The 288358-nt window shown below is 37.5% G+C and overlaps 1 protein-coding gene across 1 annotated transcript; it reads right to left on the bottom strand.

The window, feature by feature from the left end:
* Positions 1-75796: 75796 nt before the first annotated feature.
* Positions 75797-228358, bottom strand: SPOCK3 (SPARC (osteonectin), cwcv and kazal like domains proteoglycan 3). The gene is made up of 11 exons (XM_063310818.1): positions 228106-228358; positions 227642-227842; positions 183883-183928; positions 169418-169532; positions 148112-148238; positions 122120-122234; positions 94332-94448; positions 85415-85636; positions 83703-83765; positions 79532-79669; positions 75797-77597 (listed from the first exon to the last, which is right to left on the bottom strand). Exons 2-11 carry the CDS (start codon positions 227840-227842, stop codon positions 77443-77445), a joined length of 1299 nt encoding a protein of 432 aa, XP_063166888.1. The 5' UTR covers positions 228106-228358; the 3' UTR covers positions 75797-77442.
* Positions 228359-288358: the final 60000 nt, after the last annotated feature.

The raw sequence follows: 288358 nt of genomic DNA, 5'->3' as shown, positions 1-288358 counted from the left end.
TCTGTACAGTCGGTAAAAACAAGACCCGGAGCTGACTGTAGTTCAGATCACGAACTTCTTCTTGCACAATTTAGGATCAGACTAAAGAGATTAGGGAAGACCCACAGATCAGCTAGATATGAACTCACTAACATTCCTAAGGAATATGCAGTGGAGGTAAAGAATAGATTTAAGGGACTGGACTTAGTAGATAGGGTCCTGGAAGAATTATGGACAGAAGTTCACAACATTGTTCAGGAGGCGGCAACAAAATACATCTCAAAGAAAGAGAAAACCAAGAAGGCAAAATGGCTGTCTGCTGAGACACTAGAAGTAGCCCAAGAAAGAAGGAAAGCAAAAGGCAACAGTGATAGGGGGAGATATGCCCAATTAAATGCAAAATTCCAGAGATTAGCCAGAAGAGATAAGGAATTATTTTTAAACAAGCAATGCACGGAAGTGGAAGAAGACAATAGAATAGGAAGGACAAGAAACCTCTTCCATAAAATTAGAAACATTGGAGGTAAATTCCAGGCCAAAATGGGTATGATCAAAAACAAAGATGCAAGGAGCTAACAGAGGAAGAAGAGATCAAGAAAAGGTGGCAAGAATATACGGAAGACCTGTATAGAAATGATAACAGTATTGGGGATAGCTTTGATGGTGTGGTCAGTGAGCTAGAGCCAGACATCCTGAAGAGTGAGGTTGAATGGGCCTTAAGAAGCTTTGCTAACAACAAGGCAGCAGGAGACGGTATCTTAGCTGAATTGTTCAAAATCTTGCAAGATGATGCTGTCAAGGTGATGCATGCTATATGCCAGCAAATTTGGAAAACACAAGAAGGACCATTAGATTGGAAAAAATCAACTTATATCCCCATACCAAAAAAGGGAAACTCTAAAGAATGTTCAAACTATCGAACAGTGGCACTCATTTCACATGCCAGTAAGGTCATGCTCAAGATCCTGCAAGGTAGACTTCAGCAATTCATGGAGCGAGAATTGCCAGATGTACAAGCTGGGTTTAGAAAAGACAGAGGAACTAGGGACCAAATTGCCAATATCCGCTGGATAATGGAAAAAGCCAGGGAGTTTCAGAAAAACATCTATTTCTGTTTTATTGACTATTCTAAAGCCTTTGACTGTGTGGACCATAACAAATTGTGGCAAGTTCTTAGTGGTATGGGGATACCAAGTCATCTGTATGCCTCCTGAAGAATCTGTATAACGACCAAGTAGCAACAGTAAGAACAGACCATGGAACAATGGACTAGTTTAAGATTGGGAAAGGAGTATGGCAGGGTTGTATACTCTCACCCCGTGCGTGTGTGCGTGTATGAGATAGACAATACCAGAGATAGGAAAAAGAGATACTACAAATCTCCAGCTTTAATTGGATTGTATCCAAGAATAACAGATGCTTTTGCTAGAGGAAATAATAATGTTCAAATTTTAAGAATGAGTATGTACTCACACTAGTATTTTCTACAATGTACCCAAAGTCCCTGGAGAATAAAATAGATATAATGGAGTAGCAGTCCATTGGAAGTATTGTAATGAGCTCAGTAAGTCTTTCTGGAGTATTCTAATTCATAAAAAATGAATTTTATTAATAAAAAATAAAAATCCTATTTTTCCCAATTCCATATTTATAGTTTGTTGTTGTTTATTCGTTTAGTCGCTTCCAACTCTTCGTGACTTCATGGACCAGCCCACGCCAGAGCTTCCTGTCGGTCGTCAACACCCCCAGCTCCCCCAGGGACGAGTCCGTCACCTCTAGAATATCATCCATCCATCTTGCCCTTGGTCGGCCCATCTTCCTTTTGCCTTCCACTCTCCCCAGCATCAGCATCTTCTCCAGGGTGTCCTGTCTTCTCATTATGTGGCCAAAGTATTTCAGTTTTGCCTTTAATATCATTCCCTCAAGTGAGCAGTCTGGCTTTATTTCCTGGAGGATGGACTGGTTGGATCTTCTTGCAGTCCAAGGCACTCTCAGAATTTTCCTCCAACACCACAGTTCAAAAGCATCGATCTTCCTTCGCTCAGCCTTCCTTATGGTCCAGCTCTCGCAGCCATATGTTACTACTGGGAATACCATTGCTTTAACTATGCAGACCTTTGTTGTCAGTGTGATGTCTCTGCTCTTAACTATTTTATCGAGATTTGTCATTGCTCTTCTTCCAAGGATTAAGCGTCTTCTGATTTCCTGACTGCAGTCAGCATCTGCAGTAATCTTTGCGCCTAGGAATACAAAGTCTTTCACTGCTTCTACATTTTCTCCCTCTATGTGCCAGTTATCAATCAAGCTGGTTGCCATAATCTTGGTTTTTTTTGAGGTTTAGTTGCAAACCAGCTTTTGCACTTTCTTCTTTCACCTTCATCATAAGGCTCCTCAGTTCCTCTTCACTTTCAGCCATCAAAGTGGTATCATCTGCATATCTGAGATTGTTAATGTTTCTTCCAGAGATTTTAACTCCAGCCTTGGATTCCTCAAGGCCAGCTTGTCGCATGATGTGTTCTGCATACAAGTTGAATAGGTAGGGTGAGAGTATACAGCCCTGCCGTACTCCTTTCCCAATCTTAAACCAGTCTGTTGTTCCGTGGTCTGTTCTTACTGTTGCTACTTGGTCGTTATACAGATTCTTCAGGAGGCATACAAGATGACTTGGTATCCCCATACCACTAAGAACCTGCCACAATTTGTTATGGTCCACACAGTCAAAGGCTTTAGAATAGTCAATAAAACAGAAATAGATGTTTTTCTGAAACTCCCTGGCTTTTTCCATTATCCAGTGGATATTGGCAATTTGGTCTCTAGTTCCTCTGCCTTTTCTAAACCCAGCTTGTACATCTGGCAATTCTTGCTCCATGAATTGCTGAAGTCTACCTTGCAGGATCTTGAGCATTACCTTACTGGCATGTGAAATGAGTGCCACTGTTCGATAGTTTGAACATTCTTTAGTGTTTCCCTTTTTTGGTATGGGGATATAAGTTGATTTTTTCCAAACTGATGGCCATTCTTGTCTTTTCCAAATTTGCTGGCATATAGCATGCATTACCTTGACAGCATCATCTTGCAAGATTTTGAACAGTTCAGCTGGGATGCCGTCGTCTCCTGTTGCCTTGTTATTAGCAATGCTTCTTAAGGCCCACTCAACCTCACTCTTCAGGATGTCTGGCTCTAGCTCACTGACCACACCGTCAAAGCTATCCCCGATATTGTTATCCTTCCTATACAGGTCTTCTGTATATTCTTGCCACCTTTTCTTGATCTCTTCTTCTTCTGTTAGGTCCTTGCCATCTTTGTTTTTGATCATAACCATTTTGGCCTGGAATTTACCTCCAATGTTTCTAATTTTCTGGAAGAGGTCTCTTGTCCTTCCTATTCTATTGTCTTCTTCCACTTCCGCGCATTGCTTGTTTAAAAATAATTCCTTATCTCTTCTGGCTAATCTCTGGAATTTTGAATTTAATTGGGCATATCTCCCCCTATCACTGTTGCCTTTTGCTTTCCTTCTTTCTTGGGCTACTTCTAGTGTCTCAGCAGACAGCCATTTTGCCTTCTTGGTTTTCTCTTTCTTTGGGATGTATTTTGTTGCCGCCTCCTGAACAATGCTGCCAACTTCTGTCCAGAGTTCTTCTGGGACCCTATCTACTAAGTCCAGTCCCTTAAATCGATTCCTCACCTCCACTGCATATTCCTTAGGAATATTAGTGAGCTCATATCTAGCTGATCTGTGGGTCTTCCGTAATCTCTTTAGTCTGATCCTAAATTGTGCAAGAAGAAGTTCGTGATCTGAACTACAGTCAGCTCCAGGCCTTGTTTTTACCGACTGTACAGATGTCCGCCACCTTTGGCTGCAAAGGATGTAATCAATCTGATTTCGGTGTTGTCCATCTGGTGAAGTCCATGTATAAAGCCGTCTCTTAGGTTGTTGGAAGAGAGTGTTTGTTATGCAGAGTGAGTTGTCTTGGCAAAATTCTATCAGCCTATGTCCTGCTTCATTTTGTTCTCCCAGGCCATACTTACCTGTAATTCGAGGTGTCATTTGACTGCCCACCTTAACATTCCAGTCTCCTGTGATGAAAATAACATCTCTTTTAGGCGTGTTGTCCAGTAGGTGCTGCAGATCCTCATAGAACTGCTCTACTTCAGCTTCTTCAGCATTTGTGGTTGGGGCGTATATTTGGATCACTGTGATGTTAGATGGCTTGCCCTGAATTCGAATTGAGATCATTCTGTCGTTTTTTGGGTTGTATCCAAGCACTGCTTTAACCACTTTACTATTAATTATGAAGGCTACTCCATTTCTTCTGTGATCCTCTTGTCCACAGTAGTAGATCTGGTGGTCATTTGATGTGAAGTGGCCCATTCCAGTCCATTTCAGTTCACTGACACCCAGGATGTCTATCTTTAATCTTGACATCTCACCAATAACCACATCCAATTTGCCCTGGCTCATAGATCTTACATTCCAGGTTCCAATGGTGTGTTGATCCTTAGAACATCGGATTCGCCGTTCACCACCAGCACCGTCGGCCGCTAGCCGTCCTTTCGGCTTTGAGCTAGCTGCGTCATCACGTCTGGGGCTAGTTGAGCTCATCCTCTGTTCCTCCCCAGTAGCATTTTGACCATCCTCCGACCTGGGGGTCTCATCTTCTGATGGTATACCGACATATCTCTGGTTGTACTGATCCATTTAGTTTTCACGGCAAGAATACTGGGGTGGGTTGCCATTACCTTCCCCAGGGATCGCATTTGGTCTGACCTCTCTGTCATGACCTTTCTGTCTTGGGTGGCCCTTCACGGTTTAGCTCATGGCATCATTGAGGTGCTCAAGCTCCAGCACCACGACAAGGTAACGATCCTTTGCTGAAGATATTTATAGTAGCTTCACTTAATTTTCTTGGCAGTACATGGGTCAATATGGCCAAGAAAGGGGCAAGGAATATTATATGCTGACAGTTGATTTCTGCATGAAAAAGTGAAAATTTTAATGTTAATTTAGATAATCTTACTGAGACTATCTGGTTGTTCAGTGACTTCTGAACATTCAGAAGTCAAAAATGCATGTTACATGTGTTTTATATACTAGATTTTCTAGGACCCGAGAGAAATGTATTTGCCAAGAAATAAATTATATTTTTCCATCACTAGCATGACTTCCAGATGCTACGTATCAAGGGACAGCAAAAGGTTATGTTTGATTTGAACTGGCATTTGCAGATTCCATATCATCAAGTTTTATCAAATAAAACAAGGACATACTTATATTCTAACTCTTGTCACTGGGGACTTAACTACTCCACCCTGCAGTTGAAGAAGAAAAACAATTGGAGCTCTTTCTATTGCAAATTGCATCATATGTGTTGCTTACAAGCCTATGTGAAGAGTAATTTTAATCAGGGTCATAGTTGGAAAAGAAAGGATTAAATATTCCTTCACCATATGCTGGGATATCTAGGAAATCAACATGGAACCACACCTAGATTAAACATACATACATACATGAACACACAGACACACACAGACACAGGATTTAGAGTAATATAGTGTGTCCCTTAGCATTGCTAATAACAAGGCAGCAAGAGATGATGGTATCCCAGCTGAACTGTTTAAAATCTTGCAAGATGATGCTGTCAAGGTGATGCATGCTATATGCCAGCAAATTTGGAAAACACAAGAATGGCCATCAGATTGGAAACAATCAACTTATATCCCCATACCAAAAAAGGGAAACACTAAAGAATGTTCAAACTGTCAAACAGTGGCACTCATTTCACATGCCAGTAAGGTAATGCTCAAGATCCTGCAAGGTAGACTTCAGCATGTGATGGTTGCCTTATCCCCAAAGAGACACGGACTCACTTAGTTAGGCCTAAGGATTTCCGGTTTATTGGGGACAGAATGCATACACTGAAAAAGACAGGAATGGGTACGTGGCGTGCGAGGTAGCTGGTAAATACCCGCGGTGCGGACCTGGCCCTTCTCCACCCCCCATTGTCTCAAAGTCCTGATCCGGAGTCTTGTTGGGTGATCAGGGTGCAATTCCGGAGTCTTGATGGGCGATCAGGAAGATTAGCGCTGGTCGCCTCTGTCCTCTTCCCGTGTCCGGCGCAGGTGTGTCCCCCGGGGTAATGCAGAGGTGTCAGGGAGATAGGGTGATGGCTTCTTGGGTCAGGGCAAAGGTATAGCTCCTTTGTGTTTTATTGGTGTCTGGTTTTTAGTGCTTAAAGGATTATCACTAATTCCTTCCTCTTTCCTTCCCTTCTCCGGAAAGGCATGTTCCCCATTGTGATGCATGTATGCATTGCAACGGGGGACATGACACAGCAATTCATGGAGCGAAAATAGCCAGGTGTACAAGCTGGGTTTAGAAAAGGCAGGGGAACTAAGGACCAAATTGCCAATATCCGCTGGATAATGGAAAAAGCCAGGGAGTTTCAGAAAAACATCTATTTCTGTTTTATTGACTATTCTAAAGCCTTTGACTGTGTGGACCATAACAAATTGTGGCAAGTTCTTTGCAGTATGGGGATACCAAGTCATCTTGTCTGCCTCTTGAAGAATCTGCATAACGACCAAGTAGCAACGGTAAGAACAGACCACGGAACAATGGACTGGTTTAAGATTGGGAAAGGAGTACGGCAGGGCTGTATACTCTCACCCTACCTATTCAACTTCCATGCAGAACACATCATGCAACATGCTGGGCTTGAGAAATCCAAGGCTGGGGTCAAAATCACTGGAAGAAACATTAACAATCTCAGATATGCAGATGATACCACTTTGATGGCTGAAAGCAAAGAGGAACTGAGGAGCCTTATGATGAAGGTGAAAGAAGGAAGTGCAAGAGCTGGCTTGCAGCTAAACCTCAAAAAAACCAAGATTATGGCAACTTGATCGATAACTGGCAAATAGAGGGAGAAAACGTAGAGGCAGTGAAAGACTTTGTAATTCTAGGTGCAAAGATTAATGCAGATGCTGACTGCAGTCAGGAAATCAGAAGACGTTTAATCCTTGGGAGAAGAGCAATGACAAATCTCAATAAAATAGTTAAGAGCAGAGACATCACACTGACAACAAAGGTCTGCATAGTTAAAGCAATGGTATTCCCAGTAGTAACATATGGCTGCGAGAGCTGGACCATAAGGAAGGCTGAGAGAAGGAAGATAGATGCTTTTGAACTGTGGTATTGGAGGAACATTCTGAGAGTGCATTGGACTGCAAGAAGATCAAACCAGTCTATACTCCAGGAAATAAAGCCAGACTGCTCACTTGAGGGAATGATATTAAAGGCAAAACTGAAATACTTTGGCCACATAATGAGAAGACAGGACACCCTGGAGAAGATGCTGATGCTAGGGAGAGTGGAAGGCAAAAGGAAGAGGGGCCGACCAAGGGCAAGATGGATAGATGATATTCTAGAGGTGACGGACTCATTCCTGGGGGAGCTGGGGGGGTTGACGACTGACAGGAAGCTCTGGCATGGGCTGGTCCATGAAGTCACGAAGAATCAGAAGTGCATTAATGAATAAACAACAACAGTGTGTCCCTTAATATGAGACAACGCAAAGGGTTCTGAATTAAGGAGTAGAAATATACATTCAGTTCCTCATTCTGGAAGAAACGGACATGTTCCTCATGGTTGTATCAATGTGCTAGGTTCCTTGAGTTCATGGAAATGTATGCTGTCATTAATTGTACTGACCTGATTGTGAAGCCTTTTAGAAATGAAGCCAGTGAAAGAGGCTATTCTTATAGTTTTAATGTAGGCCAAATCGAAGAAAATGATTGCTGGATTTCCATGGTTTTGTTTCCTCTCTCACTGAGCATCAACTACAGGTGGGAAAAATCACCATTAATTGCTGTCTTTAACATGTAGTCTATTAGAGCTGGATGAATGTGTTTAAAATGTCAGATTTAGCCCCTTGTTAAACTGTCTAACTAAGAGGTTGTTTTCATGGAGGTTCTACACCTACAGCCTGTCAGGCTATTTTTGTAAATTTGTCTTCCAAAATGAGGCCCCCTAGATCATTGTCCACATGAAAAATTATGTTGGAAGAAGAGAGAAATCATTGTGTTAAATCTGGAATAGCTAAATATGACTTGAACTATCTAGCTGTAGGCTGTAGATAAGACAAAGGCAATGTCACAAGTTCATGTCATTAAAAAATATTTGGTGGGGCATCTTCAATTTTAGTTAGAGGTACATAACAATGAGCAACCCTTTCTTCATTTCGACTCTTTATTTAGACTTAATATGAGTTTAAATAGCAGTGAGACTATCCCAAACTTGAGTGAATTCCTTTCATATTCATTGGGTATAATATTAGAATCTTTTTTTTTCAAATAATTTTATTAAGAATTATAAATGAAAAGAATAAAAGCTATACAGGTGACAAAAAATACTAACAGAAAAATACAAAAGAAAAGAAAAAAGTATGAACAACAACAACAATAAAAATAGGAAAAGGAAAAGGAAAAGATAAAGATAAAGATAAAAGATAAAAAGTAACTTTCCCCTTCATCCCAGTAAGTAAAGACAACCTTAATAGCTTATCTCTAAATACAACATAATCTCTCTTCACCCCATATCCCATCTACTGAATTAAAAAAAAAAAAATCCAAAGGCTTTGTCAGTCATTCTTTGTCAGCAAACATCCAGTAAGGACAACCAGCTGTAACTATTTTTCTCCTTTAGCTCTGGTCAAATAAGCCAACCTTGTATTCCTTCCCTGAGTTTTTAAAAATATCTTTTAACCCCTTCAAAAAGAGTCCCAGAGCTATTCTTCTGTTCATCTGTGTTTCAAGCCCAAAATCTTTCAAGATTTTAGCAGATTTCTTTTGTATATCCAATAAATAATGTTTGTTCTTTTGTTTGTCACTTCTTATAAAGTCCTTCAAAACCTTAACAGAACTCTTTTGTATATCCAGTAAGAAAAATTATCCAAGGCAGTTTCCTGGTTCAATATTTGTACATCTCCTTTTTGGAATAAGTCAGTTCCATTTGTGTGCCCATATCTTTCCCCATATCTTTCTCATTCCTTGTTGCATTTGAGTCCAAAGGTCAAAATAATTTCAAAACCATCCGTTGCAACTTGTTCTTCTATAATTTCATTATCACATGTTCTGTCAATCTTGTCAAGAAATTCATCTAATTTGTCAAGAAGCTTGGCAGACAAATATTCCCAAATTTGTATTATAGAGTTCTGCTCCATTTTCTTTATCCTCTAGCTCCCTCTAGTGTCCAACCTTCAAAGTGCCCTTATCATGAAAAAATTCAAAACAATTGTCATTTTTCCCATAAGAAAATTCCTTCTAATTAATTCAAAGCCCTTTTTGGGCATTTAAAATCATGATTCCAATGAGCCCTTATTCCATTGTTAAACTTCCTAAAGTCCACATTCTAAGCACCTTTTTGCTGTTTAATCCAAATAGTAATGTTTTTTACAAGCTTTTAAAAATTGCATTTAAAAGTTCTTTCTCTAAGGACAAGGTGACTCACCTAGTGAATACAGCATAACTTGCCATTCTAAAGGGTCTTAATCCTTTTAAGGCAGCAGAAAAAAAATACAAAGTGATGAAGAAGTGAGGCTCGGTCAAGCTTACTGTCCTTTAAAAAGCTGTGTTAACGACTGTGAGCAAAGATGGTTCCTCCCTCAACAACCAGCCACTCAATGCATAGGCAAACTGCAAAATGATGGTTCCTGCAGTTTACTCATGAGGAGTGGCTGCGCAGAATCATGTGGGCTATCTCAACAATCTCTCCTTAATCCAGAGAGCATTTTGACAGCCAAGATTCTGCATCCCACACTGATCTCCATCGTATAGCTGTCCCACTACAAGAACGGACTATTACCCCACCATGGCTCTCAACCGGAAGTCAGTATAATACTAGAGTCTTGTTAACCGGATGTGCCCTCTCTTTGTGAGGTTGGGACATAGGGATAAGTTGTATTTGTTGTTTGCTTACCTTCTTCCCAGAAGTACAGCAGCATCTGTGCCTGAGATCCTCAACTCCATGGCAAAGTTGGCAGTGGAGTTCCCCAGGCTTATGATCCTGGGGGCCTTCAACCTGCCTTCTTTGGGCCCAGAGTCAGAGATGGCTTAGGAGTTCATGGACACCATGGCAACAATAGACTTGATCCAAAATATTAATGGTCCAATCCCAATGTAGGTCACACATTAGATCTGTTTTTTGTCTTGGGGCAGTGGTGTCATATTCTGGGTGTAGTATTCATATGTTAATATGACTCTCTTGCCACTGTCAGACCATGTCTTCTTGGCTTTGAAGTTCTCCATGCCAACCCCCCACCGCAGGAGGTGATTGATGGATCCAATTGGGTTTCAGAAGGAGCTTGGGTTTTTTCCTGAAGCTCTGGTCCAGTTCAGCTGAGCCCTTGGTCATTGCTTGGAAAAGCATGTGACAGGGGCCCTAGATTGGATCACACCTGTGTGGAATCTCTGTGTTCATATATCCCATTGGTTACTGAGGAACTGCAAGAGATGAAGAGACACAAAAGTCACCTACAGCACCCCTGGCAAAAGGCAAAAAGCATAGGCAACTGACCATCCCATCAAAATACTAAGTAGTTGGAACCACATGCTTAATTTTTTCAAGATCAGCTAGATACTGCTACATGCTTAACTATCTTTAATTAATTTAAACACTCATTTTTTTCCTTTAGAATTTGTGTTCCAGCATATTACTTCAAAGTTTTTACTCTGTATTTCTATTTGACAGCCAATGTGGTTTAGAGGTTAAGATGTTAGACTGGAAGCAGGAAAATCCAGGTTCTAGTCCATGCTTAGCCACAGAAGCCCACTGGGTGACTTTGGGTCATGGTCTCTCAGTCCAACCCACTTTATAGGACTGTTGTACTGGGGGAAAATAAGAGGAAGGAGCCCTGTATGTTTTACTTGGAGCTCCTGTACAAAAGGCAGGATATAAATCTAATAAATAAAAGCCAAGGGGGGGCTTAACCCTGAAAACCACAGATACTGACCTATTTCTGTCAAGCTTAGTTTAAGTCTTTCCATATAGGTTTTGGCAAGGCAGAATATACTCCATCTTACTCAAATGAGTAAGAAAACATTAAGAATACATTCAGCCATCCAGTACTTTTTAAAAATATGGTGATCAAGACAGCACTATAATCACCACTTTAAATAAATGAATGCTTAATGGGTATTCTTAGTGGAGATTTGAGAATATATGATTGCTGCTGTCACATGCATCCAAACCAAAAAAAAAAAATTTTTTTCCAGATGCAAGTGATTTGAAAAATATAATGCTTTCATTTTTTTCTATTTAAAACAAAATGTTTCTGGACTATACAGAGATTTGCCATTTATTGTGGGAAATGAATGTACCATTCATTCTAGTATACTATGACTGAAGATTGAAAATGCAAATAATAACAGTATGAATAAGGACAACAGAGCCAAGACAAAAAGTAACACTAAAAACATGAATATGTCAAAGAAATGGCACAGGAGACGCTCTGAGACATTGGAGGGGGCTAAAGATCCTAAACAACCTGTAATAGAAGATGCTGTCCATTACGAAAATGCACTTAGCCATTTCAATTTTATTAAACCATCTAGCAGTGGAGAAACAATGTATTTGAACAATTTCCAAAACAATGTAATTTAATGTATCTTTCTAAGAGGGATTTTTATACCACTTCAAAGATACTCTAAAATTTCCTTTTCCTAAAAAATTATTTTATATATTTAAAAATAAAATAACTCACTAAGAGGCTTTCTTGGTTTTCCTAAAAAAAATAATACCTAAACAAGAAAAGCCTCTTAGCGGAGATAAATACTACCTTTTGATGTTAAAATTAAGCATAACAAGAGTTTCTGCATAATTAACCAAAGTGAAAATAATACTTCGTTCAGTGTTAATGAAGATGACAGCCATTTTAGAAGACTGATGTATCATCAGTTATTATCTCTAAACAGGATTTTTTTCTGTCACTTCAATCCACCACTTTCATGGGATTTATTTTCTTTTTAAATATAGTCCAAAAACACCCTCCAAATATAATTCAAAGAATATAATGTTAAAAGAAACTTGGGCCAAGTTGCAGGAAATTAAGGTTATCAAGCACTGAAAGAAATTAAATATAAACCAGGATTAGGCACAAAGGCATATAATAGAAATGCTTAGTACTTGGCAATATTTATTATTACATCAAGGAAAAATAATGTGACCTAATATGGAAAGAATAAAACTGAATTAGGACAAAAAACAGTTAAGAAATTCACAAAGGCAAGATAAATAAACCTGTTATAAGGAAAGGCTACAGTGCTTTTCCCAGCAATTCAGTAAATAAAATGGGAGGATGCATGTTTTCACAAGATTTTTCTCAGGGTTCAAATGAATATTCACATTTTACTCTATATAGGTCATTTCTGTGATTTAAGAGGCAAAAAGCCTATTAAAAACAGATGTTACTTGAGAACAAAAATGAGAGTGACAGGTCTTGGCTCTGATTTTCCCTGAGAGGTTGAGTTGTAGGCTCTTTCTTTCAGATGGCTTTCTACAAGAAGAATAGAGCACTTCATTCTTTCTCTTTTTTCCTGCCCTGGCAGCTTAGAAAGTTTGTTTCTGTTTTTGTTTTATCCAAAGGATGTGACTCTAGAGACACGTCATAGGTTTGGTTCAACTTATACACATAAGCTCTGCTAAAAGAGGACCCCAGTGAATAAACTGCAGGATTTCAACTTCAACATTTTGCCTCAACATTTCCCCTCTAATTCCTACATTCTTAAATAAATGATGATGCTACTTCTGAACTTGTGTTATTGACTTACTATACCACATTCTGGATTAGATATCTTTGTTATAAAAAAGTTATAAACCTGCTGTTTGTATTCAACATCTCTACAGATAAATAAAGTTATGCATCGTTCTGTATATATGTAAACATGGGCATTTGTTCATACTTCTGAATGAAGAATTATGTCCCCAGTTCCTCAGGAATTATGAGATGTCCCATCTATTTGCATAATTGTGACATGGCTTTCATATTAATACCTTGTTCAAGGGAAAGCCTTTTGATCTGATGGCAAGCTCCTGATACAGGGTTAGGGTTAAGGTTAGGGTTAGATGATCATGGTAAAATCTTTTTCTCTATATTGTCATGAGTAAGGATGGCGAGCAGGGGGCTCCCATCCAGACTGTCAAGCACATGCGTAGCACTGATGAATTGTTCAGCCATTCAAAGAGACACAGATCGGGACCGCCTTAACCCTTGGGGGTTATATGTCTGGGTTTTCCCCACGCTTCTTCAGTTTGTTAGGATTCCTGTTAAGTACTAGCAATAAATATTAGAGACCAGTTCCTTGTCTCAGTGTGTTTCCTGGTTGTTAGGACAGTATATTCATTATACATTTTTCTCTCATCCTCATTTTTTCAGCAATCGTTCTTTCATACACATTTTTTCTCAACCACAGCTTGTATCACTTCGTTATTCCACCAAGAATCCTTTTCCATACTTCCTATTATTGTACTATTAGACATATATATGGCACTTATAAAGCATTATGTGAAACCATTACTGAGCAAGTAATCTCAAAAGATTTAATTCTTAGGTGGTACGAGTACCCATGAGAGTACTATAGCATATGTCAGTGTAAAAGTTGAAATTCACCTCTTAAGGATAATGTTTTATGCTTTCAATAATTACACATAAGGGAGATATATTAGAAGAGAGAGTTCCCATTACCATTAACCCTTTCACTCTCTTTTGCTCTCTAAGTGAATTAAAATCTCTTATAAATAATTGTTTACTTTTTGCTTTTAGACCATTTGATGCATGTCACAGAAAGGAAATCCTTTAACTTTTGATTCTGGCTTTCAAACAGATTGTCTATTCCAAATTATAATTTGTGTTCTGTGTTTATCTTTTCAAAACGTAATGAAAATCCATTATATGAACAAATGAATGAGCTGCAAAGAAATGAAGAGTAATGAAGCCTGATCTCAGCAATTACCAATGTATGAGTAGATTTTTTTAAAAATTAAATATAATTATCAATTAATACTCCAAGAAAATTTAAGTTTGAAAAAAAAAGTGTACCAGAAAGTATTGTATTTCTTTATTTCTCCCTAAGACAATTGCAGGTATGAATAATTAGAATGCCATCTGCTAGTGGGACATGAACTTACTTTTAAGTTCAGTCACTTAACATGGATTAAGATAAAGGTATGCTATGTATGTTAACAGAAGATAAGAATGATTTTTTTTTGGCAGATTGCCTGTTTGAGTTGTATTTTTTTCTAGTTGAAGTTATGAGAACATTGCTAGATTAATCAGGATACATGAATTTGCATTTAGTAATTAGAGTTGCTGAATTGGAGTTTGCTTGACCAATGGTCTCATTGGTCAAGCAAAACTAGGCTGCCATTGTCATGGCCAATCTTGAAACTACAATGCAAAAATATCATCTGCTATATTTGATGAAATAGCCACATTTGTAATGGTAACATATCTGGTGCAGAGATATCTAGAATAATCTGGTCATAGGGCATGTGGCTGTCACAGCTTTGGCTGCCCAATATTAGCAGTTTTCAAGATGGTAATAAATATTTTAATGTGCAGGGGGATATCTGTGGGCTTAAAATGGGGAGGCAATAGAGATGTGCATTAATCTTTATCTCCAATACTCCATGCACACTAACTCTACCTATGACCTCTCTGCAACAGCAAAATGTCTGAAGGGGGATTCTAAGCATGCTCAACTCAACACACTTATAAGCCCCCTGCATCTGAGTAACTTATGTTTAACTTTCATGCTCACTGGTGGATGCATCAAATGATCTAAAAGCAAAAAGTAAACAATTATTTATAACAGATTTTAATTCTCTTAAAGGGCAAAAGAGAGTGAAAGGGTTAATGGTAATGGAAACTCTCTTTCCTAATACAAACCTAAACTGAACTGAAATGTGCATGTCAAACTTTGAAAGCTAGAACAAATTACAGTATACATATGTGTAACAGCAAAGGTAATAGCAAATTATCTGCTATTGAATCTGTAGGCTTAAAACTAATAGTTAAAATATGTATAATTTTGACTAGAAGTTAGGTGTTTAATATATTTAATTAGAATATGATACAGGCCAAATGTGACATTGTTTGGCATACAGCAGTCTACTAAATCATAATCAAGAAATTTGGAAATGCAAAGTAACCCTAACCCATAGCATATTTACCCTAGAAATATGCCATACTGAGCAATTGGATCTCCTGAATAATCATGTGGAGAATTACCTCCCGTCTATTCCCCCAATGCATTTATCATAGGCATAAATGTCAGCATATATATTTGGTGTATTGGGCATGAAACTGAAGCTTTATTGAGAAAACAATATAGCACAATTCTATTACTTCTAACAGCTTGATTTTTCTGAACTGATATTTATTGCTGTTGAAAATATTTGGTTGATCTCCAAGGATTCCAGACACAATTTGCTTTTATGGCAGTTCCTTAGTTTCTTTTTGCAATACTTAAAATCCAATATTCAGTCCATGACAAGTATAAGGTTAACACAGTTCCTGCTATTGTCAGTAAGTTAAAATACCCTTAAAGTTTTAAAGGAAGATAGACAGAGAATTTTAAAAAAACCCATGAACCATCAATTTTAAAAAAAGTTACTCAATAAATCAAGAAAGTAACTAAAGGATATTAGGAAAACATGCAAGAAAAAATAAAATGCAGTTTTTAAAGTACAATCAATAAATTGGTACTTGAAGTAAATGTTAGGATTTTTAATGGTATGGTTGCAAATTGTTCTATGGTTTATTGATTGCAAAGCTGAATGAAGAGAATTTTAGCACTTACTTACTTACTTGTCCAGCTACTTCTGGGGTTTACAGTATATGCCACCTAATCCAGCAGAATTCTGAGTGGCTTATGCTTCAGGAAAGTTGAATCCTTAATATGACAGTTTCAAAACTTTTTTTCATGTTGACTGCTATATTTTCATTGAAAACTTTTGTTCGCTACCACATAAGCGAGCAGTGAGCAATGCAGGCCTTGTTATTCTCACACCCGGACTCCATGGTCCCCACATAGCCACGAAGGAGGACCTGAATCATGTTTTTTCCCAACAAAATATTCAAAATATTGTTAGATCACCAAATCTCAGAAAAGTTTGTTATACTTAAATGAAATATTGCAAACTTGTAGGTAAAAAAAACTTAAATTTTTTATATTTCACACAAGAATATGAATTTTACTGAATTTCAGTAAAATCTTACACAAAATGGAAAAAACTGAGTGAATAGTTTGTACAAAATTGCTAATAATCACTTGTAATCTGCTGATGTAGGTAAGAACACAGTGAAATCGCCCACCACAATTTTTCCCATTCATTTCAGTAGAAGGGTCAATGGTATAGTGGTTAAGGTATAGAACTGGGACTAGGGAACTGAGGTTCAGGTTCATAGAAGCTATGGCTTTGGGCCACTCACAATCTCTCAGCTACATTTTTGTACAGAATAATGGGCACAGAGTTATGTAAACAATCAATCAATCAGTCAAATAAATAAATAAATGATAAAAATTATTTCAACATGAATATAACCGTCCCCGTCCACTTACACACCATATTCACACACAGTAGTTGGGTTCACACAACATGCTAAACATAACCCTGTGTTAACAAAACACAGTTACACTATGCTGAAATGAACAAGCATTCTACTGAAACAAATTAGCATATTATGGTTCAACATGATGGCTAGCTTATGCAACTTTTAGGCAATTGGCTGGGTTTTCCATAATAAGCTACAGAAACTATCAATCTCCACTATTTTCCTATTCTAATGTATTACGCAAACTCAACCTTGAAGCTTAAACTCTCAGTCTACATGGTATAACCAGTGAGACAATGGCCCAAAATTCTGATTTCATATGGACTTCTTAATACCCCCAAATATGTCAAATAAGCCAATATAATTTAATTACATTATCTAAGTTTAGTGTCTCCTCAGTGATAATGTACTTGCTTTATGTAACAAATGTACAACCTGAGCTCCTAGATTGACCAGCCCCCTCCCATCTCCCACAAATTTTGGGAATAGATCTTAAAGCCTTGTCAAGAAGAGAATAGTATAGATATTACTATATACACAGAAAGGTATTGTATTAACTTTATTTTACTAATTTAATTCAAATCAAATTTAGTTCTTGCCATGCTCCTATCACTCCTTTGAAGTTATCCTTCCCAGCTTTTATCAACTGTATCCTTTCCCACTAAAAGGACAAGGCAGATCCTTGTTACAAGTTGCCTCCTGGTGGTCAATATAATTGTTAGCAATGAAGAATTCATTTGACTGCCAGAAATTGGTAAGTCATTCTCCTGCTTCATTTTGGTTTTCTAGGCCATACAGTCTAACTAGGTTTGCCTCCTTAGTATTTCCAACTTTGGCATTCCAGTCTCCAACCACAACCAGCCTACCTTGCTTGCATGTTCCATCAACTTCAGATCGAACTTGACCATAACACTTGTCAATCTTTTTTTTCTTCTACATCAGTGGTTAAGTATAAACTTGGATAATGGTTATATTAAACAGATATCTACAAAGCCTAATTAATATTATTTGGTAATCGAGTACAGTATACCCAAATGTTATCCTTAACGTATTTTTCCTGACTTTGAAATCATAAACATTCCTTTTTTGTTTTTCATGCCCTGAGCAGTAAATAGTATGATCTTCTGCCTGAAAGTGTCTAATTCCAATCCATTTCAATTCACTGATGTCTGTCAATGTGCAGTTGATTTATTTCATCTTTCACTGTGCTGAGCTTTCCCATGTTCATGCCTCTTAGGTTCCAAATTCTCACTGTAATTCTACCTTTGCAGAAAAAAACAGTAATTTGGCCATACACATTTTCAGCACATTAAAAAAAATATCCTCCAAAGACAAAAGCACTCGCAGGAGTCAATTTAACCATAAATGTTTCCTCATTATAATACCATTAAGGTCTGAACCAACTGCTCATTCTGATTGATGAAGAAAATTCATGTAACAGAGCAACATCTCAGAGACTGTTATTTGACTAGTTTAGCTCCCATATTTTTTTATTTCTTATGCTATTCATGAATACAGCATAGGAGGAATTAGAAATTCCATAGAACATTTTTCTTTTTCATTTGTTAGCTTTTGATAAAGTGTATTAAGCCTGTGATATGTTGTCTGGAGAAAACTGATGCTCTCCCTTGATTATTTCACATCAAGGTCATTGTTGTAGTTGCTGAAAAATGAAACAAATGGCTATCATGACAGGTGTCAAAGGATGATATATGTAAGGTCAATGATATATTTTGTTTAATGTTCTTATGTTTACTCACCTTCTGAAGGACTCTTCTACTCCTAATATATCCTTGGAGTTCTTGGGAAATATGGTCATATAAAACATAGAAAATAAATAATCCTTGAGGGCTTAAAAATGAAACTGCTTTGACCCCCCTACCCCCACCCCTCTCTAATTTCCAAAATGGTGGACTGGTCTCTAATAAGATTCATGGAAATGTTTTGTAGTGTTAGAGCATACAAGGGTATCATATTGGCTGGGCATTTCACATCAATATATGGCTACGATATTCATACTTCCAATATGACATCTAGTCTGCATGAATATTCATTCTAGGTTCCAGTGTACATTTTCAAGTGCAATTTATTTGAACCTCGCAATATAATTCATTTAATATTTCTATGACATTAATCTATTGATTTAATGATTGTGGTCAGATTTCAGACTTAAAGACTGAAAACATAGTGGGGGTAAGTTTACACATATGAGTTCCATCTTCCAAAGGTCCATGCCATGCAAGAAACAAGCTTCCTGTTCCTGACCTTGCTATTCTAAGATTCTAAGGAAAAGGAAAAAAAGTACAACCGTGCTTTTGTTATCAGTTAGTACTAGGACTTACAAAATGACACAAAAACATCATAACATTGGAAATATTAAAGGAGATCTTTTAAGAATGGAGCCAGAAATTAGTAGCTACAATATCAACAATGTCAGTAATGATGTGTGACTCTATGGATAGATTATGTCCAAAAGATGTTAATGAGGGAATGACAGATGTGGAACATTTTTTTTTTCTGACAAGGGAGAGAAAGTACTGAAAGTAAAACTACAAATGACAGGCCAAGAGAATGATTTGGAAAAGGTTGCTTTACTGGATATACAAAAGAAACTGGGTGAAGTTTTAAAAAATTAAAGGGGAAATACAAATGATAAACCAAGAGAATGACCTGAAAAATGTTTTCTTATTGGATCTACAAAAGAGGCTTGTTAAACCATTGAAGAAGTCTGTGTGATGGGATAAAGAATAATTGAAGAGACAAATCCTACAGCAATATTTGAATGAATTAAAGATTAAGACTGTTAGAAGTAAAATGAAGGAATATAAAATTGGTTTATTTGATCAAGGTAAAATAAGACTTTTTTTTTCTTTTTTTGCAAAGTTCTGGCAACCCTTTATGGACTTTTTGCTGACACCAGGATTGAAAAGTTGATGTTTTATGGATTTGCTTATAGATAAGGGATGGGATATAGGATGAAGAGATATCTGTTTGTAACCTTATAGGGGGTGAAGAGTTATTAAATTTGTCTGTACTTACAATGAAGGTTAGAGCTCACTTCTTTATATATTTCTTTTCTTTTTCTTTATTATATTCTTTCTTTTCTCTTTCTTCTTTCTTTTTTCTTCTTTCTTGCACTTTTTCTTGCTTCTTTCTCTTCTCTTTCTTTACTATTGTAATCAAAATCATTAATAAAAATTATATATTTAAAAATATGTCTGGCCTTATTTAGCTCTGCTGCTCTACTAGAATTAATCTGTGAGATACCTAGTTTCTGAGTACCAAAAAATGTTCTCTCTAGACAAGTATTTCAGAAGTTCACAAAGCCCTCCTCTAAAAAAGGATTGTCCAAGCTGCTCTCTGCATTGGATCAAAATCTGGATAAGAAATACATTCTTTCTACTCATCCCAGCTATTCTGAGAAGCTCCCTCCACTATGCCCCTACTCCAGAATATATTCCCCTTTCCCCTTTATTAGTTGAGTGGCACAAGCAGCAACATAGCTCTGCCATGTTAATAAAAAATGTGCCACAATGGTTTCTTTAGGGCCTATAAGAAATGTAGTCTTTCCAGAGGTGCCTTTAATTTAAGAATCCTGTTGTTTGGACAGTACAATTTAATTTGAGGAAAGCCTTTGACCAGTTCAGAGATGGGCAATCTTCTGTCAGTGAGAAGCTACTCTTAATTCATGTATTTCTTTATGAGGGATGGTCAAGGGCACATGTGGATGGGCTGACAATGTGATCATATCACACAAATGGGCTCTCTGAAAGTTTTTATTTTGTTTTGGTGTTTAGGTGCAGTAACCCTACTTTATGAAACCCCCTCCCCACTTACAGTATGTTGTTGATATTCTACTTGTTACTGAACACTCGCAGGAAATCATACCTCCATTGGTAAACAATATGCAGCCAAGTTGCATCAGTATGATTTGGAGCTGCTAGGGGGAGGGATACAAAATCAGCATTTGAAGGCTGCATGCAGTCCATCATCTGTGGAATGTTTACCCCTGATTGAGATACTCCTGCCTGGTACTGAGAAAAAGATGCAGAATAAACTGATAAGCTTGTTTGTTTCCCAATATCGATATAACATCCAGAATGTACCTATTAAAAGAACTGATACTAGGTAAAGTATATGCCAGGAATAATTAAGGTATAAATACAGTCCTAGTCTATTATCCCTAGTAGAATCAGACCACACTGTATTGTTTGTAGATAACCTTAAAATTGAGCTAATACCCTTGGGCAAATAGCCATTGGTATAATCAAAAACAATGAAAGGCAGTCCTAAGGTCTTAATTATTACTGCATTGAAATTTTATAGATATAATCGTGAAACTGCCACCTTCAAGGCATCATTTTTTTACTGATTTCCACACTTAAAATTGGAGAACATGTTTTCCTAGATGTTCCGATGATGGAGTCTATTAGAAATCTGAAAATAAACAGATAAAATTACATTCCCTGCATGCCAATTCCCATACTGAATGCTGTCTCTAGTATTTTTATTGGCCTTCTTCTGTAATTCTCCCAAATTCAGCAGGACATGATATAACACTATCAAGCAGGGGCACAATCACTGAAAACCCTACAGTGTATTCAAGGCCAAAAGGAAGACAAGCGTTTGCAGCCACAGTCAGGAAAGCTTGATTTGCTGAAAATTAATGGTGTTCATACTGAGCTTCATATAGAGCCAGCCTACACAGCATGTTTTGTTTTGTTTTTTAAATAAATCTGCAGAGTCAGTTTATAGTCCTGAATGCAAAATAAATATACAGAAATGGAAGGAAAGAGGTAAAAGTTACATAAAGAAATAATGAAGTTATTTCTTTTTATTATTTGACTAAAGTAAAGTAAGTATTTGCTGTGCCTGGAACTTTGCCTGGTCTCCCCTTCTCTTGTCATATCTACTGAATCATCATTACCTGCTTGGTACTTTAGAGCAAGGCTGCTTAGAGTATCCTCCTGGGGAAGACTAAGAAGGCTTCCCTTGACAAATGCATTGCTTAATGCATATCCAATGGCACATCTGGAGGTGCCAAAGTGCTACAGAGTTATTCTCTATAGTGGCAGGAGGAAAAAACACCAGGATGGAGTTTTTAGAGGTAATTATACTTTATAGTTTTAGAGCATAAAGCAAGTAATCTAGCTGTGAGTAAATCGATAGAATTTTTATATAGCTATTGGCAAGGAATAGTGAGAATTAAAGAGAATCAAGAAGGAATTATTGCTGATGCAATGATGGTGCCTGTAGCTAAGAAATTAGAGAACAAGAGATTAGACTGAAAGAATCATCCAAGATTCATTATTACTGGGATAAGTGTGAACAACAGCAACAAACATTCATACTGGGATTCATTATAAACAGCAAGAATTCATCCATACCACTGAAAACGCATTCCTCCACCATGTATTATAGATTTTTACACACATATACCATGTTAAAAAGTTTGTAAAGCAGGAAGTTTAGCAGAAAATAATTGAGCACCAGGAGACCCGGCAATAGACTGTTTAGAGTTTAAATGCAGATTGGAAGATTTGGAATGAAAGATGGAAGGGGAGAAAGTGGAGGTTTCCAATATTGTTTCAACCAAACCTTTATTCAACATACTAAATGCTTAAAAGAAAAAAAGAAAAACTGTGAAGTTATCTCTAGATAATTTTTATCCCCTGTTAGTTAGGTATTTGGACTTGTCAGACAGTACTAAATTCCTAGATGTGATCTTACATGAGCTGCTTTTATCAGTAGTCGTAAATGAAATTGCTTTCCTTCCTATAACAACTGATTCATTAGGGAATGTGCATGATTTGCTTCAGAGAATCTAACTCAAGTAAAGTTTTTTTTTTAATTTGAATGCAAGGTATTTTGATAATGATAGGTTATAAAACTCTAATAGAATAACTCTAAAGAAAACTCTACAGGACCTCAGCAAAATTTTAATTCAAGCCTTACAAAAATTTAGTTCTTACTTCAAGGCTGTTAGGAAAATATTTCAAATAAAACCCAAGAGATCTAAAGAAAATAGGAAGGAAATGGAAAAGGAGTGAAACAAGGTAGAAAGAGAAAAATGGATGTAAACAAGGAAGTTTGTAATGCTAAGAGAGAATCAAAGATTAATTTAATATTTTTTCAAACTATTGAATAGGAATGAGAAAAATGGGAAAGTAGGAACAGTAAGGGATTCGAATGAGGTAGTTAAAAGGATTCATAATTCAAGATCATGCAGATCAGCTTCTCATATCTTTTTTTAAAGTTTATATCTAGGTACTGATAGATCTTGCTGTTGAATTTAATTCAGCAAAAGTGATCCTTTACAAATTATCCTAAGCCAAAACAAATAACAGAACAGTTTGAGTGCAGAAGGTATATCTTACACTTATTTAAATCTTTCACTGGGATGTTACTATTTCTGAAATTAAAATATTTCTCCTGCAATTACAAGATAGCCCACACAAATATGTTCTGTAAATTTTAGAGCAGAAATGTTAAACAAATGGTAGCATTTTAAAAAAAGTTGTTCCTGTTAGTTGCTGCCAAGTCATTTACAACTCATGGCAACCCTATGTATAACAGAACGAAATGCTGTTCTGTCTTGTGCCATATGCCCAACTGTTCCAGTGTTTGCACCCATTGTTGCAGTAATTGTATCAATCCATTGCATTGAAGGTCTTCCTCTTTTCTTCTGGCCCTCGACTTTATCAAACATGATGTCCTTTTCAAGCGATTGGTCTTTCCTGAAATTGTGCCCAAAGTATGAGAGTCTAAGCCTAGTTATCTTCGCCTCTAGGGAACATTCTGGTTGAATTTCTTCTAAAACTGATTTGTTTGTTCTTCTGGCAGTCCATGGTATTTTCAGTAATCTTTGCCAACACCACAATTCGAATGCATCAATTCTTCTTCTATCTTCCTTTTTTAATGTCCAACTTTCACAGGCATATGTGGCAATTTAGAAGACCATGGCGTGAGTCAGACGCACCTTTGTTTTTAAACTGACATCTTTACTTCTGAAAACTTTAGATAGGTCTTTGACGTCAGATTTTCCCAGCACGATATGTCATTTGATTTCTTGATTACTACTTCCCTTGGCATTGATCGTTGATCCAAGTAGACTGAAATTGTTGATGACTTCAATTTCTTCTCCATTTATTGTGACATTGTTTATTGGTCCATTTGTGAGTATCTTCGTCTTCTTCACATTCAGGTGTAGTCCATATTGCTGACTAGAATCTTTGATCTTCATCAGCAAGTACTTCAAATTTTCTTCACTTCCAGCAAGCAAAGTTGTATCATCTGCATATCTCAGGTTGTTAATGAGTCTTCCACCAATTCTGATACACTGTTCCTCTTCGTACATTCCTGTTTCTCGAATTATTTGTTCAGTGTACACATGGAATAAGTAGGGTGAAAGTATACAACCTTGCCACACACCTTTTCCAATTTTGAGTCACTTGGTATCACTGTTTTCTGTTCTAACGACTGCCTCTTGATCTGTGTACAGGTTCCGCATGAGTACAGTTAAGTGCTCTGGAATTCCGATTCTTCATAATATTAGCTATAACTTGTTATGGTCCACATGGTCAAACTCCTTTTCATAATCAATGAAACAGAGGTAAACATCTTTCCGGTATTCTTTACATTCAGCCAAGATCCATCTGACATCAGAATGATATCTCTTGTACCGTGTCCTCTTCTAAATCCAGCTTGGACTTCTGGTAGTTCTCTGTCAATGTAAGGCTGCAGACATTGTTGAATTATTTTCAGCAAAATTTTACTAGCATGTGAAATTAATGAAATTGTTTGATAATTTCCACATTCTGTTTGATTTCCTTTCTTTGGAATGGGTATGAATACAGATCTCTTCCAGTCAGTTGGCCAGGTTGTTGTTTTCCAAACTTCTTGACATAGAAGAGTAAGTGCTTCCACTGCTGCATCTGTTTGTTGAAATATCTCAATTGGTAATCCATCAATTCCTGGAGCCTTGTTTTTCGCCAATGCCTTTAGTGCAGCTTGAATTTATTCCTTCAGTACCGATGGTTCTTGATCATATTCTACCTCCTTAAATAGCTGAACATCGACTAACTCTTTTTTATACAGTGATTCTGTATATTCATTCCATCTTCTCTTAATACTACCCATGTCATTTAATGTATTGCCCATAGAATCTTTAAGGATAGTAACTCAGGACTTGAATTTTCTCTTCAGCACTTTCAGCTTGAGAAATGCTGATCATGTTCTTCTTCTTTGATTTTCTAACTCTAAATCTTTGCATATTTCATCATAATATTTTTCCTTATCTTTTCAAGCTGCCCTTTGAAATTTTCTGTATAGCTCTCTTACTTCATTCTTTTTTCCATTAGCTTTAGCTACTTGGGGTTTAAAAGCAAGTTCCAGAGTCTCATCTGATGTCCATTTGGATCTTTTCTTTCTTTCCTGTCTTTTTAATGATCTTTCACTTTCTTCACATATTATGTTCTTAATGTCTTCCCACAACTCTCCTGGTCTTCGGTCATCAGTGTTTAGTGCATCAAATCTATTTTTGAGGTGATCTCTATATTCAGGTGGGATGTTTTCTAGACCATACTTTGGGACTCTTGGACTTACTTTAATTTTCTTCAGCTTCAGCTTGAACTTGCACATGAGCAAGTGATGATCTGTCCTGCATTCAGTTCCTGGCTTTGTCTTAGTTGATAGTATTGAGCTTCTCCATTGTCTCCTTCCACACACGTAATCAATTTGATTTCTGTGTAATCCATCTGGTGAGGTCCATGTATATAGTCGTCGACTATGTTGTTGGAAAAAAGTGTTGCAAATAAATAAATAATTGGTCCTACAGAATTCTATCATGTGATCTCCAGCATTGTTTCTGTCACCAAGGCCATATTTTCCAACTACTGATCATTCTTCATTTCCAACTTTTGCATTCCAGTCGCCAATAATTAACAGAGCATCTTGATTTCATGTTCAATCAATTTCAGATTGCAGCATTTCATAAAAGTTTTCACTTTCTTCATCTTCAGCATTTGTGGTTGGTGCATAAATTTGAACAATAGTAGTATAGATATTACTATCACTGGTGGCATTGTACTTTAGAATTGATTTTGAAATATTCTTCTTAATGATGAATGCCACACCGTTCCTCTTTAATTTTTCATTCCCAGCATAGTATACCATATGACTGTCAGAATCAAAGTGACCAGTGCCAGTCCACATCAGCTCACTAATGCCTAAGAGGTCGATCTTAAGGTGTTCCATTTCATTCTTGACAACTTCCAATTTCCCTTGATTCATACTTCATAGATTCCATGTCCCGACTGTTAATGGATGTTTGTAGCTGTTACTTCTTATTTGAGTTATGGCCCATCAGCAAATGAAGGTCCTGGAGGCTTTACTCCATCTGTGTCACAAAACTCGGCTCTACTTTGAGAAGGCAGCTCTTCCCCAGTAGCACATTGAGTGCCTTCCAGCCTGAAGTACTCATCTTCCAGCACTATATCGCAAAATGTTCTGTTGGAATCCATAGGGTTTTCATTGGCATGTTTTTGGGAGTAGATTGCCAGGCCTTGCTCCCTAGTCTGTTCTTTGTCGTAACGTTTCGCATGTCATTTGGCTGGTGCGTGTTTCATCTGGGAGGGGAGGTGGATTCCATCTCATGGGATTGTTATATGTTAGCAGCTGGATTGGAATGTGTTTGGGTTATCTCGTGTGTTCAAGGTTCCTTTCCCAGGACATCAGCAGAAACGGTTACCAGCACCTGGGGGGGGGAGTTTGCAATGGCAGGGCGAGGGGAGGGATTACGTTTGAGCCGAGGGTTTTTAGTTTGTATTTGGTGTGCTTTTACTCATTCTCAGCTTTCTCTGTATTTGCATACTATTCTTTAATAAAACAGATATCATTAAGTTCCTGCTTGTGAGTCTGAGTCTATTAGAGTAGGCAATCATTACACTCTGCTGAAACCTGTCCACCATGGGTGACCCTTTTGGTAGTAGAACTACTGGTGGCAGAGCTTCCAGCATCATAGCAACACACAATCCACCACAGTACGACAAACTGACAGACAGGTGGTAGTTTAAAGAAGTACTGTATTACAAATAGCATTTTAAAGAAGCATTACAAAAACAAAGAATAATAATTACTAAATAAATTAAGACTATATCTAACACAGATGTATTCACTGAGCCCCCAAATGGTGACTTAATTTATTTATGTGACAGTGATAAAGATTGGCCAAAGGTAAGCACCACAACCTCCAATGCTCTTCCAAAAGGAGTAGTAGACAGAGCAGCAGATGCCTATATCAATCAACTGTTCCCAGAAGAGAAAAAAAAGTTACAAAAATAAAAAAGAACAACTTCAACCTACAGAGCAGTATTATATTCAGTTAAGATTCTCTTGTCCTTTGAATATATTAGGAAGTCAATGTAACTATCAAAATCATAGAGGACAGGACAGAAAAAATATCTTGAGATTTGAAGACTCAGAGCTGATTCATTTAAATGTAGGATACAGATCTGACAAACAAAAGGGCTCTTTTGATTTTGAAGATTTATATGAAGACAGAAAAATGGGCTGATAGTGTTAAAGATGTATATTCATTCTTGCCATTCTAAATCTGTATTTCTAACAATATGGGAAGAGCTGATCTATATTATCCTAGTGGATGATTCTCACTGCAGAATTAGGAGGAATAAGATAAATTAGCTTTTCAATTGGATGTAGAAGAATTTTATTTTTCTTATCCAACTACTTCAGGAACTTTTGTTCCAACAAGTCTGGCATACATAAATTGACACCTCTTTAAAAGAGGAACTACAGAATTTTAAACAGTCTATTTGAAAAGGCATTACATGTTAGGACAGTACACTCAACAGGATGCAAACTGTTTTTGATATTATACATCAAGCGACTTGATTTTTAAAATGTTGGGACCATCCCTATAGATTCAGTGGCTATCATCCCTTGAATTTCCAATTCCATAATGAGGGTGCTAATGTGTAATTTGTTTGCAAATTCTGAATGGAATTTTCAGTAGGAAATAAATACAAAAGGACTAGATGGGATGGAATGGAAATTGGCTAATATAGCCAATATTAAGCTGTTCTTGAAAAATAAGAAACAAGATTTAGTATTACAATTAATGACAAAGATGTCAGATATTTTGGATCTGTGGGCTCTTATCTTCTTGCATCTAACCATGGCACATTATTCACAATATAATTTCTTCTGTTGCCTTCATCTTCAGCCTATGAATAAAGCTTGAGTAATCCTTAGTTGATTTGAGTAGAAATGGTATTCCCCTTCCAAGGGCAACCTCAAGGAGCTTTCTGTACCCTACACTCCTACAAAACTGCTGCAGCAATTGCCTTGTTTCAGCTCCATAAACACAAAATCCAAACAAAAACCAAATATCAATAATTGTGAAAACCTTTATCTTGACCTTATAACATGGAACTACTTTTGAAGATTACCTGGAGATTACAGTTGATGCTAAATTTGGCAGCCAGCTTGTTATTTGGTGAGAGTTGCTATTATTATGTAATACCAAGGGTCTGGTCAATGTATTAGTTACCAATTAGTTTCAAGGACCAATACAAAGTCTTGGTTGTCTCCTATTAAGTTTTGTATGGCCTGGCCCCAGATAATCTTATGGACTGTCTGTTCCATGTGAAATCTGCCCAGACTGTACATTCTAGAAGAGAGGTTGCTTGAAGAGATCACAGGGCATAGATCTGTAAGCAATCCCTCTCTCTTTTGCTTCGGAAAACCTTAGATCTAAAGATGTATCAGAAATCTTCCTTATAGGCTTTCTGCATAGACATCTAAATGTTTCTGTTTCAGCAAGTATTTGAAAACTGATTTTTGAAGATGGCTGATGCTTGGTTTTGGGTGGCCATCTTTTGATGTTGTATTATATAATTTCAATCTCTAATCCGTCAACCACCCAGAGTCTTTGGAGCTTGTTGATATAGAAACCTTTGTAAATATATATATATATATTAAAAGTCATATATTAGTCTCCATGTATTCCTAGCCTCTATTTTTCATCTTTTAATGAGCTAACTATCCAATGAAAAGACCTGTCAATATTTTGAGGGTGCCCATATTCTGAATGCCATTTTTAAAACACTGTTCCTGTGATTAAAAGATTTTCCCTTTATTGCATTGGGACCCAGTTTGAAATAAACTGTATGTAGACTATATTTCTTCATTTTCTGTCCTCTTAAATCACAACTACTACTGTTATTCAAGAGTGTTTAATGAAGAACTTTATTGAAAGGTTTTTCATATTCTGTCCACTGGATCATGTCCATCTACATATCTGTTCACTGTTAGGGAACAGTCCTCAAATCTAGAGGCTACCATGTTTGAGAAGACAAAATGTCAGGCTGCACCACAAGAATTAACTTCAGTGAGTACATTGGTAGAAAAGGCTCTTAAGGAGACACAGGTGCAGACTGAGTCAGCTGACCAGCCACCTGTCCTGAGCACAATAAGATCTCAAAAATTTGGAAGGGAAACAAGAACATCAAGCCAACTACTAGAAGGAAAGAAGATTGACTCAGCAAATCAGTCAAACTAGTATTCAGAGCTCTAAAAAAAGATAACAGCTTGACTGACTGTGGTTAATGACATTTTACTTTCCTACTGCAACTTTGTCTGGTATGTTTTGAATTACTTGAATTACCTACAACTTTGGACTGGAAACTGACTGTTCTTGGATCCTTCTTTAACTTGAAATTTGTCTTTCTGGACTCTTTTGAAAAAGTAAACTTTTCCCCCTACATTTTCTAGGTAGAAATCTTTACCTCTGCAACTTGCTTTGCATTACTTCAGTGAAAGATTTACTATTGCAATAAATACCTTGAGTCTGTAGCAGAAGTCTGTATGTTATTGGCAGCACAAAACATTCTCAGCTATAACACATTCTATCCCATTTCACTTTCCTTCTTCAAAGATAGCTCCAAGGATGGCAAATGGGATGGGAGCTGGGAAATGCTACTGCTGGGCTTGTTAACACTAGGACCACATTCCCTGGCCTGGGCAATTGCCCTGGCAGGTATACCACAGCTGCTTTCAATGGTGCTACCACAATCCCCTCCTGAAGTAAGACACTGATAATCACTGTCTTTCTGGACCATTTGTAAGAGATATAAAGAAGAGGCAATACTTGCAGGGATTCTGTTCTTTCTTTAGTAAGTAGGTCAGGTTGGTGGCAGTGGGAAAGGAGAGGTTAGTCCAATGGTTATTCCCCATGCCACAACCCAGATTTCAATTTTCTCACCCCTCTATATTTAACCTTTTCAGGAAGCTACTGAGAAAGGTAAACCATCAGTTCAGGGTATAGTATTATCAGTATGCTGATGATACCACTTATACATTGCTATTGCAGGCTATGCAAGAGGGCCTTTAATATCTTGACAAAGAATCTGAGCTGTTAGGTTCAGGATGGGCTTTCCAAAGACAGCATTGGAATAGTCTAGAGAGTATAATGTGCAGAACAGCTGGAATGACTTTGAAAAATAGTGAATGGTATATTGTGCTCAGAAATCTGAGAGGGAAAGATAGTTTAAGGAAATATTTTATAATACCTCTTTTGTTTAATGCATAGCAGTCATGTTAGTTTTGAATCTAGAGAACCTCGCTTCCAATATCCTCAGGGGAAATTAAGGGCTTAATTTATGATCTTGTAATCAATAAAATGCCAAGAAGGGATATATATTTAGCATAACTATTACATGAAAGGCAAATTGGATACTACCCAGTGGATAGAATACTAGCATTTGAATTCCAATTCATAAGGAAAGAGATCACTTCAGAAAATTTTACAGCCCACTTGCATCTAACCACAGGGGGGAAAAAAAGCTCCCTTTTTTGGAGGGGGGATCCTTATGACTTTATCTTTACTCTTCCCCAACCTATAATTGAAAAAGGGTTCAGTCATTGTTTATCTGCACCAATAAGCTTAAAAGCTTTTGTCACTTATTTCCTTGGTGACTGCAGTGACATAAAACAGAGGCAACAGAGATATAATAAGGATTAACAATGGAAACAATAACTTTTGAGCTGGTATAGTTTTCTGCCAACTCAAGTATACTGTAGAGTAACACTTTAACTCAACAGTGGGGAAAGACCTTTAGAAAAATCAATTTAATAAATACAGGAAATGATGAAAACATGCTTTCTAAGAACAATCTGGTTTTCAAAAAGGTATTCAGCTTTGGACAACTATTTTGTGCTGGCTCATTTAGTTAACAAATATGTGAAGAAAGAGCTAAAATTATTCATATTTTTGTGGACTAGCAATCAATTTTATCAATCAATAGAAGACAGCAATGGAATATGGTCTATTAATTTTGATAGATTGTTACTGTTGCTTTTGACACATTTGCATTCTAAAACTAATGGCCAAGGGTAGATAATATTTCAGTATCTTGTGGACAAAAAGGGGATATGTCCATGGTCCACTGTTTTTCAATTTATTTGTTAACAATATGAGTATGGAATTAAGAGGTACAGAGGTTTTCCCTGGAAGATTAGCAAACAGAAGTTCTCTCTGTCAATGCTTGCCAATGATTTGATCGTTAGTTCCCCCATACAGATTGTGATAAGTAGATTGAGAATAGTGCTGAGCAAATATTGCAATAAAAATCTCTTAAAAATTAAGAAGTTTGGGGACTTCCAGGGAAGAAATGGCAAATTGAAGATGGCTTCTCTAAAAGCAGAGCCGATAACCACGTGGAATGAAGAGCTGGTGATAGACTGGCTCTTTGTAATTCCTCTCTGGACAAGGAGGGGACTTGAGATCACCCACAAGTGTTCCAGACAGTTGCTCCTCATGAGGAGACTGCAAGCAGGTTTAGAGCTCTGGGAGATGATGGAATAGCCATCTTGTTCAATCCACAGTCAGTGCCTGAAAAGGACACTGGGTTCACATGCTTCCTTTTCGAATCACTTTAGAAAATTGCGTGTTAACTGCTTTTTAGCTATTAGGAACCTCTGAATCAACAAGTTTTACTGCACCAGGTGAGTTTCCTTCAATCCTTAATGAAAGAATGTTTAAATACAAGTTTAAGGACTTAAAAAAAATTGGGGTGGGGATAAATAGCAAAAGTTGATTAGAACTTTGATTTTGGAAAGTTACTAATGGACTGATAGTGTCATGAGTACTGATGGCAAGCAGGAGGGGGCCTCTATCCAGGGGGGAAAACGCATGCGTAGTACTGAGGAATTAAGCAGCCATTGAAAGAGACACAGATCAGACCCGCCTTAACTTTTGGGGTTTATCCGTCTGGGTTTTTCCCACGCTTCTTCAGTTTGTTAGGATTGATGTCCTAACAGTCAGGAATCACGCTGAGATGAGGAATAGGTCTCTAATGTTTATTACTGCTACATAAGACAGAAAATCCTAACAAACTGAAGAAGCGTGGGAAAAACCCAGACAGATAAACCCCAAAAGTTAAGGCAGGTCTGATCTGTGTCTCTTTGAATGACTGCTTAATTCCTCAGTACTATGCATGTGTTTCCCCCCCTGGGTAGGGGCCCCCTCCTGCTCGCCATCAGTACTCATGACAGATAGATTTAAAATAAGATTTTTGAATTAATTATTAGAATCCTTCCCATGGGAAAATGTTTTTCTTTTGAATTTTCTTTTAAAAAATTATAGGATGAGACTTTGAAGGTTGGACACTAGTGGGAACTAGAAGGAATTAAAGATTACAATTAAAGGAGAAGAAGACTTAAATTTGATTTACTCATACAGAATGGAGCAAAATATTTTAACATTGGACAGATTGAAGGTATTTTTGAACAATGGATCCAGAAGTTAATTTTATGAGTGTCTGCCTCTATAGATAGATTGTGTTTCAAAGATGTTATGGAAGAGGAACAAATTTTACTGGACAAGATTAAGACTGATATGAAAGTGGATGTAAAAATGACAGGTTAAATAATGATATGGAAAAAGATTCTACACTAGAAATACAAAATAAACTGGCTGATGTCTTAATATTTAAAAGGGATATACAAATAACAAATCAAGAGAGTGACCTAGATAATTTTCCTATAGTGGATTTACAAAAGAAACTTGTTCAGGCTTTGAAGAATTTTGTGAAAGGGGACAAAGAAAAAATGAAAATAAATCAAGTTCTAGGACATTATTTCAAGGGATTAAAGATCAAGATAGGAAGGAATATAAAGGAAGGAATATAAAGTTGGTTTATTTGATCAAGGTTAAAATAGCTATGTTGTTATCTTTGGTAATCCTTAATGGACTTTTGCTGATCAGGACTGAAATGACAAAGTTTTAAGGATTTGTTTATAGATAAGAGATGGGATATGGGAAGCAGAGATTATTTGTTGTATTTTAAGAGAAGGTAATAAGTTACTAAAATTGTTTATACTTGTGTTGAAGGGGGAAGTCATTTCTTTATATATTTTCTTTTTCTTTACCATATTCTTATTTTTTCTTTCTTTTCTATTTTTTCTATTTTTTTCTTTTTATTCTTTTCTTTTTTGGTTTCTAATAGTTTTTATCTTTGCATTGTAATTTTTAACAAAATTACTATTTAAAAAATTAAGAAGGTCATAGTATTGGAGCAAAAATTCCAAAGCATAAATTCAGACTAGGCCACTATTGCAGTGTCATTTTATCACTATTTCAATTTAACATTTTCTTTTACTGTGTTATGAAGCACAAAATAAACACTCAACTACTTAAGATTCTTGTTTTTTACTTATCACCATCAAAGTTAACCAATTTTACATTTCTTAAAATCAAAACATATTCTTTTCTCATTTTCAGAATTAAAATGTGGAACTGACAGCTTCCTTAATATGGAAATTTTTGAAAGAGTCTAATACTAGGTAAAGCTAATACTAGGTATATGCAAAAGCCTTATTCTTCTTTCTTAAGGGCAACACTGGTAGGTAGCCTACTGTAATGATTGCCGTCGAGAATCCAAAATTTCTTGCACTTCGAAATGTTGCTGTCCATCAATCATGATAGGAGCAGGCAGGGAGGGGTGTGGATGCCAGCGATCCAACTGGTGGCAGGGTTTGAGCAAGCTGCAATGAAAAACAGGGTGCAAACGTTTCAGATTGTGAGGCAAATCCAACCTAAAAGTAACAGGATTGATCTGGGCAACAATAGAAAAAGGGCCCACAAACTTTGGTGTGAGTTTCTTAGAAGGTTGGGGTGACTTAATAAATTTTGTGGAGAGATAGACTTTATCTCCAACTTGGAAGGGTGGTTGAGGTGCCCGTCTGGTGTCAGCATAGCGTTTATAAGTGGCTTGGGCGTCAGCAAGAGCTTGCTTTATTTTTGGCCAGGAGTCTCTAGATGTGCTGCCCAGTCTGCAGGGGATGAAGGAGGAGAAGTTGGTTGAGACAGCTCAGGAATGGGTACGAAGTCACGGCCAAAGACAGTGCGAAATGGCACCTGACCAGTACTCTGATGCACTGCATTGTTATAGGCGACTTCAGCAAAGAGGAGAAGATCGACCCAATTATCCTGCTGATAATTAACAAAAGCACGTAAATATTGCTCCAACGTAGAATTAAGAGCCTCCGTGGCTCCGTCAGTCTCAGGATGCGACGCAGTGGATAGGGCTTGTGTAGTGCCCACCAATTTCATAAAAGCCCACCAAAAGTGTGACGTAAATTGTGTGCCTCTGTCAGTCACCAAACGGGAGGGGCATCCGTGGAACCTGTACACGTGTACAAAGAAAAGCCAGGCAAGCTGCTGTGCTGAGGGAATGGAAGCACATGGAATGAAATGGGCCTGTTTTGAGAAAAAGTCTTTGACAACCCAAATCACAGTTTTTCTCTGACTTGGAGGCAGATCCACGATAAAATCCATAGAGATTTCCTCCCAGGGGTGAGAGGGACTGGCCACTGGTTGGAGCAAACCTTGAGGCTTACCTACCTTCCATTTGGAAGCAGCGCAAACAGGGCAGGAGGCAACATAGTCCTTAACATCCCGCCTTATTGTGGGCCACCAAAATTGGCGCCTAACCAAATGAAGTGTTTTAACAAACCCAAAATGCCCCACTAGTTTGTCATCATGGCAACGGAGCAAAATGTCTTTGAGCAAAAGTTCAGGCACATAGAGGCGATCATTCTTCCAAGCAAAATCCTTGTCAAAAGTAACATTGTGTAAATTTGCTTGTAACCAAGTGTCAGATTTCAGCTGGGAAAGAAACTGTTGTTGCAAATCTGAGGGAACTGGTAACCGTCCCAGACAGGGTGAACCTGAAGCGTCTGGGCACTGTGCACGAGTCTGGCTGCGAGTGACTGCTGCCAGACTCAATTGCGGTTCTGTCCAGAGAGTCCCTATTACATCTGGCACAGTGCTGGAATCCTAGGGTCTGCGGGACAGCGCATCAGCCAGAAAGTTTTTCTTCCCTGGAATAAATTTCAACTTGAAATTGAAACGGCTGAAGAATTGCGCCCATCTGATTTGCTTTGGGTTGAGCTTACGAGGTGCACTGAGTACTTCGAGGTTTTTGTGATCAGTCCAAACCTCGAACGGATGGGTAGCTCCCTCCAACAGATGGCGCCAAGTGTCTAAAGCAGCTTTAACAGCAAAAGCCTCTTTTTCCCAAACGTGCCAGCACCTTTCAGTCTCAGTGAATTTATGAGAGAGATAAGCACAAGGCTTTAGGCACCCAGATTCATCTGCTTGCAGCAGGAGAGCTCCAATGGAAAAATCAGAGGCATCCACTTGCACCACAAATGGTTTGTTCAGATCTGGATGCTGCAAAATGGGTTCTGCTGTGAACAGTTCTTAAGCTTGTCAAAAGCCAGCTGACATGTAGGCGTCCATTTCAATAATGCCCCCGGATTCTTTGATCTCCGGGTGTCCCCCTGCCCCTTGGGCTTAAGCAACTCAGTGAGGGGGAGGGCGGTGTCTGCGAACCCCTGTATGAAGGACCTATAAAAATTCGCAAAACCCAGAAATCTTTGGAGTTGTCTCCGTGTACATGGTGCCTCCCATGCCAAAATGGCCTCAATCTTAGCTGGATCCATTTCAATACCTTTGTCTGAAATTCTATAACCCAAATAGTCAATTTGAGATTTATGAAAAGTACATTTAGGCAATTTTGCATACAATTCAGCTTTTCTCAGTTTGCTGAGCACCTGTTTGACCAGCTTTACATGTTCTTCCATTGTTTCAGTATAGATTAATACATCATCCAAATATACTAATACACCTTTGAACAAATGGTCATGCAAGACCTCATTAATCAATTGCCTAAAAACCCCAGGCGCTCCTGCCAACCCAAAAGGTAACACCTTATATTGAAAAGAGCCTAGGGGGCAATTGAAAGCAGTTTTCCATTCATCCCCCTCCCTAATGCGAATGCGGAAATATGCCTCCCTCAGATTCAACTTAGAGAATATTTCCCCCTTTGACAGGTGTGATAACATATCTTTGATTAATGGGACTGGATATTTATTTAATATTGATACTGCATTCAGCCCACGGAAATCCGTACAAAGTCTCAAAGTTCCATCCTTCTTTGGTCTGAATAGAACAGGCGCCCCCACTGGGGAATTTGCTGGTTCTATAAAACCTCTAGCCAGATTTTTATCCACAAACTCCCTTAGCATTTCCAGCTCTTTCTGGGTCATAGCATAAATTTTTGGCTTAGGCAACTTTGCATTAGGGAGAAAGTCTATGGCACAGTCAGTCTTTCGGTGTGGCGGTAGCTGATCCGCTTCCTTTTCACCAAATACATCCGCAAAGTCCTGATATTGCTCTGGCAACCCTTCTAACAGAGCGGTAGGGCGGTGCGGAGTGGCCGCTGCTGCCCTCCCCACGTCCCCGCTGTCCAATTCATTCCCCTCCGGGGCTTTATAAAATCCATCTGCAAAAGTCACAGTCCTGTGCACCCAGTTTATATGCGGGTTCTGTTGAACAAACCAAGGCATCCCCAAAACAACAAACGGACCCCCCACAGGCACCACCACAAAAGGCAGCTTTTCCCAGTGACTTCCCATTTGCAATGCCACCATCCCTGTGGAGTGAGTTGATGGTTCTCCCCCCACCGTAGACCCATCCAATTGGGTAAAGATCATGGGGCGTTTCAACAGAAACGTGGGAAGCTCTAAGGCAGCCACCACGTCAGGGTGCATTAAACACCGCGAGCACCCTGAATCCATCATCGCCCACAGTTCAACAGTTCGTGTGCGGGACCCCAATTTCACCTTCACTGTCAGTGTAGGGAAATTTCCACTCACCTAAGCGTGATCGCGCCCCTCCTCTACCACCTGCCCAGTGGTGCCCCTTAGGGCAGGTGGCTGGCATTTCCTGCCGGCTGAGACGGCTCGAGGTCCCCTTTGTCCTCATAGAAAGGAATGCTCTCCGGCTCCGTTTCAGCCATTGCTGCCTTCATCTTCCTGTGCACAGAGGGGGATTTTCCCAACGGCTTTGCCGGGCGCTCTTCAGTCTTCTTCTGCGGGCACATTGCCGCTCGGTGTCCCTCTTTCCCACATCGCAGGCATTGCCCTTTTGCAAACCGGCTCTCTTTTTCCTCCTGCCAGGCCATCCGTCCTGCTCTGCCAGTGGTCCTGGGTGCCTTGCCCATCTTTGTCATGGCCATCTGCTTAGGGCCCCTCCTGGTTTGCGCGAACTTAGCCTGGGCTTGCTCGACATTCGCCGCCAGCTGTATCCAGTCGTATAGCATGCCCGGGTCTGCCCTTCCTAGCGCCCATCTCAGTAACTCAGGTCTCAGTCCATCTTTGAACATCTCTATTAGCGTAGTTGGCGACCAATCGTCCACTTTCGCCGCTAGGGCTTGGAATTCAAGGGCATAATCAGCCACGGACTTCGACCCCTGGAATAGCTCCCGCAGGGCCACCTTTGCTTTCTCCTTTGCTAACGGATCAGCAAAGTACATTTTTAGCGCCCATAGAAAGTCTCTGATATCATCCAACTCCAGGGCATCCATCTCGGCTAATTGGACAAACCAATCAGCTGCCCTCCCCTCCAGTTGGGTAGCTACAGCATTTATCTTCACCCTCTCCGAAGGGAACAGCCTCCCAAATTCCTCCATATAGCTTTTTGCATTGGTCAGAAAGAAGGACAGTTTTGTGGGATCCCCATCAAACTTAACATTGAAATCCCTATACCTGGTTCTTTGTGGGCTGCTCTTCCTCTCTTTCCCCCTGGCTCTCCTCCTGGGCTCTGGAGACCTCTTCTCTCGAGGGGGAGGGGGACTCGCAACTCCAACTTTGGGACTTTTCTTCCAATCCCTGCTTCGTCCCCTCCCTGCATTTTCCACCCACCGTGGGGGTGATGGGGACGCCCGCCTGGGACTGCGCAGTGGCGATCCCCCCCAGTACCTCCTCTGGTCTTTCCTCCTCATGCTCGGGGAGGAGGAGGGAGAGACAGATGGGGACGACCATCTGTAACAATGTTCCCTTCTTCCTCTGTCCTGACTGCCCCTTGCAAATGACATTCTTTCCATCATCTCTTCCAAAGACTTTACTCTGGCTTCTAGCCTCTGGGATTTCTCACTGGCCTCGGAGCCGTCCGAATCACTCCTGTCACTTATGGTCACATCTGGGGACAGCGGATACTTTGCCTTCACAGGTGCCTGGGGCGCTCTGGACAGGGTTCCCTCATCCTTTCTGACCACCTTGGACTTTACCGCTTTCGCTGTGGCTGAGCTGGCGTCCGAGGCTTCCGACAGTTCCTCCGATTCAGGGGTGAGGGTCCTTTCCCTTCTTTGCCTCATGGAATCTGTCTCCCCCACGCTGGAATCCTCACTCTCCCCCGAGCGGGAAGTAGGTTCAGTCATCACTAACTTTATTTCCTTACAGTAGCACTGGAAGGAGGTTAGTGGTAAGGGTTTTATGATTCTCAGCTTTATGTAATGATTGCCTATTCTGACATACTCAGCCTCACAAGCAGGTTCTTAATGAAAACGGATTTATTGAAAGAATAGTATGCAAATACGAAGAAAGCTGAGAATGAGCAAAAGCGCGCCAAATACAAACTAAAAACCCTCGCTTCAAAACCAGCCCCGCCCTTCCTCCCTCCTAGCAACCACCCCCTCCCAGGTGTTAGCAACCGTTACCCACATCGGCCTGAGAAAGTAACCTTGAACAGAGTCACTAACCCAAACATACATTCCACAGTTGCAGTAAGAAGATTACAGCCTGGCACGGCTGGAAATTTCCAACCCGCAAACACGGGTTAGAAAAGTGACATGCAAAACGTTACGATGTATACAGAACATTGAAACAATGAACATGACACCTACCTACTCCTTAGCTGTTAGAACATTTATCATTGGTGAAACATTCTTTCCTTTGCAAAAGACAGACTCCCCAAACTTTCTTTGCTACAGTAAATAAAGAATTCCCATGAAGAAACAATTGATATTCCAATTCCTGTACTTTTTTCTGCAGATTTCAAGTGAACCATTTTAGCATCTTTATCCAGCTTGATTTGAATGCCATTGCAAGTAATAAATTTGCACCTAGGTCTGGGAACTAAATATGATCTCCACCTCCACCCCATTTCACATTCTCTATTAGAAGAATATGATCTAAAATTGGAACAGACGTAAACTACAGTTCTCCGGCACCTTTTAAGAAAACACCTTTAATTTAGGCATTTCTCATGTGGCAGTATCCACATGAAAGATCTTTTCTATATTGTCTTGTTTTAAATTTAGCCTGTACAAAGTTTATGTTGGACAGAAAGAATAGTTAGATTTTTTAATGCCAATAAGAACAGAACAACACTGCTTGAACAGCTAGATTTCAACTGGCTGCTAGGAAAGCACAGAACTTTATATGAAAACAATACAATGGATGTGCAATTGTATTTGTCTGTATACATGTTATTATGTCATTACAGAGACAGTTTTGTGTAGTAGTTAAGGCACTAGGCTAGGAACCAGGAGACCAATAGTTGCACAAAGCCAGTTGGATGACCTTGGGCCAGTCACTCTCTCTCAGACCTAGAAAGAAGACAAAGGCAAGCCACTTTTGAAAATCTTGCCAAGAAAACTGCAAAGACTTGTCCAGGCAGTCAACAGGAGTCAAGATTGACTTGAAGCCACACACACACTAAGTCATTAAATGTGAAGACCTGATGGAAGAGATTGTCATGACTGAATGGGAAGAAATACAATCTCCATGGGAATATTTCCAAAGCTTGAGAGGTCCGCCTTTTCATAACAGTACATAACAAACTTTATTGTACTATTTCATCAGAAAATATTAATCTATGTGTGATGAAGTTGTATCATCCATATTATCCAAGATTGGAATTACAAAGATATATAGTAAGTATTCGGCCAGGACTACTATGTCAGTTGATGGCATCACTGAACTGCCTTCATCATGTAACAAAAATTCCACAGTGGCAGTTCAGGTCTTCTTTTTTAATCCTTGTTCATGAGCACTTATTGTAACTTAAGAAAATAAGTATGCATGCTATATACTTAACATATCAAATAGTTTTCCTCTCACTTTATTTAATTCAAACTACATTTAAAATAATCTCCACACAAAACATATTACAGCATACTTCAAGTATGACTCCTTTCTATAATCTTATAGAAAGTTACTTATAACTTTACCATCTTGACTAGTTTAGCTTAATTCGTTAATTACTTCTATGGATCAGTCCAGAGAGAATAAAGTTTAATTCAGTTATGTTTTAACTTTGTGTACAGATATGTGCACATGTGCATATTCAGTGGTGTTTGAAAGTTTGTGAACCCTTTTGAATTTTCCATATTTCTGCATAAATATGATCTAAAACATGGTATGTTCTCCACACAAGTCCTAAAACTAGATATGAGAACTCAATTAAACAAATGAGTCAAAAACATTATACTTTTCATTTATTTATTGAGAAAAATAATCCAAAGCTATATATTGGTGTATGGCATTGACTGTAGCTTCTAGATCATCTTCAAAGGTAGGCTTATAAAGAGTACATTGCATTAGAATAGATGTGAGGTTATTGGAGTATGATTAACTGAAGTCAAATAATATAGTTTCGGAAACTGTCAATGGTAGTGCACAAATCAAACTGGGAACAGCCAATTTCTCTAGTGATGTGTTTGAATCAGAAGACCTCCTCCACTATTTATCTGTCTCTAAATCTCATCCAGAACCTTTAGTTCCCAAACACAAGGACTACCTCTTAACAGCATCTCATCTGATCAGGATTCAGCTTCACAATATATTCTTTGTTATGTCTCCTATGTAGTCCTTTAGTAATGGAATTTTTATTATGCCAATTTGTGCCTGCTAAATGAGTACAGAATTCATGTCTTTAGAGGAGGAAGTGGTAGCAGTAGATTCTCTCTCCCTTCCGTAGTGAAGTCCAAGCTCTATTTGTTTGTGGCCTAAGTCATATTTCAAAGCTTCTATTTTTCCTCCCTAGCAATGTTTTCACACCATCAAGGATGCCTGTGTCTCCCTTTCTCCCATTGTGGTTATCTTCTTTTCTTATTAGTTGCAAAACAGTTTTTCTGTAGTTGGGTTCTTCTGCTAGTGTATACATACACTTGACCTGCCTTTGGTCAATATTCTGTATAAGATCTACAGTATGTCACCTTTTGACTCTTGCTCTTGAATACAAGAATACAAGAGACCAGTGACTCTCTGTAACCTCTGTAAGCTTTGGACTAATATAACAATAACAGTATTTGGACCTTCTCCAGTTGTTGACAATGTTTCCATAGCAGGTTAGTTTATCAGTTGCTGTCAGCTATAATAGCTAAAATGAAATCTACTAATATCAGCTGTAAAGACAAAATGACTAAGAAGGCTATTGTAAGCATCTCAAAAACATCTCATTGTACACTTTTAGAACCAGGATGTAACCTCTTTAATCCTTAGATCCAATCCTGAAGAGTTATGGAAAACTTTTGCAGAAACTTGTCAAAATCTACTTGGATCAATAGAGCGGCCACAAAACATAGTTTATGATTTCCATGTGCTGCTGTTCTCCAACATATCATGTATATCTGTAATTACTAGATTATTGTTGTTGATTATTTAATAACACCTGTGATTTTGCATTGTTGCTTGAATGCCTAGAGCTTCCTCAACACATTGAAACACTTTTAGGATCCTTAGGAGCCCTAGAAAAACCTATTCCTGAATCTAATATATTTTGTTTGATCAGTAGAAATGCCACAACAATAACTCTTACCTTGTTGTTGTTGTTGTTGTTTCTAATTGTAGGGAAAATTGGGGTAGATAGACAAACAGCCTAATGCAGAATAAAACAGTTTCTTAAATTCCAACCGTATTGCACTTCTTAAATGATAGAACATATAATTTCTCTCTTAAATGAATTCTAAAGAAGGAAAAATTACACTTACAGAAAGATCTATTTTTAGACTGGTAGTATCTTCAAGATTTACAGCAGTTTATAATTTGCTCTTCTGTGTATGTATATGGATGCAATTTTCTTTTTAAATACATGGCTGTAGAATAATTTGAGATGCTAGATAATTTGCTTGATAGGTGTTTGTGCTGACAATGTCAGTATGAATAATCAAACCATGTTGTTGATTAAGAAGCTTTCATATTTCTTCTGAAATAAATCCTCAAGTTTATCTTATAGTAACAAATGTTTAGTCATTAAATCTCACAGAGACTTGTAAAACCTTTCATTCATTGGTCCACATACTTTACGTTGTCCTCTTAAGGTACTATTTAGAAGAAAGAAAAGGTCATTAAGCTTTTGTTACAAAATTCCTTTGTAACAGTTTTAAATCATGCCTTTCACAATGTAGTCACATAGATGTCATAATTCTGTGATAAAAGCCAGCAGTTGTAACTAAATAAACCAGCCTTTCTCATCCTGGTGCTCTCTGGATGCTTTGTTCATGATAATGTCCTTGGCTGGCTGAAAATTCTGGGAATTTCAGCCCAAGATATCTACAGGGCACTAAGCTGGGAAGGCTAAGTGTAATATAGCAACAAATTGCAACAAATAAATAACTCTACTCTCCTACACCAACTCACACTGTACATTTGGAACAGGTTTTGTCTCTTTAACTTTCCTGTCTTTGAGCTCTCTCTCCCGTGTGTGCTCTCTCTCTCTCTCTCTCTCTCTCTCTCTCTCTCTCTCTCTCTCTCCCTCTCTTCCTCTTCTCCCTTTACAAACACACTTTGCCAGAAACAAGAAAATATGGGGAAAGAGAGGAGAACGCTTCCCAAAGGTCCAGAAGATTCTTTTTAAACACTGCATTACTGTCAAACAAATAAAAAATATAGATCAATCTTAGAAGTTTAAACTGATGCATATTCAAACAAACCACCCTAATTTCACATACAGACTGATGGTGTCTGAACTGTCTGTAATTAACTAGGAAAAGGATCTTGGGATTGCAAAATTATATCTGGCATGGAGAAGCTAGACAGAGGGAAGTTCCTGTTTCTCTCTCAAATCATTAGGATGAAATTGATTGGAAGATTTGGAACAGACAAAAAAAGCACTTCATACTTAGTTTATACCTGACCTGACCTGCACTTGTAAAAAACTACTAAACTGTAAGGTGGGATATTTTTACTTCAAAATTGCCCATTGCTAAATAAAATAAAATAAATGCCCACAGCTGAACATTCTTCACTATCCCCGGCTGTGCATGGATGAGGTCTCTTTCATATAATTCATATTCTTCCTCCCCAAAGGGGAGAAAGTGCCAATTTATGAGGCTAGCCGGTACAATCAGTGCCACCATGTAGTTTCACAATTTGCATGCTTCTCCCCAGCAGTGTGGGTTTACAGCATAACAGAGATGGCTTTAGCTGTAGATTACATACACTCTAGTTTATAGATATAGGTAAGTGGCAATAGATACTACTTTGTAAGCTGCTGGATCTGTTCCTAAGAAGTACACATTCTTTATATTTAAACTGATCCACACATTCAGACTAACATGTTGAGAATATGGATGAGGTAAATCAGGAAAGAACTGAATTGTATTCATAACTTATATGGTTTCATCAGTTATAATCCAGTTTGCAAGTAAATCCTTATTTAATTCACCACTGTTTAACCTACTTCCTGTAATGTGCATATCCTGGTGAGATAAATGCATATAGACATGCCCATGTTTAAATAAATTCACAAAAAATATGATTTCAAGATATGAAGGTTTTTTTTGTTTGGTTTATATTTGTTCCTTTCGTTGCTAAACAACAAAAATGTATGTGCTGGTTCAATTGCTCACAGCATGTCAAATTATGTAAAGCATACTGCTTGTATTAAGAATTAGAATATGGTTAGGCCTGGTTTGTATTGTAAGCTACGAAAAACACATCTGCAGTCTTATTTTTTCAAGAATAACATACCATCAATCCATTTTAAATAAAATTATACTTTAGTATTAAAACAGAAGTAGCCTAGAAATAGTATTAAAATATTCTTAAATCTTTACTTCCAGTCTAGCTTCTTTCAACACATTTTGCAAAGCAACATTTGTAAATAGGTCTTGCTAATTCAAGTCTAATGTGTTTGAAGTGTTCAACAGAGCTCAACATTTCAGTATGCCTGGAAGTTGTGAGCTATGACACTTTAGCATTTATTTTCAGTATCCAGAACAGGAAAATCACATTCATATGATTCAAAAGGTGAGAGGCAGTCACCTAGGGCCTCAAATTCACAATCACATGCATGCAACTAATCCTTAGGGATCTCAGCAAGACCAGATTTCAAAATATACTTCAGACATGCTCTCTTGCTCCTGTCAAGTTTAAAGAAGAGGAAGCAAGACATTTGGCAAGAAAAGATTCAAGTAACACCAGAAGAAACAAACTTGAGAAATGATTTTACAAAATTTAACCATTGCACTCCAAAATCAGTGCAAAGTTCAAATGCCAGGGTGGTTGTTCACTTTCTCTCAATTTGCAATACAGCCTATTTATCAAGCACATTTTCTGATTTTTAATATGCATCATGTTGTAAGATCAGAACAATCATTATTACATACATCTTTTAATCTTGTTTAATGAATTAGAATTTGGTCAAAAAATAAGCACAACTGGCATATGCTAAACACATGTTTATAAAACTTATGAAAGTTGCACATTGTGTGACTTGAATAAAATCAAGGTTTTTTGGGTGCAGCCAAATAAAAATATAAAAACTGAAAAATACATTTTTAGAATGGATACTTTTTGTGAATTGATACTTTTATCTTAAAATGAAAATGTATTAAGTTTGATTTTCAGTTAAAGCTCCTTTAGTATAGAAAAACACAGAATCAAGTCCCTATACAGTATAAGAATGGAGCTCAATAGGTGACTTTGGGCAAGTCATGATCTCTCATCCCATCCTATTGCACAAGATGTTGTGAGATTAAGATGAAGGGAAACACGTCTATATTACCTTCTGTTCTCTGAGGGAACTTAAGATTTATATAATAATAATAATAATAATTTTAAAAAATAAACTTTTAGGCATGGAGTCTTTGGTGCTTTCTGAGCCTGGTTGTTTTCTTGCAGACATTTCATTGTCCAACTAGGCAACATCTTCACTCACACTGAAGATGTTGCCTAGTTGGGCAATGAAATGTCTGCAAGAAAACAACTAGGCTCAGAGAGCACCAAAGACTCCATAGTTCAACCCTGAACTACAGATATTCTCTTCAATTGAAACTTAGGTATTAGGAGATAATGACAGAGGTGGCTATATTGCAGTCAACATTGTACAAATGGATAATTATCTGTGAATATGTTATCAGCCTTAGTTGCACTAGATGAAGAGAAAAAATTATTGGTATATTGTTTTCTGCTACAGAAATTAAGGTTACTATGGTAACAAATCATTCTGGCAGGGTGAGAAGGTCAAACTTAAGTATCCTCAATTTGGGGGTGAAAAGAATGACCAAATAAGGAAATTGCCTGGAGGGCAGCTTGCCTGGGATTGTTAGTTTCAGTTTTCTTTTTCTACCAGCCTCTCTTCCCGCTCTCAGCTCTGAGCGTGTGTGAATGCACAAGCCTGTAAATATGTTTTTGTGCTTTCTGTAAATAAATTTATTTTTATAGAAATGCCTGGTGTGTGATTTTTCCGATCTCTCTGGGCCAAATGCTTTCTAGCACTCTGCAAGAGAAATATCTTACTCTATCACTATTTACCCAGTGATATGTAACTAGGCAACTAGATTCTGAACTTAAAGGTATTAGAGGGGTTCTTATTTAAAGGTTGAGGTGTATTACTTCAAATTCAAGTAAACCCCCCCCCGGGTATTTGCAGGTCCCACTCTTAAGTAGGTCCTCATGCAAAATTCCTCTCATGTCATCAAATATATTCATAACTACCCAGATTGCCTCTTGCAAGATGATGCTGTCAAGGTAATGCATGCTATATGCCAGCAAATTTGGAAAACACAAGAATGGCCATCAGATTGGAAAAAATCAACTTATATTCCCATACCAAAAAAGGGAAACACTAAAGAATGTTCAAACTATCGAACAGTGGGACTCATTTCACATGCCAGTAAGGTCATGCTCAAGATCCTGCAAGGTAGACTTCAGCAGTTCATGGAGCGAGAATTGCCAGATGTACAAGCTGGGTTTAGAAAAGGCAGAGGAACTAGGGACCAAATTGCCAATATTCGCTGGATAATGGAAAAAGCCAGGGAGTTTCAGAAAAACATCTATTTCTGTTTTATTGACTATTCTAAAGCCTTTGACTGTGTGGACCATAACAAATTGTGGCAAGTTCTTAGTGGTATGGGGATACCAAGTCATCTTGTATGCCTCCTGAAGAATCTGTATAACGACCAAGTAGCAACAGTAAGAACAGACCACGGAACAACGGACTGGTTTAAGATTGGGAAAGGAGTACGGCAGGGCTGTATACTCTCACCCTACCTATTCAACTTGTATGCAGAACACATCATGCGACAAGCTGGGCTTGAGGAATCCAAGGCTGGAGTTAAAATCTCTGGAAGAAACATTAACAATCTCAGATATGCAGATGATACCACTTTGATGGCTGAAAGTGAAGAGGAACTGAGGAGCCTTATGATGAAGGTGAAAGAAGAAAGTGCAAAAGCTGGCTTGCAGCTAAACCTCAAAAAAACCAAGATTATGGCAACCAGCTTGATCGATAACTGGCAAATAGAGGGAGAAAATGTAGAAGCAGTGAAAGACTTTGTATTTCTAGGTGCGAAGATTACTGCAGATGCTGACTGCAGTCAGGAAATCAGAAGACGCTTAATCCTTGGGAGAAGAGCAATGACAAATCTCGATAAAATAGTTAAGAGCAGAGACATCACACTGACAACAAAGGCCCGCATAGTTAAAGCAATGGTGTTCCCTGTAGTAACATATGGCTGCGAGAGCTGGACCATAAGGAAGGCTGAGCGAAGGAAGATCGATGCTTTTGAACTGTGGTGTTGGAGGAAAATTCTGAGAGTGCCTTGGACTACAAGAAGATCAAACCAGTCCATCCTCCAGGAAATAAAGCCAGACTGCTCACTTGAGGGAATGATATTAAAGGCAAAACTGAAATACTTTGGCCACATAATGAGAAGACAGGACACCCTGGGGAAGATAATGATGCTAGCAAAGGTGGAAGGGAAAAAGAAGAGGGGCCGACCAAGGGCAAGATGGATAAATGATATTCTAGAGGTGACGGACTCGTCCCTGAGGGAGCTGGGGGTGTTGACGACCGACAGGAAGCTCTGGCGTGGGCTGGTCCATGAAGTCACGAAGAGTCGGAAGCGACTAAATGAATAAACAAAACAAAAACCCAGATTGCCATTGTCAAACCAGCTGCAGCTTCCTAATGGTCTTCAAGGATAAACCTATGTACCAAGAGTTGCAGTAATCCATATATTGTGTGAGAAGAGCATGAGTGATCATCGGCAAAGTCTCTTGTTCCAGAAACAGTTATACAGTAGCTGGCACAAAAGAGGTAATTGTGCAAAAGTGCTCTTGACCCTCCACCTGCTATTCTAGCACAGATTGTAAGTACAGATGAAAGCCAACTCTGCCTGGGGAAGTACAATCCTTTCCACAGCTAAATATGAACTATCTCCAGAGTCAATCAACTACTGAATCCAGAGCCACCTACCTCGCTGATAGTCTCAGTATCAGATAAGCCTGTTTATTCCCATCCAGACCTGAACAGCCTTCCAGTCACCAAGATGAGACTTCTATCATATTTCCTGCCCAGTTTGAGTGGAAAAGCATAACTGATATCGCCTGCATATTGATAATATCACCCTATGCAAATGGATAGATGTTAAACAATAGAGGGTGAAAGGGCTGACCCTATGATACCCCACAATTGAGTGACCTCACCTCAAATGATTGGAAGTGGTAACTCAGGAAAGAGGAAAACCACTGCAATATGGTGATCTCCTCTCCCAATCCTTGCCATAGGTCTAGAAAGATAATGTGGTGTATGATATCAAAGGCAGCTAAGAGTTGCAGCAGGACCAAGAATGTTACTTCCCCCAGTCCTGCCAAAGATCATCCAAACCACTGTGATTTCTATTCTATATGCAGGCCTGAATTCCAACTGAAAAGGACCCATAGAATCTGCTTCATCTAGGTTTTCTACAACTACACTCCACCACTTCTCAATAATCTCCCCTAAAATTGGAAAGTTGGACACGGCTCAATAGTTGTTCAAAATAGCTAAATGGCACTAGTTGGGTAATGAAACATATGCAAGCGAATAACCAAGTTCAGAGAGCACCAAGAACTTAATAAAATAGCTTCTGGAAGAGGAGGCACAGCACTGCCTGCTTCAAGACTAGGAGACACAATCCTGTCACCCCAGCATACATTAACCCTCACCCACACCCAGATTTCTATCACTTCCCTGGTAGTATTCACCAACAAACTGGGACAGGAATCTAGTTCTGCAGTGATAGAAATGACAGCACAGAGAACTATAGGTATATCCTTAGGGGGTGTCTTGCAGGTCCTAATGCCAAGGCAGATTCAAAACAAGACAGACAATCTCTGAAATAGTCTGGGCTGTAAAGGTCAAATCTACACTTTAAGTTGAGCCTCCCCAAATTACTGAAAACTATTTCAGAATTCTTAATATGGAAGTGATATGAGCACTGATAACGTGGATTATATAGCATCCTATTTGCCTCATTTTGTTCCATCAGAAGTTTCCAGATACTCTTTATGTAGTGTGATCATGAAGTGACCAAGACATGGGTAACTGTCATCAAATCCAACCAAAGAACAGTTACAGCTCATTAGATTCATGCTCCTTCTGGCTAACTAAAGCTGCCGGGGGATGTCATGTGGATCGGTTATAGTGATGGTGAATTCTTATTTGAGTGGGTGTTGTTCCTCGACCCCTTAAAGAGGCACTGGTTTACCCCCTCCTCAAGAAACCATCTCTGGATCCCACCATACTGGACAATTTTCATCAAGTATCTAACTTTTGGGGAAAAGTGATTGAGAAGGTGGTCACACAGCAGCTTTGGAGGACTCTGAATGAAGTGGATTATCTGCACTTTTTTCAGCCAGGTTCAGACCTGGGTATGGGATGGCATTGGTTGGGCTTTTGGATGATCTTTGGCAGAAGCGTGATGGAGATTGTGCATCCATCCTTGCTCTGCTTGACCTCTCAGTGGCCTTCAATATCACCAACTTCAAAACCATCTGGATTGGCTCTGGGGATTTGGGGTGGGTGGCACTGTATTGTGCTGGTTCTCCTCATTTCTCCAGGGTTGATTCCAGTTGGTGGTGATTGGAGGCGAAATATCCCACCCTCGGACCCAACTTTGTGGGGTTCCCCAGGGTCTGGTGCTCTCCCCTCTCCTATTCAACATCTACATGAAGCTGCTGGGTAAGATCATCCATCACCATCCATCAGTATGCTGATGATACCCAATTATACATCTCTGCCCCTGGCAAATTAAGTCATGCTGTTAATGTCCTATCCTGGTGCCTGGAGAGTGTGACGGCCTGGATGGGGAACAACAGGCTTCAGCTGAACCCTGGCAAGACTGAGTAGAAGGCTCTGCTTAAGGTCATTCTTCCCCTGGTCACCTCATGGCTGGATTACTGTAATGTGCTCCACATGGGACTGCCCTTGAAGAGTATCCAGAAGCTTCAGCTGCTGCAAAAGGCAGTGGCACAGGCAGTCATGTGTGCTCCTATAACAGCACACATTATACTTCTACTCTGCAAGCTGCATTGGTTGCCATTTTGCTTCCGGGTCCAATTCAAGATGCTGTTTTTGACCTTTAAAGCCCTTCATGATGTAGGTTATTTGAGGTTATTTGAGGGACCGCCTTCACCCATCCCATTAGGTCTAGCAGAAGAGGGATGCTGCAGGTCCCATCTACGAAAGAATTTCATCTGGCAGGACCCAGGATACAGGCCTTTACTGCAATGGCACCTCCCCTGTGGAACATAATCCCTCCCCCCAAGGTAAGATTGGCTCCATCCTTGATGACCTTCTGGAAGGCCCTCAAAACATGGCTGTATCAGCAGGCTTAGGGATCTTGCAGAAATGGTAATCTAATGAGATGGCTGCTGTCATGAGTAAGGATGGCGAGCAGGGGGCTCCCATCCAGACTGTTAAGCGCATGCGTAGCACTGAGGAATTGGTCAGCCATTCAAAGAGACACAGATCAGGACCGCCTTAACCTTTGGGGTTTATATGTCTGGGTCTTTCACTCGCTTCTTCAGTTTGTTAGGATTCCTGTTATGTACTAGCAATAAACATTAGAGACCAGTTCCCTGTCTCAGCGTGTTTCCTGGCTGTTAGGACATCAGTCTGTATTTTATTGCAAATGTGGACATGAAATTATAAATTCTCCATCTGTTTTGCGTGAATGATCAGCCAACATGAGCAACAGCTGCAGATTTTTTTCAGAATCTGCTATTAAGACATGTAAGATAGTAAGTGGAGACTGAAGGCATCAGTAAAATCAAGAATCAATAATATGCTGGTATGATGTAGGTTTGATACAGAGTTATACAACAAAACCCATGAATCCTGATATACTCAATATTTTAAAGTTTTAGTCTAGTTTTTTTTCCTATTGACACCAATAATTTATAACGAGCAAAGATTTTAGTAGATTGGTTTGGCAGTATTTACCACTGCTTGGAAGCAGAAAGAATTAATTACATTAATTATGAAGACTGTTGCAATGATATTTTGAGCTGATTCATGTTTTTTTCCTCTTTCTCTTTTCAATAGCACTTCTTCAGAAAAAGTAAAACAAGTTATGAAAGAAAATTCAATGAAATGTACACAAGCAGATTGTAGTGGTTTGTAGAGGATTGTTTTGTTTTGTTTTGTTGTTATGGTTTTTTGAGGGTTTTGAAATTAGGTTAAGGGCCACAGGAAGACCTATGCTATATTTTGTCCATCCCTGATTAAGGCACCATTTGTCATAGCTGATAAATATACATGTAATAGCTATATCTATTCCCAGCTTTTATAGATTTTAGGGTGGCATACAATTCCATCTGAAAATATCTGTTATGGGACAAACTCCAAAAATCTACTAATGAAAGGTGTTTGCTGCTACTACTTTATAAATTACTCTTGTATAAGCACTCTAGATTCAAAGTATGTTATAGCAATAGTGGGCAACTAACTAACTCAATAACATCAACAAAAGGAGTGAGAGAAGGGTTTATTTTGGCCCCACACCTATTTAATATCTATATTAATTCACGTATAAATGGCTTGATTGCTTATGATTTACATGCTCCCAAATGAACAAACACCTGCTTATTCTGTAAAATGTAGATGATGTCACAAGTCTTTCCTTGACTCATATTGGCTTTAGGAGGCCCCTCAGAGTATTGAGCCAATTTTATACCAAAGAACATTAGGGCATTCCTTACCAAAAAACCAAAATAATGTTTTTTTTCCAAAGCCATAAAAAGTATAACTGGTACACATATACTCTTTTTTCAATTTTTTTCAGTTTTTCAAGCTTCTAGACATCAAAGAGCACATATTAATTATGCCACTACAGCTGCTCAGAGAAGTATTTCAGTGATTCTTTTTTTTTAAGAACTTGGGGTAAATAAATGTAATCAAACATGTTGAATCCAATAAACTAAAAACAGTTGCTACTTGGAAGAAGATCAAGTGTTATTTTTGCCTGTCTGGTGGAACTCCTCAGCTGAATGTCTGACCACCTGAGCCAAAGTAATTGTATGAACATAACAAATTCTAACAGAGATGCATGTGCAGTTGTTAGTGCTTGAAGTTGTGGACAATGAACCAAGGAGAATGGGATAGTTATTATGGTGTTTTGTATCTGCAGACCCAGCAGACACAAGTTTAACTGAGAAAGAAGTGTTTCAACATATATTGTCTTGTGGGAGATATTGCAGTTGAATATGTGTCTCAGTAATTTCCAAATGCAAGTATTCTTTCCAAAAAGTGATGCTGGCAACATATAACAAACTTTAATAGCTTGTCAGCCCCATATTGATAAAGATAATTCTAAAATGTTCAGTTAATGTGACATTAAAATATGTTTCCAATATTCCTGTAAGTTGCTCCCAGTCCTTTACAAACAAGAAAAGTAGGCAACTGCAGGCAGTAAGATTGTTGCCTTTCATTATGGTACCAAATAGTGTCTTACTAACTTTATAAAGATCATATACTTTCAGAGCCAGAAAAAAATGCTATTCAGGATAAAAACTGTATTTGAAAATACTTGAGGAAAACTGCATTGTTTATTGAGGATCTTGGTCTAGCTTGAAAAATATTAAGAAAGCAGATAGGGTTTGAAGACTGCAACAGCTACTGTACTGAGTCATCACAGGGAATGTTTGGGAAAGAGCACATAAAAGAAATAAGTTAACATAGCTTGGTAAAATAATATAGGAAAGGCTAAAGACAGTCTATAAATACTTGAAAACTATAATTCCCCAATTCAACAGACAACTAAATTATTTAGGCACTGACAAAAAGCCATAATTAAAAATAATGAGTTAATTTTATAAAATGGTTCATTGAGAACGAATGCAATTTTTTTTAAAAAGGGTTAAATTAAATTTTCTTTTGTCAAGGGAAATCACCATAAAGGTTGATTACTTAAACCAGCTGGACTAGAGAAAAAGTGGGGAAAGAATCTTGAATTTAGCAACTCTGCTTGTCTTAATAGATTTAAACTATCTATAATCCCAGCAGAGCAGGCCTAGAAGCCACAAGGACAGTGAGCTCTGTGAGTGTTAGTTATTAAAAGGGCAATATTTTTCTATGATTGTCTCAGTAAGTTCCTATCCCTTGAGGCAAAGCTCTATTTGGCATAAAAATATATCTGCTACATCCAATGCTAAGTGTTATTCTGGAGGGAGACAAGCCTTCAGCAAGCTGAATATAACCCAAAAGTGGTTTCAAGTATACAACCATCCTGCTTCTATTGCTGGTTACTACTTTTGCAAGTATTTGGGATACTTTGTAAACTACGAAATAAATCTTAGTCCAGATAAAATAATGGGACAAAACATAAGAACATATTTTTACATGTACGAGTAAACAGTTTATAATTTTCATGCATGTGAAATTTAGTATATTGCAAAGAATAAAACTATTATTTTCCTGAAATGATATAGACAATTTATTTCATGTACTTTAAGGGTGGGTAATACAGATTCTCAAAAACAGAGCTTGCAAGATATCACTATTTCTGTTGTCCTTAACCTGTTGTTCCCATTATTAAAATATCACTGCTAGAAGTGTTGCTTTAGTTTTGAGAAAGTTAACCATTATTTTGGCAATGAAAGAAGTTTATGGTTGATAGAGGATCAGCCCATTACTATGATCACTGACTCAGAACAAGCATAGCTCTCCTTATTCAGATGTTATAGAGATGTAGGACTGAGTATCATGAGCATATTTATGTCCCTGAGCCACACAATCCCTGATGAGCACCAACAGCAGCTTCCTATAATTATTAAATAGCTGGTTTGAAGTAGGAAGGAAATGCCATGAGACCAAACATTACCAGATCATGGCCTGACCCTTACTCTGTGGTAACTATTACTGCACTCCCAATATCTAGGTCACCACCCAATACACAAAATACCTTAAAGGTAGACCTCACCTTATGAATTGGCCTGAGTTTGAGATAGATTGATGTTTTCTTGGGAACAATAGAATCCTATGATGGTCCTTCTAGGATAGCTTCAGCATGAGTGATGACATTTTGAAGTTCTCCTACTGTATATCACAAACTTAAAATTACTTCAGCCACCTCATTTGGGAAACATTTTGGGCAACAGAGTAGATAGATAGTAGATAAACTGTGTCTCTAGTTCATGGTCATCTGATAGCAGATGAAGGCCCTCATAGTATGACCCAGTTCTGGGAGGTTTTCTGAAAAATTCTTATAGAAAGCTATTCCAGCCCTCTAACATGGGCTGATATTGCACTAAGAAACCAGATGAAGTAAGCTGGATCTACACCAATCTGTATCACGTCTCTGTAATAAACACCAAGACAACTTGATCATCCACAACCAAGTGGATGGTTTTATTATGAGCATACATAGCATAGCTCTTAAATTATCACCGGGGAGGAGAGTTCAGAAATCATGCCACCATTAATCCCTCATTTAACTCATACTACATTTGCAAATTAAAGCAGCTTGTCAATTACCTTTTTTTTTTTTGTGAATTGTTCCATTAACTCAATATGATAAGTTACCATATTTCTACAGCAAGTTACATTTTGAAGCTAAAAGAAATTTGCTCTGAATTACTGTAATCAACATAGAACAATGTTAAGTATATTTAAATCCTCTGGAATTAATGGATATGGCTATATTCTCTGAATGTGTTACTTTAGCTAATTATTTGTGATAGATTTGATATATACAAGATTGTGATCAGTTGTAGCTTTGAAGTTCATTGTACATTATAGATTTCCCAGAACTCCAATTTCTATCTTCATCCACAGGCTGATCTGCACTGAAGCAGGAAATCCACTAATCAGGAGCCATATTAACTGCTATCTGGACAGAACACCTGGGCATCACCATGGCAAAAGTGGCAGAAGAGGTTGAAATCCAGATTTCTTAAGCCAGTTTCATTCCAGCTGGTTTACACATAGGAGACAAGGCAACGGAGGCAGTGAAGAAAAGCCCCAAATCATACTAGGTGCCAAAAGCTAAAATAAAGAATGCCTGTTATGCTGGGAGATTTAGGCCATTTCCCCTGAGAACCCTGAAGTTTCAGGTAGATACTGTAGAGATAGAGATAGAGGTACATGTTTCGTGTGCATGCCTATCTGTCTGTGTATAGCATTAAGTGGAAAGGATGCTATTTAATAGTGTGGCAGACACCATGGTGCCAATAGAAATAGTGTTGCTAATACCTAGAAGAAATAGAAGATTCACATTATCATCCTATATATGTCTCTTGAGAATTAAATCTTAGTAAGCAGCATGGGACCTATTTCTACAAAGCTATGCAGAAGTGCAGTCTCAGATACTTTTTTTATTTGCACTTCAGGCAGAATCCTCAGTTTAGTTTTAAGTCAAGGATAAAAATCCATAACAACTGAATGCCTCATATAGCTTCAGTGTTAAAGGAGAGGGGGAGCCTCCATGGAAATTTCAGCAGAGGGTTTATAGCCCATGTAAATGATTTGGTGTTGAATGCAAGAAAAAGAGAAGAGAAAATATAGATTATTCAAATATTTTCTCCTTTTGTTTGCTAGTGGCAATGCACTTACAGACATCTTAGGAGGAAACAAACATTGTATAATATAGTAGGCAGAAAGTATTTGCTCTTTTTTGCATTCTCCGCTACAGTCAAACCATCTTGTACATTAACTACTGTATCTCTTTAACTATTCCGTTTCTCTGGAAGACATTCCAGCATATATCATGTCTAGGCTGTAATTTCCCTTTACTAAATAGTATTTTTCACATTTCTTCCAACTTACAGTTCTTCATTTTCTTTTTCCTAATTTTTTGATACTCTCCTCTTTATCACCACAGTCAATCCTCTACGGAAAGCATGAGCTGAATATGAATTGCTTGGTAAACAGGGAATAGTAAATATTTTATAAAAGCAGTGAAATTCAACAGAATGCCCTATTTATAATTTAGGGAAATTATTCATCTCAGAGTTTGGAGCAAACCAATTCTCTTTTTACTTCTCTTTTTAACATGCAGATACCTTTATGTCATGACATAGAAAAATTCTATTACTCTCCACCATCTATTTTTCACTGACATGATGCAGATGTTCAGGCGGAAAGATGCTTACTGATAACTTTATTGAGCAGTGATGAAGAGAACTCATTGATGAATGAGATGAGAATTTTAAAATACAAAAATGCATTTCTGTCACATTTTTCATAAGTCAAAGTGTTCTCATAGAAGACAGGTTTAGACATGAATGTCCATCACTTAATATATCTACATGATAGCTGGCAGTGAAATATGAGAACCAACCACTGAAAAAGCATTGTGACATAAATGTAAGTTCTATTTATGACGAATTATTCACATATGCACTGTGTAATATTGTAGGGGGAGATGGGCAGATGACAAAACATGAGTGATGACATCTTCATGCAAATACTGCATTCTATGTACTTGGATCAGACCCTGGGATGTAACTATTTAATTGTGGCATTTGTGTAATGGTCAATATAAGCATGTCATTTTGGTGTGATCACAGTTTGCTGTAAACATGGCTGAATGTTATCATTAAGCCATTGGACATCCCCAAAGGAAATATCCAGAGAGTCATTGGAACAGGGTAGTAGACAATGAAATTCTTCAGCAAAAATATCTCTTTGTACTATTAAAATGAATAACAATTACTTCGTCTCTTGATGAAGTGGTAGTATTTATCTATAATGTCACAGTCTATATAAAATTCTAGGTACATTTGAAATCATAATTTGATTTAACTACAGTTAAGAAACCATGAAGTGGATTGAACAGATGTACAAACCCAGTTTGGAACTGACAAAGAGAAACAAAGCAGGTATACTGAAAGTTTAATCCACCCTACAGTTTCTTATCTTCTGTGGGAAAAATGACAGGAAGAACTGCATGGATGCCACTTCGAGCTCCTTGAGAAAAGGCTGAATAGTGCACAAAATTTTTCTACAGTAAAGAGTTTGCAGTGCTGTAAGTAAAACTAGACATTGTATGCTGCTCATTTATTTTAGATATCTACAGTACTAATAATCTGCCAGGCGAGCAAATCCCTGTCTTTAGCAACAAAATAAATCCCACATTATTAGTAAAGTCATTCTTAGTTAAATTAGCATGGACTGTTTTTGTAATAGGAAATTTGTATATATGCATATGCCTTTATTCAATTAATTATTCTAATCTAGCAATAGACATATAAATATAATTAGTACTGTTGTGTTGCTGTTGGTTTTTTAATCATTCTCTATTAAATATTAGTAGGATGACCAATCATGATTTTTTTTTTAGATATTTTTATCCTGCCTTTATTACTTTTATAAATAACTCAAGGTGGTGAACATATCTAATACTCCTTCCTCCTCCTATTTTCCCCACAACAACAACCTTGTGAGGTGAGTTGGGCTGACTGAGAGTGACTGGCCCAAAAATTTTCCATAGGTTGTATTTATTCTGAATAATTGTTCCTGGCCTTTTGTTGTTTTATCCTCTAATTGTATCAGACTAAGCATAACCGCAAGACAGCAAGAACAAACCTGGTGACTAGGCTGGAAGTGAAGAAAGAAGCAACGCATTGACAGTGCTTTCCGGTCTCCATCTTAGAAGGTGGAAATGAAGGAGGTGATATATATTTCAGACCCCTGATCACAATCTGATTTGCCTTAGGAATTAGTGAGATAAGAAGGTGACATTCACCTAGACAGTACCTTAATGGACACTGTTCCATTTTCATGGAGCATAAAAAGGAACTTTTTCTTGAATGAGAACAATTGCTCTAGCTCTGTATTGTCTACTGACACTCTGAACAAGAAGTCAAACTGGGTGAGTTTATTCTTGTTAGCCTCTCCTTGGATGTTCCTTTTTGTGTTTTTGTTTATTTGTTTAGTTGCTTCCGACTCTTCGTGACTTCATGGACCAGCCCACGCCAGAGCTTCCTGTCGGTCGTCAACACCCCCAGCTCCCCCAGGGACGAGTCCGTCACCTCTAGAATATCATCCATCCACCTTGCCCTTGGTCGGCCCCTCTTCCTTTTGCCCTCCACTCTCCCTAGCATCAGCATCTTCTCCAGGGTGTCCTGTCTTCTCATTATGTGGCCAAAGTATTTCAGTTTTGCCTTTAATATCATTCCTTCAAGTGAGCAGTCTGGCTTTATTTCCTGAAGGATGGACTGGTTTGATCTTCTTGCAGTCCAAGGCACTCTCAGAATTTTCCTCCAACACCACAGTTCAAAAGCATCGATCTTCCTTCGCTCAGCCTTCCTTATGGTCCAGCTCTCGCAGCCATATGTTACTACGGGGAACACCATTGCTTTAACTATACGGACCTTTGTTGTCAGTGTGATGTCTCTGCTCTTAACTATTTTATCGAGATTGGTCATTGCTCTTCTCCCAAGGATTAAGCGTCTTCTGATTTCCTGACTGCAGTCAGCATCTGCAGTAATCTTCGCACCTAGAAATACAAAGTCTTTCACAGCTTCTACATTTTCTCCTCTATTTGCCATTTATCAATCAAGCTGGTTGCCATAATCTTGGTTTTTTTGAGGTTTAGCTGCAAGCCAGCTTTTGCACTTTCTTCTTTCACCTTCATCATAAGGCTCCACAGTTCCTCTTTGCTTTCAGCCATCAAAGTGGTATCATCTGCATATCTGAGATTGTTAATGTTTCTTCCAGCGATTTTAACTCCAGCCTTGGATTCCTCAAACCCAGCATGTTGCATGATGTGTTCTGCGTACAAGTTGAATAGATAGGGTGAGAGTATACAGCCCTGCCATACTCCTTTCCCAATCTTAAACCAGTCCGTTGTTCCGTGGTCTGTTCTTATTTGTTGCTACTTGGTCGTTATACAGATTCTTCAGGAGGCAGACAAGATGACTTGGTATCCCCATACCACTAAGAACTTGCCACAATTTGTTATGGTCCACACAGCCAAAGGCTTTAGAATAGTCAATAAAACAGAAATAGATGTTTTTCTGAAACTCCCTGGCTTTTTCCATTATCCAGCGGATATTGGCAATTTGGTCCCGAGTTCCTCTGCCTTTTCTAAACCCAGCTTGTACATCTGGCAATTCTCACTCCATGAATTGCTGAATTCTAGCTTGCAGGATTTTGAGCATTACCTTACTGGAATGTGAAATGAGTGCCACTGTTCAATAGTTTGAACATTCTTTAGTGTTTCTCTTTTTTGGTATGGGGATATAACTTGATTTTTTCCATTCTGATGGCCATTCTTGTGTTTTCCAAATTTGCTGGCATATAGCATGCATTACCTTGACAGCATCATCTTGCAAGTTTTTGAACAGTTCAGCTGGGATGCTGTTGTCTCCTGCTGCCTTGTTTTTAGCAATGCTTCTTAAGGCCCATTCAACCACACTCTTCAGGATGTCTGGCTCTAGCTCACTGACACACCGTCAAAGCTATCCCCGATATTGTTATCCTTCCTATACAGGTCTTCTGTATATTCTTGCCACCTTTTCTTGATCTCTTCTTCTTCTGTTCGGTCCTTGCCATCTTTGTTTCTGATCATACCCATTTTGGCCTGGAATTTACCTCCGATGTTTCTAATTTTCTGGAAGAGGTCTCTTGTCCTTCCTATTCTATTGTCTTCTTCCACTTCTTCACATTGCTTGTTTAAAAATAATTCCTTATCTCTTCTGGCTAACCTCTGGAATTTTGCATTTAATTGGGCATATCTCCCCTTATCACTGTTGCCTTTTGCTTTCCTTCTTTCTTGGGCTACTTCTAGTGTCTCAGCAGACAGCCATTTTGCCTTCTTGGTTTTCTCTTTCTTTGGGATGTATTTTGTTGCTGTCTCCTGAACAACATTGCGAACTTCTGTCCAGAGTTCTTCCGGGACCCTATCTACTAAGTCCAGTCCCTTAAATTGATTCTTCACCTCCACTGCATATTCCTTAGGAATATTAGTGAGCTCATATCTAGCTGATCTGTGGGTCTTCCCTAATCTTTTTAGTCTGATCCTAAATTGTGACATAAGAAGTTCGTGATCTGAACTACAGTCAGCTCCAGGTCTTGTTTTTACCAACTGTATAGATGTCTGCCACCTTTGGCTGCAAAGGATGTAGTCAATCTGATTTCGGTGTTGTCCATCTGGTGAAGTCCATGTATAAAGCCGAAGTTCCTAGTCACCCAGTTTACTTTTATCTTTTCTCTAGGCAGACAAGAGCACTTTCAGACAAACCACTGAGCACCCATCATTTTTTTACTTTTTAAGAATATTTATAGGGCCCAAAGGATTTTAAAAAATAGCTGAAAGCTGCTTTCCTTTCCACATACACCTTCCCATTTCATTTTTTTAAAAATTCAAATGATCTTAAGAAAAAGACAGGGTGAGAAGACCAGCCCACAGTAAGGAAGATATCCAGGGACAGTGTGGTATTTAAGTAGCCAATACAGCTCCCCAAATTATCAGGCCTAAATGTCTCACTCATTGGTCCTCTGAGCAAAGCACTGTGGTATACTTCAGAGACCTGATACCACTGTGCTGCAGTGGCACAGATCAACTCAGAACTTTTAAATATATTAATTGATCTGAAGGGGGTTTATGAGGGCATATTTATTTTTATAGCCCAATTATTTTCCTTGAGGTGTAAGTGATTTTTTATTACCGCAAACTGATGTGTGTTAAACTTTGTAATATTCTTTCATCTTCCTTTGTTAGTCTCCATTGTATTAGCATTTACTATCAGTTGCCTTAAAAATTATATAACATTAGAAGGGTGAAAGTATGAACAGTCACTTCTCATATGTCAGGAAGATTAGCTTGTTTTCTTTTCCTTTTTCATTAGCCAGCAGATCAACTTGCTAGTTTGATCGTCAGTTTGCAATTTTTATGTACATGAATCATGCAAAAGTCTTCATGGTGAAACAATTTGAGATTCGTCAGGTCCTGACTGACTTGATGACAATTAATTAAGTTACCATGAAGGACACTAGTTTAAGACTGGCATCTGAGGCACAAGAGTTCAATAGTCATATAAATTATCATCCTTTTTTGTCTTACAGAACTGGCTTATTTTATATGGCTATGGAGAAATTAAAAACTCCCAGCAGAGATTTTAAGATACTAAAAATTATCCAGAGTTCCTGCAGATTTTTTTCTCCTTAAATTGCTTTCTAAAAGGGATGCTGACAATCAATTTTCATATATTTCATTACTCAAAATGGCAGGAAACCACGCCGTCAATTTTCAGCCATCAGGACATTGAATTGGGGGAATGATTGGAGTGATCTCAGAGGAGTGGAGAAAGAGAAAATTTCAGGGATTGCTATCCTATTCTATACTAAGCAAACACACTGTAGCAAGTTGCAACTGGTTTAATGATGAGTTTGTATTAATGATGAGTTAGTTGTATGACAACTAACAAAGCAGGTAGAATGTCCAGCTGAGCAGTCACAGACATGCTCCCAGCGAAATATAGGGAAGGGGAGAGCTTTTCTGGTACCTGGAGTGCAGCACCAGCAGAGCCAATGGGAGGTACTGCCAATTCTTTATCATGGCCAAAGGCCAGGCATAAGAAATAGCTGACAAGAATAGAATGTCCAGACATGAATACAATAAATAATAAAATAGACGATAACATTAAAGCCATAGATTATATAGTCCAACTGGATAGATAAATACAATAATAAATACATTTTAAAAAGATGGATTACCAGTTCAACTGGCATCTCATTATTATCTGTCGCCACATGCCACTGTGCAAAATTTGGCTATAGTAAGCATAGTAATAGACTGCTTTTCCACAAGTAAATAAGTGAAATGAGAGGGAGTTGATTGATCGATTGATTCAGTCAATTTATAGGCCGCCCATCTCATCTACATGACTCTGGGCAGCTCAACATTAGAAGTTCATCTGGAGGGACTAGAAAGTTTATTTAAAGGGACACTATAAGTTTACTGCACAGAACCTGATAAAATTCCAATCAGAGCAGATCATGCCCCACTGTCTGGGCCATTCTTGAGACATTATAGCAGGTACATTCCTCACAAAGGACTCTACTAAATCTGCCTTCCATTCAACCAGAAGGACATTCAATTATTGGCTAGTTCCAAGTATGCTATGGACTTAGATTCAGTCTTCAGGACCTAATATCATTATATACTGCATTTAACTTGTTCTGCCATTCAAAATGCAGTCTGAAAAAAAATGCTGATGCTTTAAGGAATCCATTGTCATGTTCACTGTTTCAATGTGCACTGTACATCGTAACGTTTCACATGCCATGGTGCTGACGTGCATTTCTGTTGGGAGGGAGCTGCTGTGAAACCTTGTGCCAAGCTCTGTATCTATGTTCATTTCAATGGAATGTGTTTGGGTTATGTGCTCGGCTCAAGGACTTTTCCCGCGGACCATCAGAAGCTGTTAGGAGCACCTGGGATTGTGAGCTTGGGAAGATTCTATGGGGGGGAAGGATCTCATTTGTACCGAGGGTTTTTAGTTTGCATTTGGTGCGCTTTTTTCATTCTCAGCTTTCTCTGTGATCCTGCATGCTATTCTTTAATAAATCAGATATCTTTGAATTCCTGCTCATGAGTCTGATAGTGTTTTAGAATAGGCAATCATTACATCCACTCATTAAAGTGAATATAATTCTTAAAGCAGTAATACTTTTTTTAAAAGGTTTGCACAGAAGCCTGAAATATCAAGCTGCTTCCAGGAATAGCAGAGAGGTATTGCATTTGTACAAAGTCTAAAGCACAGCCCTACTAAACACATTGGTGTTTTCATAATGGATACACATGAAATGATTTGACCCTGCTGTGCCTAGTAAGAGATGGAGAAGGCATTTCCCCTTGGTTCCTAAGGTGAGGATAAGTCCAGAAGAGAAAATAAATGTGGGAACAGAACAAAGGGAATTTGCTGAGGAAAGAAAACTATAGAATAGCCAGGTTGGAGAACAGTTGCTAGAGCACTAGAGGACATAAAAATCAGTTCATTCATTTAGAGGGGGAAATCCCTTGGTATGTACGCATGCATATTTATGACAAATGTATTGTTGTTGCTGGTAATAATTTTACACTGATATTATTAACACATTATCCAAAGCACTGTACTGTATATTAGTAATACAGCTAATCTGACTTCGATAAAATGAAAATGATAGGTATTACAGTCTTACTTGCTTCATAAGCATTTGGAGGACCTGCTCTTTTTCCTCCTTTTCTTGCTTTTCATCTTTAAAAAAGCAACTGAACTTGACTCAACCCAATAATGCAGGATTTGCTAGCAAATTTCATTGTGGAAATTATTAAGGACTGAAATTAAATCTGCCAATATTGTATTGACTTTGTGCTGAAACAGCATATTGTTGCTTTAGTAGAATGCAAGGGGATTGGTAACCACCACTTCCTTGTAAAGCAGGAAATCTGAGAACATGAGAACATAATAGAGGCACTTCACAACTGAACGGAGTTAAAAAAGAGAAAGTAAAGGAGATAAACAATAGATAAAGAAAAGCAAAACATGGGGAGCCCTTGTGGCAAACATTCTATAGGGAAGCATTTGGGAGTGTTGTTTTCTTTTTAAAGAGAAATAACTTACATCCTATTCTTAGAGAGTGTAGAACTCATGGCTGATATTTATTTGTAATGTTACTTCTGTGTAATGATTAGAAGACAATGAAACATCAATACATCCATTGTCTCACAAGGCATCCCATAGAAGTCTTTTCACCAATATAGCCAGTATTATCTGTTCATCTAATGTTAATGTTAAATAAAGTTTTTAATTATTTATAATCTATTGTTCCTCTGAGAGGTTTAATATAATACCTTTGCACCCACCTAAGATAAGATGCTATCAATGATTGAAGAAATAATCCCAATAAAAAAAATCTTATTTTGGAATAGTGGCAATGAGATATTAAACTATATACCCCAAATAAAATTAGAAGACATCATACCACTTTTAATGAAATACAACTGGTTTTACAGGTTTTTCATACAAGTTTATGATGGAGTGTTTTTGGATTTAGCTTGGTCTAGGATGCTCACAGTTTCTCAATTCAAACTACGGTTGAGTTTGTCCATTTGTTGTGAGATTAAGGAGTTCTCATTGCATCATCTGATTGGTGTTCATGGATGCGCTCTGCTAGCCTTCTGCCTGTCTGTCCTACGTAGTGGCTGTTACAGTCCTTACACTGTATGTTGTAGATGACTCCTGTTTTTCCTTCTTGGGCTGCTGGGTCTTTTGGTTTACTTAAGATGTTTTGGAGGCCTTTAGTTGGTTTGTGTGCTACAGGGATGGCATATGGTTGTAATAGACTGTTGGTTATTTCTGAGATGTTTTTGATGAATGATAGTGTTACCCTTTTCATAGCTTGTGTTGGTTGTACTGTAGTGAGTTGAGTGGTCAGGCAGTTTTTGATAAAGTTGCGTGGGTATCCATTTTGTTGGAAGATGCTGTATAGGTGGTCTGTTCCATTTTTTCTGGTATTTTGGGTTGCTGCAGTGCATTTGTACTTGTCTGAATAATGTTCTTACACAGCTCTTCTTGTGGGAGGTTGGACTGGTACTTTGGTAATGGAGTACTTGGTTAGTGTGGGTTGTTTTTTGATAGACTTACATTTCTAATTTGCCACAGTTTCCTCTGCTGATGAGGATATCCAGGAAAGATAGTGTGTTGTTATTGTCTTCTTCCCTTGTGAAGAAGTCTGGAAGCTTGACATTCAGACAAATCAACCATCAATAGACACATAGAAATAAACCATATTTACACACCATTCAAAAGAGACAATAAAAAAGCTAAGAAGGAAACAGAGAAGACCAGAACACATCCTCACCAGCAGCCAACACCCAGATAAGCAGGATTAACACCAGACAAACAATCAAGCAGAAAACAATGCCCTAATCAAGGAACTACCAAGGAGAAAAACCACACCTACACCAAAACTAACAGGGCAAGCTACTGTATATAAACAGGGAGCAAACCCCACACTCACTCCCACTGAGGATGTTACCTAGTTAATGAAATGTCTGCAAGCAAACAACCAAGCTCAGAGAGCACCAAGGGCTCCACAAGACATTTTTTAAACGTCTGGCAACTGTTTATGCACTTTTTGCTGACACCAGGATTGAAAAGTTGATGTTTTATGGATTTGCTTATACAGTAGATAAGGGATGGGATATGGGATGAAGACACATCTGTTTAATCTTATAAGGGGTGAAGTATTCTTAAATTTGTTTATACTTGTTGTGATGAAGGTTGGAAGTCACTTTATATATTTCTTTTCCAAAGCAGCCACCATGTCGGGGTGCATTAAGTGCAGTCTATTAGTGCCCAAACCTCAACAGTCTTTGTGCAGGAGCCTAACTTTACCTTCACATTCAGCATGGGACAATTTGCACTCACCAAAACATCCTTGCATTAGTAAGGAAGAATGACAACTTAGTTGGATCCCCATCAAATTTAAATGCAAAGTCTTTCACTCCCGCCCCAGGCGGCCCCCTTGCAACATCTGGGCAGTCGGTCTTTCTGTTGGTTACTGGGGATCTCCGCTCTCGAGGAGGGGACCTCAAGATTCTCACTCTGTGAGATTTTGGCTCAGCCCTGTGCCGTCTCCTGCCTCTTTCCAGCTGTGATGCTGCTGGGGGGGGAGGGGGAGAAGGGGACGAATCCTGGTGCTTGATTCCCCTCTACTCCTCACCCGGGGGCCCCAGTCCATTGACAGTTTCTTTAGCATAAATTCCATCGACTCAAATTTTGCCTCCAATACTCTTATCCTTTCAGGGGGTTGGGAATCCTCTTTCCCTCGTCCGTCCTGCTGCTCCCCCTCTTTCTTCACAACGATTGGGGACAGCAGGTACCGCTGCTTCCAGGACGTCTTGGACATCCCTGGTAGGGGTCCCTGTGCTTCATCCCAGGTGATTAGCTCGCCTGGCGACTCTCCGGTGGCTCCAGGTGCTCTTCTTTCTCCAACCTCCTCTTCCTCCAGGCTGGAACTCGAAATCTCCTGTACCTCTGATAGTTCTTGAGTGGGGTCCCTCTCTATTCTCCTAACTGTAGAATCGGGTTCCCCATCGCTCGTTTCCTCGCTGCCACTGGTCTGTTTTTTAGGTTCAGTCATCGCTAGCTCTACTCCCTCACAAGATAAATCTGGAAAGGGGCTAACGGTTTAACTTTGAGATTCTCAGCTTTATGTAATGATTGCCTACACTAATAGACTCAGACTCACAAGCAGGAACTTAATGATATCTGATTTATTAAAGAATAGTATGCAAATACAGAGAAAGCCGAGAATGAGCAAAAGCGTGCCAAATACAAACTAAAAACCCATGGTGCAAACTTAATCCCTCCCCTCGCCCAACCATTTCAAATTCCCCACCGCAGGTGCTGTTAACAATTTCTGCTGATGTCCTGGGAAGAAAACCTTGAACACATGAAATAACCCAAACACATTGCATTCAGCCGAATACAGATAACAAACCCAGGAGAAGAATCCTCCTCCCCTCCCAATCGAAACATGCATCAGCAAGTTGACATGCGAAACGTTACGATGTACCATGCACATTGAAACGGGGAACATGACACAGAGATATTTTGCCTCTGAATGCCAGTTATTGAAAAATCCTATGGAGCTATAGCTAATGCCTTCATTTCCTGCTACTGGATTCTACATTGGCATTTTAGTGCCAGGTTTGAGCGGGCCAAAAAAATTAACTGCTCTTTATTTCAGGTAAACAAATATTCCTTATTTAGTTTAAAATACAGATCTAAAATTTATTTTCCAATTAGTAAGGAACACAGTTTGTTTCTTTCATTGGCTTTGGGGACTGGTCCACCAGGCAGATGATTAACTGCAATGGACACCATATACAACAAGTAATTTCAAATTGCAGCCATTTAGAAAGCAATTTCCATCTCTGCAGGCTAGAGAATAGTTTGTACTGAAGTAAATATTATAAGTCCCAAGAGGCTTGTTTGGAGAGCCAGATGTAACCTTTGCCTTTCCAATTGGTGGGAAGAGCCTAAATATTGTGAAGAGATGCAATGCAGTCTATGAAGCCATGATTCATTTGGAGAAGAACTCTCTATTTAACAGGTTTTCGTTACATGCCATCTTCTTCCCCTAAGCTTCCAGGGAAGGAAGGAAGGAAGGAAGGAAGGAAGGAAGGAAGGAAGGAAGGAAGGAAGGAAGGAAGGAAGGAAGGAAGGAAGGAAGGAAGGAAGGAAGGATCATAGAGAATGGGGAAAGAAATTATGTTGGTGGTGCAAAGTGCATCTTTGAAAGTCATTGTGTATTTGTGAAAGAGATTTCCTAATTTACACCATGGAATGAAAGTTTTGGAATAAATGGTTTATATTTTTTATTTTTATACTATAACTGGTTTATATTTTATATTATATTATATAACTCTTGCTTGAAGAATGAAAAAAAGCTACACAAATTCTTAAGATCTCATTACCTGAAAGGCTCCCTGCTTTCATATATTTCTACTGTATACTGAGATGATCTTGAGAGGACCTCTGCCAAGTTGCCCTGCAAGATGAGGGATGACAGCAGGTGACTAGATAAAAAAGAAGTGGAAAAAAACCTTCTTAGTAATAGCCCCTCATTTGAAGAATTTACACCCTCCTCTCCTCAGAAAGGTTTGCCTAATCTTGACAATTTTTTAGTGCCAGAAAGTTATGTGATTTTCCTAGCAATCTAAATCTATTTTTATATATTCACAACATTTTAAATACTGCAGTGATGCAAAGCTTCAAAGGGTTCCTTTACATTTGATGAAGGTTTGCATGAAGCATGGCTTTGAAACTGTTTTACAAAACTGTTTTAAGAATAAGAGCATTTCTAAAAGCAAACAAGGCTTCAAAGTAACATAATCAATGAGAGTTATATTACCTTCATGACATGAAGTACCTCATTAGGGTGAAATCAAGATGACTTTCAAATACTTGTTAGATGTGTTGTGTGCATTTTATTAGTATTTTTCTCCATTTTAATGCATTGTCCCAAACATTCAGCTGAAGGATGGCATGTTTTTTGCTTGTTTGTTTACTTAATAAATAACTCTAGTGGGCACTTCAAAGAAAACAAAATATCCTTCTTTGGTACACAGGTAATCATCATCTTCCTTTTATCATTTTTTTAAAAAATGTGAACATCAGCTATAGTATGTGCTTACATCTTCTGCACATCAAGCTCAGCCTCTACAGCTAATTTCCCTCTCTGCTGTCAATTAATTATAGCCTGGAAGGCAGCAATCAAATTAATATTGTATAAAAATTGATCCACCAGTCAAAACAAACTGAAGGCTTTGCAAAATAAAAAAGACAAACTGGCTGGAAATCTTAGGGTTTCACTCTCATTCTATATCACCACATCTGTTGCTTGGAGTACCCTTCTTTCATCAGCTGCCTTATTTCCTCTGACTCACTTCCAGTGATGACTTTACATCGCATAGTTACCTGGAGCAGTGTATTAATTTACTCTTTACCATGAGATTGCTGCTTCATCCAGAAGCACTTTTACACCTCAGCATGTTTACTGACGTGCACAGTCAACTCTTGAGCAGGGGCAAGCATGAGTGCTTTTTCATGGTTGTGTTCTATATATTTGCTTTATATTTATATTTTCATGTTTTCAGTAATATTTAGTAGATATTGTTGCAAACTACTTAGAAATGCATCCTGTGGAGCAGGAGAAAGCAATCTGCACTGTAGGACATCCATGTAGTTCCAGCCCAGTTCCTATCTTGCTTGGGGTACATTAAGATTGGTTCATTGACATTTAGATGCAAAATTCCCATTTTCATCTGCCTATTTTTCATATTTTGAGAGAGGCTAGGAGCAATATGAATGACTACATGTCTTAAATCTTCCTAGGTTTAATATACCTATTTTGCAAATCTTAAAAATGTAGGTAGAAAAATTCAGCCCAACAACCTCTAATCATGTCACAGCCATGTTCTTTCCTATTCTCTGAGATACAGAAAGTTGAAAAATAATAAAAGTGTATCTCAGGCACAATAAGGTTGCCTAGGCTTGCTGTGGAGAATGTGGAATATTTATGCTTTGAACAATAAATAAAGAAACAAATCCTCCCTTTTTTCTCTCCATGCTTGTGAAATATATTGACTCCTAGGAATTTTCACAGCAATGTGCAATTTACAAAAAAAGAGATGCTGCCACTTTGTAATGTTGCAGCACTCCATATTTACTGCATTTTTATATTATTCAACAAAATCTAATTTCAGTCCCCATATGGAGACAAAACAACACGTATCTATACAACTCTATTAATCTGTACATCACAGTGCTGTTAGCTGTGAAAGAATTCAAAAGAAGATAGATTTTTCTAAACATTTTTAAAGAAAGCTCGTAATTACTAAGCCAGTTCTAAATGGAGCCAGGAATATCTAGTCTATCACTAACAAGAACAGGCACAAGAATAAGAAATAAAAATCAGAAATATTTAAGAAAATTCCTAGCTTGTTCAGCTGAAACTTTACAGAGAGAACATTAGCCAGTAGTTTATCCAATAGTGTCCTCTTTCAGGCTTAATGAAATTTAACAAAGATTCTTACAGGAGCCAGGTGTCAGCCCTTTGAGGCAGGCCAGGTCAGGAAACAGCACAAGAAATACTAGAACTCTGAATCTGTATTAATAGCATAATCTTGAAAGCTTGGTAGAGTTTCTCTTTCCGTCCTTCTTATGGCCAAGAGAATCAAAGCAGGCCAATCTGAACATCTTTCTCATCCCCTAGTGTCTTTCCAGGCAGAGCTGATGTTTTTGTTACAGCTGTAACATACTGTCTTTAAGGCTATTGCTTCTACACCAGGCCCAATGGACAGAAGTTAAACAAAATATCATGGTCATCAGTAGGGCGAGGATTTCTATCACATGTCATATTTTTTATGGAACCTTTATTTGAATTTATAAGTAAGTTAAAACATGTTTTAGAGTAATCTGGTGAGAATTAGATGCTTTTTATTTTGTCTGAAAAGTCATATTTTGACTTTTCAAAGGTGTTACATCATATTTCTGCTTAATTTTATAACAAGCGTCATATTTTGGTCATCAGCAACCCTCCTGATAAGCCAGCAAGTTCGAGCCAGCAAAGGAAGTATTTGCCTGTTTTTTTTTTCTTTTTCTTATTCACTCCCCAACTCAGGGAGGGGTGTGTGTGTGTGTGTGTGTGTGTGTGACACAGAGAGAGAGAGAGAGAGAGAGAGAGAGAGGTGGGAAGAAAGGCTTCTCCCCTGACCAGGCCTGAAAAAAAGGTGAGAATTTGCCTGTTTTGTTTTCTTTTTCTTATTTGCTCCCCAATTCAGGGTTCTCTGTGTATGTGTGTGTGTAAGAGAGGGAGAGCAACCCTTTTTAAAATGACTTCAGCAGGCAGAGGCTTCTCCCCTGACCAGGCCTGAAAAAAAGAGTGAGAATTTGCCTATTTTTTTTCCTTTTTTCTCATTTGCTTCCTAACTCAGGCATGTGTGTGTTTGAGGTGGTGGAGTCATGTGAGAGCTGCAATCTGATTTCAACATGCCTAAAAGTAGATGTTCAGTGAGTGTGAAATTACAGTGTCTTGTTCAAGAATTTGGGGAGCAGATTCAGTAGCAATGGTGATATTTTGTTTTGTAAATTGTGTGAAGTTAAGGTATCAGCCCAAAAGCATTTTAATATTCAACAACATTGTGACACCATGAAACACAAAAGTTGTTTAGCAATATTTACCTTCACTGAGAACAGGCAACATCTCCTTTTCAAGAGAGCTTCTTCTTCAACTAAAGGTTCATCAAATACCAGTCAGAATTTTGCAAGGATCTCTGTACAATGACAGTTACCTCAAATATTCCCTTAAGGAAATTAGGTAGTGGTAGCCATGGGCATTTTTTGGAGAAGTACACCGGTCACCCTATTCCAAATGAATCAATTATAAGGAAAAATTACATCTCTGCCTGCTATGAAGATGTGTTAGATAAGATAAGATCTGCTGTTGACAACAATAAGATATGGGTTTCAATAGATGAAACAAGTGATGTAAATGGAAGATATGTAGCCAGTGTTATTATTGGCACTCTGAAATGTGACAAGCCTGGTGAAGTATTTCTTCTAACATGTGAAACTGTACAAAAAATAAGCAATTCCACTATTGCTATGCTCTTTGACTATTCTATGAAACTACTCTGGTGTAAAAAGGGGAAATGTCCTTCTCTTTGTAACAGATACCACTCCATACATGAGTAAAGCAGCCAAGGGACTGAAACTTCTTTATCCAAAAATGATCCATATCACATGCCTTGCACATGGTTTACACAGAGTGGCCAAAGAGATTCGAAGCAACTATCCTGATGTAGATAAGATCATTTTGAATGGGGAAAAAAATGTTCATTAAAGCTCCACTTCAAGTACAAATGTTCAAAGAAATTGCTCCTACTTTGGCTGTCCCTCCCCAACCTGTTGTGACACATTGGGGGACTTGGCTGGATATGGCTATGTATTATTTCACAAATTATACTTCCTTGCAGCGGATAATTAAAGAATTGACTGTTGTGAATCTTCCTCCAGCCAAGGTTTCCTTTTCTGAAACCTTGGCTGGAAATTTAGCATACATAGGGTCTAACTTCAGTGGATTATCAAGAGCAATCAGCCACCTTGAAACTGTAGTAATGGAACTTAGTGATGCACTGAACATTCTAAAACAAACTGAGAGTGATTTAAAGCAAGCAAAGGGGAAAGTGGCTGAAAAAATTAGTGATAAACTGCAAAGAGTGCTGCAATCTAATCTGGGTTATTCAATACTTTGCAAAATAAGTAATGTTCAAAATGGACTTGAAGCAAAATTTGAATACTTTCAGCCAGAATTTTCTCCAGATGAGTTTTCTTTTTTCAAATTTGTTCCTATAACCTCTTGTGATGTCAAACAGAGTTTCTCCAGATATAAGAACAAACTGGTGGACAACAGAAGGAATTTTGAGTTTGATAACCTCAATATGCATGTGGTCATCCAATACAATTCTGCTGTTAATGAAAACTAATCCAGGGATGACCATTTTACTCTCAAAATGTTCATTTGATTCCTTCAATACTAGCACTTCTGCACTGAAAGTGAAGAAGAATAAACCTTTTAATTTGTGTGTGTGTGTTTGTGTGTGTGTGTGTAAGCACAGATTTTTAAAAATTGGGTGCTAATTTCAGTAAAATCGTAAACGTATTTTTGCTTTAAAAGTAATATTTTTGGTTTAATTGGTCATATTTAAATGGTTTAAGGTCATAAATGCTTGCATATTTCTAACATTTTTAGGTCATACTGTAGAAATCCTCACCCTAGTTATCAGCATGAGACTTCACTTTGAGGAAACCAGCCTCCAGCAACAAAATGGAGATAGGGACACACTGGGTATCTGAATTATGTCCTTCAGGAGTGAAGTGATTCTAGGCTATTCATTTTTCATTAGGCCAGAGGTTCACAAAAAAGGTTTTTTTCAGTTATGGTTGTTACGCTTTGGAACAGTCTCCCCTTGAAGTCAGATTAGTGCTCTCATTTTAGCCTTCTAGAAGTGGTAAAAACAGATTTTTTTCCCAGACCATTTGTGGTCAGAGAAGTGACTTCCATCTATAAATGCAGGATATAAATCTAATAAAAATAAATTAACAACTTGGTTGTGTTTTTTTCTTTATTTTGTGCTTTTTATACTTTGGGACTTTATTTCTTTTAAGCTATAATATAAGATATTACACTTTGTTGGTTTTATTGTGCTTTATATGTTTATTTTATGATTGTAAACTGCTGGGACTACAGCAGTGCATGAATACCAATAAATAAATTGGTTTCTCTTTGTTTTTATTATTTTAATATTCTTGTATTCTCTCATCTGCAACATTTCCTAATTAAACTTTTACAGGATCTGTGTGTTTTATGATCTATGACTCACCAGGTCAGAACTGACACTGTAAAGTTTTTATTTGTGTATGCTGAAATATTTTTGTGTAAAAGGTTTTAATCTATTAGCTAAATAAAATCTGTATCAGCATCCAAGACAAAATGCAATTTCTCTAGCAGAGGGTATATAATTTTTCCAGACTGAGAACCATTATTTGGCTTTGCTAGAGTTGCATTCTAAGTGGAACAAAGGAGATGGTAAAGGCAGGTCAAAACTAAATTTGATTTAAATTGTATTTACTTATATACAGTTAATATAATCATTTCCATATTTAATAATACATCCTTTTGTCACATTAAAGATTCTCTTCAGCCACAACTTTTGTGTGGGCTCTCAGCTCCATGCTTCAGATTTGGGGAGGGATACACAATAAGGAATATATTTGTGGGTGGGAGAGTTAAAATACTTGGTCTATGGGCTGACCTCAAACAGGACTAAGCTGGAAGGATCAACAGAAAAGCAAATTTTGATTTAATTAAAATCAAATACAATTAAAGGAGTTTAAAAATATTTTAAACTATTTTTTAAATATTTTTAAACCCAAAATATTTAATGTTTTTTCTCCATATGATGCATTAAAAATTAAACAATAGTATAGTCTTAAGTTGTGCACTTGTGATCAATACATAACATGCCAATTAATTGGATTTTAATTGCAAAAAGTAAATAAAAAGTTATCTTTTTCAATTAACTTTTACAAATCTCCATGGCTGTAATGAATTGCAGAAAAGGGAGAATTAAAATCATCATCACAATAACAACTGGTAGGTTTGTGTGATGGAAAGTTAGGGTGACCTTGGAGAACAGAGGGAAGAGATGCTGCCTATGGAACAATCAGATAAAAGGAAAGGAAGTCCATGAGAGGGTAACGGTCTAAAGAAGAAACTTAGGAAAGACCCACCCTGAACACTCAAGCGAGAAATAGGGAAGGCAGGAGATTTGTACTTTCAGACTTGCAAGATTCTGTTAATGTAGCATTACAATAATGTAGAATTAGTTCATCTAGTCATTTTTCCTGTCTGGTTTACCTGGAAGGACTGACAACAATCTTGCAAGTCTGAAAGTACAAATCTCCCACCCTCCCTATTTATCCCTTGAGCGGTCAAGGTGGGTCTTTCCTAAGCTTGTTCTTTAGACCGTTAACCTCTCATGGACTTCCTTTCCTTTTATCAGATCATTCCCTAGGCAGCATCTCTTCCTTCTGTTATCCAAGGTCACCTTCACATTCCATCACAGATAATGACACAAATACAAACAATCTCTACAAAAAGGAAAACCATAGAGGAATTTAAAGAGACCAGCTGAAGAGAAATAAGAACATATGCATGAAATGCAAGGGGAAGCATAACCAAAGAAGAATACAGGGTAGAAACTATGTCAGAAAGACTAACAATCAGAATGAGATAAGAGTTGTGAGAGATATTCAAAACAGCAAAAAAGGATTTCAGGAATATGTTTGAAATAAAAGAAAAGCAAACAAGTATTTAGGTCCATTGCAAAGAGAAAATAGTGACTCAATAACGAGTGACAGTGAGAAAGCAGAATTTAACTCTTATTTTGTGTCTGCCTTCTCTCAGAAAGGAAATGAAGCCCTAGCTGATTATTGTCATGCCATTGGTATAAGGAAGAAACTACATCTTGGGAAAGGTGAGGCAAAGGTAAGAAAGAATGTATCTAATCTAAATGAATTCAAGGTCCAGGAGCAGATGGATTACATTTCAGGGTACTGAAGAAACTAGCAGAGGTGATCACAGAACCACCCTAAGTAAACTTTGAGAACTTCTGGAGTTCTAGTGAGGTCTCAAAAGAGGAAAAGAGCCAATGTCATTCCCATCTTCAAAAGGAAAAGAAGGACATCCCAGGAAACTACAGACCTGTCAGCTTGATACCTATATTGCTCAAGGCTCTTGAACAGATTACCAAGCAATATGTTTGCAAGCACTTGGAATGGCATGCTACAATTAACAGGAGTCAGCACTGGTCTGCCACAAACAAATCACACCCAATTAACCTTGTCCCCTTTGATAGAATTACTTACTTAATAGATTAAGGAAATGCCATAGACGCAGAGCACCAGGACTTTAGCAAAGCTGTCACAAAGTACCTCACAGTATTCTTAGTAATATGGGAAAATAAGAGCAAGATGATAGATGATGTAATAATTAGATATATTCACAGTTGGCTAAAGAACCAAAAGAGTGCTAAGCAATATTAATTAATTAATATTTAATAATAATTAAATACCATAGTAATATTTATCAGTTTATTAATTATTAATTATTTAATAATTCAATATTAATTATTAATACTAATTAATTAGACTAATTAGTATTAATTAGTATTTCATGTATGCCTGAAAAAGTGATGAAGCAATGATAGAAATAGTCCTACACTGTTAATTTAATAAAGGATCAGACTTTTCCTGTTTTCTGTGCTTACGGTCTTACTGATAAAGAAGGCATTCTTGGGCATGAATCATAAACTGAACCAGTTCAAGTGTGACATTACAGCAACAGTTTGTAAGGAATTGTAAGGAAATTAATTTTCACTTGTGTTTAAACCACAGGTCCAAATGTGCTGAAGTGATTCTGTACTAGCCTATTCTCTGTTTTCTCTTTTGATGTAGGAGAATAACTAAAATATAGTCAGAGGCATTTCTACTAGAAGGTGGAAAAGTGTCTATTTCAAGCCTTGCTTTATGAAACCCTAATTAACAACAGAAACTTCTTCCGCACTTATACAATAATAGCTTTTAACACAATAAAGCTGGATTGAAAATGTTCCTTTTCCAAAATGAATAGTCATTACTATTAGGCCAATGATGTGGTAAAGCAGTGAGGACATTTGACTTTAGTAAGAGATTAGATTGGATATTTAATACTGCAGATTGGATATTTTAATTAGCCTCACAATCAGCTACAAACTTACCCAATAACAACTTAGCACAGAGAGATTTTCCATGAGGAAATAGCTGGTTATATGCATTTTATAAAATAAAGCCTTTGCTGAAAATCACATTAAAGTATATTGGAGATGCAAATGTTACTGCTTGGTGTACTGCTTTCTTTGTCTAGTTCAACTATTCCAATACTGCGCAATAGAAAAATAGTGCTAAGGGTGTCTGTTGCCTTAACCCTATAAGAAAGATTACAGCATTCTGAATAAAAGTTGGTTACAAGAGTCTTTATTTTGTAAACTATACATAAACATAAAAAGAAAAACTGCAGTATTTTTAATATTACATAAGATAATCATTAAATTTAATATTAAATCTATTTAATCAAATGCAAAGAAACTTTATTTCAATTAATTGCAGATTAAAATTAGGGAAAACAATAATGCACAGTTGAAATTAAACAACTGCTTGCATAATTACACAAAGTTTTTCAATTTCATTATGGCATGAAGCCACAATTTTGGTATGAATGCAGGTAGTGGAGTTTCAAAATGTTTACACAATTAACATGCTAACATAAATAGGGTGAGTAAAATAATTTTGTCTATAGTCAACTTGTGAATGCAACTCTAAAGAATTATAATGCATTCTATATGGTAATTATGTAAAAATTGGGACAGAGGAGGAAAAAAACAAACTCTCCATAACAGCAACAGGCCTTATAATGATATAAAATTTGAATTTGGAAATGCTTGGCTACTGCCTCATAATTTTCTATCAGTATGCATGCTATAAATCTTTCTATTTCTATTTTGCAAGGCACCTTACAATAGCTCCTCTAAAGTTTTGAACTAGTAGCAGAAAAGGGAAAAATTAGGAGAGAAACATGAGGATTATTTAAAAATGAAAAAGCCATAGTTCAAAAAGCATTTCTCCAGACAAACATCATTATTATCAGCTACAGTAACACAAAAACACAAACTTTATGCAAAGTTTTTCCCACAAAATCATCTGAAGCTAATTTTATGATTAGAAAGTTTCAGAAATAAATACAAAATTGTCAAGCTAATTTCACGCATAACAAGCTTACATGATTTTGACATGGACAGGAGAAAAAAACAAAATCAGACTTTAAAACTGCTCAGTCTATGTTGGGGTTTCCTGAATTTATTTCTGGTTGATCTCAGAAAGGCTAAACCTGTTAGCTTTGTTTAATTTTTGAAACAGGGAATACTATGGCAGTACACTAGACTGGGAAATAATAATTAAAAAGTCCTAGAAGTCTGTGGCAGACCATTTCCATTTTGTTCCCCCAAAACAACATGGGCAAGTCCATACAGTCACTAGGAGTCAAGCTTTAGAGACACCTATCATTTCAGGCTCCTAGTAATTTGGAAGTTGAAAACATAACAGTTTGAAACAGAAAAGGAGTGACTGGCATTTTTCTCCCCTCATAGTTTCTCTGCTGCTCTAGTATATAACACGCTGATGACATGTTATATTACTGATTAGTTTCCTTCTCTTGCCCATGCAAAAGTCCACATGGTCTTCATCATGACTAAGAGTTGATTTGCTTTGTAAGAGAGCACTGGCCTGCTGGAAGTGTGCCTTTACATATTGACTCTCAAAGAGCCTTTTCCTGAAAGTTATCTGGGCATTTGTTTGTTTTTTACTATCTCACACGAACATCTATTTTTTTCCCCTTACGGCTACACTCCAGTGTGTTTTCTTCTGCTGAGTGGCATATCAAAACAACATATAATATAATGATTTTTATTTAAACAAAGAATGTCTGTGACTCCAGCTGCAGTGTTTCAAATAATCATACAAAATATACATGTAGATTTGAATCCATTTGACCTTTGAAGATAGAAGAATTTTCTGGAGTGGCATCTTGTAAATTTTAGAGACAATTTAGTCACAGCTAAGAAAATCAAATATATCCCTCACGGTCACCATCATCATCATCATCACCCTCATCCTCATCGTCATCTTCTATTTCATCTTCATCATTCATGATATCATCATTCTCATCATCTGTCCATTCATGGAAATCTCCACTGGCAAAATCCCCTGAGGTCTCTAAATCTATATAGCAAAGAGGAAAACACATAAATATGTAATATATATAGCTATGTTACTCTGTGGTAACTGTGCCTACAGGATTGATTATTTATTTATTTTCTAGGAATTAGACTCAACTCTGGGTGGCTTACATATTAAAAGTCACAAACAATTAAAAACAAAAAGAAAACAATCATGAATGTCCAGAATAACACAATGATCCCAAAAGCAGAACAACAAAACAACCCTTAAAGCAAGAAGGGGTCAGCAACCATCCTGTATCCAGGCCTGAGAGCAAAGCCAAGTTTTCAAGCATTTATGGAACTCACCCAGGGTGAGATCTTTAATGATTTCTGGGAGGATACTGTTCAAGAAGGCAAAAACAATTCAAGATAGGGAGTCCCTCAAATAACCAGGCCCTAGGCTATGAAGGACTTTATAAGTGATAACCCTCACTTTGAATTGCACACAGAAGCTAGCTGGCAATCAGTGCAACTCACAAAGTAGCAAAGATACATGGACATACTGTGGTATGCAAATCACATCTGTGCTGCCATATTTTGGACCACTTGTAGCTTCCAAATAGTCTGAGAATCTTCATCGACATAGTCTTCAAGGGCAGCATCAAGTACAGCATGTTAGAGTAACCCAGTCTTGAGGTGACTAGGGCATGAGTGACTTTCTGAAGAATCTCTTAATCTAGGAATGGGTGCAACTGGTGCACCAGATTAATCTGTGGAAAGATTTTCCTGGCCACAGCTGCCACTTGCTCTTCAAGCAGGAGCTATGAATCTTTCACAGGTCTTTCCACAGCTAACAGTAATACTATTTTGATAGTTCATTGGAGAAGTGCATGCTGATGACTGAGTCTACACTGAAATAAAAAACCACATCCACTCCTGCATATATTCATTAGAGTTGCATGTCTGTTGTGAAGGACTATATGATAGTATTAACTGTCTGGAGAAAAAAAGCATGGTTTGCTGATGGATTCTGCCTTACATTTTGATTCCTTCCAGTTAAGGTTCTCTAATAATACAGAAGGTTGATCACTTGTCCCAGGAGTTCATAGGCTCCAGTAGAGCCTCTCTACTGCCCACAGAACTCCATTAAGTTGCAGCTGAAGGTTGCTGTATTTGACTAATATATTCCCATCATCTTTCCTTTGTGGCTAAATATGACAAGACAGTAATTTGAAAAACATATGCTTAATTCTTTGCCAATCTACTAAATGGTGAACAACAGATTTATATAATATATCCTGCAGCTCAAGCCAAGAGAAATTTATCAAAATTAAGTTAAATTATTATAAGCAGAAAGCAATGACTTCTTCTTATGAATGCCAGCAAAAATAAGGTGATATAAACTGTGCTCAATGATTTAATGGATCTATAATTATGATTGTTTGCAATCTATTCATAAAACCAATTCAACACCACATTCCTTTATTAGTTCATTATTTATATGAAAAGTTAGTGACCCAAGAGAAAGATTAAGATGAACTGGCAATGGGCTAGAGACCAGGAGACCGTGCGTTCTAGTCCTGCCTCAGGCATGAAAGCCGGCTGGGTGACCTTGGGCCAGTCACTCTCTCTCAGCCCAACTCACCTCACAGGGTTGTTGTTGTGGGGAAAAGAGGAAGAGGAAGGAGTATTAGGTATGTTTGCCGCCTTGAGTTATTTATAAAAATAAAAGGCAGGAAAATAAAATAAATAAATAAATGGGACTATGTTTAATTCTCAATCCCCAAATCCTTTTCAAATCAGTCCCCAAATCAGCCTTTCCCAACTTGGTATCTTTCCATCACCCCTATGCAAACTAAGGTGATAGAGATAATATGTGCAGAAAGTCAAGTTGGGAAAATCTAATTTAGATTATAAACTTTTAAGACTAGCAGTTGCAGTGCTGGAATTGGCACACATTTTTAATGGAAAAAAAGGAAGATTTTGGAGACATACCACAATCTGCAGCACCATGTGTTCGGGATCCTGTTACCTCATTGCCATATCTGTCGACACACCAGCACTGACCTGCAGTTCCATGACATTGAATTGGTTTATAGTAGCCATCTTCATCACATAAAGGAATATATTGCCCTGAACAAGACATAAAAACTGAATATTTTGCAACATTTTTTGCAATAAAGCATCTTGTGAAGAAGCTTGCAACATTTCAGAGATATCTATTATAGTATAAGCACTCTTACTCCTGAATTTGTTTTAAATATCGAGTCAAGATGTCCTGAAAGAGATTGATTGCTATGCAAAACAAAAAGTGGCATATTTTAGGGATAATGAAAAAAAACTACAACTCACTCCAGAGTAAATAAAATTCACTATTCAAGAGTAGGCAGTCATCTTGATCACATATGTGCTATTATTCAAAAGATCCTCAAAGTGGACTCAGAAAAAAAACCAGGACTGTTCCTCTTGAGTTTGATGGAGAAAGAACTTGAGAAACAATATGGAACTTTGCTTTTATATAAGATTACAGCAGCAAGACTTTTATATGCACAATGATGGAAAGATTCAGAAATACCTACAGTGGAAGATGGATTTGGCCCAGATGGCTAAGTTAACAGCGTTAATAAGAGAGAACACTGTTTCTGGATTTATTTCTACTTGGCAACCACTTTTAGATTACTTGCTTGTGTTAGAAAAAAATGAAGCTTTGATTTTGGGTTTTAGTGATTAAATGGTTTGTTTTGATAGAAATAATGTTACTAACATTTAATCAATGGTAAGAGATTATATTTGTAAACTTATTCATATCTGCATTGGAGAAAGTTGGAAGTCACTTTCTGTTTTTGCTTTCTATCTGCTTGCACTTTTATAGTTTTTTCCTTTTTTCTTTACTCCTATGCTCCAGCTTTTCTATACTCTATATTTTGTATTTTAATTATACTTTGAAAATTAATAAAGTTCTTATTAAAAAAAAGAGTAGGCAGTCATCTTGACAACTGGAAAGTTTATACAAGACCAAACATTGGAATAGTCAAATCAAGGGCTGACTGACTGGTCCTATTGATTTCAGTTGTGCTCTCTGCTTGTTTGTGTGTGTGTGTATTTATTACACGAGTGTGTATGTGTTTATTATACATAAGAGTCAGTCCCATAGACAAAGTCAGACCCCATAGACAATTTATTATATAAATTACATTAAATGTGTTAATTGGTTGCTCTTTTCTTCTAAACACTTTCCTACTCATTTGACGTATGACCTTTGAACATTCCTAAGTACAGTAACATTTTCTCTGAAAAAAATATTAATAAAACATATTGTGACTTCTCATATACCCTCTATGTATGAATAGACACACGAACACGCACACGCACACAGAATAATGAAGGAAAGGTGGAAGGAGGAAGGGAGGGAAACTTTCTTTATAGACAGTTCCAAGAACCTTAAGAAAACAAACCCTCGTCTTTCCTCTCCTCCCTACTCCCACAACAGTATGAGAGACATTAGTTTGAAAGTTAGTGATCAGCTTAAGGCACTTTATTTATCTGAGTATTTTATGCTGCATTTTTGAAAGCCACCAAGGCAATCTATATTATTTTATAAAACAAACCAAGCACATACAAGCACATACAAGCCAGGAGAACGTTTGTGCAGCTACGTGCTATGCACCAGTTACACCCCTTCCTTCGAACAGTCGCTCATACCCTTGTTATCTCTCATATAGACTACTGCAATGCACTCTACATGGGGCTACCCTTGAAAAGTATCCAGAAGCTTCAGGTGGTCCAGAATGCAGCTGCGCAAGCTGTTTTTGGTGCCCCTAGAAGGGCACATGTAACACCGCTGCTGCGCAAGCTGCATTGGGTGCCAGTTTGCTTCCGGGTCCAATTCAAGGTGTTGGTTATTACCTTTAAAGCCTTACATGGCATGGGGCCAGGTTACCTGAGGGACTGCCTCTTCCCCATTACATCAACCCATCCCACCCGATCATGTAGAGAGGGCATGCTGCCGACCCCGTCTTTAAGACAACTCCATTTGGCAAGGTCCAGGAAGCCGGCCTTCTCTGCAGTAGCTCCCGCCCTATGGAACATGCTGCCCCCAGAGGTGAGATTGGCCCCATCGCTCCTGGCCTTTCGGCAGAGTCTGAAGACCTGGTTCTGCCACCTTGCTTGGGGTGGAGAGGGGAATAGATCTACATGGGGATGGCTGCTATAGACCACTCCTCCCACACTTGGACTGTTTTTAGATTCTTTTGCCACTTGGACTTTTTATCTTTACTCTTATTTATATTATTTATTACTGTTATTTTATACTGTATATTTTATGATTGTTGTTTTAATTGATTGTTGTAAACCGCCCAGAGTTCCCCGATGGGAGGAGTTGGGCGGGGACAAATTAGACAGACAGACAGACAGACAGACAGACAGACAGACAGATAAAATATTTTAATAAAATATTAAAAGCAACATTGAAGACCACTAAACAATTCAAAAAGCTAGGTTTAAAAAATAACCTAGCAGGACCTTTAAGAATTGCTGGAATTGCTATCAGATATTGTAATGAAGTAAAGCTGCAAAATTTAGCCAATTGCTTTGTAGTATTAAGATTTCCATAACATGTGTGTGTGCATGTGTGTGTGACTGTTATTGTTAAAGGTTCCACAATATTTGCTAACCTCTAAGATTTGTTTACCTCTAAGTTAATATAGTAAAAGTATTGCCCTAGTATTGATTGCTCTTTTTTTATTATGATTCAGTGACTATTGAATTTACCTATTTAATACTACTATTTTATGCTGGAGAAAGATACCACCAGAATCCTGAAATTTATCTCTGAAGGAAGCACCTCAGTCCATTTCTTAGATAAAATACAAAGTCCTTTGGATTTGTTTTAAAGAAAGAAACTGAATTCACTTTCTGGCTATATCAGTATATATATAAAACATCTCATTTCTTCATACAGTGATAAAAACATTTTTTTCTAACTGATGAAACAATAACAGCTAGATTTTATATTGTCAAAAATGGAAAATAAATATTGTTTGTTTCTTCAACCCAGCAGGCCTAATAAGAATACAAAACTAAAATTATCACAGTATCAGGAGAAGCTTAAACTTAATGCTTGCAATCTCTTCTCACATTTCATTTTAATTATATGACTAAATTTAGATCTAGGATTTCAGCATGGACCACTTGGAGTCCTTTCCAGTTTTTGGCTCATAAATATATCTCAGCTCTTTCAAAGCCTAGAGGCTATTTTCTTAATGTTTGAGTTGTAGTAACAAATGCATTATCCCAAGTATTATCTTCAAAGTGATAATAAAACTAATTTTAATAGCTTTCAAAGTCTTTATATATTGTTACTAGAATTCTGGTCTATTGTTTTAGGATTCATATTTTGTGTTGCAGTTTCACTAGGATTATTTATGTAAGCAATAAAATCTTGAAAAAAATAACATATAGACTACTGCAATGCGCTGTACATGGGGCTACCCTTGAAGAGTATCTGGAAGCTACAGCTGGTTCAAAATGTGGCTACATGGGCAGTCTTGGGTGCCCCAAGGATGGCTCACATAACGCCTTTGCTGCAAGAGCTGCATTGGGTGCCAGTCTGCTTCCGGATCCAATTCAAGGTGTTGGTTATCACCTTTAAAGCCCTACATGATTTGGGGCCAGTTTACCTGAAGGACCATTCATCCCCATTACATCGACCCGTCCCATCTGGTCATGCAGACAGGGCATGTTACGGACCCCATCCATGAGAGAATGTTGATTGGCAGGGTCCAGGAGGTGGGCTTTCTCTACTGTGGCCCCTGCCCTTTGGTACACTCTTCCCCCAGAGGTGAGGTAAGCCCCCTCTCAACTGGCCTTCCGGAAGAAGTTAAAGACCTGGCTCTGCCATCTTGCTTGGGGTGGGAAGGGGGGTTAGTCAATCCTGGGGGTGGCTAGCACCTTATAGTGGTCCCCATGCATTTATAAATCTGAATCATAACTTTTAATTGCCATCCTGGATACTATTTTATACTTATATTTATATGGTATGTAATATATCTGTTTTTTATTGTATTTTAATCTTTTTAGCTTTATTGTAAGCCGCCCAGAGCCCTTCTTTTGGGGGAGATGGGCGGTGATGAAATTTGAATAAATAAATCAATAAAATAAAACTTACCTAGAAATTTCTTCCCCCTTTGCTGTTTGTGAATGTCGCTAAGCAATGTCTGGCAAGGTGGATCTAGAATAACATCAGGCATGTTAAAATTTAGCCAAGTATGACAACTGAAGAAAGATTCACTCTGTAAGTTTCCTTCAAAAATTTTAAAATATCTGTTTTTCATTACACCTTCTTATCCAGAAGATAGTCATTAAACTTTGTTTGTAAGAATTTTGCTACGCTGAACTAAAGGTGTATTCTGATTCTGCCTCTGCTTATCCAGATGTGTACAGGAACCTCATATGACAGCCTTTCCCAGCTTGGGTCTATACGGATTGAAGTAATATTGGCAGTTGAAGTCCAATACATTTGGAACCACTGGATTTGAGAGGGCTGTTATAAACAAAGCATGATAATTACAGGTTTGCTCAGCTATTTATATATCACTTCTGATAACTAAAGATATATGGCCTTGGATGTAATTATTATAAATAACAGATATCATCCAGCAGGCCTAACTTCCTTAAATTTGTTCAGTTTTACAAAGGTAAATTCAGGAATATTATTATGTATTCCACTAATAAATTCCATAAAAATAATTAATGTATTGAGTAAAATTTAGACTCTAAAAATAATACTGTTTACTCAAGTACATTTTATTTCCATTGTTGACCTTTTATGTATTAATATGTGTGTGATAATATATGTACATTTGTTTAACCAAGCTATACTCTTATTTCATGACAACCAGAAGAGCTTTAAAACATACTAGTGTTTAATCTGACAAAAATACACATCATATAGTAATTGACATTTTAAGTATTTCAGAAGCAGTATTGTATAATAGCGTAGCATATCTATTTCATTGAAACTGCCATTAACTATTCTGCAGAAGTAAAACATTAGTCACATATCTACATCCCATGGAGAAAATACAAACACTTCTGGCTTCCACTGAGTTACTCATTGAAACCAACGTTTAACTAGATTGTGCCTTCTTTGTATATGACTTGCCATTGTCTTTTCCAAGAATAAGTCCTCAGGGATTGGACAGGGAAGTTCATCAAACTCTCAAGTGCAAGACATGATCTAGAACCCATTCCCTAACCCAGGATCCTCTACCTAAGAGTCACTACTGCATCCATATGATGGTGATATTGGTGGGTTGAATCAGACAACAGACAAGTAACAAAGTGCTCACTTGCAAAGTAAAAAGTGCTTTGGGAGTCACGATCTACTTGAGAATATACTAGAATTCTTGGATAACCTTGTAGATAGGTCAGGCTTGACAAGCACCAGCCAAATAAAAGATGACGATTCAATATATTTAGATGGCTCTGTCATGGTCTGGCTTAATTAATTAATTAACTTTATATCCCATCTTTCTACAATAAGCTCAAGGCTATTTATATCATCTATATCTATATCTACTAATGTTCATGAGCTAAGTAAGAAGGTACCTAAAGCATCTTGAGTTTTGACCTCACTGAACAACAAACCACGTTTTTGTTTAACTAACCCTTTTGGAATTTGTCCTTACACTGTTGCAACAAATCTAGGATGGGACAATGCCTGTATATGTGTGGATTTAACACATTTTTTCTAGGTTTTTTTTTCTGGTTCTTGCACTGTATTTCCAAGAACCACCAGAAAAGTTAAACTGTCATAAGGCATCTTTCTTCTATTTTTCCACAGTTCTTAATTGTTGGAAAGCTATTTTAATTGCCCACCTTGCTGCCTTTGGAAGCAGTAGCACCATTCATTGTTTGATATTAAACTGTCCTTGTAAGTGTCACAAGAATTGAAGAATGCCTTGGTGCACTGCTCATTCTTGTCAAGATATATGCTTCCAAGTTCTGATTGGTCCAAAAGTAGGTCATAGTTTGTATCAAGCCTGTTAAACATCCAGCCAAGAGAGTCCTTGCAAATTGGTAAAATGCTGGTATCAAATCCTAAGAGGCAAAGACACAAAACAATTAATTCACTAACAAAGGCATAGCTGACAAACAAATCAACAGAACCAATGGTGTCCTTTCTCATGGAAACAGTTTTATAGCATATAACTGAAATTAATAACTGATGTGACTTGATCAGCCTTATGCTAACATTATTCAGCAAGGCTGCCAGATGCTGCAAAATTCAAAAGGACTACCGAGTAGCAGCAGCACTAGTTTTTTCCTCTAGTGGTTTGCTGCCATCCAACTGAAATTTTGCAGAGTAGATCTGGTGCTTTACCATTACTTAACATTTTATTATTTATTTCTTTGTTTCTAAAATTTATCACGTATCCACTTCAAACACTCTAGGCACCTAACAAGAAAATAAATATTGTAACCATTATTTAAAACAAACGCAGTAATTGGTAACCTCAAAAATTAATAATGTGAACTGCAATTAAACTGATTCATTAAAAAAAACCCTGTTAAAATGGTTTTACATAGCATGATCTTCAACAACCAAATGTTCTGCAGATTTTTACTATTCTAAATATATTAATATTAATAATGTATGAGTCATCAGGACTGGGTATGTCTGTGTAATATCTTTCAGAGGAATTGGGCCACCTTTAAGAAGGCCTGCTTCCAGATTCTATGCCCACTTACTGCCCAAGGTAAGAGTACCTGCAGGATCACTGTATGGATGAATTGGAGCAGATGGAAAGATTCCTTCTGGAAGAGATGATCCTGTAATTCAAGTCATATAGGACTTGCTACACCTTGAACTAGACTTGGAAATGCACTGCTAACCAGTATAAAATCACAAGATATACAGTGTGTAATACTGCTAAATCACCTCCTTCTTCCAGGGCAGGTCCCAATCAGTGGTGATAGGAGATGACAGATCTGACCCTCGACCCCTCTTGTGTGGGGTGCCACAGGGTTCAGTTCTCTCTCCTCTCCTATTTAACATCTACATGAAACCACTGCCTGAGATCATCCTTTACCATGGGATGAGGTATCATCAATACACTGATGATACTCAATTATATATCTCCATCCCAGGTGAGGTAAGTGATGCAGTGACTGCCCTTTCTCAGTGCCTGGGGGCTGTGGGGGTCTGGATGGGGAACAACAGGCTTCAGCTGAACCCTGGTAAGATGGAGTAGCTGTGGGTTAATGGCTCATCAGTATCAAGGAAGTTGTCATCTTTAGTTCTGGATAGGGTTGCACTGCCCCATTCAGACTCAGTGTGGAAACTGGGGGTCCTCCTGGACTCATGACTCCTGCTCGAAGAGCAGGTGGCAGTCGTGGCTAGAAGGGCCTTTGCACAACTTCATGTTGTGCACCAGTTACTCTCTTTCCTGGATCAAGATGCCCTCCAAACAGTCACTCATGCTCTGGTCATCTCCCATATCAACTACTGCAATGCACTCTACATGGGGCTACCCTTGTAGAGTATCTGGAAGCTTCAGCTGGTCCAGAATGCAGCCGTGCAGGCAGTTATGTGTGCCCCAAGATCGGCACATGTGACACGCGGGTACCCATAACTGACTGCACAGGCAGTTATGGGTGCCAGTTTGCTTCCAGGTCCAATTCAAGATGTTGGTTATGACCTTTCAAGTCCTATGTGGCACAGGGCTAGGCTACCTGAGGGACTGTCTCATCCCCATAACATCGACCCATCCCACCCATCATGCACAGAGGGCATGCTACGGACCCCGTGGGTAAGGGAACTCCACTTGGCAGAGTCCAGGAGGTGGGCCTTCTCTGCAGTGGCACCTGCCCTTTGGAACATTCTTCCCCTTGAGGTGAGGCAGGCCCCTTCGCTCATGGCCTTCAAGGAGTTGAAGACCTGGTTCTGCCCGGGGTGGGAAGGGCAATCAATAGCTCTTCCTGGGGTGGCTGGTGTCATAGAGTTCTCCCTACTGAATGAAATCTGTGCCACTTGGATTTTATATTTTATATTTATTCTATTTTTATGTCGGATTTTTTGTATTGTAACTTATATGTTTGATGGTTTTAAATTGTAAATTTTACTGTAAACTGCCCAGAGTCTCCCTATTTGGGGAAGATGGCTGGTGATAGAAATTTGAATGATAAATAAATAAATATCCTCAGCACTTCCATATTTCAGAGTTTGATGAGATTCATGGTAGAACTGCCTGCCATTCTGCTAAGAAAATACCCCAAGTCTCTTCTGGAAATCAAACAGATCCATATGGCACCTGGAGTACATTTACCATGGATCACATGTTTATAGACTTGATTTTAGGTGTATGTATGTGGATCTAAAGGACTATTTTGAGAAAGACACTATAGAAATCTCTACCAAAATTATTATTGTCTCTCTATATTCCTTCTTGTATTATTAAAAGTTGTAACCTTCCCTTCTTTGTTCACCTGTGTACTGTAAGAGGTTATTTGTTAATCAAATTAATACTTACAGCTTTATAAACTTGTCTATACTACAGTATAGACAGAGTATAATATACTTTGTTCCTTTTGTTTGGTGTTGCTTTACTGTATCAAGGATCAATATTTTTATTTTCTTGTTCTAAACTTTTTACAGCAAGAAAAAAAATCAGTTTAGGAAAACTATTGTAAGGTATATTCATCCTTGGGTTGTATTAGTTCAAGTTCACTATATCAAGTGAAACTACTCAAAGTATTTGCATGGCAAAAGAAAAAAAATCCCCTTACATACTGTATGTAGCCCAGGAAAAAATATAAGACAGGTTTGAAATAAAAGAGTTTTACTGTTAGTAGGAAACTACAGTATGTGCTGGCATTCTGGTTCACATCATATTGTGCAAATATGATGTTCTTATATGATCAATTGCTATAGTCTGGTTCATACTGTTTTTTTAATTCTATATATGTGAAAACTAAACACCACAATTAGTGCAGCTACATCTTGGTGACTATTTCATAAAATACATATTGTTATTATTATTCTGGACAAAAAATTGCTAAACATTAACATTTAAAATATACATATCGTCATTGTTATTCTGGAAAAAAATTGCCAGACATTAAAAATTTAATAAAAGAGGTCTATATATGCATAGCTGCAAGAAAACAGAGAATTATTTAACAATGCATAAGTTAACAATGTATAGGTTAATTAGTATGATTATCTATTCTGTTTATATACAGCTCTCCAAGGATATATTTAGTGGCATTATGCAGTTCTTCAGAGTCAAAGGCAAAAAAGTGCTCCAGAATACATAGGGGCACAAATCCAGCATCTATCTACAGCTCCTAAAAGCAGCCTGTTGATCAATTACAAATTATAAAATTACATTAAATCATATTAAAATTAATTAAATTAATTGCATTAAAGTAAGCTTAAACTTGATACTCATTTTGAAGCAAAAGCATCTATTGTGTTCTGATCTGGGACATGCTCCTAAACTAGACTGGTGATCTGGTATACATTTCCATTGTAAATCATCCCTCCTGGCTGTGGATTTTTCTTTTTTTAAGTTTAATCAGGAAATGAGAACACACTCCCAAAATAAGACAGGAGCATATTTCACATCAAGAGCTTTAACATCTGAACTCATGTGTTTTTTTGAAAATCACCCTTATCCCTATATGAACTTTAAATCAATGTTAAAAAGCAGGATAAATATAATAAATATGAAATATAATTTTAATAAGAAATCCTGCTGAATTTCACACAAAAAAAATGTGTAGTGTTTTTGTACAGTACTTCCTTCACTTTTCCCACATTCAGTTTATAATGTGTTTGCTCTGGATTATAGTAGAGCAGAAATTTTCTTCAGGATGAAAAATATTATTAAACTAACCATTTGAAAAGGAAAGTTGACCATTAGAAAGTTCAGAAAAGAAAGTGTTTCATATATTTCATTGAAATATGCTAATGCATGTTAAAATACAGACACTTTTCTCTGAAAAAAGCCTTAATGAGCCAGATTTAATGTATTATTGTTTTTGTGTTGTTTTTGAGACTGCTCATGGGGGGTGGGGTGGGAACAATGGTGGGCTGGTTGTCAAATATGGCCTTTTACCAATTTTGTGCATACAGTAGCTCATTAATTTTGTTTTGTTTTGTTTCCTTCTTGCTATTAAATTCCACAGAAAATGAAAAATTCTTGCTATAAATACCTTTGCACCTTTTAGACCTTGGTATTTCCACTGTTAGCAATTACAGGTGATGCATTATAAGAAAACTAAACTATATCTATAAATATTTTTTTTATCATAGGATAATGGTAAACTAAAATTTCAATTATACTTAACAAGTAACTCTACTTCTTTGTCCTTTCTTCTCAAAGCTGAATAAGTAAAGTTTTTTTTAAGACGTTTACTATTTTGCATCAACAGAGCAAAATCATGACCTTACTTTATATTAACAATTTTGGAATAATAGTTTCTCCATTTTCTAATAGATAAACATACCAGATAGGAACTATTTAGAAGTGTATATCTTTTCCAGATATATCGATACATGAGAGATTAATTCCTTACCAGAATTTGAGAAAAGAAGCCTGGATTAAATACTGATGAGCAGAGAGATAGAGGATTAAGTAACTGATGAACTGAAGCACAGAAATTAAATCTATGATAAAAGTCTGATATCCTGCTCACTGCCGTAGACACAGCATGTGCCACAGTGGTTAAGCACATGAGCCAGGAAGGACTTGATTCAGTTCTCAAAACAGCAACAAAATACTAGATAGCTTTAAGCAAGTCACTTGTCTTATGCTCAGCCTCTCATTTCTGACAGAGACACAAAATGATTAGCTACTTAGCACTGTTTAGCCAGTGATTAAGGAATAAAAATAAACATTAAAGAACAATAATTAAGACATGTATGTGTGAAGCTCTTATTTTTATCAGGAAAAAAATGCCTAAATTTAAACCAAAACATATTTGAAATTTGGGTGTAAAAAAATTATCATAACTAGGTATACAATAGCTGGTTTTGACCAGGTTGACATCAATTTGTAGGGTTTCAGAAGGATGTTTTCATGGAAATATGATACATTTTATATTGAGATTTACTGCTACAATAAATAGATTCTCAGAAGCTCACAACATATTAAAAAACAATACATAAAACCATGTCAAAAGTACAAAAACTTAGCAGGGAGAAAAAAACAGAAATAGAGATGAGCAGAAGAAAGGATATGGGAGATTCTAGAGTGGCTATTCTGTATCTTTTCCTCTTCCCACTCCTTGGAATGTGCTCCCTCCTTGCTGAAAACCTGCTGCATTACTGTAGTCCATCACAGATATCTACATTATGTAAAGTATCATCAACCCTCAAAAAGTCTTTTCTAAATCAGACAATACCAATCCATTTTTTTTTTATCTGTTCAATCGTGTCTGATTCTCAGAGACTGCCTGGACAAGTTCCTGCAGTTTCCTTGGCAGGTTTTTCAGAAGTGGTTTGCCATTGCCTTCTTCCTAGGACTGAAAGAAAGTGACTGGCCCAAGGCCACCCAGCTGGCTTTGTACCTAAGGCGGGACTAGAAGTCACAGTCTCCCAGTTTCTAGCCTGGTACCTTAACCACTACACCACACTGGTTGTCTCATACCAATCCTAGTAAATGAGTAAAAATGCATTTCATCACTTATACAGCTCCAAAAAGTGATTGGCAATTGCATATAAGAAAAATAGAAAATATATTTGTAACATTTGGTTGTCTTCCTGAAATCAGACGAGTTTATAGCTATGTGACTAATGTGACTAAACTCAACTAATGTAGAGACTTCCCAGCTACCAAGCATTTGGGTTGTTGCATATTTGTTTCTAAAATTTCCAAAATAGTAATAAATTGCACATAATCAAGATTTGCAATGATAAACATTGGTAAAACTTATCTGAAACTATTTCCCACAGATGTTTGTCACATATATGCTATAGAGGTACAACAATATTCTATTGTGCTAAACATTAGGTAGAAGAACTATATGATTTTGAATTTCTTTGCTTTCTGATGAAAATGGTTTTCATTGTACTTCACTTAGTTTTTCATAGTTTAGCATAACATCAATTTTAAATGCAGATATTCAGTACAATTCCCAGAATGAATTACATTATTGTTGCTGTGAAATACAACAGGCTATTAAAATGCAAGCAGTTTTAGTTTCTGTTATATTCAGTGGCTTGGATCCAGACCAATGGAAATCTATGGAAGTTACATTATCTTAATTTAGATAATGTTATTGTTGTTCAGTTGATCAGTCACTTCTTTACCAATTGAGGGACATCATTTCAACAGGACTGTCTGACATAACTGTTACTTTGAATTGCTGTAAGCTGATACTAGTATTACCAGTAATTGTATATATCCTCCTTGTCTTCCATGGGCTACTGTTTCTGTTAGTCTATTTTTGTGCTTCATTTTCTATATTGAGATCAAATTTTGTCATTATTCCAGATACTAAATTACTTCCAGCATTCCAGTCTTATAACTAGTATGATATTTGCATGTGTCTGAGTGCATTATGTCAATAATATGCTGCAGTTGCTATAGAACCATTCAGCTTCTGCATCCTCTATGTCTGTGGCTACAAGGATACACTTGCATCACCATAATCCTATTGCCTTACATTCAAATTGAGTTAATTCTATCATTTTGGGTTATAGCTGAGCATTGACTTCGATACCCCAGTACTTCCATGGTTTTGTTGCTTGCAGTAGAAGATCTGAAGTTCCTCTGAGGTGAAACAACTCATTCTAATCCACTTCAGTTCACTTTGCTGGTTCCCAGTTTGTCAGTGCTCAGCCTTGACATTTCTGCTCTGACAACATGAAGTTTCCTTTAGTTCATGGTTCTGATACTCCATGTACCAATTATATATATATATTGATGTTGATATATATATACACATATACATACATACATACACACACACACACACACACATACATACATACACACACATATATATATATATATTGCAACATCAAAATTTATTTTTGCTTCTGAACATACCATAAAATGTATTTTATGGTATAAGCAGCAGTGTCACTTGGATCTGTGATCTGCTCTTTCCCAGTAGCTCATTAGATACCTTCTGAGCTGAGGGCTCATCTTCTAGTATGATATTAACACTGTCATGGTTGTAAATGTCCACTTGGCTTCCTTGGAAGAATACTGGAGTGGGTTGCTGTTTCCTTCTCCAGTGGAGAATCTGTAGTTCAGTTCCTCATCTATGACTCATTACCATTGTGGATGATTTTTTTGAGAGTCTACAACTCTCAACAATATAACTCATAGCATCATTGAACAATCTTCTTCACCATTACAATGTAGCAATTGATGAAAGGGCCAGAATTAAAACATACTGTTCTGAAACCCATTCTATATAATATAGTTTATTGAAAAAAGAGCTTCATAGTTATTTTTAAATAGTGAGAGATATGGAGATAACTATTTCATCTGGGGACAGGAATTAGAGAAATAGTCTGCTCAGTTCTACCACTTGGTGTCATGTTCGAATATTCCTTCTCCTCCCTGTAGAAGAATATAAACTTGGATCTCATGTGTACCAGTCACTTGTTTTAAGATTACTGCTGACATTGCTGGATTATAATGCAATGATGCATAAATTATATATGCACCATTCCATTATAGGTAATCACACAAAGAAATTACACTTAATTAAAACAATAGGATTTATAACTAATGCAAATTTGTACAAATTAGGAGCTGAAATTAAACAGACATGAAGAAATAGTCACAGCACCTAAAATGTAAATAGTGAAGCTAGCAAGATAGGCAGTCAACAGCAGGCAAAACCTATTAAACAACAGACAAGTACTTGCTTGTTGTGTTACTGAAGAGTCCAGTTTTAATGTTTGCAAAATGTCATCTGCCTCAGTAGATTTTCTCTGTAGGTTTCCTAACTTTCCTCAGTAGGAAACTGTTGTCAAATATTTCACTGCTCATAACCTCTGTTTTAAACGAAGTGTAGAATAATTACATATTCTGCTAATTTTGATTTTATTTGTTTCTCTTTTATGATTTATGTTTTCTCATTTATTAACAGCTATAAGCTACCATATGCTATTGATTGTCTATCTGCCACTTCACTCCACTGAATCACATTCAATTCTATACAGTACTGTCTGACAGCAGAGCAACATTCATCAGTGAAATCAATTCCAATACAATTCCATACTCCAAAAATTGGAGGTGGCCCCTCAGAACTGATCTTTGTAGAATACAAATAATTATGCTTCTGTAAAATCCCATTTCCATTTTACACATGTGTAAAATGTCCAAAATTATCATATGTAAAATCCCATTCCTATTTTATGCATGTGTACAATATGCATAAAATGTATATGCATACATAAAATCCCATTCAGGTTTAATGGACATTCTGCTTTAAAAGACACACATTAATTAATTAATAATACCTTAAATAGACTGCTTACACTATATGGTAAATTGAAAAGACCTGGCAATTCATTCATTCATAATTCACATTTATGAGGCTGCAGAACTTGTTGATAACTTGTTGGTCCATATTGTTCCATACTAATACATAAGCATGCTTCTATTTTCTGAAGGGCAGCACTTCGGAGAACATGAATTTATGGAAGACATCTTAATAGTTCTGTAGAAAGCAGCTTAGAAACAGAGTTTGAAGCTTAATGAAGAATACAATTCCTTTTAAAAAAGAGATTATTCCAGAGAGATGTTAAAAATTGTTAAGTGCTTACTGCTTCTTTCAGGCCTTTGCAAAATTCTAGTCCTCTTCTGAATTCCACTTTCATGAAGAGCCTTGAACCAGTCTCTCAATCTACTTGCAACCTCTCTGAATTCCTGGTCACCACATGCTGAAAAGCAAAATAAAAAGCTCTTTAATCTCCACAGGCTGCCTAAAACTTAAATCTTTCATATTGTAAATAAATGGAAAGGAACTATGGACAATGATTTTGTTATGAGCTCCACTCCCTTTTTCTGTTTATATAAAATTTTAAAAGATGTAATTTGCATAAGGTGTTTAAAAAAATCTTATTTGCAGTTATACTTCTCTAAATTAAATACATAATTACAAAATAAGACCATAAGAAAAGTCTTACTGAATCTGTCTAGGTTTCTCTCTCGTTCAGATTTCTGTCACACATGATATCTGGATCTGATCATTAGAAATAATAATGGACAATTAATGAAAGCTATACTGTAAACTTTAGTTTAATGTAAATGTATACTTATATCTGTAGCAAAGAAAGTTGGAAGTCATTCTTTTTCTGTATTTTCTTTCTTCTTTTTCTTTTTCTGCACTTTTGACTTTGATATTTTTCTATTTTGCTTTCTTACTTTATTTTTTCATTTCTTGTTAGCTTTTATCTTTTTATCCTAAAATTTTAATGAAGTGTAATTTAAAAAAAAAGATTTCTGTGTCACACAGTGGCCAACTGGATGTATTTGGAAAGCTCACAACCATTGATTAAAACCACTGGCAGTGAATTCAATAATTTAACTATGTGCTATGTGAGGGGAAAAGTCCTTTTTGTCTATCAATTCTTTTTCTATTTAGTTTCAATGAATCTATCTATCATATTTCCCCATATTTCTTAGTTCCCAGATCCCACTTCTTGTTTCTGAAACTTTCAAAATCTCAGAGCAAAGATATTGCATATCTCTAACTAATATTAGCTCTACTCTTGCAAATGATATAAATTAGCAGCAGTGCATGGTCTACATGCATGTGTTACTAAAATCCTGGTAAAGCAAAGGAGTTCTAATAAGTATCTTGACAGGTGTCTTTTTTTCCCCTCCCTGAGGCTGGATTAAGAAAATATTCTTTAAGGTGTTACAAGGTTTGTGTTTCTTGGAGCCTGCATATATTTCCACCAGTTTAGCTCAATACTAGCAACTGGAAATGGTTAACTGCTAAGCAAACAGGACAGCAGCAGAAACTTAGCTAGAGGCAGCAAGAAGAGAGCACAGGTCTGGAATGGTCAGTGGCTTCTTGATACACAAGTTAACTCACAAAGTATTCCTTGTATGTGGGGAAAAAAATTGAAGCCTATTGTTATATATTATTCTAGCCTTCAAATTATAAAAATATCATATCTTCATCAATATCATATCTTCATTTCTTCATAGTGTTTCAAGTATACAAAGGGTCACTAGGTAGACATCTTAGAATAGCTTAATTTGGAAGAACGGACAGTATGGCAGCACTCTTTCCTCCAGTTCTGTGACATCCTACTGTTTGCTTTAGACATGATGAACACAAGAAGATAAAGTGAAAAACATAACATTATATTGAATGTACAGAGCAACTGACTATGGCTGCTATCTTTATAGCTGACCTGGTTACAAAGACAAACCTGACAAATTAGGAATAGATTATACAACTATTTAGAGCATCAGTACTCCAAGAGAAAAACAGTGTTGCTACTACTGGCTCCACATGGCATAATTATTGCCATGCAGATTGCTAAATATATGATAACAAATAATTCAATTAAGTTCTTGGGCTCTGGTACTGCCAAAATGCCAGATCAAGTTTGCAGCATACTAAGGATTACATCTAGCAAGATAGCTAGGTACTCTAAATTTCAGTTTAGTTTTCTCCTTAAAATGAAAAATCTTTTTTTCCTGAGGAAGGCATGCTACTGAAATTATATACTACATATTGGTCTGCATTGATTTAAAATAGGTCAAGATGAGGTAATTCAGACTGATAATTCACCCAGCAGGTTGGCAGATGAATCTTTAATGACAAAAGACAGACAGGAAAGGTTGTGGAAGGTTAGACAGTAATCAAAAAAATGCATATTAAATCAGATGACTCCACTCAGGACCTGCCAAAAAATGCTTTCCCTTTTTTGTAATACTACTGCAGGAACTCGAGCTCTTACAATCAATTCTAGCAGCCATTAAAAGAATTAGTATGGATAAATAAAGTTCCCAGATCAAAGGTTCTTTTAGTTGTCCATCTTAAAAGTCTAGAAGCTGACTAGATAGATAAAGATCAACATATTCAACTGGGGATCGGTGGGTGGGTTTGTCTTTCATTCATATGCTATAAATTATTTTCATAATGTATACATTCAAAATGGAACCAACTGCTACACTGGCTTTCACATTAAGTAAATGATACTATTGGGAGTTGGCATTTGAATATACAGTAATATACTGATTAGAATCAGAATTTTTGGAAATGCTAATTAGCATATTTTTCTTCACTGCTTTAATTTTCATTGCAAAAGCTAATTGTATTACAGTATGTCATACAATGGAATCATGGAAGCACGTATAAAAAAAGTGTTTAATATTTTTCATGTAAAAGATGCACCCAACAAAGCTTTGTAGGTTATAAGAGCAGCTATATTTTGTAACTTCCTAGCTCTTATTAACTTATTATTAATCTATAATAGGAAGTGTTTTATACATGTTTTATTTAATATAGATGGCAGTTCTTTTAAAAAAAAATTTTTTTCCTTATTTATTGATTTGATTTGTGTGGCTGCGCACTCAATATATGACAGAAGATTTATTTCAAATATAACTTCCAGTGTGGTTATACATATGGTAAGTCTCAGGCTGATCTGTTTTTATATTTCACTCTCATCTATTATTTCCATTTCCTCTCCTAGTTAGCAGAATCTCTTTTTCTTGAAGAATGTGTTTTCCTCTTCAAAGTCCTTATTGACTTTGTATTATAACTATCAACTTTATTTCAACTTTCTGTGAAAACAATTCCTAGGCATTCCAAAACTGCAGTAGCAAGAAAAAATTAGATAGTTTCTGTTGCTATCTATGGAATGTTTCTATCCAACCTTCACTTTCTACAGTCGAGATATACTCATTGGGAGCATGATGGATTGCTACCTGACATCTTGGTTGCCTCAGGCAGTAATGGAAGCTAATTACCTTTGCTGCAGCCATGTCATTTTGCAAATTAAATGATGAGTAGTTGCATGAGGGAGACAAACAATAAGGCAGGCCAGCCAATGTAAAACTTCCTTCTTGTTCCAGACTTAAGAGGAGGTAAAGGCAGAAGCTGTTGGGAGAACTAAACAAAGGCCCTACAGACACAGCTCTGAATCAAGGTTAAAACAACCTTTATTCCACTCCAGTCCATAACAGCATTTTATTAACTCACGTGAAGTTTGCTCTACTAGTTTTGAGTCTACATATAGCTCCTTAATCATTTCAAATTCAAAAGAAAACAGAGGTATTACAGTGTGCAGGAGGAAAGAACCCTAACCCAGAGCTACATTTAGTTATTGGCCACACTATATGTGTCTCTATACATTCTGTCCTTGCAGACCATCTTTGCTTCTCCTTCATCTTCATCCTTAGACAGGTTAAGACAAATCTGAGCTACTTTTTTCCAAATACAGGATGGAGAGAGGGATTGTTTATCTTAAATTGCTTCTTTCATACTATTCTATATGACAGCTTTCTTTATTTTTTAAAATTTCTAATTTTAGAAAACATGCTAAAATTACAAATAAAAGCCATACAAATTCTTTACTACTTAACTAAGTAAGTGGCTTTTATACTCTAGTTATTCCATGTTATGAGATAATTAATATAAATACTGCTGAAATACCAGAGAAATACAGCTTTTTTTTACCACATTAATGTTCCATAGAGGCATTCTGTCCATGATTAATGTAGCATAAAATTTAAAATGATTTCAATTAAATTATATATGCAGTAGAGAGATTTGATCTTATTTTCTCCACAATTGTCAAGGCACGTCTCATTCTGTCATCAAGAACTACAGGATTATATCACGATTTACATCATGGAAAACTGACAGGTTAAGACAGATCTGAGCTACTTTTTTCCAAATACAGGATGGAGGGAGAGATTGTTTATCTTAAATTGCTTCTTTTGTTCAGTGGCTTGAATTGTGTGAAATCTGTTTTAATAGTTCTCCCCCTACCAATTGGTAGCCTTCTGTAAGCACTCACCTCTAACATCAAGATTTCAAGTGTGTTGTGAAGATACACAAGCAATAGTAGTAGTATAACTTTATTGATTAGACAATTGACCATATCAAAAAGAGATACACAAGCAATACCTCTGTATACCCAGCATTTCTGCACTGACTTTCTTACATTGAGCAGAAAATCTAAAGAATACACTGACAGTCTTTTAGTTGAATATGCTGAAACATTTCCTTACTAGCAACCCTGAAATAACAGAGCTCAAGATTGTGGAGAGGCATGCAGATGCACACATAAAAGCTTCTTGCATAAAATACTTAGCACTTAGAGTTGACAAAATTATTGTGACTCTTCTGCATACCTTGTTCAAAATAAAGCTAGATTCAGAACTAAGGACATGCAAAATAGTTCAAAATAGCCTTAGGGTGGTCTGTGTCTGAACTAAAATAAGCATGTTGATTGTATGCATACATTTTTGAAGAAAGGAAGAGATAAGGGAAAAAGCCAAGGACCACGGTGGTGGCAGCTGAGGGGGGAGATGGAAGGGAACTCACTGTGAAGATCAGGGGTGGGCAGCCTGGGGTAGATACAACATTGGCATATCAGCAGGGTGGGGGGAGGCAGAAGAGTGAGGGAAGGAAAGACACTGGGAAGATCCAAGGGATGGGGGCTGGTAGGATATGTTACACTAGGTCAGTGTTTCTCAACCTTGCCAACTTTAAGATGTGTGGACTTCAACTCCTAGAATTCACCAGCCAGCACAGGCACTGGAAAGAAACTGGTGCAGCTCTGTGACACTGCTTTATATATGACTTCTGTTTCCAGCTTCTTGTCTGCCATTTCTTTTAGGTACCTCTATGGCAAATCTGTACTTTTCCTTCCTAGTTATTAGTTCTTGTTTTCTGCCTTTGGTTCTCATGTAAAAAGTTGTGGCCTTCTGTCCTTTGTGAGTTTACTCATGGATTTTTTATTTCCACTTGAAATATTTAAATTTGAGGATCTTTTAATAATGTTGTATTCCTTTACCTTTGTGGTTAACAGCCCACAGACATTACAGTTATGGCTTCATGATCATTGTTTACATGCTTTGTGGGGAAGGCTCTCACATCCTGTGTATGTCATAGCTGTCCTTGGATGCCAGCTTGGACAGTTTATTTCTTCCAGGTTCATCGAATCTCTACTTTCTGTTAAGCTTGGACATTTAGCTCTGCATGGGTTTTATCAACAGTATGCAAGCTAGTCTATATTTTATGTGTGAAAGCTGGATTTTTATTAAATTGTTCAACCTTTTTTCCTTTATTAACCCCTTTTATTAATTTGCATCTTTAACATACCTAGGATACTAAGGTCTCTAGGTCTTATAACATGTGGGCAGTCACCTAAGTGAAAAAGCAAAACCTTTCAAACAGCCTCCTTGGTTAAAAAGTTTTCCTCATCATTGTGTGTGTTTAGTGTTAATCATAACATTATTTTTAGTCTAATCACATACACTGTCACAGAGGGCAGTAGTCCACAACTTATACAGTATATACTCTTATCAGTACATACAGTATTCTACAGACAATTTTGGAAGACTATTCTTATGCGAGAGAGCCAAATTGGGTGAAATGGTTATGGCTCCAAGCTAGAAACTGGGAGACTGTGAATTCTAGTCCTGCCTTAGGCACAAAGCTTGCTAGGTAACTTTGGACCAGTCACTCTCTCTCAGCTCTAGGAAGAAGGCATTTGCAAGCCACTTCCGAAAAACCTTTCCAAAAAAAACTGCAGGGAGTAGTCCAGGCAGTCACCAGAAGTCAGGACTGACTTGAAGGAAAAAAAGTTACTTATAAGCATTACTTGGAGTCTCAAAATCATTCCAATGCATTTCATCTATGTGTACTTTATAATTCTTTGCACTGGGAAAACTGAAGAATCATCTTGAATAAAAATATAGGAGTCTAGCATACATTTTATTGCTAATAAGTATAGTTTTAATAAAAGGATATGTATTAGTGTTTTTATACCTTGTTATTAATATTCAACATATATAGATTCTTACCAATTTCATAAGCTGGGATTTCTATCTGGTACCACAGCTGATGGGTCATTAGTAGGGGGGAAATGCTTAATTTTTAATTTCTACCATGGCAAATATCAAAGGTTTATACACCATTAGTATGGAGATACCCAATTCTTAAGTTTTAATTGCATATATACAAAACCCAATTCTTATCCTATTCTGGAAGGTCCTATCAGGAAGCTACCTACTCTGCAATTAATGTACTGATCATAGTAATACAATATGTAGTGAATTTTATCTTCACCTTTAAAGAAACCTATTATTGTCAGTAAAGCTGTTATGTTGCTACCATGTTTTAAAACAATTTATAAACTTGGCCACTGAGATATTTTTTACAAGCCATTTTAGTGTCACATCTACAAAGACTTTTTTTTTAAAGTGGGCAAAAAAATGCTAGGCAATAATCTATTCTGCCATAAATTTGATTGTTATTAATGAAATATGAGAGTTATTTGACTGAACTGGATGTGTAGATTATCAGCAACATCGCCTTTAGCTGAAAAGAACTGTCAAATACCATCAACCATGAATTTCTTTTTCCATTGCATCTTAGATTAACAACATCTATTTCCCCTAATAACTACATCACTCTATACTGCTTACAAAATTCATGAAACTGAGACTGATTAAACTGTTAGTGACAACATTAGGACTTTGTCAAAGAAAGTCAGAAAATAATCTATCATTAACTGATGCCTGAAGAAATAAAGAAATGTTTCAACTGTTCATGTAATATCACAAGAGTATTACTGCTGAAGATATCCCCTGAAGAACAGCAAGGAAAATTCACCGTGGAATATTTTATATGATATGGTGAAGTTCATTTCTTGTTTTCTGTCAAGCTAGGTTGTTAGTAATTCAATAGCTCTTGTGCAAATAGCTTAATACATTTTAGATGTATTGTGGTGGCAATATCAATTTTATACATTGCTGTTTGTTTGTTTTTTTGCATCCCTACAAATAGCATGCAAAAACCTCCAAAAACACAACTCTAAAGCAGTATTGCATTGGTACCACTGCACTTGTTGACCATGCTCTCCACAAGCATAACACTATAGTAATATTGTACTAACCGTAGTGTATATTTTTACTTTAACCTGAGAAGTTAAACAACATGATTAGAGAAATGGATATGTAACATTTCTAAGTTGGATTCCATCAAAATAATATATATATTATATAGAAGGCATGGGAAAAAGTTTAATAATCATACAGATAAGAGAATCCTGCACTGTATTCAAACATCAACACAGGTTTACTTAAAAAGCAGCAGCAGCAGCAAACCAAAGTATGATTTATTAGAAAAGATTACCCATTATGACACACATGCCTGTCCTTGTTATGCTAAGTTGCAGACCCTATTTATCTGCTGATTCGCAAGCTGGAGAGCATGTTGAAAAAAAAAAGTTGCTTCATGTTTATACCATCAAGCAAATGAAACAACTCAGCAATCTTCTCCCCTAAAAACAACTGATCATATGCAAACGTGATAATTTGCAACATGAAGTGAAAGGAATAAAATCAATGAACCTCTGGCCTTCCTGGTTCATTGGTACTGAATGCACTTTCCAGCCTGTATTGCGCACTAAGAATAGAAGTGACATGCAGATCATGTGGGAAAAATGCTGTATGTATAAATACAGTTCTAAGTTATCTAATATGTACAGAATAGATGTTAAAATCTGTCAAGATTCTTTGATGGCAGGACAGACTATGATGAACACTGTAGGGTACATGACTGACTTATTTGGGTCTTTTGCATAACAAAATCACAATACAATACAGTATGTGGCTGATTCACATGAAATATGGGACCATCACTTATTGAAATAAGCCACTTTGCCTCTACTGCCGAAAGCTCCAATAATTTCCAAAAGCTGTTCTTTATCACAATGGATAACCTCCAATGTATCTTTACTGTAACTTGGTCAGGAGAGAAAAGAGGTGCTACCAAAGTGATGGGTATCAAGCCTGATTTACCATTATCTGCCAGGCTGTTAGGCACAGGCTTTAACAATGCTGAGGGAGATTAATGAGCAAAAGGGAGCACAGTTGCCAGTGAGAAAAACCTGGTTTTGTAAAGGCAGAAGGAAGCATTCATTTGTCTCCAAAGTGTATGGGTCTTGAGGGAGGCTGGAGGTTAAGCACTTGATATTGAGAATGAGCTTTTAGATATCAATATGCTGTAGAGACTTAGAAACTGTAGAACTCTCTCTATTCGCTGAGGCAACACTCATGGGCAGGTCTTGTCCAGAGTGGAAAACTGGAACATAGGTGCCAGTACTGCTATTAGATGCAAAGAGAGTAGGTATCTCTAGTATTTCAATAATAATTGCAACAATCAGTGAGACTTTGCAATTGTCAAGGTTTGACCTTTTATTTCAAAGTGAGGATTCCATGTCCCTGTGACATTCCTTCTTTGATTTTTTTGCAATAAACCTACATCTTAGGCTAGATAGCAACAATGTTATTATGACTGCCAACAACACCAAAGTCATCAGTGACATAGGTAGCCTGAAAACAAGACTGCCTGAGCCCAAATGACGGTAGCCAAAAGTCTTCCATATATTGCTTAGTTGATACCAGTTGAGGCTCAGAGAACTTGTTCCCACAGAAGAGTCTCAGACTAGATTATTGACTTGACTGCTAATTTTGCAAATGTTTAGCAATGGGAAATAATCCATTGAATGCCATTCTCCAGAATGCAGGACATGCAGGGAATGTCCATCTGAAGAAGTATTTATATTTATGGGAATGGCCTTTCAAGGCCATAAGACACTAAGATGTGCCAAGACATGGATAATATTACAACAAATAATAATCAATAATATTTTTTTTAAAAAAAGATGAAGGCACAACATGAAGTGGGTAATACACATAGCTAAAACAAAAATTCATTGATGAGACAGAGAATACATCCAAGGTATTCAATACTATGATGTCTAAAGGAACTGAAGTAAGTAACAGCAGGTCATGTAGACATGTGCAGTAGAAGACAGTAGCTTTCTTAAGCCCAATAAAAGCACTTCATTTCTGTTACATATCAAAGATGTCTGTGCAAACATGGGAAAACACATGACTTATGGAGACCACAATGAAGAATGTGGCTTACACAGGAGAAATATGATCTAACTAGCAGTGATCATATTATCTAGATCATCTAAATGACATGATGTTAGAAGGAAGCTGTCAAATTTATAGAACTTCATGCAAGGTTTGAATCATTTTTTCCCCCTGGTTAGTGTTGATTCTTTACATTCTGCATACAGATATTTTTACCCCCCCCCCAAAAGAACAGTGTAAAATATAAGATGGTAAATAACCCTAACAAATAACAGCTGTTTCTTTGAGATATATTGTTTATTCGCTTAGTCATTGATAACATGTGAAAATAGCAGTTATACACTATTTCAATCCTGGTAAAGATTGTGATTATACTTTTTCAGATATTTAATGAATTACTGATCTGGGCATGAAAAACAGATCTGGGCAAGATCTGTTTAACTTTTATACATTTTAACTTTTATATCTTATATTTTAAATTCTATGTTTTACAATATGCCTTATTTTAATTGTGATGCTTCTGACACGAATAAATAAAAAATGAATTACTAGGACTATCTGTAATCCACAATCCCACTGTAGGTTTAGGGTTATATGTACTTTTCACTCTGCAGCGTCTCTGACTGCCCAACTCCCTGGCATGAAAAAGAAGTATTTATGATGTCTCTCCTAGAATTTATTAAAATGTAGAAAGCCAGGGACACTGCAATCAGCTCAAGGGATGACCAGTGAAATATAGAACAATCACATAGACCTCTGACACCTTTTTGCTTATCAAAAGTACAAGAACCTTGTACATGATATTTTCACTACATACAGTATTTGGTCTCTGTTGGGGGAAAAAATAAAAAACAATTTATTTTCCATCAAGTAGAATTAGAAAGATTTGAAATACAAAAACAGAGTATTATTAGGATTCAATAAATTCTGATAAATATAACAATTCTTCAGTTAAAATGAAAGCACTTTTGCTATCTGTGTTAGACAATTATTGCCCAGTTTCCAATCTTCCCTTTTTGTGGAAGGTTGTTAAATGGTGGATCAATACAGAGCATGCTAGAAGTAGATTATCTTGACCCTTCCAGTTAGATATTAGGCATGGGTATGGGATAGAGTGGCAGTGGTTGCTCTAGTGAATTACCTTTGTCAGGCCCTGGATAGGGAGAGTGTGCCTCTTCTGATGTTATTAGTATTTCTGTCATGTAACTCAATTATGGCTTTTAGCTTGGATTTGAAAAGTAGAAAATTCTTGCCATTATAACTCTATTCGTTTCAGCAAATAAAAGAAATAACATTAAACTTCAAGCAAATATTAAATTATTATTTATAACAAAAATTAACATAATACATTACTGCCTAAGCAATTTAATTTTCTATTACATCATTTTCTTTTTTTCATAGACAGTAATATTTAAAATTACAAATAGAATAATGTCCATCAATAAAACTACTTGTTTAATGTAAGAATTAGAAAGGTAACAAAAGTGCTAACTAAAATAATAGCAGAAAAAGTGAAGTACAAGGCTGTTACTACTAATAAAAAATAAGAAATTGTTACCATCTACTATGACCAAGGATGTGATCATTAATACAATAAAAAATGGATATGGAATGTTGAAACTATAATTTAAAAGCAGACTAATACAATCTACATTAAAAGTTATTATTCCTATGTGTATTTACTGTAGTACAATCTCAAGGATGATTTTTATTATCTTATTTTAAATAAGAATATTAAAAATATATATTTTACAAACTATTAGAAAACAAGAAAATAAATTATACATAATTTCTATCCCTGGATCACCTCCATATTAATTTACATACAACTGATGCAGACTTAATTATACACATTAAAAAGCAATAGTCTCCTCTTCTGGGATGCAATAAAATCAGAAACAAAATAAAAACATTACTTTCTTCAACACTTTTGTATCAAAGTAGAAAAGGATACCTTTACATATTATTCAATTCTGCTAACAGAGGGTGAGTTAAAAAAATGAGCTTGTGTGCTAAATAAAACATTATTTTGCTGTTTTTAGCAAAGTATTTAAATTTTAAAAATTGTTATGATTGGAAATTGCTACACATTACAATATCCCTGAAAGTAATGATACTGAATGCCTAAATGCACAGCTTGGATGTATTGGCAGAATGCATTTATTTACTTATGTATTGCATGTATACCTTGACTTTTCTTAAGGAGTTCAAGATCATTTCATCTTCAATGCACCAGGACAGAGATACTGGCAACAAAGGGAAAGCAAGGCAAAAGGGGGATGGGCAATATTAGAAAAGAATAGGGAAAATAATTTAGTTATATTTGTGAACAAGATAATCTAATTTTTACCCCTTTCAATAGATATTCTTATTATAGTCTTAACTATCAGAGAGTGATTAATCACTGCTTTACATGATTTGGTGCTTTCTATATTTCATAAACAAGGTAATCCATTATATAATGTGGCAGTGTGAAAAAAGTAATTTCCCCCTTAGATTCAGTAACTGGTTGCATCTGCAACTAAGTATTTCCTGTAAGTGGTCAGTTGTTAATATCACTGTATAGGGATTTTGGTCCATTCCTTCACATATCTTGTTGCATGACCCACTTGTGCTTCAGATCACAGACAGATAGCCTGGTATTCTCCCATAGAATTATCTGATACGAAGCAGAATTCATGCTTCTTTCAAAAATGGCAAGTCATCCAAGTCCTGACATGGCAAAGCACTCCCAAACCATGACATTACCACTTCAATGCTCAACAGCCAGTATGTGGTTCTTGGTTTCTATCAGATATAATCACAAAGCTTCCAATTTTGACTTATCTTTCCATAAAACTCTACTACAGAAGTAAGGAAGGCACTTTTTCAAAATTTGAAATGAGCATCTATGTTCTTCTAAGTCAACAATGGCTTCTGCCTTCCTACTGTCCCCTGAATCCCATTTTTACTCAGTACTTTTCTCATAATAGTCAGGAAAACTGACTTGAACCAAGGAGAAAGAAACCAGAGAATCCCTGGTGGTTGTTCTGAGGTTGAATAGGACTTCCTGGATGCTTTTTACATTATTTTATTGTTTTTATATATATATATATATATATATATATATATATATATATAAAGAAAAACTACAGTATCTGTATCTATATTCATATCCATATCCACACCTATTCTCAAAGCAATGGCAGTGTCTGAAGCCACAGTGAGAGCAGAGTTTGTTACACTGAATGGTTTACTATTAGACAGGGCTGTATTCTATTGCTATACCTGTTCAATCTATATCCTAAATACATCATACAGTCTGAGATCTGGAAGAGCTAAACATTGGGAGTCAATATTGGTGAAAGTAATGTCAAGAATGTGAGTTATGTGGCCAACACTACCTTGTTACAAAAACTGAATAAGACCTAAGAACAATCCTTCTAAAAGGAAAACAGAAAAGCAAAAAGGTGGCACTTTTCTTAAACATCAAGAAAACTAAGATTATGTCACTGGAAAACTATAAAGAATTTAAAATAAACAATGAGACTATAGAAGTTCTTGAAAGGTAAAATTTTCTAGACTCCACAATTGATAAAGATGGTGAGGGTGCAAAAGTAACTCAAAGAATAACAATGGTCAAAAGGCATTGAGGGACAAACGCATGAAAAACCAAGAGATTTTAATAAAAACTAAGGTTAGAATGATCAACTCAGTGGTATTCCATGTTAAAAGGTATGCATGCAAGGGATGAACTCTGCATGAAAGCAAAAGGAAGAAGATTGAATCCTTTGATGGTACTGAAGAAGGCTGCTTCATATTCCTTGGCCAATAAAGAGAACCAATCATTTAACACTAGAGGAAATCATCATAATAATAATCAGTCTTTTCATTAGGTCAATAAACAGCAAATTCAAAGGCTTGGTGAACATATTTCTTTAATCCAGAATTTTAAAATCTAGAATTGTAATTTTTTTCCAACAAAATAAAATTATGTTTTTAGATCTACTTCAATCTCACTATCCAAAAGCTATCATAAATTATTAACTTCCAAGTACTCACTATATAATTCAATATCACATTAACATTTTTAAAGTTATTTCTGTTACCAAAATCATATTAACGATAATAAAGCCCAAATATTTTGTGTGCAAAGTTGCTCAAATTTATTCTATCCCCACTATAAAAGTGCTGACACCTACTGTAACTCTTCTTAAAAATCCATTAAGAAGTCCATTAAACCTGAAAAATAAACTTTCTGTAGATAAGTCTTTTCTTTAAAATCACAAGAAACATGGCTGACATTCTTTCAAACATATAGCCATTGATTTGTTAAAAAATAATATTCCTATTTTTTATTCCAAATTTCTTGCTAATACACTGTAACTATTTATAGAAGTAAACTATAGACTCAGGCTCATTAAAACATTTTCAAATACAAGAAATCTGGGGGTTTCAGAAGCTGCTAATATATCAGGTCCAAACTGATAAATCAAAAAGTATTTTGATTGAATATTTATTTATTTATCAAATTTCGCCACCACCCATCTCCCCCCAAGAGAGGGACTCTGGTTGGTTTACAACAAAGCTAAAAAATCAAATTACAATAAAACCACATATAACACATAACATATAAATATAAATATAAAATGGGATCACGATGGCAGTTAAAAGTTCTAATTCAATTCATACTTTAAGTACCACTTTAAGGACTACTTTAAGATGCCAGCCATCCCCAAAAATGATTTTGATTGAATATACTACCACTGCAGTTTTAAGCAGCCAGAATTCTTGCAATTATCAAATGTTTTGAAGAAATTATGAAAAATAAATCAATTTAAATACAATTTTCTGCCCAAGTGATCAAAAAACAACTCCCCCACCACATTTTCCTATTATTTTAAAATTAAGATTCTCTCATAGTGTCAATTTTTCATGTGAGCAGGATTCAATCATAAACTTTATTCCAAAATTTTACAAATGTGTCTTACAGTCTTTAAATGTAGAAAAACAGCTGAATGTTGGCTAAAAGAAAAACAATCCTTTGCTAAGATATTAGAATAATATAAATAACTTTCTAGTTGTGCCCATCACTGATTTGGAAAAAAAGGTCACTTTAATTTTGCACACACAAAAAGCAGAAGTCAAAATATAAATCCAGCAAGAGGGTGATTTTTTGCTGAGTACCTGGAATGGCTATGACAAGAAAATCTAGGGAAGATTCACTCTTCCCCCATTGCTCCAGATCATGTTCACTTCAAGGACTTGTTCATTTCAAGATGATCCCTCTCAGGGTGGATCAGTGGATTCTCAGAGCATTACGAATGGTTTTGTAACCTTTTCCACATTAAGAAGCACCTATGACTTTTCAACAGAAGTCTTCAGAAATTCCTTTCCCCTGGTGAATCTGTATGGTGAGAATTTCATTGTGATAACAGGAACTAAAATTTGTGAGATTTATTTAGGTCAGTGCTACCCCAAATCAGCCTGTTAGTTTAATGTACTACATAACTCCCAGTCAATCTCCCTTTATATGAATTGATTGAGCTGGGGTAGGGGTTGGGGAATTGAGATTATTATTGTCATGAATAATGATGGTGAGCAGGAGGGGGCTTCTATCCAGCGGAGAAAACGCATGCGTAGTACTGAGGAATTAAGCAGCCATTCAAAGAGACACAGATCAGGCCCACCTTCGCTTTTGGGGTTTATATGTCTGGGTTTTTCCCACGCTTATTCGGTTTGTTAGGATTCTGTTTATGTAGCAGTAATAAACACTAGAGAACTACTCCTCATCTCAGTGTGTGTCTCACTGTTAGGACATCAATCCTAACAAACTCCTACTCCCATTGAAAGAGGGAGGAACAAAGAAATTAAAGGAGAGACATTTGAGAAATGTCTTCGGAAAACCAAGAAATTCGGCTCGCCATCCAACAGTTGGCAGCAGCCCTGCAACAACACCAACAACAGGTAGATCTCCAGATCAACACATTACAAGCTGCCATGCTACAGCAGTTACAACAACCAGCTCCAATTAACCCACAACCAGTGCCAGCAGCAGCAGCAGCAGCTCCACCAGTAGTCTTGAGATCCCAGGGCAGTCTACCAGAGAAGTTTGGAGGAGAAGCAGGACAGTTGAGAACCTTTCTCACACAGTGCACTATGTTCTTCAACAGCAGACCCGCAGAGTTTCCCACAGACAGAACCAGAGTCACCTTCATCCTAGGTCTGCTAAAGGGACCAGCAGCCAAATGGGCTATTCCCATGGTGGAGAACAACGACCCAATTCTCAACGACTACCAGAATTTTTTGGCAGGGTTTCGAGCACACTTTGTCGACCCGATCAGAGAGGTCACTGCCAGCCGGGAAATTCGGAAGCTCAAGCAAGGTAACAAGAGGGTGGGAATCTACATTGCTGAATTCAAGTTGTTAGCAGGAGATCTGGACTGGAATGAGAGTGCATTAAAAGACCAATTTAAACAGGGGCTGGATGAAGAAATTAAGAATGAATTACTGCGCCAGGGAACACCAGCTACCCTAGAAGCCTTATATCAGTTGTCTGTGGTCATAGATGCCAGACTAGAAGAGCTCGGACAGATGAAGCCGGGGAGAGGCAGGGGCCTCAGGAAGCTTCCAGGATTTCCAGCTCTCTCCACAGCATCTCCTTACTCAGGACCAGAGGAGCCGATGCAGATCGGGGCAAGCAGGAGGCTTATTTCCGAGGCTGAGAGGCAGAGAAGGAGAGAGAGAGCTCTCTGTTTCTACTGCGGAGTCCAGGGGCACATGGTGAGAGCTTGCCCAGCAAGAAGCCAAGAAAATTCAGTAAGAGCTCCAGGGCAAGCAGCTGAAACAAGAGCCATCTCTGCCTCTACTTCCAACCAGGGAAACTCTGTCAGTCTCCCTCCACAGAGCTCAGCAGGGAGACCATCAATCAATTAAGGAGGGCTCATTCCGAGGATTCCAGGCAATCCTTTTACTACTTACCAGTAATAATGCACGTAAACCCAGACCACCAGGTCAAGCTAGAGGCCCTTGTGGATTCCGGAGCTTCAACCAATTTTATTGATGTACAGACTGTATGTCATGAGTAAGGATGGCGAGCAGGGGGCTCCCATCCAGACTGTTAAGCACATGCGTAGCACTGAGGAATTGGGCAGCCATTCAAAGAGACACAGATCGCCTTAACCTTTGGGGTTTATATGTCTGGGTTTTTCCCACGCTTCTTCAGTTTGTTAGGATTCCTGTTATGTACTAGCAATAAACATTAGAGACCAGTTCCCTGTCTCAGCATGTTTCCTGGCTGTTAGGACACTGTACAAGACTGCAACATCCCGACCAGAGAATTACCATCCCCCATAGAAGTGGAGACTATTGACAGCCAGCCCCTCAAGTCAGGGCCGATTAGAAGGTTCACAGAACCAGTGCAACTGACAACAGGAGACCACACTGAGTGGATCCAACTTTATGTTACTGCATCGCTTAATGTGCCTGTAATCCTAGGCATGCCTTGGCTGAGGATCCACAACCCATTGCTGAACTGGACTTCGGGAGCAATCTCCTTCCCAGCTAAGGAATGCCAGCACCACAAGATTCAAGCCACTCTCCGTTCTCCAGCAACCAACGCAGTCATGGAAGCAGGGGGGATCCAGTTGCCAGCCAAGTATGCAGATTTCACAGATGTTTTCAGTGAACAAGAGGCCACAGCACTAACCCCCCCCCATAGGGACTGTGATTGCACCATTGAGTTGATACCAGGAGCCAAGATTCCAGCAAGGAAACAATATCCCATGTCTCCCAAAGAACTAGCCACCTTAAAGGATTACTTGGATTCTAATCTCCAAAAGGGGTTCATCCGACCATCTACTTCCCCAGCGTCTGCTCCTACCTTCTTCGTACCAAAGAAGCCTGACTCGTTGGCACCTGCAAACCAGGAGACACCCATGAGAGTGGTCCACGATTTCAGTTTTTTAAATAAACTCACAAAGAAAGAAACTTATCCACTGCCCCTAATATCTGATCTGCTGGATCGCTTACAGAAAGCACGCATTTTTACCAGGTTGGATCTCAGGAATGCGTACAATCTGATCCGGATGAAAGAGGGGCACGAATATCTGACTGCCTTCAACACCAGGTTTGGTAAATTTGAGTACCTTGTTTTACCCTTTGGCTTGTCTAATGCAGGAGCCATATTTTCCCGATTTATGAATCAAATTTTCTCTGATTTACTAGATAAGTATCTGGTCATTTATCTAGATGACATATTAATTTTCTCTGAGGATGTTACAACTCATGTAACCCATGTACGTAATGTCTTACAAAGACTGAGAGAGAACAAGCTGTTCGCCAAGCTAGAGAAGTGTGCCTTTGATTTAACTGAATTACATTTCCTGGGCTATAAGGTATCAACAGAAGGCATATCCATGGATCCTTCTAAGGTCCAGGCAATTCTCTCTTGGCAACCTCCCCGAAATGTTAAAGAAGTACAAAGATATCTAGGATTTTGCAATTTCTATCGGCGGTTCATAAAAAACTTTAGTGACAAGGCTAGACCCCTCACACAGCTTTTGAAGAAAGGATCAAAATTCATTTGGGGGGAGAGAGAGCAAGCAGCCTTCCAAGAATTTAAGCAACGCTTTGCATCCCAGCCACTGTTAAGACACCCTGATCCCACAAAGCAATTCATAATGCATTCAGATGCCTCTGATATTGCCATTGGGGTGGTGTTATTGCAATTTGTTTGTTGCAATACAAACAAAACCGAGAATACATTACTTCCATGTGCCTTTTTTTCACGCATACTATCACCAGCAGAGAGAAACTATGATGTTTTTAACAAGGAGTTGCTGGCAATTAAAGCAGCATTCCAAGAGTGGAGGCACTGGCTAGAAGGTGCAACCTTTCCTGTGAGAGTTTGCACCGATCACAAGAATTTACAGCTTCTACAAAACACCAGATCCCTCACCCCACGTCAAATCAGATGGAGCCAGTTTTTCTCCCGTTTCAATTTTGTTATTTCTTATGTTCCCAGGGCACAAAACTGCTTGGCAGATGCCCTGTCTCGATCCTTTCAGGCAACCCCCGCCACTCACCAGGAGGTACAGGCTACTATATTACAACCTCACAACTTCGATCAGTCTATGAGGGGGAACCAGACAGAGATTTTAGCAGCAGGCAGACAAGCAGAGGATCTATTTACTAGTGTCAGAGCTCAGCAGCAACAGGACCCGTATGCCAGGGCCAGGATGGATGACCTCCAGAGGGGCCCGCAAGACACTGCCTCACCATTCAATGTGGAGGCAGGAATCCTCTGGCATAGCAGGCAATTATACATTCCCCTCTCATTGAGGAAGAAGTACTGAGACTTTGCCATGACCATCAAACGGCAGGCCACGGAGGTGTTTTCAAAACTCTCCATAGAGCTCTGAGAGACTACTGGTGGCCTAAGATGACTGCAGACATAAAGAGTTACATAGCTTCTTGTTATACCTGCAGACAAGACAAGCCTCTCCCAGGGAAGCCCATAGGACTCTTGAAACCCCTACCCACCCCCAGTGGGCCTTGGGATACAATCTCCATGGATTTCATCACTGATTTACCCCCGGTCCAGGGGCTGACTTCCATACTAGTGGTGGTGGACCTTTTCACAAAAATGGTGCATTTTATTCCTTGCACGAGCCTCCCTTCTGCGCAAGCCACAGTGCAGTTGTTCATGGACCATGTTTTTAGGTAGAGAGGCATGGTAAATCACTTGGTGAGTGACAGAGGCCCACAGTTCACTTCCAGGTTCTGGAGGGCCCTTTTTCAGTCATTAGGTGTCCAGATCCACCTGTCATCATCGCATCATCCTGCTAGTAATGGGCAAGCTGAGAAAATTAACCAATGGTTACAGCAGTATCTCAGGTGTTACACCACTTATCAGCAAGACAACTGGCCAGCCCTACTCCCCATGGCAGAATTTACCTATAACAACTCCATGCAATCATCTACCAAGATGTCTCCTTTCCAAGCACTCTATGGGGTTAACCCTCGGGTGTTGCCCACCTCCTCACAGCAGGGAGCTGTTCCAGCCGCAGCTGATTTTCTTAAAGAGCAACAAGCCGTGCAGGAGTTGTTAAAGGAGCAGCTGAACAGGGCAAAGACTGCGTACAAGAGAGCTGCAGATGCTCACAGACAAGAGGGGCCAGCGATTGCGGTAGGAGACAAAGTATGGCTCTCTACCAAGTTTTTGACCTCTACCAGGCCCTCCAAGAAGTTGGACTCTAAGTTTGTGGGCCCTTTCACTGTGTTACAGCAGATAAATCCAGTGGCTTATCGCTTAAAGCTGCCAGCATCCAATAAAATCCATCCAGTCTTTCACAGATCATTACTAGCCAAGGACCCTCCCCCAAGTGCCTTACGATCGCAACTGCCCCCCCCACCTCCAGTAATTGTGGAGGGGGAGGAGGAATACGAAGTCGAAGAAATTCTGGACTCTAGGAGGAGGGGAAGGGGCATCCAATATTTCATACACTGGAAGGGTTACCCTGAGGAAGAGCACATGTGGGAGAATGCCAGAGATGTGCATGCACCAGCGCTGGTTCATCGATTCCATCAGCTTTTCCCTCACAAACCCAAGCCTCGCATTCTACCAGAGATTCCTCACTTGGCTGAGTAGGCAGAGGAATTCGTAAGTTTGCACCTTCCACCCCCACCTGAAACCTTGACACCAGTTGCAGAGGAGGGGGGGGGGACCACAGCCCTCCACCTCCGGCGTGCATTTCCCAGGGGGGAGGGGGGATGACTCTTCTAATTATCTAGCTATTTTCCAGCAGCGGCCACCTGGGCCAGAAGCGTTATCAGACCTGGAGAGCAGTACTGATTCGTCCTTGGAGGAGTTTTCCTTTGAAGAATTTCCATCATTGCCCAGTTCCCATGGGAGCTTGGAGGGGGAGATGGCCTCTCATGAGACTCTGGAGGGAGGAAGGAACTCTGGAAGGGAGGGGGCTGAAATGGAATGTGAATCTGGAGGGGAGGGTGATGTCATGAATAATGGTGAGCAGGAGGGGGCCTCTATCCAGGGGGGAAAACGCATGCGTAGTACTGAGGAATTAAGCAGCCATTCAAAGAGACACAGATCAGGCCCGCCTTCGCTTTTGGGGTTTATATGTCTGGGTTTTTCCCATGCTTATTCAGTTTGTTAGGATTCTGTTTATGTAGCAGTAATAAACACTAGAGAACTACTCCTCATCTCAGTGTGTGTCTCACTGTTAGGACAATTATTTTTCATACCGGCAAATCACAAGTTGGATGACTTTGTTTATGAAATAAATGAAACAAGCACCAAACTTTGCTGCTATCTGTTCATTCAGACCAGAAGTGTCTGCAGCAAGATGGGATTTTGCCAAATTGACGAAATGTTCATTGTGACAGCAAGATGCAAGCTCTGCTTCCTCACAATGTCTTGTGTGTGACATTGTGAGAAACAGTGGAGCAATTTGCATTGAACATCACAGCACACATTCCCAGCACATATTCTCTCCTTTGTTTAATCCTTCTGCAGATGCAGACTCTATTACTCTAATTCCCTTTATATGTTAGCAGGATCCACATTAATCTCTAATAATATTCATTCACAAAGATATGCAAGAAAATTTGAGGAGTGAATATTTTTCCATAGAAATCTGACTGTGTATGCATGTATGCTTGTGTCTGTATGAGTATGCAGCATATAAATACATGTATTAAATCAGTAAATTTGTGTTGAGATGGAACCTGCATAGAAACTGCTTCCCTAACATTCTCTAATAAAGACCTTCATGCATTTAGCACAAATTTATGAGGAGATCTAGTTAAGCATGTTCAGCCTATAAACCTGATATGGCAGAATTCCCAATTATGGGCAAGTTAGTAAGCACATCCAGTCAAATATACTTAGTGAGGGCAGGGTTTGCTTGTGTGTGTGTCTGTGTGTGCATGCGCGCCTTTGAGTGTTGACTCCTGGCGACTGCCTGGACTAGCCTCTGCAGTTTTCTTGGCAAGGTTTTTCAGAGGTGATTTGCCATTGCCTGCTTCCCAGAGCTGTGTGTGTGTGACTGGTCCAAGGTCACCCAGCTGGTTTTGTGCATAAGGCAGGCCTAGAACTCAGTCTCCAGGTTTCTAGTCCTAATCACTACACCAAACTGGTCTAGTGAGGGCTGTACAGCAATGCAAATTCAAAGAGGAAAGGGTGATTAGGAACACACGTGGAAATGAACACTGTACCTGTTGGCACCTCTTTGTACCCATATGTGCCTCAGATTGTCTTTGCTGGAACTCAGCATAGCTCCAGCATTTATATCACCCACGATATAATGTTTAATGTAAATAGTCTTACAGGTGCACCTACACCTACACTTTGGGCAGAACATACATATATAGCCTACTCATGCATCTACATGCAATGTTTCTCTCACTGGGTTTGCAGATCATGCTAAAATATGGTTTATTTAATATAATTTATTAAATAAAACTCAGTAGGCCTAGGTTAGGGTGCCCGTCATCCACACAGAAAACTCACTATGGATGCACACTCTCACTCTCTTTCTTACTCTCTCTTTTGCTTTAGATCCTAAGATCTGGATTTTATAAATTAACATCTGAAAAACCAGCATAAAAATGCAAACACTGGTATCCTAATGGCTTATTTTATAACACTTGCAAATTTGCTTATGACCATTATTGGGGTGGGGGAGTGGGGATTTACTTTCCATTCAAAACAGATCAAAAGTTCTGTTAGCATTAGTTAGTTAGATTATTAGAAAAATAATTCTGCCATTTTTTAATTTTTTTAAAAAAAAACAGGTTTTTATCTAAGTTACAACAACTAGGTTCAGATTTGTCTTGTTAAAATGTATTGGTTGGACTTCTCTCATGTAAATATGGCATATTTACAAATATAAATAAATGCAGCATCCACCATATCAGACTAGCAAGAGTTGAACTCAAATAAATCTGAGGGGCATCTGGTCAGGAAAATGGGTTAGAGTATCTCCTTTCAGTGTGAGAAGACTATTCCCTGACAGTTTAGAAATGTAAATGTTCATGATACTGGGCTTAAGAACTCCCTATATTTATAATTATACATTTGTACAAAAACAAAGGATACTACAAAAATTAAAAATTTTGAAGTGTCAAGATAAAATTGCTTAAGTCCATGCAATCAGTGTACTTCGCTGACAGTTTATTTCAGAAAATAAATGGGACAAAATGTATCTAATTTGAGGTTAAATTTTTATCTTCTTTATATTCAGCAAATTATCAGTTATTCAAGTGTAATAGTTTCTTTTTAAAAATGACAAGTAGACTGCAGTTAATCGCAAAGGTTAATATGTTAGGTTGTAGAATTGGTTAGATAAATTTTTACAAGTAATTCTACCATAATTAGAGCTGTCACATTTATTAAACAGTCAACAGAATTACAAATGCAAGGGATGATTATTAAATGTGTTCTCTGCGCTCTCTGAAAATTTCAAAAAAGAAAAAAGCAAGGGAAAAAACCCCTAAGTATTCATAAAAAGAAATGCATTGCTAAGTAGATCTTTAATCATTATGGCTATGCCTGTAGAATCAGTTCTGATTCAATTTGAACTAGAAATTGAAAATACAGAGAGGACACGATTCAATCTGAGTTGTCAAGTCAAGTTTCGAGGACAAGCCAATTTGATTAAAACTACTCTGATATTTAATATTAAAGAAAAAGCTTGCAACTTAGAGGACTGACACATTTTTTACCTTTTCTTTAAAAAGTGATTAGGCTTGCCCAAAGTGGGAACACTCTCAAAACTTGTCACTTTGCCTGGACTACCCTTCCTTCCCACAATTAGTTATTTAGTAAGTTAGGTATAATTATATATTTAGTTATTACTGAATTTTATTTATGTGGGAATTGTACCAATTCATTTATCATTTTGCAGGGCTGTGGCAGCACAAAGTCTGAAGAACCCTGCCATAAGCTATAGGGGACATATAAGATATTTCTGCTACTTTTTTGTTTCTTTACTTGTTTTTAATAGCAGAGCTGGATGAAAATAGCAGAGGTGATAGATCCTTTGATATCATGGTACATTGTTGCACCACAAAGGATTCTTGAAATATTTCCCTGTATTCATTTTTTTAAAGATAGCAAGGACAAAGGACAGTACAGCAACTCCTAAACTGTACAGCAAAGAGCCTTAGTTGTGTTAAACCAGTTCAGGAAGCAACCTTTTCCACCTTTCAAATAAAACTTTCAAAGAACTATCGAAGTAAGCTCTTATTTTTCCATATGCTTTCCTGAGTAATCAGTCTTGTCATGATGCCAGAAAGTATCTACTGACTTGCTGGAGTGGGTGGCCTCTGATCCCTTGGTGTTAGGAGAGTTGGCATAACTACCTGGCATGCTTGCTCTATCCAGGAATATCTCGCCTTATCACTAGGTTTGATAAGGTGGCAGGTTAGGTAGAGGACATTAGCAAAGCTTGACCAATTCAAAGCAGAATTCAGAAGAATTACCACTGACTTAGCCTTACAGAGTAGTGCAGTTTTGCCATTTTTGACTGCTGGCTTTTTCTGTGATGCCTGGAAAGTTCCAAAGCTGCTTAGCAAGCTTTGCTTCTTCCTGGGGGAAAAAAAAATCTCACCACTAATCTAACACTTGCGATACCCTGTTGTCCTAACAACCAGGAAACACGCTGAGACAAGGAACTGGTCTCTAATGCTTTATTGCTAGTACATAACAGGAATCCTAACAAACTGAAGAAGCGTGGGAAAAACCCAGACATATAAACCCCAAAGGTTAAGGCTGTCCCGATCTGTGTCTCTTTGAATGGCTGAGGAATTCCTCAGTGCTACGCATGCGCTTAACAGTCTGGATGGGAGCCCCCTGCTTGCCATCCTTACTCATGACATCTGTGTTATTTATTAATTAGAAAGGGCAACATAGGACAAAAGAACACAGAGCAAAGATAGGAAGCCACACACAAAAAAGAGCATGGCTCAGAGAAAGTAGCTTTTATAGCCTTGCATTCCCTTTTCTGAACAATAAATGTCTGCACTGGAACCTTTAAACATTAATTTGGCTCAATTTTCTCATTGTTGAGAAACTTAAACTAACCCAAACATGCAGAAGTTAAAAGCAAGGTTAGATCTAAAAGTGCATACTGATTTGACCCAGGAGTGGTTGTTGGGCCTTGAATCCATACTGAGACTGCTGAAAGCTGAATAAAACTCCCAGTTGTGTTGTCAGGACTAGCAAAGAAATGTATCATTATATACCATAAGAGACAGCAAAGTTGAGAAGAGAGAAAATGCATGAAGTTCCACCAAGCACTCCTGGATCAAATTTTGCCTCCACAAAAGAGCCCTGATAAGTACAGGATTTAAAGAGGTGATAAAACTAATCAGCCAGTTATTAATTAAGTTGTTAATGTCAGTGGGCCTATCTCAATACTCAAGCCTCCCCCAAGCTTTCTCCATATATGAAAATGAATTTGCAACTTCACATATTGTCTTTTACAACCAAAAAGCAACAGAAAAGCCATCAAATTTACAGAGCCTTTCTAAGGGCTTTTGAAGTCATGTGATCTGAGTTAACATTTTATTTTAAAGCAAATCTCCATTCCAGTTAATGAATTTGTTTCAGTGAGATGGCTTGACCAAAGATCTGTCAACTTGAAATATCCCTTTGAAATTCTGAACAGCCATACTTTCAGTATGATGCTTTATAATATTTCTTAGGAATTATAGTGAAAAGGCGACAAAATATTGCAGCATCTGATCAGAAAATCCAGCCCAGAACATAAGCTTTTTATTCACATGTGATGCAGAACACAATTTTAATTAACTTCTTTTCTTAAAACTCTGTACAAAACAATGTGTTCCATTAAATCCTCATACAAATGTAATTGCTTCTCAGTGCCATAAAAAGAGCACTCACTCTGCTTATATTAGGTAACAATACTAACATAGTAATGATCTGAGACATTCAATGTCTGCCTTAAACTAAAGCTTAAAAGATGTCATCAGATGGATAACATTAGGTAAAGGTAAAGGTTTTCCTTGACGTAAAGTCCAGTCGTGTCCGACTCTAGGGGGCGATGCTCATCTCCGTTTCTAAGCCTTAGAGCCGGCGTTGTCCGTAGACACTTCCGGGTCATGTGGCCAGCATGACGACACGGAACGCCATTACCTTCTCACCGAAGCGGTACCTATTGATCTACTCACATTTGCATGTTTTTGAACTGCTAGGTGAGCAGGAGCTGGGACTAGCAACGGGAGCTCACCCCGCCGCGTGGTTTCAAACCGCTGACCTTCCGATCGGCAGCTCAGCGGTTTAACCCGCAGCGCCACCGCGTCCCGGATAACATTAATCAACTGAAATAAACCTGCTTTTAAAAAAAACATGCCTTTTTAAGGTAGTGCTATGCATGCCCACCTCTATTCCCAGGTGTGCATTAGTTTCTGCACTCCCCGAGGCTTTTGTCCTCCAAGAAAGATACAGGAAGTGTCCATGAAAATTTCAGCATATTTGAATGGAGAGAGTATATAACACTTTGACATACAGTATAAGTTTGGTAGTATGGTACTTTAACATTCAAAAAGTGCATTTGCTTTGAGCAAGATCTTCTAAGGATAGCCACCTCATACTTTTACTGGTACCTACTCCTGACCTTTCTTCCTATCCCAACAAATTTCTACCTCCCTCTTCCAATTTTATGAGTTTTTGTCCCCCTTCAGTCATACTAGTTTTAAGCTAAAAACTCTTAAATTGTTGAGGCTGGCATTTTTTTTTACCTTTTCCAGCTTTGCAAAATTATTTCCGAGCTAAAGAACTGTTTATAATTATTGTTAATTCTACCAAAACATATATTTTATTAGTATAATGATACAATAACACTACAATGTTTTTATTTATGAACTTCCTAATAAAACGTAGCAAGGAATTCATTTTTTTCTTAAACCTCATGCACACTGGGTTGACATTTATGAGTTTAAGGTTCCTGTATAAGTCATTGCTGTTCCTTTAAAGTCTATCAATGCATAAGAGAAGTCTGAAAAAAAATGTTGTCTACTATATAACTGCTTTGCACTCACTTACATTAAACTGCATTTGCCAACTCAAATCTATGTATTCAATACATTATTTTGGAGCTATTTCTAGACATTATTTGATCTGGCCAACCTGGATAAAATGGTTTCTTTTGTCCTATTGGCCAGTTCACTGCTCATGTTAATTGAGTCACTTAAGAACATGTAAAAAAGAAAAAGCAAGAAAGTCCTCATCCTAATATAGATCTTCATGGACCATCTTTTAAGTCCTTCTTTATTATGAAAATTATCAGTTTATTCCTATATTCTATTTCCTGTCGTAAACAAGAATTAGGAGTTTGCAGAGAAGAATAATGAGACCAAAGATGAGATGTAAACCTGGTGCTTTTAAAGCACTTACTCATCCATAGTTTTGACTTGTTTTCTTTCCTAGAGATTATATAAATTTCAACATAGAAGTTTTACATCAAGAAACAGTACTGGGAAAAAGAGCTAAACATTTCCTCAGAATGCCTTTTCTGCAATCTTCAAACAGGTATAATTAATGGAACAGACACCACTGAAGATCCTAACTACAAACCTACTCATTTCAGGTGTGGCCCTTAAGCACAAGAGTGTCAAATGTTTTTGTATGGGTATTTATTGATGTCTCAGTTTTTTTCCCAAGTAGAACAGTTAACAAAACAGTATATACAAAAATAATTTTTTAAAATATGCCAACAAACCCTTGATTTTACATTGCTTTCAGCTAAAGATATAAGTAAAGACTCTTTAAGTCTAATGTGGCTTATGGTGACTTCATGGATACATCAGTAATAGTTGAAACTGGCACAGTATGAACCAGGCTAGAGACAACTGTTATGTGGATAGCTCAGCCATCCAGTGCCACCAAACAAACTGCTACATATCCATTAATTCGGAATTGCAGAAGGAAGAAGCCAAGAGGTTACATGCTGGAACACAGATACAGAGAGGCTCTGAATTCTTTGCTCTGCAATGAGTAATCAAGTATCTTGTTAAGGGTTCATTTTTATCTGCAATAACATCTCTAAACTAGCTGAGTGGTGTCTGGGAGTCTTCTGCTAAGCCTAGGTGAGAGCTGAACTAAAGGTTAAGTGCCTGGAGGTCTATGATTTACTTCCAAGCCAGAGTATTAAATATGGCAACAATTATGTTATTTTCTTGGCAGCAGTACAGAAGGCTACTGCCTTCTTCAGGAATGCTTTTTAACTACACACTGTAGCCTACAGCCCTGAGATCTCTTGGTGGTCTCTGTCTAAGTATTAGTACAAGTACAGTTTCAATTAATCAATAATATTTATCTTTAAAGTGAAGAGACCTTATTATATAAAAAAGTCATTAGTTACTTCTCACATTTGTTTCATTCGCAGATATATCATTCGCTGAAGTATGCAACTCTGAGAGATCTAATATGAGCATCAGAACTTACCTCTCTTATCATTTCTGCCTGCACTGGTGGACTTTTCTGAAAGACAAGGACAACGTCCTTCACACTTAGGTGAGATTTGTTTTCCTAAGACACAGGCTTGATAGTCTAGTTTGCACTGTAATAGAAAAAGAATATTAATCCTTACAATAAACAAGTTTAATGTAAATTGTACTTCACTAAGTATTTTGAAAGTAGCTGGGATTAGCCATTTATTTATTTGTTTACTTATATATTAACTAACTAATCAGTAATTTATTTACTTATTTATTTAGTTAGTAACTAACTAACTAACCTGGTAAGTCCCAGAGGCTTACAGAAAATAAGCATAAAACCAACACCAAAGCAAACAATGGTGTGAAGCTACTAACCCAGATGTTAACTTTACCACATAGCAGTTCAGGTAAGCCCCCTAATAAGTCAGGTAACTGTAACAAAAGACAAATTGTAACTCTTGGCTACTGCTGAAAATTCTGGGAGCTGAAGTCCACACAACTGAAAACTGCCAAAATTAGGCAATATTGTATGAACCCAATTAGGCAGCATCTGTGTCTTCCTGGCTTCCGTTTTTATTTGGTACCAGCTCTCCTACAGTGCATAACCTGCATAATCTTTGTTATCACTGCACTTTCTTTCTTCTCCTAAATTTTCAATAGATTTAATCAATAATGAGTTCCATTTTAATGCTCTGTTCTACTGATTCGTGACATTTTTAATGAAACCATATACAGTATTTCAGCAGTTTAAAGTCTAGTCTATTGTCTCAGTGTTTTTTTCCTCTCTCTGGAAATATCAGTTTTGATAGGGTTCACTGTGGCTTCAGAACTCTGAAGATGTGTTTTTTGGGAGTAGGTAAAATACAGGATACACATGTAGAAAAATCACATGCAAAACATCTCACTTAATTCTTACAATCATGTTAAACAGCAATTCAGTATTAGCCTCATTCTGTAGATGAAATTGAAGGGCAAGTATGACAAAGTGGCTTGCCTATAAACTCTAGATATATTCATAGTAAAGATGGTATTCAGACTAAGAAATTTTTGTTCATGGCATGTGGAAAAATCCTAGATAAATAGAATGCAAAAGATGATAGTTTTTAGCTATTTTTGGTCATGCTAAAATATAGGAATTTATATATATATTTATATATATATATATATATATATATACATACATACATACATACATACACACACACACACTCCTGTACTTTTTCTCTCTATTGATTTAAATTGAAAGGAGGCAACCTATACCCACCCCAAGATAATAGGACTGACCCTAAAACCTCTTAAGAAAGCAAAGTGGTTTGGATAAGTGAATCATGCAGTAGATAGTATCATAGTCTATTTTATTGCTTGTCAGATGGTCATTGTACTTCTGTATTCACAGAATAGCTAAGAGGAACTTGACCAATCAGTCATTACAACTATTCAGGAAGCTTATGATTAGCACTGCTCATTTCTTAGCCACAACTTCCTTCAACAGGGATGGGAATAGCCACTGAAATGTTAATGGCAACAACAAACAAAATACTGAGTCCTGATTTGGGGGTATTCTAAATTGTTTAAATATTAAGACAATTGTTTTCTTATGAATAGTATCAACCTATAATATAAATGAACATTTTGAAGTGTTTAAAATTTAGGTCCATTTGGTGCAGTATGAAAGAATATGCAACAAATGCATTTTTTTTTTCTCACCTTCATTATAAATTACAATTAATACAAGTTTATTACAGTAATGCATTATGAATTTGATTCAAAAAGTTCAGTTATTCTCTTTCTCTTTTTGACTGTTAATGACTCACTTATGAAATATGTATCATGATACTATAATGGATTATTATAATTTGACTTCTTGATGCAGTACCTTTTCTTAAACAACACCCACTGATTGCATTGCTAATTCATCAAGATCAATTTACTCAATTATCTAAGGTTGAAATATTTATAAAGTTGTAAGTGAACTGAAATATCACTTAAAGGGCACACTCATTAGTATTACTTGTAGGGAAAATGCAAAACATACATACGTAATCAGCATATCACTTGTTATTTTGGGGAAAAACTGTTTTGTGAACTTTTAGTTTTTGCTTTGCTTTTCATAGCAATATTTCACTATGGACATTGGTAAATTTTGGTAATATCAGTTCATGCATAGAAAATAATCACCAGCACCACCACTGTCTCTGGAATACAATGAGACAGAAAGGAGACCCATGTGTACACATGAACTATTTGATCATTAACTCTGTAATTATATTTTAAAACTTTTTTAAAAGCCTCTAAAGTACTTTGCTATTAGTGCAGAGGAAATTATCCCTTCCACTGATCTACATAGCTCAGCTAAGGAAGTACAACTTGGAAGAGTACAACTTATGCATCTGATGTTTTCTTGCAGACGTTTGATTGCCAGACTAGGCAACATCTTCAGTGCAAAGATGTTCTTCTTTGCACTGAAGATGTTGCCTAGTCTGGCAATGAAATGTCTGCAAGAAAACAACAAGGCTCAGAGAGGACCAAGGACTCCACAGTTCAACCCTGAGCTACAAATATTCGCTGAGTTAACAGTTCTACAGATTTAGGGATTCCAAGAACATATTAATCAAAATATTTTGGTATCATTATTATTAAAAATATTAATAACATTGTTTTTAATAATTATATACTAACATGGAAGAAATTAAATAGGGAAATGAAAAACTGGGCTTCAAAATATTTCAACATTTTAGGGCAAATTGCATTGGTAAAAATGAAAATCCTTGCATGGCTCAATTTTCTGTTTCAGTGCCTTGCTGTCCTAACAGTCAGGAATCACGCTGAAATGAGGAGTAGTTCTCTAGTGTTTATTACTGCTACATAAGACAGAAAATCCTAACAAACTGAAGAAGCATGGGAAAACCCAGACAGATAAACCCCAAAAGTTAAGGCGGGTCTGATCTGTGTTTCTTTGAATGGCTGCTTAATTCCTCAGTACTATGCAGGCCTTTTCCCCCCTGGATAGAGGCCCCCTCCTGCTCACCATCAGTACTCATGACACTTGCAATGGAAATTCCTGAACAGGCTTTAAGACACTGGCCAAATAATTATAATTATAATTACAATAGAAAGCTCTATAATTATAACTATAAATTAAAATTAATTATTAATTATAATAGAAAGCTTTTGCTTTCATGCAAAAAAATGAAAATAAATAAAAGGATTCTATAATGGATCTCAGAAACTGGGAGACTGGGGCATGCCAATCTGATAATATATTATCAAGCAGCACAGTTAGGGCATGTGATTCCATTCATTATGGAAGACTCTTCTAAACAGTTGGATCCAAACTGAAACTATATTAGAGCCAAATAATTTTAAAAATCAATGAGTTTTTCACCCAAAATATTTTTCTAAAATAAAGCAGATTGAAAATGTTTTCACTAAAATGCTACCCTTCATCTTTTGTTTTGTAAAATCCACCAATTGTCTACACTCTTTAATAGTAAACAAAAAAACATTCCCACAAAGATCCAGTTTGTTTGCCTATTTTAATTCCAATTTGTTCAAAAGCACTTTCACCAAAAAATAATCTTTCAAAATAACTATTCCCTTTGTCCATTTTAAACTTTCTTACAACCAGTCCTTGCTAAGCTTTTTGCCAAAAGTTTTTAAATCTTTTAAAACTTTTTTTTCCCTTTGTAATCCAGAATATGAATGTTGACTCACCAAATGGAATTTTATTTTCATGCCACTCAGAAAATCTCTCTATAGCTGTAAATTAGTTACATCTGAAAGTGTTTAAGAAATGAGGCTAATGCAACCCTTGTGTCTATATAGGCTGCATTATGGCTGTAAGCTTGATTGAAATCCCTTGACTCCCAGCTGCTGAACTCACAAACTGATGACAAAAACCTCAGTTCCTGCAGTCTATTCATGAGGAGCAGCAGTCTGGAGTGCAAGTGGGCGATCTCACTATATCTCCTTTATCTGGAAAGACTGTGCTGGCCAGATTTCACCGTCTGGCTGCCAGTCTCTGCTGTAATGCTGTCCCTACTCCTTCAGGGCCATCTGGTTTGCCATGAATCCTCATCAGTAGCCAAAAGATAAAGGTAGTATGAGCCAGACTGTGATGCTGATTGTGAATACAGAGTGCCATTTGAGACAAAAGTATTAGGGGGGGAAAGTTTGCTTTTTTTTTCTTTCCCATGCTTTCCCATTGCAACAAATGAAAGTATTTTTGGATTATAATATGGTAATGGCAACTACCAGAAAAGCAGCAAAAATAGCAGAGGGGAAGAGACGATCACTAGAGCAACCTGCAAAGAATTACACCAGATTTTCTTCAGAAAATGTTTGAGCAACTGGCCAGTAAGTTAGCTGAATCACTTGATACTATATTGATAGCTTTTGAAAAAAGAATTGATGAAAGACTTCTAAACATGAAAGAGGAGATGAAAGAAGAAGTTAAGAAGATGGAAAGATATGTAAAACAAGTGTCTAGAGATGTAGAACAAATTAATGACAAAATGAAATTCTGGAGAATAAGAAAGACGTTATAGACAAAGAGTTGGAAAAAGAACTAGATAATCTGGCTCTATTGGAATTGAGAGAGAAGAGATTTTGTTTGAAATTTAGAGCAATTCTAGAGGATTCTGCTGAAGATATTTGAGAAAAGGTTATTAAAGCTTTAACAATTTTTTTTGGATTGGGATGAGGAGGATAGAGAGGCAGAAATTCATAAAGTATATAGAATAAATACAAGATTTGTGAGAATAGGAAATGTCATCTTGTCTGCCTCCTGAAGAATCTGTATAACGACCAAGTAGCAACAGTAAGAACAGACCACGGAACAACAGACTGGTTTAAGATTGGGAAAGGAGTACGGCAGGGAGGTATACTCTCACCCTACCTATTCAACCTGTACGCAGAACACATCATGCGACATGCTGGGCTTGAGGAATCCAAGGCTGGAGTTAAAATCGCTGGAAGAAACATTAACAATCTCAGATATGCAGTTGATACCACTTTGATGGCTGAAAGCGAAGAGGAACTGAGGAGCCTTATGATGAAGGTGAAAGAAGAAAGTGCAAAAGCTGGCTTGCAGCTAAACCTCAAAAAAACCAAGATTATGGCAACCAGCTTCATTGATAACTGGCAAATAGAGGGAGAAAATGTAGAAGCTGTGAAAGACTTTGTATTCCTAGGTACAAAGATTACTGCAGATGCTGACTGCAGTCAGGAGATCAGAAGACGCTTAATCCTTGGGAGAAGAGCAATGACCAATCTCGATAAAATAGTCAAGAGCAGAGACCTCACATTGACAACAAAGGTCCGCATAGTTAAAGCAATGGTATTCCCTGTAGTAACATATGGCTGCGAGAGCTGGACCATAAGGAAGGCTGAGGGAAGGAAGATCGATGCTTTTGAACTGTGGTGTTGGAGGAAAATTCTGAGAGTGCCTTGGACTGCAAGAAGATCCAACCAGTCCACCCTCTGGGAAATAAAGCCAGACTGCTCACTTGAGGGAATGATATTAAAGGCAAAACTGAAATACTTTGGCCACATCATGAGAAGACAGGACACCCTGGAGAAGATGCTGATGCTAGGGAGAGTGGAAGGCAAAAGGAAGAGGGGCCGACCAAGGGCAAGATGGATGGATTATATTCTAGAGGTGACGGACTCATCCCTGGGGGAGCTGGGGGTGTTGACGACCAACAAGAAGCTCTGGCGTGGGCTGGTCCATGAAGTCACGAAGAGTTGGAAGCGACTAAACGAATAAACAACAAACATACAGAATAAATACACGATTTGTGAGAATAGGAAATGTGCACCAAGGGATACTTCAGTGCACTTAGGAAGCAGACAAGGAATCAAGTTTTGCAGCAGCATTTTAATACATGAGAGACTAATAGGTTTCTCTTATGAAAATTGGTATTTTATGGGAAATTGGAATGGAATGGTCTCTCCCCAATTGGATAGAACTTCTGAGAAAAATATTAAAATTACTCAAGGCAAACTGCCAAAAAATTTTTTTTCTTTTTGATTTGATGGATCCTTTTCAAGAATAGATATGATTTGGATTTCAAAGAATTTGGCTACTAAGTTTTCTAAAGTAGAGATATTACCAAAGAATCCTGTGAGTTTGGTTTATAAAAGGAAATCTAGTTCTTTTAGATGGAGACTAAATGGAATGTTGCTAGAGAAAGAAGCAGTAGGGGAGGATTGTAAAAAGGAAACTAAAGAATTTTTTGAATTAACTTAGATAAAGGTACTTATTTAAGAATGGTTTGGGATGCAAGTAAAGCTTTCATTAGAGGTTATTTTATACAATATAATAGCAAACTCAGAAAGAACAGACAAGAGAAAACACAAGCTATTTAGAAAGAGATAAAGAGAAAATAAAGTGAATTAAAGAAATTTCCAGAGAAGATAAGTATTTCTCAACAAATTAAGCTTTTACAATGACAGTTATCTATGTTAACAGTAAGATAAATGGAAATAAAAATGAACTATACAAAGCAAACAAATTTTGAGTTTGCAAACAAACCAGGGAAGTTTGGCATATAAATCACGAAAAGGAAAGGAAAAGAAAATTATATTGAAACTACAAGAGGGAGATAATGCAACCATACAAAAAGCATTTCATTAATATTATTCCAACTTGTACAAACCAAGTGACATTTCTCTAGAGAAAATAGATGAATATCTAAAGAAACAAAATGTACCAAGGATTACAAAGGAACAGAGACAGGTTGTGAATGGACCTATAACAATAAGGGAAGTTTCTGAAGCTATTAAAAAAAATTAAACCAGGAAAGGTGCCTGGACCAGATGGATTATCAGGTTCTTATTATAAATGTTTTAAGGATGAACTTTTACAACCTTTGCAAAGCAGAATGAACTCTATCCTACAGGGAGAAAAGATGCCAAGAGTTGGAAAGAGGCCGGTATAGCACTAATACCTAAAGAGGGACAAGATTTGACTTTAACAAGAAACTATAGAACAATATCATTATTGAATAATGACTACAAGTTGCTCACAATGATTCTAGCTGATAGACTGAACATAATTTTGCAAGAATTTATTCATGAGGATCAATGTGGATTTTTACCTAAAAGAAATGTGTTTTGGAATATTTGGAGCGACATAATGAAAAACAAGCTGCCTTGATTTTCTTAGTTGCAAAGAAGGCCTTTGACAATTTGAACTTGGCTTTCTTGTTCAAGGAGAGAACTTTATAAAATAGGTAAAAAACTTCACAGAAAGTACAAATATTTGCTAATGGAGATCTAACAAAACCTGTGAGATATGAAGAGGAACAAGACAGGGATGCCCACTGTCTCCTCTCTCGTTTCTTTTGGTTCTTGAAATTCTGAATAGAGATATAAAACAAGATGAGAGGATTGTGGGAGTAAAGACTAAAAAAGAAACATACATTAAGGGCTTTTGCAGATGACTTGGTGTTGGTTTTGGAAGATCCTTTAAAGTGAATTGAAACTTTAATGGGCAAATTAAAAGAATTTGGTGCATTAGCAGGTTTCAAGATTAATAAACAGGAGATGAAGATGTTAACCAAAAATATGAAAATAGAAGATCAAACAGAATTGATGAATAAAACAGGTTTTACGATTGAGAATAAGGTAAAATATCCGGGTATGACTATGACAAATATGAATATGTTTGTTATTTCAAAGTAACTAAGTTAAGACATGGAATGACATTAAAAAGGACATGTTAAGAGGGAGAAAGTGCAACTGTCATTGCTGAGGAGAATTTCTGTGATAAAAATGAATGTCTTGCCTAGAATGATGTTTTTGTTTCAGACGGTACCTGTTTGACAACTGATGCACCATTTAAACAGTGGTAGAAGGATATATCTAAATTTGTGTGGCAAGAGAAAAAAACATGAGTTAAATATAAGGTCTTACAAGATACTGTAGAAAGGAAAAAGGGGGATTGGGTCTACCTGATTTAAAATTGTATTTTGCAGCTTGCTGTTTTGTTTGGATGAAAGAGTGGGTGCTGCTAAGAAATAGAATGCTCTTGGAGTTAGAAGGACATGACCTGAGATATGGGTGGCATGGTTATTCGTGGTAAAACAAAGTCAATGTTAATGTGGATTTTACAAATTATTATGTTATATGTGCCATATTTCAAGTATGGAATAGATACAAACCCAGGTTGTGCCTGAAAACTTTTGTGGCTCGCAGCATAAGAAGCACTTTATAGACTAGAGGCAAACACAAATGGCTAACTTATCATGTGATGCTATAACTTTGTCAAGGGGACTATAAAATAAAACCAAGAGAAGAACTGGTGGCAGAGGGATATAGTTGTCAATGGTTCTCTTATTTACAATTATTAGAAAGATTTAAAGTAGACAACACAATCTTTATAGACTAAAAGATTTTTATAGCAATAGGGAACCTCTCAATAAAGATCAGATACAGCAACAAATTGTCATAATTTACCATGGTTATTAGCCTTATACCAGTTTTGAGAATTTAAAGCTTAACTACTTAAAACAACCAAAAGGAACAATCTCAAAAATTTATAGGTTATTACTGCAAAATGAAGTAGGAGATCCACCCTATGGTTTAAAGGAAGCTTGGGATACTGATCTTGGTAAATAAATACAGGAGACAAATTGGCAGAAATTATGGAAACTGGGTAGATTCACCTTGCTGACATTTGACTCCAATTAGATTACACATATATATTAAAATTATTATTCCAAATGTTGGAAAAGTTGTCAAAAAAGGGGGGGAGGGTCATTTTTTCATTAGTGGTAGTCATGTGATAAAGCTATTCCCTTTTGGCATAAAATTTTATGGGAGATACTGTAAGTACCATCACTAAACAAAAAATTGAATACTTCCCAGAGTTAGGCTTACTGCATTTATTTACAGGACCAAACTTCAAGTGTAAAAATAAGGAACTATCTATCTAATTTTAGAAGCTAAAATAATTGCCCAGCATTGGAAAACTATAGATAACATAACAATTGAGATGTGGATTAATAGGGCCTCTTTAACTGCTACACTAGCAAAAAATACAAAGTTAAAATAGAGGCAGGAACCAGAATTTTATCAAATTTGGATGGATTTTATGGTTTACTTCAATAGCAATAGAGTATAATATGGTAATACTTTACATATATGGTAAATTTGTACATGTACAGTACCTGTCTGTTTACATTTGAGTAGATTTGTTTGTATTTTCTATATTTTATTCTCTATGCATCTTGGATTTATGTTAATTTAGTTACCTGAAAATGTAAATTAAAAAAAAAAACAATAGTGCTGTCCTTTGATTGAAAACAGCTGTTCATGTTTGGACTAGGAAAAGAGCAGATACTGTATATAAAATGGAATACATTATTTTCTTACAAAAAAAAGCAACACAGTATTAAATAAAGCTGCAAAGTGGCAAAATTCAAAATAAAATTTGAATTGTTTTGGAATTAATGAGCAACAAGTTTTTCCCACTTGTTTTGAAAAAGAGGAACTTTTTTTCTATTTTGCTTCATGCAAATGTTACTGTTTCCTATATCTAGGTGGAGTTTGTTGCCATACTAAGATGAGAAAACAAGTATTTTTAATTTCAGTTAAAAATATATATCCCGTTCCAAAAATACACTCAGTATAATTAAGAATGTAAATAAAATAATGTTCTAATTTAAGTCATAAAATTCAGTAATTTAAACTTCAAATAAGATTTTAAGAAACATTCAACATATGAAATTCTGATTAGCCTATAATGACCTGGAAATACTCTCAAAGCTGTCCAGCCTGGAAGAACTTCAGCACAAGCACATTCGAAGTGGGAGAGAGAGCTCTTCATAGTATTTGGGGAGATTTCTCATGAAAACTCCTTAGGTGCACATAAGGAGATCCAAAGCTGAACAGCTGAAGTGCAGACTGAGCAATTCTTTCTTGCCCCTTGCTTTTGCCCAACTAATGGCAAGCAGTTAAGAGTGGCCAGAAAAACATTTAAAGTCTTTTCTTTCAACCACTTGCCAGTTGAACAATGGTTGGGAGAGTCCATCTTGATACTGAAGTGATGCAGCCCAAAGTTCCCTTGCTGTGCAGATGAGTCTCATAAGCTAAAGAGCTGAGCAAGGGATGTTTGAGTGAGCAGTGCAGCCCACCAGCCACAGCTAGCCAGACTGGCAGACTCCCTACCTGCCCTAAAGGAGAACATTCTGCTCAGATGTCTTCTGCAGACTGCCAGAGAAGGATCTTCTCAGTCTTCCTGTGTATCACTTTCCCCAAAAGGCTCCTTTCATAGCATGACCTCAGCATCAGGCTAACGGGCTCTGATGTCAAGTAGAGCCCTTCTATAGAAGGGAAGATAACATATGTTTTATAAAGCAGCTTCAAGGGGTGGTTTCATCTGAAGCTTTGTTGAAGTGAAACAGCCATTTGAAACTGCACAGCTGTACTAAACAGTAACCAAACACATCTAAATCTGACATACCCAAGAGTGGCCTAGTTGAACAACTCAAACTGTAAAAGGAACCTTGAAGAAGAGAAGAAGTCATCCAACATGGGTCTCTATTCCCTCATCTGCCTTTTGATTAGCATATCAGGCAAATGAAAAACATTACATAAAACTATTTATTTATTATTTAATCATTTATATAGCAGCTCATCTCACCAAGGGGACTCTGGGTGGCATATAGAATTAAAATCAAAAAATAATTACACAATTCATAAAATTAGTATTCAAAAACCATACTATAACACATGACAGGAATCAAAAGAACATTTCACCTCAAATCACTGGAACAATAGCAAACAACAGGGCTTGCTTAATCTTCCAGACTAAATATTTGGAGGATCACCAGCTCTTTAACACCTTATAAAAGACCATTATGATTGAGGCTATCCAGATTTCTGGGGAAAACTGTTCCACAGAGAAGTGCAACTTCAGAGAAGGCACATGCCTTGGTCCCACAAGATGACACTGTCTAACAGATGAGATCTGTAGTATTCCAACTCTGCTGGTGCTGGTGGAACAAGCAGAGACATTTGGAGACTAATCTAATGAAAAATAGAGGAAGCAAGTTGAATCTTCAATGTTTATATGGGACTGAAAATTTGGAGTTCTACTGAATAATTAATCTTTTTGGGGTTAAGATGACATTGGAGCTGTCTTGTTCATTCCCACAAATTCCCTCACAACCAGACCTATGGTATGACTATTGTGTGAAAATTATAAGAAGACTGTAGGGGATTTTGTGTGTGTGTCGAGTAAGAGAAATATCTGGAATAGAACAACTATATCTTAATTATAGAATATTGACTAGGTAACTTATTCTTTTGCTAACACACATACAATGTTCAAATTTGAGAAGTTTGAGAAGTGCTGAATTTTGGGTATATGAAAAGCAAGAGAAAAACCATGTATTGCCATCAAATGTCCTGTGGAATGATAATGTGGAATTCTAAAACTACTCTTTCTGTTGCAAATGATAATTTCAGAGACATTGTACTTTACAGAATATAAATAGATATACTGTTCAGAGGGGAAAGAAACATATAGTGTATGGAGCTATTATTTCTGGAATGTGACCGCTATTATTAATATCAAAAATACCCTTAGTATCAATATTAAGAGACATTTTAAAACACATAAATTTGTATCAAACATTTTTATGAACACGATAAAGACCCACATATTGTGGAAGGAAAACAGTTTGACTATTTTCTGTAAGTAGTTGGGTAAGCAGACATATAATCTTGCTTTCAGAATATGCAGTATGTACTACAGTACATGTTTTGTAGATTCATATAATATCTGAGGGCAATATAATAATAATGACAACAATTATAAATGAATATGCATAATATTACTAAAGTAACAAATTCCAGGAGTCCAAAAACATGGTGATCACATTTAATATTAATGACTATGGATTTAAATTTACAAATCAAATCCCAACCTCTTATTTACTCATTCTTTTAAAAATGAAATACTGAGACTTCAGGGTGGAGAAAAACATGGCAGAAAAACTGTATATTGTATATTTAGGGGAAAACATGGTTTCCAAAATCAATTGAGGCCCCAATGCATATACTATATACTGATGTGCACAAGATAAACCTGCTGGTAACAGGAGAAAACGTGAAAAGGACACTTCGTGACAAATGGGACATTATGTGAACTTTGTGGCAGGTACAAAAGTCTTCCTTTTTCATTATGGCAACCTCCAAACCTAATGCAGGCCAAAAGAATGAGTGTTAATTCTGATAATAGACTGTAGCTGTATCTGAGAAATATACATTTGGCAGGCAATAAGCTAGGAAATGGGATAGTATGTTATGTGACAACAAAGGTGAACTGAAACATTATAAAAATTATTCTCTTTTATATATTTAGGAAAGTTGTCATCTCAAATATGCCTCACTTGTCCATTGTATGTGCATAGGCTATTTACAGTGTACTGTATAACTTCATCTTATGTACCAATAGTGCCTATTCCTAGATTGGGAGGCCGCCTTGTGGACACTCATGCTTTAGTCACCTTCCATTTGGAATACTGCAACACACTCTACGTGGGGCTTCCTTTGAAGACCATCTGGATGCTACAATTGGCCCAGAATGCAGTGGTGCAGGCAGTAATGGATGTAAAGCAGTACCATGTAACTTCACTACTCCATGAGCTGCATTGGCTTCCTATATGCTTCTGGGTTCAAGGTGCTAGCTAATGGTTCTTCCCTGTTTTTAGCTGGAATTATTAAGCTTGTTGTTGTTGTTTTTTTGCTTTGCATTTTGGTTTATTATACCCTGTCCAGAGTTGCATTGTTTGATTTGGACAGCCATATAAATACTTCATATAAATAAATAAATAAATAAATAAATAAATAAACTCTTTAAATTACTAAGAAATGAAAAATGAAGCAATTTGACATTCCAGAATTCTGCATAATATAGGAAGGCCCAACTCTCTGGAAAAGTCTATAATGTTGGGAAAGATGGAAGGAAAAAAAAGAAGAGGAGAACCAGCAGCAAGATGGGTGGACTCAATTACATTGGCAATGGGTACACCACTGGAAGACATGAAGACCATGATGGGGACAGATTATCTTGGAGAACATATAAATGCATATAATAAATCATGGGATGGGGACAGGGGAAACAGCAGAGGTTGAGCAACTGAATTTAATGTTGAGATCTTTTCTAACCTTGATGAGTACATATTTTATTCCCATTAGTATTAATGAAGTACATACCAATAGTAACAAAAACAATGCTATCTTAGTTCAGCATACTTCAAAGCAATGCTTAAAACTTTAATGCAATGCTTAACATAATATACAAAACATTAAAATTATATTAAGAAAAGTATGTAAACACAAGCACTAATGGATTCTAAAACTGAAATTATGACTTGCTTTTAATGCACGACAGAGTTGCTGTAGGTTACTGAAAACAAGTGGAGAGTATTTGCTGTTACGCCAAAAACTGATAATTGGACGATCTTATTTTGTTTTATTCTATAAGACTCTAACAGTCTGAAAATCCTCAAAAGTTTGGAGATGTATTTGCCAACCAGTCTTCTAAAGACTGGTATTGGGCTAAGTGCTACACAAACAAGAAGTTGGCTCTTTTAACATGGCACACTATTGTGTCCAGGATATTTATAATAATTTTTATTTCTCTTTTTTCTATTTATCAATCCTCCATCAATTCAGCCCATGTAATCTTGTGTAAGTTATGAGGAACAATACACTTCACATAAATGAAATACTGTCTATAAACTAATTCATGCTACTAAACTTACAGCCCTAAATCAAAGGCCAGGGCAAGTAAGTGAGTGCCCATTCCATTTACAAAATTATTGTCAGAAGACTGGAATTGATTATTGCAACAACTATTTTATAATATACTGTATTATTTTAGAATTAAAACAAGAGTAAAATGGCATATGAATGAGTTGAGATAAATGGTGATGGGTCCAAAGCCGTGAGATATGTCATCTACTTTTAAGGCTCTGATTTGTCCTGCCTCAGTCCTCCCTAACTTTCCACCTTCCACCACTATCCACACTCTCTCATGACAAAATGAGTTCAAGCTCTGTATGCATTTCTAGCTAACATTTATTTCAAACACCTATATTAATCATTTGGAATTTTGCTCATTAATTTCCACTCTGACATCAAAAATAGGTTTCCAGTACTTTGCATACAAATAGGACACACAGTTTGCCCAGAGGGGCAATTCAGTAGGTTGTTGTGGCTGAATGCTGGAGGAAAACAAACACACACCAGCAATAAGCAAGCAGTCTTTCCAGAAGTTCCAGACTAGATCCTATTCTGCCTCTTATCTTGGAATTCTCTTGGATACTACACTTGATCTTAGCCAAGAGGCCAAGATTAATTCTAATATAGTAGGCACACCAAATTTGTAGAGATATTTTGACATTTGAGAATCTAAACCAATAGTTGAAGATTGCTCATAAGCCAGAAAGTACTTCTAATTTCCTTTTTCTGAACTTTACTTGATTTTTGTACAGAATAAAAATACTAGTTATTAAAAGTTTGAGCCTCTATAATTTCATAAAAATAAAAACCATTGTGGAGACATGTACAGATTTATTATGTGGTCCTTCTGATATAATGGTAGGAATTCGGCTCCATTTTTAACAATAGCTTTCTTGCATATTCTGTGTTAATGGTCGCAAGGCATATTTGGAGGAAATTTGGACAGAACCTTAACTTTGAGCATTATTCATATGTAAAATTATACTCCAGGATAATAACAGTTTGAAAATAGCAGTTAAATACCACCCAGACCCCCAGATCCACCCCTTTTGGGGCAAGCAAAGTATTAATACTTTGTTTCATCCCATTATCAATAAAGATTTTAAATCATCCAAGTAGTTTCAAGAGAAATTTGGATTACCCTAAACTGTAAAATGGCAGTACATTTGATTACAATATATTCTGATATAATATTGTCCAGATGTGTTCGCTAACTAAAACTGATGAATTATTGTCAATATTACTAAGCATATGAATGAATTTAATTCTACAGTTTTTGTTCTAAAGAAGCATATCAATATTGTAGATATTATTTTCAAGAACTCTGGAATAAAGAGTTGGAATAGTTCATCTTAACAAACCAATGAATATAATATTGTATTTTATTTATTTATTTATTTAATAAATTTATTCACCACCCATCTCTCCCCTACAGGGGAACTCTGGGCAGCTCACAATAAGGATTAAAACTCAAAACCGTTTGAATACAAAATACAGTAAAAATACAAATATAATAAAATCTACATGGCAAAAAGTTCTTAATCAGTCCTTGAGTGTAAAAGGCCCCTCAGAATCATTTTACAGCGCTAACCATCCCCAGGTGTAATTATTCCCCCTCCCATTCCAAGCCTGCAGACAAAACCAGGTCTTTAATCTCCAGGAGTAAGGGGGCTTGTCTCACATCTAGGGAAGGAAGTTCCAAAGGGCAGGAGCTACAGCAGAGAAGGCACACTTCTGAGACCCAGCTAGATGGATTTCTTTTATAGATGGGGTCCATAACATGCCCTCCCTGCATGACTGGATGGGGTGGGCCGATGTAATAGGGATGAGACAGTCCCTCAGATATCCTGGTCCCATGCCATGTAGGGCTTTAAAAGTGATGACCAACGCCTTGGATTGGACCCAGAAGCAAACTGGGACCCAGTGCAGCTCACGCAACAAAGGTGTTACATGTGCAAATCTTGGGAAACCCAAGATTGTCTGCGTGGGCACATTCTGGACCAGCTGTAGCTTCTGGATGTTCTTCAAGGGTAGCCCCATGTAGAGTGCATTACAGTAGTCTATATGGGAGATGACCAGAGCATGAGTGACTGTTTGGAGACCCTTTTGGTCCAGGAAAGGGCATAACTGGCACACAACACAAAGTTGCGCAAAGGCCCTCCTGGCCACGACTGCCACCTGGTCTTCAAGCAGGAGTCGTGAGTCCAAGAGGATCCCCAAGTTATGCATCAGGTCTGTCTGGGGCAGTGCAACCCCATCCAACACTAAAGTTGACAAGTTCCTGGCACACGAGGTGCCATTAAACCACAGCCACTCTGTCTTACTAGGGTTCAGTCAAAGTCTGTTGTTCCCCATCGAGGCCCCCACAGCTCCCAGACACTCGGAAAGGGTGGTCACAGCATCACTTCACCCGGGATGGAGATATATAATTCAGTATCATAAGCATCTTCAGCAAAGGATCGTTACCTTGTCATGGTGCTGGAGCTTGAGCACCTCAATGATGCCATGAGCTAAACCGTGAAGGGCCACCAAAGTCAGGAAGGTCATGACAAAGAGGTCAGACTAAATGCGATCCCTGGGGAAGGTAATGGCAACCCACCCCAGTATTCTGGCTGTGAAAACTAAATGGATCAGTACAACCAGAGATATGTCGGTATACCATCGGAAGATGAGACCCCCAGGTTGGAAGATGGTCAAAATGCTACTGGGGAGGAACAGAGGATGAGTTCAACTAGCCCCAGACATGATGACGCAGCTAGCTCAAAGCCGAAAGGACGGCTAGCAGCCGACGGTGCTGGTGGTGAACGGCGAATCTGATGTTCTAAGGATCAACACACCATTGGAACCTGGAATGTACAAGCTGGGTTTAGAAAAGGCAGAGGAACTAGGGACCAAATTGCCAATGTTGTTGTTTATTCGTTTAGTCACTTCCGACTCTTCGTGACTTCATGGACCAGCCCACGCCAGAGCTTCCTGTCGGTCGTCAACACCCCCAGCTCCCCCAGAAATTGCCAATATCCGCTGGATAATGGAAAAAGCCAGGGAGTTTCAGAAAAACATCTATTTCTGTTTTATTGACTATTCTAAAGCCTTTGGCTGTGTGGACCACAACAAATTGTGGCAAGTTCTTAGTGGTATGGGGATACCAAGTCATCTTGTCTGCCTCCTGAAGAATCTGTATAACGACCAAATAGCAACAGTAAGAACAGACCATGGAAAAACGGACTGGTTTAAGATTGGGAAAGGAGTACGGCAGGGAGGTATACTCTCACCCTACCTATTCAGCTTGTACGTAGAACACATCATGCAACATGCTGGGCTTGAGGAATCCAAGGCTGGAGTTAAAATCACTGGAAGAAACATTAACAATCTCAGATATGCAGATGATACCACTTTGATTGCTGAAAGCGAAGAGGAACTGAGGATCCTTATGATGAAGGTGAAAGAAGAAAGTGCAAAAGCTGGCTTGCAGCTAAACCTCAAAAAAAACAAGATTATGGCAACCAGCTCGATTGATAACTGGCAAATAGAGGGAGAAAATGTAGAAGCAGTGAAAGACTTCGTATTTCTAGGTGCAAAGATTACTGCAGATGCTGACTGCAGTCAGGAAATCAGAAGACGCTTAATCCTTGGGAGTAGAGCAATGACAAATCTTGATAAAATAGTCAAGAGCAGAGACATCATACTGACAACAAAGGTCTGCATAGTTAAAGCAATGGTATTCCCCGTAGTAACATATGGCTGCGAGAGCTAGACCATAAGGAAGGCTGAGAAAAGGAAGATTGATGCTTTGGAACTGTGGTGTTGGAGGAAAATTCTGAGAGTGCCTTGGACTGCAAGAAGATCAATCCAGCCCATACTCCAGGAAATAAAGCCAGACTGCTCACTTGAGGGAATGATATTAAAGGCAAAACTGAAATACTTTGGCCACATAATGAGAAGACAGGACAGCCTGGAGAAGATGCTGATGCTAGGGAGGGTGGAGGGCAAAAGGAAGAGGGGCCGACCAAGGGCAAGATGGATGGATGATATTCTAGAGGTGACGGACTCGTCCCTGGGGGAGCTGGGGGTGTTGACGACCAACAGGAAGCTCTGGCGTGGGCTGGTCCATGAAGTTACGAAGAGTCAGAAGCAACTAAACAAATAAACAACAACAACATCAGCATCCTGATGATACCTCATCCCATGGTGACGGATGATCTCGCCCAGCAGTTTCATGTAGATGTTGAATAGGAGAGGAGAGAGAACTGAACCTTGCAGCACCCTGCAATGGAGGGGTCAAGGGGCAGATCTCTCCTCTCCTATCACCACCAATTGGGACCGGCCCTGGAGGAAGGAGGTGAACCAGCATAAGACTACGCCGCCCACCCCCAACTCCCTGAGCCGACCCAAAAGGATACCATGGTCGATGGTATTGAAGGCCGCTGAGAGATCAAGGAGAGCGAGGATGGATGAACTGCCTCCATCCCACTCCTGCCAGAGATCATCCATAAGCGCGACCAATGCCGTTTCCATCCCATAACTGGGCCTGAAACCTGACTAAAAGGGGTCTAGATAATCCATTTCTTCCAGGACCCTCTGGAGCTGCAAAGCCACCACTTTCTCAACCACCTTCCCCAGAAAGGGGAGATGGGAGACTGGACGAAAATTGTCCAGGACAGTAGGGTCCAGCAATGGCTTCTTGAGGAAGGGGTGTACTAATGCCTCTTTAAAGGCCGCCAGAAACACCCCCTCTCCCAAGGATGTATTAACCATCGCATGGACCCAACCACATGTGACTTCCCGGCCTGCTTTTACTAGCCAGGAGGAACACGGGCCTAGATGGCATGTGGTGGCATTTACTGTCCGTAGTATCCTGTCCACTTCCTCAGGTCCAACAGGATCAAACTGCTCCCAGATAACTGGGTAAGCCTGTTCCCCTGGTATCTCTCCAGACCACACCTCATGCCTGGAGTCCAACTTGGAGCGGATCCGAGCGATTTTGTCCTGCAGATGCTCAGCAAATTCCTCTGCATGGCCCTGTAGGTGGGTCACTGAACCCACCTTCCCCAAAAGGGATTGAGTGATCTTAAACAGGGCCGTCAGGCAGCATTCTGCAGCCGCAATAAGAGCAGAGAAATATTGACATTTCGCCTCTTTTATCGCCACAAGGTAGGCCTTAATGGCGGCTTTTACCCGTGTTTGGTCAAATTCAGTCTTTGTCTTCCTCCAGCGGCGCTCTAGGCATCTCTTAACCCTCTTCAGCACCCTCAGCTCCTCCGTAAACCACGGGGAGTACCAGGTTCGATGAGACAAGAGAGGCCGCACAGGTGCAATCCTGTCCAAGGCCCGGGCCACCTCCCTATTCCAGGCTGCAGCTAGGGCCTCTGCTGGACCATGCAACAGATCACCGGGTATAACCCCCAGCTCCATCTGAAACCCTACCAGGTCCATCAGTTGCCAGGGGCGGACCAATTGAATGGGTCCTACCTCCCTGTGGAGGGGGGTGGCATAAGAGAATCTCAGGGCCACCAGGGTATGATCTGACCATGACAATGGGGACAGATCTATCTCTCCCATCAGATCACATTGCCACTGCTCTGACAAGAAAACCAAGTCTGGGGTGTGACCACTGTCTCGAGTCAGGTCCCAAATTATCTGGGACAGGCCCATGGCTGCCTTGGTAGCCATGAACATTCAAGCTGCCTGTGAGGCATGCCCCAGGGATGGCAGGTTGAAGTCCCCCAGAACCATAACTCCACCGCCAGCCCCAAGATGGCATCAAGCAGCTCAGGCAGGGAGGTTGCCATGCAGCAGGGAGGTTGGTACAGCAGCAACACTCCCAACTGTTCTCGGGAACCCAACTTGAAGAACAGGGTCTCACAACCAGCCACTTGTGCAGCAGGGCCCCTGAAGGCCACAAGATACTCTCGGATGACAATAGCCACCCCTCCTCCCCTGCCCTGGGATCTCGGCTGGTGCCATACTATAAGCCCAGCTGGGCACATTTCCGAAAGGGGCACCCTCCTTCCCCACCCAGCCAGGTCTCGGTAATACATGCCAGGTCTGCCCCCTCCTCAGTGATCAAGTCACATATGAGGGGGGCCTTGTTATTAACTGACCTGGCATTAAGAACCAGCAGCCGGAAACCAGGGACCCTATGGATCTGCTGACCAGGGCCTGGGTCTGAGCGCAGAGGTCCAGAACACGCCACTGGTAACAAACACCGGAGGCGTCTTCCCCAAAGATGGCCAGCCCTCCGGCTCCTGCCATAACATCCCCTACCCATCACCACCTCAATAATGAGCCCTGCCATGTAGCCCCCAGTGACTCCTGATCCATTAGCCCCACTCCTGGACCTCAGGAGTCTCTGGCTCTAAGTAGGGCTCCCTCCATCCATTCACACATCCTTATTTACGATCAATCTCCCACAGGGTGATGATAGGCCCTCAGGCGCAACAGCTTCTGCTCTTGGCGCCGTCAGAGCCCAACCCTCACCCCTCCATTTGCTATGCCCCCCCCAAACTCTCTCACTGCTCAACAGGGGGCACTCATTCATTCTTCACCCACCCCCTGTCTCTCACTCAGGGGGTGAGTGCCCTTTCACACAAACACACTCCCAGACTCCCCCTCTCGTCTCTCACCCTGGGGGAGAGTCTCTCGTTCACTCTGGAGGGCACTCACAGCTTCCAGCTGCCTCAGGGGTGGTTGGGGGGGTGGGTAACTTTTTTTTTTAAAATTAAACTCCCCACTCCTCACCCACACGGTCTGCTACCCCAAGGCCAACAACCAGTCACTTCTTCTCTGGAGCAGCCCAGAGTCCACCACTGCACCATTGGCCCAGTTCACTGCCGACCTGGTCTGCCACCACATTGCTGACCCAGTCTGCCACTGCACCGCTGGCCCGGTCCACCACTGCAGTGTTGCAGTGCCAGCCCAGTCTCCTGCCACGCCACTGGCTGTCGCGTTGCTGATGTGGTCTTCTGCTGCGCCGCCAGCCCAGTCTGCTGCCACGCCACTGGCCCAGTCTGCTGCTGCCCTACCGGTCCGGTGCTGCGCCGCCGGCCTGGTCCACTGCCGCCCTGCCTGGTCCACTGCCGCGCCACCAGCCCAGTCTGCTGCTGCCCTGCCCTGTCCGCTGCCGCACCACCGGCCCGGTCCGCTGCCACCCTGCCCATCGCAGTGCCAGCTTGGTCCGCCGCGGTGCTACGGACGCAGTCCTTTGGGGCCTGCCTTTTTGTCAGGGCCCAACCAAGCTCGCCACACCTCACTGCCCAGTCCACTGCTACCACTCCCATCTAATCCACTCCGGGGGTTCTACACCCCCCAGTCCATCCAAGGTGGGTGCGGGGGGACCAGAGCGGGGTGGGGGGGTGGGGGATCAGACGCTAAAAGACTGTTAATATAAAGCGTCTCCTGCCTAAAGCAGCAACCGGCATTTTCTCTCGGTCGCCATCTTGGATTCTCCAAGAGCCAGCCACATGACCACAGAAGTGTCTACGGACAAACGCTGGCTCTTCGGCTTTGAAACGGAGATGAGCACTGCCCCTTAGAGTCAGACATGACTGGACTTAATGTCAAGGGAAACCTTTACCTTATCCCGCCTTTATTATTTTTATAAATAACTCAAGGTGGCAAACATACCTAATACTCCTTCCTCCTCCTATTTTCCCCACAACAACAACCCTGTGAGTTGGGCTGAGAGAGAGTGACTGGCCCAAGGTCACCCAGCTTATGGGATCTATGTTTACTTAAACACAAACTTAAATGTTATTATTTTCAAATTTATCCTTTTTTCCTTTTGAAAAATAGACAAAAACACTGTTATTCAGTCAAATCACTTGTGTTCTGTGATCTTGAAAATGCATAAACAAAAAGTATGCTTTGAAATCTGGCTGGAAAGTAGATCTGGAAAGCCAGATTGTATGAGAAGTGAAATTAGTGGCAAGCAGGTTTTCATTGGGTTCCTTTGTAAAAAAGTATTTCAAACTATGGGAGAACATACTATAAATACTATTTTTAATTTCTGATAAACACAAGGTCTCCTCTGAAAGGTGAGACAAGTTTCTACAGCCAACTGGAAACACCTGATGCTTCGAAAGTTGATTATTTTGAGTTTTATCAAAAGCTATTGACAATGTAAAATGAAGTTGGGACAGAAAATGAAATGAAAACTGCTAGAAATGAATACTAAGGTATGTCTAATGCAAACTGTATAATACTGTTAAATTATGTGAATGATAAGAATTTTAAAAAGATAATTGATATTTCAATAAAAATTATGACAAACATGTAGCACAAGAAATTTTGCTTAATTATCAGCATTAGTTTCATTTTTATAGAAAAGGAAAAAAAAGGAAAGGTTAATAAACATATATATATCAATAGAATATACTATTATAAAAGTGTAGCCATTTATATTTAACAAATAATATCCAACATTCATATGCTTACTTTCTCAACAATGCTGATCTGAAGGAAGATGAATTACTGTATACAACTTCAGACCAAGCCATAGATGCACCTAATTCTTGCTTCTCCTAGCAGCCAGCTACATGTACCAAGAAACCTACAAGCAAGCAATGAAAGCAAATATTGTGCCTTCACCCCGCAAGTGATCAGAGGCAGATCCAAAGGGGCACTGACCATATCTAGAAAAAGATTCTCACTTTAATCATGTCTACAACCTTTCATTTGCTACTGCTTACAGTAGTTTTGAGTACAGTATAAGAAGTTAATCAAGTAGCACACCTAGTGTCATGAGTTCTGATGGTGAGCAGGAGAGGGCCACTATCCAGGGGCAAAAATGCATGCATAGTTTAGAGACTTTGAGCTGTCATTCAAAGAGACACAGAACAGACCCGCCTTGACTTTTGGGGGTTTATCTGTCTGCGTTTTCCCACACTTCTTCAGTTTGGTAGGATTTTCTGTCTACTATAGCAATAATAAAGCACCAGAGACTTCTTCCTCGTCTCAGCATGGTTCTTGCTTAGTCAGGACACCTACTATCTGAAATACCACACTAGCCACACAATAGGTCAAACTGAAGAACTGATGGATAAAAGGCCCTCTTATCCTTAGCTGATGGCAAAAGCTTAACGTTTAGAGCAAGTTGGCCAGCGTGGAACTGGGTGTTTTTGCCACTTCACTCCAACATCTCTTATAGAGACTTTCTATTGGAAAGTGGGGTCTAGCCACACTCCTTCCCCTTTAAATGAATATTGCCTCAGTGCCATTGAACTACAAAAGCTGTGGCAAAGCCTTTTGAAAGTTACAGAATAAACAAAATAATAAATATTTCAACATTAAAAATAAGGAAGGCAGACATCTCACTAGCTTAGCCTGATGGACAGATGGGTAATATCCTTCCCAGCCCCATGAAACGATAGCTGCCTATAAGCCACATTGATATAATAATGTTGTTATACAATTTTCAGTGGCCAGAGCCAGCAACAAAATAGCTGAAGCTTTGGAGACTCGTTCTTCTGGCTCTGTTCTTAGAAGCCTTGACTTTATGACCAAAGAAAAGCCTCTCTTTAGCTCCAGGACTTGTCAGTCAGCCATGCAGCAAAACCACTCACCAGCCCCACCACCTGAGATCCCAGTCAATTTTCAATTCAATTGTATTGGAGACTGAATTTCTCCTCAGATATAGAAACACATAGGCCATACTTGTTTTAATTTACTTATTTAATTTTCATACTTTATATTTTCCAGACTTCTCATGTACAGTGAGATATGAATGGTGGGATAAAATGGAAATTAAGATTAAGTAATAGATGAAATTTAAGCATAACTTGCAGGAATTAGATAGTTCTCTGCTTGCATTAAGGATAGCAGTCTGTATAATTTCTGTCCCATATCTTTTAAACCATCATTCACCCAATAATAATTCCTACAGTATTTTGATCAAAGACTACATGGATTTTTAGGGGATGTGATAATGTACCATGGAAATCCTGGAATAAATGTTATGAGGAAACTGATACTATACTACTGAGTATCTATTTTATTTCTATAGCAATAGTGCAGTGTGTTGACATGAGTTCGAAAATGTATTATACAATTTGCAGAAATCGTTTGACATAGTGCAAAGAAAACAAAGCTAAACCAAACAAAGCACAAAGCTCTTTATTTTGAACAAAAGTTATGTACCTTTTATGGCAGTTTGAACACTGATTACCCTTCAAAATAATCCTGTATTTGTGTAATACATTGTGCAGTTTGAAAGACTTCCAAAGGGACCCCATCTTTATTAGGACAGAAGAACAAGCAATAAGTGCTTTTAAAAATATGTATAATTATATTTAATTATTGCAGCAAAAAACTTGGGGTTACTGTAAGAGTTTGTTATTACTATGTTTGTCCTACCAAACCTCTCCCCACCACCCCATTTGCACTGATTAGAGTGAAGTAGAAACCCTCAGAGGGCACATTTTTAGTCTAATCATTTTCTATTCATTTACCATGATTACAGCATTTGTATTGGTCATCTATATTACTGGACACAATACAAAGCAATAAGAATAAGCTCATATAATTCTGTGTTTGTATGAGGTGCTGGCAAGAGGATCCATGTAAGCCATTACTCATTTTAGGCTAAAGGTTGCCAGCAGTTTTGCATAAATATAGTAGAAATTATTCAGAATAATGGGCTGGATCCAGTTTCAGTGTGGAACTGAGCAGTGAAAGCAGTCTTCCTTGTTCCATCTCTCCATGATGGCCCTCCATTCCCCTGACAATACAACACAGTGGAATGCTCTGTTGAATGGAATAGATAGTGACATGGGGGAAACAGAATTCTCTGAAAATAAGATGGAGGCACTTTCTGTGTGCAGAAGTCACTAATGGAAAGAATGTCTATAATATTCAATTACCAGGCCCTAATATCGATTTATTTCACTGTGTTCATTCCTCTGATTTTTTTGCATAGTATGAGTAAGGGGTTGCTAGAGAGACTATGCCCAGATATGAATATCGTCCACTGAATATTTAACATGCTGGTTTTTAAATGTGTGTTTTATTTCTTAAAACTGATTTTTTAAAAATTGATCCAAGAGGTAAAAAATGATAATTTTAAACTGTCAGCTCAACTGTTCAAGAATTTTCAACAGAATTGCACAACCAGTAACTACAAATATTAGCAAAGGATGATCAGAATAACAGGTTGTCACTTACTAGTTCAACTTTCATATAAAACTGGCATTAGTTGTTTTATTACATCACAATTCTATTCAGTTTTATTTACTCAGTACCCATTTATTAAAAAGGGATTACATTGTTCCCTGGCTGAAAAGGAAAATTCGCCAAAGAAATGCATATTCTTTCTTTGCTGTATTCACATCAAATCTAAGATGACTTATATGTTTTATATTTAAAATTTGGGGGAAAACTAGTCTTCCTTGTAACTGAATATAATATTCAAAAAGTACAATACTATCATAAGAGATGATCAATCACTTGTAATCTTTTCATACATACAAACAAAGCTTTGAAATGTTCAGCTTGCTTTATTGAAGAGTCCAGGTGCTGTTGGACCTCTTGGAAAAGAGAACCCTAAAAACTTGTTTTCTAACCCAGGCAAGAAAATATGACACTTTTCTCTACAACCTAGTTCAGATACAAATTCAGAATGAGAATTTCCATGTGATTAAACCTGGATAATCTAAATATGTGTTTGACATGTCTTTTGGCAGTGAAATAGGCCTATAAACCTTTCATGCTAACTTGACTTACCTCTTAAATCTCTCACCATGAGAGAAAAAAAGTTATCAAAATATAACCAATTATATCTGTATCTGTATCAATACATACACATGGATACACACACACACACACACATGTATACAAATGTGAAACACTTTAATACCTCCTGCCTATGTATTCAACTGAGCATTTGTGAAGTCAAATAAGCAGAATGAGTGACCTAGCAATAATAATTGTTTAGTGTAAAAATTAATATAAAAAAACTGTAAGTCTATTTTCATTCAGCTCTGCTTTACAGTGTTTCACTTGGATTTAAGTTCTTCTGGTAATATGAAGAAAATGTTTAAAATACTGATTAATATTAATTAATAATAATAATAATAATAATAATAATAAACAATTAACATGTTAATATGTTAATTTCATTTAAACAGATTAAATTAAGAATTTAAACATGTTTATATAGTTATTTAAACTGAACAAGCCATACAATATTTGACAATAGAATGCTATATATTAAGACAGCAACAGGTAACCAGCCTATTCATTAGCTTACCTGAGAAGAATATGTGTGACCATCGGATCCACAAACAGGATTGGTATAAATTACAGGACACTGCTTGCATTTTGATGAAAGAGAACCAACACTCCATTGTTTATGGCTTAGCCCAGCTTCTTTCATACTGAAAGAAACCAAATCAGGTAAGAAATGTATGAAAAAGGTGACCAGGGAAGTATAAAATGCATTTTTAGTAATTAAATCATGTCCAATGAACATCACATGAGCTGTGTTCATACATAATACTAAGCCAGAAATTTTAAACCAGTTTGTTGAATATATCACAGTGACCTTGTTCATAATAATGCATTGATTAGCCATTTTTATTTTATATATTGAGGGTCAGAGAAGAGTGACACAAGTCACATGGTGGGACAGGAGCTATGAGTAAATGAGGTCAGACCCAAATCTTGATGGGAACTCCATGCTCTTTTAATACACCCTTTTCTGTCTTATACTTCCTTTGTTTGTTCCAAACAACAGGTTGTAGAAAACAGTACTAAAGGCCTGAATTGGTATCTTGGAAAAATGTTTATGAAACTAGTTTGACACGTACATGAAATTAGGCCAGTGATGGGGTTAACCACTACATTAAACTCAAAACAACTAATCACATTATCACTTAATATTATTTGAGAACTAGGCCACTGTTTTTTTCATGGCTTAATTTAAACTAATATTTACATCTTATACATTCCCAATTAATACTTTGCCTACTCTAGAGAAATTATTACAATCCAATAAAGGATAAGAAATAACAATGGATTATCAGGATTGGTTAACATTGAACACGTTTAACATCTTGCATAACCACAGCCATTGTGGCTTGTAAATATGGTTATGGTTTAGTACGTTGTTCAGCTTTGATTAAAGAAACACAGACCTTGGCCCAACATGTCCACCAAGTCTATATCTCACACATAATGACATTCTAGCAAAACTATTTACACTTGAGGATGCTGGAACAATCTCTAAGAAAGAGAGGTAATCTTTATGAAGATTATACATTTCATACTCAGAGAAAGGCTATGCAAACTCAAACTAGAAAGAGAAGTATATGAATCATCATGAAAGTTACCAACATAAACCAACATTTAAGAGAGTAAAATGATTACTGTGAGTCAACCAATACCAGACTAATCAATTCTAATCCATAAATACATGCAGAAGCCATATGTTGAAATACTTAAATCTGAGTTCTTAGCTTAACTATTCATATTTTCCACTTACTTAAAAAAAAAACCTACCTACAGTAATGAGCAGGAGCACAACTGATTACAAAATGACACCAACTTCAAATCATGGTTTAAGATTCTGGCTGTTGTTTTTTTCCCCAGTTTGGATGTTAGCATTTGATGGTTAATTAAACTAAGAAGTGTTGAATTCCAAAGTACCAGGAAGCAAGCAAGAAAAGAACAGAAGGACAATGTATGCCTACGGCGTGCACATATCTGAGCTTATTAAGGTGAAATATGCCATGTCCAATTTGCACTGATGATTCAAGATTCTTCTTCCCTCTTTCTATGACCAATATGCTTTATGAAACCATGCATTTTGAAAACACTTTCCCTAGAGAAATAAAGGTAATGGAAAAGTTTCCGTTTCAAAAATGTTTCTGTGAAAAATATTTCACTTCATATGATTGAAAAAAAGCAGCAGACACTAGCAGAAGGCTGCACAATGCCTTCATGTATTGAACTGAACAAGCCAATTATATTTAGCTATAGGTCTCCTGTTTTCTGTAAAGTTCAAAGCCATCTTAAAATTTGGGGAAATGTTCATCTGGATTTGAATAGTGTGTCATAGTCATTGTCTGAGGAGTAAAGCATATGGCTCACTATGAGATCATTAGAAGGCAAGATAACAGTAACAGCAGCAGCAGAATTAATTCATTTTATGTCAACCTAAATCCCTTTCTTTCTTATCTTTCACAAGATAACTAAAGTGGGAACTTTGTCTCAGTATGTAGAGCTCTTCCCACTCTCTTTTAATTGAGGATTTGGGAGAAATTTAGCATTTTTCAGATAGAACATATAAAATATATTACACTGAATTTTAAAAACATATTTTAATATATGTTTTTTTAAAAATTCAATAGCCTTTTTCCATTTCTGCCATGCTTTCTACATTTCCTTGAAGCTACCAGGATTATATTTATCTAATAATTATATTTCTGTATCACCAGTACAGGTAATCCTTGCTTAATGACCACAATTGGGACCAGAATTTTGGTTGCTAAGCAAGGCGGTCATTAAGCAAATCTGACCCTATTTTATGACCTTTTTTGCAGTGGTCATTAAGCAAATCACAGCAGGCGTTAAACAAACCATGTGGTCATTAAGCAAACCACACGGTTCCCCATTGATTTTGCTTGCCAGAAGCCAGCCGGAAAGGTCAGAAATGGCGATCATGTGACCACAGGATGTTGTGAACGGATTGCCATGTGCCCAAATCGTGCCAAGTGCCCACGTTGCAGCATCACATGATTGCAGTGATGCTGCGACAGTTGTAAGTGTGAATTCCAGTCATAAGTCAGTTTTTTCAGCACCGTCGTAAGTCTGAACCATCACTAAATGAATGGTTGTTAAGCAAGGACTACCTGTAATCAGAGCTCTCTGGGTAATTCACAAACCCTTTAGAGAGAATCATCAAACAATGTTTGGGAATGTTATTTCTATTTTTACCCAAAAATATAAGCCCACTTATATTCATTAAGTGAAAACACTGGTACACATACTGGTAAGTTCAAAATATATTTCAGTGAGGAATATACTATTTGTTTTCTAGACCAACTAGTTCTGGAGAAGCAAGAATAGATCAATTGATTGATCTATCAATCATTGATTGAGAGAGCTCTGGAAAGTTTGCCACCTATTATTATTATTGCTGCTGTTATTATCAGTGATACAGAAACTCCAGGAGATAGGTAGAAGAGAGAAAAGATATAAGAAGGTAGTAACATGCTTAGAATATTCTCTTAAAATCACTAAGCCATAGTTTCAGTTTTACCAAATCATTAAGAACTTCACTCTATTCAATAATATTTCATGACAGTGAACTCAATGGGCCTGCTGCTGCATAGAAATTGTATAGCAAGAGCCATACCTTATATAATAGAGTACAATATAAATCAAAATTAAAAGTTATTCTTGGCAGATAGAATATCATGAAGACAAAATGGCAAAAATACAAAGTCAAGAGGGCAAAAAAGTATAGAAGAATTAGAATTGTGTAATTGTAAATATTTTCTGAGTGCAAAATATATATAATACAAAAGACAAATTAAAGACTATGATCACTGAAAGGGACATTTAAAAGGTTAATTATAGAAAACTATTTAATTTTCTTTCCCTTGATAAAAAGTATAGGTATTTCAGATGAAGGAAGGGCACTGGACTGACAAAACAGTAATACAGCTATATGCTTTTTGAAATTAAAGGAGTAATTTCCTACATGGAAGTCCATGAAAACTTTACTTGAAAGGAGACTGTATATGGGCACAATAAATGCCATTGTTTATGGCACATAGCGTTAGTATCTATAATAAAGGGCAGGAATAGAGTCTCATAAGTTTATATGAATGTAGAGGCACATTCCTATAATGTGAAAACAAATCTATTAAGGCAAGAACAAGGGAGAGAACAGGATGCTATCTAGATGCTGATGTTCTGTGTTTCTCCACTGGCCAGTTGGAGAGACTGTTAAACTGCTTCTGAGTGTCTAGGAAACAAATCATTAGCCCTATGATGGCAATTCCTGGTATTTTCCATGACATACATAGCTGGTATTTCTCCCATGCCCACACTGGTCCTTGAAAAAGCAAGACAAGCAAATAAATATTTTGTTTTAATACTCCATTTTAATGCAGAAATACCATATAGAGTATTTCATGCATTAATGTCATATACAGTATCCATGGGTGGAAGTTTGTCAGAGGGAGATCCAACCTGGAAAAAAAGAATTTCCTGACAGTGAGAACTATTAAGCACTGGAACTGCTTGTCTCCTGGAGTTGTGGGTGCTCTATCATTGGAGGTTTTCAAGAAAAGATTGGACACCCATTTGTCCGAGATGGCATGAGGATTCCTGCCTTGGGCAGGGGGTTGGACTAGAAGAACTCCAAGGTCCCTTCCAATCCTATGATTCTATGGTCCGCATTATCTTCATATCTTGGCAATTGATGGATAATTAAACTAATCCGCATCAAACTCTTACTTTTTCATTAAATGAAGTTCTGAACAGTTTAAATAAATAGCATTACCATCTATAAAAGGAGCTGTCATACCATAATTTTGATATTTATGCACTGGAACATACTTGTGGCAAAGTGTTCATTTAAAAAAAATCTGATAAATATTTTTTTACATGTGAAAATTAGAGCTTTAGTTTCCTTCATCTTTATTAATAAATACTTGGATGTCTTTTGTAATATTGATAATAGTAATTTATGGCAATTTCAACTTCTGCTTATTATAAACCTGTGTAAAACATAAATATACTCCTCTTAATATGGTCCCTGCTGATAATGTGTCAGAGATTTCTTTATAAACTGCTGGATACCACCCTGATGTCTTTGCAGGAATGGGGAGATCTATATCAACCCTGAATTTATTTGTTCTAACCTACTTTTTAAAAACCCAGTAACATCAGTGTAACCTGACAGACATATTTTCCTGAATTTCTTCTGCCAATTTTCCTCCATCACTTATTCCAAGTTCTGAAAATTATAATTCTGGTGTTCATTTGCTGTTGATGAAGAGAAGCTATTTCCTTCTCAAAACAATCATGGCAGCAAGGATGAAATTCCAGCACACACACACACACACACACACACAGGGATATATGAGACTTTTCCCATCATTTATCTTTACATTTTTCAGATTTAAAAAAGGGGGAATATGCAGAAGAAATGAGGAATGTACCAATGTTCAACATAATGGTTTCTAACAAAGGCAAGTTTTGTTGTTATGGATAAAAATCCTATTGATAGCAGGATCAAAACTTCCTGTGTTGTAATATCTGCTATACTGTTAAGGAATACCCAAAATGTTTTGGGGTCAAAATATTCTGATGTCAAATTTTTATTCTGAAATTGGAATGGCTGTTCTGACATTGGAACAGACTGTCCCAACTGTACTAGAAAGTTTTTGATCTTGAAGATGACCATTCAAACTCTATTTTGAAGTCAGAACACTTCAAATAAGTTCAGCACAATACCAGAATGAGCCATTCCAAGGTTAAAACTATAAAATGTTTTCAACGTTCCTGTTACTGTCATAATATGATTCTAGTGTATTTATATCAAAGCACATTTAGTGTAATATATTTTGGAGCAAAAATTTCAAAGATACAATGGATTCCATTATATAAAATTTGGCTATCTTTCATTTTCACTCATAAGCCACAACGGAAAATAAGGTAATGATTTCTTGAACCATCAACCTCTCCGGATGTGATAAATTACAACTAGAAGTAAACATGCTGGATCTTTGAGCATGATGGTCTTATTACAGCCAGCCAATTATTGATTGAAATTATAAACAGTGAGATTGCAGAGGCATCTACAGAAAGGAGCCAAGGGGTGGCAAACAACAAAAGCAGCACTGATGCAAGCTTTATCTCTTTTGCATGTGTGATAGTATGATATGTGTGCAAAAGCAGCAGATCTTGCATCCTGATGGCACAATTTTTTTTTCCCATTTTGATAAAAGCACTGGATCTTACAGATGCTTCTCTAAGATTGTCCTGCTTTTCCTGGAATTATGCAGCCTGTACCTGAGGATATCTTGTCAAAATGATAAGGATGCTGTGGGAATTTTGTGATAACATAACTTACTTGCTTAAAAAGCTAGTACACTCATACTGTAAGAGTGCCTACTATGGACTTAGTGAAGATTATGTCAGATAACTGACATAACTGATTTAACATAGTTTAGAATTCACTTTAGACTCTACTAAGATAGTAAAGATAGTGATAATCATAGATACACTTCATTTCTAACACAATGATGTCTCTTCAGGAACCAGTTCAACACTGAATGTACTCTGACATATTGAGCAGGCATTACTCTCACATATACTGTATATGAAAGAACATCTGACTTTATTTTATATGTTATTTTATTGGCTTATATGCTGCTCCAGTCAGATGACTCCAATATGTTTATTTTGGCTTATATGCTGCTCCAGTCAGATGACTGTGAGTAGTTTATAATCCAGTACACAGTAATAGAGTTAAAACAATAACCCGCCCCCATCCAAAAAAAAAGACCCAAAACCCAAAACAAATACAAACAGAAAAATAAAACAACTCACTCCATCACCCTACAACACCTCAAGGGAAGTCCATACTCCCATCCTACTGTGCAAGATCCACCAAAAATGCCAGGTCTTCAGGGCTCTTTGGGAATTTAGTAGAGAATGGGTAATTCTTAAAGCTTGACACTGGATGATTACATTCCACCAAGTTAAGGTGAAACCTTAACTTATTTTCTCTTCCCAATCTCACTGAGTAGGCAGATGGTCTTGCAAATACCCAAGTTAATAAGCAGAACCTTGAATTGCACCCAGAAGGTAACCACCAAGCAATACAGCTTTCACAATGGAAGTGTTACATAGGCAAACCTAGGCTTGCCCATAACTACCTAGGCTATTATATACTAAACTAGCTGAAGCTTCCAGATGGTTCTTAAGGGCAGCTCTGGAGCATGTTCATCCTGACAGACCTATTCGGCTGAGCATAAATAATTGGAAAGAAGTGACTCAAATTAACTGGCCCCTTGCCATGAAGGGCTTTATAGGTGGTAACCAGCACCTTGAATTGCACCTGGAAACCTACTGGGAGCCAGCATAGTTCATGGACTGGTGATGTAACATAGCCATACCAAGGTATGTCTATAACTGCCACTGCATTCTGGACCAGCTGCAATGTGGTCTTCAAGGGTAGCCCAATGTACAGCACATTGCAGTAATCGATATTGAAGGTGACAAGGCAGAAGTGACGATGAGCAAGACTATCCTCATTTTTATTTTCGTAAATTTTAAATAAAATTGCTATTGGAACATGCCACTTGGAGGGCATGGATAGGATGTCATCCTCTGACCAACTAAGAGTGACTGGAAACTGACCAAAAGATAAGGGATCAGATAAATCAGTATCAATGACTACACAGAATCACTGGCTAGGTGCCCCATAAGCAAGCTGAATGCAATAAGCAGTGGACAATGGGGATCTGAGATAGATCCTGTCAATAAAACAATACCCTTGCCCACTTAAGGACTCAGATTCAAAACTTGTTCATCAGTACTGGCAAAATGCTAGTATGTAGCAGAAAGCTACTTTAAAGAACCTCATTCTCAGGCAAGGAGATAAGGTAGTAGAGAAATGCATCAGCTTAGACAACTTGTATGGAAAGTCTTTTAGGATGTGTTGAAGATTTCTGAAAGACTTGACTGAACTGTAGGGTTCTTAGAACTCTTGAAAACTCTTAGAATTCTTGAGAGAGGCAGTGCATAAGGCTTGTAATAAATGGATATGTATTCCCTGCTTGGCAATTGATCATTGATAACCATCTTTTTGTAGAATTCACACTGAATACACCCTCCAAAAGTAGCCGTAGGGAGGTCCCACAACCCCCAATTTTTATAATTCTGTAACAGATAAAGATCAGGCTCTTTAAAGAAGTTGGAGGAAAAGTTAAATAAATTATACTGTTGCTTTTGTTTCCTTCTCTCTTTGAATGTTGGATTTCTTTGAGCACTGGTATCTGTTGTGACAATTTTATTATAGTATTTCATTATGTGGGCTGTTACTCTGCTTATTTTAGATTCTTCTTCTTTCTCTGCTGGAAAAAAACACTAGAAGTTTTTAAAATTGAAATATTTATTATATTCCGACTCTACTGCTCATATAATAGATGCCTGCTTTACTAAAAGTATGAGGATGATACTTCACATGTGAACATAACTTAGCCTCTTTCATTGCATGTAGCCAGACACAGGAAAGAATATTGATTAAATGATGGACTATTGTCTAAAATGTTCTTATTTGCTCTTCAGTGTAGCCAGATATTGCTTGGGACAGGTCCTTGCCAGCTTCCCCAAAATTACATTCATCTCTGCTTAATACAGTTTGTAAGAAATTATGATGCAACAATTCTAGTATAGCATTGCCCATAATAATAACAAAAGTCCCAAATCTTTAAAGACATCTGGTTTTCCATTAAGTTCTGCTTTTCCCTTGATGCTTAACTTTTATCATCTGTATGCAAATGTATAATCCTAAACTCTTGACACTATCAGTATGGCATGTATGCAAGAACTGTAGTTTATTAATTAGCAAGCACAAATCATTGTGATTTTGCTGTATAAATAAAATAGATGATTATCATGTACCCAGCATGTTCACAGATCTTTTTAAGCCTTACTTCTTCCAACTTCACATAAAATTAAATTGATCGTTCCTATGCTTTTCAGGGTTTGAGAAAGGAGAAGGCAATACTTTGTGGGGTAGTGTAAGAATCATCACAATTGCACAGTTTCATACTAATTGGACTAATCAAAGCTATATGATGTTACCCTTCTCAATAAAAAAGTCCTACTCATTAGTCCATTACAAAGGAATTACTGTAAATTCAGCCTACGTGCAGCATTACTTCCTGTACAAACAAACATGTAAAGCAGGCTTGAAACTTTTCCAAGCTAGCAGATTGGCAGCACAAATCATACAGAGAAACAGAAAGCTTTCACTAGATTGAATAGAGCTTGGAACATAAGAATGATTAAATGTTTCTATACACCAAGTACATACCACAATAATGAATCAGACTAAAAATTTCCAGGAGACTCAACTGTGCCAGCTGGGCTTCTTCAGACAGCAGCATTATGATGTAAAATGATTACATCCTAAATAGCCTTGTTTTCAGCTTCTGTGCAATCTGCCTAATACATGCCTTTTAAAAAGCAAGTGAGGAAGGAGCAGCAGCAGCAGACCATAATTAAAAAGGAATACAGGTTCCATATGCCTGTAAATAGAAGAGAAAATGGGAACTGTCCTAGTTTTTTTTCTTTCCTTATCTAAAAGGAGGAAATCCTAACATCCTTATTTATTTGAAATTGGGAATCCATTTATTAATACATATACACAGTTATATTGTTGAATTAAGGATATTAATTAATAAGAAATTAAAAATACAGTCTTATCTTGTAAATTGAGATTGTAGCTATGAATAATAGCAAAACAAAGCAACTAGAATGTATATAATAAGAAAAACATGCATGCTTACCAAGCAGAATCATGTGTTTAAATCAGATTCAAGGATTTGTGATCCCCAAATAAAAAAGTGGAAAGCACAGCTTTCTGAGATTTACTTTATCATTAAATGCCAATCATTTCCTTATGCATTAAATGCCAATCTTTTCATCTCCTCATATATAGACTAAAACCTATGTATTCAAAGACATGCCTCCTACAGTAAATGTCAACAAAACTTATACAGTGAAACCTTAATTTAAGAGACCCCCACTGAGTAGAATTTGGACACAACAGTCCAAATATTTATTCATACAACCCCCAAAGGAATGGGCAAGTCCATTATAACCAAAGGAGCCAGGGTGAGGCAATTAAATTTTACATCATTTATGGTGATATACATACATCATTTGTGTAATGAAATCATTACTTAACTTATGTAAATCACCATGAATGTTGTAATTTGCAATTTAATGGACATATGAGAGTAACAGACACCCCCCCGCCTTCACTCAACCAGTCCATTATATCAAGGTTTCACTATATTGTTTTACTTTATACTGAGCATGTTAATTATATCATAAGAAACTTCCTTCAGTTGAAATATAACATCCAAGCCTCTTGGGAGCACTGAAAATTTCTCCTACACACTTTATGTATAACTTGCATGAATAGCATCCCAAAAGGTAAGGGGAAAAACGAAGGGGAAAAAACACTCCAAAGGGAACTTTTACCCATCGTCACATGAATCAAGCTAAAACTCACACTAAGAAATCTAACGGGGAAAAAAATGAATATTCACAGGTCTCCAAAGGTGGAAACAACTTTAGACACGTCCAAAATAAGTAATCCCCATGTTCTGAGGAGGCCTGGAAAGCACTGAGATGCTCCAAGTTTCCTGAGGAACCCCAAAGAGCTCTAGAAGATGACAGAAGAAGAGCAAAGATTTCCAAAGAGCACCAACACATTCCACCAAAGCATAGCATTTACAGTCAGTAAGACAAACAAACACAACAGTCAGTAAGAGGATAGAAAGAAGCAGAATGCCAGAACCAGCTTTTGGCAATATCTCATCAACACTGATTCAGCAGGGAAGGTAGCAGAGAGAAGCAGACAAGGATAAGGGAAGATATGAGATATAAGACTGTTCCTAGTGAGAAGAATTGGATCCAGAGGTTCTGTCGGCTGGAGGTTCCCACTCTTCCTATGTTAGATTTGGCTAATATGCTAGCGTGTTTATAAGCAGGCATTTCAAATAAATCCTCCAAAGTAAACATTAGTCAGAAATATTGTTTTAATTAAATGATGCTTTTTAATCCAGTTCTTTAATAAAATACATGTATTCTTTATCTTTCCTCTATTCATCCTCAGCTCACAAACTCATCCATCATCTAATACATATCCCAAATTGCACACATTCAAATAAAATTATTATCAGTTACATATATCTCATATTTTCTTATACATGAATAATAAGAGGGCAGCTAGACTTAAATGCAGAATAATCTTAATGATTTTACTAGAGCACATTACATAGTGTTATATAATAGAACAAAACTTGAATTAGCGAACAGAACAGAATTCTAGCTGAGCAGAACAGAATTCTGGCTGAAAAATGATTATGTAATGCAAGTAAAAAAAGAAAAGAAAGTAAGATTTCAATCTAAATTACTGCCTATGCAAAGATAAAAAGCATAGTAAAGCATTCCATCACCTAAGTCGTACAGGAAAAAGTGTTTTTTTAAAAATATATACTAAAGAATATGTAACATTATATGTTATAATAATCTATATTTAAATACAGATGGACTCAGTCCAGTGGTTCTTATATTTTGGCTTGTTTTTTCTAGCACTTAGGACAAATTGAAATTTTCACAAACATTTACTGCATATAGGAAGGGGTGAGATATATGCATATCTATGTGTCTGTATCTGTGTGTATGTGCATATATGTACATGAATATGATATAAGAATAAGCATTAGGGTAGGGAGAGAGAAGAGAACATATGTAGATCAAGGTTGAACTGTGGAGTCCTTGGTGCTCTCTGAGCTTGGGTGTTTGCGTGCAGATGTTTCAGTACCTGACTAGGTAACATCAGTGATGATGCATTACTTGACTGGGTTATGAAACATCTGCACACAAACACCCAAGCTCAGAAAGCACCAAGGACTCCACAGGGGTGGGGGGAGGGAGAGGGAGATCCTAATCTTTATTTTTGCATAGAATGATTATAGCAAGGTTCTCTTACAAATAATCAGTGCATTGGATTTCTAATTCTCTCAATGAAAAATATTTATAATGCTCCCTTGGAATCTTCTAGCCATGTGCCAAGTTCCTTGTTTAACATTCCTTGTGGAAATATTGTCTAGAATTTTTAAAATAGGTTTTCAGCTGTTTTAAAATGTGTACTGTAATCAAGCAAGGTTCATTTGGTCTGAGAATATAGCAGGTGGAAAAAATAATTATTAATTTATTTTTTAGAAACAGATCAAATAGTTGTTACTTAACGCCGAAAATATAATTCATTTGAAAAGCTGAGAACTCTGAGACTTCAGAGAGTTCATCTGGAGGTTACTAAGTTGTCAGAAACTGCCTTATGCTGAAAAAGAACTCAAGTAACTTTTTCAAAATGTGCATTCCTTTTGTTCTGCCAACTATATAATATTTTCACATAATGAGGAGGGGGTAAGAGGCCATTTTCCCCTGCCCACCAATCTGAAAGATTTTGGTGCCAAAAATAATAAACTATTTTTGTTTACAAAAGCAAATTTCTATGCATAAGCTATCAGAACAATTATTTTAAATACTATATCCAACACAAGCGAGATTGTGATAGTCATGGACTAAGTGCCTAATATGATAGTGTTCTTTGTCAACTGTTTAGCTGAGAAATTGTCATCTTGGTAAAGCTGTATTTACCATTCTAAAATTCTTCTAATAATCTTCATAGTTGTAAGAGTCTTCTAATTATTTCTCAACACTATGTAGTCTTCTTTACCCTCTGTAGGAGCTAATGGTCTTTCAGAGTGTCTCATTTTCAGTATGAAACACCTGGTCTGAAACATAAAGCAGTTGTTTTGAGCAAAAAAAAAAATGTCTTTTTCATTCACCCTGGATGTGCTTTGAATCTGAAACATATTGGAAGTGTTTTGAGATCAAAACATAATGTTTCAATCTCAGGCCCATTTTACATTTAGAATAGGTTCTTTGCATTTGAAATGCAGCATGCTGAATACAAAAGGTTTTGCATATCCTAAATATGTTTGTGTGTCCAAAAGAAGAGAATGTGTATGTGTATCTTTTTCTCTATGTTGAATATGTAAGTACACACACACACACACCCCTGGTTGAAACTTTGTAGGGTACCCTTTATATATAAACTATATCTAAACTAAGAGATTTAAATCAGTGTTTCTCAGCCTCAGCTACTTTAACATGTGTGGACTTCAACTCCCAGAATTCCCCAGCTGGGAGATGAATACTGGGAGTTGGTTCATACATCTTAAATTTGCTATGGTTGAGAAACACTGATTTAAATAATGGCAGTGTACTTTCTTCAATCTGATCTGCTCTTCAAACTGTTCCATTGAAAATCAGGTTTCACATTTAGTACTTGCATACCTGATTTTCCATGCCCTTTGAGGATCACTTCTTTCAACATAAGCACTGCCTTCCTGATACTTTCTAACAATAGAAATTGTTTTAAAGAGTACATTTTTTAAAAAAAATCTTTGTCAACACTTACAAATCTTTTCCAAAGTGCTATGCTTTATAAAATCTCTAGGAAAAATATAAAGAAAGGTGTCAGCATTCTAATGTGAACCCATGTTATTCTATCAGAGACTTCTGTCTAAACTAGCTAGTGTCAGAAAAGAACCAGAATAAGTGATGTTTTGAATATTGTACAAAATTGAGTTTCTAGTTCATTATTTTGAAATTTATTTTATGCTTTTATCATATCATCCATCGTAAAGAACAGTAACCAAGTAGCATAGAATACATAGCTGATCACTTCAGACAAATGAAAAGGAAATATTTTGCTCTTGTTATTGTATGACAGAAATCAGGGGTGATTAGGATGGAGACTGTGGAGAACAGTACAAAAATAAATGCATGATTATTTTTTTTTGCTACTTTTGGTCCCCAGTTCTTTTTTTATAAGGAACAAAACAAAGAAAAAGAAAAACTGATTAAATACTTCACTCAGTCAAAAACTTCCAATCATGAGACTTCATGAAAATATTTCACTGGAAGTCAGATGTGCCTCTCTGCACCAATCCCTGTTCAAAGATGGGTAAAGCAAGTGCATCCTAGCTCCCCATCTTTTAGATTTCTATGTTTAGCTCAGATTCACTCTGACCTGGACTCTGACTGGGCAGAACAGGCAGAGTTGCCTGGGGCATGGTCTGGGGCATGGTCTGGGGGTGTGATCTGTGATGAGTTTGAGCCAGTGACTCCCAAGGAAGTAGACAGGTTCTCAGTGCTGTCAGCTGGACCACTTGTTTACCGGACCCAAGCCCCTCCTGGATTGTACAAGCAGCCAGGGGGGTGACCTGTAGTTGGGCCTAGGCTGTAGTGTTGGCCTCTCTGAAGGAAGGGGTGGTACATCCTACCTTGAAAGAAATGGTGGTATACTCCCTTAATAGACCATCCTTGGACCCAACAGTTTTAGACAAGTACTGAACAGACTCCAACCTTCCCTTTGTGGGGAGGGTTTTTGAAAAGGTTGGTCTGCAAGATCCCAGAACTGTGCCTTCGCTGATATGGGCCTGCCCTCTGGAACAAGAATCACCCTAAGATCTGGATGGCCCCCACTCTGCTGTTGTTTAGAAAAGCTGTGAAGACCTGGCTCTTCATCCAGACCTTTGGCAAGGGAGAGTGAGACCCCTCACTTCATCTCACTTGCCATCTTTTATTTTTTATCTTTTATCTTTTATTGATTTTATTGTGATTTGATGGATTGTTGTGAGCCACCCAGAAAGTCAGGCAGCATACAAGTTTAATAAATTATTGTTATTGTTATTGTTACTATTGTTGTTATTTCTGTAACATTGACAAACAATGAATTTTACCCCCATAAACTGTCAGACAAACCAATTTCAGTTCTTTAAGCTGATGATGCAGTCCTCCTCTCTGTAAGACAAATAGGCTTAAGGCTAAGCCTCCAAGGCCCTGCCTTATATTATAGAGAGAAATTCATCATTCCAAGACAAAAATAAAGATCTTTACTAAAAGGCTTACTACCCATAATCATCACTGGAAAATAAATTACATATGCATAGAACAAATCAAGATCTTTAAATATCTGGAAAATATCCTTCAATCCCATGCTGCTTAAGGAAACCGAACAAGGGAACAAAACAGTACTGTAGCTTCTTTATATACTGTAGTTATGATACTTAGCCTTCTGCTTTACGGTTCACAGCCTTGCTATTACAAAGATTCAAGATGCCTTGAATTAATCTACAAATCAAAAATTTTAAGACTTCTATTGCATATTCCTCAAAGTGTATACAACTGTTAATTACAGCAGGAATATAGACTAATGTTCATTAACGACATTTAGGTTCATCTTATTAGAAGTATTAACCTGCTTCTTAGGTACTATATACTTTAGATACAATAAACAGAAAGTATTTGGGTGTATACTGCTCAATTGTTTCTATTTGGCTTCTCTTGTTGTACAACCAGAAAGCTACTGTCTGCCATTCCATGCAGCATATTTGAACCATAATAATTGTGTTATTACCCTCCTAACAATTGCTATGGCTGGGAGGGTTTGTTCTTAGCTTATTATTCTCAATTGCTCTGTATTCTTTCTATATCTCTTCTCTTGTTGCTCTATTTATTCTACAATTCTTGCATAGTTCAGCCCTGTTTATTTTACTGATACAACCAGACAGTGGTCATAGTTGGTTGTCACACTATGTAGATTATATTGTGGATTGTAGTTAGCATAAAAGATTTAAAAGTGAGCTGTATATAGTATTAAGTTGCACCACAGGGCTAGAATCATAATAAGTTGATGACCAGCATGCTAATCTTTAGCTAATACAACTGAGTTCCGTAAAAAGTTATTATAACCTCCCAGAGTCCCCCAGTGGGAGGAGATGGGTGGGGACAAATCAAATCAAATAAATAAATAAATAAAATTATCATACAATAAGAGTTCTTGTAGTTGTAAGTGAGATAAAGGGAATGGAGGCCAGGAAGCACTGTTTTTCAGTCCCTGTTCCAGTGTGCCCTTGGAATTAAAACTCACACCATCTGTCTTAATGTTCCAGAAGTTGCTTAAGCTAAAACTCTCCTATAGAAGAATTAGTTGTGACTAGTTGATTGTCACCAGATTTTGGGGTTGGTTGGTTCCCTAGTCCTGCCGGAACCGGTCTTGTGCCCTTTGGGTGGAATTAGATCTGCCATTCCTTGGATTTAATTATATTTTATATTTATATTTATTAATTACCGATATTATTCTGATTTTATTGAATTTTAAATTGTTTTATTGTGAACTGCCCAGGGTCCTCTAAGTGGGGGAGATGGGCAGAAATCTGATTGATAAATAAATAAACAAATAAATTTCAATTTCAATTTCAATTTAACTGCTGCATTACATTTTTCTCTTATACTTTGGATGTATTATTCATTTTTAATTATTGTTATTATTGTGATGGTTGTTATATACTGGCTACAATTTGGATTTTAATTAAACTTGTGGACATTTTAACATCGTAGATTTTTACTGGATTACTGTGATTCTTTACTGTTTTGGCAGTATACAATTGAACAAGTGGATAAATGAAAGACTACATAAATAAGGCTCATCAATATACCGAATTATTAAAAGCTTTATATATATACTGAAATTAATGCAAATATTTCAATGCAATAATGATTACCATTTGACAAAAACTTATCTGCATTAAATTCCCAAAAACAAACTGCTTCCTTCATGAAGGAAGATTACAAGTGTAAATTATGTACTGTATATGTTTATGTATAGGTATATCCAAGTGAAAATGTCCTGTTTTACTGTTAGCCTTATAGTTCAGTTTAACTCCAGCATCTAGCCATCTGATATTGTCTGCATTTAATGAAACCTTAATGTACATCATAATCATCGTCATCTTAATGAGAGCCAGTTTGGTGTAGTGGTTATGGCACCAGGCTAGAAACTAGGAGACTGTAAATTCTAGTCCTGCCTTAGGTATGAAATCACCTAGGTGACCTTAAGCCAGTCACTCTCTCCCTTAGGCCCAGGAAGAAAGCAATGGCAAATGACTTCTAAATATCTTGCCAAGAAAACTGCACGGACGAGTCCAGGTAGTCTCCAGGAGTCAAAAATCAACTCAAACTCACACAAAAAAAATGAAAATAAAAATGCAACCTACCCAAGTTCTTTGAACTCTTGGCATATCCCACAAGCAGATTCTCATGTTTGATCAGATGCAAAGTAATATGCCAGTAGCACTGCCGAGAGTGACATGAAAATATGGCACAACTCACCACCTGAATCTCATAGTCTGCATTTAGAAAGTATCTACCATGCAAACTGTCATGGACAAATGCAGTTCAAGGCATGACATACATTTCTGAAATGACAGAGTGGTTAATTCAAAGCTAAACTGATTTAATCATACATAACTGTCATCCTTTAAAAGTATAAAGAAAATAATTTAAAGTAGGCATGCTATCAAATATGTCAAATCATATTTGAATTTTATCTTAAGATGAAGTTGCCTACACTACTTAAAATACTACACCTGTCATTTCTCACTATTCCAGGAATAGGCAAGCTTTTGCACTCCTAACAGATTAGGTTTAACCCTACTGCTCCCAGTGTGGCCAAGGAAAAAGAACTGTGGGAGTTGCAGTCCAAAATATTTGGAGGGTCCCAGGTTGCCTACTCTGCCTGTTCAACTGAATTTATGTATTATACAAAGTATATAAGACAGCATGAGGACCACTGGATCACACAAGCAGTTCCAATTACAAAAGGAAGACAACATTAGCTGTTGAATGGGGGAGGGGGGTCTTATGTGAGAGAGCAGGAAAAGAAGTTGCGGATGAGAGAGGGGAACAGCCAACAATATAAAGTACAGCACAGTGGGAAGCTAATACTGAAGAAGGAGCAGGTGCAGATTCCAACAAACCAACAGTAGAAAAGCTAAAACGGGGAGTGAAGCCCTGCAGCCACTGCACTCCAGCAGACATGATGTGATGGGCAATAACCTTGAGGAACAGGATGTGAAGCTACAACCAAGATAGCGGTCAGATAGAAGAAATTTGAGTCCACAGCAGAAATGTAGTTTGAGAAAGTGTCTCAGATGTGACCCTCCCTAGTTCTCATAAAGATAAAGGGAGGGAGGGGAGAAGAATATTCAGACCTGCAAGATTCTGTTACTGTAACCTTATAATAAAAGTAGCATTAGCATTCATAACATTGGTTTCCTCTTCTGGTCTACCTTAAAGGGCTGACAGGCACTGACAGCCTACAGCCAACCAGCAGGAGGCAAAGCACCTTCCGTTCTCTACCGCCCACCAACACAGACTGAAAGACTGTGCAAAACTATCACATCAGCAACAGATGCCAACTAAATTCAAGGGGGCTAAATGATGGCTCAGGAATCCATTATAGCTCAGGTAAGTATAAATGAGTGGTATGATAAAGGAGAAAAGAGCTATAAAAGACTCTTCAGGATTTATAGCATATAACACACATAGCAATAGACACATCAATCTATAATATAGGTTTAATGATAAGAGTTATGGAGTCCTTGGTGCTCTCTGAGCCTTGTTTTCTTGCAGACATTTCATTGCCAGACTAGGCAACATCTTCAGTGCGAAGAGGGAGTGGGCCTTGCTCTCACTTTATATACTTGCCCTGCTTGTGTTGGTGGGGGTGTTGTTCTCTCCTTGGGAGTTCTTTGATTGGGCTGTTGTTTGCTGCTTGGTTGATTGACTGAGTTAATAGTTCCTTGATTAAGGTGTATTGTGCTGTTTGATTGTTCATCTGGTGTTAATCCTAGTGTTGATTTTTGCATATCTGGGTGTTGATTGCTGGCAAGGGAGTGTACTGGTCTTTTGGCTTTTCGATTGTCTCTTTTGAATGGTATGTAAATATTGTTTACCTCTATGTGTCTGTTGATGGCTGCTTTGTCTGAGTGCCAGGCTTCCAGGAATTCTCTGGTGTTTTTGGATTTGGCTTGGTTTAGGATGCTCATAAGAGTTAATTTAGAAATTAAGTAATACCCTAAAGCTTTCTTTTAAAATAATAATGAAGGAACCACATAGAAACACAGGGAAAATAACACCATTCTCCTTGTCAGTGGTCTGTACCATTTCCCCAAAGAATCCCTATACTCTATATTATTACAACAAGAGACACTTTACAGAGTACTAGCAAAGTAACTTATATCAACCTTCCAGTTTTGCATTTTAGATACAGAAAAGCTATTCTGGCTTCCATCCATTTCTCTGTATGAAAGGGGATTTGAGGCATATTAAATAAATCAAGATGACCTAGATGTCTATTAGGAAGTATGATTCCTCACAATCAATTGTGTTTAAGTTTTATTAAATCTGCAATTTATCAACACAGGCTAGAATTTCTGTGAAGCAAAGAAAAAAATCTTTTTTTAAAAAATGATACACTTTCCTCAGCAGTGCAGGTGCACTCAATTAAAGCTATCTATTTTGAGAGCTATGCTTATCAGCCACCAATGATAGCATAAACTTCAGAATTTGGCAAGAAAATGTGTTTCCTCAACTTGAAAGGGGATGGTTTTTCTTGTTTGCTTTTTTTTTTTTAAGGCAGTGTCTTCATTACAGGAGGAAAATCTATGTAATGGAAAGCAAGAGAATTCAATCTATCTAAATGCTTAACAGTTACTATCAATGACAGTAAAAGTACTGACATAATTTGATAGATGGCATGAAATATAATATTGTCTTTCATACTTTCTCACTGAAAAAATAGCAACTTGCCTTGTTTTTCACTTATGTAAGATGTTAGCATCTAATTGCTGCCCTAAATTCCCCACATCACCAAAATCCTATAACTGTATAATTTGCAGATTCAAGATAAACACTTTTATATCCATTCATTCAGGAACTAGATCACACTGACCAGCCAAGAAGCATCTTTATGTTTACACAGTAATCTGTGAACAATAAGCAAAACCCTATAAAATATACACAGTACAATATGTCAATTACACATGTATATAAGAACAGGCATGAATATAACATTATTGTGATTCTTACAAGTTTACTGTACTGGATCATGTGATTTGTGGTTCTGTCTAAAGCAGAGGTAAAATTCCATGGTACTGTTGTTCATGATAAAGAGAAGCTTCAGTTTTAAGCTGAGGTTTTTCCTATCCCTTACAGAGATGTCAAGATTTTCTGCATGGAAAGCAGATACTCTGGAACTGAATTTCTTCCCCCACTATCAGACTGTTAAACTGAAATGCTGCATAAAATGCATAGGTTGTTATTTGAATACATTCATACTGCATCTAGTCTCACAGACCATCACTAATCTTTATATTTGCAGTATAATTTACTGCAAAGAGTACTTTACTTTGGGACATGAAAAATCCTGTGTATAAAATTCCCCAAAAGGTTACAATGTGAAAGGTCCCCTGTGTAGGTTAATACTAGATTACTTTCCCTGTTACTCACTGAAGTAGTTAAGTCTCTTACAAGCATAAGGAGCAGGAAAATATATCTGGACTGTCCTTTCCTTTGACTGCAAGAAGCAATTCTGGGTTACCTGCAGAATATACAAGCTGCAAACATTTGCATCACTAAAGAGTTTAAAGGTTTTGGTATCTCTTTGCCACCATTTGGTTGTCATCCAAGAACTCCAGGGTTCTCACCATAGGTGCTTCAGAGGACAGCTCCTTCTGGTAAATTCTAAAGGGGGTAGGCACATCAGATTTCTCTTCAATGTAGCCACTATGTGCACAGCTATGTGCCTGGCTTCCTTGGATGATCCTGGGGATGCCAGGAAAGGACTTATTGTCTGAGTTTTAGCTAGGAACCATGGTTCTTTATTTTTTTTTCTCTGTGTGAAACTACATTACGCCTACAAAATTCAATATTATAATTCTTTAATCCAAGCATGAATATATTTCTCCTTTAGATGTTTTAAAGAATTGTTATATTGATACTCTCTATCCCGTCTCTTGTAGAAAGATTTGTAGTAGACCAGTGGCCTCTTGTAGTCTTCTTGGAGCATCACATTATCTGTACAATTTTCTTCCTTTTTTTTTCAAATTGCTGTTTTTCCTCAAAAATTGCAATCAGATGAGCTAATTCTACTTTATTGTAAAGCTACTGTATGTTAATGGAATCTTGCAAGTCTGAAAGTACTTCTCTCCTCCCGTCCCCTTTACAGCCCCAAAACTAGGGAGGGTCTCTTCTGATCCCCTTGCCCTGCCCACATTCCTGCTGTGGGGTCAGCTCCCTTTTATCTGACAATTACCTTGGCTGCATCCCTTTGTCCTGTCTCCCAAGGTCATCCCTCGATACCATTACAGTAAGTTAAAGGAGAATATTTTTCTTTCAGCATTTCATCCTTCTGAAGGGAAATATTAATTCTCCAGTGAATTTCAGTGTATAAAATACTTTGTAGAAATTCTCACAAAGTGCTATAGCCAATGTTTAATTTCTTTGGTACTAGTCCAAATACAATTAATATGATTTTTTTTTTTGAAAAACTTAAAATGGATATAGCCCGGCAGAAACTATTCCAGCAGAAGCGTCATTGAAAATAAGCTAAATCTGTGTTATGTCAAGTTCAACTTACATTGAAGGCTCTGCTGAGGTTACCTACTATGTGACTCACCTACTATGTGACTCACCTACTATGTGACTCACTTCATAGTGAGTCTATGAAGGATCTTTTCATGCACAGAATATTTACAGTGTCTATATACTCTCACACATTTTTGTTTACTTCACCTCTAAAATGATGCAAAAATACAGCAGTGAATACAGATATACATTAACAGTCCTGATTACTGATCAATAACATGGAGATATTTACCTGTGTGTCAGTCTCCGGTGGCTAATGCAAACAGCTGTTTGTTGATCTTGCACAATGCATACCTTATGACGACTACATTTCATCTTTAAGCATGGATCTTTAGCTGGATCTAAAGCTAAAAACAATTGTAGAGAATATTTTTTTTAAAAAAGAACCTTTTCTACAAACATACAGCAATTATAAGTGATGTATTAGTTCCTCAATGGGCAATGAAGTATCTCAACTGATCCCGCTAGGAAGACCAGGTCTTTCCCTGAAATAAACAATTAACAGTTAGCAGTGAACTGAGTGGTCTTCTTACATTCAGCTGAAAGGAACAGAGGTCCCTGCAGACTTCCCTGCTGAAGGGCTTCTCTCTCTCTCCTTCCTTATTCAATTATTTTTCCCCTTATTTCCCATTTTTCCTTCCCTTTCCTTCCTTCCCAGTACAGCTAACTTCCCCCCTTTGCCATCTCCATCCTGGCTTTTGTTTGTTTTGCTCTTGGTTAATGGGTAATTTATATATTACCTTTACCTTACAGGCAGTTATTTTTAATTAGTAGTTATTGATTATATATAATCCTGGCCCAACCCATTTTTGAAGTGTGGCTTCTGGCAGATTATATATACACACAAAAATACACAAAAGTGTGCCACATAGAGACATTGGTGAGTGGAGAGAGAAACTCCAACAGGAACTGTATCCCTAAGTTAACAAAGTGCAGACACTGGGCAATGCACAGGATTTTTGTTTACACGTCTACAGTAATTTGATTTTTGTCTACTCTTCTTTGGCAAAAAATGGTTGTCTTAAATTCAGAGTAGCCTTTCTTTGGGAAAATACTTATTTACATTATTGGTCCTTATATGTACACACATGTGCATTCATGTTGGCATGTGCATTGTGGTAAAGGTTACAGTTTTGCAAAAAGGTACACTTAGGGCCAAGTGATGGATTAATGCCTAAGCATGGTGAACAGTGTGTTCAGTTATATCCTAAATAAATGTCTTGTTAACATTTCCAGTCTGAATATCCTGTCAATGCTTTGAGCCCTGCTGCTGAACTTTCTTTATACACAAATTCATATGAACATGGTTTTATGTGATAAGCACAATCATATGACAAATTGCTAATGAACAATTTAACTTATGTTGATATGCAAGGATAGAATTTTGATTAACTGTGATTATCACACATCAATGGGCAAACGTTTACCATCTCAAAATCAAAATGTAAAATAATTGCACAACCTATCATAAAGAAACTCAGCAAGAAGGAACTCATACCACTCCGCTCTAACCATATTAAAAACAATATTCAGTTTTATTACATTATGCAACATATGGATTTGAGCTGTGTTCATTTCCAACTTAAAGTAGTTTAAATGTTTGATTGATATATCAATTTTCTTGTTAAGCAACAATTTCCAAAATCATGTACAGCATGAACATTATATGCCATTTGATGCTTAACAGTTCTAATTTACTGTTGGGGAAAGTATTCTACTTATATATTTTAAAAACTTTTTGCAAACAGAACTGTTGACAAATGAATTGAAAATTTATTGCATAGGGGAAGGAATAATAATAAAGGCGGGATAAAAATAAAATAAAATAAATAAGGATGGAACAATCAGGCAAATAAAGTTTTGGTCATTCGTATGCATTTTTTCTATTGTTGGCCTAAAAAATATCAAGCTGCTAAACAACAAAAGATATAATTTATACAGATATATGATGCATTTTATTCTTTACTGGTCTATATTGTGGCTACTAATGAAAGTAGTTTTCTGGAACTCTTCAACTTCAAAGACACTCTGTACATAATAGTAGCTCTTGGGAAACAGCACCAACCTAGGGCTATTACTGTCATGTCCTATTTATAGGCTTCACAGATGCCTCTGATTACTATTGTTAGAAACAGGAAGTTGTACTAGATGGATCTTTAATGATACAGAAGGACACTTCTTCTGTTCTTACGTTCTAAGCAGGGAATAGATAACCTAATTCCTTTAATATGGTTTAGACAGCAATTCCTATGAGTTCCAGCCTGCATGATCAATACTTGATTGTTAGTTGTATTCCAAAATAAATGGAGAGTATCAGCTTGCTTACCTCTTTTAAAACCTATTCAACATGTGACATATCTAGCCAGCTAATAGTAATACTGCAAAGCTAGCTTATGCCTTAATGTAAGATTGCAGTACTAGCTTAAGCAAGTTTATTAACCATCTTTACACTGGAGAGTAATGTGACAGTTGCAGCATTTCTATATACAATGGACAGCCAGACTCGAGCAAGATCTGTTTGATTATTCACATCCTGAAAGAATTCAAATGTCTTAAGGAAATAATGTTTTATGGTATTCATTCCTTACTTTTAGGAATTGAATTCAGATGGGGAAAGGGGAAAATATTAGATATTTACAATGAGCAATGGTACTTCAAACACGCAATTTGGTATACAACAGGTCAGCATATAATATTGTGAATGGGCATAACACAGATTAGCATCTATCCACTTGGTGCTTATCAGGCATATTTGGATTTTATTCCAAGACTTGTGGTATCTGGCTGAGCTAGCTAAGGATTATGGGAACCGATGTCTAATGCATCTGAAAAGCAACAGGTTAGAGAAAGTTGACATAGATAAAATATGAATGGCTGTGACAATCCACATTCACAGAAATCCCACCCAAGTCAATAGTTCCAAAGTTTCCCTTTGAAATGAAAGTTTTCATTCCTTATCTTTACAGAAGCATTTATGAATCCAGGCAGAGTAATTTAGGTAAATTCTGGATACTGCTAAGAATTAAAAATAGTTAATGCCTTGATTTTCACAAATCCAGAATTTACAGGAAGAATGAAAATGCAGTATATGAATGTACAGTATAATGTACAATACAAGTTGAGAAGACACAAAACATATGTCAAAAGTTTTGCTATTATGAACATTATATTTTTTCTTCACAATTAGAGCATTAGGATCCAATGTTCACAGTTTAATCTTTACTCTAAATCTAAATACAAATATTACTCATTTTGCAGTGGAAATTGTCTATGTCCAATTCTAGCCAAAATATTCTGGACATGTTAGTATTATGCATTTTTATAATAATGACACTGAGAGTATTCATAAATCAGTAATTAAATATCATCAGCACATTTGGCAAAAAAAAATTTCCATGCTACTTTTTTGTTATATTAAAATAAATATTAAATCCAATATTCAGATAGGTATTTTCCTGTTCTTACATAGAGGAACTGAAGTAACCTAATTTTGGACAGATCATTACTATTGATAGTTTCTTACACAATTTCAACCCCAGCATTGAAAAACAAAGTGGCAAGCAAAGTAGCTTCAGCAACTGCCATTGTATTTTCAGCAACAAGCTTACAATAGGGCTTAGAGCGAGCCTAGAGAAAAATTAGGACAGCAGAAGCAGCTGCAACCTCTTCACCTAGATTTTCAATTTTAAGTACTAAACTATCCTCTCCTCTTTGCCAAATATTAATTCTCTTCCACCAAGTAACAAAAATTACAGTAACTAACTTGCAGGAAGGAGTTTTAAAGTTAGAGAAGCTTTGCTTTCTGAATCAAACCCTCATTTTACAGAAAGCAAATTCAAAAGTAACTTAGCCAAGAAACAGACTTTGTAGCAGAGGTGTGTGTCTGAAATCCATATGCCAAATCCCTTTTCCCCCACAAATCAAAACAAAATGCCAATTTCGTAGAAGACAAACTTGTGGTACTCAAAGAAACACAGAGTTAGAACACCCCACTGTATTATATATCATTCGCAAAAGTATACAGTACACAAAGATCACATCAAAAGGAACAGCCATACCCAGCATTAAAAAAAAAAGAAAAAGAAAAAGAAGAACCTGCTCACTTTCTGAAGCCACTTCTTAGGTTCACAGGATATCTGCTAGCTGATTGATCATGCATCAGAACAAAGAACTGGCCTGCAGCCACCCACCATTTCTTATTTTGCAAGAATGTCTCTCAACCTAAGAAGCCTGGAGGCATTATTTATAAAGATGGTTTGGAGACTTATAGAGTAAGCCCTCATCACTATTTCCTATCTTCAGACATTAATTACTAATGGAGGGAAGGGATATCTCTTAAAATAGAATGTCCATTAAAACAGAATGGAATTTCACACATATGTATTTTATGCATTTCACATATGGGTAATATGGGAATGACATTTAATGCATGCACAAAAGCATATACCATTAGGCAGAAATTGAAGTCTATTAACCAAGATCACTTAAATCAATGCTGAACTTGTGTTCATTTGCAGCATGCTAGGTTGCCAGGGTTTTTTATTATTATTATTAGTCAAATGTGATTTTAAAAATTAAGAGTGATGAGAAATTTATGAGTATACAGCAAATAAACTCCATACATAATTATTATTCAACAGTGTTGCTTGCGTGTATGGTTGATGTTTTATCAGAGTGATGTTGTGTGTGTCACGATGCAAATTAAGCAAATTATTTAATTACACATTTTATGCAAAATACCCCAAATACACAACTGGTATAATTATATGCAGCACCCCACCACCACCACCACCATCATAACCAGATGACTCTGATATCTTGGTAAGTATTCAGAAGTTCTAGGTTTCATATGCAAATGTAAATCCACCTAACTACATATAAAAATAAAATGAAAACATGATTATACAAGCTATATTGCCAAATCCTAGATCATAGTTGAGTTAGGCATAAGAAAATCTAATAAACTTTGTTAAAATTGTTGTAAACCAGCAGCTGTCTAACTAAAGTCAAAAGTCTGTGTAGGATAATTTCCAAAGAATAGTAAAATATGGGAAGTACTGCTTCTTTATAGAAAATTTGCCTCACATACACTCTATCCAAGCCCTGATCTATTTGTTTATCAAAAAAACATATGAAGGATAAATAGTTCAACTTGGACCAAGGAGGTACAGATTTAAATCTTCATTCAAAGCTGAGGGTTGATACTATAGTATGATAATCCTATGTTTTGGGGTAACATTCCTTGTAGAGCTGTTGTCTGAAAATAAAATCAGGAAAGATAACTATACCTACCACCTTGAGCTTTTGGAGGAGAGGTAGAGTAGGTACATATAAACAAATTAAACTGTCATTCATATAAGTATTTATTTTATTTTTATCCTGCCTTTATTATTTTTATAAATAACTCCTGTTATGTCTTCCCCTTCAATCTTCTCAAGGTTAAACATAACCAGTTCCTTCAATCTGTCTTCTTAGGCTTAAATTTTAGGGCTCTGATCATCTTTGTTGTTGTTAGTGTGGTGCCCAGAAGTGGACACAGTACATGGTATCTAAACAAAGCAAAACTTGTATGCCTTTTGTGCTTACTGTGAGATAATTACATGGAGCGTGTTAAGCTAAACCAAAGAAGAGACATTACAAACACCAAACTTAAAGAAAAGTGTTCGTTGTTACATAACTGCTCAGCTTCATTTTGTTTTTCTTCAATAGAACTAAAATTAAATTATTGTAATGTACTTCACATGGGGTTACCTTTTAAAGCTGTTTAACCATATTAAGTTGTACCTAATGCAAATTCCAAAAACTAATGAAGAAAGAACATGAACTCAATGAACATAAGGCTATGTAAGTAAGCCCCCAGATTCACTTTAAAATGCAAGGCTATTTATTGCCTATATTTTCTAAATATATTCAGCAATATTTGTATTTATTGAATGTCTGTATTCAGGAAACAAGAGTAGAGCTCATTAAGTGAAATGGTTGTACGTGCACACAGATGCAGAGACAGCTAGGAGCAGTTTCTTAAGCAGCCATGTGAGCCTTGAAAATAGTGCACTGATTTAATGATTTGAAAATATATTATTTTTATGCAAACCACTGCATAACCACTGCAAAGCAGCTCTTTCAAATGCTTTGCATTTCATGAGGTCTCCTGAATAAGAATATTTTTGCCTGTTTGCCTTAGATTCAAGGGACTAGGTGAGTAATTTGCAAAATAAATGTCCCATATTATTTGCTTGTAGAGAACAGCTTAAACTTCCCAGTGTCCTGTTATGTTTTGCATTCCAACTCCATCAAGCCAAGCCAGCATAGCCAAAAGTCAAAAATCTGGAGGGTACTAGATTGGGGAAGATTGACACAGACTAAAAGTCTTCCTAATTAAGACGAAAACATAAACATCTGACAAGTTGACTCCTTAGTTCACAAACGCCGTTTTTGTTAGTTTTTGAAACACCATAAGCCTTGGTTGTTTTTGCTGTAATGTTTCTTCAAAGAGATAAATAATTTAGGTTTTTTTTTCTCCAATAAGATTTATAAAGCTAGCTGCAAAACAGCAAAGTTTTCTGTATCTCCTTTGTCATCCAGTGGTTATCCAGATCTGGTAATCATTCCACAGTGGCCAAGCAGATGACTCCGAGGTGCTCATTCGCAATAGAGACATCCTTTTTTCCCCCACCATTGTTCCCTTGCACTTGGTATTTGGAGAAATATTGCCCACAATCTAGAAGAACATTTATTCATTAAGACTTATAGTCCTTGATAGATAAGTTCATGAATCTGCTTTTAAAGCCATCCAAGTTAGGAGTCATCACTATGTCTTATGATAATGAATTTCATAGGTTGTGTATGCAACCTTTTTGTTTGTTTGTTTGTTTCCGGTTTGTTCTAAATCTTCTGAGTATTTGACAGGAGAAAACTTCATGCACTTCATGTACTTTCACCATATCATGCATGATTTTATACATGTCATTCATGTTCCGCCTCACTTGCCTTTTTTCTAAACTCAGGCGTCCGAAACATCTAGCCATTTCTCATAAGGAAGATGCTTAATCTCGCTGTTCATTTTAGTTGCCCTCTTCTGCATTTTTTCCATCTCTATTATACCCCTTCTCAATCGTGGCAACTAGATATTCCAGATGCTCCATAGATCTATATAAGAGCACTACATTGTTGGCAGTTTTATTTTTAATCCATTTTATAATGATCCCTAGTGTGGATTTTTAAATTTTCACAGCTACTGCACACTGAGTTGACATATTCACTGAACTATCAACAGTGACTCCAAGATTTTCTTTTAGTTAGTTACAAATATCAGGCTCCACTGGTTGCTGTTATATGTATTGATTGTTTATGTTCTTTGTATTTTGATTTTATATGCTGTTAGTCACCCCGAGTCACCATAGTGAGATGGGTGGCTATATAAATTGAATTCATAAATAATAAATAAAATTAAGTGGTAAACCTCTAAGTCAGTGTTAAATTGGAGACATAAGACAGGGAACAAATGTACTTATATCCACAGTGTTAGCATTCTTTAGTTAACATAAAAATGCAAATGGAACTGATGTAATAGCTCCAATCATTTTTGGCAGTTTAATAAATTAACCACCCCCAAAAGTACACAGCTCTTGCTACACTGCTTTCTCTTTAAATTTTATGAAATTGTGACTGTCATAAATCATTTTTCATCCAGAGTTCCACCAAGGAAACTACAAGCATTAACATAATTATAAAAGCTTTATTTGGATCAGTTTATAGAATGGACAAAAATTTTCTCATTGGGTATGCTTCTCTGATTTCTGAATCTGGCAGACATTAGTATATTAGATACAATATTTTAATACAGCCTAAGGGCCCAGTGTCCAATAGATGTAAGTAGCAGCATTCACATACATAGTATCTAGGATGCAAATGTGTTATCAGGTCTGCTTATATAGGACAAGTCCCTAAACATACTTTATATACAAAATAAATATACAACAGTATTCCAAGGAATATAATCCTACCAGTAAGAAAGAGTATTATCCCACATTATACCTTAATCTTCTCTATAATTGCAGTTTAGCATCAGAGAAATGTTTGGTCCATTTTAAATATTATACCCAATTTGTTTAACTTGTTCAAAATAAAAGAGAGAAGAAATTTCCCACAGTGTAGCTTTCTATGTCCAACTTGAGATTCTCTTTGTAATAAGGTACTTCACAGACCAAATAATGTATTTTAATGTATGGTTGTTGCTGTTTTTAAAGAAAAGATATGACTGTAGCTTAAATATTCATGTGCTTTCAAAAGTTAAGCTTTTATCTAAAGATACACAAATAACATACTAGTTTATTTGGATGCATCTTATGAAGCTAACAGTTTAAGCAATTAATTATATATACAAAGCTATGTGTAAACTATTTAGTATTCATGGGAAGTTACATACAGGTATATTTTTTAATAGCCATAATCATATTAACTCTTCTCCGCATAGTAGGATATTCCTGTAAAGAAATTCAGTAGTACTAACACAAAAGTATTGACTATGTGCAATTTCTCACAAAAAGCATGTTGTGATTTTATGGTGCTTTAAATACATTGCTCTTGAGAGCCAGTTTGGTGTAGTGGTTAAGGCATCAGGCTAGAAACTGGGAGACCATGAGTTCTAGTCCTGCCTTAGGCACAAAGCCAGCTGGGTGACTTTGGGCCAGTCAGTTTCTCTCAGCCCTAGGAAGGAGGCAATGGCAAACCACTTCTGAAAAATCCTTGCCAAGAAAACTGCAGGGATTTGCCCATGGAGTCTCTGAGAATTGGACACGACTAAAAAAAAAACATTATTGCTCATAAGTCACCATACAGAACTTTGGGAATATTGAGATTTTTAATATAATTTCCAGTAATACTATATAGGGTTGGTGCAATAATTTGACTAGATCTAACCAAGATGTAAAGACTGAGCTATAAATCATTTTCCACTCTCTCCACTTCCATTTGTATCTTTAAAATTTGAAACTCCTATAACCTCCATCCTTGATTGCTAGAAAACGCAGGACATGCAGTACAACAGTTTTGAAACATACCAGACTGTAGAAAGCTAATTTAAACAATATAGTTTTGTATACATTTACAAATTACATTTAAAATTGTTCAAACTTGAAAATTATAGTACACATGGATTATATATTTGTTAAATTCTAAGGATATTTTCCTGAATTACATAGTAATTTTATGAGGTTCAAATCCGCGTGACGGGGTGAGCTCCCGTTGCTAGTCCCAGCTCCTGCCAACCTAGCAGTTCGAAAACATGTAAATGTGAGTAGATTAATAGGTACCGCATCGGCGGGCGGGTAACGGCGTTCCGTGTAGTCATGCCGGCCACATGACCACGGAAGTGTCTACGGACAAACACCGGTTCTTCAGCTTTGAAACAGAGATGAGCAACGCCCCCTAGAGTCGGACACGACTGGACTTAATGTCAAGGGAAACCTTTACCTTTACCTTTAGAAGTTTTAAATGACAACAAGTAGTATATCTGTGCATATGTCTGTGTTGTAATGTTAGCAATGGGGAAAAAAACTTCAATTATTATAAGCCAAGTGTGAATTTTTCATTACAAACATATATTTATCTGGCTTCACAATAGTAGTAGCCTATTTAGTTATAGATAAAAATAAACCTACATATTTGCATATGCATACCATTTATATATGAAGAGTTGATTGCATTCATAATATTCATTATGCACAATATTAACATCTGGTTACAAATTAAATTAAAACACTTCATTAAACTCAAATTAAAATGAAATCTCAGGATTTATTTTGTGGTATAAAATATTTATTCTATAAATATAGAACAAATGTATAAATCAAGCTCTTTTCAGGTATTCATCTGAATGCATGAGAGCTTCAAACTGAGCAAAGTCCATGCCTGCCTAGCCCACATTCTCCTCAACCTCCTCACATGGCAGTAAGCTTAATTTCTAGGAGGATGGGAGGACAGAGATGGAAGCAGTCATGTAACAGATATACAGTAACAGAAATGGAGTTTCAGTCAATTTTAGTGCTCCATGAAGTGTAGAGGAACACAGTATCTGAATGAAATCTTGGGTGTTTGCATTGCGCTTACAGTGTTTTGTTGAATTGGTGCTGTATGGATGAATGTGTTGGTTACAACAATAAGATCAATGTCTTGCAAGACTTGCTTAAGTTCATGCTGAAGAGCCACATTATTGAGCGTGGCTTGCCTCAAGTTTGACCACAGAAAATTCTTTATCCCTAAAGAGTTAGGGTATAGAAGCATATTGTGGAAATGATCAGGGCTATTTTTTCAGTTTAATCAATTCTGGCAATAACTGTGAGATGGGGTTTCTTTTTCACCACTTTAAAGATCAGTCATTACTTGAAGAGCTGAACATTTTATATTCTGTTCCTTGGCAGTGTCCATTAGCATAACAAAGTTCTAGTCCACAAGCATCCAAATGAGTTCTGTAAAAATGTTCATTGTATATGTTACTCCCCTATCCTGCAGACTTTAGTTTTATCAACAATGTCACATGTGGGGGGGTTGGGGGAGGTGTATAATTCCTTAGGAGATTCACATTGATAGGGCTCACAATCAGAATAATGCATCAAGGAACCATTTTGTTCCTAGGAAGACTTCGACTCCCTAATTGTAAATGTAATGTGAGTCTTTGCCCAGAATGATTCAAAGTTGTTCTGCTGTTGCTTTGTATTTTCCTTGGCAGAAGGAAATAAGGCTTGCTTTTTGGACCTGTATGTTAGTTTATTGTAAATCTGAGTTTAGGGAGCCTAATTGGCTAAACAAAAGAAGCATTACAATGTGTAAGGTAAAGGTAAAGGTTTCCCTTGACATTAAGTCCAGTCGTGTCCGACTCTAGGGGGCAGTGCTCATCTCCATTTCAAAGCCGAAGAGCCGACATTATCCATGGTCATGTGCCTGGCATGACTAAACAGAACACTGCTACCTGCCCACCGAAGCAGTACCTATTAATCTACTCACGTTTTCAAACTGCTAGGTTGGCAGGAGCTGGGACTAGCAATGGGAGCTCACCCCGTCATGCGGATTCAAACTGCCAACCTTCCGATCAGCAAGCTCAGCAGCTCAGCAGTTTAACCCGAGCACCACTGCATCCCTAAGTTATTGAAATGGTTAGGTAAACTGTATGCTTCCTGTAAAGCCAAACAGTATTAAATGGAAATATCTCATTCTTAACCCCTGTTTTTGTACCGGGGAAGAAAAAGCATCCATCAGATTATACACATGTCTTCAATGACTTTGCATGATCACGTTATTTAATAAAGTTTTCCATAAAAGCTCAGAAAATATCAGAAAACATAGGACAGTATGTACTAACAACTAATAAATGTTCTATCCATCTTCCACATAATCCAACCAATGACTTCCAACTCAGAAACAGCATACAAATAAAACTAGTTCTAAGAAGAAACTAGACAACACTGGGTCATCCTTTGAGAAATATTTCTTTACCTAAATAGAGAAACAGAATGACCATGGGCAGACAAAAAAGCAGTGGAAGTGGGAGCAACTTCCAACTTCCTGCCAGCTTCCCCATTGACTTTGCTTGTGGGAAGCTGGCAGAGAGCATTGGAAATCACTCCTCCTTCTCTTCAGCTTACCTGTGGAACTGACTGCCACTTTGAGGTGGTGAGGGAGAACAAAGGGAGCTGCGGGCTGAGAGGAAAACTACAGCCCTTCTCCCCATCCCAGCATGTCCCTTAGGGCCCCCTCCCTCCAGGGAAAAAGAGGGCTCACCCATCGATCACTGGTGCCCTCCAGCCAGCCCTACCTCGCCAGCAGGCATCCAAGTCACTCCCTCATCTTTCCTTTGCTTCCATCACCATTAAGAAGTTTCAGATTTCAGCCTCGGTTCCAAAGCAACCAATCACTGCTTGCCCATTGGCCTTGTTCCAATTGGGCACAGGGGTCAGAAGAAAAGAGGTAAAGAGGGCAGGGATACACTCCTCCCATCTTCCCTTGCACCACACAGCCTATGGGTTTCTGGGAAATGTAGTTGGAAGCTGCGGTGGCATTGAAGTGACCACAACTTTGCCAAATTTCAATCCCATGCAAGTAATGGGTCCTGGATTTTTGGTGCATTCTGTAAGTTAGCCCATTTGAGGTACGACGATTCAAAAATTGTTGCACTATGATGCACTGTTTTCCTAACTGAAGGTTACAAACAGACAAACAGACATAAGAGTTTTAGTAGTACATAGATTCTCTAAGCTAACGTTATAGACATTTATTAAGCAGAATTTAGCCATATGAATTTTGAAATAACTGTCTTTGATATATAGTATCACAGCATATAAACTTAAAATACCTACATAAATGCAGTATATTCTACACTGAATTTTTATCTAACTGTCTAGACTTGGGTTTTATTTTTCATTTATTGCAGGAGCTTTCCAGAGGAAAAAAAAAGTAATTACACTAAAAAGGGAAGGTAGCAAAAAATTCCAAGTCATTCCAAGTGTCTTTTTAAGAATTAATTTTAAAAATTGAAGTGTTATCTGTATATATGGGTCCTCAAATTTTTTGAGGTGTATATTGTAATAAATATATGTGCTACAGTATAAGTATTAAAGAAAGAGGTTGAAAAATCAAGGATAGCTTTTTTTGCTAATCAGAAAAAAATCCAAAATTCCCATTAGAGAAATTACTTTGTTGTAATTGCCAGCAAACAAAGAAAAACAAAACAAAACAAAACAGTCTTGTTTGCTAGTTTTCAAATTCACTTAAGCTCTTCATCAAACTAGATGCCAAATAAAAGGGGAATGGAAAATTTGTGAAGCCTGAAGATTACATTTAGTCATTTTTTTAAGATGGAATACTGAGATAACAGAATGTAATCTAATTGTCTAGTAAGTGCTATGCAAATTTCAGAATGTATCTAGAACTAGAGGATCAAAACATACAATGGTGGATGCCCATTTCTGAAAACAGAATATCCAAATGGGATCCAGATCTCTGTCTTCACCATCCAGCAAAATCTACACAATATGTTTGTTAAAAACTATATGTACAATGTAGGCTGACTGTGAGTAAGCATGACATTTCTAAGTAACATTCCCAACTGACAGGGTTATGTATTTATTCATCATACAACAAATATAACATAAAGAAAAATATATTCATTACTGAGTTTTAAAATTAGATTTTTTTAAACTAAATAAGTTCTTTAGTGTTCTATTATAACAGTGTGACTTGCAGCATCAAAGAAAGTTATTACACATTTTTGTAATATTAATTATTGGTATTTCAATTCATAATATCTTTGAAAAAAATCTTTGAAAAGTTAGTATTTCCCAATAAAATGTGGTTTAATTGGCTACAGGACTTTAAATGTAGTTTGTTTTATACTGTGAAGCTTACAAAATTCAAAACAAGAATCAGAATTCAAATGTATACTTCTATCCAGTTACTTTTTGAACAAGATAGCTATGCTTTCTTCTATTACCACTTCACAAGGGACCAAATTTATATAGTACAACTGTCTCTTCATAGTTCCACTTATACTTTGCTTCTATTCTTTTTTGAATTTCCAGATCCTTGTTTTGTTTGAATGATAAGTACCAGGAAGAGGTGAACAGCCCCTCCAAACCTGGGGCCCTCTAGATTTTTTGGACTATCACACCCAATGCCATATAGACTAGAAATGTTATGGGAGTGTTGGTCAAACATGAATGGGGGTCACATTTGCAGAAGGCTGCTACAGATACTGTGGGAATAAGGAATAAGGTCAGCTGCTTTGTTATAATGCTTTTCAATCAATTTAACATTAATGGGATGGCACAATTACATTTTAGAGAAATGAATTGCCAAACTGTGTGTGTTCGTTTGTGTGTGTCTGTGTGTGTGTGTGTAATAGCAGTTGCAGAATAAGGTTGATCAGGCTCAGGAATGTAATGATTAACCTTTCTCCTTCTATATTGCAGTTACAATGAATAAATCATGCTTATGCACTCAAAGCTGCTAACGTCCTTGGCGATATACAACGTGAAGAACCCATTTTCAGCTATTCTTTCTGATATCAGTTCCAGGGATAACAATAAAAAAGGGATCTGGATCACATTTGAAAAGGAAATAAAAATGGGTGTTGTATAAATAGAATTTTTAAAAATCATCTCATCAGTCTCCTAAGACACAATTTTATACAACTGGTATTGAAAATATAAAGAATCGTCTGATAAATTTTTGCTACACTCAAGTAATCTCATGTGATATTCAGCCTTCAGGAGAAAGGGGAAGAAATGGCAAGTTTTATTGTGATACAAATTGAACAATGAAATGCTTTCACTTTATACCTTAAAAATCATTTACTGTGACAGTTTCACTGATACAGTTATCAGGAAAAATAAACATGGAGTATTTGCCATTTAAGATAGAAAGTATACAGCCAATCTATCAGAATCATGGGGATAATTCTCCTGGAAGGGAAAATTAATCTAATTTAACATGCTGTCCCTTTATTGACTTTTTATAAGTACTGCATTAACTTAAGTAATAAGAAACATATAACTTGTTTTAATTCACTTTGTAAAAAGTAGATGCAAGGAGAATAACAGAGAAGACCGCTTGAACAACAACCTTCTTTTTTTTGCCCATCATTACAGAAATAAAGAACATTAAAAGCATCCTTTTTTTATTTGTACAAGGATAATTTCTTACCTTGATCAAAGGATCTAAGTGGACTCCATGTTCGAAAATAATCATCCTGCAGCAGAAAAAGAAAGCATGTGCTTAGAATGGGAAAAAGAATGCAAATACATGAATGGGGAAAGAATAAATGCATAAAAAATATACAAACCTCAACTTCCTGCATATGGTACGCAGCAAAAAACACAAAGGAAAGATATAATTATCATATGAACACACTAATTGCAGGAAACACATCTTTGGTAGTGAAAAATTGAAAGAATAAACAGCTAATCCATAAACCAGATGAAAAAAGTATCTGTAAAATATTTGAGATTTTCATTCAGCAATTATATTTAAATAGTTTCCAAGCCTTGTATTCTATTTCTATATCATTATTAACCATTCAGACTGTTGCTTGCACAGAAGTTACCTTGCAAGAAGTGTTAAACGGTATGGTTGGAAAACTTCTCGCAATAGTGAAATTTCAAGGCCAAATATCAAACCATCAATGTTAGATCAAGATGCTTGTATATCTTCACTATACTACTGCTTTACAGAACTAAGTTTCAAATTACTTTTCACTGCTCAGGGAAAAATAAAAACAAATGTGAGTATAACATATCAGATACAGTTGACGTAAATTCCATTAATTTTAGTGGGCTTCATTTGTATAATTTATTATTTATTGATTTATATAGCCACCATCTCACATTGGTTACTTTGGGCAGCATACTAGGATTAAAACACAAAAACTATATAATCCCTAGTGCCCAAGATAAAACAATAACCTCATTCATAGAAAAACACAGCAACAGCAACAGAGCTCATCTAACTTCGTGACCTAAACACCTGGGTTAACAGCCAGGTCTTCAGCACCTTGCAAAAGGCTAACAGGATCAAGGCCATCCTGATCTCTAGGTAAATGCTGTTCCACAGAGCAGATGCTGCCACTGAGAAGGCACAACTCTGGGTTCAGCCGGATAATATTGATAGAAGGGACTCTGAGCATGCCTCTTCTGCTAGTTCTGGGAGCAGAGACAATGGGAGAAGGTGGTCCCACAGATATCAATCCAATCTGTTTATCATTTGAATTATTCTTCTCTGTACTGTTCTGAACTATCCTACAATAATTAGTTTTTCAAATTGTAAATTTATGGGGTTGCCCAAAAAATGGTAGAAATAACTACAGCTCCCCGATATTCCTAGATTTTGGAAAGCAACACCCAGAATTTAAGGGTACTGCCAAATAATTTTCAGGCACTGAATATTTAAGCAATTGTTTAGCAATCAGCATTCAGCTAGATACTCATGAACGTTAGAGCTTAACATTTAAAACCATACTGATAACTGCTATCTATTGTTAACTATGAAAAGATTACTTCTTCCACACAGATGCCATTCTGGAAGGCAGAGTGGGTCAATCAATCGGGAATATATCCATTCCTCATAAAATGAGGATACGGATATTTCCTATGAATACAAAGAAAGTTGCTTGAAAAAAATGCACTCATTCTGTTGCAGGGATTTCTCATGTTATAGTCATTGTAGCTTAGAGACAGAATTCAGCACCTACCCAAGAAGTTTGACTGAAATAAACCACTTAAGCCTCAGATGGGTGCTTCTAATGAACTTTATAATATTACAAGTAATTAACAGCGATGTACCTACAGTATGTATAAGCTAAGGTATACCAACATTCGTTTTAAAAGCATACTGGCTGAAATTCTAGATTCAGCAACTATTAACATGGAATATGAAATTGCCGGTCTGTTAAAAGGAAATTTTCAATATATAAAGCTGTAGGTAATGTAGACACAGATCAGATAGACTGTAACTTTCTGTTATCTAATGACTCACATCTGAAAACACTTGCTATGTACAATGAAAAGCACAGAAATTCATATATTTATGGAGATGTCCCCCAAAAAACTTTCAAAGCACTGTCCAATCCTTTGCCAGATACAACTGCTTCCATACATTAAAAAGCACTTTGCTCACATCATTCTGTTTTGTTAAATACCCCTCTGAATGCTTAGCTCAGATCTAATATATAGTAGTGAGTTTTACAGAGATTAGGTTTGCTGTTATGTACTGCAAAATACTGTATACTTCTACCATACACCATAGCATACCATTGAGATAACTGAGCAAAGGTCACATTCTTGCTTATAACATTTCATTTTATTTCCCCAAAACAGAACTATATGCACGAACAGTCACCAAGCACTGTTAATACTCCAAAAAATTAAGATATGTGAGAGAAGGACTCTAAAAGAATAGAAAAGAAACTAACAATAATATAAAAATATTCGCTGTCTGGAATTTCTTCTGATAAACTGTTCTAGATTTAACTTAGAATTTGTATTCTCTTCCATAATTTAGATGTATTAATTTTTTAAGGTGAACCTAGTTTCATTTTTTTTTTCTAGACAAAATAACATGTGTTTCCAGCAATGCCTCTGGGCCTAACATAGATTCCAGAAATATCCATATGGTTGATGGGTGGCAATTGCCTAGTGCTTTGCTTCAAACTGTCCAAATAAAACAAAAGGAAACAGGAAACAGGAAAGAACATCCTAGGATACTTGACTGGATGGTGAGGGGTGGGCTTACTGGTTTGCCTTCTATAAATGTGTTTTCCTTATGCTCACCATGGCTGCCATTTTATGACTGCCCTCAACTTTTTCAGAATTCTAAATGAGTATACCATGGGTTAATGGATTCTGGCTGAATACGTAAGAATACATGAAAGTGTGCATTTTTTTTCATTACTAGTTCCTCCCTTTTTCTTCTTTTTGCATATAAATAAATAAAAAACTTGTTCTCCTTGGGTTTGCAGAAGAATCAAGTGGATCTTGGGGGAGGAGGGGGATAGACCTGGAAAAAAAGGAAAGTAGTTAAATAAAGTAAAGTGAAAATGGACTGCACTACAGAAAGAGAAAGTATATGTCCTGTATAAAAAAAGGATTAGAAGATGATTAATCTACCAATGAATGAATGGAAAATAGATACAAGGAAAGAGGGTAAAAAGTGTGTGGAACACAGTGAAAACATTGTTTTATAGAGTGCTACAAAAGTTATGAAAATGAGAAATACAAGAGATAACAATGACAAAATTAGTAAAATGCAGTATATTGGTTTTATACTGGGCAACAGATGTGCAGACTAGATTTTTGTTCTTCAGCAGTTCATTAAGAAATGCATGAATGAAAAAAAGTTTACTGCACATTTGTCAGAGAAAAAGTGAATAGGTTTGAATCATGGAATCTTTTTATGAATATGGAAGTATTAAAGATTGATTTTTGAATGAGTTAAGAGTGGTATGTAATAGAAATAAGGATGCAACAGAATGAACAGAATGCTTAGCAAATAGTTCAACACTGACAGGGGACAAGACCAGGATGTGTGATATTCCCTTAGCTGGTGAATGTATTGATGGATAAATGTACAGAAAATGCTAGTGGTGATAATAGACGTACAGTATGTAAGGGCCAAAAATGTGTATATAGTTTTACATTCAGATTATGACATGTTGTCATCTGAGAACCCAAATTATCTGTAATGAACATTAGGCTATATGGCATAATGAGGAGTATGGACTGAAAACTATTCTATTGCAGACTAAAGTAATTGTGTCTGGAAAGTTAAGTAACTCTTGCAAGATAGTAATAAATGGCAAAAAATTAGAGCAAGTAAATGAATGTGTGTACCTTGATAGAATGTTTACAAAACATAGAAAAACAGAGGGATATATGTTAGGGATGACAGAAAAGTAAGTATGTGGTCTGTTGTGAGGAATAAAAGTTTGTTGAAAGAAGCAAAAATGTCAGTGCGTAGCAGCATGCACCTTTCTACTTTGTTATATGGAAGTTTAGAGTTGGATGTGTCAGGAGAAATATAAAAGCTGAAAGCTGTAGGAACGGGTTACTTTAAAAATGCATGGGAGATAGAGGAGAGAGAGAATTAAGAATGAATGGGTACCGAATGAATGTGAATAGAATACAAAAGTGAGTGATCAGTATGAAACAAGTACCCTGAGGTGGTTTCATTATATAGAGAGAATGAATGAAGGTCAAATTACAACTATATGCACAAAGAAAGAGTGAAGGAGTTGAGAAGAAAGGGAAGATGATGAAGTTCACAACTGAAAGAAGTTGAGACCTTCAAAAAGAGAAAGATGAGAAGTTTAAAGAACAAAAGATAATGTACAAAGAAACATTGTGGACACGGAAGGAAGGAAGGAAGGATGGAAGCATCCATTACCTAGCTCTAGATCTCTCACTCAGAACATTATTATAGAACTGTGCTGATAATATTTCACAGGTGAGAGGGGAACTTTGCTAGCCTATCCAAGGTTTGGGGAGAGAGAAAGAGAGAGACAGAGGTGAGCCACAGAGTGGCAATAGCACAGTACTGTGTTTGAATGAGAGTATATATCTAAGGAGATAATATACGAAAAGAAAATTAGTATTGGACATGTAAAAAAGCTAAAAATAATTGGATACAAATACATATGTTAATCCAGAAGATTTTAAAGGTTAAAGTACAATTGAAACCAGAGACTTTCCTTTTGGGATTAATGGACAGGCAATCAGAAAAAAAGTCATGGAACTTCATTTTTATATATGATAACTGCAGCAAGGCTATTACATGCTCAAAAATAGAAAGGTTTAATACTACCCACAATGGAAGAATGACTGGTGAAGATGATGGAACTTGCAAAGATGGCCAAATTAACTTATTTGATTAGAGAAAAAGCAACATCTACATTTCTGGTTGATTGGAAACCCCTTGTACACTTTTTGCATTAAACAGAACAAAATGCACTTATGATCAGTGGTTTTGATGATTAGAAAAAAAAAACACTGGATAACAGAATAGAGTGAGGGTTTTTTTGGTAATCATAGAATAAGAGTTAATTTGTAATTCTACTTATATTTGTTGCAGAAGAAATCAGAAGCTACTTCTTTCTTGTTCCTTCTTTCTTGTTCCTTCTTTTTGCACTTTTTCTTTCTTTTCTCTCTTTGTTCTTTCTAGGCTTTATTAGTTTGTGTTATTTTTTATGTTCTTTGTAAAACTTTTAATAAAAATTATTTTAAAAAATATTATTAGAGGATATGGATCGCCCTGCAGCTTTATTTTTTTTTAATCTGTTCAATCGTGTCTAACTCTTGGAGACTGCCTGAACAAGTCGCTGCAGTTTTCTTGGCAAGGTTTTTTGGAAGTGGTTTGCCATTGCCTTCTTCCTAGGGCTGAGAGAGAGTGACTGGCCCAAAGTCACCCAGCTGGCTTTATGCCTAAGGTGGGACTGGAACTCATGGTCTCCCAGTTTCTAGGGCAGTGCCTTAACCACTACACCAAACTGGCTTTCATTAAGTATTTAAGTTTATGTAAATTACCTGATCAAACATAATATTAACTATATTGACTAGTTAGTTTCATTTTTCTTGACACCTTCACATTTTAAACTTTTCTATTCTATTCACTTTTTGTGGTAGAGCTCTGTATAACAACTCAATGGACAAAAGTAGCTGTTCAATAAATAAAGTTGAACATTCCTGCCCTACTTTTGATTTTGGGGTTGTTTAGTGACTACAAACATGACTATAAGCTCTGGGAGCAGAGATACACATGAAAGGATTTTAAATAATCCAAAAGCATAAAGGAAGACTTCTTAATACATAGTAAGGTCCTTATTGCATCACATTCGTGCTAATTGGCTGGTGCTATTTTGTGAAAAAAACAACAGATTGAATGAATGCATGTTTTAAAACCATGGCTAATTAGAATCTCCCACTGCTCATAAAAAATGGAAACTATTACTTTCAGTTCAGTAATTCCACAGCAATCATTTTTTCAGCCTCAAATTCATTATTGCATGTTTAAGTGAAAGAAAAACTGGTTATAATTAATTATTATAATGTAAAAATTATTTTAAATTAATTTTACAGCTATGAAAATAGAGACTTCAAGCACACTCTAAATAGCTTTAAATACTGGGTTGTTTTACAACTGCCTAAAATCCTTTTTATTGCTCAACCTATATAGTTTATTTTACATCTTTATTTTGAAGTCTCTATCACTGCATACACAACATTATTTCAAGAATTTGTAAAAGCAGAAATGAAACAGAACTTTAGAATTAAATGGCCATTTTAATTAAAACAGAGTGGCGTTAGTCATAAATGATAAGAATATCAAATACAGCAAAATGCCAATACTAATTTTTTTCTATGCATTTTGAACATTGACTAAATTATTACTTTTGTAATCACAATAAAAAAGGTTATATCCCCCACCTGAACTTCAGAGGCCCTTCAGACAGTCAAACATATCTTGATCACCTCAGGATTAGATTACGATAATGTGTTCTATATGGGGCTGCCCTTGAAGACCACCCAGAAGCTACAGCTGATTAAGAATGCAGCAGCGTGGGCAATGATGGGCACGTCATGGTACATGCATGTGTCCCCACTGTTTCATGAACTGCACTGGATACCAGACAGCTTCTGGGTGTGATCCAAGGTACTGGTTATCATCTATAAAGCCCTTTATGGCACTGGTTCTGGCTACTTGAGGAGCTGCTTGTTTCCATATTTTTCTGCCTGTCTGATGAGGTCAGGTAGAATGGGCATGCTCTGGGTCCTGTTGATCAAACAATGTCATCTTGCAGGACCCAAGAAGCATTTCTTCTTGGTGGTGGATCCTAACCTCTGGAAAGATGTCCCTCCAGAGATCCGTATCACTCCTTCTTTGACAACACTCCTTATTGACTTTCTGCAAACTATTAAAAACATGGTTGTTCTCCCATGCCTTGGGATAGGATGATGGTTAAGGCCTTTATGAATTTTTGTATTTATTTCTGTTACGGAATTGGTCTTCCACTTATCTGTATTCTTTTTTATATATATGTTGCTTTATTTTAATTATAAGCTGCTCAGAGTCATTGAATTAAATAAATAAATCCAATGGAACTTGACAAGGAAAAGTAAATTCCATAGCAACTCCTTTCTTTAAATGACTGCATTAAAATAATAAAAAGGTAGTAAAATCTCAACTAACATAAGAAAAAAATATTAAAAGGAAAATAGCAGGCAAACATGTCAGGGTCAGTGTAAGTGCAAGAAAGAAAGAGGTACACCAGCTGTTGGTTTGCTGTTATAGGTGAGATGGATAGGCATCCTATATGTTTCCTTCTGCAAAGCTGCATGAAAGGTTTGCAAAATAACCTGGCAAGAAAGAAAGAAAAAAAAAATAGCATCTAGATGTATTAACACTGAAAGAGTCCTCAAAATAAAGTACTTAGGTAACACAAATTTGTTGCACCATGACCACCATGCCATAATTGAATCACTTAGTGTTATAGGCACACAGCTCTGCAAGAATTTGCAGGAAGATGGGAGAGTGCAGGACAGTCCAGCAGAGATAGTTATAAATGCCTTAGGTCAGGTTTCTCAACCAGGGTTCCATGGAGATCATGATTTATTTTAAAAATTATTTCAAATTTGGACAACTTCACATTAAAGAGGTATGTTTCATTCTTTATCTTTAGTTTAAGAATACTGTTAATGCATATATACAGGCCTTCACATGAAACGAATATAATAATTGTCTAAGTTCTGGCCTACAGTATATTTGAGCCTGAATGTGCAGGGGTTCTCCAAGGCCTGAAAAATATTTCAAGGGTTCCTCCAGGGTCAAAACTCGAGAAAGGCTGCCTTAGGTAAATGCTGTTTGACTTAAAGAATCTGCATTTCTGAAAGAAATGCTTCTTATACTGTTTACATTCAAATACAAGGAAAAACTCTAAGAAGTTGTTTGAAGTTATTGGGGGCATCAGAACATTTCCTGTGAACCTGCAAACCCTTTCAACATTGAAAAGAAGAGACTTAGTAAGATCTACAATATATGTAGATTAACTGAATATTTATCAACTCCATGTTACAAAACAGGCTTATTAGGCAGCTAGTTCATAGACTCAAGATCTACCATATAGATAGAATACTCAAATTCTCCTAATATAATTAAAATTAAATCCACATTGACATTTCTTATTTGCCAACCAAATAGCTACAAAAATTCATGTTGATTTATTTTAAATTCTACCTTTCTGTTTAATTTGAATAGTAATTATATAATAATAAATAATAATAATAAAATGCAGAATATAAAAACTCAACACTGAAAGACACACATTCATTTACTTGCTCTAAGTTGAAACTAATTCAAACATTAATAATAAAAAGCTTGACCAAAAAAGGAAAAGCTCCATCTCAGCAATTCCTTTAATGAAACAAAGTATAGGAGCCAAATACAAGTAATACATTCCATTGCTTAGAAGTGATACAGGAGATGGCTGTCTCCTACATGTCAGATAAACAAACATCTGACAGAAGGGCTCTCTTCAGAAAAACTTTTTTTTTTTTGGTAGTTCTTAATGGCCTCACAGGTTCATAACAGGAGAGACAGTCCCCCAGATAAGCAGACCATAAACACTTTAGGGTTTTTAAATATAACCTCGGCTTCTTAAATTGTTAACACTTAACAATGTAAGTGTTACATGTCAACCAGTGCAGATCTTTCACTACAGTAAGTCTAGCTGTGTACCAACTGCAACTTCCAAGGGCATCATCCATAGTGAATATGGGTTATAACTAAGATGAACATACTGTAATTGCTGCCAAATCTGACTGGCTCAGAAAAGATTACAGCTGGTACACTTGCTGTAATAGTAAAAATACTCTTCACCACAGCCACCATCTGTGAATCCACAGATGCATTTTTAAACTACAGACCTGCTCTATTATTCTTTCTTTTAGAGGGAATGCAACCCTGTGCAAAATAGTGCAAATTTCCAATACTATGTCCAGTTTCCAACTGACTAACATAATATCCATCTTGTCGGGACTTAATTCCTCTTTGTTATTCCTCATTCAGCCCATTATGATTTTAGATAACAAAGGTACCAATTGTTTCCTTGGAGCTAGATGGCAAGGAGAAGTAGAGTTGAGTATCATCAACATACTAATATCCATTCCAAATGATAATTCTCCACCCCTAGCAGAGCTGACTTTAGCCACCAAGAATGATGCGGACTGCCCGGTAAGCTACTGACCATTCTGGCTTTTCTACTCCAACTTCTTAAAAGAACAACCCTAACCTATTCTGTGCAGAGATAATGGTGGTAGAAAAATACCTCTCTCTCCAATGCCATTGGAATAGAACCCCAATTAGGACCCTCAATCTGTGTTCTGTCTGATACATCCTGAGGTTTCCTCCACTTGAACTCTAGCTCTGTTCCCATCTCCTTCATTTCTCTGAGCTGCCTAATATAGAAAGGGGCTGATTTGGTTCTTATCACTTGAACATTTAAAGGAAAATCTAGCCTTACTCCAAGAGAACAGAATAGTCTGATACTAATTTTTAAGCAGTTCATATTCATCCCCTGAGAAAATTTTGTTCTATTTTTCTTTATTAATATTGAAGCACAGAACCTTGATTATTTTCAGATTATTTTCTATAACATCTCTGCTGTGGTAAAAAGGCCCATCAAAAAAACCATCTTGACTGTACATGCTTGTAGGTACAAGAAATAGCCTACTATGAAAAGTATCTTTGATTCTATACTCAATAAGATATATTCTGTATTCAATGAAATCTATTTGTTTAAATGTTGGTAGCAATATTTCAGAACTATTGGCACTGTTAACCTCAATGGATTAATCTCTGTGTTCTAGATAGAGTATACTATGATCTTATTTTTATTTTATTTATTTATCATATTTTTATCACCACCCATCTCCCACATATGTGGTGACTCTGGGTGGTTATTTAAAATACAGTGGAATAAAGGAAAAGGTCCTGGATGTCTTGGTCATAGCACACAACAAGTATGTTATATGTGTATCTTGGGGACAATTAAGCACACTGAAATGAATGTAAGTTAAATCAGTTAGGATGATAATAAACTGTGAAATAGTAATATGCTGGGTATTTCCTTTTGGCTGTAATAATGAGCTGTTTCAGACACTGATTTAGTTTCAAGTAACTTTTACTTAAATATGCACCATGGCCATATGGTAATAGATTTTTTCATGCTAATGTGTACATCATCTACCTTGCCAGGAATGTGAACCAAAATTAATATATTGCCTTATTAAATAATATTAAGAAGGAACAGGCATAAAGTTAGGTCATATAGAGTCATCTAAAATGGCTCTAAATCCAAGTGTCAGGCAAATTTTGTCTAATGCTAGAACTGGAAGACAAGCAGGTGGTGCTTCCGAGACACCAATCTCTGATACTGTAAGAGAGGATTTTCTGATAAAATGGCTAGCAACTGTTACGCAACTGTTTACGCAAGCAAAACCCAGAGGAATACTTCTTCCACCATTTCAAGTGAAGATTGACATCTTCCTCAATACACTGAAGGAGCAAGAGAAAGAAAGCCAGAGTCTAATGGCTTGGAATTGCCTACAAATATGTTCCCCATTTGAAAGCAAAATTATTTGCCACAATTCTTCTATTATCAAACTTTTTAATAATAAATCTATTATTATAAAAATTTATTTCAGTTTCTATTTCAGTTATTTAAGGATTTATTTATACCTTTTCATTTTATCAAGTTCTGCAAAACTATCACTAGGCATATAACGAGACAACCTTGACAAAACAAAGCAAAGCAAGACTGAATCAGTTACTATCTAGGTAGGATGCCACTGGAAACATATAAATATCCCCATGAGAATAAATTAATTAAATAAAGCAAAGCGTTCGGAGGAAAAACGGTTTGTGTATTTCATATAAATTCACAGACTTCCAGATGATTGGAATTCTATTCAGCTGTTCTTGGATTAGACAGGGAGACTTCTGAAGGATCCTCCTCCCCCTCTCATTCAGCCTCATTCCAGTTGAGTCTGGAAACATTCCATGAGTCTTCAGCTACTCTTTCTGAATAATTTCCTTATCATCATCTACGGGCTGTTCTGCACAGCAACAAAAAAGTGCTGTGATTCAGTGTATGAGATGACTTTAAGTATGTCGCTTAAAGAATTGCTGGCTGTACTTCCAAATCCTATTTTGCCTTAGCAACAAAGAAGAACAAGTTCTGTCCACATAAGAAGTGGCAGGGTGGAGAAAGGCAGGTTGGAAAATGCTACCTTTGGTTCTAGATCCTGGCAGCAGAAGATCTGTCAGTCTTCTACTGTTAGGTCTCCATCCAATGATCACTTCATCACTTCAATGATGAAGTGGCACCAAAAGAGCCATTCTTCTTCTGCCCCTTCACATTCCTCTGACACCCATGGCAAGATAAGCAAGAGGAGACAAGTGAATTATACCCTTTGTTCTGTCCTCTATTTCAAAACCTGGGTTTGTTTCCTCAGTATCCATTATCAGCTGTCTGTGGAAAAAAACACCACCTATCACTGTATTTAAAATGCTGGGGGACGCTTATGTGAGTGTGTGTTTGAGGTGCCTGGAATGGAGCCTTTGTTTTTTATTTATTTATTCATTTATCATATTTTTATTACCGCCCATTAGGCATCTTTGAGTGACAGGTTCCTGGTGCAGATTTGGTTGACACTTGTAACTAGTCAGTTTGATTTTTTCATGCACATGTCTAGTTGTTTTTTGAGAGGCCAAGCTACTGGAAGAATGATAAACCATTTACTAGTCTACTGGCAAACCTCTGCCTAAAAATAGCGAGATGACAGCTGTGTGGGTGATGCTCCAAGCAGTCCGACAAGCCACCAGCCTGTTAGCTGGACTATTTCTGAACAAAGATTTACCAGTATTGCAAAAAATTAGTAGAAGGGTTTACAATTCTTCCTGCCACTTTGGCTAGAAATGGAGAATGTTGAAACTCTTGTCAAGTTCACCCCAGTTCCTAATTGTTCCAGATCAGCAAATGATACATGAAAATGTTGGCAGCGAGCAGCAGCAGAATACACAAATATCTTATGGAATATGCAAAACAGCATTACAATATGCAAAATGGCACTACCTCAGTTCATTTACACAGAATATTCCTCTGTCGAATATCAGGCAGAGACATGAAGTTAAAGAGTTACGTTTCCCAGTCACTCCAGCTGAAATTCTTGAACTATTCAGGGTGCACCAGCCCCTTGTCTGTACAGAAGTTGGTGTAGCAGTGTTCAAAAACACACTTTTCTGATATATAATGAGCTCACATAAAACCTGAGATGTGCCTCACAAAGCAAAGTGATGTCAGGCTTTACATAGGAAGATACTTTGTGAACAGGCAGACCAGCAGACCAAGAAAAAATAGTCATGGAAGGTGCCTATCGTTGACCTGAGAGGAGAGGGTGTCATCACCATAGCATATACTAGACAACTAAATATAAAACACTACTTTTGATGAACAACAACAACAAAAAAGACAGGCAATGGCTACTCTAGCAGAACATGGGTAGAAAATGACCTTGTGCATTTGTGTCCTTGACAAATGGTTACTGGGACATATTTATGCTGGGGCAAGCAGGATGTGCAGATCAGTCCTAAATCAGATTGATTCCTGGCAATTTGTGACAGGTTTGGCAATTTGTGACAGGTTTCAACCAAAGGCTGATGGTCTCAGCCTATCTTTGATTCACTATCTGCCATTTTCTATTATTTATTGCAAGAGATGGAGTAATTTTATCCATCCAAAGTTTGTAAAAAATTATATTCAACCTCAGTGTTCTTATCCAGAAGACAAACGCCTAGATAAGATAACTCTGAAGAACTCCCTTCTATCCCCTTCACTCTGAAATAGGCAATAACAGCACTCTACTGTAAATATTTTGTTTCACTCTGCTCCTTCCCTTCCCTTTCTTACCTTATGCAGCTATCTGCATTTCTTCACTGAAAAAACCACATTCTGATCAAAATTTACAGCCCAATAAGGGATTCTTTTATCATACCCAAGTCCATATTTTTAAAGCAGTCCTACTTGTTCAAAATATTGCAAAACTCCATCTTGTCTCTCATTGTGTCCCTGCTTACTGTTGCCATAAACCAAGACATCATCTGCATGACACAGAATGCCTGAACATCCAGGCTCAGTATGAAAGATTATCTTTTATAAATGCTCAGAATGGAAACAGACTGAAACAATCACTTCCAGGAAGCACTGAAAATATGTGATTTAGATTCTTCAGCAAGGCGAATATGCCAAAAGCCAGCTAAAGTATCAAGCTTTGTGGCTATTTTGGCTCCTGATAACAGAACCAGTATCAGATTGATTGCAGAATAAAGGTGTCTTTCCATGTTGACATATTTTGAGTCATTTTCTTGGATCCTGCTAGTAACATAAATAAGAGTGAGATCAACCTGGACCACATTCAAAATTAGCCTCCTTTCTCTGTACAAGAGGTAACCTGATTGATTGAATTCCTTAAGGTGAACAAGGCTCCAGGTGTTGATTATGTTTTGCCTGAAATAATCAAAAAGAATCCCAACTGGTGGGCACCTCTGCAGCATCCCTGCTTACATTCATAGATCAGACTGATTACATTCCAAAAGATTGGGGGCTGGCAATAATAGCCCCAATTTATAAAAAGTGCAGTAAGAATATCCCATGCAATTACAGACCTATCAGCCTTTTGAGTGTTGTTAGTAAATTATATGCTAAACATTTAAATCACAACCTCCAAGACTGGATAGAGACAGAGGGTATAATCCAAAATGAGCAGGCAGGATTCAGAGAAGGGAGATCAACAAGAGACTATGTTTTGTTGTTCCACCATCTTGCACAAAAATACACTAATAAAATGAAATCCTCCCTCTTTGTTGCCTTTCTAGATTTTGACTCAATTTCCAGGAATGCCTTCTGGGAAAAATTTAAAAAACACAACTATTGACAGGTGCCTCCCTTTTCTGATGCAGAAATTGTACTCCGATACCACCTTAAGAGTAAGGTGTAATCCCCAAGTGTCCCTCTCTGGAACAGTAAGTGTTCAAAAAGGAATGTGACAGGGATGTATTCTTGCCCCCTCTCTTTTCAACTTGTACATCAATTCAACAGTGGACCTTCATAATCCAGATTTCCACTCTCCTAAACTAGCAGGGCACAAAAGCCCTATACTCCACTATGCTGATGATGCCACCATCATTTCACAAATCCCTATATAGCTGAAAAGCAATAGCAGCAATAATTTGGTACTGCAGACAAAACCACACGGTTCTTAATTTTGAAAAATATAAAATTCTGGTCTTTGCTAAGAGAGCTACACAACAATCCTGGAGACTAGAAGGGTGCAAATTAGAATAGGTTAATGCATTTAAATACCTTGGGGTGGCTTCCCACTCTAAAGACACCTGGAATGCACACCAGAATCCACAGTAAAGCTAGCTTTTAGGTCCACAAGTGCTATTAAGCACTTCTTTTACACAAGTGGAGGCCAATTAATCCCTTTTTGAGTTCAAACCCACTGGCCCAAATTCTTTATGGTGCACAAGTAGGAATTTATGCAAAGGAGGATGTTTCAAAACTACATTGGTTAGTTCCAACTTTACAAGAAGCACCCTAACTATACTAGAAGTGTTCTGAGATAAAAGCAAGATCAAAATATTTCTGGTATAGTCAGAACAGATCAGAATATTTCTAGTAAAACTGTAAGCATTGTTTTGAACTTTCAATAAAAGTTATCATCTCTCATGAAAATTGCAATTGCAGCACCTCTTCTATAAATGTTAAATTAAAATCTATTAAAATAGGGGTTATATTTGTACACTTCAGCAAAGGATCGTTACCTTGTCGTGGTGCTGGAGCTTGAGCACCTCAATGATGCCATGAGCTAAACCGTGAAGGAACACCCAAGACAGGAAGGTCATGACAGAGAGGTCAGACTAAACGCGATCCCTGGGGAAGGTAATGGCAACCCACCCCAGTATTCTTGCCGTGAAAACTAAATGGATCAGTACAACCAGAGATATGTCGGTATACCATTGGAAGATGAGACCCCCAGGTCGGAAGATGGTCAAAATGCTACTGGGGAGGAACAGAGGATGAGTTCAACTAGCCCCAGACGTGATGACGCAGCTAGCTCAAAGCCGAAAGGACGGCTAGCGGCCGACGGTGCTGGTGGTGAACGGCGAATCCGATGTTCTAAGGATCAACACACCATTGGAACCTGGAATGTAAGATCTATGAGCCAGGGCAAATTGGATGTGGTTATTGGTGAGATGTCAAGATTAAAGATAGACATTTTGGGCGTCAGTGAACTGAAATGCACTGGAATGGGCCACTTCACATCAAATGACCACCAGATCTACTACTGTGGACAAGAGGACCACAGAAGAAATGGAGTAGCCTTCATAATTAATAGTAAAGTGGCTAAAGCAGTGCTTGGATACAATCCAAAAAATGACAGAATGATCTCAATTTGAATTCAGGGCAAGCCATCTAACATCACAGTGATCCAAATATACGCCCCAACCACAAATGCTGAAGAAGCTGAAGTAGAGCAGTTCTATGAGGATCTGCAGCACCTACTGGACAACACACCTAAAAGAGATGTTATTTTCATCACAGGAGACTGGAATGCTAAGGTGGGCAGTCAAATGACACCTGGAATTACAGGTAAGTATGGCCTGGGAGAACAAAACGAAGCAGGACACAGGCTGATAGAATTTTGCCAAGACAACTCAATGTGCATAACAAACACCCTCTTCCAGCAACCTAAGAGATGGTTTTATACATGGACTTCACCAGATGGACAACACCGAAATCAGATTGACTACATCCTTTGCAGCCAAAGGTGGCGGACATCTATACAGTCGGTAAAAACAAGACCTGGAGCTGACCGTAGTTCCAATCACGAACTTCTTATGGCACAATTTAGGATCAGACTAAAGAGATTAGGGAAGACCCACAGATCAGCTAGATATGAGCTCACTAATATTTCTAAGGAATATGCAGTGGAGGTGAAGAATAGATTTAAGGGATTGGACTTAGTAGATAGGGTCCCGGAAGAACTATGGACAGAAGTCCGCAACATTGTTCAGGAGGCGGCAACAAAATACATCCCAAAGAAAGAGAAAACCAAGAAGGCAAAATGGCTGTCTGCTGAGACACTAGAAGTAGCCCCAGAAAGAAGGAAAGCAAAAGGCAACAGTGATAGGGGGAGATATGCCCAATTAAATGCAAAATTCCAGAGGTTAGCCCGAAGAGATAAGGAATTATTTTTAAGCAAGCAATGTGTGGAAGCGGAAGAAGACAATAGAATAGGAAGGACAAGAGACCTCTTCCAGAAAATTAGAAACATTGGAGGTAAATTCCAGGCCAAAATGGGTATGATCAAAAACAAAGATGGCAAGGAGCTAACAGAAGAAGAAGAGATCAAGAAAAGGTGGCAAGAATATACAGAAGTCCTGTATAGGAAGGATCACAATATCGGGGATAGCTTTGACGATGTGGTCAGTGAGCTAGAGCCAGACATCCTGAAGAGTGAGGTTGAATGGGCCTTAAGAAGCATTGCTAATAACAAGGCAGCAGGAGATGATGGCATCCCAGCTGAACTGTTCAAAATCTTGTGAGATGATGTGGTCAAGGTAATGCATGCTATATGCCAGCAAATTTGGAAAACACAAGAATGGCCATCAGATTGGAAAAAATCAACTTACATCCCCATACCAAAAAAGGGAAACACTAAAGAATGTTCAAACTATCGAACAGTGGCACTCATTTCACATGCCAGTAAGGTAATGCTCAAGATCCTGCAAGGTAGACTTCAGCAATTCATGGAGCGAGAATTGCCAGATGTACAAGCTGGGTTTAGAAAAGGCAGAGGAACCAGAGACCAAATTGCCAATATCCGCTGGATAATGGAAAAAGCCAGGGAGTTTCAGAAAAACATCTATTTCTGTTTTATTGACTATTCTAAAGCCTTTGACTGTGTGGACCATAACAAATTGTGGCAAGTTCTTAGTGGTATGGGGATACCAAGTCATCTTGTCTGCCTCCTGAAGAATCTGCATAATGACCAAGCAGCAACAGTAAGAACAGACCACAGAACAATGGACTGGTTTAAGATTGGGAAAGGAGTACAGCAGGGCTGTATACTCTCACCCTACCTATTCAACTTGTATGCAGAACACATCATGCAACATGCTGGGCTTGAGGAATCCAAGGCTGGAGTTAAAATTGCTGGAAGAAACATTAACAATCTCAGATATGCAGATGATACCACTTTGATGGCTGAAAGCGAAGAGGAACTGAAGAGCCTTATGATGAAGGTGAAAGAAGAAAGTGTAAAACCTGGCTTGCAGCTAAACCTCAAAAAAACCAAGATTATGGCAACCAGCTTGATTGATAACTGGCAAATAGATGGAGAAAATGTAGAAGCAGTGAAAGACTTTGTATTTCTAGGTGCGAAGATTACTGCAGATGACTGCAGTCAGGAAATCAGAAGACGCTTAATCCTTGGGAGAAGAGCAATGACCAATCTCGATAAAATAGTTAAGAGCAGAGACATCACACTGACACCAAAGGTCCGCATAGTTAAAGCAATGGTGTTCCCCGTAGTAACATATGGCTGTGAGAGCTGGACCATAAGGAAGGCTGAGAGAAGGAAGATCGATGGTTTGGAACTGTGGTGTTGGAGGAAAATTCTGAGAGTGCCTTGGACTGCAAAAAGATCCAACCAGTCCATCCTCCAGGAAATAAAGCCAGACTGCTCACTTGAGGGAACGATATTAAAGGCAAAACTGAAATACTTTGGCCACATAATGAGAAGACAGGACACCCTGGAGAAGATGCTGATGCTAGGGAGAGTGGAGGGCAAAAGGAAGAGGGGCCGACCAAGGGCAAGGTGGATGGATGATATTCTAGAGGTGATGGACTCGTCCCTGGGGGAGCTGGGGGTGTTGACGACCGACAGGAAGCTCTGGCGTGGGCTGGTCCATGAAGTCACGAAGGGTCGGTGACTGAACGAATAAACAACAAATATTTGTACAAGATGTGTTTATTTAATTAACAGTTTATATGGCTACCCATATGTACCTCAGTTCTCTGGGTAGCTAACAATGCATTAAAAACCAACAGAGAAAACCTAAACTCAAAATAACTTTAACAGGAACAAAACCTTCAAAATAATACAAATATACAATGCACCAGAGTCCACTAAAAACAACATCATTCACTTTACCATACATCAGGATCACTTAGCATCCTGGCCCCAGTGCCTGTGAGAAGAGCCAGGTTTTAAGGCCTTCCTTAAATGGTAATAAGAGTTTCTTCGATTCTCCTGGTTTTCTCTGTTAAGTTTCACTCTTCACTTTCTTATAATCTTTGGTTTTCAACAGTGAACGTTATACTATAAAGATAGAACGTGTACCTTTCTATGTCCCAGAACTTAAACTTGTACTTGGTATCTCTGTGGTTTATGCATCAACCAAGAAACCATTCTGTCTTTCAAGTCTTCTAAGTCAGCTAGGCCTCTTGCTTAAATTTCTATGATAAAATCTGTTGCTTTACAACTTTTCTAATTTTCTTCAGTTCTCTATCATTGGGTCTCTACTTTTTTATCACTAATTTTACTATTTATTTTTATTTCTATCATATACTAAATATTATTTTATTCCTATAATAAAATACGTAAAATTAAGTAAGAAAAAAAAACCAGGATTATAACAAAAATCAATTATTTACACACACACAGTACATACGAACAGACATCATAATTATACCCAAACAAAAACAGGGGGCGAAAGAAACAAACCACAGGCACATATATATTACTATAGATATATAAAAGTGATTATATTTTTAAACAAGTTAAATCTGTCCACTCATAATCATATTGATTGGTCTTTCCATTACGTAGGTAAAGAGCTAGGAGGAAATCTATTTCTTCAGTCCAGTATTTTAGTTCCAAAGTGATCGTTTCTTTCCAACAACCCAAAATTATCTTTTTAGCTATGGTCCAAACTTGGTAAGTTCAAAGTTCTTCGTGAGTTGTTTTCATACAATTCAATATCAAATTAAAATTTTAAAACCTTATTACTCTTCCTTATTATGGTGAAACAATCATATTAATAATAATGGAACATTAGAACAAACAGAGACAACCAGAGGGCAAACCCACAGTAATTTACTTCAGTGCTGCTTCATTTCAAATGACTCTAGGCAGCCTATGGAGTTTCATGGTACAAAAACAAAAATAATAATATACAGCAATATAAAAAAATTAATAATTACCCCACATTAGACAAAGCACTTTTTTCTCACAGCCAGGATAAACATATGAATAGTTCTCATACATTCCTTAGTCCCTGAAGGTTCTGCAGAAAATACAGAACTTTACCCTTTTTTTTTTAATGTTATGAAGGACCAATCTTGCCTCCTATTCCATAGGAGGGGAGCCCAGCGGAGAATACAAATCATACATGTCAAGGTCCCATCAAATTATTTCTCCAGCATAAAAATACTATCCATCCTAAAACGCCACTGAGGTGTCCAATAAACATGAAAAATAATCTTTTGATCAGTTAGTCATAATAAAAATATTTAACTTTCTTTAAAACACAAAGCCATTGCTTTGTTAAATAGGATATTTTGACTTTGTATTTTAAAGTTCTTCTAGATTACCAATATCTACTTTACTAATATACTTCCACTATCTATATGATTAAACTGTAAGTTTAGACTTTCCAAAATACATACATTCCAGTACAGGCATTTCATAAATTGCCATCAATGAATGAATAACATTATTTTAGGTCACAGACCCACTAAGATAATAAGTCCTAACACTTCAAATCTAAATTGAGAAATCAAAAAGTATGTTAACTGAATTACTAGCAGTTTTAGGCAATACAGATTCTTCTTGCAAATACATCCAGTGTTTTGAAGGATCAGAGATAGCTCTGAATGTCTACTTTTTTCATCATCCTTGGGTATTTTTTTTAATTTGATATCTCATGTATCAGTATTTTTCCCTGTTGTTTTTAATTTCATTTTACATTTTTATTTCTATTATTCCTTTTTCTTTTAGTTTTATACTATGTATGATTAGACAAATGTAGATGACAACACATACACCTAAAATCATTACTGTGGATTGCATTTTCACATTGGACTTTTCCTGAAAATCACTGCATTTCTTAACAAACATGTCAAACACCATCACAGATCTAACTACGTTGTAGGAGGAGAGCCATGTTAGTTTGTGGTGGAAAAATCTGGCAACACCTTTTCTGACTAATTTTATTAAAAGGAATAAGGTTTTGTGAGCAAAACAATAATGCCAACATGGCAATCAGACCCTGCAACAAACCCAGTGTAAGAACTGACACCACTAGTCTCAATAATAACCTGACTCGTGCACAATTGGAATATGCAGAATTCAGATTTATTGAGAACAAATGTACAGAACAGAAGAAAGCTGCGATTGGAAAAAGCATGCCAAAGGTAGCTCATTAAAACATTCCAGTACCCAGCACCTCCCCATGTATCTTTCTCACCCTCCTTCTAACAGCCAGCTATACCAGCCGCAGATGTCTCTGCTAGTATGACCTTGACTTTTCCCTTTCTAGCCCAAACAGTAGTAATTCACACTCCTTGCAATTCCCCCTCCCATGTTCCTTCTTGACACACATTAACTCAATCATGGCAGACAAAGACAATTAGACAATTCAATAATCCTTTGATTGCGGAGTCTGACACCCAGATGTCTATTTTGCCCCCACATCAAGAGCACTATTACAGGACCCAACAAGTACACATGTAAGATTAGAGGCATGTTCACATGCTTTTCCTCTAATGTAATACATGCCATCATCTGCCAGCAATGCCCCCCTGGACTGTATGTAGGACAAATGGGACTAGCTTTGCATAAATATTGTGCAAAAGAATTAATGGACACAAGTTGGCATCAAGACTCAAAATAGGGACAAAACAATATAAAAGCATTGTAACTTTCCAGGGCACTTCATTACAGATCTCCATCTAAGTATACATTTTGCAAAAAAAAGAAACTTTATTAGCACAGTTGAGTAAAAAAGACTTCATATATATATCAAAAGGTTTCAGGCTATTATGAAGGTCTCAACATATTACATATTACACATTAAACATTACAATTGTTAATTATTAAAGTACTTGTTATCTGTCTCACCCTGTGTTCCCTTCCGTTCTTCCCGCTTAATCCATCATCCCAATTTAAATCCTATATCAGTTTTGTTCCTCTATATATCTTATTAAGTGAGCTGTGGCTCATTAAACCTTATGCTTAAAATGTGGGAGTCTGAAAATGTGCTAACAAACTCCTGATTTTTTGGCTATCATAGACTAATATGCTTCTTCTCCTCCTCCAATGTCTATTACCCAAAAAATTCTCACAACTCTCAAGGTTAGTGCTTTCATGCTTCTTATTGATGCCAGGGATACCTAGAGGCAGCAAAAAAGTTGAGTATATTGTAACAAAATCCTTGTTTTTGTCCCCAGTTCCACAAACATTCAGCAAATATATGCAATTTACTTAGGTAGGTTTGGTTTGGTGAGGCAGAGTCACTTCAACTCCATGCTTTTTTTCTCAGTATATACCACTGACTTTAGCACTGAATGCTGTCACCACAAGACAAAGAGTCTTTAGGCTTCTTTTTTAGGAACATACTTCATATATTACCTCATTTTTGCTATTATGGCTAAGAAAAGGTATATGTGGGATTATCCAGTTCAAGTGCCAAAACAATTTTCATGATCTCGAAAACTGTGACTAATTGAGAGGAACAGTGATTTCTTTCCACCTCAGGCAGTTGCACTCTGGCATATGGTAACTATGCTGAATCTTTGGAATTAAAAACTAAAGCAAAAAATCAAAGAGCTAAATTGCAATGCTGACAACTTTGCTCTATGTACAGTGACTAATATCCCTAATATCAATTCTAGGTTTAAGCACTGTATTTACATGTGTAGTTTTGTTATTCACGTACATGTATTATTGGATATAAATATAATTGGGTACATGTGGCAACAAAGTCTACCTTGCCTGGGTAAGCCCAAGCAAAGTTCTTCTTAATGTTCTGCTGGCTGAAATAATACTTATAAGGAAAGATTATTTAATAGATATTTCAACTTTATGAGTGGGCTACTACTGACTCAATTGTTTTTAATTATTAAACAAAGTATAGAATACTTTGTATACTTGTTACTCTATTATTTCCATGTTGCATGAAAGACATTGAGCTTCAACCATATTATTTCAAGGCAAGATGAGAAAAGTATCAGAGATGAAGAAACACAATCCTAGATTTTTATTTGACTATAAGTAGACAGCATCACTACCTACAGGATAACATTGCTACAGAATGACAGCTGTGATTTTAAAAATGCTGCCTTCAAAACAAAAACCCAGAATATATCATAGATAATGTAGCTGTAATAGGGAATAACACAAAAAAGTCTCTGGATATTTCTCTAGAGAAAGAAAAGAAGTCATTATTTGTACAAAGAAGATTCATTGGTCAAGTTCTTGGTGTTCTCTGAGCTTGTTTCTCTTCCTACAGACATTTCATTGCCAGACTAAGTTACATCATCAGTGCATCAGAGAGTGGAATTTGTTGGTTATTTATATATAGTGGCTTGCCCTGCCAGTCTTGATTGGGCTATTGTTCCAATTAAGGTTGGTAGGACAATTCTGCAGCAAAGATTATTTAGCTACTACATTCAAATCCTTTACATACAAAACCTTACTGGTCTGGAACTAAGGAAAAACTATAAATGTATAAAATGGAAAAACAAGTCTTGCCATTTGAAGTCAGTTTTTTTTAAAAAGAAAGAAAATTGTAAACAGAATGTGTCAGTATGAACTAGATTTTACCTTCTTCCTCATTCTCTTGCTTAATTCTGCTCTAAATATGAACTGAATATTTCCTATCCTTAGACTAAAACAACAATGCAGCTCTTAGAGTTTAAAATAATGTACCTTAAAATGTAGGAAAACAACAGCAAAGAACTGATGTAAGTAATTGGCATTAAGACCCAATTCACTATCACTTTGTTATGAAACTAAGATATCTAGTACCCAGTTCCACCAATTTTTTGCTGCTGACATATTTATACTTATGAATTGTCTACATCATATTTCTTTTCCTGATAAACATTAAAAAAAACCTGTTGCCTTGACACCCTCCAAAAGTTTTACATTTTTATTCAAGCACAGAAGTTTGCTTTTAGGATTTAGACAGAAAGTAATGAAGGTTTTTTAATTTTTTTCAATTTATAAGAATAAATATATAAATAACCATCAGCCTTACATGTCTACAAAAGTTGTGGATATCCAATATATAACCAGCCTACTTACAGAGAGATGAACTTTCAACCACACATTATAGCAATACTATATTTTATCTCATGTTGTTACAGTATTTAAGTGGGTCAAAGTTATTTTAGTCTGTATAAGTTTCTCTGTATTTTATAAACATTGGAAGCCAATCTGAAGACTTCAGCTGTCAAGCAAAATATGAATGTGCTAAATAAATAATAAAGTACTGCTATGAATGAAAAATACATATATTCTTTGCTAAGGTAATTTCAGAAGAAGCAGTCTTCCCTTCTTGCCTCCAGTGACCAAAGCTTGCAGACTCACTTACATGGCCAGAGAAGACTTAGTGTTCTACAAAAGAATATACAAATTTCCAGATATTTATTTATTCTAGAGTGGCCATTTGTCCTACCTGATAGTCTTCTGTTTGAAAATCTAGGTCCACTTTGTTAAAGACAAAGACCCTAAAGAGGGACTACAGGGGCATTAAGTAGCCAAGCCCCTGACTCCTGTGCAACAAAAGGAATCACACCCAAAAATCATCTGCTCAAAACCTTGATTCAGAAATTTGAATCTCCTTTTTTGCCACTGGTTTTCTTTGGCATTCAAATGACTATAGCTTAGGAAAAGTTTTCATATAAAGTATCAGTTTTGAGAGGAGATATATATATAAAGAAACAGATAGCATGTGAATGTCTTTACCCTACTAAAGTTGGCAAAAACCAAAAAATCAATTTAAATTTGCTTCTGTAAATTGATCTCTCTTCTTCTGTAGCTCCATGACTATCTGCTCTGAAGAACTGATGGATGCTCCAAAGATGGCAGAAACTCCTCTGTTTTCTGTAGCTCAAGAGCATTCAAATCTCTTTTCTGAATTGTAAAGTTTTTTCAGACAAAATTTCACATGTAACTTCTTATTTAACTCAAGGTACTGTATATATTTAAATCTGTGTTTGAATCTGACACTTCCAGTGGGGACATGGTGAGCTAGATGTCCCTGAAGGAGCAGGGATGGCATTACGGCAGAGATCAGCAACTGGAGGGTAGATTCTGGCCAGCGACATCTCTCCAGAGAAAGGAGAGATTGTGAGATGGTCCACATATTTCTTAACAGTACGATAGCTTATGGAGCCCTCTAGTGCCTCAGGAAGGTAAAGTCATTAACACTGTAAATGAACACTCTCTCCAGCCTTTTTATCTCTGGTGTGGCCAATCAGGAAAATAAAAAGTAATAGCAAACAGCATTTCCACAGGAAAGTGAAAGCAAATAGATCAGAACTCCAATCCTCAGATTCAATGAAGAAAAGTTTTATATTCCTCAAAAATTACTTTAATAAAAAAATAAAAAATAAAATTGTTTAAATCTCAGTTTAACAAATTGACAAATTATATACAAAAAGCCAAATTACCAAGTTCAAAAATAATGAGTCACCAAGAGATTCTGCATTTTTTTGTTGTAGAAAGCCTCTTTTTGGTAAAATTCAAACAAAACAAACTTAGTGTTGCAGAAATGGGGTGGGTAGTCTTAAGGTCCATTTTGCTTCAGAGAGGCTTGAGAAGAAGATGATGGCTCTACCTCCCAGCTTATTGCTTACCTGTCGATTGCGAAATGTGATGTGACCAGCCATCCAGAAAACACATGGGGTGATTCCTGGGGTTCTCTTTAATCCAGAGAATGCTTCTGGAGTCTAAGGATGCCTGCCTCAGTCCAAGAAAAGCCCAAGAAAAAAAGCTGCTCTAACAGGTCAGTCTGCAGAAAATAGAAAAAACCAGTTCAAGCTGCCATTGTCCTCACCGGAAGTCCCAAGTCTCATTTCTTAATCACCTTTGGAATTACTTTTTTACTGCTTTTCAAATATTAGGAACCTTCGGAACAGCATTCACTGGGTGAGTTTTCTTCCATCCTTAGAGAAAGAAGTTTTAAGTACAAGTTTAAAGACTTAGAAAAATTCTTTTGGGGGTGGAATAAATGGTAAAAGTTATTAAAGTGTTGTTTTTAGAAAGTTATAAACAAACTGAGGGTCCAGATGGATTTGAAGTAAGATTTTGAAATTAATTATAAGAACCCTTCCCATGGGAATGGCTGTTGTTTTGTATTCTGGAAAAAAAAAACATGATAGGATGGGACTTTGAAGGTTGGACACTAGAGGAAACCAGAAGGAGCTAAAGATTACAATTAGGGGAAGTACACTTAAACTTGACTTGCTAACACAGAATGAAGCAAATACTTTAACATTGGACATATTGAAGGATATTTGTGAACAACAGACTCTCATTAATTTGTATGTCTGCCATCATAGTTAGAATGTGTGTATTCTAGAGGAGGAACAAGTTCTACCAGAAAAGACTGAAATTGATTTGAATGTGGATTTTAAAATGACAGGCTACAAGAATGATATGAAAAAAGATGCTACATTGGACATACAAATGAAACCAGCTGATGTCTTAATAATTAAAAGGGACATACAAATAACAAACCAAAAGAGTGACTTGGACAATTTTCCTATATTGGATTTACAAAGAGACCTGTTAAAGTTTTGAAGGATTTTATGAGATGAGACAAAGGAAAAGGAAAAGAAATATAGTTCTAGGACATTATTTGAAAGGATTAAAGACCAAAATTATTAAAAGTAAAGGAAGGAATATAAAGTTGGTTTATTTGATCAAGGTTAAAATAAATATGTTGCTAACTCTGGTAACCCTTAATGGACTTTTGCTGACTAGGACTGAATGATGAAGCTATAGTTTTGTTTATAAATAAGAGATTATTTGTATTTTAGGAGAAGGTGATAATTTACTAAAATTGTTTATACTTGCTATGATGAAAGGAGAATTTACTTCTTTATATATTTCTTTCTTTCTTTACGATATTATTTTTTCTTTATTTTCTATTCTATTCTTTCTTTTCTTTCCTGTACTTTCTATTTTTTCTTTTTTCTTTTTTAGTTTTTTTAGTTTGTATTTGCTTTTATCCCTTCAATTGTAAAATTTAATAAAATTATTGCAAAAACAAGCTCTGTTTGAATCTAGCTGTATTATGAACAATATCCTTTAAGAATAGGTCTGTATACTGTTGCCTAGAAAACAGCATGGACATGTTAATCTAGCAATCAGGAATCAAGCTAATCTTCACTCAACTGAAACTATCACTAAGATGGAGTTTCACAGAATTAATATACAAAACCTAAACAAATGTATTTTCATTTACCATAAAGTAACTGTAGTTGAACAACTCTGTTCTTATCCCATTATATATGTTAGGCTTTAAGGAAAATGTGTATAAATGTTTTGCTATTTAGTTGAAGAAACTGCATTTAAATCTCTTTATCATTCCAACTCCTTTACATGTTCCTCCTATTGTTCATCACCTGGTAATTTGATGCCCTTTTCGTCACAGACTTTAATGGTTTTAAATGCCAACATTTATATTCTGTTTCAATAAAAGTGGTTCTACCAACTATGGAGTACTCTCATTTCTGCCCAAGTCTTGTTTGAAGTATTATGATTACTTCTGGATGTTGAGTTTTAAGTAGAGTGCAGAGAAATTGGAACCACATCAGAGATGAGCACTGAGTGTGATCTTCTATATTACTGACCAGTTCTATAGAGGAAAAAGATGAAGAAGCTGGAATCTTTAGTTTGAACAAATGAGCAAAAGGTGACGTGACAAACTTTTCAATTACCTAGATGGTTTTTCCATAGTTGCAGATGGCCCCTCTTTGGGAGACTGTATAGTGCACAGATATTAGTGTGAAACTCAGATTAAATTTACTTTTCCTCTTGATTCTATAAAAGATCAGTGAAAGATAATTGACTAAGCCTTAGTAATCAGGAAGTACAAATGAAAAGAGCTTATCTTATCTCCCCCCATAAAAAAGTAAAAATGTTATGTCTGGGAATGATCAAAGCTTAATTTTATCTGAAAAACATAACTGAAATCGGTGAGGTTATTGAATAGCTGAATGCAACACACAGACCTTCCAGTAAGACACCTGGCTGATTGGCAATATCAATATATCTGGTCATGGGCTAATCCATTCAAAAGTTGGCTTCCCAGATAATGGGAGACTAAAGATAAGGTCAAGCATATTTTTGCCAGGTTTATTTATTTATTAATTCAATTTGTATGGCTGCCCATCTCAGCAAGTGACTCTGGATGGTGAACAATCATAAAATAAATTAAAAACAAATTCTTATCAGAAATACAAAAATTAAAATACACAACAGCCAAGGAAGATATGGCTATTTCTGGCTGTTAGCACAACCAGGAGATAGAACCCTTCATATTCTTGGGATCCCAGGCCCAGGCCCAGAACCAGGTCTTTAGCACCTTGTAAAAGGCCAGCAGAGTTGGGGCCATCCTAATCTCTGGAGAGAGAATGTTCCATAGATGGGCACTACAGCAGAAAAGGCACACCTCCTGGGCCCTGCCAATCAGCATTCCCTGGCCTATGAGACCTGGAGCATGCCCATCCTGCTGGACTGGATGGAATAGGTAGAAACAACTGGGAAAATATGGTCCCTCGGGTGACCTGGTCCCAGGTTTGCACAGTGTGACTGAGAAAATCAGCAATCCTCTGGGGTAAACATCTCCATTTCCCAGAGAGTGGCTGTTTTCAACAACCTGAGTGGTTGTCACTTTTTCATTCCCAGTGCAAAACAAATACACGATAACACGATAAATAAATACCCATTGTGGCTCTCTACAGGTGGAATCAGAGGGCTTAACTGTTTTACCATTTTCTGCCCTCGTCTTCCCTACTAGAATGGTTGCAGAAGCACAAAAAAAGGAAACAAAAGGAAACAAAAGGAAACAAAGTAAGGGCTGTCCTATGACTTTGTCCTTTTATGACTGCTAACCAAGAGCATTAACTCTCCATTAGTCTTCTTAATCCTGTTGACATGGCTAACTAGGGGAAGATATGTTAGCCCCAAAAGAGATTTGAGGTTGTTCAGGGCTAAAATTAATTTCCACTCAACATACAGTTGAGTTAGGGTGTTTACATGAAACACTAATTCCACATCCTTGATCCTGTTAAGCATATTGTGCACAGTCTTGAGTAACAAATTTTATTTTTTCAATTTCCTTCACAGTGACATCATTCCAGGAGATCTTTCTGTTTGGGTGAATTAAATCCAGTCAAAATATGTTCTAGCATTTGTTTCTTATTTGTAGAGCCATGACAAAGGCCTTGAAGGGAACATTCAGAAGCCATTACAGAAACAACAATGGCAAAAGCATTCCTTAAACCTTGTGAAAGGAGATAATAAGAGACTTAGTCTGACTTCTCCCTGTCTCAGTGGAGATAAGAGGAAGTGAAGGTAAACATAGGCAGAATTGTAAGATTCTGTAACTATAGCCGGTTACAGCTGATTCTGTAACTATTTCTCAAGCAAATCATAACTATGTGACATCAAGTAAGTGTCAACTCTTAGAGACCACATGCACCGACCTTCTTCAGGATGATTTGTCCCCAACCTGGTCCTTCAGGTCTGCCAACACTGCAGCCATTGCTGCTGTAATTGAGTCCACCCACCTTGCTGCTGGTCATCCTATTTTTCTCTTTCTTTCTACTTCCCCAGCATTATGGACTTCTCAAGGGAGCTGAGCTTTCACATAATATGTCAAAATAATAATAATAATTAAATAAAGAAGCAAATCATACTACCATTTATATTTAGCTATCACAGAATAAAAACACAGACACTAAAAACTTGACAAACTCAGACAAAGCAGCCATCAACAGACACATAGAGGTAAACAACATTTACATACCATTCAAAAGAGACAATAGAAAAGCCAAAAGACCAGAACACCTCCTCGCCAGCAATCAACACCCAGATATGCAAAGATTAACATCAGGATTAACACCAGATGAACAATCAAACAGCAAAATATACCTTAATCAAGGAACAATTAACTCAGTCAATCAACAAAGCAGCAAACAACAGCCCAATCAAGGAATCACTAAGGAGAGAACAACACCTCCACCAACACAAGCAGAACAAACTACAGTATATAAATGGAGAGCAAGACCCACTCCCTTTTTGCACTGAAGATGTTGCCTAGTCTGGCAATGAAATGTCTGCAAGAAAACAGCAATGTTCAGAGAGTACCAAGGACTCCACACTAAAAACTATTCAGATCTGCCACCCGAACACCTCACACCAATCACGCCTCACTTGTAAAATATTGTTTTTTGCTCTTTATATTTTGCATTGCTAAGACAAAATAGAACTTGTAAGCACTATAATTGCAAGCAACATTTTTAAGTGCCAACTTCTGGAATTAATCATCAGAATAAAGAAGAAACATAGTACTCCTTAATCTAGGCAGCCTGGCCAGAAAAATAACATGAGCAATGATACTGAAAGATCCAGGAGAAGAGATGAGTTGAGATTGTTCTCTATTTTCTAGACTAATGAGAGCTCCCATACAAATTTGCTAAACATTTTATCAACATTGTCATTCACTTTCCAGAATTTAGTAAATAGTTATTTCTAGGAAAAATCTAATTTTCTAAATGGGTGTCCAAATGTGTCCTATTTTACTGTCAAATACATACTGTAGTCATCACTTCCAATCTTCTCTCTACCTTATAGACTATATATTGAGGAATTGTTTGCAGAAGAGAACAGCAGAAGCCATGGAAGCTACCCTATGAGATGAAACCCCACACAGTTTTGCAGGAATGCAAGATACTATTAAGTGCATTTACAGAAATAATTGAGCTGCATATTGAAAGGCTCCAAAATTTATCACGGAATTGATTTATTCCTTTAAAATTATTTTTACTTTACAATAGATTCTTCTTGCTTCTTGACCACAGCTGAGCCAAGTAAATAATTTCTGAAAACTTTTTGTGTAGTGTCTCATGTGATTTCCTTTCTAGAAGGTGATGTTTAAGACACATATAATAACCATTATCTCTTTCTGCCTGAGTAATGTTGTTATATAAAATTATATACTGTACTTCTATGTAAAACAGACAAATTAGCACCACTGAAGGTCTTTCCTTGGGATACTTCGGTTTCTAAGAATTGCAGCTACTAACAAAGATTCCTTTTAGACTAGAAAGATTACACAGACATATGATGGAGGAAGAAGTTGTCCTGACCAGATTTAGAGGCAGCCAGGCAGATCAAATATCAAAAATACTCTTTATTAAATAACTATTTACAGTAAATAAGCCCTTAGAATCAAGGAAGAACTGGGTTCAATCAAGACCCACTGAGCACCAACTGAGCGGAGCAGGATTCTCTGATGAAGTCAGAAAGGCTGAGAGAGTAGGGAGGGAAAGGTGCGTACGTGGGTAATAGGAGAGTTCATATATTATGGGGTATGCCAATTAAATGCCCACTACTTAACACAGATTTTATTTAAAAACAATTGGTACAATTTAGATAACTTGGACAAGAAAGAAATTAATCTTATATGCACAGTAAGCATTCCAATTTTATAAATCTCTTTACAATTAGACACTTTAGACTTTTTTCCTCTTTCTTCTTTGCTTCGTTCTCACATATGAATACTGCTGCCAAAGTCTTACGAACAAATGACAAAGAAGGCACCCAGTAGTAAGTTGAATAAAAAATTAAAGACAAAAAATCAAAGGCAAAAAAAAGATAATACAGAATGAGAAAAATAAGTCAAAACGTAAATCAGAAACATATCCCAGAAAATGGTCCAAATATCAAGTAATCAAATTTTTGAGGAACAAGGATTTATGATGGTTGAAATCTGACAACCTAAACTGATTTTGAGATGTATTTATAGCTGATGTTCTTCTTCAGGTTCCAGTTTATTCTTTTCAAAATAGTTTTAAGAATAAAAATTCCTTTTTCTTTTCTTCATGAAATTGGATTCTCAGACTCTTTGAATAGCTGTCATTATACATTTATTTCTCCTCTAATAGACTCTGGACCATTCCAGACGTTTCAGAGTTAATTCAGAAACAGGCAGGCTGGTACTGTTCATAGTTTGCTTTGTTTTGTGCCTTCAAGTCGGTTTTTGACTCCTGGTGACTACCTGGACTAGTCCCTGAAGTTTTCTAGGCAAGATTTCAAAAATGGTTGGCCATTGCCTGTTTCTAAGGGCTGAGAGAGAATGACTAGCTCAAGGTCACTCAGCTGGGTTTGTGCCTAAGGTGGGACTAGAACTCACAGTCTCCTGGTTTCTAGTCTGATGCCTTAACCACTACACCAGACTGGTTCTCATGTCCATAGATCAGATAATGGCATTTTTCATACCTTCTCCATTTGAAGCTTCCTGTCTGTCAACAGCTATTCTTTAAAAATAAAAGCTGAAGATTAAATGCTAGAATTCCTTTTCTTTTATACACTTGGTATTAAGAGTTTTGGAATACTGGCTAGGGGATTTTAACAATGGCGAACAAAATTACCTAAACACATTGAAAGATCTTGTATTATTACCTTGGCTATTTAATACATAAAGAATTTTAAGAGAATTTCTCAGAATAAAAACGCTTAAAAGAACCTTTTATTTATATAACAGTGATTAGCAAGCAAAGCAAACATGGTGCCACAGCTCTTCCTCATTCCTATTCCCAAGATACTGAGGTGGTAGGTAATGGCCTAGGAAAAGAATCAACATTTTTTCATAGCAAATAGAGAAACATGATGTGGTGATTCTTTACAATCTCTTCCTTCTCACAGACTTTGTATGGAATTATTTTTGTTCTTAATTTGCCTGTTTTGGCTAGGCCTAATTATTTCCAATATATAAGATTATTTATTTATGTTTATTGCCTTAAAAATTAAATTCAAATATTTTCTTGCAAATGCAATACAAATACTGTATGGACAATATATTTTTGATGCTTGCACCACACTCTCAAATTCAATTTAAACAATGATCTGAAATTCAAGACCAAATACTGACTGGATTCACATACTGTATCATGCTACACTATTTGTTTCTCCATGGTTTACTGAATAATGCACAATTGACTAGTTCATACAAGTACTAAGTCATAAAGTATGTTTAATGTATCCCAATGGCTGGATTTGCTTAAAATGCTAAGCCAAAATCAAACTATATTATAGTTTGACTTAGTGCAATGTATGAACATTGTCAGGTTCCCTGAACAATTACTTCAGTGAATTAGAGAAAAGTGTTTTCAGTAAGGTTGTTGTCATGTATCTTATTGTTTGCTTATAATTTCCACTGCAAACCATAGAAGGATCTGTGCATATAACTAGTAGTAAGCCTGCAAAGCTTCATTGTTTCACATTTTCATAGAAAAGCCCAATAGCTGCACTCTTCTTGAAGAATGCACTCAAGCTACCATTGTAATTCTATTCCTGAAGCCTGACAATTTACTGGATGTTTCCTTTGTTTTATATGAAGATCTAAGCTAGACTGTCAAGAATACTGTTGTTTCAATTAATCTTCCTAAAGTAACAGAACATTTCATCAGCAGTAATGGCAGAGTGAGGTTTCAGCTTTATCCACAACTATGAGATTTTAGACAAACATGATATAAAAAGAAAATTATATAAGTTTTTTTCATGGGTTTTAGATCTTGTTCTTTTGTGCACTGTGATTAGCTATGTCAAAGCTAATGCAGAATACTTACTGACAGGTGAAAGATATGCTACTAACTTTTCCTTGAACCCTCCAACTTTGCTCTACCCCTTAACTCGTTTTGCTCTAAAGTTGTTGTGACAGCTGCTCTGGTCATGAAGCCTCATGTCTTATGTTCCTTTTTGTCAGCACAGCTAGGGTATAATTATTGTGAATTTTGTGGTACATGAGACATAAGAGGAAGTACAGAAAAGGAAGACAACAAATCAATTAGGGGTTGGAACAAAAAGAATAGTACTAAGCAGTATCAAGGAAGGTTTAAACGTTTCTGCCATATATAACAGAGGTCCCCTAAATTAAAAAAAACAAAAAAACCTTTTAAACATGCCATATGAAGCTGTTTTTTCAAAGATTGTACAACACATCTCTAAAACATACCTTCAGTAAAGTCACGTGAAGTCATAGTCATTCAACTAGTTGCAGACCAGTGCATATGCAACAGATAAATACATTTCAAGATGCTTGCGTACAGCAAGGGTGAGGGCAAAAGAAAATGATGTGGCCAAAGCCACATATTTAGCCAGGTATACTTTCAAACAGATACAGAAGTTTAAAAAAAACTGAGTTCAAGGTAGAGAATTCAGAGGTATATCAATTACAGTTATTTTTCATCACAATTAAAGCACAATTTTAGAAGTATTAAGGAGAGCCTTGATTCTTCCTTAGCACACATGTACTCCCCAAAACACATGTCCCACATACCTATCAGTAAAATATATAACAGATTAAACAGTGCAATGATTGCCTTAATATTCTTAGAACCAAATATAATTAGAATGTCCCACAGATCCAATTTATCATACAACATAGCTTCCTTAGCTAAGATGCAAGATACAACCTCTTCTAAGTGGCAGAACTGTAATTCTTCTTTTATCATTATTTATTGTGCCTTATGGGGAAATAGCATTGCTGGCACCTTCAGTTAGCAAACTGAAAGATCCTAGTGTGTTTCTTTAATTTTCAAAATACATCGTATTTAAGAATCAATGAGGAAACCAAATTATGTTAGCAACTGGATAATGAAGATCATTAATTTTAGCTTGCAAAATATACCAACAATTAAGCAACTGCTCGTCCTAAAGGCTTACTAGTGCAACAGTAAAATTACATTCATTAATAGAGGCCATTACATTAGATAAGCTGCATTCCCTTCCTCCCATATAAATCAGGAGATGGAAATCTGTTCCAACTTCATGATTCAAAATATCCTCTTCCATTTATATAAGAACTTAGTACATGATCTACAGTTTAGTCAAATATTAGGTCAAAGCTGAAAATGTTCTCTCACACACAGAGAGATATAATAGGACAAGGAGGAGTACATGGACATCTAGACACTGATGAAAATCATCCACCCCAGCAACCAGTGCTATTTGTATACCATGACTGGGCTTGAACCTTCACTGAAAAAAATGAATCCATTTCCTATAGGATTCTCTGTACCTGAATTGCTTGGATAAAGCCCTAGATGTTCACTCTGGCATGTTCTTCTATTCAAACCTCCCAATTCTCTCTCTTCTACTTAAAGGTCTAAGACTGTCAGAACCTCAGAACTCTGAATTTTATATATGCTTCCACAGAAATCCAGTTGAAAAAAGGTGCTCTGGTTTAAAATTATATGACAGGTTCCATTCACTCAGTCACCACAAAGGGCAGCCTCTGTTTTGTAGTGATTCTGCTTTATTTCATGGATTAAGATCTGGGCTTACCATAAAACCTGAGATGAACGATATAGGCTATATAAATGTTGCATGCACAGCCCTGTGTTGAATGCAGGTAGAGGTTAGTGCAAGAATTTTTTTGCATTTCATGGACCCTATCAAAAACATGTATTCATGAAAAAGGCCATTTCCACGTAAATCATTCAATTCTAAAAGACAATTCCAGCAACCTGAATTATTTTCATGGCAATGTGAGATGCACATACCTTAACTGCATAAAGCTGCTTTCCTCAATTCAACATCCTCCAAATCTGTTTGACTACATTTCCCATTCTGTAGCAACCATTACCTACTACCTAAATGTAATATTACTGGTCAACCAAACAAAGAATAAGTAATATACTTTCAATTCAGATATGAAAATTTAAAACAGAAAAGGGAAAAGAGAATTGTTAGGAATCTAAGTACTGAACCCATGTTACATTTTGGGTTTTTCCATACTTGGTTTATACCTCCCTCCAAAAAAAAAACCCCAGTCAGCTGCTATTACTCATTTGTACATCACAAAGCTATTTATAGTGGCTGCTGTTTAATAGGCACAGATGGCAAAAGTCAATTCCAATAAGAGTAAAGACATAAGACAAACTAATGATGTACAGCTATATTCACTAAATAACCTATGGCAACTTTATGAAAGATTATGGCTTTACAGAAAGGCAGTAAAGGCAAGATAAAACAGTTATCTGCTTTACCTGAGTTTGCAAGGCCAGTTTACAGACCAGCATATTAAAATTTTTCTGTCTTTGAAATATCCAGCAGTTTAGTCAGTGGCTAAAGAAAATATCACTAAGTAATATATCTTCTTGCTTTGCTTTTTAAGTAGTCCAATCTATAAATTACCACAGATTATCATGCGAAGTCTTTTAACACCAAATTATATTAGTTTAAGATTAACAGGGAATCAGTGATAAAGTATTCTACAAGACTCCAAATCATTCATTAAAACTATAATATTTCTAGGTAAATATATGGAATGGGATTGTTTTCAATCTTACTACCTATTTTATATATTACAGAATTTCTTCTCTATTTATCAACTCAGAAACAGCACTACTGCTGAATAAACAGGGAATTTTATATTACATGTCAAAAGCACAAAGCATTTGAAAGAAAACTGCCAAGAAAAGTTGAGTTTTATCATTTCACAAGTCTATATCTGTTTGGCAGGCACTGATGGAAAGAGGGCATTCTCCTCCAAATTGTTTCTAAAGAGAAGAAAAGGGGAGAATCTATAAATAGACCTACTCTGCCAAATATTCTATTATTTTTATGAAGACTACCAAAACAGCAGACTAGGTACTGCTTCTGTTCATTTTGTCATTTCCAATCATAAAATCAAAAGAGTCATCAATAATACTAGAAGTATCTTTGATCTTATGGTTCCTTTTTAGAATATACATGATTTCTTCAGCCTGTAGGCAATTACAGGAAAGTGACAAATCCGAGAATGTTAGCAGCTACAATTTTAGTTCAGAGGAGAAATAACTAGGAAAAATGGTTACTTTAAAGAGTTCTGCAAGAATATAATAGAAATGTGACTAGAATTTTAAAAAATGGATCTCTCATTTATAAAGCAGTCAAATATTGTGGCATTTCACTACAATAACAGCAAACAATGTAGCAGAATCTATGCTAACATACTGGTCATTTTCATTGAAAGAGTCCTGAAATTTCAGGGGCTTGTTTTCATAAATACTGAAATTCATGTAGAGGGAAACTTGCTATTGCCAACAACTACAGTTTTTAGAAAGAATGCAAAAAGCACTTCCCAATGAAGGTTAAGCCAAAAATGTTGATTCAAGAACTTTAAGGAGCAAACTGAGTGCCTGAAGCTTTGCAGTTATGAGAGAGCTCTTGTAGCCATAAAAGGGATACTGGAGCACTGCATATCTTAAAATACCTGCTGAAAACTCAGAGAACCTTCTTCCATCAAAGGCCATTTGGAATCATGAAGAAAGCCCTTTGGAATATACATTGGAGAAGATAGCTGAAGGGAGGATATTTCCAGAAAAATTTCTTCCATTAGCCTAGAAGTGCATTCTAGAGTGAAAAGAAGTAACGCTCTGAGTCACAGAGTATACCAGTTTAACAAGAACATTTTCCTCTTACTCAGTCTTGTCCAGAAAAACACCATTTTACTTGTCCACATAGATAAGAAAAACAACAGCTTACTTATGTGGAAGAATGAAAAAAATCCCCACATTTTCATGGTTAAATGCATTCTCTGCTCTCCTTCAGCTTTTTCCAAGCTGGTGTCTTCCAGATGTTCTGAACTTCAATCCCCATAAGTCTAAAACAGCATAAAGAATGGAACTTCTATTGATCTGGAGAGCAGTTATATTCTATTGTATAGTGAACATGAGGCCACAAATGGAATAATAGTTGCATATTTCTGCTGATTACTTTATTGCCATGTCACAGCATTACTTCTGTTTCAACTTATTATGACAGTGGTGTTTACGTGTTGACCTATCAACATACTGGAAAGGAAATTATAAAAGTCAACAAGATTTTGCATGTTTCTGGCAAAGCCCCTTAGAGAAACTTGCTTCATACTTTAAAAACCACTTTTTCAATGACACAATGCTTGTTTAGTTTTGCTGACCAGCTAGTAATAGAATTATGATATAAAATAAGGTTTGGGTTTCTTTGACCAACGTAATATTGGGTTTGGGGGAGTGGAGAGTCATGGGTAGAAGTAATAAACATTGATAAAGGATATTAAGCTTCATACTCTGCTAGCATTTTCCTGTAGAGGGGAGCAGGACCCCCCAAGGCAATTTTGGAGTACAGGGTGCTAGAAGGTGGACTTTGAGAAACACGTGATCATGTTTGGTGTCAAGTTTACATGACCCCTCTTTCCCAAAATTTATATCACTTTCGTGGCAACAATATATAGGGATTCACTCAATTTATAAATCAAAACTTAAACAAAATTTGATTAAGACTATGGAGACTGACACTTTTAAGACATTATTAAAATAATTGTGTTAACCATAAAGTGAGATCTGTATAATAAAATACTTTTTTCTGTCTGCTAGTAGGTTGTATAGGTTGTCCAACAAGCACAATTTAAGCATAGGAAAGGTTCTGTCAGAATATATGCTTATTGTTAGAAAAATTAAGGGGGAAAGAGAAAAAGGTTAAGCTGAGCAGGGCACTAAAAAATGAGTAGAACCAAATTACTAGACAATATATGAAGTTACATGGGATTTTTACACTAAAACAACTATATGCCTGAGCAGCTGAAGATGAAGTATTTAATCCTCTCAATGCAGCCTATGAGAGATTTTGCCCATCTGAAATTTCACTAGATGCTTTTTTACACAAACATATGTGTGGAATGCATGATGATTAGGAGCAAAGCAGTTGGAGAGGACAATTTTAAGCAGAGAAATTACTGTCAGTGAAAGAGTTAAATAGCCCCATTTTTCCTCTGTTAATTGGATTACAGTGTTACAAGCTTTCTAACTAAATGTAACTGGTGTATACATCATACTAAGTCATACTATCAGTTGGTGAATTCACATGCGTGAAGCCAAAAATAAACCATTAGGATTTATAAACCATGATTTATGGATTAATATCTGTGCAAACTCAGTCAATGGTAGCTCATTCATGAACAAACAATTTGGCATACTATCACTTAGCATGCTAAGCATGATGGCATGCTAAGTGATGGTATGCGCAAGGAAGAAAGAGGCTTTTTGCCTTCTGACATAATTAAATATTAAAATCTATTCCAGCTAATTATTAAGCCTGTGTGAAGTTTAGATTTGCTTTGTTTTGGGCCAAAAAAAACTTATTACTTTCAATATTTGTAAAAGATGAAAGACTTCTGTACAACTGCTGTGCTTGAACAAAAACCCTATCTGCTTTTGTAAAAGGTGGAAGATTCTAAGAAATAGTTGTGGAGAGACGTCTTGCAGCTTTGTCATAAAGTTCTTCAGACCTTGGGGAAGCTGGAGTCTTGGCAAGCTTTGCAAGTGTCAGGGGACACCCTGTGGGGCTATCAGATATGCAGAGCAAACAAACCTGATAGCCACTGTTATTGAAGAAGCAAAAGGACCACTTTGCATAGTCCCACAGCATTTCTTCTTCTTCTTAGCGTTTTTCCCGTGCTATCCCATAATATTTTAGTTTTAAAGAGATGCCTCACTCCAACTTTTCTCAGAGTGCAGCACCTCTTTATAGTTTTGCACAGCCCTACAAAATATATCCTTTAAATCCTACATTTTCTACTTTTTCCCTATAAGGCAAGATTTGTGTCAGAGTGTTAAACCTCTTCCATAAAAGTGGAAATAAGTATTCAAACAGGTTTTACACAGGGTTCTTTTTGGAATGAGCTTGTTTTAGTGGTAATAATATTAATTATTCACCAACAAAATCCAATGACAATCTTATAAGCAAGCCAGGAAAAGTTACAACAAACCTTAAATACATTCCCTGGTTATGAACAGTTATTACTGAGCTGCTCTCTATTCCTTTCTATTGTATTCTAAATCACCTTTGGAAAGCTGAGTCAATGAGCCAGAAGTCAGGGTCATTATGTGACACATGAATCAATCTTGTCAGTTAACTCCTGAGTTAAGCCTTTAAATACTGCTTTTCACACCAGAAGTACTTCTCAAAGACAGGCTTTTTCCTTTATTTTACAAAAAGCATGCTTGTAATACAATTTACCACTATTTAAGAAAACCTAAATAATCACTGCATTGAAAAGAACAAAGTTAAACTGCTTAAGCAGGACACAACAGGAAAAAATATTTTAATAGGGAAAAATAAAATAGTATTTTAAATCTTAACTGCCATTAGAAGCAGAATTTAAATTATTTCAAAATAACCCCTTTAAGTTAGTGCAGCCTCCCCAGTTGGAGGCACCCCAGATACATTAGATTGCTGCTGCCAGTATTTGCAACCAGCATGGGCCAAGAGTTCAGAGTTGAAGCTGAACACATCTGCAAGTCACCAGGTACTACCCTAATTGTTTCAGATCTATATAATCTTCCAGGTTAGGGATAGATCATCATGGGGAAAAAATCTATCTAGTCTCTAAGAGTTGCCACCAACTTGATGGTACATAATCAAACAATCAATTAATTTATTCTAGGCTAATATGATAAAATACTACTTGTTGAATCTGTTTCAACAATTGATAGATTGGAGCTTTTATCAGAAGATGAGCAAATATCATTAGAATAAATGTTTTACCCATTTATTGACCTAGTGCTTTTCTAACTTCACTGAATGACTGTGTTACAGAAGTTTATAAAAGTATTTTTAGAACGCAATTTTAGCTATTCCAAGCCAGATTTATGCCCCACTGACATTAATGAGGCTTAATCTCAGATAAATAAGTATAGGAGCACAGCATTAACAGTTTTATTTCCAGTTAAGTAATCTAAGCAGGTAAAGGGATTTTTTCAAAAAAGTCAGAAGAACTTTCCTCAAGTACTTTTTAAAAAAAATTAATAAAGTCAGAGGGCATCTCCAAGATTATCTATTACAAGGATGATATTAGCATTCATCATGCAAGAAACATGATTTCATACACATTTAGAAGCAGAAGTACCTAACACTTTTAATTCAGGACTACAATCCTCATGACATATTGCAAAAAAAAACAACCCCATAATATCAACATTTATAAACTAGACAGTGTTTGATTTCAGATTGCACTCTAATGCACACCAGAATTAAAATTTTTGAATAGTTTTCTCACCATTTATATGCTATTAAAGTTTATATACACACCAATCTTTTTTTGGCCAATTGCTCTTGGTCTTCCATACATACAGCTCAGAAGAAGAAGCATGGAAAGCACATAATTTCAAATCTCCCCAAACACATACTTCAAAAAAAAAAAAAAAAGCATGTTAGCTGAGTTCTCATGATATGTTTACCCATTATGTTCAGTTATTTGCCCAGGCACTGACAAACTATTGAATGAATTTGTTAATATCTTAACCATATCATTTCTTTTCATGGATAAGAATGCTTAGTGCCAAGGTATTAGCATTTTAAGATGTAGGACAATCCTTTTTCAAAGAGAGTGAAGGGTTTACTTAAAATCCCATTGCTAATAGATTTGCCCAGATAGAAATTATTGCAAAACAATCACAAAGTTTTGTGACATTGGACTGGGATAACAATCAATGCCCTCAATTGTCACTTAAGCAAAACAAACAAGAAATATGTACTCCTTGCATGACAGACTAAGTAACAAAATCCATTTGAAGCATCTTGTAAAAAAACAGATTAAGGAAAACACTGGTAATTCAAACACCAATCTATTAATTTGTTCCTCAGAAGCACATTCCACTGAACTCCCTGTGTCTCCAGGTAGCAAGCAGAAAATCAAAGTGACAGACTTTCTTGTATGATTGCTTTTCTATTTTCAGTCTCAGAAATCAGTAAGTAAAGGACATACTCTGTAGCAGAGCAGTTTTCCAATGTATATTTCACATTCTGCAACTAAACATAAACTCAGACATGGCTAGGGATAAATTATTTCTAGAAAATAAACACCATTTTCCATGATTATAAACTTGAGATACCACATTATTACCTGGGTTTGTCCTCATGAGCATTAACACAGCAGATCTCTTTTCTTATATTTTCTTTTCTCCAAGAATACCTTCTGCCATTTTTGTAACTCCCATGATTTGCCAAAAGCCAACACAAAGTTCTGAGTTGAACCTTCCCCAAAACAAGGACTCTGGATTGATGCTGTCTTGAGTTCCTGACATCCTATGCAGCAGAAAGCAAAGTGCTTGCTGGAGGATTCTGAAACAGCAACTGAAATGCCAGGGGAGACCAACATGGAGGGAAGTTCAAGAAAAGTGAGAAAAATCTAAGAAAATATTAGTGTCTCAAGGACAGGGATTACCACCAGCATGCACTGAAATGTGAAGTGAAAGGTCCCCTATGCAAGCACCGAGTCACATCTGACCCCTTGAAGGGAAGGCACTTTTGTGCTGTTTTCTTGGCAGACTATAGCAGGGTGGTTTGCCATTGCCTTCCCCAGTCATCACCTTCCCCAGCAAGCTGGGTACTCATTTTACCAACCTCAGAAGGATGGAAGGCTGAGTCAACCTGAGCCTGTTACCCAAGAATCCAGCTTCCACTGGGATCAAACTCAGGTCGTGGGGAGAGTTTTTGGTCACAATACTGTCACCTACCACTCTGCGCCACATGAGGCTTATATACCAGCATGCACTAGGATATGGGATCTTTACATTTTCAAGCCATTCAGTGAAAAACCTTTATTAATCATTTTTTGTAAATTCATCATTATTATTCATAGTAAATATAAATAATACAGGCAAAATTCTTCTTCTCCAGGTACAACTTTAAAAAAAAACCTATAAAGGCAATTTACAGGGCTTTGAGTGAATACTTTTAAAAAAGCAAAATAAAAAACATCAATTCCTTCCAAAGAGCTATATTCCAAACAAGACCAGAGAATACAATTCAGTCAGAATAAAGTGTTACTACATTAAATATTATTTTCTTCCTGGGATGTATTCAGTCTGAGGCTGCATCCAGTGCAAACATCTGTAGGCATAAATTTCAATGAATAATTAATTCCAATTAACATGTATAGCTCAGGCTGCACAAGTCAAATTATGTCTTCAGTATAAACCTTCAACCAAACATTTAAATGATTCAAAAACTTTTAAAGAAATATGTTTTAATCTAGCATTAAGTACAATGGAAAAACACTTTATGTGTTTTTTTCAGTAGCTGCATTATTCTGAACACTTTCAAAGTACAGAATACAGTCTATTTAATATGCCTCATCAAAAAAAGATGAAGCAAGCAGATAGAAAATAGTTTACAGTGCTTTCAATTCACAAGAGTTTTGAACCCCATCCCAATCCTGCCATTCATTGAGAAGCATTTTACGCACAGACTGAACAGCCCTTCATGATTGAGTTTCTTTGCTTTGACCCTTCTAAACAGGCCAAAACAGGAGGGGGAAAGTGTTCCCTTAAAAAAAAAAAAGCTGCTTAGCATCAGCTGTAACTCTGGTGCATGCGTGCATGATGCTTCTTTCAAGTTTTCCATGAGGCTGAACACTACAGCCTACATTCAAACACAAAGCCTGTTGCAGTAGAAAAACATTAGATCCCTATTACTGTATACCATGATGGAATATAACAAACAGGCAAATTCAGAAAGCTCAACTAATATCCACCAAAAAAAAATTTTCTTCTACCCACAATTGCATATATACATGTATAGATGTATAAATGTATAAAAATGCAGGGTTCTTCTATCCACCCTTCTTAATCTAATGAAGAAAAAAGCCTTCTCTCCCACCCTGAATATGGTTGTGTTCCCTTAAAAATGGCAAAGTGCCTCTTTTTACTCTGGGATCATTCTCATGTTCTTGTAGCATGAAGATGCTGAATACTCTTTTTCTGCTAAGTAAGCCTTGCCTCCCCCACCCCCCAACTTTGCAGAAAGACATCCCACCAAAGAGCACAGGTTATGCTTTGCAGCATAGTTTCCACTCCCTGAACCTCAGAAATGTATATACGGCTGTTATAATACGTTTCACACAAGCAGGCAAAAAGATGGGAAATCCACTTTCCTCCCTCCCCCTCTTCTCTCCAGATCTATTTAACGCATCACCATCAATCAAGGGTTTTATTCATTCGTAGACAAAGAAGTCCTCCAAAGTAGTATTGTCTCTTTTCACTCCGTTTCTCGTACTTCAACCTTATTTTAAAGGTTCCATTAAGCCACAGGATCGATGCCTGCCCTACTCGGTACAGCAATCTGTCAGCCGAGGGGAATGATGCACTTTTGCACTCCGGGCGACGCACAACAATTATAAAAGAGAACAACTCTTGGCCTCCTCCTCCTCCTTCTCCTAATACTCCAAACCTGCTTCCCTCCCCACCGCAAAAGTTGGTTGCTGCATAGGGCGCCGAAGGACTAATTTTTGTCCTAAAATAAACTCAGTCTGCAGCGCAAAATTGTCGAAGGGGTGGGGGTGGGAGTGGGGGGGAGCCATGCTAGATTCATAAAGGAGAGAGGGAGGCAAAGCCGGAAAACTTCCCCGCGGCAAGGCAATCACGCTGGCAGCCAAGGACCCAGGTAAGCAGCCGTAGGGCGGGAGGGCAAGAGAAAGAGAGCGAGAGCGCAGCAGAAGGACCAGGCGGGCGAGCGCAGCGCACACTTACGTCTCGGAATTTGTTCCATTGTCCAACCTCCTTGTCATATTGGGAGATAGTTGTAAGCCACTGCTTATCATCCAGGAAATTCCCGCTGTCTGACCTGCCCCCGGCTCCCGTCGCTGCTGCGGCTATCGACACCGCCGCCGCGACAGCTTGACTGCACCAAGCGGCTGCCCACACGCACGCGAAAGCTGCTACCTTGAACATCTGGGGCAGAGAGAAACAAAAGGGGGTGGTTATCCAAAACATAGGCAGCGCGAGAGGCCCTCCTCAGCCAAACGGGGTGGGGGAGGGCGCACTGCTAGTCTAGAAAAAGCGAAGCAAACGGGGGCGGGGGGGACAGTGAAGCATTCCCTTTCAGTGAGTCTCTTCTCCGACAGAAGAGTTTTTCTGAAGGGGGGATTAGTTATCTTCAAGAAATCAAATTTTAAAAAAAGGAGGAGGAGGAAGAGAAGTAGCCGGTCCATCACCTTGCCGAAAATCCCACTACCCCGGATTCTCGACTCCAGCTACTGGGAAGGCAGCTCGCTGCTGCTGCCGCCGCCGCCGCCGCCGCCGCCGCCAATTGTGTATCTTCCTGAAGGTGCTGCTATTGCACCCGCCGCCGCCGCCGCGAGCCGTCCACTCAGCTCCTTGCGCCCAGCGCGCGCTTTCCCGACCGCCGCCGCCGCCTCGCAGGCCCTCCTCCGCCCGTTCCGCGCGCAGCTCCTGGCGGGCGGCAGGCAGAAGCCCGGGCTGGGTTTCCCGCAGAGAGGCCGAGGAGGAGGCCCTGAGGGTGGGCTGTTAGGCTGCCAGGTTCAGCGCAAACGAGGCGACGGGCGGTGATCTGAAAAGAGGGATTCGCTCGGCCGCTTTTATTTTGAAAGAATATCAGCTCTGGGTTGAGGAGGGGTAACCTGAGAGTGAAAAGCCGTTTCCCCGCCTTTTTCTTGCTCATTTAGCAGGGGCTGGGAAAGGGTAGGAGGCATCCCCAGCCAGCAAGTCCGAGGTTCATGCCACCCCCTTCCTTTATCGGGCTGGCATCACCCTCTGAGCTTTGCCACTCCTGGGAAAAAACATGGAAAGGTATATGCCAAAAAAGGCAGAGATGGCCTCTCCCTTCATTCCCTTTCTTACTCCCCTTATTCTGTGGGCACCAAGGTTGGGGTAGCTGGGAAGAAAATGCAAGGGGCTTTCTCTCAGCCATGTAATATGGGGAGCCAGTGAAAGAGATGCCTACCACCTTGGTGTTTACCCATTTCTGTACTCTTCAATAGACCATTGCCAACTTAAGCTTATCCTTAGGCTGTGTTCACATGGCACAGCATGCTTGGTTATTTTTAGACCTTGTGTGCTGTACAAACTCAGATTTTGGGTGCCTGGATGAAGCGGCTGCTTTCTCTAAAGCAGTGTTTCTCAACTGACAGCTTGAAGAGGTGTGGACTGCAACTCCCAGAATTCCCCAGCCAACAAAGCTGGTTGGGGAATTCTGGGAGTTAAAGTTCACATCTGGTCAAGTTGCCAAGATTGAGAAATGCTGCTCTAGAACAACTCTTTATACTGCTCTGTCCTGAGAGAGGTGAACTAGCAAGCAGAGGCACTTGGGGCACTGCTTCTAGGCTTTATGATCTAATCCTCTCTGCTACAATATCCAAAAAGTAAGCAAAAGAGAGAAGGTATGTGTTTCCACACTTTGCTGTTAATCCCCCTCTCTCCCTCCCCTCCCCCCAGAAATGGCAGAATTCAGAAAAGAAGGACTGGGAGGGGAAGTTCCAGGAGATTCCTGACTAGAGAGGCAATCTACAGAAGGGACAGGTTGGGGCAATTTTCAACTTATATCAGCATTTATGGAACACTGCATCTCTGAAGGCTGTCATGTATAAAGATGTCCCTGTGACATCTGCTACAGAACTTTTTTCTTCTGTTCCAACAGCATCCACTATGAGACTTGTTGATGAAAGAGTGCCAGTTACAATCATATTCAATCAGAGCTTCACTGATTTTTAAAGAACACTGATTTTGTCCAAAAACAGGGGACATAATCACATGTCTATGCAAGTTACCTGGGAGGTACAGTAGTTTTAGCTGCTGCTTCATTCTCAGTTTTGGGATAACTGAACCATGCCTTGATAACCTTCTTCAGGCAATTTAAAGATGACCCACTGTAAACATTTACTGTGAATCAGGATGGTCTATTTTCTAAATAACTTCGAAAATATGTATCCAGTTCTTAAATCTTAGTCATAGATTTGAGTCATAGAAGAGACTCAGATAATATTTTAAATTAAAATTAAAGTAATAGAGATAGATACAGAATATTTTTATTAGCTTACATTTTAAACTGAGTTTAAACGATATTAATGTGATGCTTTGAAGACTTTTTTTCCTTGAATATTGTGGAATAAATTCCTAAAGAAATAAAATTAAGTCTTGTAAATCCCAATGTGCACTGAATAAAAAGGGAAGCAAGTCCCATTGAATTAAGTAGGACAAGATTTTAGTAAACTTGCTTTAGAATCAAGATTGCTTTTCTTAAAACAAATATTTTTTTTCTACAATGAGAACTCTTTTCCTTCTGGAGCAATGAATTCTAAACTCATTGAGAATTAGAGCATTTTTGTGGCATCCTTACTTCTTTCTGTATTAAGTAGATAATATAGCTCCTCATAAGTGATGCAGAAATATATATGGAATCCTACACTTTTATCTCTCTAACGGCTTTTCTACACTATAATCTTAAGTGGGTTGTTTCTTATGTACAGGATGGCTGTAAATGAAGCTAGCTAAATAAATACCTTTGCAGAGTTCAACACCTCCCTCTGTTTTGCCAGTGATGGGCTGATCTTCTGTCTGGACTATGTTTACCAAAGCCCTGGTTTGAAATGGGGATTCCCTTGCCTTTTTACCCTTACTGGACAATTAGAATTAGACAATTAAACAAAATAAATAAATAAAACTTTTTTTTTATTGTTTCCTGTTACTTAAGCTAGAAGGGGAAAATGACAGAACTCTTGTCAATTTCACCTGGTTAAAAAAAGAAAAAGTTTCATTGTATCAGTGAACTTGTACAAAACAACAAAGAGCTAACTTTCCACTGTTCCACTGGTAAACTTTTAAAAAAATGGTTATGGAGGGCAGTGACAAGTGACAGCATGGGGAGAAACGGCTGTGCACAATAGCCATCTGGGTTGGAGCTATTTAACCTACAATGAAATGAAGCACAACCAGTGAAGCAGGCAGCAATACTTGAACTAGTGCAGGTCAGAGAACACTATTTTTGATCTGTTAAAAAAAAAAGACAGGAAGAAGTTGCCTTTCCTTTCTAGTGCGCTAGGTGTGAGTAACCAGACTGGTGTAGTAGTTAAGGCACCAGGCTAGAAACCATGAGACTATGAGTTCTAGTCTAGAAGCCAGCTGGGTGACTTTGGGCCAGTCCCTCTATCACAGCCCTAGAAAGAAGGCAATGGCAGACTACTTCTGAAAATCTTGCCAAGAAAACTAGTCTGGGCAGTTGCCAAGAGTCAACACTGACTTGAATGTACCAAAAGAAAAAATGTGGGTAGAGGATGATATGTGTATTCCTGCCCTCATGAAATGGTCAGTGGCCTGTACTGGCACTGGGGCAAGCATTTATGTGGATCAGCCCTAAGTTACTTCCTCTATTCCCATCATTCAGACAATATCATTATACATCTCTTCTGGTAATCCACTATACTGGTTATTAATATTAACTAGCCAAGGGAAGTAACAATACTAAAATTTCCTCCCTGGTCATTGTTTATTTCTTCTTGACAGAATCAGATAGGTACTTCCAAACCATATAATACTTTCTTCATTCATCAGGACATTGTTGTTGTTGCAAGATCTTTAAGATGATAACTGATCAACTTCAGAAAGTTTACAGTCCCCAACTACAGGTCATTGTCTATTTTTCCATCAGCTTTAAAGAAAGAAATAGAACTTGTATAATTTCAAGAATTCTCCACTAAAACTAATCATAGCCTACTGTATATAACAAAAGGAGTTTTTTTTTTAAAAAAAACTCTCACCATTATTTTATCATTTCTGTAACTTTCAAAGACTCAACTTCGTCAAATTTTGAAGCAGGATCTTGTAAATAAGATACAACCTTATATTCAATCTCTGTGAAATAATGAGAGAAAGGATATGTGATTATACCAGTAGTACACATGATATGTTTGATCAAAACAAACAGAATATTAGTAGAGCACCTCCAAGACCTTCAGCAAAGGATCATTACCTTGTCGTGGTGCTGGAGCTTGAGCACCTCAATGATGCCATGAGCTAAACCGTGAAGGGCCACCCAAGACGGGAAGGTCATGACAGAGAGGTCAGACTAAATGCGACCCCTGGGGAAGGTAATGGCAACCCACCCCAGTATTCTTGCCATGAAAACTAAATGGATCAGTACAACCAGAGATATGTCGGTATACCATCGGAAGATGAGACCCCCAGGTCGGAAGATGGTCAAAATGCTACTGGGGAGGAACAGAGGATGAGTTCAACTAGCCCCAGACGTGATGACGCAGCTAGCTCAAAGCTGAAAGGACGGCTAGCGGCCGACGGTGCTGGTGGTGAACGGCGAATTCGATGTTCTAAGGATCAACAGACCATTGGAACCTGGAATGTAAGATCTATGAGCCAGGGCAAATTGGATGTGGTGATTGGTGAGATGTCAAGATTAAAGATAGACATTTTGGGCATCAGTGAACTGAAATGGACTGGAATGGGCCACTTCACATCAAATGACCACCAGATCTACTACCGTGGACAAGAGGACCACAGAAGAAATGGAGTAGCCTTCATAATTAATAGTAAAGTGGCTAAAGCAGTGCTTGGATACAATCCAAAAAATGACAGAATGATCTCAATTCGAATTCAGGGCAAGCCATCTAACATCACAGTGATCCAAATATACGCCCCAACCACAAATGCTGAAGAAGCTGAAGTAGAGCAGTTCTATGAGGATCTGCAGCACCTACTGGACAACACACCTAAAAGAGATGTTCTTTTCATCACAGGAGACTGGAATGCTAAGGTGGGCAGTCAAATGACACCTGGAATTACAGGTAAGTATGGCCTGGGAGAACAAAACGAAGCAGGACATAGGCTGATAGAATTTTGCCAAGACAATTCACTCTGCATAACAAACACTCTCTTCCAACAACCTAAGAGACAGCTTTATACATGGACTTCCCCAGATGGACAACACCGAAATCAGATTGACTACATCCTTTGCAGCCAAAGGTGGCGGACATCTGTACAGTCGGTAAAAACAAGACCTGGAGCTGACTGTAGTTCCAATCACGAACTTCTTCTTGCACAATTTAGGATCAGACTAAAGAGATTAGGGAAGACCGACAGATCAGCTAGATATGAGCTCAATAATATTCCTAAGGAATATGCAGTGGAGGTGAAGAATAGATTTAAGGGACTGGACTTAGTAGATAGGGTCCCAGAAGAACTCTGGACAGAAGTTCGCAGCATTGTCCAGGAGGCGGCAACAAAATACATCCCAAAGAAAGAGAAAACCAAGAAGGCAAAATGGCTGTCTGCTGAGACACTAGAAGTAGCCCAAGAAAGAAGGAAAGCAAAAGGCAACAGTGATAGGGGGAGATATGCCCAATTAAATGCAAAATTCCAGAGGTTAGCCAGAAGAGATAAGGAATTATTTTTAAACAAGCGATGTGCGGAAGTGGAAGAAGACAATAGAATAGGAAGGACAAGAGACCTCTTCCAGAAAATTAGAAACATCGGAGGTAAATTCCAGGCCAAAATGGGTATGATCAAAAACAAAGATGGCAAGGAGCTAACAGAAGAAGAAGAGATCAAGAAAAGGTGGCAAGAATATACAGAAAACCTATATAGGAAGGATAACAATATCGGGGATAGCTTTGACGGTGTGGTCAGTGAGCTAGAGCCAGACATCCTGAAGAGTGAGATTGAGTGGGCCTTAAGAAGCATTGCTAATAAGAAGGCAGCAGGAGATGATGGCATCCCAGCTGAACTGTTCAAAATCTTGCAAGATGATGCTGTCAAGGTAATGCATGCTATATGCCAGCAAATTTGGAAAACACAAGAATGGCCATCAGATTGGAAAAAATCAATTTATATCCCCATACCAAAAAAGGGAAACACTAAAGAATGTTCAAACTATCGAACAGTGGCACTCATTTCACATGCCAGTAAGGTAATGCTCAAGATCCTTCAAGGTAGACTTCAGCAGTTCATGGAGCGAGAATTGCCAGATGTACAAGCTGGCTTTAGAAAAGGCAGAGGAACTAGAGACCAAATTGCCAATATCCGCTGGATAATGGAAAAAGCCAGGGAGTTTCAGAAAAACATCTATTTCTGTTTTATTGACTATTCTAAAGCTTTTGACTGTGTGGACCATAACAAATTGTGGCAAGTTCTTAGTGGTATGGGGATACCAAGTCATCTTGTATGCCTCCTGAAGAATCTGTATAACGACCAAGTAGCAACAGTAAGAACAGACCATGGAACAACGGACTGGTTTAAGATTGGGAAAGGAGTACGGCAGGGCTGTATACTCTCACCCTACCTATTCAACTTGTATGCAGAACACATCATGCGACAAGCTGGGCTTGAGGAATCCAAGGCTGGAGTTAAAATTGCTGGAAGAAACATTAACAATCTCAGATATGCAGATGATACCACTTTGATGGCTGAAAGTGAAGAGGAACTGAGGAGCCTTATGATGAAGGTGAAAGAAGAAAGTGCAAAAGCTGGCTTGCAGCTAAACCTCAAAAAAACCAAGATTATGGCAACCAGCTTGATTGATAACTGGCAAGTAGAGGGAGAAAATGTAGAAGCAGTGAAAGACTTTGTATTCCTAGGTGCAAAGATTACTGCAGATGCTGACTGCAGTCAGGAAATCAGAAGACGCTTAATCCTTGGGAGAAGAGCAATGACAAATCTCGATAAAATAGTTAAGAGCAGAGACATCACACTGACAACAAAGGCCCGCATAGTTAAAGCAATTGTGTTCCCCGTAGTAACGTATGACTGCGAGAGCTGGACCATAAGGAAGGCTGAGAGAAGGAAGATAGATGCTTTTGAACTGTGGTGTTGGAGGAAAATTCTGAGAGTGCCTTGGACTGCAAGAAGATCCAACCAGTCCATCCTCCAGGAAATAAAGCCAGACTGCTCACTTGAGGGAACGATATTAAAGGCAAAACTGAAATACTTTGGCCACATAATGAGAAGACAGGACACCCTGGAGAAGATGCTGATGCTAGGGAGAGTGGAAGGCAAAAGGAAGAGGGGCCGACCAAGGGCAAGATGGATGGATGATATTCTAGAGGTGACGGTCTCGTCCCTGGGGGAGCTGGGGGTGTCGACGGCCAACAGGAAGCTCTGGCGTGGGCTGGTCCATGAAGTCACGAAGAGTCGGAAGCGACTAAACGAATAAACAACAACAACCTCCAAGACAGCAGTGGGTCATTGTATCCAGAAATGTTGCTTATCAGGAACAAAAAATTGGGCATGCACAGGATTTCTGGGCTTGTTGCTGGTTGTAATAGAATAAGTATTCACAAAAAATAGATCTTTAAACTGGTTGGCTAAGAACAAAACCACTTTCCAAACTGAAATATACCTGTCAATGAATTTGGCACAATTTCTAAGAATCCAACATCCCAAAACTTGCTCTATTCTAGAGCAAGATTTGAGATGTTGGATTCCATGGCCAAATATGGGTGCTTCCATCACTTGCTGTATCATGAGAGGACGAGTATATGCTGTGCCCCAGCCATCAGAGGTATTGCTCATTTTGTTTGATTGTCAACTGTGTGCCCCTTTCAGGCTTAGTTATTTAAAATCCCTACTTGAAAGAACAGCCCACTGGGACCTGAATCATAGATAGTCCTATTTCCTACTGGGCTCCAACATATACATTGTTAGCAGAACTGCTAAGTTTATAGGCAAGGAAGTTCACTAAGAATCCGTTATATTGAGCAGATTGGAGTATTATGTAAAGGCGATGTATTTAACTGACATGGATTCTTTGTATTTAGCACATATGTATTTTATTATTGTATTTTCATTTACCTATTTTATTCTGAAAATAGACCTTGTATTTTACCTTTATTTTATTTTCTTTAATACGGTTGTAAGACTAATCAATCAATAAACTATCTATCTAAAAATGTAATGGAATAAGGGAATTATGGTACTATTTTGCATACTACATATAATACAAGTGTGATGCTGTGGGTATAATTCACTAATGTGTGGCTATTGATATTTTCATTAGTCTCTGGTTGGCACAACTTGCAGGCTTTACAAGTTCCTTTAAATTTCTGGTTGTGTGTTTTCCCCCTTTTACTAAGCTGAACATGAATAAAATATAGTAATTTTGCTAGCAAAGTAGTAGTATATTTCTCATTTTCTACCATAATTAAAGTATATATTCTGTCTGTCTAAAAACAGTCATAAGAGCTGTTATTGACATCACAGTCCTAAATATCTAGTTGCAACAAAGAAATTAATACCAAATGATAGAAAATATTTTAATATTAAAAATTATGATATCATGTATGAATCCTATTCACTGGATTTGGAAAGTGATATGCAAAGTTTTGCAGCCAGTCTTTCATGTTTTCATTCTGAATTAAGTTAACTAGATTTAGAATATTTATTGCTGTAAATATGTATACAATTATAGCACTCTACTATTTTGTTTCTGTAGATAGTTTTATAAAAACATATAATTTTATTTGTTATAAAATTTATTGTCCACCTCAATCCTGAGGGTCTCTAGATGCTATATAGATCTAAAATATAATAACAGAATGTGGCATATGGTTTTTGGTGGTCTGGCATTGCTGCAGTTGTGCTTGTGTGAGCACAACTGCAAATGGAGAGAGAAAAGGGGAGAAAAAGCTAAGTTTTGGCCTTGAAGGGCAGCTGTGCTATCACATGCTAGCCAGGGCTATTGTGGGGAAATGAAGGGACAGTGGTCCCATTGGTTCAGCCTGGTATATACGTGTTGGGAACTAGAGCTCTGTGGGGGATACTCACGTCCTCAGTTGCTGGGGAACATGCTGCCAGTCTGATCCAAACCTGGAGAGAAAGAGGAGAAGGACAACTCCATGTTAAGCAAATTACAGTAATCCTTTGCACAATGACAAAGACATGAGTGTCTATCCTCAGTGTATCCTTTTCTAGGTAAGTCAGCAGTAGCACACCATCCAGAGCTTGGCAAAGGACCTCTTTCCCACAACTTTTACCAGGTCTTCCACCAGGAGCAGGAAAGTGCAGTCTTGTTCTTTCTCTCTTCCTGCCACTTTACCCCACCACCATCCTCCCTAGTGGAGTACAATTCCGTCAAGAGTCAAAATTGGTATTACAATGAAATTGGTAGGGTTCTGAATTAACAGCTGCTCTGTCTTGCTTGGGTTGAGTCCAAGCTTGTTTCTCCTCATCCAGGAACTGTCTCCAGGCAATAAGTTATGAGTTCTACCACATTCCCCTTTGGTCCATGATAAAGGTATATAAATGGGTATTATAAGCATATTCATATTCAAGAGTCTTCATTCCAAACCAATGGATGATCTTCCCCAGCAGCTTATGTAGATGTTCAACAGGATTGGAGAAAGGACTAAACCTTGGGTCATCCTACAATCTATTAATGGATATTTTTTTATACAATATCCTATTTGTTTCTTTAAGAATGACTTAACAGGAATTTGAGAGTATTGCTTTCTTTTAGAAATTCAAGAAGGGAAATATTCATAGACGTAAAATAGAAAATGGGGATCCTGTGTTATATAATAGGGGTTAGGTCAGACCTGAAATTGATTAATTTGAACCAGATTTTTATTTTCCCAGGGTCGACAAGACAGGTTTAAGCACACTCCCTTCCAGTACTCTGCCCACAGTTACTCTGGAGCTAAATAGTTCATCAAGATTTTTTGGGGTGAAATAGATGGCATAATAAATTATGGCATCTGTGGCAAAAAAAGAAAAACAGAAAAAAGCAGAAATTTCAGACTCATAATTGATAGAAATTTGTCCACAGACTTCTCTGCTGGATAGATAATTTGATTTTTCGTAGTCTGTTAGGAATTGTATAGGAAAAAAATGTGATGGTGGTGATGGTATCTATTAAAGCTCAGTCAGATCAGCTGATACTTATTTGGGTTGCTTAGGCATGTTAAAAAGCAGTCCTCCTGATAACACTCATAAATAATTCAATACTTCCAACAAATACAATATTTATTACATTTCTTCCTGCAAAATAGTATGTGCATGAATTCTAGCTTATTGCTTTTGCATCACCATTATTTTTAGGCTACTGTATTCTTCAGCTTCATTCTTATATTATTTCTGAACAAAGTTGACAGTCCCTTGTAGTTAATCTTAATGGCTTTTTTAGTTTTGTCTCTCCATGGTTCGAGCCATTTTCAACTGTAAATGACCTTAGAAGGACTTTAAATTCAGTAAGATCCCAGGACACGTCCATGTACAGTAGCTATCACTTCCAATTCCTAATCTTTCAAAAAGTGTTTGAAGATAATCCATACTCATCTTTACTGCTTCTGAACTAGCAATGGTAAGAACCAGAAGTGAAGAATTACTGTACAATTCCTGGATAAACAATTCTTACGCCCCAAGCACAGATGCTGAAGAAGCTGAAGTAGATCAGTTCTATGACGATCTGCAGCACCTACCGGACAACACGTCTAAAAGAGACATTATTTTCATCACAGGAGACTGGAATGCTAAGGTGGGCAGTCAAATGACACATGGAATTACAGGTAAGCATGGCCTGGGAGAACAAAATAAAGCAGGACATAGGCTGATAGAATTTTACCAAGACAACTCACTCTGCATAACAAACACTCTCTTCCAACAACCTAAGAGACGGCTTTATACATGGACTTCCCCAGATGGACAACACCGAAATCAGATTGACTACATCCTTTGCAGCCAAAGGTGGTGGACATCTATATGGTCAGTAAGAACAAGACCTGGAGCTGACTGTAGTTCCGATCACGAACTTCTTCTTGCACAATTTAGGATCAGACTAAAGAGATTAGGGAAGACCCACAGTTCAGTTAGATATGAGCTCAATAATATTCCTAAGGAATATGCAGTGGAGGTGAAGAATAGATTTAAGGGATTGGACTTAGTAGATAGGGTCCCAGAAGACCTCTGGACAGAAGTTCGCAACATTGTTCAGGAGGCGGCAACAAAATATATCCCAAAGAAAGAGAAAACCAAGAAGGCAAAATGGCTGTCTGCTGAGACACTAGAAGTAGCCCCAGAAAGAAGGAAAGCAAAAGGCAACAGTGATAGGGGGAGATATGCCCAATTAAATGCAAAATTCCAGAGGTTAGCCAGAAGAGACAAGGAATTATTTTTAAACAAGCGATGTGCAGAATTGGAAGAAGTCAATAGAATAGGAAGGACAAGAGACCTCTTCCAGAAAATTAGAAACATTGGAGGTAAATTCCAGGCCAAAATGGGTATGATCAAAAACAAAGATGGCAAGGACCTAACAGAAGAAGAAGAGATCAAGAAAAGGTGGCAAGAATATACAGAAGACCTATATAGGAAGGATAACAATATCAGGGATAGCTTTGACGATGTGGTCAGTGAGCTAGAGCCAGACATCCTGAAGAGTGAGGTTGAATGGGCCTTACAAAGCACTGCTAATAACAAGACAGCAGGAGACGACAGTATCCCAACTGAACTGTTCAAAATCTTGTGAGATGATGCTGTCAAGGTAATGCATGCTATATGCCAGCAAATTTGGAAAACACAAGAATGGCCACCAGATTGGAAAAAAACAACTTATATCCCCATACCAAAAAAGGGGAACACTAAAGAATGTTCAAACTATCGAACAGTGGCACTCATTTCACATGCCAGTAAGGTAATGCTCAAGATCCTGCAAGGTAGACTTCAGCAATTCATGGAGCGAGAATTGCCAGATGTACAAGCTGGGTTTAGAAAAGGCAGAGGAACTAGGGACCGAATTGCCAATATCCGCTGGATAATGGAAAAAGCCAGGGAGTTTCAGAAAAACATCTATTTCTGTTTTATTGACTATTCTAAAGCCTTTGACTGTGTGGACCATAACAAATTGTGGCAAGTTCTTAGTGGTATGAGGATACCAAGTCATCTTGTCTGCCTCCTGAGGAACCTGTATAACAACCAAGTAGCAACGGTAAGAACAGACCACAGAACAATGGACTGGTTTAAGATTGGGAAAGGAGTATGGCAGGGCTGTATACTCTCACCCTACCTATTCAATTTGTACGCAGAACACATCATGCTACGTGCTGGGCTTGAGGAATCCAAGGCTGGAGTTAAAATTGCTGGAAAAACATTAACTATCTCAGATATGCAGATGATACCACTTTGATGGCTGAAAGCGAAGAGGAACTGAGGAGTCTTATGATGAAGGTGAAAGAAGAAAGTGCAAACGCTGGCCTGAAGCTAAACCTCAAAAAAACCAAGATTATGGCAACCAGCTTGATTGATAACTGGCAAATAGAGGGAGAAAACGTAGACGCAGTGAAAGACTTTGTATTTCTAGGTGCGAAGATTACTGCAGATGCTGACTGCAGTCAGGAAATCAGAAGACGCTTAATCCTTGGGAGAAGAGCAATGACAAATCTCGATAAAATAGTTAAGAGCAGAGACATCACACTGACAACAAAGATCTGCATAGTTAAAGCAATGGTGTTCCCCATAGTAACATATGGCTGCGAGAGCTGGACCATAAGGAAGGCTGAGCGAAGGAAGATCGATGCTTTTGAACTGTGGTGTTGGAGGAAAATTCTGAATGTGCCTTGGACTGCAAGAAGATCAAACCAGTCCATCCTCCAGGAAATAAAGCCAGACTGCTCACTTGAGGGAATGAGATTAAAGGCAAAACTGAAATACTTTGGCCACATAATGAGAAGACAGGACACCCTGGGGAAGATAATGATGCTAGCAAAGGTGGAAGGGAAAAAGAAGAGGGGCCGACCAAGGGCAAGATGGATAAATGATATTCTAGAGGTGACGGACTCGTCCTTGGGGGAGCTGGGGGTGGTGACGACCGACAGGAAGCTCTGGTGTGGGCTAGTCCATGAAGTCACAAAGAGTCAGAAGCGACTAAATGAATAAACAGCAACAACTTGCACCCCACCTCCCCATCTATGCTCTATTTTATTCTTTGTATGCAAAAGAAAAGCAAAACCACCCCCAAAACCAGTTGTTCCAGTGAAGGGGAACAGCAAAGTCATCAAATCATATTTTCCTTTGAAAGACCTGGCTGAAGTTCAGATTCCAGATGTAATGATGGAGAGAAGAAAATATGCCATGAGATTGGGGAGGTAGCCATTCTAGGGGAAGAGAGACTGGAAATGGAGTGACAATCTCTACTTCTACCCCTAGTCACTACTCGAAAGTCAGACAACCCAATTGCTTGTCACACTGGACTTACGTCCTGAGCACAGGTCCTCAGGTAGACAGTTATGAGGGCATATTTGTGAAGTTGGGCCAGAGAAACAAGCTTAAGGTGCAGCTATTGTACCAACCTCCCAACTGCATGGCAGCATCCATCCCAGAAGTGTTCAGTCTCATACAGGGATGGTTATATACTCTTAAGAATGAACAATTTTAAACTTCCTTCTCTGAGTTCAGAGAAAGCTCATGAGTTCATAGTTGCCATGACAACTATGGACTTTTTCCATGTCAACATTGGCCCAATCCACATAACTGGCCTTTACTTTGCAGATGAGTGTGATCTAGTTCTGGGAGACATTTCCATCAGTCTCTTGTAATAGATCACTTCCTTGTGATAATGGGATTAGCTGGAGCCACTAAGCTCTGCAAGGTGGAAGGCCCGATTAAGATGGCTTACTTCAGACACCTGATGGATCCAGAAGTTTTCTAGATGGCACTTGGCAATTTACCCAGAAATATGAAAGACAGTTCTGTTGCAACCAGGACACTAATCTGGATTCCTCCTGAGCAGCATTTCCTATCTGCCAAGCCCAATCAGCTCCTTGGTTTTCTGTGGAACTTTGTGAAATAAAGCAAGTGGAGAAACTCTTAGAACTATGGTTGATGTACAACAGGTTATACTAATTTAAATGGGCATTATATAATTCTATGTGCTAAAATAGCAGGGACTGCAATAGCTATGTTTAATGTTTATGGACCTAACTTAGATTCTCCTATTAAGCTTTATGAATGTTTTCAACACTTGACTGAGTGTATTTATGATAAAGTGGTAATAGGAGAAGATTTTAATGAAATATTGGATCCTGAGGTTGATAGAAATACACCAGCATGGAAAAAACAATCATTAATGAGGAAACAATTAAGACTTATATGAAAGAATTCAATTAATAGACCCCTGGTGCTTGATGCATCCAGCCAAAAGAGAATATACAGTACATTTTATTCAAGTGTGCTACAGAATTTTTTTAGGATTGATTATTTTTTAATATCATCGACTTTATATCACTGAATACAAGAATGAATTTGTTTGTTTGTTATGTATCAGACCATAGTGCAATTACTTTGAAATGTGCATTTCAGAAACTCGGCAAAGTATTGAAAAATTAGTATTTCAATGTCTCCTTACTGAATGATAAAGAATTTGTAAAACAAATGCTGGTAGAGATCTTACAATACTTTGATTTAAAATCAGAAACAGCAAGTGTCTGAATTTTTGAATGGAAACCAAGGTCGAGTCATTGCTTATGTGTTATACAAAATTAAGATTAAAAATAAAACAGAAAATAATTTGAAAAATGAATTGAAATGTTTATGGCACAGATGGTTAGATGCCCATTTACTACTTTGTACAGAGAAATACAGAAAAAGAAATATGAACTAAATACTATATCACAGCAAACAGAATTCATGTCAACATGTCTACGACAGAGATACTGGGAGAACAGTGAAAGACCTGGCACGATTTTGGCTAATCACTTAAAGCAAAAGAAAGATAAGAGCAATGATTCCAACTATTAGAGGTGAAAGAGATGAAATATAAAAAACTTCAATAGATATACAGTAAATTGTCATTTTTTAAAATTCTGTTCAGATTTATATAGCAAAGCAGAGAATGTATTGAATGAAGATATAGAGGCCTTTCTAAATAATTTTTTTTAATCTGTTCAATCGTGTCCAATTCTCGGAGGTTGCCTGGACAAGTCCTTGCAGTTTTCTTGGCAGGCTTTTCAGAACTGGCTTGCTATTACCTTCTTCCTAGGGCTGATAGAAAGTGACTGGCCTAAGGTCACCCAGTTGGCTTTGTGCCTAAGGCAGGACTAGAACTCACAGTCTCCCAGTTTCTAGTCTGATGCCTTAACCACTATACCAAACTGGCTCTCTTAAATAAAATTAACCTACCACAATTAGATGATTCACAAAAACAATGTTCATTTGCTCCACTATCTGAGGTAGAGATTAAACAAATAATTTTAAAAATGGCAAGTGACAAAACACCAGGATTGGATGGATTCCCTATAGAGTGGTATAAAACATTTATAGACGGTTTGGTGCCAAAACTTTGTCAAGTGTATGGAGAAATATTTGATAACGGAATTTTATCACTGGCATTCAGTCAGGCTTATATTACAGTTATACCAAAAGCAGGTAAGGATCACACTTTGTGTGCTAGTTATCATCCAATCTCATTGATTAATGTTGATCCAAAGATCTTTACAGCAGTGTTAGCAAATAGATTACAGCAAGTGATATAGTTTGTTATTAAGATGATCAAGCAGGTTTTATAACAACCAGGCAAGCAGCACACAACATTAGGTTAGTTGTAGATGTAATATATTTGAATAGAAACAAAGATCAATTTGTAATTTTATCAATAGATGCTGAAAAAGCCTTTGACAAACTATATAAACAGTACATGTTTGCTGTACTAAACAGGTTCGGATTTCCTTTGGAATTCATAAAATGGATCAAGATATTATATGAGTCACCCACATCTAAAGTAAATGTTAATGTGTTTTTTCTGCTACTTTCTCACTATTTAGAGGAACTAGGCAAGGATGTCCACTTTCACCCTTGCTTTTTAATATCTATGTGGAACCCTTGGCCTTTGCTATTAGACAACAAAGTGACATCTACAGGGTAGTACTGTAAATAACTCAGTTGAATATAAATTGGTTTTATTTGCAGATGACATTCATTTGTTTATTTCTGAACCTCACATTACTATTCCAGCGTTGATGCAAATGATAGCTACCTTTAGTAAAATAACAGGATAATTGGCCCAAATCAGAATTGATGCCAATAGGTGAAAATTTGGTTACCCATCCATTAAAGGAATATCAATTCCATATTTCTACCAAATCCATTAAATATCTAGGTATGTGCATGCCAAAAGATATAACTCAGTTAGTAGCATGTAATATAAATAAAATATATACAGAGGTTTCTTCAGATATCGCTAGATGGAAGTCATTAAACCTCACCCTTTGGGGAAAGATGAATGCTCTCAAAATGAATATTATTCCCAGATTAATTTATATTCTGAAAGGAATTCCAGTTCATATATCTGGAAAATATTTTCATAAAATAAATTCTTTGTTTAGAAAATTTCTATGGGGTTCTTCGATTTTGAGAATATCTTTACAAAAGATGCAATAACCAATTAATAAGAGAGGATTCGGTTTTCCGAATCTGGAGCTTTATCATCATGCTTACCTATTATCAAGTATTAAATACTGGAAGCCAACAATTGGTGTTAACTTTCTGATTTGGGCTACTTTGGAATATACATATAGGGCACCTTTGGTTGGATGGACAGTATTAGGATCTAAATACACTAGAACTCTAGTATCTCTGAAAACAATTATGTTATTTAGAAAGCTATGGAATGTAATATCTAATAAAAGAAGATTTGACCCCTTTTCTCATGCTAAATTGACTTTGTGGGGAAACCCAACTTAAAAAAATTGGAAAAAAGATGGTGATATGGAAAAATTGGATGGAAGTGGGGATATTGACTTTGGACCAATTGATAGATGGTGAAGATGAATTTTTAACATACACTATGTTAAGAGATAAATATCTATCAGATGTAACCCAATGGCAATATTTACAGCTACAACATTTGTTAACAACATTGTTTGGATCAGCAGCATTTTCAACTTCTAAGACACCTGAGATACTGGAACAACTTGTTAAATCCTTTAAAACTAAAAAACCTACTATTAGTTTTTATAGACAGTATTTTGTTGGAGATGTAATAAGGATAATGCTTCTTTAAAACACATGTTTTTACAATGTCCTATACTTACTACATTTTGGGAGAAAGTAGTGGACAATATAAATATGACTGTGTGACAAAAGCTAAAATTTTCAGAGGATAATATTCTCTTAATTACATACCTATTACATGGAATTTAACAACTGCACAATGTAAATGGATTCTTTGTGCCCTGACTATGGCCAAAAGACTGATTTTGCAGCATTGGAAAGATAAATGTATGGACCCATTTACTCAATGGATTGAAGACCTGATTACACTTGCCACCTATGAGCGGATTGCCTATAGACATAGACTTTGTATGGACAAGTATCATGAAATATGGCGCCCGTTCATACAAAGTACAGTAGGTTAAAAAAGAATGATAGGTATATAAGTGTATTAGAAATAAATATATGTGCACTTGAATAATATTTACATTAGGTAAGTATATATAGAATTGTAATTGTTAACTGTTATAACAATATATTATACTTTGTTTCCTTTGTTTCTTTTTTCTGTTGTGTTTTTTTAACTTTTTTAAAGGCACTTTTTATGCTTTTTTTTTCCTTTGAGAATGTATGTATTTGCATCATAATCATCTTTGTTTTGTTTCTTTTCTTGATCTTTTTCTGTTGCTATTTTAAAAGCAGAATAATAACAACAACAACAACCACCACCACCATTCTAGCAGAAAACAAGATGTGAGTATTACTGGACATGGGTACAAGCTAAAGTTCAAACCTGCCGTGTGGTATGATGAAGCACCCTTATTGCATCTGCACTATGTCAATCAGCTGCATTATTTAGAGTGTTCCAAACTCTTTCAAGAAAGAATGGGCTGGAAAAAAATATTGTAAATAGTGATCTTCTGGCCAAGGATTTCATGGATAAAACGTGACTGAGGCAGCACACAAGTTGACAAATAAATAAAATCACTCGTATTGATTCAATCCAAGGTGGAATCTGGATGGATGGAATCTATTGAGATGACAGCATCACACTTCACTGTGTTATCCAGAAAGTTTTTACCATTGGATCTCAAGCAATTGAACAGAGTTCTCTGTGACATTAGCTTTGTCTCTTGTGCATTATACCTCTATGCCACGTTACTGGAGAAAGCAACCAGAGAAGGTACTAGGATGTGGATCCAGATTATAGATAATGCTTCTTTGGGATAAGGGAAAATTCCAGTGCCTTTGAAAGAGGCTATTTTTCCCATTCCTCAAGAAGCCTCACATGAATCCAAAGGAAATGAACAATTTCTGCCCAATCTTCAAACTGTCTTTCTTGGAGAAGATTATGGAGAAAGTTGTAGTGCTATAGTTACAGAAGATCTGGAGGGCAATAAAACTCTGGGCTGATGTAGTCTGGATTCAGGCCCAGTTATGGGACAGAAACCATATTAATTGCTTTCATGGATGACCTGTCATCTTACACCATTGCTACAAGATATTATCTGGTTACCAGCATGAATCTAAATGCAATTCAAGATGCTGGTTACTACTTTTAAAGTCATCTAAGAGGCTTCCTATCCCTGATCAGATCTGCCCATCTAACCTGGACAGGGAGAGAATGCCTGCATAGGGTCCCCTCCCATCAGGAAGTGCAATTGGAGGAGGCCTAAAGGGATTCTCTGTAGGGGATCCCCTCCTGTGGAAAACCTACCCTCCAAGGCAAGGATGTTCCCCACTCTTACAGCCTTCTAGAGACATGTAAAGACCTGCCTTTGTCAGAGGACTTTTGGGGATTAAGTAAGATTTAGTTTTATTACATTTATATGTTGATTATATTTTTTAATATTATTACACTATTTTGCTTTATATTGCTTGAATCATTTGACAATGAGGCAAGCCTTACAAATCCAATAAATATTGTAAACCAATTGGATTGAGACAGTAGATAAATTTCATAAATAAAGCAAGCAAGCAAGTGTTCTTGCAAAAAAGGAAAACGGATTGTCCACAAAGAAAACACCAGATTTGTTGTGGTTTATTGAAGCTATAAAAAGACTAATTGGAGTTTTCAAAACTAGTTGGTACCATGAAATTGCACAGCTCTAGAGCTGCTTCCAGACTAGTGTACAGTCCTCATTTTGAAGTGCCCTCAATTTCTTAATTAGCATTTGTTTATTTGTTTGCAATATTTTTATATTGCCAGCTCCACTCGTAGCGGTTTTCAATTTTCTATGAAATCATAAAAATAAATCACATTATAGAATAATACATGCTGCCCTGATGTCTGCCCTGATGTCCCCAATATACCCGCATCTTAGATATTAAAACCTCTGTGGAAAAGCTCTTTTTTAACCATTCTCCAAAAGGCTTCAGAATGCAAACCATTCAATAATTTACAGGAACTAAGAAATATTATCTCCAGTCTCCCTCAACCATAATCCACTGTCCCAGGAAAGGCCATATTTGGCATACCAGCTGAGGTTGGGCAAAGACTTTTCTAGCCATGGCCTCCACCTACTTATCTAACAGTAGCCATAAGTCCAGAGGAACCACAAAATCAGACAGGTACAAAATCCAGAGTTATAACCAAAACATTCAGAGAGAGAGAAGATTTTTTGAGAAAACAGCCACTCCAGCTTGCAGGGGTTCAGCTTCAGTTTGTTCCTCCCTAATGAGTCCCCCACAGCTTCCAGACAGCAAGTCAAGTTTTCCACTGCATCTCCAGTCTGGGCTGAGCAAGTGGTGTATAGTTGTAGATCATCAGCACACTAGTGACACCTTACCCTGAACTGGCAGGCGACCTGTCCCAGGGGATTTATGGATAAGAAAAAACAAATCCTGCCTTATCCTACAAGGATACAACTGCCAGATGAATCTCTCCTGACATCTGCCATCCACTACAATTATCCAGATAATAATTATTTCCTGAACTACATAAAAGAATCAGAAGTCATGCAGTTGCAATTCCACTGTTTTTAGCTATTCTCTTTTGTTTGTTTTAACCCTCTTGTAAGCTGCCCACAGTCAAATAATTGACAAGAAAGGAATGGAGCTGCTGTTGAACAATGCATTCCCAACTATCACAAGCAACACAGGAGGATACCATGATCAATTTAATATCTGCATTTTTTGAACTACATAAAAGAATCAGAAGTCATGCAGTTGCAATTCCACTGTTTTTAGCTATTCTATTTTGATTGTTTTAATCCTCTTGTAAGCTGCCCAGAGTCACTTGATAAGCAGCTGGCCTTCAGAACTGAATTAAATAACTTTTCTCAACTATCTTTCCTATAAACATAAGGCTGGAAACCAGGCAATAGTTCTTTAAAACAGCTGGATGCAGGGAGGGCTTTTTCAGGAGGGAACCACACAGCAACTCTTTCAAGGCAACTGGTATCACCCCCTCTCCCTGGAGAGGCATTGACAAGCTCCTAGGTCCAAGCATTCCCTCTGGGTACCTGAAAGAGCCAGTTGGGGCAGGTATCTGGTCTGCAGGTTCTGGTGCTTCTGCTGCTGAACACTGTATACACTTCCTTAGAACTGATAAGCTGAAATGAGTCTCAGGTTACCATGCAAGATGTTTCCCCACTTACCTCCTCTGATCCCACCCAGACCTGGGTGAATTTTAATAATTTTATCAGCAAAGTATTGAGCAAACATCTTTTTGCACCTTACTCTCTAAAGAGGAACAGGTCACCCTAAACCAGGGTTTCTCAACCAGGGTTCCATGGAACCCTAGGGCTCCACGAGAGGTCACTAGGGGTTCCCTGGGAGATCATGATTTTAAAAATTATTTCAGTTTTGGGCAACTTCACATTCAAGAGGTAAGTTTCATTCTTTATTTTTAGTTTAAGAACACTGTTAATGCATATATACAGGACTTCACATGAAACAAATATAATGTTTTCAGTTACATCGACAACCAAGCAGGCCCACAACTAGGCTCTGTGTCACCCAGGGCAAACATGGATTCCTCACCCCTCCATGGGTTGGTGAGGGAGGATTTTGTCATTTTGGTGCCCTCCCCAGCACAGCGCCTGGGGCACATACCCTGCTTGCCCCCCCTCCCAGTTGCAGCCTGCCACCAAGAGGCAATACATGACTGGGTTCATCCTATTTGTGTAATGAACTTGGGAGACAGGGTAATGAGATACAGCCAAGGGAGTGTTCAGATAAAAGGCAGTGGAGCCCACAGCAGGAATGTGGGTGGGGCAGAAGGTTCAGAAGGGACCCTCCCTAGTTTCTTGGGCTGTAAAGGAGACAGGGAGAGAAATTTACAAAGTTCTGCTAATGTAACTTTACAATAAAGTGCAATTAGCTCATCTGGTCATGTGTCATGTTCATCATTCCAATGGTCTGGGTCCATCGTAATGTTTCGCATGTCAATTTTCCTGATCCGTGTCTGTCATTTGCGGGGAGGAGAATTTCAGCCCTGCCGGGCTGTAATCTCCTTATGGTTACTGAGGACTGTATGTTTGGGTTATTGCATGTGTTCAAGGTTACTTTCCCAGGCCGATGTGTGACGGTTACCAACACCTGGGAGGGGGTGGTTGCTATGCTGGGGCGAGAGGCGGGATCGGGAGTGAAGCGAAGGTTTTTAGTTTGTATTTGGCGCCCTTTTGGTCATTCTCAGCTTTCTTTGTATTTGCACACTATTCTTTCAATAAATCAGTTTTCATTAAGAACCTGCTTGTGAGGCTGAGTATGTCAGAATAGGCAATCATTACATAAAGCTGAGAATTCTTAAAACTCTTACCACTAACATCCTACCAGTGTTACTGTGAGGAAATAAAGTTAGTGATGGCTGAACCTACTTCCCGCTCGGGAGAGAGTGAGGATTCCAGCATGGCGGAAATGGATTCCATGGGACAAAGAAGGGAAAGGACCCTCACTCCAGAATCAGAGGAACTGTCGGAGACCTCGGACGCCAGCTCAGCTACTGCGAAAGCGGTAAAGTCCAAGGTGGTCAGGAAGGCAGAGGGAACCCTGTCCGGAACGGCCCCGGCACTGGTGAGGCCAAGGTATCCGCTGTCCCCAAATGTGGCCATAATGGAGAAGAGTGGGTTGGACGTCTCCGAGGCCACTGAGAAATCACAGAGGTTGGAAGCCAGGGTAAAGTCTTTAGAAGACATGATGGCGAGGATGTCATTTGCGAGGGGCAGCCAGGACAGAGGAAGAAGGGAACATCATTACAGATGGTCGTCCCCATCTGTTTCTCCCTCCCCCCCCGAGTGTGAGGAGGAAAGACCGGAGGAGGTACTGGGGGGGATCGCCACCGCGCAGTCCCCGGCAGGCGTCTCCATCACCCCCGCGGTGGGCTGAGGACGGAGGGAGGGGATGAAGCAGAGATCAGAAGAGAAGTCCCAAAGTTGGGGTTGTGAATTCCCCCCCCCCTCAAGAGGAAAGGTCTCCAGAGCCCAGGAGGAGGGTTGGGCGGAAGGAGAGGAAGAGCAGCCCACAAAGGGCCAGGTATAGGGATTTCACTGTCAAGTTTGATGGGGATCCCACGAAGCTGTCATTCTTCCTGACTAATGCAAAAAGCTATATGGAGGAGTTTGGGAGGCTGTTTCCTTCGGAAAGGGCAAAGATAAACGCGGTAGCTACCCAACTGGAGGGGAGGGCAGCTGATTGGTTTGTCCAATTAACCGAGATGAACGCCATGGAGTTGGATGATTTCAGAGACTTTCTGTGGGCGCTAAAAATGCATTTTGCTGACCTGTTAGCAAAGGAGAAAGCCAAGGTGGCTCTGAGGGAACTGATCCAAGGATCAAAGTCCGTGGCCGATTATGCCCTAGAATTCCAAGCCCTAGTGGCAAAGGTCGACGATTGGTAGCCAACTACCCTAATAGAGATGTTCAAAGATGGACTGAGACCCGAGTTACTGAGATGGGCGTTAGGAAGAGCAGATCCGATCACCCTATATGACTGGATTCAACTAGCGGGGAATGTCAAGCAAGCCCAGGCTAAGTTCGCACAAACCAGGAAGGGCCCCAAGCAAATGGCCATGACGAGGATGGCCAAGCCACTGGGCACCACTGGCAGAGCGGGACGTACAGCCTGGCAAGAGGAGAGGGAGAGCCGTTTTGCGAAAGGGCAATGCCTCCAATGTGGGAAGGAAGGGCACCGAGCAGCAGCGTGCCCACAGAGGAAGACCAAGGAGCGTCAGGCAAAGCCATCAGGGAAATCCCCCTCTGTGCCCAGGAAGATGAAGGCAACAATGGCTGAAACCGAGGCTGAGAACGCCCCTTTCTATGGGGATGAAGGGGAGCCCGAGCTGTCTCAGCCAGCGGAAAACGCCAGCCACCTGCTCTAAGAGGCGCCACTGGGCAGGTGGTAGAGGAAGGGCATGACCATGCTTCGGTGAGTGGAAACTTCCCTACCCTGACAGTGAAGGTGAAATTGGGGTCCCGTACACGAACTGTTGAAGTATGGGCAATGGTCAATTCGGGGTGCTTGTGGTGTTTAATGCACCCTGACGTGGTGGCTGCGTTAGAGCTACCCACGTTCCCATTGAAACGGCCCATGATCTTCACCCAATTGGATGGATCTACAGCGGGGGGGAAACCGGTGACTCACTCCACAGGGATGGTGGCATTGCAAATGGGCAGCCACTGGGAGAAACTGCCTTTCATGGTGGCACCTGTGGGGGGTCTGTTTGTCATTCTGGGGATGCCTTGGTTCGTCCAACAGAACCCACAGATAAATTGGGTGCACAGGGCTGTGACTTTTGCGGATGGGTTCTACAAAGCCCGAGGGGGATGACATGGACAACGGTGTTGTGAGGAGGGTGGCAGCAGCAACTCCGCATTTCCTCACCGGTCTGCTAGACGGGCTGCCAGAACAATACCAAGACTTTGCAGATGTGTTTGGCGAAAAGGAGGCGGATCAGCTGCCGCCGCATCGCAAAACTGACTGTGCCATAGAGTTTATCCCTAATGCACAATTGCCTAAGCCAAAAATTTATGCTATGACCCAGAACGAACTGGCAACGCTATGAGAGTTTGTCGACAAAAATCTGGCTAGGGGTTTTATTGAGCCCGCCAATTCCCTGGTAGGTGCTCCTGTTCTCTTCAGACCAAAGAAAGATGGAACTTTGCGACTATGTACAGATTTCCAGGGATTAAATGCAGTCTCAATATTAAATAAATATCCCGTACCGTTAATCAAAGACATGTTAACACATCTGGTGAAGGGGAAAATATTCTCCAAGTTAGATCTGCGGGAGGCATATTTCCGCATTCGCATACGGGAGGGGGATGAATGGAAAACTGCTTTCAATTGCCCTCTGGGCTCTTTCCAGTATAAAGTGTTACCTTTTGGGTTGGCGGGAGCACCTGGGGTCTTTATGCAATTGATTAATGAGGTCTTGCATGACCATTTATTCAAAGGGGTCTTGGTGTATTTGGATGATGTGTTGATTTATACTGAAACAATGGAGGAACATGAAAAACTGGTGAGGCAAGTGCTCAGCAAACTGAGAAAGGCTGAACTGTATGCTAAACTATCTAAATGTGCATTTCATAAATCTCAAATTGACTATCTGGGCTACAGAATTTCGGACAAGGGTATTGAGATGGACCCAGCTAAGATTCAAGCCATCCTGGAATGGGAGCGGCCACGTACGTGTAGGCAGCTCCAGAGTTTCCTGGGGTTCGCTAACTATTATCGGCAATTTATCCAGGGGTTCACTGAGATAGCGTTGCCCCTCACTGAGTTACTCAAAACAAAAGGGTTGGGGGATACCCGTAGGGTAAAGAACCCTGGGGCATTGCTTAAATGGACGCCTGCATGCCAGGTGGCTTTTGACAAACTTAAACAGCTATTCACTGCTGAACCCATTCTGCAACATCCCGATCCAACCAAACCTTTTGTGGTTCAAGTGGATGCCTCTGACTTTTCCATCGGAGCACTCCTGCTGCAGGCAGATGAGTCGGGGTGTCTAAAGCCCTGCGCTTACCTATCCCATAAATTTTCTGAGACAGAAAGGCGGTGGCACGTTTGGGAAAAAGAGGCTTTTGCAGTTAAAGCTGCTTTAGACACTTGGCGGCACTTACTGGAGGGGGCTACCTACCCTTTCAAGGTTTGGACTGATCACAAGAACCTTGAAGCGCTCAGTGCGCCTCAGAAGCTCAGCCCAAAGCAAATCAGATGGGCTCAATTCTTCAGCCGTTTTGATTTCAAGTTAAAGTTTCTTCCGGGAAAGAAAAACTTTCTAGCCGATGCCCTTTCCCACTTGCCCCAGGATTCAAGCTCTGTTCCTGACGTGGTGGGTACATTGTGGACTGAACCGCAATTGGGCATGGCAGCTGTGACTCGCAGCCAGACTCATGCACAGCAGCCAGACGTTTCACTTTCACCCCGTGCAGGAAGGTTGCCAATTCCCTCTAACTTGCAACAACAGTTTCTCTCCAAATTGAAATCTGGCACTTGGTTGCAAGCGAATATGAACAATGTTACTTTTGACCGGGGTTTTGCTTGGAAGCACGACCGTCTCTATGTCCCTAACGATTTGCGCAAAGACATTTTGCTCTGTTCCCATGATGATAAAGTGGCTGGTCACTTTGGGTTTGTGAAAACCCTCCACTTGGTTCAGCGCCAGTTCTGGTGGCCCACGCTGAGGCGTGATGTCAAAAGCTACGTTGCCTCCTGCCCAGTGTGCGCCGGGTCCAAAAGGAAGGTTGGTAAGCCCCAAGGGTTATTGCAACCAGTGGCCAGTCCCTTTCAACCCTGGGAGGAAATTTCTATGGATTTTATTGTGGATTTACCTCCAAGCCAGAGGAAAACTGTGATTTGGGTTGTAAAAGACTATTTCTCGAAACAAGCCCATTTCATTCTGTGCGCTTCTACTCCCTCTGCTCAACAGCTGGCCCGCCTCTTCCTTGTACACGTGTACAGGCTCCACGGGAGCCCCACCCGTTTGGTGACTGACAGAGGCACACAATTTACTTCCCAGTTTTGGCGGGCTTTTATGAAATTGGTGGGCACTAAACAGGCATTGTCCACTGCGTCGCATCCTGAGACTGACGGATCTACAGAGGCTCTTAATTCCACACTGGAGCAGTATTTGCGTGCTTTTGTTAATTATCAGCAGGACAATTGGGTCGATCTCCTTCCCTTTGCTGAGGTCGCCTACAACAACGCAGTGCATCAAAGCACCGGGCAAGTCCCTTTCCGTACCGTCTTTGGCCGGGATTTTGTTCCCATTCCTGAGCTGCCTCAACCAACATCTCCCCCCTTGTCCCCTACGGATTGGGCAACACATCTGGGGGACTCCTGACCCAAAATCCAACAGACTCTTGCAGATGCCCAGGCTGCTTACAAACGCCACACTGACACCAAGCGGGCGCCACAGCCAGCTTTCAAAATCGGGGATAAAGTTTATCTCTCCACCAAGTTTATCAAATCCCCTCAACCCTCTAAGAAGTTGGCACCCAAGTTCATGGGCCCTTTTCCTATTGTGGGCCAAATTAATCCTGTTACATTTAAGTTGGATTTGCCTCATAATCTCAAACGTTTGCATCCCGTTTTTCATTGCAGCCTGCTCAAGCCTTTCCACCAATCGGATCGCTGGCACCCACAGCCTTCACCCCCTGCACCCATTATGATTGATGGGAAGCACTTTGAAGTGAAGGAGATTCTGGATTCTACACGACTTCGTTCTACCCTGCACTACCTTGTCCATTGGAAACATTTCCCTCATCCTGAGTGGGTTGCTGCCCGCGATGTTCACTCCCCTGTTTTAATTACCCATTTTCATACTGCCTATCCTGCTAAGCCTGCTCCTTAGTTTAGTTTAAGGGGGGCGGTATGTCATGTTCATCGTTCCAATGGTCTGGATCCATCGTAACGTTTTGCATGTCAATTTTCCTGATCCGTGTCTGTCATTTGCAGGGAGTAGAATTTCAGCCCTGCCGGGCTGTAATCTCCTTACGGTTACTGAGGACTGTATGTTTGGGTTATTGCATGTGTTCAAGGTTACTTTCCCAGGCCGATGTGTGACGGTTACCAACACCTGGGAGGGGGTGGTTGCTATGCTGGGGCGAGGGGCAGGATCGGGAGTGAAGCGAAGGTTTTTAGTTTGTATTTGGCGCCCTTTTGGTCATTCTCAGCTTTCTTTGTATTTGCACACTATTCTTTCAATAAATCAGTTTTCATTAAGAACCTGCTTGTGAGGCTGAGTATGTCAGAATAGGCAATCATTACAATGTTTCCTGTCTGGTCTAACTTGTAAGTCTGATAGTTTGGGACTTTTCAGACACATGTAGCCACATGTTATTTCATGGGGTTCATTCTCTCTACCAGGAATTGAATTCATGGACCATTGGACTTTAGATGACTTTATACTATATACAGTGCATTAGCTTTAGGAGCTGTCCAGGTCTGGGCAATCAGTGGTATTGCAGGAAATAATTCTGCTATAGAATGCCATTGAATGCCTAGCTTTAATCATTTTTTGTGACTCTAAGTTTCCTTTCTGCTTTATTCTTGTCCCACTGAATTTTAGAGACTCTTTTCTCACAATCATATCTCACACTTTGAGAGTCTTTCTAGATTCTAGAAGTGTGTAGTATTCTGATCTGAAGTGGACAAAGGTGCTTTGATCCAGCATGGTCACCTTCTTTGTATCTGTTGATAGCTCCTTAAAAGAACTGCATCTCTTCTTGGGCCCACAGGGTTAGCCTCTACTAGTTATATTTTGCTGATATGGTTTAACAAATAGATCTGTCTTAGAAATCCATGTTTTCAGTGGACCTTTGAAGCAAGATCCTGTGTAAACATGGATGCATGAAACCAGCTGATAATTGTATTATATTTTGACTAAGAATACAAATGGATTTGCTTAAAAATCTAGGTCTTCCAGAAATATAAAATATATCTACTACCTATTTTTCATCTCTGCATATACAAGAGAACTGGTGACTAGAATGGTACCAGTATTCCAAACTAGATGTGTGAAGAAGCATTTTGGATATAAGTAGCTTTATTATCATTTTTTTCCTACTGATCCCCAGAATGGGATGTGCTCTTTTCACAGCTGTTGCATACTGCACTGATGCTTTCTTTACCTACTGCATAATCCTATGATTTTTTCCCTGCTGAGTTTGGATTCTGTCATTTACATTTTAAACTCAAGACATTTCTGAGCAGCAGCTTTAATAAAAACAGAGCTTTGTGTGGAATGCTTGAAACATTCGGAATGTTTAAAGTGTAGGCTAATAAATGCCCCCAACAGCAGCAGCTTCTGTCTTCATTTCAAAGATTTCTCAGTGGTTCATCTGAAGTATTTGATTATGGCATTTTTCTTATGCAGGTGATCTGGTCTGCAAACCTTTCAAATCCCTGTTGTTATATTTCTGTCAACAGTTTACTTGACTAATGGTAATTATCTTCTATTTGCTCTCTACCCCTCAGTGTGGTCAACACATCCCAAATTACTCCATTATTTATAAGTATTGACTTACTCTTTAACGCTTACAAAATCGCCTGAGTACAGTTCAGAAAAAAAATCAGTATGGACACACAAACTTTATATATTATTAACGTTAGATATTGCACTCCTATGCATCTCGCTTATGGACAGGTTACATTTTCCCTAGCTTTTTGAGTAGGATATGTCTCCAGGTGAATAACCTCTAGTGCATACCACTAGGGGCCAGGTATGGCCTCTTATAATCCCCTTCCACAAAATTCTGTTGCCCACAAACAATAAATAAAGAAACCATAGAAAACAACACAAGAACATAGAAAGTCATGCTGGCCCTAGACCCGTCTACTCCGGCATTTGTGGTCACACTATAACTAAATGGATAGCCAGATAATGGTCTCACTATATTTTTATATAGAGCCATTATTATATTGGCAGTTCTATTTTCAGTTTCCTTACTAATGATTCCAAGTGTGGAATTTGCTTTTCTTTAAACCAGCTGCACACTAAGTTCACATCTTTACTGAGTATTTCCACAATGACTCCAAGATCTCTCTCCTCATTAGTCACTGCCAGTTCAGATGCCATTAAACTATAGCTGGCTTTTTGTACTAAAGTGCATAACTTCATATTTGTTTAGGAAGAGAGAGATCCTTTAGGAACTTTTATTGATGTTACTAGCCAGAACAATATGATCACATTCCTGCTCAGTCCTAATTCCAGATCACTGATTTATTTATTATGTGCCATCAAGTCATTTTTGACTCCTAGTGACCACATAGATTTTCTCCATGACTATCTGGTCTTTCAGGTCTTCCAACAGTGCCAAATCATTAGTTACAACTTAAAAAGCACCTGTCCTAATGTTAATTTCTGGGGAATGCATTTTGAACATCTTGCCAGTGTGAACGTATAGTTTACTCAGTGTTTTCTCTTTTTCAAATTGCTACCAATCCATAAGAATACCTGTCCTCTTATTCCTCATCAACTACATATGCTAAGGAATCTTTGATGAGGGACTTTGCTGAAAGCTTTTTGAAAATCCAAATATAAAATATCTATTGTGTTACCCTTATCTACAGGTTTAATTACATCATCAAAAGAAGCTATATTTTCTTTGTTCCCCTTCAGTCCCTTTTTAAAACTTGGGGCTATATTGTTCCTGAGGACTAGAAAATAGACATATTTTCTAGTCCTCAGGAACCAATGACAGCATTAAGTCAAACTTGCATATTTTTTGTGAAAAGATTAGCAATTTCATGTAAGTAATTTAAGAAATATTGTGTGGATAGCTTCTGGATTAAAGGGTTTATTTATTTCTTACTTTGTCAGTTTCTTACTTTGCATTGTAATACAGTATGTCTCTCATTAGCTATATTTGTCTTACTTTACCCAGACTTCTGCTGAAAAAAACAACTCAGGCATATACATCTCTCCTACTTCCTCACAAGTGAAGACAGAAGCAAAGAGTTAATTCTATTTTTCTGTTGTTTCCTTATTCTCCTTTAGCACACCTATAATGCATCCATTATCTGAAGGCCCATTGATATCCTCTAGATAGTTTCTTATTCTAAATATGCTAGCTTTATAAAATTTGTATTAATGTTCTTTGTCATGGATTCCATGGAGAGGGAGTATATGTGCGTGTAGTTTTATTGAATTGCTTGGGGAGGGGGATTTATGTTCCATTGCTTTCATCTCATTTGGGTAAACCTTCCATTTTATTTAATCATTTATTTGTTTTGAAGAAAGACCTATTGCCTTTAAGAGCAGCTCTAATCTTTCTTATTAACTTGAACTTCATGGTACTTTCCAGACTTGTGGTATACATTCTAGCTGATTCTATTTTTGTAATTATGTATAATCTTCAAGCATTGTGGACCCTCTTGATACTCCCTTCCAATTTTCTATTCACCAGTTCCTTTCTTTCTGGTCTTCTGAAGTCAAATGTAACCATGTTGAACTTTTTATGGTATTTGGTTTAGCTAAGGTGACTGAATTCATCCATTACTATTACTTCTTTTTCAGATGCCTCTCTCATCTCATGTTCCATCTGTAGATCAGCTTTAGTTTCTTAGTCAGAGGGGCAAGAGCATGAAGCCAGTACTAATTTTCTTTTGGGTATTGACACAGACATGCCCAGTGATTTAGTGGAAGGGTTAGCTCCATAGGTAAGTTCTAGAAACAAGAGGATTCTATGCTGTCTTTTTACATTCAGGATTTCACTCTCAGTACATTATTCTCTATATAAAGACCTTATATCCCAAAATAATCATATCCCATTTCTTATTTCTATTCCAACAGATTTTTGTTTTAATCTAATAGTAGCACTCCAATTCTCCCATGTTGGTTCCGACATTCTCCTGGCACTTGCATATAAACTTTAGGTTTTCTGTGGTATACACCTTTCCAGTTAATTTTGTGAAATAGTACATACAAGTCTCCAGTACAGAGTCCACTGGAGCTAGGTGGCCAATAAATTTAAATAAATAAATAAATAAATTTTAAAATATTTTATTATTAATTTCCTCAGTCTGAACTGTCCATTTTGGCCCCCCACTTCTTAGATGTCCAGCTGTCCACACACCCTTTCTCTCTCCCTGCCTCATCTGCCATCTCCCCAGTATATGAGATCCATGTGTGGATATGTCAATATGTACAGGAAAGTATTTTTTTTAATCAGAAGGAGGGGTTGTTCATATTATTTACTTGGTGAATGGAGATTACTAATATTACTAATGTTATTATTTAATAATATCAATATTTAACTGAATTTAATTTTTACCCTCAAACCCATTTTTAAATCTTTTTATGTGATTTACATATACACCATTGTATATTGCTTCATCTCCATTTCGCAATGTAAGTCCCTAATATGCATTCAAAGGTTGATGAAGAATTCAGTAGAACAAACATTGCAGATTATTGATCTAATAAATTTCACAAAAATAAACACATATAGAGTTTCCACATGAAAGGATTAGGACATGCTGCAACAGTAACCCTCCATGTGAGTATTTTTACATGATTACACTACTGTTTTATTATACCTGATATTTTATTGCTTTCTTTTATTCTTCTTTGGCTACAGACAAATCACTCTCAGACTAACCATGGGAAATACTGAGCAGTTTAAACTAATGAAGAAACATCAGAACAAGCATCAGATCAGACCAGGTAAACAGTACAATAATATTTGCAACACATGATAATAAATAATTAGAGTTTAGATCAAGATTAGCTGAAGTCAGTTGCTATATAGCCAAATCTTTCCAACATGAAATTCCCCTGATACACTATATTGGAGAAGACTGGTATAAAATACAAAAACTGTGGGAAAAAAAACCCAGACAAGGCTGGAACTAGTCAAGAAGGAATTCAGCCTAGGAAAAAGTTTAAAAAAAAGTTAACATTGCCTTAGCAAAGAACTAAGTGTGGCGTGAAAGGCTGTATGTCAAATATGGTAATGAATATCAAACAGGTAAGTAGGCATGTTTGAACAAGCTGTATGGGAGACCAAGACTTCTGATTAGAATACCTACCTAACATCTAGTTACACTGACGCTATGTGTTCAGCAACTGGTTGTAACAACTAAAGTGACAGGTTCAGAAGATGTCTTCTCTTTTGTCCCAGACAGATATAGCAAAACTATTTTCCAACATTCTTATTGCACAATGATTGCAAAAAGAACCCCTGTTATGGCAAAAAAAAGTTCTTGTGTCAGATGAAGTTTTTTGCCAGGCAACATGCCTGTAAAGGCCACTTTACCAGTGGAGCAAGCCAGCAACAGTGGTGATGAAAATAAGAATACCAGTGAAATCATGGAATACCTGTACTTTAATCTAGCGACCCTAAAACTCTCTAAACTCTTCAATGCAGCACCATCGTATATTGCTTCATCTCAGGGAAGCAAATCAAATCTAAATTTAATATGGTGAATGGAAACATCCGGTGGATTATTCACAGGATCTAGAGTAACTAATTAGATAAAAGAGGTCTCATATTTCATTCAGTTATGTATGAAAGTTCTTACATAACTGTAAGAAAAGTAGTTACAACTTTTTTTTTACATAAGACACTTCAACACATATATTCCAGTAAGAAAGCAGTTTTGCTTTAATGTCAATTGTAAAGTCTTAACATCAAAGTTAAGACCTGTGTTACCTGTGTTACGTTTCTCATTTTTCAAAAAGTGTATGTGCAAAAGTGGTTCTGTTAAAACTTCCTACTTTTATTGGCTTAGGCTTCTTTGATCTGAGTTGCTGCTTTGTACGATTACTTTGCATCCAAACCTTTGTAAAAGTAATATAGACTAGCTTGTTTTTATCAATTTACTTTGCTTTCATAAAGTTTTCATTATATGCTGCATCTGGTCAAAAAAATCAAATTATTTTACTTGCATAAATGCTTGCTAATTTAGCTTATATTTTATAGCATGACTCATACTCCCTAAGCCTAAAAGCACTGCCAAGATGTCCTGTAGTGTTTAGGAATAAGTCCATGAACCCTCTGTATGCAGAATAATTATCTCATTTTAACTTTCAATTATTATACTTTTCCAAGCAAAGAGGATTGTGCAGTGTATTGGGCAAGAATGAAAACCTTAATTTCTTTTTGAATGTCCCAGTAGTCAGAACCCCAGGGTTCTTGGCAATAAAGGGCTATACTAGAGATATAGATAATTATGTGGATTTCTTAATCTTGCTTTGTTGCTGAATTGTTCTTTTGGGGATTTCTTGCCCACTTGCTTTAAATAGGTGCTCTTTTGATAGGTATTCCCAAAGTGCAGCCTGCACTGATACATATGGTTTATATTTTCAGGATTAAGCTAATCACAGGCATGTGCATGGGTATATATCACATCACTATCTCCTGTCTTGGTGGGTAGGGGGGAGGTGTTCGACAAAACCTGAAGCTTCAAGGCTCATATACTTCCTGAAAACCTTGATGTGTCTATCTGAGACATCTAAAAATTGCCTTCAGGTTTTAATAAACCAAAGAGAAAAGTATTAATTAGTTAGGAAATAATCTTACTAACTCAATTAATTTAATTTCAGATAAAATTACATTAGTTAGTTTGAAGTGGTAGATAGTTTCTGCCGTTCAGGATCAACCATCATCAGTAAAGGAACCAGCAGTAAAAAAAAATGCTGCAGACTATCACATGGTAGGGGAGCCATGAAGGTCAGAGTTCTCATTCAAGGCACAAATGACCAGGTTCAAATTACCTTATTCAGACACATTATACAATGATCTAGCTCTTTTGAGAAGTCTCTAATGCTGGAAAAGGTGAAAAAAAAAGAGAAGAAGAAGATGACCAGCAGTAAGGTGGAAGGACTCAATTACAACGTAAATGGGTACACTGTTGGAAGACCTGAAGGACCAGGCTGGGGACAGATCCTCCTGGAGAAAATCTATCTGCATGGTTGCTAAGAGTCAATACCATCTTGATAGCACATAATCAATCAATCAATCATTTTTAGATTTCAACTGGGAACAGCTTTGAAGTATGATCTCCAGCATGTTACTCAAAAATCAAAGGCATTTGTCAGCCTCAGAAAAAGTTATGTTTTAGAGGAGCCCCAATGGCATGCCATAGTAGGCTTAATATGAGACTGGATTATCTAAGGACTGGCTTATCTGAATATCGATATGCACCAGTTTCCCTGGAGCCACTATTTTAATTTCCAGCAACACATCAGAATCATAAACCAGAAATCGTGAGATATTTAAATTGCAGCCTGGTCTCAGAGCTGGCTGCTTGTTTTGGAAAAGAAAGAATGGCAGATATCAATGCAGTGGTTGGTAAAACCAAGGTTTCCATGTGCTAGCACTAGCCCTAATATATCAGATATAAAGTTCAAAGTATACAGCAGAATTTTATAATTTAAACATTTGTTCTTCTGAAAAAAAAATCTGCAGAAGACATGTATTTTTAAACATATTTTCTATTGAAATATACATTGCATTTTTCTCTCAAAAATTATACTGGGTATTTTTATCAAAAATTTAAAATGAAATGTTCATAGAGGTTTTTCAATATCTTCAGACAATTCTTGTTCTTCAGCTGATTAAGCAGACTATCCGTCCACCAAACATACTTTTTCCCCTTCCAAAACTGCATTGAAATATTCAGGAATTGCAAAAGCTGATAAAAGCTTCCCATTTACCCAGAAGACGTAAACTGAGTTATTTCATTTTGCAATTTTTGAAGAGCAAAATCCTGAAGCATCCAAACTTTTAGTATAATAAAATTTATTTCAATAAAAAACTTTTTAAGTAAGAGCAAATTGCTACTAAACTGATGATATAAAACAACAATAGACTCATAGTAAAGGTAAAGGTTTCCCTTGACATTATGTCCAGTCGTGTCCAACTCTAGGGGGTGGTGCTCATCTCCATTTCAAGCCAAAGAGCCGGTGTTTGTCCATAGACCCTTCTGTGGTCATGTGGCCAGCATGACTAAACGGAACGCCGTTACCTGCCTGCCAAAGCGGTACCTATTAATCTACTCACATTTGCATGTTTTCGAACTGCTAGGTTGACAGGAGCTGGGACTAGCAGCGGGAGCTCACTCCATCACGCAGATTTGAACCGCCGACCTTCCGATCAGCAAGCCGATCAATAGACTCATGGATCAATAGACTCATGGATAACCAAAATATATTCAAATCCTGAACTATAATTAAAGAGCAATATTAAACATAATCAGATTGTCTGAGTTTCCTGAATATCTGACAACTTTCTACATCAATGGAAAAATGTGTAGGATTTTCCTACATAATCATGGAAGTCCAAAGGTTATGATTATACTGTACAAACTCATCATTACTGCTTTCAATATCAAAGCACGTTGTATCCAATAAGAGTATCCCCAATTATATGAAACAGGAAATAAAGGAAATATGCAATAAAGGAGGACATGGAAGTCTATTTTTAGTAGTCACTCTGTATTATAACAGACTTACTCTGACACTCAGTTAACAGCAGAAGAATTCTGGTCTACAGTATACCTGACTCATGGTGTAGCATTATAGTTAAGAAACTGGCACCACGGATTCAGATATCAGCCTAAAATATATATACTGGTTCAAGCAATAAACTGCCTTAATATCTTGGTGGGGGTGGGGGCCAGGGTATCAGTACAATTGATAGTATCTCTCTTAAACTGCTACTAAAAACTAGAGGTTCTTGAAGTGATATTAATTTCTGCCCAATGTTTATTTATGTATTTATCCATTCATTCATTCATTCATTCTATTTTTATGGCTGCCCATCTCATCTAAGTAACCCTGGATGGCTCACAACAATCTAAAAAAAATATTTAAAAAAACCAATATACAAACATATAGTCATCAATAATCACTTTAAAACAAAAATAACCATGATCAGCAGCAGAATCCATCCTTACATCAGCTCTATGCAGCCATTATAAATGCTCCCCTAACTGTGTTCTAATTATTTTTTACACATTTCAAGGTGAAGTCTCAGTATTACAAACTGAGAACTTGGACACCTATGCAGGATTTTACAGTCTGTCATATCTATTTGCATCATAACATCATGCTCCTCAGTGAAGATGTATTGTTATATCTTTATCATATCTATATATTACCCCACAAATATGAATCCTCAATCATAATAATGTATGCTCCATCCCCTCTATATGATATGGGAGGAGGGTTGGGTTTTTGTTTTTTGTTTTGCCTCTTTCTTTAATATATGTATTCTGATCTTCCAGATCCAGTGGTCTCAGTTTGCAAATTATTATCATACTGTTACCTACAGAAACCTGCAGAGGGCAAAATTACAGAAACTTTTTGATCATGGGAACTCTAAAGTAGGGGATTGCATCCCATTAGGACATTGCATGAAATTACACAGTAGAAAAGAACCTAGTTTGGTGAAAATTATAGCCAATTTTCTTAGGGATATGTCTTCTTCTATTCAAATTACCTAGTATCTGCTTGACAAGACTGCATTTCAAGAGATTGCAAATGTTATTTTTTAATTCCATTACTTACAGTAATTGGAATGGTCATCTAAAATTCATTGGGGTTATTATTTCATGCTTATTCATAAAAACCAGTCTCTGTGTCCCAACTAGCATCATATTAAGAACAAATACAAAATAAATTATATTCACAATTACTCATGAGGAATAAGGTCTCACAGCATAAACAGGATTTTTCAAAGCTTCATTCACTTAAAGCCTTTTTTCTGCATAACAAAGGAGGATCAAAATAACTAACTTTCAGTTATGATGTGGACATGTTGATTATTTCAAATTCCTTAATGGAGCATTAAATAGTTACTATCATAATTTATAAAGACAAGTGGTTAGATTTTATTATTTTCATTTCATTTCATGTTTGTGCCTTTGAGTCAGTGTTGACTCTTGGCAAATGCCTGGATTAGTTCCTGGATTTGCTTGGCGAGATTTCAGAAGTGGTTTGCCATTACCTGCTTCCAAAGCTGAGGGAGAGTGACTGGTCCAGAAGAGTCAGTTTCCCAGTTTCTAGCCTGGTGCCTTAACCACTACACTAAATTATTACGATTTAGCAGGACTTTCTAATATTCATTGAATCATGCTAGTCATTCGATGGCACCTGAGATTTCTTGCTCTTAATGGATGAAGTAACTTTCATTGGAACTTGTGGTGATACAATATTGGTATGAATTTTTTCAAGGGAAGGTTTTAGAAATCAGAGTAATGTTTGTTCTGGGTTGGCACAGCAGTACACAAAGATGAAGGGAAAAAAACAGTGTGTAGAATTACAGAACATTCCAAATGTCTTGGAAGAAAATGTTGGTTCCTAAAGAAACAAAATTAGAAACATATAGAGCATATAGAACATATATGAGACTGTTTTCTATTCCTATCTCTAATGCAGTTTTTTTTGTTTTTTACTTTTAAGCATTTCAAAAACATTTAAAGCATCAAAAGAAAACAAGTGGATTTCAAAAGCTATGCATCTCATTATCCTTTGCTTTATTTATCAAATTTCATCACTGCCCATCTCCCCCAAAAGAGGGACTCTAGGCTTTGTTTTAAATATTTGGAGAGGAAAGAAAAAAGAATCTATTTCAAAATGATATGAAGTGAGAACAATTCCTAACTACAAATCCTTTGAGAATTTACACATTTAATTAATTTTGCCGAACAGCTCTGTAGTTATCTTAACTGTTATCATGTTATCTGATTCTTTTGACAAAGACCATTACAAGGTGTCTAGAAATCCAGATCGTGTTTCATTTGCTCCTGGTTGTATATCTGCATCTCTGAAAGACATCACAGAAAGTCCTAATTTCTTCCTCCTTCTCTTTCAATCCAACTATTTCTAAACTACAAAGATACTTTGCGCTGCAAGATTGGTCATCCCACAAAAGGTTCTTAGTGCTGGTTTCAAAACTCAAACCAGTACAGTGACAAAGACTTACAAAAAGATTATACTATCTGAAATTTTGCACTTCATGAGTAAGAAAGTTATAGTTAGTGTGCAATGCCTTTTCGAAAACCTGCATTTGTGGGTGGGAATCAGGAATCTGCAATCTTCTTACCCTCAGTTAGTTATTCACCTTCACATGATTCCAACTGCATGAGGAAATGTGCTCTCTAGTTCCACTCTTACATTTTATTATCTTCTTCCTGCCCAACCTTTTCATCTGTATAACATGGGAATGTCTGAAGAAGGAATTCCCCCTGTATGCCATGCCAAGCAAAGAATACAATCTTCCATGGTTTACTCACTGATTTGGTTGACAAGAAGAATCTCCAACATTTTTTGTTGCAACTCTCACAAAATGGTTGCTGGGAGGAGCTATCCTGTTGATGAGAGACATAACCAGTTACAAAGAACTATTTCACTGGCTGTATTTCTTGCTACCTGCTACCCACTCCCCTTTGCAGGATACTCACCAAGGATATTTTCCTTTTCATGAAAGTTGAAAGGTGAACACATTTCAAAGCACTGGGTTGCAACCATTCACCATTTTTATTTTCTAAGTAAGCTTTTAGGGAAGCCCATTGCAAGAAAACATACAGATGTATTCTTGAAAATAAAGGTGACATTGAAAACTGGTGCTTTGCTTTATATCATGCCAGCATCCTACCAATTGGTAAATATTTTTTTTTTAAATAAGGGTTCAAGATATAAAAAGTCAGATAGAGAACCTAGAATGCGCCAAGAGAGCCCCCACAACACATTGACATTTGTGAGCATCATACTTGGGATTCCAGGATTAGAACATCAGTGATATAGCCCACCCAAACAGTTGACTTGTAGCACCCAAAAGACTAAGATATTTTGTTATATCAAATATTTGTGGTCACACTGCCACAACACAACCCGATCCATGTTTACTCAGACAGAAGGCTAAGTTCTAATAAATCCCCAGTTCATTTGGAAATCCCTTTTCCTTCAGCTTGTCCTGAAATCCCAGTATGGCATCATTTTAGGATTATACTGGAAGAAAAGTCTTCATAACATGATAGGTACTAGAGGAGGCAAGGGGCTACTAGGGCACAGTGCTTATGAGGAATCATCCTTTATCCAACATGCACATTCACCTGCACATACACACACACACTTCTGCAAGTGTGATAAATTGCTGAAGTTTCATACTAATACTGCCCTAGGGATAAAACCTGCATTACAGAGAGATGGAGCAAGCACAGAGGCATCCTGTTCAAAAGTTAATTGGATTACAAATCGCATCAATCCTGATCATTTTGAACAAGAAAGGAGCAGCATATTTGTAAGTAAATCAGAACTGAAAAGTCTATTGAGAATTTGCCTCTGCACAAGCAGTCAGCAACCTCCCCAAATAATCCATATTGGGCAAACACCCTAACTTTGGGTAAGCCTCCCCAAGTGCCTGAAGCAGCTCCTCCTGAATTAGGTTTCCCAGCTTGGAAGAACCATCCAGCTTTGCCTGATCAGCTGTCCCAGATCAGACAAAGAAATAGTGTGCTAATACCAACCTCTTAACTGGTCTGAGTCCCCAGCTCCAGGAGGACCGTGGGAACCCAGACCAGTACTTCCCAGTGTTGGAAGCCAAGGATCATGCTTAGCTAAGCAGTTACAGAGCAGTTGCCTTTCTTCCTCTGCTGCAAATGTCTGTAGACTCTGTCTACTACCAATCCTTGAGAGTCATGTGTTTAGTCATTATTGTTTAGGTCCATATTAGGTCAGGGATGGATAATTTTTAAATACTCTTCAGTTAAAAATCTTGAGTTCTTGCTAGACAGTCCCTGAATAACAAAGTTCAGCTAGACTTATTTTCAGATGAAGTGAAAAGGTAAAAATATATTGTATCTAAAAAAATGCAACAAATTTAAGATGGCTTATTATTTTTGCTATAATAGATTAGCATTGTTCTCATATGAAGCTCCTTGTCTCTGGAGATCTTGTTACAAATCATTACTCCTGTTCCTTCTTATAATGAAGAGTTGCATTTTTTAGTAATGTCAACATTTCTTGAAGGCAATTTAAGAAGGAAATATATCTGTTGATTTTTCTTTTTAGGTTATACCGTTGATCATCAATAATGAAAGCACAGAACTGGGCACATTCAGGATGCTTCCAGATGTGGCCATTATAGCAGTTGGGAATTAGTTCCTGACTGCCAGTTCTCATGGCATTAGCTGAGGCAATGTATTACTAGCTCTTCTGCAGTATTAGTGAACTTTCAGTAAATCCCGTCTTTTCTATTGAGGAATTCTTGTCTCTTCTCCCACTCTCAGGATCTCTGGATCCTTTTTAGTTGGGTTTCAGACCAGGACATAGTATGAAGATATCAGTGATTATGCATGTCAGTGACTTCTGGTAGAACTGGGATGGGGGTGGTGCAACTGTGCTGATTCTCCTTCATTTTTCAGCAGTTTTTAATATTATTAATCATGGTATCCTTCTGGACCAACTGTGAGGATTAAGTGTGAGAGGCGCAGTGCAGTGTTGCAGATCTGGGAAATTCTGCCAGGTCTTGCCAGAAAGCACAACAAAATGGTCAAATAATTTTATTATACAACAAAATGAAGGAAGGGCCTAATTTTTTAAAATTAAATAGTATTTGCTGCACTTCCAAACTTTTGGAAAGTGTGTCTCAGTGCTAGCATATTGTCATTAAAACAGCAGGTTTCTAAAAAATTATAAAATATGGTACTTTATCCTTTGGCAATAATTATGAATAAAAGTGGTTCACAAGCTTGAAGCCCTTACTTTAACAGTAGCAACCAAAAGTGCAAAGTCTTAGATGCTATTATTATAAGCTACTTACTTTAATATGAAGAATTGGTGGAGGTGGGAAAATTACAGAATGAAAGTCACTTTTATCAAAAGGATTGCTAAGAAAGGCAAATCTGTCTTAAAGATTGAGAAGGTAGAGAAATAATAGGAAGCTATTGCATAGAATTATTTTAAAACAGGCACACATAACTCTGGACTCTTGAAAAAATACAGTATAGTAGATTGAATTTTTCCTAGCAGTTTGGGAACTGCTTGAAGGAGAAACCATTTCTACTAATTTCTGTTTGTAGGCATCATCACTAGTCATCAACTGCTGGTTTAGAGAAAGCCACTGGATTACAATCTTGCCTAGGGGGGATCAGAACAGAAGCAATACATAAACTGTAGATTTGTGACTAAGAGAAGACAGAATCCAAATATATGTGTGTGAAAAAGGTAGATTCCATAACTGAAGAAGTTGTGGGCTACTGTATATACCAGGGTGGACAATGTCTTTACCCATTTCATTAAACAGTTTCTTCAAAAATCCTTGGAAACACAATTTTCATTTTAGACTTCGGCAGCCTCTAATGTGGCCTGATTTGGATCAGGCTTTTTTCCAAAATGCCAGATTGGCTCCCAACCAAATTTTATGCTCAGTGCATATCTCTAATGAAGCTGATTAGAATGTATTAGCAATCCAGTGCCATCTCATGATAAATGTATCTCAGGATTCTTGATGCATTTCCACACATTAAAACACTGTAACCTAAGTAAATGCACTGCTACTTTCAAGATGCTCTGTTTTGCCAACATACAGTATGAGTCACAGGATTGTTTGCATCCTGTCAGTTTTTCATGTCACTTGAGGAGGCATGAAGTGTCTAGCAAGTCCTCCTCAAGCACTGTTTCCTTTTGAGTAGCACTGCTTGGTCCACTCTGCTCTCAGTTTGGTTGCTGTAGCTGTCAGCCTATCAGTTCATCTGGACCTTGACTCTACCACTGTTTTGCCTCCTCCTTATCTGAGGATCTTTTAAGTGGCCATAGCATCCAGATATTTAGAGCTACAGATAAAGCCATATTGTTATATTCTGTTAAATAGTTCCTTGTTTTTTATTTCCCTGAAACATGTCATCAGAGAGGCTTCAGAAGGATATGCAGCAGAAAACAGTAACAACAATATCATCTGCTGCTACCACCAACAATAAAATAAGTTCAAAAACATCGCCAATAGAAAGTAAAAGAAATTCTCAAGCAGCCTGAGAATAAGGTAGAAAAAAGAAGCTTGTTTCACATGAGTACAAAAGTATGAAAAAATACAAGGCAGATTTTAACACAGCATTAATTTGTATAGACTCATGTAACCCATACCTAACTAATACGCTTCCTCTACATCATTTTCCCAATGCTGTGGCTGTTCTTTATAAGGAGATATCAGCAGAGACACATAAATAAGAAAAGTCTCTTTCTCTCTCTGCCACTGCTGGTTAAAGAGAAAGATCAACATTTGTTGAATACGCTCTGTGATCAGAAAGACCGTCTAGAGAATGATACTGAAAAAATAAATTAGGAATATATATAAACAGAGTGCTAGGGAGCACATAGCCTTCACACATTATCATTCAGCGTGAAGTACCAAAATTCTTATGACTGCAAGTACCACTGTAAACAACACAAAATTGTTTTATTTTGCTACATTTGGCTTTCATAATATATAGGATGCCTGAGGTAATGTGATCAGAATTCTGTTTTATAAGAAAACTCCCAAAGTGGAAGGCACTTGAATAAAATGCAGAGTCATTGAAATTCATCTAACTGAAATCTAAACAAGGAACAATGCACTTGAACTGCTAGCTGTCATTAAGTGAAGATTTAAAGAGGAGGATAAACAAAAGTATAATGTAGAATGTTAATAAAAATCATTTGAGGATGTATAGAATAGAAGACTTTCATGATGAATCAGAGGATGGATGCCTTTAATCATATCATGGAAGGAAATGAATATAACTGACCAGGTACAATGGGAACAAATATGGGAGGGATCTTTTGTTGATTTGTTTTTAAGAATAAGCACTTAAATAATGATATCCCTACAGCCCATTAAAGCCATTGAGCAACAGAAATCAATCATATTTTTTATAGATGGGACTGCTGATGTCAATGCTGTACATGGGGCTGCCCTTGAAAACTATCTGAAATCTACAGCTAGTCCAAAATGTAGTGGCATGAACAGTAATGGGCACTTCTTGTGCCCATGTGTCACCCCTGCTACATGAGCTGCATTGGCTGCTAGTTGGCTTCAAGTGCAATTCAAGGTGCTGGGTGTTATCTTTAAAGCTCTTCATGGCATAGGACCTGGGTACCCTTTTCCCCATTGTTTCTGCTTACCCAGTATGTTCAAACAGAATGGGTGTGCTCCAGGTCCCTTCCATTAAAGGTTGTCACCTTGTGGGACCAACAAAGCATGCCTTCTCTATTGCAGCCTCTACCCTCTAGAACAATATCCACCCAGGGATATGGATGGCACCCTCTCCCCTAGGGTTTTGAGAAGCCCTTAAAACCTGGCTTTGGTCCCAGGCCTGGGGTTAATGTGTTGCGGGGGCTGTTGTGCTTTGTTTTAATGCTTGCTTTTAGTCCAGGCTGTCTTGTTTTGTTTATATTTTTAATTGTTTTAACCTAGTGTTATATTTTGGAGTGGACAGCTATATTAAATTTAATTAATAATAATAATAATAATAATAGAGGCAACACTGAGAAGGATCTTATACCCATCAGTCTGATGGATTGTAATAATGGGATTAAACTAAACATTTACATTTAAACTTAAAAGCTATACACAGGCTTACTATATTATTTACTTATTACGGTGCTTACTATAAAAAAATGTTATTATTTTTCATGCTCACTCCAAAACATGCTGTTTGACTATATCTAGAAATGGTGTCAACACTGCTTCATTGGGAAGATCTTAGATAGCTTTTCATATTGATACCACCTAAGAGTATTATGACATCATACACTATGACATCAAATAGTTGCCACATTAGGCATATTGTTTCCTAGATTTAAGAAGAAATCTCCCAAAATACTAGCAGATAGGACTCTTCCTCAAAGCTACAATAGATAATAGTGCAGTTCTTATTGCATTTTTGGATTCTGTCTCCTTTAATCAAATTTGTCTCCTAGTCAAATTTCACATATTTGATCATGCTTTCTAGCTGTGACAGTTCCATAGATGTTATAATTGCTAAACTTCAGTTCTAGCTCGTGTCCTCAAGTGTATCTTTCTTCCTTCCACAGAGATACTATATTGTCAAAGAAACATTGAATTTAATATTACATGTTTCTATACAGATGGTTACGAAATGGTGGATACATCAAACATAGGAACTGCTAATTTAATTAAATGTCACAGAATTTTTAAATTGGTATGATAGTTTTTAGCACAAGGTCACAGGGCTTCTAATTCTGTCTTTATCAACTGAATTAAAAATTTCATGGGAGTAAGAGAAGTAGATGGCATACTCATAAGTTCCTAGATGTTATTTAAAAGGGCAAAGTAGATAAATAAGATACTTCTATGGGAAGGGCTGTAAAGCAGTATTTGCACCTCATAGGATAATGATGGAAATTGTTCTAGAACTATTGTTTCACTTTAAGAAACTTCCAGGTCTGATGGCCATAATTCCAGGTGCCCAAACAGAAATGAAAGTGGAAATTCTTTGGCACATAAAGATAAGGTGGCAGAATATTAGGAAGTAGCATTTCACAAGGAATGTTCCAATTACATTTTCCAATCTAAGTGCCCCAATAAAGTGCTTCCCTTTCAAGGAAAAGTTGTTGAAGTTTTTAAAGCTTTATAGATGCAAGCCAAGAAAAGTAACAGGCTTTTGGGGGGGGGGCAATGGGAAAATTTCCTTTCATCCTGCTGAGAGATATGGGGATAGAGAGAGGGAGGGAGGTTGAGACAGAGCGAGAGAGAGACAGAGATGATTATGCTTTTTCCATCTTTTAGTTCTCTGGAAGGGACAGTTCTCTGATATTGGTGACTAGTCCATGATTTGATAAAAGCTGTTACATAGTTAGTCTTAAACGTCCCTTCCATACATGTAGACTTTTGAATTAAATAAGGAAATGATCTTTGGTTCTTTTTCTTTTCTCAAATTTCTTTAAATCAGAAAATTCATCTTTCTGGATCTACTTTCAGAATTATTATGGGTATTAATGCACAAAACCTTCCAAACATCAATTCACCTTACATAGAGGAATAATTTAGATTTTGTACTTAGTTAAGGTTCTCGCATAGCTTTTTCTGCCAATAACGCTTTGAACAATGCAAGATAAAAGATACAATCCCTCCAGAGATATTTCTAATATAACAAATATGTTGTTTATTCATTTAGTTGCTTCCGACTCTTCACGCCGAACTCTTCACGCCAGAGCTTCCTGTCAGTCGTCAACACCCCCAGCTCCCCCAGGGACGAATCCATCACCTCTAGAATATCATCCATCCACCTTGCCCTTGGTCGGCCCCTCTTCCTTTTGCCCTCCACTCTCCCTAGCATCAGCATCTTCTCCAGGGTGTCCTGTCTTCTCACTATGTGGCCAAAGTATTTCAGTTTTGCCTTTAATATCATTCCCTCAAGTGAGCAGTCTGGCTTTATTTCCTAGGGGATGGACTGGTTTGATCTTCTTGCAGTCCAAGGCACAGTCAGGATTTTCCTCCAACACCACAGTTCAAAAGCATCGATCTTCCTTCTCTCAGCCTTCCTTATGGTCCAGCTCTCGCAGCCATATGTTACTACGGGGAACACCATTGCTTTAACTATGCGGGCCTTTGTTGTCAGTGTGATGTCTCTGCTCTTAACTATTTTATCGAGATTTGTCATTGCTCTTCTCCCAAGGATTAAGCGTCTTCTGATTTCCTGACTGCAGTCAGCATCTGCAGTAATCTTTGCACCTAGAAATACGAAGTCTTTCACTGCTTCTACATTTTCTCCCTCTATTTGCCAATTATCAATCAAGCTGGTTGCCATAATCTTGGTTTTTTTGAGGTTTAGCTGCAAGCCAGCTTTTGCACTTTCTTCTTTCATCTTGATCACAAGGCTCCTCAGTTCCTCTTCGCTTTCAGCCATCAAAGTGGTATCATCTGCATATCTGAGATTGTTAATGTTTCTTCCAGTGATTTTAACTCCAGCCTTGGATTCCTCAAGCCCAGCATGTCGCATGATGTGTTCCGCATACAGGTTGAATAGGTAGGGTGAGAGTATACAGCCCTGCCGTACTCCTTTCCCAATCTTAAACCAATAACAAATATAGCTCATTGTAAATCTTCACATTTTTTTTTCTTACAGCAAAGTCTATTTTATATGGGTTGATTTTCAGCATTGGTAGTTTTTCTACAGTCCCATATTATCAGAGTTTAATATAGCAAAACATACCAACTATACATTGGTATCATACTAGCTACACAATATCTGAGTATGAATTTTAAATGTTTCAAGTTTCAGAACAGCAAATTTATTTAAAAGAGCTAGATAAATGCCAGGTGGTAAGCAAATGTTCAGGTCAAATGAGATCTTATCACAGATGTCAAAATGAAAAGGAAAAAATTAAAGATCATTTAAAAATCAACTCTGTAGAAACCAAGGTTCAAACTAGAAACTTCTTACTGTGCAAGCCCCATTGTTATAAAAAAAAAGGGTCACTTCTATTCATTTAAAAATGATTACTAAATGTAGAATTGTAGAAACTAATAATGATCCAGAACATCTTGGGTAATCGAAATACTTGACTGAAAGAATTTACATAGATATGGAAATAGCATCTGCCCAAGCACTAATATTACTATTCTCACATGATTAAGAGGAAGGTGAAGCAACTCCATTTTATATGTAGATTCACTATCTTGATTTTTCATTTACACAATTCATCCATTTGTTTGTTCTTTAGTCAGAACAGAAACGGAAGTAATTTTCAAAAATGTTACTTGGCAATACTGTACTTGGAAAATTGCATTTTAAAACACAATTGTCCCTTGAAGCACTAGCAGGCAAATTATGTAAGTAACAAAGTGAAAGTACTGCTAAACTAATGATTTTGCCTCTGCTCATATGATTATTAAAACCCACTTCTTGCCTATTTTCCCCAAACAGTCATACAATTTTCCATAAGTATATACATACCTAAACATTTTGCCAAAGCTGTTTCCAAAGCTGAAGTAAACAAAACAAAACAAAACAAGCCTTTGATAGTTTAAAAGGACCTCATCCTCTTTGCATAACCTGCCAGAAGAGGTTGTTCCTTCTTCATTCTGGTTCTTTTCTATTTAAACTTCCAAGGTCCCTTGAAACTGCTTTGCTCCAATCTAGTCTCTAGATAAGCACTGTAGTGTCAATACTTCCGTTTGTCTGAGATGGCATCACAACAGTTCAGCCATCTGCTGGTAGAGATTACATAATGGCTGCTGCCACCTCCACAAAATCTCCTAATATGGACTTTTCCAATGCAATACCCTTGAAATATGTTGGTGTAAAAAGTCTAATACTGCCAGACAATAACCCCAATTCATTTGAAAGCCACTAGGTTGGGGGAAAACTATTTTAACATACTACAATAAAGACAGTTTCCATACTGTAACAATCATAATTTCTGTCGCGCTGAACAGGTTATTTCTAATACATAATAGTTACCATCTAATGAGAAATATTCAGTGGGATTTAAAGCAAACAAATGAAATCCAAAATTCCATGTATAACAAATGAGAAATCAGAACAATATAACAGTTGATGGAAAAACTAAAACAGGCACTAACCATAAAGACCTCCCAAAAGATACCACAGAAGAAACAGTGATTTTGGTACAACATAGGAGCAAATCTATTCAGAAACTTTTTTTAAAAGATAGAAATAATGACTGAGCTCACATATCAAACAACTAAGATATATTTTATTTTTTTGGTTTTGGCTTAGTGTGCATTATGAACCAAGCTATTATGGTCCATAACTGTGCTTTATGACTAAGTATGTGGCAAACCTATAAACTATGGCTTAATAAACCATGCTTAGTACAGTGAATCCAGTCAGAGAAAACTCCTTTAGCTGGGACAAAAATGTAAATATAAAGCAGCCCGCATGAGGAAGGACAGTCACTGGAATATTGATTTCTTTTTTCAGATCATTAACTGTTGTATTACCACATGCAAGGCATTTAATGCACAGTTTCTTATAACTTCTTTAGTTCAGACTATAATATTCAGTAAGAAATTATTGCTAGATACAAGTGTAGGCACCATGAAGGGATTTATCTATAAATCTAAGACTAGATTTATAGAGAATTTAATTTTTTTTGTCTGAAAGCTCAAGGCAGAACATGGAAGTCTTTCCTAATTTTCTCTCCACAATAATAATGAGGACTGAGACAGAGTTATTGGCCAAAGTCACCCAGTGAGCTCCATGACTGACTGATGATTTGAACTACAGCTCCCCAATATAAGCCCAACCTAAAAACAATGAAGATAGAGAATTGGCCTGTATCCAGTCTTGCCTTCCATCAGTAACATTGTTTTATTCCAAGCAAGGCTTCCATCAATGACATCTTTTTGCCAATTTTCCTTGATAATGCTGCCTACTGCAAATCTCTAGATGACTGGTAGGACTTCTAAATTTTGGTGGGAGGTAGCAGTGGGAGTGAAGAATGGAGAAAAATAATCCATCTCTCTCTTTTTAATATAATTTTATTGGAAGTTTTAAAAACAAGAGTAAAAATTAATACAAACTAAAATGGAGTAAGAAGGAAAGAAGAAAAAGGAAGAAATAAAAGAGAAAGCTAAAGTGCAAAAAGAAAAAAAAGGTAGAAGAAAAATAGAAAAGAAAGAAAAAAGGTATAAAGAAGTGGCTTCTGGTCTTCTTTGCAGCAGGTATAAGTACAATTGTTGATATACCTCTTTCTCTAAAGTTACATCATGGCTCTCTGCTTTCTATAATCTATCCTATGTAATCGTCAAAACCATAGATTATAAGTTCATTTATTTTTCTGTTTTACACAAAAAGTCCATAAGGGGTTTCCAGTCAGGAATAAATGTCGATATTGTATTTTCTCTCATCAAACAAGTCAATCTAGCCATCTCAGCAAGTTCTATCATCTTCACCAACCATTCCTTCATTGTAGGTATTGCCAATTTTTTATATCTTTGTGAGTACAATAATCTCACTACAGTTATCACATATAAAAACAAAGTTCCATGACTTCTTTCCCAACTGTTTATCCATCAGTCCCAAGAGGAAAAGTTCTGGTTTCAATTGCATATTAACCTTTAAAATCCACTTAATCAGTGTATGAATTTGAACCCATAATCTTCTAACTTTTTTGCATGTCCACCAAGTATGAAAAAATGACCTTTCTTCACATTTCCAACATAGATTTGAAGTACATTTATACATTCCAGATAATTTTTCTGGTGTCATATAACAATGGTACATCGTTTTATAAACCTCAGTTCCTGTGGTTTCTTCATGAGGAGCAGTTTTTCAGAGTGCAAGTGGGGGATCCCACAATCTCTCCTTGTCCAGAAAGACTGCACCAGCCAGAATCCACCGTCTGACCACCGACCACCACTGCAATGCCATCCCCGCACCTTCAAAGATAACCTCACTCGGAAACAAAAAATAATCCCATCTCTCAACAGCCTACTGGATAATGTTTATATTCCTACTTGCACATAAACATTATCATATAAAGAAAGTTTCACTTTATTTATGTTAGTCAGAGTACACATTCACATTTATATGAAATCACAAATGTGCTCCATTCAGTTATATGGATTAGTTCTGGGGAATTTCAGCATTGAGCCCTGCCATAGGCAGACAGTATGAAATCTCTTTCTGGGCATACCTTGTGCAAGTACTAGGAAATGAGCATTTGCTTTTCTTTCACTTTAGCAGTAAATTCTAGCTCAGACTACTGACCACAACAATGCACAGGTGATGGACACTTCCAATAACTCTGTATCTGGATATCACTGTCTTTGTTGCTGGGCTGAGATGGTTCTAAATCCATAAATTTAGAGATTAAAAGAACTTTTAGTCATCGGATTCCCACCATATTTATATTTTGTTATGTATTATATTTATTTTAGAGTTTTATATGGCTTTTTATCTATGTTTTATTGTAAACCGCCCAGAGTCCCTTTTCTGGGGAGATGGGCGGTGATAAATTTGATTATTAATAATAATAATAATTTTTTTTTTGGCAAGTGCTGATAGAAACTGTATTTTTCCCCTCCTGTCTCTTGAACGGCCTCTTCTAGATATTGCTGACTGACAAGCAATTCAGAAGACCAAACATAAGTTGGTAAAGATTCAGGTTTTCTGGTAAGCAAGTCAGAACTATCAAGCACCATAGCATAGGATTTCTCTATAACTACAGCAACAAATATCGGTCTCCCAGCTCCTTCAGACTGGATTCCAAAGAGGCTGATTTAAGCACAATAGGCAGAAGTATTTTTTTTAAAAAAATCAAAATGTTGCCAAGTTATGTCTCTTTACTACAGATGTGGAGAGCTTGGAGCCCTTGAGATGTTGCTGAGCCACAACTCTCAGCATCTTTTACAGTGAGGCATGCTGACTCAAGCTGCTGCTGTCTCCATGATTCTCTGACCACAGTGTAAAATCCTGGACTTCTATCTTGAGTTCCAACACTCACTGCACCACTATGTGTGCTAACTATACTGCTTTTAATACATGGCATTTCAATTGCCAGCCTCCATTTCTGCATCCCAGTGAATTCCATTGCAACCAGTAGGGTTTCTAAACTTAGTTCACACCAAGGCTTTGAATGAAGTTCTCACTGAACATAGGGATGCCTTACATTCCTAGAATGAATATATTACTATTTTACAGAATTAATGTTTACCTCTAAAGATAAAATAATAGATATTTTTGTGAACTATCCTGAAGTGTTAGATTGTAATAGTCAACATATTAATGGAGAATAAATTGAGGCAGCCATTTCTTTAAAAAAAATACTTGACACTGGCTTCTCTTATGACATGTTGAATACGATAAACAGAAGTGGCAGGGTGCTAATTACCCTGGTAATGCAATCCATTTTTTTCCAAATAGTGCAAGCATAAATAATTCATCTGAAGTAGCTGCTAAAAAATTTAATGTCTGACAATCAAGTTCTGGCAAATCCAAAAGATAATCTTTTGTGTCTACTAGTTGGCATTCAGAGATTCTCTTTTCATTATAAAATATAAATGCATTGCTTCTACTTGAGGCAGTTTAGATTATAAAAAATGGCAGATGGTATAATGTGTCTAGCTTTGATTGTTTGAGGTGGTAAGGCAGAGCCCAACAGAGAGAAATGCAGATGTTGCATATTCAGTGAATAAAGCTTGAATGATCCTCCTGATAGGAATAGTCTAATTATGAAAATGGAAAATAGCAATGAAGAGTTTTTTTTAAAAAAAAAAAAGTGGTCAAAATTAGCCACTCTAGTCACTGACTGTTACTGGAAAAAAATCCTCCTCTATAAAAGGAGTATTTTGATGTATTTATATCATTATTTCCTACAAAGAATTTGTATTCCTAACTATGAAGAAAACAATACAGAATTTAAAATGTTATCTATGCTTCTTGGTACCTTAAGTGATGACATCAAAATTAAAACAAAATGCCTTTATGTTAGAGCCTTAAAAAGAAAACATGAATACAAATTACTAAATATATAGATGATGAAGAAAGACAAAGTTCCTTCACAACCTCCATGTTAGGGGTCCCATCTTCAACGGGTTAATGCTCGTATCATCTACATAAATTCTGAATACAATCTGTTTTTTCACTACTACAGGGTAGTTACTGAGCAGATAAGCCCTACAGTGCAAAGACAGAAAAGGCAGGACCAGTAGCAAGATCCCAGCTCCACATGTATACTTGCAAGTAACTATTTGTACATGACCCATGTGATAATAATTAGCTATTATGAGGAAAGAGTAAACTAGCACTACACAGATTGTAGTCTATGAAGATAATGCAGCTTACCAGTCATATTCTGAAGCTCCTGAGGTCTTTCCCCTGATTTTGCAGTTTATTCTCATCAGGAAAATAATATGAGGTTTGCCAAGCATGTACCAGGCTGTTGTATGTTGCTGAGAAGCTGCATCTGACTTGAAGGACCACAAGTTGTGTGTGCCTGGATTAGACATATGTAGCTTTCACTGAGATAGTCTAGTACAGAATCCAGTTCATATCCTGACAGAGCAAAACAGGGAATCTATAGCAATGTTCCTTTAATGCCTGAGATAAAGCTGTTTCTTCTATTTAGCTAAGATTCAAAGAAGTTGCTTGTGAGGCAAATCCAGGACATTTATATACTTTAGTATTTAATATAGGAGCTGAGCAGGTAGCAAGGGTTATTATTTTCTCTGAATTTTGGATGCATACTCAATGTTCATAGGGAATTGGCTGCAGTTGCTTCTACATTTGGTTCACATTGATCTAAGATGGGATATTAATTATGGATTTTCCAGAGACATAGCATTAGTGTATTAAAAACACCAACATCTTTTTATATTTTTGCTTGTCATATAGCTTGAAGAAGTGTAATGCAAGCTCAAACGCTTGAATTATTGAACTAAAATTTTAGTTCAATAAAAGTTCAATAGTTAATAGTTTAATTTTTTTTATTAGCTATAATAAACATAAAATATGTTTTATTACTCTGTCATAGTAACATGTACATAGTACTAAAGAAGTATGTTATTTCATTGTTTCCAAACAGTTTTTAAATAATTTCTCCTCTTTGCCCAATATAGTATATAGCCTTTTCTGACCTGGATCTCTCCAGATATAATAGACTACATTCCAAAAGCATTACCCTTGACTTGCTAGCTAGATGTACTTGGTATTTAAATACTTGGTATTTAACTCCTGATAAGCTGACTAAAATATATAATGGGGTATCAAATGTTTGTTGGAAATGTTTACAGGGTGAAGGAACTTTCTATCATTTATGGTGGACTTGTGGAAAAGCTAAGGAATTCTGGAATCAAATATGTATTATTATTCAAAAGAAACGGGACGCAATCTAACAAGGAGCATCACTTGCATAATCTTATTTTAAATTAGGAAAAGTTTTGTAAGCATTTTAATTTTGGTAAGGGCTATCCCAGAAAACCTCAGATGCATTTTGCCTATGATGTAAAATCCAAAACATGTTAACATCTGCCCCTTCTCCTGCTAGAATGTTTGTGTATTTGTGCATGTCTGCATGTGTGTGAATAAAGTCATACTGTATGCTATAATTGCCATTGTTATCATTCATAACCTGCCTTTCTTCTTCTAGCTTAAATTTGAACTGCCAATATCAGAAATGTTTTAAATGCATTGGTCTTAAAGATTTCAGTAGAGATACAGAATAGATGCTATCAAATATGACTCCACTGTTCTATCAATTACTCTGTATCAAATAATGCTTCATTACATAGAGCCAGATCATTGGTCCATGGAAAGTATGAATTATAAATAATTATGACCTTGTTATACAGCTTTGTAAGTCAGCTATGGCCTCTGAAAGGGTTATTTCCTGGTAAACTTGGGTCAGTTTAGAAAATTGAAAGAGAGGTGGGAAGGGGAAATTGGCAGTCAAGGGTCTGGATGAATACTTCTGAGTTAATCAGTGAAACTCTTTCCCTCCTGTGCTTTAAAAGGCTGATTCAGCCCTAGAATATGAGGACTGAGGAAAAGGCCAGGTAAGTAACATATGAAGAAACATATGAAGAAACATGGCATTTGTAGACAAATTCTAAACAGTATATTTTGCAATGTATAGAAATGTTAAAAAGCAGATGCTATAAAACTTCAATTTAACAGGAGGATGGAGTGACCATTAAATCCTAATGGATATTAATCCAAATTCCATATCATTTGCCTAATCACATAATTGATGTAAATTGCATAATTTGCAGGAAAACTTCAATTTAACAAGTAAACCCTTGATTTAATCCCTTAAATAGGAGTACAGTCTAATTGAAAAAAATATCCATTATATCTGTTAAAACAAGGATTTACTGTACTTTCTTTATTATTATTTCATTATTGGTGAGGCAATAAATATTGTATGGTTTATAAATTCTAACTTTAGAGAGTTCACCTTTTAAAGATCACGTATCTATTTGCCCTCACTGATAAGAAAGGCAACACTGACAGGCCAAGTTAAAATACGGTTTAAGAAAGAAAAAACTCATGTGATTTGAGGAAAAGGGGAAGCTGTGGCAGCATTAAGGAAATGCTTTGACCTGATTCACACTGAATAGCTCCAAGGTTGATGGAGGGATTTTCCAGTCCTACCTGGAAGAGCCAAGAATTTAAACAAAATGTGTTCTCTACAAGTGAACTACAGCATTTAGGGGAAATGTTGTTACTATTTGTTCTTGTTAACTTTAAAACATTTAAGACATTCAGCTTTTGACCTGTTACATATGGCAACAATGAATCTTTGTAAGCCGCATTTGGTAATAATATTTCTGTCCCCCACCCCGATGGTACACCCGGTTAGGTTATTTTTGAGCATAGTGTGTGAAATAATAAAGGTTTCGCCTTTGTTTTTGGACACAAAGTCTTCCTAGGAAATAGGTAAGGAGAATGCTGTAACTATCCTTGGATAGTTAGTTTTAACTACTGTATGTTTACTATTAATAGTCCAATCTATACTGCCGTTTATTCCTGTGCATTTGCTTGTTGACACTTGCTAGTTCGTATTTTAGATGCAACTGAAGGTTTCCAAATAAAAACATGGAATATTTGGACACAATTCAGGTTTTTTTTCAGTGTTCCTAGACCATTCTGGAAAGCTGCCAGTTACAGCACAATTGTCAGACTAAAAACAGCTCATAAAGGGAAAAAAAGGTCTCTACGCCTCAGTCACTTACCACTCAATTTTTATATATATGTCACCTCTCCAATCATCAAATCATTTGTGGGATGAGAAAACAAAGCAGTCAGAGCTAGAGAATGATGACAGAGACTTAATTTGCCACTTCCACTAACAATGTTGTGATTAAACAAACAATTTGTAGGTGGCCTCAGCTTAGTCAGAGGCATGTGTTTTATTGTACTGTATTGTCTCTTTTATAAGGACTCCTGACATTACTAATAACAACTCTTTTAAGTAATTACTTGAGGAGATCAGATTTATTTTCTATCACTCTCCTTCTGTCTGATTTAAATCCACACAGTATTTCTAAGGTGGTGAAATCTGTATTGGGGCCCATGCTTATTCGGAAACAAATGGAATTGCAGGTGATGAAAAGGTTGAACTGTAGGTGTATATCCAATTCCATTGCAGTATTTTATGTTTTAAATTATACAATTTGTGTACTTTATCAATCTTCTCATCAAGTTTAGGAAGACATTAAGCACTGGCTTATTAAGTGAAGTTTTAGGAGAAAGCCAAAAACTGCTGCAAAATGTCTGTACTTTGGGGTGTTGATTTTACTGTTTACTATTTACTATTTTACTATTTAGGACAGTCATAAAGCCCTGATTTATACATGGAAGCAAGATATAAGTGCTACTCGTAGCAATTTGTAATTGGTAATATCGTTTAAGAACATTTCCATATGGCATCTTTGTACCATTCCAGAATAAACCCTGGAGTTCTGTGTTCTCATATTATTAATATTTGGCAGCTAAAGTGATTTACTTCTGGTTCTATTGTATTGTTTTTACTGATAAACAAATGACAGTAAAGTCCAGAGCAGGTTTTGCATACTTAATCAATAATAACAATAACCCAATACATTACATACATGCATCACCAAGATACAAATCCATGTCATATAGGCAAATTTTCAGTGAGATATTTCTGGAGTTACGGAAATGCAAGACAGCCAGTTTGGTGTACTGGTTAAGTCACCAAGCTAGAAACCAAGAGTCTGTGAGTTCTAGTCCTACTTTAGGCACAAAGCATCTGGGTGACCTTGGGCAAATTACTGTGTCTCAGCCCTATGAAAAAAGCAATCACAAGCCAGTACTGAAATATTGCCAAGAAAACTGCTGGGACCAACCCAGGCAGTTGCCAGGAATCAACATGGACTTGAAGGCATTAAAAAAAATGGGAATTTGACTAAACAGAATTTTTGCTTCATTAAAATAAATAGTGTATCTCTTGTTAGGTGCAAATATGGTTCTTCTAAAAGACAATTATGTCAATAAAATGAACACTAAAATCTAGTTAATAAACAGTTATGAAACATACAGTAGCATAGTAAGAAAATAGAGAGGCATTGTGTGTGTATAAAACATGCTGGCCAAAGCATCTCTATACATTCAGATAAAGTAATTTCCAAACTTGTAATTAAAATAAAGAATAGATATGTGTCAAGATCATTGCATGGGCTAGGTTTACATATCAGTCTAAATGGGGTTTACTTGATTTTGTATTACATGAATCATGGTTTATGGTTTAACATTGAGCTTGAAAACATGGCTTGGCTTAGTATATGAAGTCAGCTTAGGCTCAAGATATTTCCACTTAAAATCTAGCCCAGAGTTTCTGCTGTATCTTCCATTCATTCAGGCTGAAATCTGAAACTACTACTACTATTACACACATCCACATATACACACTATATCATGGCTTACTTCATTTGAAGCTACTGGCTGAAAATGATAGCAAATCAAAACATATTGTCTGTGATCATATAAACATTAAGACAGTAAACTATGATTCCATGGTTCTTGGAGGTCATCCCTGAATAACTGGTTATCTTTCTGCCATGATGGCTGCCATATCAATGCTCAATACTGCACCAAACATACACTGGGGACAGTTGATAATTTGCAGGATCCTGAAATCTCTTAATATCTACCATGCCCACAGACAGAACTGAAAACTAAAACACTTGAGAACTGACGTAGGTTTTTTTTTTCATTTGAAAGCAATGGGCGTGTGGGGGAGAGAGGGGACTGTTCTTCCTCTTCTTCATCTAGGTGGTATGAACTAGTAGTATTTAAGGCAAAGCATTAGCTCTGGCATGGACCTCCTCATCACTGGCACCAGTAGATTGCTTTGTAAGCTGCCAACTTTTTCCTTCAAAGCTTTTGAGTGTTTGTTCAGCAACAGCAAGCTAAGCAGAAAACCGGTGCAGTTTTTCCAATCATGGAGATGCAAGGGCAAGCTATATCTTTTAATCTCAGGCTGACACACAGAAATAAATATTGTAGCTGTTCTTCTAAAAAAAAAAAAAAGGAATCAGAAATCTAGTGAAAGTAGATAGCTCCCTTTTATCCTTCTACCTTAGCAAAAAGTTTAATATAATTGTGAAAGATATTACACAAAACTGCTTCAATACATACCCCTGTGTACAAATTTACAGAATCTCTGTCAGTGGCAATCTCAAGGATTTGCAATACAATTTTTCAAATGCAAGAGATGACATGCCTATCTCTTAGAACCCAGAGCATTTCCTCATGGCAGCCTAAGCTGTTGGTCTCCCAGCTTTTATTTAAGCCAACTTCTGAAATACTAGTCTAGATTGCTGTGAGTTGGCAATGGGATAGGGCTGATTTTTGTCCTTCTCATGTCTGCAGTGTTACTGGATGGCCATGGGTGGTGGGTCTCCCTGTACCTGTCTTTTTCCTTTTATGGATAGGTCCTGCCTCACAAGACCCCCATGTTCACTTTCCATCATAGATGGCCTCTCTTCACCACCATTTTAACTTTATACCAGTGTTTCTCAACCTTGGCAACTTTAAGATGTGTGGACATGCTGGCTGGGTAATTTTGAGGGTTGAAGTCCACACATTTTAAAGTTGTCAAGGTTGAGAAACACTGCTTTATACAATCCCGTTATTTATCCTCTTTTTTTAAAAAAATACTATTTTTTTTATTCAATATTGTACCAGTGCTGCCCTGATAAAACTGAGTTTGTGGACCAATCCATCATCTCTTCTTTTCAACCCCCTCACAACTAGCAGCTGTTTGTTTAGGAGCTTGATGCAATATTCCTTTCCAGAGGTTTTTCTTTATAAGTCACAGAACCAAAGGGCACTATTACATACAATGGACAGGAGGTAGGACAGAGAGCGAGCAAGCCTTATATACTCTGGGGAAAAACTGAAAGGTGCTTACTGGGCATAATTAGGGCTGGGTGCAACAGGAGTTCTTTGTCAACCCCACTAGGTAGACCAGACCAGGAATCAACCCCACAGGAAGGCTAACACTGCTTTTATTTAGAGTGGCTACAATAACAGTATCTTACAAATCTGTGCTGTACATCCTCCCCTTCTTATACCCATGTGAATTAGGGACATATACAATATGTTTTTCCCCTCATTGCTTTGGTAATGGATCTCACCAATCACTGTCAAGGTCATCTTCCTTACTCTCTACATGTTCATAGACACTGAGAAATCACTATCAAGCCACTCTTGGATCAACTGCTAAATTAAAAAAAAATCTACTCTGAAGGGCTTAAGGCAGCTTGGATAGAAAAACACTACTTCTGAAAGTAGCTGCAAAAAAACATGGGTGAGGACTGCTTTGTGATGGGCTAGAAGTGAGAGGAGAATTATGTCGTCCATTCCTAAACTCCAGGAAAGGAAATGACATGTACTGACCACAAGTGAGTGGGTTGTGCAGATATGCCCTCAATCTAACAGTAGTATCTGAGCTTCATCATTTTAAATTATTTATTTATTATTTTGGTTTATATAGTTGCCCATCGCTAATACATGACTCCAGGTGGCTTACAGCAGTTAAAAACAATATAAAACAAAATACAATAAAAATATATATGGTGTATAATAACATTTTTAATTGTTTTTGTTTATTGTCTGTTTTGGGGGGTTTGTTGAAAGTTCTTTCTGTGTTTTTTAAAAAGTTGTAGTAAAACATTAAAAGTAAAACTAATCATACTAGGCTTCAGAAAAGGAGTGAGAATAACAGAATAAACCAAAACACCACAGTACCTTCTGTTACTCATAGCATAATTTATTCAAGAATGAATTGTTATTCTGGTTGGGAAAGAAAGAAAGAAAGAAACAAACAAACAAACAAACAAACAAAGAAAGTAGGAAAAGAAAAGAGAGGGGGAGGGGAGGGGGAAGGGGAGATTCTTTCTACCCAACCAGTTAACTTCCTAGATGTTTGTAGGACTTTAAAATGAAATTCCACTCTCTAATATGCCAAGCAACCATCTTTTGTATTGGATTTTTTCATGGTGAAAGTTCTTCCAAATGCCCTTTCCAAATGAAGGCTAGGGATTGCTGCTGATTGAATAGTCTTATCTTTGAAGTGGCACTTTTTCTAATGAAAGTTGCAATAAATCATGTTTGTGTTGAGAAAGTTCAGCTCCCAACTAAACTGCATGTTGTTGCTCTTTTTTGATAATAGGTGAACACAATATCTCAAGTTAAGCTGCTTGCAACAGCTTTTTTTGCTGTATGTTTATACAAAATACTGGCACTACGAAAAGCACACTAATTCCTTAATAAAAATTTAGTAACTATTAATACATTCCAATTTCTATTTGTGATTTAAAAACCTAGCAAATATCCATGCAATATAACCTTGAAAGACTGCTGAAATTTGTAAGTTATTATGAATTTAGAAGTAACCACCCATAGCTGATTTATATGGACATAATTCCCATTATTCTAAACAGGGGGAAGGAACTGAATAAGTCTATAAACAGGCTATAATTATTTGCAACTATATATTCCACAAATTCCTGTCTGATGAATACTGATATAATTCACAGTATTAGCAACAGTTCCTATTCTGAACAAAGCAAAAACTCAACCAGCCCACAGTCTTGTGGTAGAATTCTCTGACCCCAAGAAAGAAAATGTATGTTTCCAAAATATTTCAGAATCAGAGTATATTGACTTTTTTATGGTATCAAATAAGTGATTAGCATCTTCCCCATTAAATAAAGATTCTGTTAGAAGATCAAAAGCAATGGAAGGGCCCATATTAATGTACTCAGTGATAAATAAGGGCTATGGTGCACATACCAAGTATATAAGATTCTGTAACCTAATCCTTTGCTCATTGCAACAAAGCTGCCTTCTCTGAATCTGTGAGAATCTTGTTTTCTTGATTGGGAGTAGCTGTAAGTAGCTTGATCAGACCAACTTCAGGGAAGACTGCTTCTGATTTTGATGATATATGAAAATCAATTCATTACCTATCAGCCTTCACCATTGGTTCCCACCCCAGCATAGCAGCATAGTCTATGGAGTTGTAACTCAGAATTTCATAAACTAATACATAGTAATATAATTCACGTTTTATTGGGTATTATAACCCATGGTATTGTATAATAAATAGCATGACAATCATCTATAATATCTGATGTGCAATGTAATGCTGCAATTAAATGTCAACAAATGGATGCACAGTTTTAGAACAGAAGCTGGCAAGATTCTCAGCCTAGACAACAGTCCTCAGGACAGTATGTTGACACTAAGCAAAAGTCTCCTAATCTTAAGGCTGGAAAGCAAACAGCCAAATATCTATTGGCTCAACTCACCTAGAATTTAAACTTTGGATCAGACATACATTGAGATTCAATTTCTATGTAATTCAGCAGGCGCAGATTTTCTGAGTATCTACAGAAATAACATATCTTATATGCTATAAAGCAACTTATCTAGCCATGCTGTGTCTGAAATCTTTTTCTGTAGCTCTAGTGAATATGGGATTATGTGCCCAGAAAGTATAATGGTATGTGGGAATGACCTTGGGAGACAGGGCAAAGAGACGCAACCAAGGATATGGTCAGATAAAAGGCAGATGAGCTAATTTTACTGTATTGTAAAACTACATTAATAGAATCTTAATGTAGCTTTTCCATAAGTTTTGCC

Source organism: Candoia aspera, chromosome 8, assembly GCF_035149785.1.
Source record: "Candoia aspera isolate rCanAsp1 chromosome 8, rCanAsp1.hap2, whole genome shotgun sequence".
Taxonomy (NCBI): domain Eukaryota; kingdom Metazoa; phylum Chordata; class Lepidosauria; order Squamata; family Boidae; genus Candoia; species Candoia aspera.
This window is presented reverse-complemented; position numbering and strand designations above follow the sequence as displayed.

Bases quoted from the DNA above. Each gene is read 5' to 3' on its own strand.
- SPOCK3 (XM_063310818.1), bottom strand. From the start codon at position 227,842: ATGTTCAAGGTAGCAGCTTTCGCGTGCGTGTGGGCAGCCGCTTGGTGC. The intron at 183,929-227,641 runs GTAAGTGTGCGC...TTTCTGCTGCAG, and splicing joins AATGGAACAAATTCCGAGAC to GATGATTATTTTCGAACATG. The intron at 77,598-79,531 runs GTATGTCTCCAA...TTTGCTATATAG, and splicing joins ACATGGTGCTGCAGATTGTG to ATTTAGAGACCTCAGGGGAT.